The sequence below is a fragment of the Canis lupus genome, chromosome 14 (genome assembly GCF_048164855.1).
Source record: "Canis lupus baileyi chromosome 14, mCanLup2.hap1, whole genome shotgun sequence".
Lineage (NCBI taxonomy): Eukaryota > Metazoa > Chordata > Mammalia > Carnivora > Canidae > Canis > Canis lupus.
Genome location: NC_132851.1, coordinates 27,745,911 through 28,034,268, shown reverse-complemented (window position 1 = coordinate 28,034,268; position 288,358 = coordinate 27,745,911). Strand labels below are relative to the sequence as shown.

The 288,358-nt window shown below is 38.6% G+C and overlaps 1 long non-coding RNA gene across 3 annotated transcripts; it reads right to left on the bottom strand.

The window, feature by feature from the left end:
- Positions 1 to 105,709: 105,709 nt before the first annotated feature.
- On the bottom strand, positions 105,710 to 250,425 carry LOC140603843 (uncharacterized). 3 transcript variants are annotated; one of them, XR_012006825.1, is made up of 4 exons: positions 249,681 to 250,425; positions 226,934 to 227,055; positions 162,114 to 162,413; positions 105,710 to 106,011 (listed from the first exon to the last, which is right to left on the bottom strand). It is a non-coding gene; the product is annotated as an uncharacterized lncRNA (long non-coding RNA). The 3 variants fall into 3 exon arrangements; XR_012006824.1 differs by lacking the exon at positions 105,710 to 106,011 and having other exon boundaries at positions 158,049 to 162,413; XR_012006823.1 differs by lacking the exons at positions 105,710 to 106,011; positions 162,114 to 162,413; positions 226,934 to 227,055 and adding an exon at positions 245,686 to 245,998.
- Positions 250,426 to 288,358: the final 37,933 nt, after the last annotated feature.

The following is a 288,358-nucleotide window of genomic DNA, read 5'->3' as shown; positions in this document are numbered from 1 at the left end:
TATTCCTGGGAGAATGAGTGGAGTCACAGAACCATTCCCTGAATAAATGAGGCCTGAAGGATGGGTTTGAGTCAATCAAATGAAGATGAGCAGTGCAGAGAAAGAGAAACACTTTCCAAGCAGAGGGGGGAAAGCACATGCAAAGGCCCCGAGGCATAAAAGGCATCATGCTGTTGAAGAAGTTTAATTTGTGCTGGAAGAAGTTTAATTTGGTTGGAGTGTCTCCCGATTGCTCTAAATCACATCAACTTTGTTAATAAACATTGGCCATAGATTCCTCATCTAATGAGAAAAAAAGAAGGCAGGGATTCAGATGAGAAGTTCCTCTCATGAATAAGAATGTTCTTCTGCCTAGAATGGCCTCTGTGTGCATAGCATCCAAGAGTAGGGAAAGAGTACTTCAACCTCAAGAAGCACCTGACAATTCCCATCAAATCACTGGATAGAGGATGAAAATAAAGATAAGCTCCCATCCCCCACTCCCATCCTGTCACCATTATTTTAGCCACCACATTGGCCTAACTATGGCTCCCCACTTGACTCCAGAGCTAATGGCACTTAAAGTTTATTCATTTATGTGGTGTATATCAGGCATTCTCACAGATATATATATCCCCTAGCCTCAATTAAGCCCTGAAAGAAAGCTAACTGTTCCATGTGGATCATTCTCCAATAAGTATTTAACTTCATTCTATCACTCCTAGGACCCAGGAAAACAGTAATGAATGTGCCTTCACATTCATATTCCAAAACTCCATTCTAGAAGGAAATTGGTAGGAAGTAAATTAATATTGATTGGGCACCTGCCACGTAACAGTCATCATTTTATTTAATCCTAAGGCAGATATAACAATATTCCCATTTTCAGATGAGGGTTTGAAAATTTGCTTATCATCACGCAGTAAAAGCAAGAGTGAGGATTTAAACCCAAGTATTGTTCTTTAGTTCATATTCGACTTTTGAAGGCACTTCTGATGTATGATTCTGCTCAACCTTGAAATCCTAGTTGCAGGCGGAACTCATTCCCTTCCCAGAGATTTGTCTTCAGGTGAGTTGCCAGCACCGGATCTGAAACTCAAGTATGTAGAATGGGTCCAGCAATGTTTTAGCAAATCCAGCTATGCTGAACCTTACAACTCAAAATAAGAAATACACACACACACACACACACACACACACACACACACACGATGACAGGGTGATTGAGAAATTTGGCTTTCAGTGCAACAAGAAACCTTAGGGTAAAAGATTTTATTTTCAATGGTATATTGCTGCACAGATAACTCATTCATAATTCATTTTAAGGAAGAGAATCAAAATGAGCATCATGTGACAAAATGCCATGGGGGGATAAATCTCCTTTGTTCTCATAAACCATCATGGCGAAATGGAAAGACTGTAGGTCTCGGACTTGGTCAAAGTTGGCTTATAAATCTGCCTGCACTATTTCCCAGATGAGTCATATGGACACATTACTGAACTTTCTCTGAGCTTCCGTTTGTTCTTTTATACATTCCGGATAAAAATATCAAAATGAGGTAATATCAGTTAAAAAAAAATAGCGCACAGTTGGCCAGTAGGCATTCAACAAATAACATTCAACAGTCTTGTCTTTTCTCTTCTAATAAACTCATCATATACTCAACTCCATGTTTATTTATGGCCACAGTGTGATAATTCCCATAATTACAATAATATTTAGCATGTAATGTGTCATGTTATTGTTTATAAAGTGTGTTCAAGTTTACTATTTTATTCAATCACTGCAATGACTATTTGGTGTAGGTACCATTGCGTTAGCCCAATTTTACAAGTGAGGGAATTAAATCTCTGGAGGCAACATGACCAGAGGAAGGGGAAGGACAAGAGCTCCAGGACCCCACTGTGGGTCAGAATTCTAGTTCTCACTCTGTGACCTTATCCCAATTCCATAATCACAATTCAGTTTACTCATCATTTTTTTAAAAGATTTTCTTTATTTATTCATGGGAGACAGAGAAAGGGGCGTGGGGGAGAGAGAGGGAGAGAGAGGCAGAGACATAGGCAGAGGGAGAACCTGATGTGGGACTCAATCCCAGGACCCCGGGATCACACCCTGAGCCAAAGGCACTCAACCACTGAGCCACCCAGGTGCCTCAGTTTACTGATCAAAAACAAACAAACAAAACAAAACCAAAAAACCAAAAAAAACCCTGAGAATAATGAGATCTATTTCACAATGTTGTGAGGATAAAATAATCATGTGCTAAGTACAGTAAACATTCAGTTAATGTTATATATACTTTTTCTCTGCAAAAGTGTAGTTACCTCTTGGGTGTTTGGAAAGAGGAACTAGGACAATAAATAAATCATGCATGTAAAGTATTTAGACTCATTCTTGGCGTATCATAAGGGCTCAGCCAGGATGACCTGCTATTATTGTCCAATGTGACTCAGGTGGTAAGTAGAAAACACTGATTCTGAATGAAAATCCTTGGAAGTTAAAGCCACTGTGGTTGGGGAGGAGAGGGCGGAGAAAATGAAGAGTAGAAGCCCTGTGTGTGCCAAGCACAGTGCCAGAGCCTCTGCAGACTTGCTCAATGCTATTCTCCCAACAACCTCATGAGACAGAGATAGAGCCCTACACAGAGATTTTGGAAGCTCAGGTACATTTTCCCTGCAGTTTCCATCCTCAAACAAGAAAAGGATTGTTTCATTAACTTCTTGTAATAAAGATGTATAAGGGGAAGCTAATGAACTACTGCCCTCCTCACTCCTCCTAACAGTTACTCTGCTTGGTTCCCACATCTGCCAAGTCTCCATCCCCACTCCCTCCAACCACGACAGAAAATCACAAGCTACTTTTTAAAGTAAATGCCAGCGTTGACTCTCTGACTCCAGTGCATTTGGGAGACAGGCCTCCTGCCCCTTCTAAGGAGACTTCACTCAGGGTGAACTCCAATCAGACTGCAAACTGGGCCAACAGGGAGCCTCAGAGTAAAAGGTGTTTTTGTCAGAGGGAATCCATTGAAGCCAGGGTTTTGTTGCTTTTGACAGGGAGCCTAATTAGACTTTAACTCTTCAACCACAACGTCCTCTTGAAGTACAGAGAGGAAATTAACCACCAGCGCTCAGAGCCACATGGAAGAAATTAAAGTAATGTCCTCCTCACTAATCCTCTTTCAAGGCACAATAGTAAATATGCATTATATTTAACAATCATGTTCCCCTGGAGCTAAGCATGGGTTTCGGTGAAAATATATACTCTCTAATGTGTCTCAGAATGCTACCCAGGACTTGGAAACAGACGGTCCTATGCCCTCGACCCCAGGAAAATGAACTGGGTAATGACAAGGACAAGGATAAATAAGTAGGGCTTGAGGGTTGATTTGTTATTCAGGATTTATAATTTATCTGTTTGCAAAACAGAAGCTTGATTAGATATGAAGATCACGCCCCAGGTTTGGCTCTTTGCCAGCATTGGTGCTGGCTGGGACAGATGTGGGGGGTTTCTAAGACACACAGGAAATGGCATTGAATGTCCTGGCTCTATCACAGATCTACTACACATTCTGTGTTTATATTACGGCCACATTCATTTAGTTCATTATATATATGTATGGTATATATAAATGATCTATATATTTCATGAGACATATAGTTTATTCATATATATGTCCATGATATATAGTTTATTCTTTCACATATAGTTTATTCATATATGTAAATACTTCATATATAAAGTACATATACAAATATATATGTTTTGTGGGAACATATATATCTGTAATGGCGTGTATGTGCATGTATGTATATATATCCTTGGATGTTGCAAAGAGTTGTAGAGGTCATTTATTTAGAGTCTTGTGAAGTCACTGATGAAGTCATTGTTTGCTGGAGTAAGAAAGTAGACTCAGAAATAGATCACTTAAGTCCAGGGGTTTTTCAAATGCAGTCCCCAGTGGTCTGGGTTTCTGTAAAGGGGCCACAGAAAGATCGTATTTAGATATATTTGCATTTACATTTGAATCCCAGCCATATCACTCACTAACTTTGTGACTTTGAGCAAAGCATCTGTATCTGCATAATCAGGATAACAATGATAGTAACTAGATTATAGGGTGTCACTAGTCTTAATTGATATATGCAAAGAATTTTGCATAGTACCTGCTTAATGAATGTTAGCTATTATTATGTGTCTTTAGCTCTATTTCTCTCTCTCAGCATGATTAAGTATCAGCACCCTCTAAAGATTATGCTTGAAAAAGAGTTCTATGATTTTCTAAAAGATTTTTAAGATTGTTCATCTAGGGGATCCCTGGGTGGCCCAGCGGTTTGGTGCCTGCCTTTGGCCCAGGGCGCGATCCTGGAGGCCTGGGATCGAATCCCGCGTTGGGATCCCTGCGTGGAGCCTGCTTCTCCCTCTGCCTGTGTCTCTGCCTCTCTCTCTCTCTCTCTCTGTGTGACTATCATGAATAAATTAAAAAAAAAAAAAAGAATTGTTCATCTAGTCTAATATGTTCAGTATATGTATGTAAGGAAGAACAAGCCCAGAAAGAAGTGACAGTGTCAAGGTCACAAAAGGCTGTGATCTATTGAGAAGGGGAAGGTCTCAGGATAGCTTTGGGCTGGTTGGTTCGAGTAAAGCTCAGTGAGTTCGTTTAAGAGGTCATTGAAAAAGGAGAACTGAATTTAGTCCCTATACTGACACCAGCCTCCCCACACTCTACCCAACCCATGTATACTCATACACATGAACTCCCCACATACAAGCTCACTCTCTCTCTCTCTCATATGCACACCACACACACATGCATACACCTGCAAACAAGTACATATACATGTATTGATTCACATGCAAACACACACACACACACACACACACACACACACACACACTGACTCTCCTGGGGGAAGAGCCTTGGTAAATTTTATTTCTCTCTTTCATCTTATACTCTGTAAGCTTGTAGGCATATCCATCATTCAGGACTTATCTTGTTTTGGGTGATAAGGACAATCCTACCAAAGAGTCAGTGTTCCTAGAGCATCGCCTCACTCTTTGTTAGTCCCCCACCAACCCATTTGCTGAGCTCTCCCTATATACAGCTGTTTAGGGGGTGCCTGGGTGGCTCAGACTGTTAAGCATCCAACTTTTAATGATGGCTCAGGTCATGGTCTCAGAGTAGTGAGATTGAGGCCCATTTTGGGCTCCACAATGAGATTGAGTCTGCTTAGGATTCTCTCTCCTTCTCCCTTGGCCCTGCCCTGCTCTCTCTCTAAAAAAGAAATGAAAGGAAGGAAGGAAGGTGTTTACAGTTATTATGTCCTTTAATCCTAGTCAGATAGGTAATAGCCACTTACACTTTTTCTGTAGACAGGGAAACTCAGACTCATAAAAATTAAGCAAACTGCCAAAAGCTCAAGACTACTGGTCGGCCACGTCAGGATTTAAAGGCCAGTTTTGTGTCACTCCAAAGCCCATGCCCTGTTTCAGGATTTTTTAAGCTAAATTTTCAATCCATGAATTGCCCAAGGATGCTCAATTCAATTGGATGTTAATCAGCGATTGGAGCAGAATAGAAGAAAAAATACAAGAGTGTATCACATGCAGTAAGAGTAAGTGTTCTCTAAATAGGCACGTGCTTGTGTGCTTGGGACAACTAGGTGAAGTAAATTTTGAACAGTAAGTCTCAATCACTGAACATTTGAAAGCTAGCACCCTATTATTCAGGCCAGTCATTCAGCACTGAGCTTCCTGGGACCCCTCCAGGCAAAATAAATTGCTTCCGTATGTGTGTTCCTGTAGCAGAGTGTACATTCCTATCTTATAACCCTAATCAAATTGCACTTTGGTTTCCTCCCCAAAGGGTGTCCATGTGTGTGTGGATGCCTTTCATCTCTACCTCGCCATGCTCAGTACAACACGTCAGAGAGATGGACACCCAATGAGTGTTTATTGCTTTCAATTTGATAGAATTGACAACTGAGGTATTTAAAAGCTGAATTCTCTGGGTTTTGCCTCTAGATTTCTCTCTTTTACAGCCTGGCCTGAGATCTTCTTACTCTTCCTTTGTACTTGCAGCATGGGCAGTCTAAGAAAGAAAAAAAAAAAAGAGATTAATATTCAAAAATAATTTAGATAAGACTCTAAAAAGAAGAGAAACTCAGAACTATTTACTAAATATACATTTTGATATAAAGGATATAAGAATATATTTTATCCAAATGATCCTGGGCCCACAACTGTCAAAAACTAGTAATTAAGATCTGAATGTAATAGGCTATATCCAGAGGAAGGACATTGGAGCTTTTAGCAAAGAGAAAAAAAATGAGAACCTTCCACCCCCTCTTCCTGAACTGTGCATTAGCCAGCACATAAAGCCAGGCCAAACACCGCCTCTCGAGGCTAGAGAGGGCTTGATTGTGATTTTTGTTGTTTATTATTGTTTTATTGCTCTCCATTTTCGCACGCCTTGGCGGAAGGGAAGCAGAAATGCTGAGTCCTGAGTGTTTGTTCTCATGAGGAGAAAGCCACAGCAGACTCTGATAGAGCCAGAACCCCCTTGGGCCATATTTTCCCTTGTGCCATGTAGGAGGAACATGTTTGAGTGACATTTCTCAGATGATGGAGGAGTTCTTAATTTGGAATCCATGTTGACCAACCAGGACTTTGGAAAACAAAGGGTTTTCTCAGTCAGTTGCTGACATAATCCACGGGGCTGACATGAATTAATTGTACAGGCTTTTCAGGGAAGGTCACTTATGTGATCTTCTATTATATGCTTGTCTATTATTATTATTATTATTACTCTATTACTTTGTCTATGGTTAGTAGTTAAGGACCTCTGATCCTCTCTCCCAGGTCAGGCCTACAAGCCTTGTCAGAACTTAGGGGGCAACACGTGGGCAGGGCAGAGCACACCACACAGTGGGGATGGGGCTGGAGTACAGGCTGTGACTCTACACTGTGGTCAGGCACAGAGAGATGGACACTGTGAAATATGACGCTATAAGTTTACAGAAGTCAATAGAATACCATTTTAGGTAACAAAATTATACAGAAAGCATTGCCATTCAGGTCTCAAATTCTTCATTATTCTAATCTGTTGGCTTTGCTTCTTTGATAAGGAAAAGAGAGTGGTCTAAGTTAAATCTGTAATAACCTTGGCAGATGAGCGGTGAGAGCATACCCTTCCTCCCATCTCCCACTGAGTACATCTCTGCCTCTAATCCAGGGTGACCTTTCTCTGTCTTTCTCTCTTGACTGTTCATTTCTTAGTTCAACCTGTACATACATTTTCCTCTCTCTCTCCAGATAGTTGATAGTGAGGAGGAAGAAAAAGGTCCTAATGACCACTGATTGTGGAACAGTTGACAATTAAATTGCTCGCTAATACATTTTATGCAATAGTTGAAGAAGATATTAGATCTGTACCTATGAACCAGCAAAGTGGCCTATGATGGATTCAGGGAGAAAAGTAAGTCTCAGAACAGTTGTTTCATATGGTCCTATTTTTGTGAAAACAAGTGGCTACCCACCTACTTTATTTTTTTTTTAAAGATTTTATTTATTTATTCATGAGAGACACAGACAGAGAGGTAGAGACATAGGCAGAGGGAGAAGTTGGCTCCCTGTGGGGATCCTGATGCAGGACTCAATCCCAGGACTGCGGGACCATGACCTGAGCTGAAGGCAGATGTTCAACCACTGAGCCACCCAGGTGCCTCCCACTTACTTTATTTATTTACATTAGTATGTGGATCCTTAAAAATATTAAGCATAATAGGAAAGCATAAAATCTGGCTATAAAGTGTTACATTTGAATTGTTAAATTGTTCAATCTATTGTCAAATTTGATGACCCCTGAGAAAGGGATTTGAAAGGAAGGAGAGCACAGTGGAGTGGAGTGCTATTGTGGAAAGTGTGTATATGTGTATTTAAGTTTAATAGGGGAAAAGGGGTGCTTGGGTGGCTCAGTCAGTTAAGCATCTGTCTTTGACTCAGGTCGTGATCTCAGAGTTCTGGGTTCAAGCCCCGAGTCAGACTCCCTGCTCCATGGGGAGCCTGCTTCTCTCTCTGCCTCTGCCCTTTCCCCTCCCCCTGGTTTATGCTCTCTCTCTCTCAAATAAATACATAAATCTTTAAAATAAAATAAAATAAAATAAAAGGGATAAAAGTTATCTGCACACTAATTCCAACTAAACATAAATATGTTTAGGAAGGAGATGAGAAATAATATATAAATAATAATAATGGCTGTGCTAAAGTGGCAAAATCTGGACGTCATTTTTTCCCTCCATTTTTGTTTTATTTCAAATGCAGTTTTGCTACTTACATGATACACTGATAAATGACAGAAGATATATAGATGAGAAAGAGGTATTTAAGGACTTAATCATGTGACCATATTCCCATGTCCATACTCCTAACATATCTAGGACTCAACCCATTTTCTTTATTTTTTTTTAAAGATTTTATTTATTTATTTATTTATAAGAGACAGAGAGAGAGAGGGAGAGAGAGAGGCAGAGACATGGGCAGAGGGAGAAGCAGGCTCCCTGTGGAGAGCCCGATTCAGAACTCTATCACAGAGCCCCAAGATCATGATCTGAGTCAAAGGCAGCCACTCAACTACTGAGACACTCAGGTGCCCCTGAACCCAATTTTAATATAATGTAGCAGACTAAAAGATCTCCATATTTCATTTTCCTGGGATGATCCCTGATTCTATGGATGATTACAGCACATTATAGGTCTTAACTAGTTAATTCTAAATTAATTCTGCATTCTACTGAAAGATGCTCGCTGTATGTATAAGGGAGAAAAAGTCATGGATATACTAACTCATTGCTTTTAGGAGTGTAACATACACTTGAGGTGAGCATAGCATGGCACATAGACCAGTTGAATCATTATGTGGTATACCTGACACTGATGTAACATTGTGTGTCGACTATGAAATAAAAAAAGAAAATATGGACTCAAGAACAACAACAACAAAAAAGATAGCATAGAATAGCCAAAATATTTCAGAGAAACACTAAGGTTATAGTTGGCATATACACCAATAGTCTTTAAAGAAACCTTATGGAAATAATTGGGTTGTATATGCCATAGGACAGAGGGACCCTAGTTATAATTGTATCACCTTTGTCACAGATTGTGGTCAAGATGTTGACAACTGTTGGGAGCTGATGTCAGAGCAATTAAGCCTTTGGAGTAATCTTCAGAAAACATGGATCTCATTATGTCTCCTGCTGGGACTCTCCTAGTCACTCACCTACCGGAAACTTTAACCATGAAATACAATGTCCTGTTTACTCTATGATCCCAGGCCCTAGTATTCAGTGATGTGAAAGTTATAGTGAATTTCTCATAGTTCCTCCACTCATACTTTGTCAAGCAAGCCTCTGTGCTTTTGCATATATTACTCATTCAGTCCAGACAGCCTTTCACATTCTTTTTACAACTGGCAAACTTCCACCCTTCAATAAACAGGAAGAAAGTAATGCAATCAAATTTCTATTTATTCTTGCATGCTCAATGAAATGTAACCTAGTCTTTAAAACTTTTCCTGAACACATCCCTCCCTCCATTCCCCACAAGTGCCTGCTGCTTGACTGTACATTGAGCCTCCTTTCTTTATGCCTTTATTTTAGCATTTTGTCACTCAACTATTATTGCCTATTTTTCTACTGAGAGATCCTTAAGGGAAGAGACTACCTTTCTTTGTTTTCCCATTTTAGATACAGTGCCTCCCACATCCCAGGCACTCAAGAAAATGCTTTCTTAGAAAAAAAGCAAACAATTTAACACAACCAAAAACATCTGAAGCAGACATCTCTGAAACACACTGAATACAGTAGAAATTTAGATTCATTAATGCATGGTCCAAAGCCCACACTAGCTGACTTTTTGCCCCAGAGGAACAGAGAAGGAGCTGGCGTAAGTGCAGTTTTGAGAATAATGTCCTGCCTATTTGGCTTTTGCAGAAGTCCTCATATCTGGTTGGGTGATCTGGGCATCTTAGAGTGTGTAATGATTTTCCCTGCCCCCACCACTCATCAAATCACAGTATGAAACAATTCTTAGCCATCAAGATTTCCCCACAGTTTAATGGGCTTTGGGGAGAAGGCTTTCATGTCATTGTTAAGTCTCATCTTTACCCTCTTTCCATCCAAGATTTAAACAAGAAAACAGGCTCTGCTAGTGTATCAGTGCCCATGACCTCTGTGTCCTGGGATGGCAGCCCCCCCAGACTGCATTGTTAGAGCCCTTCTCCCCCTGCTGACCAAATCAGACCCTCACCAGGCAAAGAAGAGAGAAGCGCTGCTGGATGCCAGATTCAGCTCCCAAGGCATTAGCAAGACAAAAAAAAAAAAAAGCTGCACAGACCTTGGGACTTCACAGCTAACTCCTCAAAGTAATTGTTCTAAGGCATTGGCAATTCAGATTGAGAGTGGAATTATTTCACTTAAATGGAAGATAAAGTAAGATTAGTCTCCTGACAGCAGACCTGAAATTAAATTTGGTAGAATGGGAATGCTCTGTCCTCAACTAGGAGAGCCATGTAGACGCTAAAATAAGATTGTCAAACTTCTGTATACTTTGAGGGATTAAAAACAAACAAACAGCATTTTATTGTGATCATTGATTTCCTTTAATTTTTAATTTTTTAAAAAATATGTGCAATACTGAAAGCATTGAAGTGCATATATTCTCAGCTTTTCTTTGTGGTTATTTTTCTCTTAATTTATATAGTTATTCATTTGTCTCAACTTATTTCAAAAGGGATTTGAGGAGGCTTTCTAAAATGTCTACTGTATCATCACATTGAAAATAAATGAATAAATATAGATGGGCAAAAGGGAAATGAAATGAAGGCAGAGAACACGAAGTAAATACCAGAACCAGAAATGTAATTCATATACAAAAAATGCACCATAGGATTTCGAATAGTTGAGAAGTCTGTGTCTCTGAATCTGATTTTCCTAGTATTCAACATAAAGGAGCAAAATGGTAAGCGTGAAATTTGTAGCCTCTTCCTAGATAAAAGTAAATCAGTTATATACATGTATGTACACACACACACACACACACACACACACACATTGGAATATTACTCGGCCATCAAAAAGAATGAAATCTTGCCATTTGCAATGATGTGGATGGAACTAAAGAGTATTATACTAAGTGAAATAAGTCAGTCAGAGAAAGACAAATACCATATGATTTCACTCTTATGTGGAATTTAAGAAACAAAATAGATGAATGTATGCGAAGAAGAAAAAAAGAGAGGGAAGCAAACCATAAAAGACTCTTAACAATAGGGAACAAACTGAGGGTTGATGAAAGGCAGTGGGTATGGGGGTGGATCCCTGGGTGGCTCAGCAGTTTGGTGCCTGCCTTTGGCCCAGGGCACAATCCTGGAGTCCCGGGATCGAGTCCCACATCGGGCTCCTGGCATGTTTCTCTGCCTCTCTATGTCTATCATGAATGAATTAAAAAAAAAAAAAAAAAAGAATCTGTTAAAAAAAAAAGGCAGTGGGTGGGGGATGGGCTAAATGGGCACTGGGTACTAAGGAGGGCACTCATTATGATGAGCACTGTTTTATATATAAGTGATGAATCACCAAATTCTGCTCCTGAAACCAGTATTACACTATATGTTAACTAACTAGAATTTAAATAAAAATTAAAAAAAAAAAAAAAGCAAATCAGTTGCCTAGAACAACCAAAGCTATTCTAGATGTGAAGAAATTTTTCTTATGCATCCTCATGAAAGCAACTTCACCTGACCCAGGTCTATCATAACACCTCCATATTAAAAGATTTTGCACTGTTTCTTCCCCATCAGGGCATGGAGGGGGGAAAGCAAGATATAAAAAGGACATTTCTTCATAGGTAGTTTACTGTGATTGCCTGGTGTTTTCAAAAATCTGTTTTCTGCTGGAACCATTTTACTGTCTCATTTGGCAAAAGAGAAACAAACAAACAAAAGAAAATCATAGGGAAAATAAGCATTCTTTCATTTATTCACACATTCATTAGAAAGGTACTTATGAGCTGCTTTTCTAAAGTTTAAAATAGTTCACAAATTTTTTTAACTAATCTCACTCTTTTTCAAATTCAATTATCACAAGAATGTGAGGACTGTAAGCAAATTTGGAGACTTCATTTTGCAATATGTTAAATTATATAAGGTGAAACAGATGACCTTCAAAACCTCTTCCAATTTAAACATTCTATGATGTTAAACATTAAAAGATATAGTTGGCAAACAACTGGATAGCAGAAAAAAAGAAGTATGTCTTGAGGGTGGAACTGAATGGGATTTCCTTGGAGAGAATCATAGTCTACACAGTATCAACAGAGAAAAATGGCACAGATCATTGCACTGCCTACTCCATTCCACTCTTTTTAATCAAGCAACTTTGCAAAATTTGATTATTTTGCCTCAGAAACTAAAACTATGTCTAACACGATGGTGAAAAGCCTAGGTTTTTGGAGTCAGAAAGAACTCATATAATAACTACACGACCTCAGCAGTTTACTTGATCTCAGCATGATAATAATATATAATCATTACCTAATACATTAAATGTTGTGAAGGTCAAATACCAAATGACAGTGCCTTGTGTTTAACACAAGGAACATTCTCAATAGTGTTTTTTTTCTTCCTCTTCCAGAAGTTTTTAATCTTAGAAGTAACAAGGCTGATAGATGTTTCAGAGCTTCATTGTCTAAATGCATTCTCTAAAGCTAGAGTAAAATGTAAAATTAACAATACCTGTAAATAAAGGGAAAGTGATTTTTCACAGCAAAGGCTCTTCATTTTAGCTTGTGGAACTGTAGTTCACAGTAGTTCCTTGAATAGTTTCCTGAGTAAGAAATATGCCACAGAGACATTTTGACCTGAGCAATATCACTTTCAGCTGAACAAAGATGTTTATGTGCTGTATAGTATTTTGGCATTTGATGCTAGGAGCAAAGTTTAAAAGTTCTGAATATACATGAATGTCCTAACTTCATTTAGCAGCATCTCCTTTGAAAAGGTGAACTTGATATGCTTTTAAATTTCATGCTTTTGGGTCTAGTTAAGATGGTATTCTCAAATGGAACACATTTAAAATCTACTCCTTGGAGTGAAAAAGTTGGCCTTGGTTCCTCTCCTCCTTTTCCTCCTCCTCCTCTTCTTCATTCTCTTCTTCCTTCTTGTCTTCTGTCTTGTTCTTTCACACGATAAAAGTATTTGCTGGTGAAAAACACTTTAGGGGGAATTTTATTTAAAAGGACATGATTTTAGAAAGAAAAATTGCAAACTTAGAAAGAAAAAACTAAAATTTTAAGAAAAAATCAATCTCATTAGAAATCAGACTTCTAAATGAAAGCAATTTCATTTACTAGCAGTGATAAAATTAGGGAAATTATAAAAATTGCAACAACCAAAAAAAAAAAAAAATTGTAACAACCAGTACCATCCTCTGTGATGAAACTTGTACATTTCTTAGGTCATTGAGAGCCATGTAAGTTTGAGAGTAAATAGCCAAGAAGTGCACATTAAGAGCTAAGAAGCCATTCATCCTTTGACCCAATAATTGTGAATCTGGGAATTGCTTTTATTCATTTATTTTTTCAGAGACTGCCAACCATATACCTAAAACTCTGTTCAGCACTTGACCTGAGTAAGTAAGTCAAACACTTTGAAAGTAGTAGTAAGTCACTAGTAAGGCAAACACTCTGAAAGAGTCCACAGTCTAGTGGGGGAATTTATTTTAAAGAAATAATTTAGCAGAACTAAATGGCATACATAAGATATTTTCACTACAGTATTACTTCTAAGAATAAAAAATATTATCCCTACCAAATAGCCAACAACATGAGACCAATTAAATCCATCAGTTTACTAGAGAGTGGAGTATCCAGGTGTTAAATATAAATGTGAACACTGTACAAAGTAGAAATCACATGAACGAAATGTTAAGTAACGTTTCACTCATGTAAAATCTATATTTGAATGGAACAAAATGGAGAATATAAAAAAATAAAAACTATGATAGTGGTGATTTTCTTAAAATTCAGTATTGTTTTGAAAGTTAAAATCTTGGAAGAGGATAACAGCTTTTAACAAAAACAAAGAAAGAAGGAAAAATACAACCCAACTAGTGAACAAAAAATCATTTCTTATTTAGTATTTCCTGATCAACAATAATTGTATAGAGATGCTACAGAATTGGCATTATCTACAGAGATGTGGAATCTTCTTTTCTGCATATATTTTGTCCCATTTGCAAAATATTGTTTAGTCTTTTAGGAATTTAGCTTTCTAAAGATCACCTTGAAAAGCTCTTTTTGAAATGTGAGCCAAGGACTATGCAGAGCACGTGAAGGCTGGATAGTAAAGGCATCACACACATCCTGGGCAAGTCGTTTCATTTCCTCTGTGTTTCCACATCTGGCAAATGGGAGCGTTTGTGTCTGCCTGACTTTAAATGTCTTTTTTTTTTTTTATTTTTTTTAATTTTTATTTATTTATGATAGTTACAGAGAGAGAGAGAGGCAGAGACACAGGCAGAGGGAGAAGCAGGCTCCATGCTCCGGGAGCCCGATGTGGGATTCGATCCCGGGTCTCCAGGATCGCGCCCTGGGCCAAAGGCAGGCGCCAAACCGCTGCGCCACCCAGGGATCCCTAAATATCTTTTTTGGATAGTAACTGAGTCACACAAAAAATGTAGATCAGTATCTTAAAGCCACTGGGAGACTGGAACAGAAAATACAAAATCTTGCCAACACATCGTTGATAACAATATTCTTTCCTATCATTCTTTAGCAAAGGAACCATAGATATGTGGAAGGAGGACATTGAATAGATGTGATTTCAGTGAAGACATATACCTGGTAAGGAATGTAACATCATGATATAGACTTCTGGCAACATAAAATTTGTAGATTCTCACAGGATAAACATCAAAGAAAACAAACAAAAAAAAATGTGAGGACTAAATATACTAAATATATCTTGCCTTGTATTGATATCCTTGTATTTAAAATTATAAGCTCATTTTTCTTTCCCACTATACAATGAGTACCCTTAGGGACAAGATTATGCTTTACGTATCATTTAATTTACATTGCCTAATGTATTCTCTCCCACATGGAAGCCTTCCATTAAAAGTTTCTTAGAGAAAAAGAAGTGGAAGGAAGGGAGAAAAGTTGTGAAGGAAAAGAAGGAATCAGAGTTGATAGATTAAGAAAGTCATCCTGAAAGAGGAATAAAAGTGGTATTCTTCATCTGGATTTGATGTATATAGAAAAAGAAGAAGAGCTAGATGAGGTCATGGTGCAACAGGAGATGGAAACGGAATTAGCATTTCTGGCCACAGATACAGCAGATGCTGCAGGCTGGGTGGTCAATATTACACTGTAGGGAAAGCTTCAAAGATAATTGACCTAAACCCCTATGATTCCTGAAGTACAGAGCAGGGGTGTTCATGAAATGTTTTTCAAAGTATAAGGACATATACAAGTAAGAAGGCTTATCATTGAAATAAATGTTTAGAGTATAAAATGGATTCCTTTTCTTATAACCAGGATACCCATCTGAACCCTGGTAATTTGCGCTTAGTGGAATGACTACATCATTTTTTCCGAAATCCCTTTCAATGTGCATTCCAATATAAATTATCCACTCAACTAAAAAACCATTGATACCGAGCTCAACACTTACTTTTTCTATCATCTAGCAATGCCTTCCTCACACTTTTGAGCAGCAAAATAACCCCATGGTCCCACTAAATGGCCTGCAGCCACATTCTGAACCTTTTGCCTCTCAGAAAGACCATGTTTTGTTGTCTGCAACTTGTTGAGGAGTGCTCTGCCTGGAATGCCTGATCTGTGTCTCCCCTTTTCCTTCAATATCCAGGGAGCTCCTTTTCATTCATCAACACCATACTCAAGCTGCATTACTTCTTATCTTTTTGAGGGAGAGAGGGCAAGTGGGGCAAGGGAAAAGCAGAAGGAGAGGGAGAGAGAGAATCTTAAGTAGGCTCCACGTTCAGTGCTCAGCACAGAGCCTGTCATGGGGATTGATCAATCTCACAAACCTGAGTTCATTACTTGAGCAGAAACCAAGAGTCCAGTGCTCAGTGGACTGAGCCACCCATGTTCCACTCAAGCTACATTACTTCTGAAAAGACTTCCTCAACTCTCCAGCAAAATACCCCTCTTCCTTTTCTGAATATCCATAGAGCTTTGCTTAATACATGTGCTTTTGAATAAATAAGTGGAACAATGAATAGATGAAAAAATAAAATGAGGAAGGAAGCCCATCTTCTGTGAAATCACTACCCTGGCCATTTTTCGTAGAGTGAAAAACAACTCGACTAGAAGTTTTAATGAGAATTTAAATATATCAAACCCAAGTTTTTATTTTCTTTATTTCTGGCTTGAAAGTTACATGAACTAAAATGAGAAACAAACTTTGAATATTACTAACTGTACAGCAATTCATGAAGTGAAAACACAACTCTCTTACAAATTCTCATCATACATATCTATATATCATGATACCATATATATATATATCATAATATATATATTGGTAGGTTCTAGTTTATTGATATTTCTAGTTCTTCTTCTGTCCTTCATCACCAAATGTAATACTTTTAAAAACTTTGTGTTGAAGAAAGAATGGTCATCTTCTTTGCTTCATGGTTGTACAATGGAGCATTTTTAGATTTATAGATTTTCATTTATAGATTTATACCACTTAGGTCTGGACTTTGAATTTGAGGGGCCCAGATTTGAGTCATGGCTTCACAACATTTGAGTGACCTTGAACAAATTATCTTACCTCTCCCAACCTTATTTTCTTCTCCTCTTTCAATGGAGAAAATAATAGCAGTGGCTTCATAAAACCTCTCTCTCTCTCCCTTTCTTCTTATCTTTGTAATTTTAGAGATCTATGTGCCATGCACTGTGTTAAGAGCTTTCCATATAACAATTCATTTTTTCTAGCCAACAGCCCTATGAGGTAAAAACCAGGAAGTGCATGGGAAGTGCTTGGCATAGATATATATAAAGAGCTTTCCTTACATGCTGGCAGTTGTTAATTTGCATTGAGACTCATTTTAAATCTAGACCAGAAATCAGTGGTGGTGACACTTTAAAGTTTCTCTAGTCTACATTCTCATTTCAAGGATGAAAAGGAGGCAGAAAGACAAATGATGTCCTAGTGGCAGACCATAGAATGAGGGGATATTTTATTATAGTTCTTGGAAGTATGAACATTGCTAATTCAGTACTTTTAGTAAATGCTAACTTTTCTTTGGCCTGCCAGGTGTGTACATCCTGAACAGATTTTTTTTTTAATTGTTCAAAACTATTAATATAGTACTTGTCAAACCCAAAACTCAAATTGAATCTCTGGGACATGAACGTCTCATTACAAAAAACTTGCAATGGATCTTTGGGAAATTCCTGTCCTGATATTTGCAACCTCAAATATTGTCCTGTTTTCATTTTTGTTTCTTATTTCCAATTCCACACAATTATTGGGAAGATGGGGAAAGTGAGAGCTTCCAATCCCATGACTTTGTATTTATCAATTGCCTTCCGACTCTACTTCTGTTTTTTTTTTTTTCATTAGCTTGAATTTTATATTACACATGGGTACAGCGACAATCTCTTGCTAAAACTAATAGCCTGCTTCAGCAGAGCTAAGTTTCTCATAGACTGCAGTAGAACAATGTGAATATCTTGAGCCAGTGGGTGGATCTTGCCACTTGAATGTTCTGGGACAATGACTTTTACCGGGTAGAAATGTCACACCCACTTCTATAACTTGCAGTGCTCATACTTCATGAATCATGTTCCTGCTGCGTTTCTTTTTAGGGGAAATAACTTGGGAAAGAGCATATGTTTTGAAAGTTGTTAAAAAGGAAACTGTTGACATAAATATGTATAGGAGAAGATCAACATATGGAAATTTTCATGGTGAGTTTTCCTCTGGAGTAAATGAAAAGGAATGTCAAACCACAAAGAATCTTTTCCCTGAGCTTCTGAGAGTGATAGCAGAAATCTTTAAAAGGCACTTAATAGAATCATATCTGGAAATGGTTGGGCCATAAAAAGGTGTAGCATCCAATTCTCTTTTTGAAATGCTTTTTGAAATGTTTTGGAAACTTCAACTGAATGTGACTTTGGCTTCCTTGTAGGTGAGACTATTCTGTTAGTCATTTTTCATTGAATGACTGGTTAAAGGTAAATATAGTCCTCCTTTCCCTCCCCACCTATATGGACCCCCCTTACCTTCCAGGTTTAGGCACTCAGATTTTTTTCCTTAAAGCGTTGTTTGCTGCCCCTTCCCCATTTGCCCTCACAATTTCCTAAAACCTAAACTAGACACTTGTAACACACAATTTACATTTCCTTCAAATAATATATTGCATTATGCTCGAACCCTATTCCACCAGACTACCAGATCCCTTAAGATGAGATGAAATCCTACTTTTTTAGTATCTGGCTCACTCTTGGGTCCTCTGTGGAAACTAAACAGATATTGGTAATAATTGGCTTAATAACTGGGATGATTTAACTATGAACTCCTCAGTCAGGGTAAAGGCCTCTTATTCAAAATGGAAAGAACTGCCATTTATCAAACTCCTGCTCTCAGACGTTGTGGGTTTTTTATTTATGCTATATATTCCTAATAACAACATTTGTGTTTGTATCTCCATTTTGTAGCTGAAGAAATTGAGACTCAAAAATGGTGAGTTGCTTGCCCCTGAGTAAGCTGCTGCTGAAGCTAAGGTTTATTTGACACTAGAGCTACCAATTTAATGGAAAAAAATCAACCACTAAGCATATTTTCTTGGTATCAGGGATAATGTCCTCATAGACCAATGGAGATGAAGATTAAGGAAGTCTTTTCTGGCCCTTCTTACAGGTGAAGGACAAATCTTGCCCCTTTCTGGGTGATAAAATTCTCCCTGCTTTCTGCTTTGACTCCCCAGTAAATGCAGATTACCCACGGTGAATAGGAATGGGGTGGCAGCAGGTCCCATTCTACTCAACTAAGTGACTCCTTATCTATTCTGGTTCTTTTTTCCATCTTCCAGGGGATACGAGTCTTTGAAAATGAAAAGTGGCTCCTTTTCCATGGTAGATTGGAAATTGTTTAATGAACAGATTTCAAAAATGGTGAAGTATAAAATAATTTGTTTCTTGAAACCATCTGCTGTCTTCTATTCTTGGATTTTTCTTCATTGTTCCAAAGGGTATTCAATGTTAACAGCTCTGATGTATCCAGGGCCTTTCCTGTGCCAGGCATGTTGTTAAGAGCTTAGAGGAAATAGGTATAATTGAGGATACTAATTAATTCAAGGAACACATTAAAGGTGACTAGTTTGGGGATTTCACTTGGGGAAAAAAAAGTAAGTAATATACAAGTTTAGACTCTATATACTGCCCTAGCATTTATGCGTAGAGAATGCTATGGAGACCCAGAAAGGAACATCCAGTTGATGACATAAAAGAAGGGGTGAGGGGTGCCTGACTGGTGCCATATGGGAGCATGTGACTTTTGATCTCCGGGTGGTAAATTTGAGCACCATGTTGGGTATAGAGATTACTTAAACATAAAATCTTTTTTTGAAAATTTAAATATTTTATTTATTTATTCATGAGAGACACAGAAAGAGAGAGAGAGAGGCAGAGACACAGGCAGAGGGAGAAGCAGGCTCCATGCAGGGAGCCTGAGGTGGGACTTGACTCTGGGTCTCCAGGATCACGCCCTGGGCTGAAGGTGGCACTAAACTGCTCAGCCACCCGGGCTGCCCCTAAAAGTAAAATCTTAAACAGCAAAAAAAGAAGGGGTAGAGTTTGAGCTACATTTGGGTAAATGAAAAGAACTTTGATAGGTGATACTAGGGTTTAAAAATATTGCAAATAGGGAGAAAACATTGACAAAGGTGGAGAGGTAGAAAAGCAGTAAGTATTTTCAGGGAAATTCAGGTGTGGTTAGAGCACAGACCTTGGTAAGTGATCAGAGTATAATTTCAGCTGGGGAAGGGGAAACAGAAATCTTGCTAAAATGTTTGGACTCTATCTCACGTGACACTAGTAATTTCTTTTTTTTCAGTAGAAGTTTGATTTGATGAGAGTTGAGTTTTAGGAATTGCAGAAATATTGGACACCTAGAATGGGATTTCTCAACAGTAGCATTATTTGGGGCCAGATAATTTTTTTTAAGATTTTTTTTAAATGTATTGATTCATGAGAGACACACACAGAGAGAGAGGCAGAGACACAGGCAGAGGGAGAAGCAGGCTCCATGCAGGGAACCTGATGTGGGACTCCATCCCGGGACTTCAGGATCATTCCCTGGGCCAAAGGCAGGTGCTAAACCACTGAGTCACCCAGGGATTCCCAGATAATTATTTTTTTTTTTAAATATTTATTTATTTGAAAGAGAGAATGTGTGAGCAGTAGGGAGGGACAGAGGGAGAGGGAGAGAATCTCTATCAGATTCCCTGCTGAACATGGGGCCAGATTCGACCTTGATCTCACAACCCTGAGACCATGACCTGAGCTAAAATCAAGAGTCAGAGGCATAACCAACTGAGTCACTCAGGCACCCTAAAGATAATTCTTTTTTTGTGGGATTTTGTCCTATGCATCATTGAATGTTTTGTAGCCTTCCTGGTTTCTTTCTATTAGATCTCAGTAGCACTCATTCCCCACTTGTGACAACCAAAAATGTCTCCAGACATAACCAAATGTCCCCTAGGGGGCAAAATTACTCTCAGTTGAAAGCTGTTGCTTTATAGACTATTTTTGCTATTCATCTGCATATCTCACCCTAAGCCTAACATTGCTAAGCCTTCTATTTGTCCGACAAGATAAGGGAGCTAGATGAGTGATCTCTAAGTCCTTACCAACTCCACCAAAGCATTATTCCTCTGGCACTGAGACAAAAGTGAACTAGTGGGACATTAAATATAATAGTTAGGCCTGCCTAGATCAAGTTCTGATCATGCTAGACAGTGTGGTATAATGAATAGAGAATGGGCTTTGGAGCCAGCCAACACTATGTTGGTCACAGTCCTGTCATTTACTCTCTGTGTTGTGATGCCAAGAAAGGCTTCTTCCACTGTAAGATAAGCAGAGAGTAATATCACCACTTCATAGGAACTTTATAAAGTAATGGCTCAGGCCCTGACACAGAGAAGTGGCATCCAAAGCAAATGTCCCTTTCCTCCCATAGTAACTAGATGTTGATTGGATCCTAGAAGGCTAGGCTTTCAGTATAGCCCTGGATAGTCTCTGCCCATGAAGAAGAACCTTCTGTTAACTTTCCATATCCCATATGGACACCCATATAGAGGTGGACAAACTATGGGCCACGAATAAAATACAGCCTGTTGCCTATTTTTATGTGGCCCGTGTAAAGAATGGTTATTAAATTTTGGAGTACTTAAAAAAAGTCCAAAGAAGCATGATATTTTATGACATGAAAATTAGGTAGAATTCATATTACAGAGTCTGTAAAGTTTTTTTTTTTTTTGAAACACACACATGTTCTTTCATTTACTTATTATCTGTGGGTGCTTTTGTGCTACAACAGCAGAGTTGAGTATTTACAACAAAGACCATATGGTGTGTAGAGTGGAAAATATTTACCATCCGTCTGTGTAAGAAGAAGTTTGCTGACTGCTGTGCTCTACCAATCTTTGCTGTAGTCCTTCCACTAGGAGCCCAGTACCTTCATACTGCCTTTTGGTTGGTCACACAACCCTGTTCCCCAATCTCATGATTTACCCCAAACACCTTGTTAATTTTCCCCAATCTCAAATCATATTCCCCTATTTTTTTCAAAGCTTTATGGAGGTAAAATTGACATATACAAATTATACATGTTTAAGATATGCTATGTGATGTGTTGATATTGATATTCCTTATAAAGTGATCACCATCACCAAGCTCATTAACATATTTATCACTTCACATTATCATCATTATTCTATGTATGTGATAAGAACACTTAAGATCTCTCTTAGCCAATTTCAAGTGACTATAGTCACCATGCCGTACGTGAGATCTCCAGAATTTACTCATTCTGCATAACTGAAACTTTGTACCCTTTGGTCAGCATTTCTCCATATCCTGACAATTATTATTCTATTCTCTGATTCTATGAGTTTGGCTATTTTAGATTTTATCTATGAGTGAAACCATGCAGAATTTGTCTTGCTGTGTCTGGCTTATTTCATTTAGCGTAGTATCTTCCACATTCATTCATGTTGCCACAAATGACAGGGTTCCCTTCTTTTTTAAGGCTGAGTGATATTATATCATGTATGTGTATATGTTATAATTAGTATATCATATTTAAATACTATAGAATATATTTATATAGTTTCATATATGTGTATATATTTACCATTTCATATTATTATTATATAATATATATTATATAACATATAATGTGTGATATACATAGCACATTTTCTTTATCCATTATCCATGCATGGACTCTTAGGCTAATTCTATTCCTTGGCCATAGTAAATATAGTAAATATGGCAAATATAGTAAATATGTGAGTGCATCTTTATATTTTCACTTTCTTTGGATCTATACTCAGAAGTAGAATTGCTGGATCTTATGGTAGTTCTATTTTTAGTGTTTCAAAAAGTCTCCATAGTGGTTTTCATAATGGCTGTACTAGTTTACACTCTTACCATTCATCTTCAAGAGTCCCCTTCCTACACATGCTCACCATCACTTAATTGTACGCTGTCTTTTTGATAATATCCATTGTAACAGGCCTAATGTATTATCTTCATGTGGTTTGGGATTTTAATTTTGCTTGATGATAAGTGATACCGAGTGCCTTTTTAGATACCAGTTAGCAATTTGCATGTCTTTTGTGGGAAAACTATCTGTTCTGTTTCTCTACCTATTTTTTAATTGAGTTATTTACTTATTTATTTGCTATGGAGTTGAGTTTTGGGATATTAATTCCTTATTAGATGTGTGCTTTACAGATATGTTCTTCGATTTTGTAGGTTGTGTCTTCAGTCTGTTAATTATTTCCTTTGTTGAGCAGATGCTTTTGAATTTCATGAAATCCCATTTGTCTATTTTTGCTTTTGTTTCCTGTGATTTTGGGGTGAAATCAAATTTGCCTGGACAAATGCCAAGAAGCTTTATCCCTGTGTTTTCTTCTAGTAGTTTTAGAGTTTCAGATCTTATGTTTAATTAAGACTTTCATCCATTTGGTGTAGATTTTTTTTTTATATGGTGTAAGAACCTAAATTTATTCTTCTGCATGTGGATATCAAGTTTTCCCAATATCACTGGGTTGAAGATGTTCTTGGCACCTTTGTCAAAGATCAGTTGAAAAAAATTACTCCGCTATGAGAAAGGATGAATACTTACCATTTACATTGACATGTATGGAATTGGAGGGTATTGTACTGAGTGAAATAAATCAATCAGAGAAAGGGAATTATCATATGGTTTCACTCATATATGGAATATAAGAAACAGCACAGAGGATCGTAGGAGAAGGGAGGGAAAACTGAATGGGAAGCATCACAGAGGGAGACAAACCATGAGAGATTCTTAACTCTAGGAAACAAACTGAGGGTTGCTGAAGGGGAGGTGGGTGGGGTAATGGGGTACTTGGATGATGGGCATTAAGGAGTGCACATGATGTGATGAGCACTGAGTGTTATATGCAACTGTTGGATTATTGAACACTACATCTGAAACGATGTACTGTATGTCGGCTAATTGAATTTAAATTAAAAAAAGATCAGTTGAATGCAAATGTATGGATCTATTTCTAGGTCCTTGATTCTGTTCCATTAACCTATATGTCTGTTTTTAATGCCAGTACCATTCTGCTGCGATTACTATAGCTTTGTAGTATATTTTGAAATCAGTGTGATACTGTTCTTCTTGCTCAAGATTGTATTTGGGATCTTTCATGATTCTATATGAATATTGGGATTTTTTTTTAATCTCTGAGGAAAATGCCATTGCAATTTTGATAGGAATTACATTGACTCTATAGATCTCTTTGAGTAATATGGGCATTTTAACATTTATAGTCCTTCTAATTCATGAACACAGGATATCTTCCCATTTATTTATGTCCTCTTCAATTTCTTCCATCAATGTACAGATTTTTATCTCCTTAGTTAAATGTATTCCTAAGTATTTTATTGTTTTTGATGATATTGAAAATGAGATTATTTTCTTAATTTCTCTTTTGGATAGTTTGTTGTTAGGGTATGGAAATGCAACTGATTTATTTATTTATTTAAAGATTTTATTTATTTGAGAGAGAGATAGCAAGAGGAAGCACAAGCAGAGGGAGGAGCAGAGGAGCAGTTCCCTACTGAGCAGGAAGCCTGATATGAGGCTCTATGTGGGGCTCTATCTCAGGACCCCCGGAATCATGACCTGAGTTGAAGGCAGACACTTAACTGACCTAGCCACCCAGGTGCCCCACAACTTATTTTTTCAATGTTTATTTTGCATCCTGCAATTTTACTGAATTCCTTTATTAATTCTACCAGTTTTTTTGGTGCTCCTTTAGGGTTTTCTATACATAAGAGATCATGTCAACTGCAAACATAATTTTATTTCTTCTTTTCTAATTTGAATTCCTTTTATTCCTTTTTCCCACCTGATTGTTCTGGCTAAGACTTCCTGGCTTGCATTGAATAAAAGTGGTGAGAGTGAACATCCCTGTCTTGTCCTGATTTTAGTTAAATGAAACAATCCATATTAATGTCAATGGCTGATTGGATGAGCATGTAACTTGGAACCCTCTTCTCATTTGTAAAAAACACACATCCATGGTAAAGATTTTGGATAGTAATACAATGCAAAAGTGAATCATTAACATGACTTGCAGTCCTACATTGTTCTTAATGCTTTATACCAATTAACCCGTTGATTCCTTTTGGCACCCAGGTGAGGTAGGTACACCTTATTTTTACATAGGAATCAAACTGAGGCACAGAAAGGTTAAATAGCTTGCCTGTGATTAAAAATCTGGTAATAGGCATAGCTCAGTTTCAAGCTCTGGCAGTCTGGCTCTACAAATCATGTGCTTTTAACCACACTGCCTTTCACAATATGGTAGTTAAGAACATAGATTGTAGAATCAGATAACATTTTCCTTCCATTTGTGACTTTAAAGTCAATTACTAAATCTCCATTATCTTCACTTTCATCATCTATTAAATCAGAATAGCTGTACCTGGTTTATATGGTTCTTATGTGTAGGGAGGGAGCAACACCTGTAAAAGGCTAAATGTGATGCCTAGAACATGGAAAGAAGACCCCTAGTCAATGTTTGCTTTCATTCTTGTGGTTTTAGTTTTGCCAAAGATCTCATTTTAGGCAGGGTAGAAAGGCAATATGGGATTATGCTTGCAAAAGTCCTCCTTCATATCCTTTAAATTACTCTGCATAGAAAACCTATTCTGCTCATTCATGAAGCCAATTCTGACATTTATGTGTGCTTCATATGAGCATATGCCACCTCCTGATACATAAGGTTAGAAAGGGATCCTCCAGTTCTGAGTTTTGGTATTCTGTGCTCCTGAGTATAATCACTTTCTTTTGTGGTTTTGGACTTATATACACATTGCAACCACAGGCACGCAGGCATATATTTTTAGATCACTCTCTGAAAATGAAGCATCCAAATTTTTAAAAATAAACTCGTGCAGAGCTAAAGCTGGAATCAATGAGCAGGAGGGGGTGGGGAACACAAGCAACCCTGCCTTCTTGTCTGTGCTGAGGGCCAAGGCCAACTCTCCCAGCCCCCAACTGCTTCAGCTTCTTTCTTTCATTTCCTATCCTCATCCTTGAGTGAGTGGCACAGATCTCAGCAACTGACAAATGTGGAGTTTGCTGTTAAATATAAATTTCCGACTCTTGGAAACTTGGTTCCTGACAAATGTTCCTGAAAACTTTTAGAATGTGTCTGCATACTTCAAGGGCCCCTAAGGAAGCCTCAAGCGAAATCGGGCTTTTTACAGCAGATCCTATGGCCCTGAACTCACCAAGGACCCCTCACAGAAAGTTGGGGCTGTGAACACAGTAAACTCCTATGTAGAGACTTCTTAAAAAAATCAGAGGACAAACCTTTACTCCTCATTTCTGTGTCCCTCTTCCCCCAGTGCATTCAAACAAATCCTGGGGAGATACTTTCAGGGCTGATTACTGTTGCTAGGGCAACTCTGTATTGATCCTTCATTATGGTAATATTGGCAGATTCCCTGGGGATTGGAGAGTGTGCTGGGGGACAGCTCTCTGGGTGGGAGAGAAGGATGTTTTGTTTTGTTTTGTTTATATCATCAGCACTATCTGTCCCAGCCCCAACGAGTCAGACTTTGAAGCTGGATTTTTAAGCTCTGGAGAAATGCTCAATTTGATAATGATTGTAGCTGAACTGAGAAGAAAAGGCTCCTGGGATTACTGGGGGAAGGACCTCACTGGAAGAAGTTGAGCTTCCCAGGACTGGAATCAAGGGAGGGGTTGGGAAACCTAGGGAGAGATAGGAAACAATCTTACTCAGCTGCTAAAGTGCCAGAGAAAGTCTCAGGGGCCAATCCTTCAATTTGCCACCGAGGAAGATTTAGAAAGGTGGGGGAGGGGCACCACGTACGAGGACCCTCCGGAAATCCCAACAATCTTAAAGAGAAGGGCTTCTTTTCACCCAACACCTTAAGACAGACAAGGACAAGGGGAGGCATTAGTAAACCTATCCAGGAATTAATGGCATCGCCAGTGAGACACATCTGTTATCTTCTAGTTTCAACTCAGACCTGCTCCAACTCTGTTGGAAATTCAGTTTTGCTTTCAGAATGACAGCAGTCACTGACTTCTCCACTTTATGTGCGATTTTGCTTCTAAAGGCCTCAAGTGCCTGTATCCATTAGTCTACGCTGCCATCAAACAGGGGAAAAAAAAAAATCATGGAAACATTGACTGTGAAGCATTCCAGAGAAGAGACTTGGCAAATAATCCTATTATAAAGACATGTTATCAGATACAATCATTTGCCTTTCACCTGATTCACTGCTTTCTGATGAGCAGTGTGGAAAAAGCTCCAGTTTGGGTGTCAGATTTGCTAGGAAAGCAACCCAGGCTCGCTTGGGTATGAGCACAGCGACCTAACCATTGATTTCACTTCTCTGAGCCTGGGTTTTTGTCACCTCTAAGATGGGGAGCATGCCACCCTCCCAGGAGGCTTTATTGTGAGAATGACACACAGGGTAAACGCCCAGCGTGTTAGAAGCACTTTGAAAACAATCCCTGTTATTTCTGTGATATCTAGTGACTGCCAAACATAAAGCTAAATAAACTTTGATGTTTAAGAGGACTTAACAAAAGCTTTATGAACTATTTGGGGGAAAATTGATTCCATGCAGGTTGGGGAATTGTTTTTCAATTCAGAAGAGAAAATATTATTTTTATCGGTATTGCTTGAAAACGATTGCTGATTCCTTTAAGAGATGAAGTGGGATTGGGTTCACGTCTGTGCGTTTCATCGTGAGTTGCCACATATGTGTGTGTTGCTCGGCAAGCAGTACATATGGAGCCACCCTGTATGGAAACTAAGAGTGATGTCATCTCCCCAGCAATACCAGGATGTGAACTCACACTCCCACAGTGCTTGCTCTTGGATCTACACAGCGACCAGTGTGCTCTGAGGAAGGGAGGCTTTTTTTGAATGTTTCCGGAGTTGTATGCTTTGATTTTCTTCTGAGAAATCACTGGGAGGGTGTAATCTGATTTCCACAAAGAAAAATGGGTGTGTGGGGCCAGAAATAGTTTATTCTTCGGGAGTCCTAAGGAACGCGTGCAAAGTGGTTTCTCCTATTTCAGAGCAGAAAAGTAGAAAATAGAGCAAATGTATTCCATTCCCTTTTATGTTGAGGAAAACAGCCCCTCTGTCCTTTCAAGAGCTCTGGTCTCAGGGAATCTGCTTAGACTTGTCATTCAGTCTGCATTCTTCTGTGGCATTGCCGAACAGATTAGCTCTGAAGAGGAGTTTAGTGCTTCTCTGGTGATTTAAGTCATTTTAAGCAAGGATTTCAGGATGGAATGGATGAAAGGAAGTCAGATATTTGGGCATGTTCACTCCTTGAGGAAATATGTTTGTTTGTTTTTCTTTTCTTAGAACAAATAATGAAAAAAAATTAAAGTTTATTCACGAAACTGTATTCGGATGGCTTAAATTCCATTCTTTGTAGTTAGGTACAATGCCCTTCATTAGCATTGATCTCCCTATAGAAAGAACCTGCCCAGTTGCTTGGAATTCAGGCTCCAGTCTATTAAGAACTAATCCCCATAAGCTTGTAGGAATTGCCACTCTGGGCCACACGGAGAGGCCTGCCTCCTAGCTGGAGGGGTCAACTGGTGGTTCCAAGATTGATTTCAGCCAAAAGATGGGTTTGGTTTGGCAGAGTTTTAAAAAAGCATTTGAACTGGAAAGCCTTCAGCCAGGGGCACGCACTCTCCTTTTCTCCCCAAACACTACTCTCCCTAATAAAATTACCACTGGTCTGGGCACAGTGTGAAATTACTTGCCCAGTTCCCAGAGGTATCTGAGTTTGAGACCCTGAGACTGGAAGGGACATCCGACAAGATGTAAACAGGATGTGAATTCTTGTTCAAAGTCCACTAATTCCTGATTGGGAGCAAAGTGAACTTGGATAACAAATCATATACCTCAAACTTCTCAGTCTCTCTTTCCTGTAGGTTAGAGTCGAGCCACCTGGGATTCTGCCCCATGTCTTCCCTCTGGGCTCCAGGCTCCACAGCCCTTATCTGCACATAACCATTTTCACTGCAGAGCAGAAAAAGAACAAGGCAAAACCACTGGCTTCTCTTAAAATTTCTGCTCAAAAGTAGCATTGCCAGTCGCATTTCATTGACCAAAGCAAGTCATGCGCATAAGTCTGAATGTCTAGGAGGAAACAAATTCTCCCATGAGGAAAGGCAAGGAATATTTTGAACAATATGTAATTAATCTGATCAATAAAAATATTTGTGAGCTTAGCAAAAGTTAAGTGGAGTGACAAGGCGGAAAATCCAGGCTTCCCTCAATTAGAAAGTGGAAGAGACATAAGAAAGTGGTAAAGAATATAAAAATTCTGTTGCTTTTGCATGATCAATATCCAACCCACCTTTTATCTGATAAAATCTCAATTCCTCTTTGAAAATTTCCTGTTCCTCTTCTGGAGCTCTGGTGGAATTGCTGCTCCAGCTATCTTCCCTTGCCAGCCTAAGGCTGGGCATAAGAATCATGGTAGCTAATCGAATTTCCCCATATTGGATATTTGCGGGATACCGAGATGCACCACCAGATCCCTCTTCAGGGAAGAACTTGCTTTATAGCTCAGGGGAATGATGTCAGTAGACAACCTCCAGCTGTCAGAAACTTCAGTGTCTACCTTGACTGTAGAGACCCCCCCTTGCCCAAGGTTATACCAAGTCATGGTGTGTTTACTTTGCACGTGATTCTTACTCACAAAAGACAGAGAATTAGCTAAGTTAGAGTAAGATGAAATGGCATCACAGTGGTCAATGTGAATTCCCATTCCAGTTGCTTATCAACATTTGATATAGGTCTTCAAGTGTGCCCAAATGGGTAGACCAATAGATAAGTAAAATTTGTTTGGAATTGTCCACATTAGGACTCTGGTGAGATGGAGTGGATTGATCCAAATGGCAAAGACCCTGGGTTTAACTATCCCATCCAACTAAGTGGACTCTTTAAAGAAGGAGCTGTCTCACAGAGGCTCCAGAAGGTGACCTGACTGCAATTACCCTTTTCACTTTTCGAAAGACCCATGCCTAGACAGTGTTTTGCAGGTCATGTTTGAATGTCTTCTTCCTGGATCTTCTTCAACGTGGTTCATTAACTTTCCTTTCTAAACTCACTAACTTACATGAAAGATTGTGCAATAAGAGTGATCTGTGGATAGAATATTGACTACTTTTGGTTATTTGAAATGTGCCTTGAGTCCATGATTTGTATCTGACCTTACTCTTTGCCCTTGTTTTGTGTTTCCCTGGGCAGCCTTGATATGGAGCAGGGTAGAATTACAAAGACCTGGCCATTTCTGCTCAGCTTAGAACATTGTGATGAGTAGTAGCTGCAAAACTACTGTCTGAATCTACATTGCAGATAAATTCTTCCTCCGTCCAATCATATTTACTCCCCTTCCCTATTGATCCTTAAGAAATACCTTGTGACCTAAGTCTGTCTCAGTGTCTGCTCTTGGAGAACCCAACCTTTGACAGTTACTATAGCAGGGAAATAGAGACAGCAGGAGAGTAAAGGCCCTGAGCAGTTCCCTGCCTCTATTGGAAATGAAACATTGCTAACACAGACTGTTGGTCAGAGCTAGTCCAATAGTATCATCTAATAGCAAGACAGGTGAGAAACACAAGATTGAAGACAGACTGATTGGAGTGCATCACTCTGTCTGCCACTGTGTCCTTGCAGAGGTACAGCTTCTGTCCTGTTAGTATCACATAGCTTGCTCATATATTCCTTTTAAATTAGCTAGCCAGAGTTAGGTTCTTTTACTTGCAAGCAAACAACTTTTCTTATATAGGAAGACTTAATATAAACTCCTCTTTTAATAAGCCTCGATGACAAAGGAAGATAAGAGATTAATGGTAATAGGGCTAGAAAAGATGTTGTTATGATCTTTATAAGGTGGGAGAAATATTGCTTATTGCCAGAGACAAGCAATCCACTACAGAGGCTGTTATGGGTTGAATCATGTACCCCAATGCTTCTTATATTGAAGTCCTAACCCCTAGTATCTCAGTACATGATCTTACATGGAAATAAAATCCTAGATCTAATTAGTTAAGATGAAGTCCTTAACCAGTTAACAAGTAATTAATGGATACAATTAATTTAATTTATTTAAGTAACTCAGTCCATTCTGCTAATTAGTTTAGCTAATACAATTAATAATAATTTAATTAATAATAAAGCTGGGTCCCTAATCCAGTGTGATTAGCGTCCTTATAAAAACAGAAAATTGGACACAGACAAGCACACAGAGAAAGCATCATTCAGGCAGAGACTGGGGCAATGCAGAAGTGAAGGAATGCCAATGACTGCCAGCGAATTACCAGAAGCTAGGAGAGAGCTCTGAGAAGGAGCCAACCTAGCTGACACCCTGATCTTCGATTTCTGTGGGATAATAAATTTCTGTTGTTTCAGCCACTGAGTTTTTTGTCCTTTGTTACAGTAGCCCTTGAAAAATAATAGAATGGATACAGGGGAGTGAGAGAGATATTTGATGGAACCAAGTTGAAAACAAGTGGAAAGGTTAACAATTAAACAACAAATTAAAAAAAAAGCTATCTGATCTTCTGATATTCTGGTGAAGGAAGAACAAACACAAAGATTGGTGTGAATAAAGGGGCTTTTGGAAGACATTTATAAGAGTGAGGATAAACCACTTTAGGTCAATGGTTTAAATTCTAATACATGTCTTTAAAATTTTGGGGAATTCTGTAAGTATCCTTGTTTCTAGAAATAATCTGTCAACCATCATAGAGATTTTATAATGTAAGTGGCTTAAACACTTTTAAAAATACTATTCTTGTGGCAGCTGGGTGGCTCAGTGGTTGAGCATCTGTCTTTTGTTCAGGTAATGATCCTGAGGTCCCAGGACTGACTTCTGCATCAGGCTCCCCACAGGGAGCCTGCTTCTCCATCTGCCTGTGTCTCTGCCTCTCTTTCTGTGTCTCTCATGAATAAATACATAAAATCTTTTAAAAAATTACTATTCTCTGTCATGATGCTTTTGAATTGGACATAGTTTAGTGTTAGTGAGTAAAAAGCAAGGGCTCTGGACTGAGAATATCTGACTTGAATCTGGGCATCACAGTTTCCTTCTATGACACAAATTAAGTTACTCCAACATTCTATTGTTAAAAGTTCTCATCTATAAAATGGAGATGGTCCACAGTATCTAAGCTCAAAATTTTTATGAGAATGAAAGGAAATGTTAAAGAGGATTAAAAAAGGAATAAAACTGCCTCATTCTTCATCTGTAAAATGAGAATAGTAATCAAATCTAATCTATAAGATGGTCATGAGGATCAGATGACATGAGCTGCAATATATAAATCATATAAAGAGCAGGGACTGGTACTTAATAAGTGCTCAACAAATGTAAGTTATTACTATTATATGTCCTCTAATGTAACAATTTCCAATTAATATAAACTTCTCTACAAAAAGAAAAATTTTATTTATTGCCAATATCTTCCCATGAAGCAAGCTGGAAAGTAACAACACAAAGGAGATACATTTCAAGGAAGATATTTCCATATTCTAAAAATTCTGATTTTAGTGTCTTCAGTCTTGATTTTACTTAGGCCTTGTCTTTTTATTTTAAAATAATGAATCAATTTACAGGAAGAATCTCACTGTATCTAAATAATCATTTTAGTTTCTCAGCCCTGAAATTTTTCTAGCTTTTATTTTGCTACTTGATTTGTTTGCCTACAATGTATTTTATATCGGTATTCTGCTTCTACAAGTCTGTTATGAAACTTGCTAACATGCTGCACAATTTCCTGAATAACTGGTCTTTACAATAGTTTTCCATTTTATAGTTTTATGCCATCTTCACTCTTTAAGATGTCATTTTACATTCATTAAGACAAGATTTTTCTTCTCATGAGCCACCTTAAAGACATTTCTTTGGGGGAATGGATTCTCTCTTGAGGACTACTAACATGCCTGGGTGAGTCACTGTCACAAGACAATAATGCTAATAAATTTTATTCCTTTCCCCCCTTTAGCAAGACATAACATCTTTGTAAGTGACACTCATGAGACTATCCTCCTCCTGCTAAACATAGAATATGTTATTGTGTTAAATGCAGATCCACAGCACTGATTTTTGCATGGTACATAATAGGTGTTTAATAAAAATTTGCTAACAGAATCATGAGGGTGCATAAATCCCACTGCTATGACACCACCAGCAATTTTGCAAGACAAACCTTATTTACTAAAAGGGCCTGAAATTTCTTCCCTATGTTTCAAAACCATGTTATAAACTTACAGAAGTAAGAAAATTGATGGGACTTAAAATGCATATAAAATTGATTTGTAATTATATTATCTAAAAATGATTTTAAGATTTAATAAAGTTGCATTTTCTGCTTTCTTAGTTGATATATGGACTTAAACTTCTAACTAAATTTTGGGGTCCAGTGATAGAGCTTTTCTCCTCTCATAACATCTAAGGAAATGGATAAGTGATAAAATCATACTTTTTTAATTATTGGAGAGCTATGGATGAAAATAAGGTCTAGAAGGATGAATACAAAAAAGGAAAAAACCTTCTTATTTGGTGACTGTTTTTTTCACTGTGAGTATATGCAGAATCTGAGCATAGTTTGAAGACCAGACCTTCCATATGTATAGGAACATTGGTAAGGAGAAGGAATTTGGTTGGCTATGCAGGCCCATCTGAAGAATTAGAATCTGGAGGTACCATCACCACTGAACTTGTTTTTCCATACAGGCTTTTTGCAAGGTGCTAAGGAAACATATGAATCAATAATGCTCTGTTCTGCCCAAAGCCTGGTCCTTTAATAAATGAAGGAAAGGTCTTGCCTTTGAGAGATTTGTAACCAGAACTGAACTCAGTCTGACTAGAGCTACAAAACCAATCCTGACCTAGTTTACTTGCTGAATAATTCAAGGTAACTCAGTGATTCTGCTGCCAGACGAAATGATATACTATCTGAAGGAAAGTAATATCAACTGAAATCTTTATGGTCCTTTTACACATAGAGATATACATCAATAAAAGATATTAGGAAATATATAAGAAGGAAGAAAATGGGACCCATAGTCGAGAGAAATAATAGCCAATAAAAGCAGGCCAATATAGGACTCAGCAGAAATGCTTTAAAATAAACACATATATGAAAGAAAATTGAAAAAAAACATGAACAAAAGTGGAGGGAACTATGAATCAATAGCTAACTCCAGGAAAGAGATAGAAGGTATAAAATAAAACAAATGGATATTCTAGGGGTGCCTGGGTGGCTCAGTGGTTAAGCGTCTACCTTCAGCTCAGGGCGTGATCCTGGAGTTACAGGATCAAGTCCCACATCGGGGTCTCTGCATGGAGCTGCTTCTCCCTCTGCCTCTCTCTCTCTCTCTCTGTGTCTCAAATAAATAAATAAATAAATAAATAAATAAATAAATAAATAAAATAAAATAAAATAAAATCTTTGAAGAAAACCAGAAGAACAAATGTATATTCTAAAACTGAAAAATACAATGCTGTAAATTAAGAACTCACTGTTCTTCATAACAGAAAACAGGACTTGTGACAATGTAGATAGATCAATAGAAATTTTTCAGATTAAATGATAGAGAAAAAAAAGAATGAAGAGAACCGAACAGATTATATTAGAATTATGGGAGACTGTTAAATGTTAAATGTTAAATGGTCTAACATTCATATAATTGGAGTCTCAGAAGGAAAGGAGAGAGAGGAGAAAGAAGCACTGAAGAGAAAATGATGAATGAGTCTAAAAAACAATGAAAGATAACTTAGAGATTCAAGAAAATAGTCAGGCACCAAGCTGCATACACACAAAGAAAAATTACACAACAATGTATTACAATTAAATTGTGGAAGACCAAAGATTAGAAAAATTTGTAAAATCAACTATAGAAAAAGAACATTGTCTTCAATGGACAAAAAATTCTTTAATAAAACCATGTAACTCTGAAGAAAATGGAATAGCATCTGCTGGAAGGAAAAACAAAACAAACATTATCTCCAGCTCCATCCCCCACAAAATATTATTCAAAAATGAAGGTAAAATACAAGTGTTTTCAGACAAGTTGTACTGCTTGCAAGTCTACTAAAAGACATATTAGAGAAAGTTTTTCACATTAAAGGAAAATGATCCCATATAAAATACACACATTCCTTCAGAGAGTGGAGAACAGGAGCACTTCTCAACTCATTTTAAAATGAAAACATAATTCTGACACCAGATGCAGAAAAGAATATTTTTTAAAAAAGACAATCATAAATGTATATTTCCCATCAACATAGAAACATATTTCTCTTTTTTTTAAAGATTTTTTAAAAAAGATTTTATTTATTTATTCATGAGACACACAGAGAGAGGGGTGGGGGGGCAGAGACACAGGCAGAGGGAGAAGCAGGCTCCTTGCAGGGAGCCCGATGCGGGACTCGATCCTGGGTCTCCAGGATCATGCCCTAGGCGGAAGGCAGATGCTCAACTGTTGAGTCACCGGGGCTGCTCAGAAACACATTTCTTTTTTTTTTTTTTTTTTTAATTTATTTTTTATTGGTGTTCAATTTACTAACATACTGAATAATCCCTAGTGCCCGTCACCCATTCATTCCCACCCCCCGCCCTCCTCCCCTTCTACCACCCCTATTTCGTTTCCCAGAGTTAGCAGTCTTTACGTTCTGTCTCCCTTTCTGATATTTCCCACACATTTCTTCTCCCTTCCCTTATATTCCCTTTCACTATTATTTATATTCCCCAAATGAATGAGAACATATAATGTTTGTCCTTCTCTGACTGACTTACTTTACTCAGCATAATACCCTCCAGTTCCATCCACGTTGAAGCAAATGGTGGGTATTAGAAACACATTTCTAAACAAAATATTAGCAGATCAAATCTAGATATGCAGTAAAAAGAATTATATCATGGTCAAGTGGGATTTATTATGGGATCATGATGTGTATCATCTTCTAAAAGTTAATTAAGATAACTAATCACATTATAAGAATAAAGAGGAGAAGGCCATATGAATATACACACAAAGTATTTGATAAATTTGACTATCTTTCAAGAAAAAATTCTCAGAAATTAAAATCCTCAAGAACTAGGAATACAAAAGATTTTCTTCATAAAATCAGGGATTAGCAGAGTGAATAAGTCTGTTGGCCCAAACCAGACTCTTAAGTTTGAAGCGTGGCTCATTCACTTACTAACTGGGCCCTGTGCAAAGTATCTAATCTCCTTCTTAGTTCCCTGCTGTGAACAATGACAATAATACCATTAATTCTCATCAGAATTAAATTCACTAGTCCATACAAAATATTTACAAGAATGCTTGCTCCGTAATAAATATGTGACAGACAGTAGCTATTATAATTAGTGATGTTATTTCTAACTCTTAGCACTTAACACATTTACCTAAAACACAGTAGGTGCTAAATAAGTGTTTTCTAAATGAATGGATGAAGGAGCCTATATGAACACAGTGGCAGGATACTGAGAGGTGCAGAGAGGAGTATAAGGCATGGCTCCGATCAACCCATTTGTAGCACTTCTCACAATTGCTTTAGGCAATACAATTGGAGGGCATCAGAGGAGAAGCAGCATCTCTGCCCAGAGAAAAGGCAGAGAGGTGCTTACCATCTTTTAGCACCAGAGCAAGATGAAGAAGGAGGGAACACAGGCCTGAATGGTGTGTGTGTGTGTGTGTTTGTGTAAACTAGGAGATTGGGGTTAATTATTTTCGTGTATCATTGGGCAAATCACTTAGTACTATTGTTTACTCCATCACATTGGAATTATTTATGCTCTATTTGTTCCCAATAGAGGGTGAACTCCTTAAAGAAGAATTCATATCTCATCCATTTCTGTGTCCCGTGTTTCACATGGCAATGGCACATAGCTGCCTTTGGTAAGAGTTTTTTCAAAGGAAACTAAACAGAACTTCCACCCTTCATTTCTGAAGAACAGCTGTCCAGCTCATCTTTGGGAATTATATTAAACGAGTATATGTCAAAGACCTTCAAACATCCAAGAGTTATAGAAATGGGTGCTGTTACTACTATAGTTACAAAAAATTGCAAGTAACCGATGCATATACATTACAGTTTACAAAACATTTTTCATATCTGCCTAATCTAATCTTGGCTGATGCCTTTGAGGAAAGAATTCTTGTGCCAGTTTCTTAGAAGCTCCGGTTTAAATCGACATTTTGGAAATACAAATATGCTTTATATTCACTAGTTAAAATTTATTTAAAGATACTAGTTCTCAAAGTGATTTTATTGTAATTCTTGCCTAATAAAATAATCTGCTTTTCTTTCGTAAAGTTTGAATGTTCACATACTCAAGTTTCTTTTACCTGGGTCTGAATGTGAACAAAAAGTTTTCTTGTATCAGAAATTATTCAGAGGATAATACATTTTCTGCTTTATTAAGTTTGCAAACATATATTTATTTGTTTTTTAAAAAATAAGAGGGGATCCCTGGGTGGCTCAGTGATTTAGCGCCGCCTTCAGCCCAGGGTGATCCTGGAGTCCCGGGATCGGGTCCCACATCGGGCTCCCTGCATGGAGCCTGCTTCTCCCTCTGCCTGTGTCTCTGCCTCTCTCTCTGTGTGTCCCATGAATGGATAAGTAAAATCTTAAAAAAATAAATAAATAAAAGAAAAGAAAAGAAAAAAAAAGAAAAGAAAAGAGATAAATAATTGAGAGTGAGTGCAAACTTAGGACCTAGACATACTCATATCTTATTTCTCTTGTCTTTTAGGACCCTGTGTATCAGAATCCTTAGCTGTAAAATTGCACATTACTCCAAGAGTTATTTGGAAGATTAAATGAAATAATGTTTATAAAGTATTTAACATTAAAACTGACAAATAACAATTTCCCAATAAATTACAACTGTTCTACTATTTATTATTAACCATTACACTTTAAATAATAATAGCTATTAGTAAAATATCTTCAAATTAGTAATAGTAAAGGTGGGGGGTAGCTTTTGTTGTTCAGATGTTTTGTTAGGAAAACCACTAACAAAGCTCTGGTAAGGCTTCCCGGTCAGTGAATAATTCACAAGTGAGTCCACTGTGGGGCCCAGTAAATTGTAGCATCTTGTTCTAATCTGTGACTCTGGTTTAATTTATCTCCTATGTCCACCGTAATGAATCACCGCACATAGATGGTGGTTTAAAACAATACTTATGCTTAAAACAACTACAATGTCCTGTAGTTCTGGAGGTCAGAAATCTGAAATGGATCTTACTGGACTAAAATCAAAGTTTTATAGGCCTATACTCTTTTCTAGAGGCTGAAAGGAGAATCTCTTTCCTTGCCTTTTCAGCTCCTAGATGTGGCCCACATTTCTTGGCTTGTGGCCCCCTTCCATCCTCAAAACCACTAATGTTACATCTCCCTGTCCCTTTCTTCCATAGTCACATCTTCTAATTCTCTTTTCTGTTCCCCTCTTCCACTCCTCAACACCTTTGTGACCACACTGGTGTATCCAGATAATCCAGGATAATTTTCCCCCTTTAAGGTCAGTTTATTAGCAACCCAATTCCATCTGCATTTGATTTTCCTTCATTAGGTAACCTAATGTATTCAACAGGTTCTAAGGATTAGGATACGGATATTCTGGGGGGACCATTACTCTCCCTCCTACCTCCTATACAGGCCCAAATGATACTAGGTAAGATCATGATCAATTCCAAATCTGAATTTAGGAAAGTAACAGGTTTCAATTCAGATGTTGAATTTTGAACCATGCCTTCAATGGATGGACATCCTGTTTTTACATGTCCCTGTTTTCCTACCAGCATGTGGCTTCAGATACACCAAGCACACCAAACAATCTCTGTTTCTGGGATGGTCACACGAAATCAGAAAATCCAGCCCAGTTTGAGATGACAACACGGACTCATGCAAGGCAGCTTAAAGTCTGTGTCTTAAAAAAAAATTTTTTTTTCTGGTTTCTTATACTTTCCTTTTTGTCTGAAAACCACAGAAGAAGGTCTAGTGTTTACATCATCCTTCAAAGCCCCACATCTAACTTCCTGGAAAGTTAGGAAAGCTCAGGAGTGAAATAAAAGTGTCAGAGGATTTAGCAGCTGTGAAACTCACCCTGACAGTGGAAGGAGATGGGCCCTGGACATGAGCAAGACCAAACAATGGCGCATAAAAATAGGAACAATCGTGCATCAGGTGCCTTCCTGCGCCAGGAGCTTTATGCCGAACATCTCCAAATATCTTTGCCAGTATTTTTAAGCAAATCAACAGCATTTCAAAAGGACTAAATGACTTGTTGAAGAACACTCACCTTACTAGTAGCAGTCAGGAATAAAACCAGTCTCTGATTCCTAAGGCAAAGATTTTCCGGCTCCTTCACCCAAGCCTTTTGCACACTCTTCCACTCTTCACACAGACCTATCCTTCTGGCTGGAAATGCCAGCTCTTGGGGATCGGAGACAAACCTTTTTCATCTGTTCCTGGCACCCAGCCTTGTGCCTGGTGTGTAGCCAGGGTTCAGCAACGTTTGCTTATTTTATGAAAGTGTGATTTAGTTAGGACACTGCATGGGCGTCTTAACTGCACCAGCCTACAGAAAAGCCCATGTCTGGAGGGGGCCATGGAGAGGCAACATCAACTCAGGCACTCATGGAAAATTGGCCGGGGAAATTTTTTTTCTCCAGGAGCCATTTACATGCTATTTGATTTGGCTTTCTGAGACGTATTAATCAATCCTCCAAACTCCATTCAGGGCGCCACTCCACTCATTTGTAATCAGCTAGTATTTATCTACTGAGACACTTGGGAGGGGAAAATGGAAAATGCAGCCTTTCAGTGGAGTGCTCTAGTTTGACCCCTCCCACGCAATGTCATTTGAAAGCATCTCAAATTGCACGCCCGAACCACCCTGCCTGAAAGCAACACACCTAAAGCCAACTAACTCAAGGCACATGTCTAGAGCTACCTGCCCCTACTAAGTGCAAAGCCCTGCACTTGTCCCTCTGTATGTTTGCATATTAGAGACCTAGCAAGCAAGCAATTCAATATAATGCTACATTTACCTAAAATTTATATGCAGGACTGTAGTCTTCCATACGTACAGGCTAAATCCTCTCCTAAGAACTGTTTTCGGCTTGCTAAGGACTTTTCTCTTTTTAGAATATCACGGAATATTTTTAATCATTTAAAGCCTTTGACAAACTGGCCTGAAAATATCTTAAGCTATCCCCAAGATAGGCAGACCAGGAAAAGATATGAATCATATAAATGCTTGAAAAAAGTCAGTGTCTATCATCATATATAAGAAATGGGACAAATCTGCTAAATATTCATTATTCAAAACAGATTTTTTTCCTTAGTTTTTAAAAGCAGTTTTAGACTCTCAGCAAAGTTGAGAAGAAGGTACAGAGATATCTCAACTACCTTCTGCTCCCACACATGCAGAGCTCCCTCCTTATGAACATCCCCCACCAAAGTAGTACATTTGTTACAATTTATGAACCTATACAGACACATCATTATCACCCAAAGTGCATCGTTTACATTAGAGTGTGCTCTTGGTGTTGCACATTCTATGGGTTTGGACAAATGTATAATGCTGTGTAACCATCATTATATTATCATATAGAGTATTTTCATTGTCCTGAAAACCCTTTTGTTTTAACGCATTTAGTTAAATACCGAGAAGTATTATTGCTGGATTATATGCTAAGTGTATGTTTAGCTTTGTAAGAAACTGCCAAAGTACCTTCTAAAGTGGCAGGACCATTTTGTATCCCACCAGCATAGATGAGATTTCCTGTTGTTCAATACCCTTGCTAGCTCTTGGTATTATCAGTGTTCCATATTTTGGTTCTAATAGGTGTGTGGTGGTATCTCATTGTTGCTTTATTTGCATTTCCCTGATGACATAGTATATGGAACATTTCTTCATATGCTCATTTGCCATCTGTGTGTGTATATATATTTTTCTTTTTTTTTTTTAATTTTCTTGAGAGACATATAGGGGTGGTGCAGAGGGAGAGGGAGAGAGAGAATCCCAAGCAAGCTCCACACTCAGTACAAAGCCTGATGCAGGGCTAGACCTTGTGACTCTAAGATCATGACCTGAGCCAAAATCAAGAGTCAGATGCTTGACTGACTGAGCCACCCAGGTGCCCCTGACATCTGTATATTTTCTTTGATGAAATGTCTTTTAAGGTCTTTGTTATGTTTATTAATCTGGTGTTTTTTTAATTGAAGTTTAAGAGTTCTTTGTATATTTGGAATAATGGTCCTTATCAGATGTATCTTTTACAAGTAAATTCTCCTAGTTTATGGGTTTGTCTTCTCATTCTCTTGGTGTTGTCTTTTGCAGAACAGACATTATACATTTTAATGGAATACAGCTCATCATTTCTTTATTTTTTAAATTTATTTTTTATAGGTGTTCAATTTGCCAACATATAGAATAACACCCAGTGCTCATCCTATCAAGTGCCCCCCTCAGTGCCCGTCACCCAGTCACCCCCATCCCCCGCTTAACTCCCTTTCTACCACCCCTTGTTCGTTTCCCAGAGTTAGGAGTCTCTCATGTTCTGTCTCCCTTTCTGATATTTCCCACTCATTTTTTCTCCTTTCCCCTTTATTCCCTTTTCATCATTTATTTCTTTCATGGATTGTGTCTTTGGTATTTTATCTAAGAAGTCATTCCCAAACCTAAGGTCATCTAGATTCTCTCCTATGCTATCTTCTGGGAGTTTTATAGTTTTGCATTTTACATTTAAGCATATTTTCCATTGTGAAAGGTGCAAGAATGGATTTTTTTTACATGTGAATGTCCAATTGTTCCAACAGCATTTGTTGAAAAGATTGTTTTTGCTCCATTGTGATGCTTTTACTCTTTTGTCAAAGATCAGTTGATTTCTGTGGCTCTATCTCTGGGCTCTCTCTTCTGCTTCATTGATCTACTTTTCTACTCTTTTACCAGTAACACACTATCTTAATTACTAAAGCTTCATAGTACCCCTTGAACATAAGTAGTCAGTTCTCCAATTTTGTTCTTCTCATTCAATGTTGTATTGGTTATTTTATGTCTTCCACCTTTCCATATAAACATTAAAATCAGTTTGTTGATATCCACAAAATACCTTCCTAGGATTTTGATTTGAATTGCACTGAACCTACAATTCCAGCTGGGAAGAACTGACATCTTGAGTATATTGAATCTTCCTATTCATAAACATGGAATGTCTCTCCATTTATTTAGATTTTCTTTGATTTCATAGTTTTCCTCATGTATATCTTGTGTATATTTTGCTTGATACTTAAATATTTCATTTTGGGGATGCTAATGTGGGTAGTATTTGTGTTATTAATTTCAAATTCTAGGTGTTCCTTGCAGGTATATAGGAATGTGATCAACTTTTGTACATTAACCAAATATCCTGCAATCTTTCTATAATTACTTACTAATTCTAAGGGCTTTTTGGTTGATTCTTTCAGATTTTATGCATAGATGACCATGTCATCTGCCAACAAAGATGCAAATAGTTTTATCTCTTCTTTCCCATTTATATACCTTTTATTTCTTGTCTTATTGCATTGGATAGGATTTCCAATAAGATGTTGAAAGGCTGTGATGAGATTGAACAGCCTTGCCTTGTTCTTGATCAAAGCTTCTAGTTTCTCATCATGGAGTCTGATGTTAGTTGCAGGTTTTTTTTTTGTTTGTTTGTTTTGTTTTGTTTTTTGTTTTTTTGTCGTTATTTATTATCAGGTTGATGATATTTCCCTCTATTTTTAGTTTATTGAGAGTATTTATCATGAATAGGTGTTGGATTTTGTCATTTGCTTTTTAAGCATCTATTGATATGATTATGCAATTTTTCTTTTTAACCCATTGATGGGATGAATTGCATTGATTGATTTTTGAAGGTTGAACCAGCTTTGCTTATCTGGGATAAATTTCACTTGGTCATGGTGTATAAATTCTTTTTATATTTTTGAATTTAATTTGCTAATATGTATGTTTTTGAGGATTTTTGTATATATGTTAGTGAGAAATATTGGTTTGTACTTTTAGTTTATAGTTTTTCTCATGTAATGTGATTGCCTGGTTTTAGTATTAGGGCAATATTGGGCTCAAGGAATGAGTTTTAAAGTATTCCTTCTGTTTCTATATTCTGGAAAAATGTAGAGAATTGATAAAAGTTTTTCATTAAATGTTTGGTGCAATTCACCAGTGAACCTATCTAAGCCTGGTGCTTTCTATTCAGGAAGTTATTATTATTTTTTTTAATTTTTTTTTATTTATTTATGATAGTCACAGAGAGAGAGAGAGAGAGAGAGACATAGGCAGAAGGAGAAGCAGGCTCCATGCACCGGGAGCCCGATGTGGGATTCGATCCCGGCTCTCCAGGATCGCGCCCTGGGCTCAAGGCAGGCGCTAAACTGCTGCGCCACCCAGGGATCCCTCAGGGAGTTATTAATTATCTTTATTTTTTCTAATAGATACAGACCTACTAAGATTATCTGTTTCTTCCTGTTTGAGATCATGTCTTTCAAGCAATTGGTCCATTTTAACTGAGTTATCAAATTTGTGCATATTAAGTTTTCATAGTATTCCTGCATAATTCTTTTAGTGTCTGTGATCTGCAGTAATAGCTCCTCTTTCATTTCTGAGATTACTAATTTGTGTTTTTTTCTTATTTAGCCTTATTGGAGGTTTATTGATTTTATTGATTTTTCAAACAGCTTTTGGTTTTGTTGATTTTCTCTTTTCTATTTCCCTGATTTCTGCTCTAATTCTTATTATTAATTCTTTTTCTTCTTCGTCCTTCAGATTTAATTTGTTCTTTTTTTCCTAATTCCCAAGGTAGATACTTAAATTATTGATTTAGATCTTTCTTTTTTTTTTTCTGATATGTGAATTCAGTGTTATCAATTTCCCTCTAAGCACTGTATTTTCTGCATCTCATATATTTTGGTAAGTTGTGTTTTCATTTTCATTTATTTAAAGATATTTTAAAATTTCTTTGTGTTTTCCTCTTTGATCCATTTTTTATTTAGAAGTATATTGTTTAATCTCATTGTATTTTATATTTATGTTTCTGTTTTTGATTTATAGTTTAATTCTATTATGGTTTGGGAGTGGATATTGTAGGATTTCTGCTCTGAAATTTGTTAAGGTATGTTTTATAGCTCAGATTTGATTTATGTTGGTGAATGTTCCATATGAGTTTGACAACAGTATGTTGTTGTATGAACATGTATAGATGTCAGTTATATCCAGTTAATTAATGGTACTGAGTTCAACTATATCTTTAAGTGATTTTCTGCCTGCTGGATATGTTCATTCTTGATAGAAGGGTGTTGAAGTGTCTCCGACTATAAAAGTGGAGTCCTCTATTTTTTCTTGTAGTTCTATCAGTTTTTGCCTCACATAGTTTGACTCCCTGTAGTTCATTACTACCTGTTAAGAATTATTATGTTTTCTTGGAAAATTTACCGTTTTATCATAATGCAATGCTCTTTTTTATTCCTGTCAACTCTCCTTGCTTTGAAGTTTGTTCTTTCCAAAATTAATATTGCTACTTTTGCTTTCTTTTGACTATTACTAGCGTGGTATATTTTTCTCCATTGATTTACCTGTCACATATATGTGTGCTTATATTTAAAGTGGGTTCCTTGTAGGCAACACATAGCTGAGTTTGTTTTTGATCCACTCTGATAATTCCTGTCTTTTAATTGGTACATGTGGACCCCTGATGTTCAGAATGATTATTGATTAGCCATATTTGTTACTGTTTTATATTTGTTGCCTGTTCTTTGTTTTTATTTTGAAATATTTTTTAAAGCGACCTCCAAAACATCTAAAATTATACTGATAATATCAAATGTTGCCAAGTATATGGAGCCACTGGAAGACTTGGGCACTACGAATGAGATTATAAATTGTACAATACTTTGAAAATGTATTGGACATTATCTACAAAACATAAACATGCATACACCATATGACCCAGCAAATCAACTCTTTGGTAATATATCTATCTATATTATCATTTATATCTCAAGTGGTTATTTACACAAAAATACACATTCATTTCTGTGAATTCTTTTTTTTTTTTTTAAGATTCTATTTATTTGTTCATGAGAGACACACACAGAGAGAGGCAGAGACATAGGCAGAGGGAGAAGCAGGCTCCCTGCAGGGAGACTGATGTGGGACTTGATTCCAGGGCTCTGGGATCACGACCTGAGCCAAAGGTGCCCCCTGAGCCAAAGGTGCTCCCTGAGCCACTGAGCCACACAGGTACTCCCAAAAGAATTCTTATACATGATTTTATTCATAATAGCCTCAAAGGGAAAAAAAATCATATTTACATCAAATGTAGAATGAATTAAGGTCTATAATGATTGAAGTCATAGCATTTGGGACAGGTCATGAAGGAGGTTTCTGACATCCTGTGAATTGTTTTTCACACTGTAAAAACTTTATTTATATAAAAACCTCATTTGTTTTAAAAAGCATTAACAAAAGACAAAGCAAAACAGAAAAGGTATGGAGCAGAAGATATGCCCCTTAGGGGCGTTGGTAAGAAGGTAGGGCTTTTGGTTGTCTGGAATTGAATGTTTAGTGTTTTTATAAATAAGAAAGAAAAAAAAAGTTAAAATTCTCATATAGCCCATGGCCATTCTATTATCTATCCCCCTCCAAGAAAAAAGAGAACCAGAAAAAGAATGGAGGAAGACAAGAGAAGCCAAAAATAAATGTTTTACATCTAATTTGTTTGGTGGTTACATGAGAAATGTATTGATGTATACTTTCATTGCATTATATGATCTGTAAATTATACCTCAATAACAAGTGAATTAAAAGATACATATGCAAATCGTACAAGTTAGGTAGATATATGGAAAATTGGCTTCCAGGTTTATTGCCTTCATATAAAATGGCTTGGAACTCTGGAATGCAATTTTCTCTACAGATCTTTTTATTAACCAGTTATTGGAAAGGCTCTCTTCTTTGAAATCAACCTCATAGCACTCTGTCGGTGGTTTTCAGATAGGACTTATTGATTCTGTCTTCTCATTCCTAGGCTTATTATGTCACATTTCCATAATATTCCATAACTTACGAGCTCTTAGAATGCAGAGCCCACATTGGACCCATTTTGTCCTCTCCGTAGGACCCTTCCTAGTGTCTCTCACCCCTTCTGCATGGACAGCCCACATTAGGTGTACAGGTTTCCCCTGCTACCTGAAAATAGAACATCCCTATGAAATTTTCCTAAACTGAAATGACATAAAGTGAAGAAAAAATTACCATTAACTTAAATGGGAAAATTTTGAGCATTCTCAGATCCCCCAAATCACCTTTCTTAGGGTTTACTGATATCTTAGGATACATCTTGCTAGTGGATGCCCACAAAAAATCGGGATGAAGCAGAAGTGTTCCCAGATACAGTTCAAAGCTCCAGGGTGGATGCTGAGATGCTGAGTATGGTCCCCAGGGAAGAAGCCCAGTGGTGCTACTCCCCTTTCAAGTGTTTCTTCTGTAACAGCTTGCTGCAAAACCAACACTGAAGGCACACTGTTTTCATGCCCCCTTTGCTCTTTTAAAAGCAAAAATCCTTTTCAGATTTCTTTCTATTCGTGAAAACAGGTACTGATGTAGGTCTTCTATAGAATCGAAGTGGTTAACATAACTTTCAAAAAGTGGGGGTAATTCTATAAAACTCAGTAAAGAATCATTGTCATCCAAGCTTCTGAGACAATGCATTAGCTTGCTCAGGTTGACATAACAGTATCATGGGCTGGGCAGCTTAAACAACAGACATCTATTTCCTCCAGTTCTGGAGGCAGGAAGTCCCAGAAAAAGGTGCCTGCAGGCTTGGTTTCTGGTGAGGACTACTTTCTGGCTTGTAGACTGCCACCTTCTTGCTTTGTCCTCATGTGGCTTTTCTCTTGTGTGAGTGCAGAGACAGACTGAGAGTTCTGGTGTCTCTTCCTTCTCTTATAAGGACACCAGTCTGTCAGATTAGGGACCCACTCTCATGACCTCATTTCACCTTAATTACCTCCTTAAAGGCCTTATCTGTAAACAGTCTTATTGGTGGTTGGGGTTTCAACATATGAATTTTAGGGAGATAGTTCAGTACAGATTGCTATGGTGACCGAGCCTCTTTTTTCATCACCATATCTTCCTGGATATGGTGATATCCTGCACAGATTTCCAGCCCCACAGGTCTCTCTGGCTCCATGGTCCAATCTTGTATTCTGTAACCGTTTTGATTTGCTCTTCAACCTGGATTTCCCAGTCACTAATTGTGGAAGTCTTTAGAAGAAATTCCAATCATCTAAAACCCCACAAAGGATACCAGCTCCCAGATCCTCTGATGCTTACAATATTTCTTTCATGACACTCCATATGTGTTCCTGAGAAACCTCATGCTCTATGAAATTACTCATGAAGAATCACAGAATTTATGAAAAAAATCAGCTTAGAGGAAGATAACTCAAAAATCTGTGGCACTGGACACTAATAACAATAACTATGCTAACTGAGAAACAAAAACAAAAACAAAACACAAAAACTGTACAGCTAAATTTTTCTGCATCCCACAGATTTGGGTAAGTTATGTTTTCATTTTAATTTAGTTCAGAATATTTAAAAAATATTTGGATCTTGAATTATAGTCAATCTTTGTAGCCTTAAATATGGGGCTTAAGAATCCATTCCTCCTTAGGGATGTAGGTCTTTACAATTCACTTGCTTCTAACAGAGAACACAATGATAAAAATTAAATGTCTGATCCAAGATGTAGCTTTCTTCACTCATACACTGTTTCATTTTAGGAGGAAATGTCTTCATAATTCCTCATCTGCACACATGTCCTCTCCTGTTGGGTCAACACTGTGGAAAGCTTGAAGTTCTGGGAGCCATTAAATTAGCCACCCCATGCACTAAAAAAGAAAAAAAAAAAAACCCTTCATAGATTTTCAATTTTGACTTCAGAACTTTCCCTGTAATTATGAGATAAGTCACCCTTGGTTGCTTCAAAATATCCACATACTGAAAAAATTGTGTCCTGGCCAACACAACTTTTGCACTTTATTGACATCATTCTCCTATTTACCAGTGGCCTGTCAGATAATTCCTGCCAGAGAAATACTCATTGTAGCTAAACAGAGTGTTGTAAACCTCCAAACCCTGCTCTCTCCAGAATCTTTTTGCCACCTTCTCTTAAGTCTCAGTCACCAGGGCATGCAGGAGCAAAAATAAATGAACCTTTCTGTTCCTGATAGGCAATTAAGTAATGCATCAATTCCTTGATAGAGAATCTGAGACAAGAAATTTTAAGGCAAAAGTCAGGAAACAGTGCAGTGCCTAAGACCCTAGGAAGGATTCATGAGCTACTTTATGTATTTATTCATGTATTCAATGAACATGTTTCGAGCATAAACAATTTATTAGATGGTAGGCAAAAGGAAGAGATTCACAGTATGTACTCAGTGCTATCACTTACATTATCTCCCTCAATTTCCACAGCAATCCTGCGAGGCAAATATTCTCCCTCATTCTATTTCGCAGATGAGGAGGCTGAAGCTCCCCTGGAAATGAGAACACAAATGTGATGCACTCAGAGTGGAGAACTCATTTCTGCTATTACTCAAAATCACTGCAACAAAATTCTTTGATCTAGGGCATTGTTCCAGGCTCTCTCTTGCCCTTCTCCTTGCTTTAGCTAATATCCCCTCCTCTCTGACTTAAGTCCTTCAAATTTTGATTAGCTTTTCTAATCTTCCAAAATTTCGGTTGAGGTTTTCCTTAACATACTGCTTCTATGATGATCCAATCAGTTTGAAATAATTGGTCCAATATGAAAATGACATCCCATCTATCCTCTGGCTATCCTTGGGGTCAGGAAAATTGTTCCTGGACTAGACATAGTAGCTTGAGCTCCTGGTTTTCTAGAAGGCGATATTTGGCTTAGACACATAGACATAAAGTCGGAAATCTACAAGTGCTAGTTCTCTTTCTTACTTGCTCAAAACTATGCAATTGTACGACAAAACAATATTTGAGAACTGCTCTATGTGAATCTACGTTGTATGCTTATTTAACAACACCATGATTCTGTTCTCATATAATAAGGCATAAAAAGATATGCAAGATATAACTCCCATTCTTAAAGCATCACCACTGAATGAATGGGCAGGAGGGAAGATATCCATATCTATGCCCAAACTTAATGCATGATATAATGCAATATATAGTGCAGGCTCTGAGTACAGGTTCTATGAGTGACTGGAGTTAGAAGAGCCAGGTGTTACTGTTAGTTGAGTGGATCAGAAAAAGCTTCATGGAAGGACTCAGGTTTAACTTAAGCCCCAGAGAAATCATATTATGGGTTACAAGTGGGAAATTGGATAATTTAGTCATTCTTTTATCTGCTTCTCACCTCCACACCAGAGCTGTTACAACATTTTTAAGTCCACCTGTCTATAGCTCTAGTTTGTCCTGCATGAGACAGAATCTTACAGCCTTTACCTAGGTATATTGTCTCTAGCAACCATTTTATTTCCAAATAATATGGAAACAGTCATTCTCTCTGGACCATAGAGTGGAATTATAACCAAGTACAACTTGCTGTTCTTGGCTCTTCCTCTCCTGAATACATCATATATGACCCTGCTCGTAAAGCTTTCACTACACCACTCATCCATAGCCTTGAAATTGCTGCAAAAACGTCTCTCTCAGAGTCAGTCCAGTGGTCTTGGAATCAGTGTTACCACAACCAAATCTCTGTGGGCGCTTCTGACATCCCTTTTGGGTTGTACAAGTCATGAATCATCTTAGAAACTTCTAGGATCTGCTTTATTCTCCTCCAAGGCTCCTTGCAGACTTTCCTTTCCATTTGCCAAAGCCTTTGATAACTTCAGAAATCCAGCAATGCACCCATTCATTCCAAGGAAAAGTCTCCTTGTCTATTTCCCTATGAAAGTGTGTTTTTTCTTTTCCTTCTCCTTCTCATGGCATATACTTCTACAAATCGAGGACTTGCCTACACCTAGGCATGATTTGAAGACATGGAGTTCCTCAGGTGAGCTACGGAACATTTTCACTCTGTTTCCTTAAAATTGTAGGGTTGGACTAGCAAGGTATTATATCAAGGTGGCTAAGCCCAAATTGGAGTCACTTGACCTTAACTTAAATCCTGGTCTAACATAGGATCTTGATTGAGTTTTCCGACCTTTCTAAATGTGCTTTTTCTGATCCCCAAAATGTCAAAAATAACCATTGAAGGGGTTAAATAAGAAACTGCATGTAAAATGCTTAGCATAGTGCCTTGTCTATTGAACACACTCCCAAAGAGTTAACTACTCTTATTTTGATTCATGGGTTCATCAAGCATTTATTAAGGACTCCCCCTCACTTTTGTGTCAGACACTAAATATAAAGCGGTGACTTTCACAGTCCCTGCGTGCTGGGTAATTATAGTTCCCTTAGTTAGTTAATGACATGGATGAGCCAAAACCTTCCTACCTCCTCACATCTTACTCCCATCTCTCCCTCTAGTCCCCTTGATGCTATCCATTTGTGGCAGGGGTGGGAAGCAAGGGGAAGGGGAAACCACTGATATATTTACTAGGAACTTATTGGTCAGACTGTACTGAAAATCATTTTCAGAAGAATAAAGGTGACTCAGGGTGGAAAAGCCCACTCAGTGTCACATATGAGCCTCCTAGAGAGTGAGCAGCATGTCTACGGTAAACATATCTTGTGGCAGCACCACATTGCTCAATTACCTAAACTGTGACATACTAAATGACAGTAGTGTTCTAGTTCCCTGAGAAGAGGGAGATAAGAGGGTGTATTTCTACACTGCTGCAGAACTTCAATCTTCTTTTTGGAGGGGGGTAAAGATTTATTTGTTTATTTGAGAGAGAGAGCACATGCATGAGAGAGAGAAAGAGAAGAAATGGAGAGAGAGAGAGAGAGAGAGAGAGAGAAAGAGAGATGCATAGAGGGAGCGGGAGAAGCAGACTCCCTGATGAGCAGAGAGCTTGATGAAGGGCTCCATCCCAGGACTTTGAATCATGACCTGAGCTGAAGGCAGATGCTTAACTGACAGAGGCACTCAAGTGCCCCCAGAACTTCAATCTTGATTCAACAGGAGATCCATAGAAATAAAAATAGGGTAATACTACGACTAGCAATGCAATAATAATGAAGTAGGCTTACATTTGTGAACATAATTGATATTACCAACAATCCCATGTGAGTCACAAATCATGCTTTAGTCCCAATTATAGGTGAAAAAACTGTCCTGAGAAGCTAATAGTATTTTTCAGGAACACACTTGTGGAATGCAATGAAGTGACAGCTTTTCCCACTAGACTGTGGCACGATGGATGGCAGTAGCTGTGATCTTTCAGAGTAATGCTTTGAAGAGGTTAGTGTTAGAATCCAGTTTCTATCCCAGCATATCCCAGTTGAATGTTTCAAATCCTGGCTCTGCCGCTTACTTCCTGGGTGACTTTAGAGAAATCACATAATCTCCCAGAATCAAGCTCCTCATCCACTGAATGAGGATTAAAACGATTACTTAACAGCACTCTTGTGAGGATAAAATGGGACCATATACATAAAGAGTGTAGCCCAGAGAGTGTATATGGGTTCATTAAATATTTATCATAAGTAGTTTCTTTCCCCTCCTTCCCTCCTTTTATTCATCCTTGTTCTCCTCCCCCTTCTCTTTCTCTTCCTTCTCATCTTCTCATTATTGTTAATATATTACTACCAATACTATTATGCAGCAGTGTAGTGGAATATGGATAGGGTTTAGAATTCTGGTTCCAGCTTTACCACTTCTCATTATTCCATATTCTTAGCCTTCTTGATTTGGCCAAACTAGGAGTCAGAGGATATTTTTTTTCTATGCTACTATAATCACTATACCATCTAGGAAGTGGCAGGGGTGCTCTACTAGACTGAGACAAATAGGCCATTTTCTCATTCATTAATTATTTTTGAATGCAACCAGCCTGCTTCTAATTCATATATCTCTAAATCTGTATTAGATGAACAGGACTCCCATTTAGTCATGATTAACATGAAGGGCTTGCTGTGTGGTTGGTTGATTTAGTGGGGATTCTGGCCTATAAGTCACATCCTCCCTCCTATTCAAACAAGCAATATCAGTCATTTATTTATCCAGACCACTGTTTCATTGCCAGTGTTATAGGCCAAAGCAAACAGACTCTCCAACATCAAATGGTCTCATGGACTCAAATGGTATTGCTTCCTTACAGGCATGTGGCAGTAATTCCCGTGGATCATGGAATTGGACCATGGAATTGGATCATGGGGTAACTATGGTGGCCAGGAAATGTCTGTGATGCCTGAGGTGTTTTCCAAAGCAGCCCATTATCATCTTCTGCCAGCTGCTATATCACAGTGGAAAAGGTGAGAGCTTGGGACACGGTTGGATAAGTATTAGAGTCTTAGCTGTATGACGGATAGAGAGTTACGTCTTCTCCCTAAGTTTTGGTTTCTTCATCTTTAAAAGGGGTTTGGCAATACATGTGTTGTTATTTGTGAGAATTACCAATCCTTTATATAGAGGATCTGACATGGTATTTGCAACATAGCACATGTTTAATAAATCATAGCTGCTATTATTATGGTTAGCTAATTAGTTTGTATTCCACAATGGTACCATTGTGGAGACAATGGTACAATTTTCTTCCAACTAGATGCATATGGTTCCAGCACCAAAGTGTGAGGTGAGGGCTGCTATCCTCTGCTGGCTTCTGGGGCTCAGCATTGCCTTCACTTCTCAGATCCTTGATGTAGGCTCTCTGCCATCCTCTGCCCTGTGACAACTACTTGGCTGGGGAAAGCATCAGCTGGTCTGCAGAGGTTCCCACCCAACCCAGGGCAGACTGATGTTGTCTTAGCCTCTATGCCTCTCATTGCCCACTTAGCCATCTTGCAAGGTGGGGAGAGACAAGTTCCTACCCTCTATTATGTTCATGTGTGCTACCCAAGTATTACTGCATTTAGTGGCATATCCTGTATATTAGTCAGGGTTCTCCAGAGAAACAGAACCAACATACATATACATATATTTATTTATTATGAGGAATTGACTCGCATGATTATGAGGGCTGAAGAGGCCAACAATTTATCATCTCCAAGCTGGAGACCTAGGGAAGTCAAACTTGGTGCCCAAATCTAAATGGGTGAGAACCAGGGAAGCCAAGGGTGTAAATCCCAATCTGAGGGTAGAAGAAGATGAGAGATGTTCCAGCTCAAACAGGGGGCAGGAAAAAAGGGGGGGTGTCCAAATTTCTCCTTCCTTAGTCTTCTGTTTTATTCAGACCTTCATAGATTGAATGATGCCTGCCCACAGTGGGGAGACCAATCTACTAAGTCTCCTGATTCAAGGACTCATCTCGTTTGGAAACACTCTCACAGACACACTCGGAAATAATATTTAATCTTGGCACCCCATAGCCCAGTCAAATTGACATGTAAAATTAACTATCACATCTGATTGTGTAACTATGTGTAGCTACTTGTGTAAGCTGACCCAGTTATTCTAGTGTTATGCTAATTCTAATAACAATAACTACTTGTTATTCTAGCGTAACACCACTAGAATAGCTGGGTCAATCCATATTCAAGTGCTACCTGTTTCACTAGGCCTTGTATTATACCTCCCCTTTACTCTTCTGCAATATACGAGCCCTGCTGATTACTTGATAAACATCTGTTGAGCTCCCTTTCTATTATGATCTGCCTTCCTTGTCCTTTTAGCTATGATTTTGAGGCTACCAGACATATTTATAAAGGTTTGAACCTCCAAAGTTGAATGTAGTTCAAGTCATTATTCCATATTCCCATCCTCAGGAGATTCTTCAGCTCACATGCAAATCAGCAGGTGCCAGCAGGTCAGAATTTGGGTTCTGACTGAGTCAGGATGACCACTATATGAATTTTTAAGGTCATAGAGTTTTTGAGTGCAGAAGAAGGCTAACAGAGTGCTTGCCTTCTGACCCATTAGCTAATGACACATCACAATCCTAATAAGAGGCTGAATTACAACAGCTACAAGAACTGAATTATGAAGCTCTTACTATGTGTGATTAGTACTTCAGAAGCTTTATTTTATGAAGTAAAACTTATGAAGTAAGTTCATGAAGTGTGTACAATTAAAATCTCTAATTATAAGAAAGATGTCCAGGGAGGTTAAGAAACTTGTCTAAAATCACCCACCTAATATGAAGTAAAACTATGGTTTAGCTTCTTGCCAAACTCAAAGAAATGTCTATACTCTACTAACTCAATGTAAAGAAATTCATATAGTGTTTCACATAGTAAACTTTTGATGAATGAAAATTATCTCATAGACGTCTAGTCCTGTCTGAAAGCCTCTTAGGGAAGAGTGGCTCGTCTTTTTCTGCTTTTTACCCTCATCATTGGTTCATACATGTCACAAGTCAACTGCAAATACCTGCTCAGTTGATTTGATTTTGGTGCCCCCAATTCTGAAATAGCCACAAGTCCATATTTAGCGTAGTCTTTGTGCATTAAGCTGTCAGTTCTGGAGGGGAGAACAACTGTGACATGCTTTCAATATGTTAATGAATAAGATAGAAGAGAAAGCTGCTCAGGTTTTGCTAGATCTAACCCCCATCGAGTTCTATGGAATTCAGAGTATAAGAATGGTAAATGAGAAAATAAGATCACATAAAAACGAATAAAACAAAACAAGAATTACTGGTTGAATATTTCTGCAGCCTAAAGTTTAGCAAACTTAACCAATTGTGATGTAAGTCCTGCTCCCAAAGATTGAATAAATACGTTAGTACATTGTATTTCGCATCAATTTGCTGAGCTTGCACACGGGGTCATAAATGAAAATAAGATCAAAAGTGACAATGAGGCAATCTAAGTAAAGTTCAACGGATTTGTTTGCCCTGTCAGCAACCCTTCTTCTGTAGGAGACATCGAGTCTTTCCTTAGCTTTAAAGACTGTAAGTTTTATTCTTGGCCTTTGCTATATATGACAAATAAGATTAACATGAGAAAGGGAACCAGTTGAGAAAAAGAGAGGGTCAACTTGGAAGAAATTAGGTTAGTTGGACCCTACATCTTCCATGAATCATTTATACTGTTTGGTCCCATTTTGGAAAGAGAAAAATCTGAACATCCTTTTTTTTTTTTTTTTTTTTTTTTTTTAAATCAGGTAATCTTGTAACTTAATCCTCAACGCAGCAACTATTTCTGGGTGCTTCCAAATGGCATTTTTCTTTTGTGCTAGAAAGAAACCTCTGTGTAGAATGATTAAATGAAGCAAATATGTACTCAGATTTAGACGCGAATAATCAGAACCATCTTTAGTAAAGCACTGAGTCATCAGCATTGGGGAACCAGCAAAAGGAGCACAAGCTTAGGAATCATTATAGAACTTGGATTTAATTCTAGCCCTACCCCTAACTCACTGTGTGACCTTGAGAATCTTTTTTTTTTTTTTAAGATTTTATTTATTTATTAATGAGAGACACAGAGAGAGAGAAAGAGGCAGAGACACCAGCAGAGGGAGAAGCAGGCTCCATGCAGGGAGCCTGACGTGGGACTCGATCCCAGGTCTCCAGAATCAGGCCCTGAGTTGAAGGCGGCGCTAAACTGCTAAGCCACCTGGATTGCCCACCTTGAGAATCTTATAGAACTTGCTAGAGTCTTAGTTTCTGTTTTGGTAAAATACAGTCCTGGTAGCTGCCTTGCAACCTTGGGAGAGTTAGATTAGATATTGTCCACATTGTAGGTCTTATGAATGGTACTAGTCATTAGTGATAATTTTACTATGACTACTTTGTTCAGCTGGCACTCATGTCTATAAAGGATGATGCTGTCTTCTCTGCTGAATGCTGGGGAAAACTAATAGAACAGAGCAAGCTCCAGACCCATGGGAGTATATACATTAAGTATCGTCATCATCTTGGCACTCAGATGTCTGCCAGATTTGGTTCCCTTTCCTCTCTCTTCTCTCTCCACATCACACACTTCCTTGGAAGTAGTCCATACAAACGACTAACAGATCTGAGGGTCCTCAAGTTTTCCTGCTATCCATGCCTTTCATTGTGCCTAGAAAGCCTTTCCTTCCTCAATTTCCTGAGCAATTCTTTGTATTTCAAGACCCCTCTTAAGTATGATTTGTTTCTTAAAATGCCTGACATTTCTGGAATGAATTGGGAGTTCCTCATCACATTTCTCTTCTGCCATCCTTTAACTGTAGGACATAACTGCAGTATCTACATCAACCTCTCTCATAATTATTGATTACTTATCTATAGCAAGAACAAGCTGTGAGCTCTCTAGGGTAGAAAACATGTCTTCTTATTTTGTCATTCTTGGCATCCTATTTTGCACCAACACCACTAGGAACAAAATAAACGTTGAATGACCTGGCTATTTAAATGCATCTTCTTGAAATAACTCTTATCAATATCCCTCATCTATAAAAGCAAACTCTAAGGATAGATACATAGATTTAAATATTGTACAGCTCTCTTAAAATTTCATGACTGGGTCTATTTATCTACAATGACTTTGCTCACCTCTTCATGGTATAAACAAAATGAGTTAGTTTCTCTTTAAAATTTAAAAAATCAATGCAGTGAATTTGCTGTGAGACACAGCTTTCTATTGCCTAAAAGAAAAAGTGCCCAGGCATACATATTAATTTGTTCAATTATTCATTCACTCAGTCCACAGATTTACTGATAATTAGCATCTTACCTGGAACTGGGCTAGGTGATGGAGAATAGTGGTTTGCAAGAGAGACAGAGAGAGAAACACAGTCCTTTCTCTCCCTCATTCCATAAACTCAGGGAAATAGATATGAAGCATTAGTTATCAAATAGAGCTATTGTATAAAAATCAAATTCAAGTAAATACTTTGAAAATAGGAGAGTCTGAAATGAAGTCTTCCCCTGCTTGAAGAGGGTTGTAAGACTTCCCTGGAGTGGTAACACTTCAGAGGTGTATTGGATATTGAGAGACATCCTGGCAGGTAAGTAGGGGAGGGGGTGGCATGAATTGTGGGAGCTGGTTATTACTTTACAGCAGGAAGCAGCCTTATAGAGATCAAGGTGGCTTTCTAATACTACCTCTACTTACTGAAATCCAAATCTAAAGGAAACAAAACCAATTCATTTCTTTTAAAATGGCTTCCTGATTTCCATTAGTTCCCCTGCCTGCTTTTCATTAGATGAACTACCTATATTCCATCAGATATAATCGGATTTATTTGAAGCCCTGGGCACTTATAGAAAATCTGCATTTAGTATAGTCTGATCAAATGCAGAAAGTGCCTTAACATGCTAAATAGGACAAGAGGAATTCCTATAATATAACCAAGAAATCTGCTGTACTGACTTCTGTTTGGTTAATCTTTGAAGCCAGTCACATGTGTATGTTGGGCTGTATTCAGAGAAAGCAGTAACCAGGGAGCTGGCTGTGCATTAAGGAGAGAGGAAGTTGCTAAAAGAGCCAAGAAATGGAAAGAGCATTAGATTTCAAGTTACATCCAGATTCTAGCCTCTTTTCAACAGTGGTCAGGAAGCAACTTCTTTTCTCTGATCCTCTATGTCCTCAACAAAGATGGGGTTCCTTTTTATTGTAAATATACGTGAGTCAGCCCTCAACACTGGCAGGAAATGGGCTGAGTCTCTACAGTGAGAGCTGGATTCGATCATCTTAGGAGCTTGCAGCCTCTGGAAAAATACAGATTAGATTTCCTCAGTATTGAATTTACATTCACGTAGGTTGTTCTGTACTACTCTTTCTAATGGAGAGCTCATCCCATTCCAGGTACTTGGGCAGAAATCAGACTTTAAAGAGGTGAACCGCTATGACGTTGATAAGATGTTATTGTTTAAAACACTCTAGGGGATTTCACTGTGGCAAATTAATAGAACACTTGCAAGGGTATAAACAGTATACAATAACTCAGGATTCTCTCTCCCTTAATTGTGGACATTTGTTTTCCTTAATTGAATGCTAAATTTACGTTGGTTTTATGGTCACAACAGCACTCTGTTGGTGGCTATGGAACTTGGATCTTCTAAGGTCCTCATTTGGAAGATCTCATTGTAGGACTTAGCTGGTGGCCCCACTCTAGGCTTCTTTGTTATCTTTGGCCAACTTGTTTGAAGGTATTGAAGTCTTAGGTTTTCCGATTGTTTCATCCAATTTCTAATGACCTCATCTAGCATTCTGTATATGCACATTAAGTATGTCTAGTTTTGTTCGTGGTTCCAAATCACCAATTAATATCCTTAACCTATTGCATTCATGTGAATTAACCTCTGATGTGTAGCTCCTCAGAGTATACATTGACCTAAGTTATCCAGGGCCAGTTTCCATTGGCTGCTACCCAAAGAACTCAGTCTTAGAATTCTACTGCATTGATTCCCTCTCGTTCTTCCCGGTTCTTCCCTGCCTCTGGAATTCACAAGCACCATGCTTGTCCATTAATACAGAATTGAATTGAGGTGGTTTTTCATGAGGGTGGCCTGACTTCCAGTAAGTGCACAATAACTAAGAAAAATGGGTAACTCCGTTTGATCATCCAAACATTTTGGGGTCTGGAGAAGATCTCTTTCAGGGTTTATGAACAAAAGGATGATTGGAAGGAAAATTCTGCAATAGAAAGACTGTTGGTTTTGAATCAACTGTGTCAGCTCCTCTGTGTGCCCATTAGCATATGACTCCTGCTGACCAAGCCTCAGTTTCTTCGGTCAAAAGAAATTAATAATATTGATGCCAAGCAGTGATGAAGGATTTGGGTAAATGTTTTTCTTTTCAATGGCCTCTCCTGTTTTCTATTCTCTTCTTTCATCTCTTTCCCATTATTCCTTTCTGCCTTCTTGGGCTTCTCTTTTTATGCTTTGTCTTGTCCTTTTGTTTTTGTGGTATTGTTTTTATTCTCTTTCTTCATTATTTTTACTAAGAACAATCTCTTGTATCCCTTTCATGGTCATGGTGTGTTGTCTGTCCCAGCCCAGCAACTTTTCTCCTTTTTTGCTTGTTAAATACTCTGTATAGCTTAGGGGGTCATCCTATGCCATAGCATCATGGAGAGACTTTCAATTAAAATACCTTTGCTTCTTCCAGAAAAATAGTGGGTCAGGAGTCCAAACTAGGCCAGTTAAATGCTTTCTCCTCAAATAGAGTACCACAAATACCGAACTTCCGTTGTAGATTTATCCCATCCACGGCACCCTGAGGATTCTTCTAACTAGGTCCCTAGACCCATCCTGGTGTTTTTTTCCTTTTGACTTTAAAGTTCTTCTTTTCTTTCAGAAAGTTACCCCATCTTTTCAACACAGCTCCATTTTTACTTAAGTTATCCAGAGTATGTTTATGCCGCTCACTTCTGAAAAATCCCTAAATGATTTTTTTTACCCCCTCTTCTTTTTTCTCCAGAAGCTTCTTCTTTACTTCAGCTGTAGCTACTCAGTCTAAATGTATAATAGACAAGACACATACAGAGCATGGTTAGAGAACAAAAGTGGATTTCCAATAGTATTTGAAAACCCTTAGGTAATATGAGATCCAACACAGTATTATCCTGGCTGCCTCTCCTCCCATACATGCCTCAACGGTGGGCTCTAGTGCTAGAGTGATGCAAAGAGCATATTTAAGCATTATCCAAGGACCTAGGAGCAAATCTTGTCAATGTCAAGTGTTGTTCTCAGAGGTTAGGTGCCAGAGATGGGGAGTGGAAGTCCCCAGTCTCATAGGATGTAGAAGTCTCTTCCTTGATTTTCCTATTATCCAGATTCATTCCTTCACAGTAGCAGATTGGATCATGTTTTGGGTCCCTTGAGCTGCCTTCTCCCAGAGGTGTTATGTATCAGCTCCACCTTCTGCTGAAGATCCATTTCTGTGGACCCTCTTCACTTTCCATGCATGTGCATGCGCGTGTATACATGTGCACACACACACATGCTCTCTCTTGCATTCCTAACATCAATTTTATTTTAACCCAGGAAAAATTCCCAGGATTCTGGGATCATGAAAGTCCTTGGTAAACTTTGAATCCATGAAGATTTAGCTTGTGACACCCACATCTTCTTTTGGGGATAATCATGGACTCTACTGAATTTTTGCTTCTCTATGCAAGTGTGGCTCTCTCAGTATAAGACAGTACAGATTTTAGTTACTTTTACTTTAAATTTCTCTGAGATATTTAATACACCTATATACCTGTAATGGTCCATAGAGGACAGTCTAAATGGATTGTAAACCTAAAGGACAGATCGGTTTGTGAAACTTTTTTTCTACAAACTCAAGAGCTCTTTTCATCTCTATTGTTTCCTTTCCCCCTGTATAGGAAGAATAAATTTTCTGTTGCAAAGAATGAAACAGTAACTTTTTGTTGGTGACAAGCATGTAAGAACTTATGCTAGCCTATTGCACATAAGCAATAATGGGATTGCTGTATAGGTTTATTGCCTGAAATGGTCTAGGAAAATTGAAAGATAAATATATCGTGGTGATGGCATTACCATCACATCAGGATCTTATTTATCTGAGTAGACTGTTAATAGCTTCATGCTTAGGACTCAAGTTCAAAAGAATTTGCTTAGAAAAGACCCAGAGCTTTAAATAGTCCCTCTGAAATGTGGGCTGCTGAAGCAGATTGCAACCGTCATTTGTCTGCTTATTAGCTTAGAGCATTTGTTGCACTGTAATTGCAGGGAGAAAAGCTTGCAATCCACGTGGCTCATTCCACCAGTCACTAGAAGTTATATTTCTCTCCAGGGAACAAATCATTGTTTTTGTTTTTGTTTTTGTTTTTTTCCCCCTCTCCTGGAGAAGCTTACAGTGTGATGGGCTATAACCCCTAATAGATACAATACATCTTCTCTGAAGAACTTACAAAAGAAATCAATGGTTTGTTTTATATCCATTGTCTCTCCAGATTCCTTCATACATTTGCGTTGCCTGGCTTGGGTAACTTAAGAGCAACCACACTTCATAATAAAATGTTGACTCATAAACATGGACTTGAGCTAGAAACTTTGATGGAGGTTCATTTATTTATAGCATTAATTGTGATCCTACCTCAAAGTAGGCTAGAAGAACCTCCAAAAAAGGAAAGAAAAAAAAAAACAATAACATTGATAAAGCACACAGCCACACAGTGTTACTCTGTAAAAGGTACACTGGAATCACTGAATCTCATCCCAAGAAGTTGAGTGTAGAAAAGTGAGATTTAGACTCAATAATAATGAAGAACTTTTTATAATAGTCAAAATTACCTGGTGATGGAATAGGATGTTTTACCATATTCCCAGTAAGTTCTTTCTCAAAAGAAAAAGCATGACAGGGAACAAATATTCTTGAGCTTGAAGACAGAGGAACCAATGTAAATATGGATCAGCATTTAGCAGCTGGACAGACCTGAACAAATCACTTACTCTTTGAACCTGTTTTCTGTTCCACGAATGAAGATAATACCTAACCACAGGATTTTGAAGATTTAGTGAATATGCAAAGTAGCTAACATAATGCCTCAAACACATCTGGTATTCAGTCAATGTTGGTTTTATTTTACATTTTATTTATGACTAGGTGCCTAGTTACTGCTCAGGATGGGACCAATGAATGCTTAGCATCCATTCCCACCATCTTTTAGTGTGTGACCTGTACTGATGAGCACAGAAGGCTACAGCCTACCTTTTTTCAGAGGCTCTAGGAGCTCAGGACCTGGATGCTAGTGAAGTTCCACTTATTCAACACACTCATGCGAGTTTGGAAAGGCAAAACCATAGCAGAGACATCTTCCTCTGGAAAGTTTCTCTCTGGCAAGCAAAGTAGTGAGGAATCAGTGTCCATTTTCCAGATTTATGGTTTTGGAGAAGCAGTGGTGGTGGTGGTAGTGGGAAGGACTCTAAGCTCCAGAATCCATGGTGGTTGTTTCCTGATTCTGACTTTTGGGTTGTTGAATGCTCTGAGAGTGGCAGTTTGTTCTTGAACTCAATTGCAGTGGGCTCTTATCCCCCTTCCTTCTTCGGTGGAGGAGCATACCATAGCAGGTTACTGCTTCACCATTTGGTATGTTCATAAGATTTTTTCAGAACATTTAGAAGCAACTATTCCTATTTTAAATCTTTACCTTTTGAAAACACCTATATTGGTTTCTGCTTGCTGCCCCAGACTGTGATAAATGTCTATTCAAGATGCTCTAAGAGTGCATAATTCCAAGAAGAATAACATCATCCACAATTTAAAAGTAAGGAGAAGTTAAGAACAGAGCATAGCCTCTTAAGGATTTGCAAATTTCATATATTAGGATGAAGAAAATATTTTGAACAAATTATGAACTTGCTATTATTTTGCTTTATAGAGAAGCTTAGTATTACCAAAGTAAACTCACTAAGGATGTTACAAAATGATTAGTTATTTTATGAAAATATTTTCTTTAAAAAATTATTCTTATGATAAAGAAGATTTGAAGAATTATCAAAGGAAATAGAGAAGTTTATTTTGGAGCAAAGAATTAAGGAAAGCCATAATGGTATCCATTGTATAAAATATGGAGAAAAAAAAGTTGAGTAACTTTTCAATAGGGAACCACACTACTGGGTGGGGTTTACAAAGACATAGATTTGGCTCAACGTGAAAGAAAACTTGCTGATGTCTTACAATGAAAGGACTGCTTTTGAAGGGGATAAACATATTACTTAAATAAGGAACAAAGAGCTGTTTTTTCCAAGGATAAATTGCAAAGGATTCTTAAGTAAGAAGCTGAATTAGGAAAACTTGTGGTTTTTCCAATTTTAATATCCTGTGATCATTTATATTGTGATCTTACATTTTCACATTTAAAAGTAATGTGGAAAAACAATTGAAGCTCAGCTTTTCAGAAAACAATTTCTTACATTGAAGTTTAGATGATTTCATTGACATTAGTAGCATTAGCACACACTGTTTTTTGTAATCCACCTTTAAGTGTATGCTTAGATACATAGATAGATACACACTCACTGAACACAACTGATACACACTAGTTTCTTTTTTTTATTTTTAATTTATTTTTATTTTATTTTTTTATTTTATGATAGTCACAGAGAGAGAAAGAGAGAGAGAGAGAGAGGCAGAGACACAGGCAGAGGGAGAAGCAGGCTCCATGCACCGGGAGCCAGACATGGGATTCGATCCTGGGTCTCCAGGATCGTGCCCTGGGCCAAAGGCAGGCGCTAAACCGCTGCGCCACCCAGGGATCCCCACACTAGTTTCTTAATCATTTATCCAATCAGGAATCTATCCATTTATTCTTCTTGTCATCATTTTAGATCTGTGGAGTCTGGAAGACCTGTATTTGTTCATTACTTACTAAAATCAAGGAACAGAGCAAATTGGCCAAATGAGTTAGAACAGTAATGTATTCCACCCAGGCCTGTGAATGGATGATTCTAAAATGAGATGCTTCTTCTGAATCCCAGTTTTTCCTTAATCTCGTGACCCACCCCTACCTTGTTGTTTATGTACTTCATTACTGTGTTAAAAACAAGGCAAGAAAATCACAATGTATATTGACCATAAGACAAAAGCATATAACTTCTAATTTCTTTAAAAATCTGATTTCTTTAAAAATATTTTTCTTAGCCAGAAAACTCTAGAATTAATGCTATTTTAGTAGTTCATATTCATATCAAAAGAAGTGTTCAAAAATATAATTTCAATTGGATAAATCCTAACTTTTTGACATGCAAGTAGATCATTCAACAAATGGTTACTTTATCCAAATGTGGTATCCCTCTCCACTACAGAGAGTGCTAAGTACCAGTTCACTTTGCTGTGGCATAAATCATGTTTAGAACCTTCCTTGAGTTCCAGGAGGCTCTGGGAAACTCCAGATCATTTACTCCCTGTAATTACATTTCATCATATTTGCTTTTGGGTTTGTCTGTTAATAGAGTCTCTTGATCTGCTTAACTGCCTCCTCTGTAATTAAATAGTTGAGAAAAGCATATGGATAATACTGTGCTAATGATATAGTTTTAAAATTTAGAATGATTTAAAAGGAAATTTTAATCTTACTAAGTTTGGCCTCAAACTGCTCTGGTCATAATGGTAATGTTTTAAAATTTATCATTCCAATGAAGTCTTCGCATTTCACAACGCTTACTTTGTAGCCAAGGAGTCTTAATTAACATTTGTTAATAACTAGAAGATACATCTAATTTTTACTTTTTTTCCTATCTCTTGCCTATAACTAAATCGGTGAACATTTCCAAGAGAAGTACAGAATGGTTATGTATCTTCCCTAAAGTCATATACCACTTTGGTATTTAAAAATACCTTATGTTTCACATGCACAATATATTTTGAAGATCTGCTTGGTCTATGAGAAGTTGGCTGTATCAGTCAGTTTTGCTGCTTAACAACAATCCCCAAATTTCAGTGGCTTTATAACGACAAGCTTCCCCCCCCCATCATATTACATGTCAGTTACTACTTAAACTCTGCTTGCTTATGCTCCATATGTTTTCTTACTTTGGGGTCATTATTGAGGCAACAGCCCACATCTGCTACATGCTATGTTAGCAGCTGAAGGCATAAAGTCAAATACAGCTGCACAGTCATATTTAAAACTTGGATGTGACATCTATTTACATTCTAATGGCCAAAGGAAATCAAACAACCAAGCTAAGTATTTGTGGAGTGGTCCTTCCTTCTACAAGGGGAAGGAAGTGAATATTTGTAAATGTTAAAATAATCTATCATATAGACCAAATTATAATTTTGGTTACCGTGTCAAAATGTTCCATATTACCTTACTATGATCTGGCTCTGCTGCTTATATTTGGCCAAAAGTCTCTTTTTTGCCAGGCAAGTACCTTATCAGATAGTGTAGATCACTCTCATGAGGCAGTATAGAATGATGGAGAGAAGATGAGATTTCAAACTTCTGACCAGAGACGCAAGTTAGAGCCCTACCTCTGCAATAATCCAGTTATTTGACTGTGTTTAAATCAATTCACTTTTTGGCCTTATATTTTTAATGTATAAACTTGTGATAAAAATGACAATGCCTGCCACAGAAGTTGTTGCATGGTTCCCTGAGAAGCAACATGGAAATATAAGCACATGTGTTACCTGCAAGCTACTTTACATGTGTAGGTATTGATAAGAGAGTCTTGATAAAAGGTAGGAATAAGGAAATAAGAGATTCATGACTGGACCTTGATGATGTGATTAGGGTAGGGAAGGGGATATGGATGAAAGAGGACAATACTAATCAGAACATGAGAATGGAAATTACAATTACGTCAATGTGCTGATAATGAATCATATCCACTTCTCTGATTCTATGCACAGTAAAAATGAAAAATGAATGCCTTCATGTTACTGTTATTAAAAGCTCTTGAGAGCTTCCTTGGGTTTCTCTTCCTGTTCTCCGGGGACATACAAATGACAAATGATGTGGCAGACAGGAGACAGTTATGTGCATAATCTTTGGTTCATCATATAATACCTGCAAGTTTCAGCTTTCTGATCTGCTAAATGGGGATAGTCAACTCTACTTGATGGAGTTTTCTGAGATAATGTTTATGAAAGTGCTTTGGAAGTCGTGAAGCATTGTACACATCATATTATCCAGTCGTTTGTAAAATAAGAGACCTAAGAGGTCAATAAGAGGTTTTCTGTCTTAGTTTTCTGTCTTATGATTATGGTATTATTTGCTTACACTTGAAAAGATGCTAAGACCAAATAGTACATTCTGTTTATTTCACAGATGAGTAAAATGTTCTCAGTTCCATGATCTCAGTTCTTCTTATTTTTTTAAATTGAGTTATAGTTGACATACAGCATTACATTAATTTCAGATGTAAAACGTGATGTTTAAATATTTGTATATATATATATATATTCTTAAAGATTTTATTTATTCATTTGGGAGATAGAGAGCACACGTGCATGAGAGAGAGAACATATGAGCAGGGAGGGAAAGGAAGAGGGAGGAGCAGACTTCTCATTGAATAAAGAGCTCGATTCGGGGCTTGATCTCAGTTCCCTGAGATCATGACCTGAGCTGAAGGCAAATGCTTAACCGACTAAGCCACCCAGGCACACCAATATTTGTATATATTATGAAATCATCACCACAATAAGTGTAGTTAACACTTGTCACCATACATATTTACATTTTTTTTTTTTTTGTTTTGGCAGAGGTGGGAGTAGAAGATGGGTGAAGAGGGTCAAAAGGTATAAACTTCCAGTTATAAAATAAGTAAGTCACGGAGATCTAATGTACAGCATGATGGCTATAGTTAACAATACTATATTGCATACTTGAAAGTTGCTAAGAGAATAGGTGATCTTTGTTCTTAAAATGTAGAGTGGATATTTGTAATTCTTACATCAGACTTTTCTTTTTAGTTTTTGTCTTAGTACATATAAGAAATATTTTCAGTGTAATGTTGAGAAAGCTTGGTTTATGCTAAATCCCCATTACAATTTACAATGGTTCCCTTTAATCTTCAGTTTAAGTTAAATCTGTGAACATGCATAAACTCCTGCCCTGTGCTGTGCTATAGATTAATGCTTCTCAACCCAAGTATATATTGGAATCACCAGATAACTTAAAAGTACTGATTCCTTGGCCCTACTCACAGAGATTCTGACTTAATACCCAGTTTCAGGTAGTCTCAGCATAGTATTTGTTTGTTTGTTTTTTGTGTTAAGCTCTTTAGGTGATTCTATTGTGAATCCAATTTTGGGAACAATTTTCCTAGAGAAATCAAGTTGAATAATGCATGGTTCCTATTTTCATGAAACTCAAAAAATTGTTTCAGTTAGAGGGATGTGGAAAAGAATAACTTATGGACTCTCTATAATATAATTATGTTCAAGATGGGCCAGATCTGAGAGTTCAGAGAAGTCCCCATAAAGGAAAGTAAGCTTGAACTTCATCTCAAACAAGAACAGTAATTTTCCTACTGCTCAATCAAGAGAAAGGCCCTTTGGGAAAAGGAAAAATTGGTCAAAGACACAATAGTTGAAGTTATCACATGTATTTGAGGAGTATGAGTAATAGGATATGTTCAAACATAGAGTGTGAGGCAGGGAATGTAGTGGGAGATGAAGATAAAGGAGGTAAAAATCAGATCAGGAAAGGGATTGCACTGGGTTGGATTTTATCTATTGGAAATATACCAAAACAGTTTCTAAGCAACTGCATCACTACTTAGAATCCTCCCCCAATTAAACCAGCCCAGGTTTCCTTAAGCTTTCATTCTACTTTCCTTTGATCTGCTTTGGATCCCATTAATCTGGTTTTATATATACCTGTTCATCACAAACAAATCCTGGAGGAACCTTGAAAGATCCATCACATTCGAAAGATGTGCTATTTCACAAATATTCTATTATGTTTATGCAAATATACTGGTCTTGAATCTCCATTGACCTTGCCCTTATTCCATGATTCTAAAATGCTATTGATAATAAGAAACAACTTTGATTTAATAAAAGCTATTTGTGGATAAAAATAAGGAAATGACCAGTGTTGCTGCATTAAACATATTTCTCATTTGTAGGAGACAGCTTAATTGTCAAATATATAAAAAGTGGAAAAAATGTGCATGTTGGAATCAGATAAAGAAGGCAGATGGTTAAGTTCCTTAAAACCTCATCCTGTGTTTTAATAATAAGGACAGAAAAAAATTCTAATAATTTTTACTGTAGCAGATCATGGGTTTTGCTTGTCTTTTCTTTTTTTCTGAGTTTATGTTTATATTCCTTTAAAAACAGGTCTGGAAGTCAAAAATGTGACCAGAAGAAAGGGATAAAAGTTTTACTTTCTTTTGGCTAAAATGTCTTTATCTACACCTGTGATCAACAGACCAATTTAAAACCTAATGTTTTTTGACTGCCTCCTACATGTTAAGCAGCATGCCAAATATATTTTTTAAGATTTTATTTATTTATTCATGAGAGACAGAGAGAGAGGAGTGAGGGAGAGAGAGATAGAGAGGCAGAGACACAGGCAGAGGGAGAAGCAGGCTCCATGTAGGGAGCCTGACTTGGGACTTGATCCTGGGACTCCAGGATCACACCCTGGGCCAAAGGCAGGCACTAAACCACTGAGCCACCCAAGGATCCCAGCATGCCAAATATTAAAAGATGAAGCAGTTATTCATTCATTGACTCACTCATTCAAATCACTTATTTTGAGTACCTACTATGCACTTGGCACATATCAGAGTCTGAAATTACAAAGATAAACAGAGCATGATCCCTATCTTTGAATTCCAACAGGATCAGTGTTCAAAAGAAATATAGTGTGAGTCATATACATTATTCTAAATTTTCTAGTAAAAACGTTTACAATAGTCAAAGAAATAGGTGAAATAAATTTTTATAATAATTATATTTAGCTTAGTATGTTCAAAAATATGATCATTTCCAAGAGTCATCAATACAATGAATTGTTAATGATATAGCTTGCATTCCTTTCCTTAGTAAGTCTGTGAAATCCATATATATTTTATATGTAGAGTCCATCTCAATTCAGATGTTTGATTTTCAATAATTAAAGAGTGAAATGTTTCATACCAGTATAATAAAGTTTTATTTAATGGAAAACAATTTTATGCTGCTTTAATTTTTATTTTTTATTTATTTTTATTTATTTTTATTTTTTTATAATAAATTTATTTTTTATTGGTGTTCAATTTACCAACGTACAGAATAACACCCAGTGCTCATCCCGTCAAGTGCCCCCCTCAGTGCCTGTCACCCAGTCACCCCCACCCCCTGCCCTCCTCCCCTTCCACCACCCCTAGTTCATTTCCCAGAGTTAAGAGTCTTTATGTTCTGTCTCCCTTTCTGATATTTCCCACACATTTCTTCTCCCTTCCCTTATATTCCCTTTCACTATTATCTATATTCCCCAAATGAATGAGAACATATAATGTTTGTCCTTCTCCGATTGACTTACTTCACTCAGTATAATACCCTCCAGTTCTATCCACGTTGAAGCAAATGGTGGGTATTTGTTGTTTCTAATGGCTGAGGAATATTCCATTGTATACATAAACCACATCTTCTTTATCCATTCATCTTTCGATGGACACCGAAGCTCCTTCCACAGTTTGGCTATTGTGGACATTGCTGCTATAAACATCAGGGTTGCTTTAATTTTTAAATGTAAGTTTATCAAGAACTTTTAATAAAATTAAACTTCAGTTCCTTAAACATACTAACCATATTGTAGATGCTGGAGAGCCACACATGGTGTGTGGCAATTATTGGACAACACAGGCTAGAGACTAACTGGAAGAGGAAGAGAGATAAAAAAATGATCATGGTAATCTTTTTTTAAAAAAAATTTTAAAAAGATTTTTATTTATTTATTCATTCATGAGAGACACAGAGAGAGAGAGGCAGAGACACAAGCAGGCTCCATGCAGGGAGCCCGATGTGGGACTCGATCCCAGGTCTCCAAGATCATGCACTGGGCCAAAGGCAGGTACCAAACTGCTGAGCCACCCAGGCTGCCCTGATCATGATAATCTGATAAGGTAAATTAGAAGGCTTGTAGAGAGTGCAGAGAAAGATGCACTAAATGTTTCTTGGTGAGCTTAAAGAATATCAGAGTTACAGGAAAACTAAGCATATAACAAAAAGAGTCAGTGATTCATGGAGAAAGCATAGATATGAGAAAGAAAAATGGTAGATGGACAGTCTCCACTCTAAGATTTACCATCAAAACAGGAAGACTAGCAAAAAATAAGTTGAATGTTGAATAGCTATATCAAATGTAAGTATGAGCTTGATTGAGCATCAAAGGAATTTAAAAACACCTGCATTCATACCCCAGTTCTGCAACTTCCTGTCTGTGTAATGTTGGGAAAGCATCTGGACGTTTTCTTATCTGTAAAAATAGGAATAATAATACTTATCTTAAAGGACTATTGTGAACAATCAATAACATGCATTAAGGTGCCCAAGACGTGTGTGTGATATCAGAACTCAAATGGAAAAGGTCACGGATGACTGACTGACTGCTTCACTAAGTACATAGGAACTCATTTCACTTGAGACTCAGAGGAGGGGTAAGACCCCAGGCTGCAGAGGTAAAGGGGAACTCCCTAGCAGAGTCAGGGGGATCCTGTTACAGGTAGAATCCACAATCACCAGGGGAAGAGGAGTGTGTTCCCACCATTGTTCTCAAGAGTAACTCATTAGTAACTTATGGGGGAGAGTGGGAAGGGAAAGCAATTAGTGCAAATCCCTGTCAAAGAAGGAGATATGGACAGGAGAGATGAGAGAGAGAAAAAAGGTAAAGAATAAATAAGAGCGAAACGCTAAAGTTTAACTTTGAGCAACACCAAATAATATGAAAGAAGAGAAAGAAAAAAATGACAGGGAATATTGTAGTACAATTTTTACCATGCTCTGCCAGGCCCTGAGTAAACTGCCCCACTCTGCCTCTCTGGTTTCTCTTGGTGCCAACTCCTCCTTGCTCACATGTTGTCGCCTCTCCTTGGGTGATAGCCTATTTTCATTTCTGCCTCAAAAACCTGCTCTTGCTCTTCCCTTCGACTAGAGTGCTTTTATCCTTGCTCTTTGTGCATCTGGTTCCTTCTTGTCTTGGAGGGCTCAGCTCAAGTGTCTCCATCTCTGATCTTTCTCTCTAGGTAGAACACCCCCAACCACACATCCAATCATTCCCTGACACCTTCACCTCTACTGTATTCAGAGACCTGATCTCCATAGGAAAATGTTCTTTTCTTGTCCTCATCACTCACGACCTCTCTCCCTGAATGTAAACTCCACAAATGCATGGATGTCATGGTCATGTCTCTGCTTATCATCTAAGTGAATACCATGTTATTCATAGCGTTCAACTTTTTACCAATGCTGGCCCATTTATAACTCAAGTAGCTAAAGACCAATAAAGACAATACCAAAAACTCCATGTCTGTTATAGTAATTACTAGGACTCTCTATTTAGTACTGTTGCAATTCTTTCTCTCTCTTCATGATCAACTTTTATTCCATTCCTTTCCTCTGGACCTTTGGGATTAATGCCTAAATTTATCTCTTGTTCTCATTCTCACCCTCTGGCTCCAAGCTATTTTGGATACAGTATTTTAAATGTTCTAGTTCTGGAATCTGGAGAACCAACTTATGACTCAGTGAGAGACAGGGGGAGGGGACAAAATGAGAATGGGAGGAGAAAAGAGCAATCTAGAATATGCAAGAAAATGTGATGAATAACTGTAATATCTGCTAGGAAATAAAGCTTCACGAAAACATTGGTTCAGGTGTTTAATGGAATGAATCCTAAATAAAGCAAACAAAGCATATGTTGCTTGAAAATCTTAGAAGATGGGCTATTTAGGTCAGGAAAACATCTTGCAAGAAACTCATAAACACCTCTTAAAAAGTGAACTAGATGTTTCAAAAGGAACTTCTTTAGCTCCGCTCTTATTCTGACAAGGTTTCTCTTTTTTGATCAATCATGGTTTTTCCTAGGTTTTCATTTCAATTACACATAAACAGGCCGTGTATCTGGGTCAGCAAAATGGGTCACCATCCCCAATGATTTCCTTAGTCCTCACACTTGACAAAATCTCTGTAATGGTATCAGCTCTCATTCAAACCAAAGCTGTCCTCAAATGGAGAAATCTAGCCATGATACTCATCTTTTTCTCTCTGAGACACATACATTGAACCATTACCTCATGAAGAAACCTGGAGATTTAGGAACATGGAATCACAGAATTTGATTCAAAGACTCACAAAATTATAATGAATTAACACTTGACTCTCTAAATCTTCTTCCATTAGTTCCAGTTTCTTAGGGACACAGAAACTAAGGCTAATGAATCTTATACTTGGTAACCCTTCATTTGAAAATAATGACCATCATGTCCTAGCTCTTTCTCTGTTATCCAAGATCAACATTTTTATTTCCTCAAATATTTCTTTTATAAGCTCAGTCTCTCCCCCAGTGTTGAGAGCTTTGTTAGGAGAAAGCATTCTGAGAAAAAAAAATATGTGTAGGAAGTCAAAAATATTCAAAACATAAGAATATGCTCTTTAAAATCAGATTTAAAATAATCTTGACTCAAAGATAAAACTTATGACTTATTTATATTTGTATTAGGCAGTGCAATAATTAGGGTAAAATTCTTTCTTGGTTACATAACAGTCTAAAGTGGGTGTTCCTGGTTGGCTTGTGCTTTTCCTCTGTGCAGTGATTTGGGGACCTTGGCTCCTTCAATCTTGTGATCTACTATTCCAGAGCACTGTTTTCATTGACATTCAGACTATGAAATGAGAAAGAAGTCCTGCAGGAAGCACACCTCTTCTTTAAAGACTCGATGCTAGGTATACATCATTTCTGTTTACAATCTACCAGCCAGAGGGCACATATAGCTAGACCCAGTTGCAAAAAAAAAGGCTCAGGAAGACTTAGAAATGGATTTTGGTAAGCAGTTAACAATCCACCAGAGCCAGCATGTGCAATGTTAAGAAATCAAACCCAACTTGGAATCCTAGTCACCCTTTTTTTTGAGCCAAATGCCCATGGGCAAAGCCTTGCTCATTCTAATCCCTGGTCTCCTAGGTTATTAACAGTATGTATTTTACAGAATTGCTGTAAGGATTAAATGTAAGGATTAAATGAGATAGCACACTTAATGTTCTCAGCATTGTCTAGCAAGTAGAAAGTGCTAAATACATATTAATCATTGCTATTATCTGTTCTCATACTATTACTGTCAGATCCCAGCTTGGATCCCAGCAGATAACAAACCTCAATAAATGTCTGTTGAGCTAAACTGAACTGAACTTTACAGTCATTCCCAAGGTCAGCTATACCCTTATAAGGAAATACAAGGGGAGTAAGCCTGGTCCTTGTTCACTCTGATGCTAACATGCTTCCAGTCTGCTTTCTTTGTGTTCCCATGCCTCTGTGATGCATTCATTTGTGAGGCTGATTTATACCTTCTCCAGGGACACACTTTCACTAATTGAGGACCTAAGACAAAAATCAAGAGCTAAATTGAAGAAGTCGGCCTGTCTAGTAGGTACCGCCGGTCTCATTTCTCTAGCCTCTAGTGACTAACAGTAGCTGTAACAGCATTACAGGCAGAGGGCTGGCTGATTGCCCACTGAGCAAGATGGCTCACAGAGAAACATAATGGGCTTTCCAGTGGCTCTTCTATTTTATACACAGAAGCTCTAGGCAGAATCCACCAGTCATCTGACCCAGAGGCTGCATAAGCTATCCTGCTTCAAAAGACAATGCTGAGGTCATTCAGCCCAACTCAAAATGCTATGTGGACCGTTTGCTTTCTCAAACAAGACCACTAAATAAAAAATCATTATTTCCAGGATAAGCACAGCCAACATGCATAGTGCTCCCTAGGGTTGTGATGACAAAGGCTGGGTTATTCATTACAATCTGTTCCTCCAACTAATATCTTCTCCATGGGTTCCACTGCAATTGTTATTCTTGTTAAGTGTTCAAACAGTGAATTGGTGGCCAAGTTGTCAGGTGAAATGAGGATGGGTTCAATAAAGTATATCTTTCTTCATATTTAGAGTATCAGGGGGCACTTGGATACACTGGAACTGGTCGGCAGAACAGTCACATCAAAAGGCCAATGTATCTCCAAATGCCGGAGTGGATAGTGAAGTTGAAACTTCTCCAGTGTCAGTTCTTTAAATAACAGCCTTTTAAACTTCTGCTTAGATTTTTCTCTGTGACCCAATCCCTTGTTTGCTTCACTGCTGGGAAAAAAAATTCCATTGGAAAAATCATTAGAACTAATTATTTAGTGCTGGGAGACATAGCTAAAGCACAAATAGTTATCTCAACAGTGGAACTGTATTTTTCCCCAAAAGTTACCAGGACAAAGAAAGCAGATTTGCCCTGGATATTCTTTGAGTACATAACAGCTCTTCATGCTGAGCAGTTCCTCTTCAATATAGTTTCTTGTCTTCTCCCACACTTCTCCTCTATCCTCTCCTTGGAGAGAGTGGGAAAGGAACGGATGGCATCAGTAACTATCTTCCTTGCATTACTTAGTGTCCATTCTGTTTGTAGAAGAGTTTTCTCATCTTTCCTCTTGCAAGAAAGGGAGAGAGAAGAGCTGCATAAAGCCCAGGGCAAAAATATGAAGCTACTCTCAAAATTAAGGGGCCAACAAATGGAGACATAGTGGTGACAATTGCTCATTAGAATCTCTACCCTACCTTCAAATTTTCTGTAGCTCAAAACCTACAGTCCCATCAGAAAGGGACAAAGCTCTCAGTGTTGGAGACTACATTCTAGAGCCAGACCTGGTGTTTAGATGAGTTCGGGATGTCTGCTCTAGGTTATGTGTGAGGTAGTTATGTTCGGAGGGCCAGAGTGTGTTCAAAAGAGCTATACTCTCAAGTCCCAAATCTTGACAGTCCACATGTGAGCCACTAGTCTTGAGGCAAATAATCACCCTTCTAAGGCTCCACATTCATCACCTATAAAATGTGGTTCATAATAATTACTTCACAGGCTGCTAGGGCGTATGGAATGAGTTAGTATATGGAAAGAGATGTGTGAACTGTTAAAAAGAGTGCTAGAAATAGTTAGTAGATATTCAAGGCAAACAGTTGGAAAAGCAGCCACAGACCAGTAACACCAAGTGTGCAGTGAGGACAGAGAAGGGTCAAGGGAATGAATAGCTTCTGCACAGAGAAATCACTGCCTCTCCTCAGACTGCAAGATCCAGATCTTTGACCTTGGGTCCCCAGCCCAAACCATCTCTGCCGGCTCTTAAGAAGGTGAGTCCTAGGTGAGTCTCTGAGATGGAGAGAATCCATCCACTGAACTAAAGAGAAACGAAAGGGGGGTGAAGGATGGGGCTACATTTTTTGAAATCATCTTTCAAAAATATTTTACACATAGTGCCTGAGTCAAAAGCTACCCAATAAGAGCTCTGCTGTGGTGCATATCAGAGTAAGTCATTAATACATTTGTAAAAAAACAAAAACAAAAACAAAAAAAACATGGTTCTCCCCCAGTAGGACCATAACAAAGGTTCCAGTTGAAAAAGAGGAGACATGTAGGTATATGCAAAAGTGGAATGTAAGGGGGGAAGACCCCCTCCCCCAAATTCCTACTTTTATTGGTGTAGGAATATAGACTGTGATAGGTAACTGTTTTTGTCTATTCAAGTGCTTCCAGTTTGTTTGTATTTTTATTTATTTATTTTTAAAGATTTTATTTATTCATGAGAGACAGAGAGAGAGAAAGAGAGAGAAAGAGAGAGGCAGAGACACAGGCAGAGGGAGAAGCAGGCTCCATGCAGGGAGCCCGATGTGGAACTCGATCCCAGGACTCCAGGATCACACCCTGGGCTGAAGGCAGGCGCTAAACCGCTGAGCCACCCAGGGATCCCTGCATTTTTATTTTTACCTTACCAATTTATTGACTTTATCTTCTAGTCTATGGGATGCTGCCAGGATACCTGGCCTGCCTGACATTTAGTTTCCTGAGTTTCCTAAGATGGGCATCATTCTTACTTCACAGGATTCATGGAAACAACAATCTCAAATCACTGGGCTCAGTGTAGAGGAAAGTCCTGATAAATGATGAGTCTCTGCCCTGTCTCCCAATTCCCCCTAAACCATCTTGGATATAAAAGATTTTGTAAGACAGAACTTACACAATCATAATACTGTTATATCTAAGGATTATCGAGCCAATTTAACCTGCGGGATGGGGAAGTCAAAATAAATCTAGCTAAGAGGTAGGGGATTCATGAAAACTTCACTAAAGCAGAGAAGTAGTGTGGTAAAATCAAATTCAGGGGCCAAAATGATAAAAATATGAAGAGCATACTGGATGCAGATCTAATATGATCACTTTGAAATAACTAGAAAAGTTTTATAGGAGTTTTTCCAGTACTGATGGAATGTTTACTGTGGACCAGGCCCTCTGCTACATGTGCCTCATTAAACCTCAAAATGACCTTTTGAGCTGGGCAAAGATATGCCCATTTTCCTGATGACAAAACCAAGACTCAGGGAAGTTAAACAATCTTTGCAAAATCACATAGCTAACAAATGACAGGATTAAGATATAAACCCATATCTGCTGCTAATCTATATAATGGATGAATATTGAGATATTCTATATTGAAAGATATGTGCCAAATAGTAATTTTTTTAGGTGCTGAGGATTTTGCAGTGAATAAAACAAGCATAAGCCTGCCATTCTGAACTTTAGATGCAACAACAACAAAAAATGGTATAAAAATATATGCACCTATTCATGACCACTGAATTGTACATTTTAAAATATACCAAATTGATGATAGCAGTTATCTCAAGGGGATTCTCTAGCAAGATATTTGGAAGGGAGAGAATATTAATGGTTTATTTTTATATTAATTTCACTTATTTTTAAATTTTGACTTTTACTTTAAAAATAATTTTAGACTTACAAAAATGTTGCAGAGTTCCCATATACCCTTCACCCAGTTTTTCCAAATGTTAATTTCCTATATAATTATGGTAAAATGATCAAACCAGGAAGTTAATGCTGGGACGATGACATTATCTAATCTATAGACTTATGCAAATTTTACCAGTTGTCCCACTAAAATCCTTTTTCAGTCCAGGACCCAGTCCAGATTCCATATTGCATTTGGACATCATGTCTTCTTATTCCTTCAATCTAGCCTTTGTCCTTCATGACTTGACACTTTTTAAGAGTCCTGGGTAGTTATTTTGTAGAATATCCCTCATTTTCGGTTAGTTTGATTTTTCCCTACGGTTACATTTGGGTATTCATGTATAGTAAAAAGACCATCGCCAAGGAGATGCATAATATTGATGTCTTCTTATAAATGACAATTTAATAAGAACACTTGCATAGGGTTGTATCTGCCAGATTTCTTCCCCATGAAGTTAATAATTTTCCCCTTTGTATTTAGTAACTACTTTGTGGGGAGCTATCTTGAGACTATGCAAATAACCTGTTCCTCATCATACTTTCACCCATTAATTTTATTACCTTCATGAATCTTCCGAGCTACAATTATTACTGCCGTGTTCCCCAAACGGTGATTTTCTATTTCTATTATTTCTTCTACTTTTATTAATTAAAATTCTGCTATAAGAGATAATTTTCCCTTCTCCATTTGTTTCTTCATTCTTTTAAAAAGTTTATATCCGTATGAACTCATGGATGTTTAGTCTATGAGAGTTATAACCCATTACTGTCAGTATTTATTTTATTATAGATATTGATCCCGATTAGACCATTAGGACCTCCAGATTGGCTCCTGGATCCTTTCAAAATGGTACCACAATTTGTAAAGCATATTCTTACTCTGATACCACAAGATATGCTGGTAAACTGATTCTCAAAAAGAAAAAAAAGAAAAAAAAGAAAAAAGAAAGCTATGATTTTTGTCTGTTTTCAGATTTCCATTGTGTGAATATTCATGTTGAGTTTTAAGCTAGAGAGTTTGCTAATGAGCTCCATCCTGTCCTCCCTTGCGTCAGCCCTGGAATCAGCCATTTCTCCAAAAAGCACCTGTTGTTTTTGTTGGATAATGTTATATGGAAACCAATATGTGGGTGTTAGGTGTGCTAGTTGCTGTTGAGGTACCACATGCACTGAGGCTCACTCAGGGATGAGAGGAAGAATCAGGTATACATTCTGTTTTGTATACACATTTATATCTATTTATATCACTACCTGTGTATATGTATTAACAATTATGAGGTCATACCGATATTTCGTATCCTAATTCAACATCACAGGAATCACAGGATTTATTCTTGCTATATTCCTTTCCATATTTATAAATCCTTTCTCTGATGGTGAGAAATCTGGTTCTTTCATTATCCAAAATATATTTACCTATTTGCTTGGTCTCAGAATACACATCACATTTCAGAATTGTTAACAGATGTCCTTGTGAAAATAAATTTACTGCTGGTAATATATACTACTAAACACTAATATATAATAGTAGTACTATTGTAGTATATATTAATAACCTTTGTTCTGGGTTCTTCTTGTCTTTTAGCCTTAGTATACAGTCAAAATACTATTTTCAAAATAACTTAGGTTAGTTTTTTGTTTCTCCATGTGTATTGGTGTGGTAATGCTGTTTTGTTATAACACAGTTAGGTTTATTTGTTACTATTTACATTCTGTTGGGTTTTCCCTGCAGCCTGATTTTAACCACTTATACATATTTTTGAGTATATGAAAATTCAAAAAGTTTTAAAATATCTTATGGAAAGATATATTCAGAGACTGTATCTCCCACTCCTTACCCCTTATTCCTATTCATCCTCTCTTTTTACCCTGTTGCTACCCACTCCCTGTGGGTACCAATCTTATTAGTTTCTGGTTTATCCTTCCTGTAATTCTGCATATTTGAGTAGGTGCATGTTTAGTTTCCTTTATCTTCTTTCTTACAAGAAGGGTGGCATACTATAGATCATTTTATACACTTTGTGTTTTTCACCGGGCAACATATTCTAGAAATTACTCCACATCATTATAGAAAAATTTTCCTTTTTCTTTTTATAAGTGTATAGGACTCCATTGTGTGGATGTACCGAAGTTTATCCAATCACTCTCCAAGGTACTGGACATTCAGATAGTTTCCAGTATTTTGCAGTTATAAATAATGTTCCAAGGAAAACTCTTTTCTATTGGAAGTACAGTTTTACGATAAATTCCTAAAAGTGGTTTTGAGGAGGCAAAGTTAAGCAAAAATGTAGTTTTGTGCATTATTGCCAAATTTCTTTCCAAAATGTTTGTACGAGTTTATATTCCCACCTATAATGAATGAGAGTTCCTGTTTCCCAACAGCCTTGCCAATGAAATATATTATTATATTTTTGAATTTTTGCCAATCTGGTAGATGAAAATGGTAGCTTAGTGCTTATTATGATTGAGATTGAACATCTTTTCATATATTTAAAGGTTATTTTTATAGATTTTCTGTGATTTATCTGTTAATGGTTTTCCCCATTTTTAAAAAAATCAGGCTTTTGGTCTTTTGCCCTTGAAGATTTTCTGTGATTTATCTGTTAATGATTTTCCTCATTCTTAAAAAAATCAGGCTTTTGGTCTTTTATAAAGTAGTCATATTAACTTCTTGTTTGTGGTATATGACTTAACATGGTTTAAGACTTCCCCTGCTCTAAATCTAAAGAGGAATTTATGAATGACTGATAACCTTATCTCCTACTGTTTTTAAAATCCCACATATTTTTCAATAAGCCATTATCAAACCTTATCTGGAGAAGTACAGCAGGTGTTTGTCTCATACCTAAGAATAAACTCTGCAGACTTACCTTTGATGGAGAGCACCCGGGCACGCTACCTATGAGGCAGTCACTTCCACACAGCACTCCTTTATAAAAGGGCTGTCAACATGGCCATCTTGCTTTTACCCTTGTCTTATTTCCAAATCTTTTCACTGGAGCAGCCAAAGCCTCACTTACGTCAGATCACACCATCTGTTACTCAAATTGTAAGCACCTTGGTCTTGCTTTCCTTGATCTCACCAAGCTGCTTCTGTGTCAGGGCCCTTGCATTGCACACCTTCGGCTTAGCAAGCTCTTTCCTCCAAGATGCGTAGTTCACTTGCTCCATTGGCCCTACTATCTCTCATCTAGCACCTGGTCAGTGAGATCTCCTGTGACTATTTAAACTATGGGAACTATGGATATGGACAGGGATATGCAGACTACAGTGGACAACAGAGCATTATGGCAAGGTGTCTCGAGGGGGTGGCAATCACCAAAACAATTACCAGCCATACTAAAGGAGGACATTGGAGAAAACAGGAGGAGATTGCTAAAAGTTAACCCATCTTGCAGGACGACATTGAAGATTGGTCTTCTGTTGACCTGAGATGATTATTTTGTAACAGACTTTCTAGTGTAAAAGACACAACCGTATCCAACTGTATATAGCTGCCAATTAGTTCTCTTTGTTTTTACTTTGTCTTTTGCTATCTGTGTTATGACTCGATGTGGATTCCTGTTTACACAAATTTTATTTGTATGATTTCATGTTAAACCTCAAATAAATGTTTCCTTATGTGAAAAAAAAATCCATCCCTACTTCCATACTGCCCACCTTGTTTCCCTACTTTATTTAACTTTTCATTATGTAGTACAGTTTTTATTTTACTTGTTTGCTTGCCCATTGTCCATCTCCTTCTAGCAGAAGTAAGGTTTCATGAAGATAGGAGTGTTTGTTGTTTTTACCATGTTAGCCCTTGAGCCTACTTATGGCAACATGCTGTACATAGCAGGCATTCAATAGACTTGTTGAAAAAAATTCATTAATTAGTGTATTAGTTTGGTCTGGCTGCATTCTCAATAATATAAGAAGTTTCTAGAAAATGATCAAAGGAACATATTTTTGAAGAATTGATAATAATGTCTATTGTGACTCAGAATCAAAGAGTTCATGGCTGAAAGAAGCCTTACGGATTATATATGGGTTGTTGTCTCATTCAAAAGGAGGAAATGGAGCCCACAGAAGTGAAAAGATTGACCCATCAACCCACAACCAGTCCAGCTCTTGGGCACTGAGTCTAGTGCTTATCAATTACAAAGGTGGGAATCCCATTTATATCCCTGTCTACACAGGGATTTGGGGGTGGGGAGCAGGAGGGTCACGGTGGTGTGAAGAATTTTCAATTCATTTGATCCAGGTAGAAAACCAATATAGTCAACGAATGTGCTGAAGCATATTTTTTAGAAAGATTTTATTTATTTACTTGAGAGAGAAGAAGGAGTGAAGAGAGAAAGAGAGAGAGAGAGAGAGAGAGAGAGAGAGAGATTGAAAGAGAAGAAGTAAACTCCTTGATGAGCAGGAAGCCGAACATGAAGCTTGATCTTGGGACTCTGGGATCATGATCTGAGCTGAACTCAGACGTTTAACCACCTGAACCACTCAGGCACTCTTGAAGTGTATTTTTTGAACCCATTTTTATCATGCTGTTTTTAAACAAACCAGGATGAATAATTCTCTTTTTATTTTATTAGGAGATTTGTTCACTATTTCTTGTCTGATGGTGATGTTCAGACACTATTATTTTTATAAATGCCCAAGAAACACCTTCCAGGTGACTTTACAGTGAGACAGAGAAAGAAGTTCTCCCATATTTTTGCCACTATTAATGACAGAGAGGGGCTACATCCTAGATTTTCAGATTTTTAGACCAAGGTTCAACATGATCTGTGTAGAAAACCCAAGCCATTGCTTTAATTTCCAAAAGTTCTATGCTATATCAATCATTATCTGAAAAATTAATTTTAGATGATTTGCTATACAGTTCATAAAGATTATGGGATACATACATTGATTCAATAAAATTTCATTTTGTTTTTTACTTCTTGGCTTTGAACAAGTAATTTAATTGACAACCTAGTCTGAGTTGTCATACTTATAAAAGGAGGATAATAATACATCACAGGAGTTGGTAGGAGAATTAAGTGTTGTAAAATGCTTCTAGTAGTGCTTGATCTATAATATGGACACTTAACAGAAGCCATTTTTATAATTCTTATTTTCTTCTTGTGATTATTTTGCTATTAGTGGTAGTCTTAAAGCAAGACTGTTTGCAATGGCTTTACTATTTTTAAGGTCTTTACCTAAGGCATAGGGACAGTAGGGGCTGTCCTACTCAAGACAGGTCATCTTGACCATTTCTCAACCCATATGAAAGAGAATCCCTGAGAACAGTACCTCAAGTTAACCTTCATTCCCCCAAGGACAGTTTCCCATCCCCTGGGCAAAAGTATATCTCCTCTGTGAAGTTTGAGGCAGCACTTTATCAACAAAAGCACAAAAGCTCCTTTTGGAAGACAGAGTAACTGTGTTCTTTGCTCTGAGTTTGTGACACATTGAAACTCTGTCTTCCTGTCAATAGCACAGAACTTTGGTTTTGTCCCCTCTGAGCAGAAAAAAAGCTTCCCTTAAAATAAGCATTGTTGCTTTATTTCCCACACTTAGACCCTTTTATTCAACCTGGTTCAACTTTTTAAATTTTATTATTGTTTTAAAATTCATTTTTTCTTGTTATTCTAGCCATACAGTGGTGATCAAGAAGGGTAAGATCTTTGCCTTCAAGAAACTTATAGGCTAGCGGTTTTTAAGGGTCCTCTGTCTCTTTTTCTATGATATATTTTATTTAATTATAGGCAAAGGTGATGGGAGTTGTTCTACAGTCTCTATGTTGAAATTTTAACTAAAATCCATTATTGGAGGAGCAAATGATACATTTCAACATTAGAATAAGAAATTTAATTGCTTCGTGTGATGTATGTAAAGGTATAATTTACTCTTCAGGTGTCTTTATTGGTTAGGCAAGCCAGACAGCAATGTACCAAAAGATCATAAACGGTTTGCAGTGATTCAATAAGAATTGTCCAACAGAGACACTCATGGTCTCAGTTTTATTAATACATAAATCTAATACCTAGGCAGGGCTGCTAAGGAAAGGGTTGCAGAATACAAGAGAAATTCAAGCCCAGAATCATAAACTCTCCAAGTTGGATACCAACTCAGAAGACTAATCTATTCATCCTAAAGCAGGAGCCACATCAGCAGTATCAATGTCACAGACAGAGACTTCTCTCAGTCTGCTTGGCATAGCTATTGAAAGAGTAAGAATGTTGGGGGTGGGAAGGGTGGCAGAGATGTTGCTGCCCATGGTCCTGAAAATCGTTTTTGCTTTGGGCTTATTCTAACAATCCTGAGATAATGAGAGCTCATGTTCAATCTTGCCCCAGTTATCTTGAACCAAGTCAAGAAAAGGCAATGACAGGAGAGAAAAGAGAAAGGAGAAAGTAAAAATAAAAGAGAAGATAGAGGGAATGAGGAAGGGACATAGCCCTTAAAGAGTGATAGGAGAAAATAAAATGGAAGTCCTTAATTTCTCAATCATATTCAAATAGTTGCAATTACCAAAAAAGAAAACATCTTTTACTTTGATGTGTTAAGTGTTATTTACTGGATTTCTTGGGAAACAGACTATGAGATAAAGTTGGAGTAAATGCACAGGATATTTTAAGTCAAGTCCTTGGAATCAATAGCCATTAATGGGAAGAGGAAGAAGTAGGATTGAGAAGGGAAGCGGTCAAGCCACAGTGCAATCTCAAAATCCTTATCTGACCTCATGATAAGGGCTGACCTCATGATAACTGTCTCTCCAGAGTTATTTCAAGTTGAGTCAGGCTTTTAAATCCCCACATCATTTGGTCATTGAGTATGAGTTGTCCTGGGAATGTTCCCTGAGGTGGTCTTTAGAACTAAGGCAATCCTTGGAAGAACTTATAGCTGGAGACAAATTCTCCATTGTTGAGAGATGTGGGTGGCTCACCACAGTGCCCACTGCAGGAATCATGGGTCACATTGATCCTCATCCTTTGTTTATGCATAAATATATCTCTTGAGTGAACTCATGACAATATTGTATATTTCTTTCTGTATATACATTCTACCTCAGATTAAATCAATAGCTTTCTTCTTATAACTCCCCACCATTTATCCTCATGTGACTAATCCCTTATTCACATATCATTCCATCAGCCCTTTGGAGGCAGCTGCCATGCTTCACCACCTCCAAATCTTCAACCTTTTATTTTCCTGGAACATCGTCCTTGGCTCCAACAAAGTTGTTTGAAATGACAATAATTTCTAAATCATCCTTTATCTTACTCACTCTCCTGTAGTTATATTCTTATTTGCAGAAGTCCTTCATAAAATTAATGCCAAAAGCTATACTACCTATGAAAATAGTCGCAAAACCACTTGTGAACACATTTTGGCAGCTAAAAAAAATATTTTGGCATCCACTTGATCTGTGTATATGAAGAAGAGTATCAGAGCATAATTATGGAAAGGAAAGAAGGAGGAAAAATATGAGTATATAAAAATTAAACATATTAAAAATATGTAATTTAAAAGTAAAAAAAATCTGGATTGGCAGAATAAAAAATAAAGCAAGGAGCGGGGCAGGGTGGCTCAGCGGTTTAGCACAGCCTTCAGCCCAGGGTGTCATCCTGGAGACCCGGGATCGAGTCCCACGTCGGGCTCCCTGCATGGAGCTTGCTTCTCTCTCTGCCTGTGTATCTGCCTCTCTCTCTCTCTCTCTCTCTTTGTCTCTCATTAATAAATAAATAAAATCTTTTTAAAAATTTAAAAAAATAAAGCAAGGAGGAGGTGTTTGTAGGCTGTCCGTTCTTTTATTCAATAGAATCCTTTAAGTTATTCAATCTAGTTTTAACCACTCTGCTTGCCCCATGAGAAGTGGGTCTCCAATATTCTTACTTTCTTCCCTATCTTGGTTCTGGACAGCTTGCTATACTTATTCTTTATTCTTCTGCATGTCAAGCTACTCATTTTTTTTTTTAATTTTTTTCAAGCTACTCATTTCTAAGCTTCAAACTCATGGTCCACTTATGATCCCACCTTGCCTTTTTGGACAAATGAATTGGCACTGTTTCTCCAGGAGCAAGCTATGCTTTCCTCACCTGTGCTTTAAATCTTTCCTCTGTCTACATTTAAATGACATTTAAATTCCATAAGGGCAGAGACTATACTGTTTTATTTACCACTTCATTGCAGGTCCCTGGAGTCAAGAAGATGCTCAGTGAGTCTTGGCTGATTGGATGGTGCCTCATGTAGCTGCTGACAAACATCTTTACTTTCTGGTCTGTATTTGTGACTGTGGCAAAGCCCATCCCATGAACATGTTACCTACTTAAGCTCATGTCATATGACAGCCAGGCCAAAACAGTGAGCCACTCTTCCTCTCTTTAGAGAGGAAGCATCCCCTGTCAGAATTTCCAGTCCTGGACAGCAAGCAGTTAACTCCAGGGGAGGGAGAAAGGAAAAGACAATAGGGGAATGGTCTTCATTTTCAGGGGCATCTGCTTCCCCAAATGAAACATTTGGAAGTTTTTTTTAAGTGCTTGTGAGGGGGGATTTAAAATGGAACATGTGAAGTGAGGTTATTTAAATTCTGATCTAACTGTGTGGCCTATCTTCATGCCTGCATTAAAATTGTTCAGGCTTTGACCATCCACCCCCATCATTTTGTTTGGATTAGCCGAGGGCTCCACTTGTGTGGTACGTTTTGATTTTGTCTGACACAGTGTTCCCATCCCATCCTCCCTCGAGTAGGTCTGGGGAAAAAATGTACTTAGCTGAGAAGTCACAATCTCTGCTTTTTTATGCTTCCAAGGAAACTTAACAGGAAATGGCTTTGCTTTGCCATATTTAGGATAGCTTGGAATGCAGATTCACAGAGAGTTTTCCTCAAGTTACATTTTACACAGAAAACTCAATGACAGATGCAAAGAAAGAAGTGATCACACAATCCAATCCCAGGACACTTAAGAGAGTATGATTAAAGCTTTCCACTTAATAGATGGGGGAATTGATTCCTGCTGAGGGAAAAAGCTTTACTCAAAGCCACACAGTGAACTATAGATGGTTTAAGAAGCAGGACTGGAATCCAGGTCTCTTGCTACTAGTAGGCATGAGATAGGAGTTAAGCTAAACCATACCATATAGAGCTATGTAATTGTATGCTTTTATTTTTAACTCTATTATTCCAGTTCTCAATGCAGTGATGAAAAGCAGTATTCCTCAGGTTTTGTCACCTGGATCATGCATGCATGTGTGTGTGTGTGTGTGTGTATGTGTGTGTGTGTGTGTGTCAGGGCAGGGCAGGCAGGGCAGGGTGGGGGTTTCAGGGAAAAAGTCAAGAATGTGAAAAGATGGACCTTGACTGAGGGAGTTCTATGGTTTCTATAAAGGCAAGAGTAGTAAAGGTAAGATCAACTAGTCTAGGGTTGTAAGACACACTCATAGGATATTATTCTCCACAGCCTAGAGATTTTCTTCTTCTCTTTCTCTTTAACAGAAGAATGAGGGCAATTAGGGCATCAGAAATATGTTAAACATCAACTTGTGCCTTACATTGTTTCTACTCTAGGGAAATGACAAAAAACAATCTCTGCAACAGATTGGTGAGTGGCAAAAGCTTCTTCATGAACCAAGTTTTATGCAGGACTTCTATCCAGGAAGGGTATATACCTCAGTCGTGCTGTAGGGAAACAACATTATAATAGGTTAGAAGGAAGGCGAGAGTGTGCATGAGCTTCCTCAACTTAGGCAGCAAGAGGGAAGGAAGGAAAGGTAATAGTCTTTGTTTGAAAGGATGTTCTAGAATATTTCAGGGTCTGCCTTAATTTCCTACTAATGGTCCTTCATTAGGCCACACCCACGGCTTTGATCTATCTCAGTCCAAGAGATAATTCTATGATGAAGGAGCTTCAACTCCACTACAATAGGAGGAATGGAAAGGTCAAGAGTTAAGTAGGTCTTCTAAGCAGAAGGAAGGTCCAAAGCGCCAGGCATGACCTAGCACAAGTCAATACAGCTCCTGTATTCTACAATGGTAGCTCTCTAGTCTACCTCATAAGAGATGCTGGATTACTCTGGTTAGACAGCAATATCTGCATTAAATAACACTTCAGCTTGTTTGAATGCTTTTGAGACACTAAGCAATGTGAATGTTGGGCATTTTATATGTTATATTTGATCCCAACAACAATATTTAAATGCAAATATTATCAATGGATAGTCTATACAAAGACAATCGAGATCCAAAGAGATAAAGTATTTAGCATGGAATTATATGTGCTCTGCTGGAAAACTAGAAAGAACGAAGACTAAGGAGGAGGAGATGTGTCCTCTTGTTCTAGTTCTTCCTCAAGGAAGTCAATTCACCATTTCTTACATCTCAGTTTGTCATGTGGCCTGGAGGTTATAACATCTCCCATTCAAAGGAGAGCACTGCCTTAACTGAAATAAGGGAGATGGAGAGATTGACGTGAGGTAGGTAGAATGAGCCTTCCATGCCATTCCTCAGCTGATGTTCCATGGTTCTGTGTAAATGCTTCAAGTAGAAGCCATGAAAAGGCTTCTGGAAGCACACTCAGAGGCAGGCAGAACATCATAGAACATCATTCCTTCTTGGTCATGACCTTTCCCCCCAAGTCTACCCTGACTTCTTTCCCACTGGGAGTGCTATTTATATTTGGGAAAATAATAGCCAACCTCAGAGAGATTGATCCTGAATGTTTTCTGGATACAGATGGAGCTTCTGGGGCAAAATGCAAGCATGTTTTAGACTTTCCACTGCCTTCCCTCTTGTCCTCCTTCTACCTGTCAGTCACAGGAAAGTTGCCCTTCCTTCCTAGCTTTATCCCAGGTACCTGCTTGTTAAAACTTCAAGGCTACAGCCATATATAGCCACCAAGTGTCCCAGATTTTCCAGTCTGATCAACTCTGTTATCACACAATTTTTTTTTCACTTGCTGCCCCTTGGCTCTCTAAGGCTTGTTTTGCTTCATTCATAAACGAGGTTAGAATCTTTATTTTGGAGCATAATAATAATGTACACAAAATGCCTAGTACACAGGCACTCAGTGTAGGGATGGCTCTTATCTTAAGTAGAGGTCACACAAAGCTAAATTGTTTATCTTTGTAAAGTTTCACTATGCATTTATTGATAAATTTTTAAAAAATCCTTTGCCAGGATTGTTTATTCCTGCAAAACCAGATATTCTTCAGGATGTCAGATATGTGAGTGTAGTGGTGGTCACTGTAATGTGGGCTGAAAGAAGGAATGTGCACTTGGGACCAGTCTAGACTGTAAACTCAGGCACGTTCAGCTCTGTGACCTTGACAAGCTCCTTCCTCATTCACTTTCCTCATCTGCACAATATGATCATAGACACTACTTTGCAGGCATTTTGTATATGTGAGTGATCTGTCATATGCTAGATACTCAATACATTAACTCCCTTTCCTTCACAAACAGTCTTACTAGGATAATCAATTTTTCCTAATTGAAGACCGTCCTTGCCTTGTTCCAGCTGATGAGAGATTTTGCATTGTTAATGTTCCTCTCTGAAAGTTGCTTCAGATTAGGCACCTAATGCATGACCTCAAATATGGATAACCCATCCCCCTCACCACCACCCCTCCTTTCTCATCTAGAAAAATCTTTCTTCAAAATTCAAAAGGCCAAGGGGTCTTCCGAGGGAAGTCTAATCCCTTTATACTTTGCCAGAGAACTTTCCCACAAAGAGGAAGTTCTACAAATACTCAGATGACATCATCGAGAAAAGGCTCTTGTTCCCCCAGGGCCCAGCCTCCCTGGAAGATGACAAGGGTTAGGGATAGAGAAAGCCCGGGCCACTTGTCGGATTTGGCAAGCGGCAGCCAACAGCTGGTCGGGCCGGTTAATTAGCCCTGCACTCCTCTCCCGTCCAGCCTTTACTGGCAGAGGCAGAGCAGAGGCAGAGGCAGAGGCAAGGCTCTGGCCTGCTTTGCTCTTTCTATTAACAAAGCCCAGTGCCATCGGATTACCTTGGCCCAGAGCCAGGCCTACTCGCCGTTTGCCTGCCTGTGTGTTGCCATGGCGATGGCTATGCGTCTTCTGCCAAGGCAGCAGCTGGTGGATGGGTAGCGATTACCTGCCAAGCAGATTTACTAGCTCCAAAGTGCAGACCTTTCTGTGATAAGTCAAAGAGGAGGGAGGTCCAAGATGCAGACAAGGAGGGTGGGGTCTCCGCACTTTTTGACCCATTCCTCCTATTTTAATTTGCAAACAAAAGATGTTTATCCTCCTTCGTTTGTCCAGATGCCCATCCGCTAAGCACACAGGCCCATCTTGCATCATCTTTTTTGGAGAAGAGGCAGTAAACAATTTAGTCTTTGTCTTTGCGGCGAAGAACATGCTACCCGCCCCCAGCATCCTGCAGCCTGAGCAGCGCCTTCCACACTGCAGTGCAGGGCTCTGGAGGAGGAAAAGGGGTTCAGGCAACGGAAAGGGTTTCCTGGAAGAAGAGAAGGCAGTTTCCACTTGGATGGAGTCATGAAAACTTTGTGGGAAACGCAGGGTGATGACGGCTTTCACTTAGGAGGAGATTCCCGGGGAATTCTGGGCTCCCGAATTATAGGATTTTTTTTTTCATGGCAAATTTGATGCAGGAAGCATTTATTAAACACCAACTGCATGCAAACTTTGTTTTTACTGAATTTCAAGCAACAGTCACCTGCTATCCTCTATATGTAACTAGTATTGGGACCATCCAGAGTGGGTAAGATTTCAAAGTCCAGACAAGGGGAGGTAAGCTGGCCCTTTAGGCAGAGAAGGTGCATTGAAACAGAGATACAGGCAAGATGGGAGTGGGGATTGCTTTGCACAGCTTGAGTGTGGGGGCTGTGCACGGGGAAAGGAGAGCGCAGGGAGCCAGCTGGGATTTTCTATGTGTTAGATTAACAAGCACTGAGGAATTTGCATGCTTTTCTCTGGACAGTGGAGACCTGCTTAAGGTTCTTAAGCTAGAGGTTTTAAAATGACCAGTTATGCTTTAGGAGTGAAACTCATTGTCTCAGAATGAATTGGAGTAGGGCAAGACACCAAGAGGGTAAGAGATGAGAAGAGGCTGAACAAGGCACTGCTGGTAATAAAGGAGAGAAGGGCTTAAGAGTGGTTTCAGTGATGATTCAATATTCCCATAATCATAGTTAACACAAATGGGAGGCCTTTTATGCAGCAGCCTCCATGGTCATTGCTCCAAGTATGTCCTTCTCTGGCCTGGATATCTACCTCGGTCACTGTCATCATCATTACCCCCTTCAAGTCTCACTCTACAAATGGCAAAGTCGACTCTGGGATATTACTGTGATTACACAGCTGGCCAAGCATTGTTTTGTGGTTTTAATTCAAAACAGTCTACTTCCATTTTACCATGCTGCCTCCCAAAATTCCAGTCCAAGTGAGGTGAGATACATTTCTGGGCCCCACCCAGGGCTGGTTAGCAAACTTGTTCTGTAAAGAGTCAGGCAGTACATCTTTTAGGCCTTGTGGACCACGCAGTCTGTATCACAGATACTCTGCAATGGTAGTGTGAAAGCAGCCGCAGATGATACATAAAGGAATGTAGTTGTGCCCCAATAAAACTGTATTTAGGAAAGAACAGGCAACAGGCCAGATTTGGCCTGGGTGCTATAGTCTGCTAATTCCTGATCTAAGGTAAAAAATATAAAGGAAGGAGATCACTTTTGGGTCTAAAAAATGAAAGAGCTAAGGTAGTAAATTACTGCATTAGATTTGGAGGGTTCCTCTAGTCCAAGAGATTGAAGTTCATATCTAGAAGGAAACAGAATTCACCAAGTCCAAGAGCTCTCTCTAAATCTGGAGAGATGAGAAGAAAGCCAGTATTTCAGGAAGAACTGAGGGTTCTGTGGGAAAAAAACAGGTGAACTTTGAAAAAGTCTGCTTTCCTAGCAAAATGAACACAGTGAAGCTTAATGAATGTTTGGTTAGAGTTGTGTAAAAGAGGGAATGAGAGCACAGTGTGGGGGCTTCCATGGTTGTATGACTGGCCTTCAGAGAACCTGTAAGTTTCCTGGGGTGATTTGCAGAATTACTAGTAGATGTATATGTCTGTGATCGCTCCCCAACTCCACTCCAACCTAGGGAAAAATAGCATAACTCAGCAGATAATGATGCCAGGGTTGGACTCACATAAACCTGAATGCAGATATGGTTTTTAATTCTGTTCTGCAGATCATGCTACTTAACCTCTCTTAGTTTGCATATCTATAAAACAGGACAAAAAAAGCAATAATGGTGGTGGGGGGAACCATTGTTTTGAGAATTGAATGAGCTGGTAAACATAAGTCATTGTACACAGTCCCTTAAGTAGGATACGAATTATAGCACTCTGAGAGAGACTTTGGTTGAGGGGTTGAGCTGATGGTCTCTGGAGACAGGCACCTGTATTTCGCTCTTTTTTTTTTTTCATTTGCAAATGAAAACATATCTATCTCACTGAGCTATTGCGAAGATACGATGAAATGCTATTTGTGAGAGTTTATAGAATGCCTGACACAAAATAGGTATTCTTTAAGTTTAAATTTTATATAGCTAGGTAAACTGAGGCTCAAGGGATTAAATGACTTGTCCAGAGTTACGCTGCTTCTTGGAAATCATCCAGTCTTTGAAGAATGATAGAAAGAGCAATTCTAAACCACCACCCTTGTCTCTACATCAAATTAAAGAAGAAAATGTCTTATTAATGATAAACATGTCTATAGTGCTTACCAGGTGTCAACAATATTCTAAGTGCTTCTATTTATTTTCATTAATCTCTCAACAACCCTATAAGGTGCATACTATTATTAGCCTCATTTCTTACATGAAGAAATAAAGGCACAAAGGTGAAATCACTTCCTAAACATGACATGGTAGCAGATGGCAGAGTTGGGATTTGAACACAGGCATTTTGCTGCATGGCCTCTCAAATAAGCTCATCAAGGTCAGACAGAAAAAGCAGAGGATGAGGGGAAGTCAATGTGAAAACATGAGTGTGTCTCAGTGCCACAGATCTGAGAATTGAAGACACGACCCTGAACCCCCAATCAAACGGATGTGAAGTAGGAGATGCATCTGATTTGATAAAGTTGTCTAATCATTGAACATTTGTCTAATGCCCATCTCTTTAGTGAAGGCTTGACTACACCCTCTTCATCGCCCTGGGAATCGCTGTCTCCCTGCTGTGTGTACCCTTGCTCCCTCGTCCAGAATTCTGGGATGGCATCCATAGCACATTATTAAGTGTGTTGGATTATTTTCTCTCTTTCTTTTATTTCTAAGTCTTGAGGGCAGGACTCTGTCCTCTCTATCTGTGTATTTGGGGAACCCGGCACAGTACCTGGCACAGCATAAACACCTGATCCATTTTTACTGATTGAATAAACAAATGCACAGAGATGACTGAGGGCTTTGTAGGCGGAGGAAGGGAAGGGTTCACAGGCCATGATAAGACTCAAAGAAAATCCAGGAGTGTGTTGTAATGAATTCCTCTGCAGTCTGATGAAGCTACTGCGTGACTCTCACCCCAGCTGGATGTCAAAATGAAAGCCAACATGAACCCGTGTTCTGCTAAGAATAACACCTACGAGATAGCAATGTTTGAAATAAGCCTGTCTCTGGAAAGGTTCCTGAGCCTTGTAATTTTACTTTTATAGTCATGGCCCCAGCATGTTTGACTTTTCAAATCCCCTCACTGAGATCCAAGCGTCTGTTTATAAAAGCCATATCTTAAACTCTTTCCTGTGTGAGGTACAAGTGGGATTTGTACTCCTCTATATAAATTGGTCCCCTGGAGCGACAGTACATTCTGCTCCTTGTAGGGCTTCTCTCTTTGGTGGAATGGGAAGAGAAAGCAAACAGCATAATACAAAGTTGGCCATAAATGTCTCATGGGAACCAGAGCCCTCTAACAATAAAAATAACAATAACAACAGTAACAGTAACAGATCAAAGCAGCTGTCATCCAAGAGGCAAGAGCAAATAGAGACTTAGGAGAAGAAACTAGATTAGTACCAGAGGAGCAATAGGACATTTTAAGTGTGATGTTCTAGGTAGTAGATGGGAACATTGGAAACAGGGTTGGAAAGCAAAGAAACAGGTTATAACACAAAGCAAAAGGACTTAGGACCTATTTTAGGATCCAGGAAAGGCTACCAAGAGGTTAAGTTTATTGGATTCCATTGTGGTCTGGTCAAGATATTTAGAACCAGATCAGAGCTCTGTCACCACACAAAAAAACATTATGGTGGCTTTATAATGTATTAACTTGGCTAGGATAAACTATGTTTCCCAAAAATTCTTTTTCCAGAATAATTCTGGTTAGTGGGGGCCCAACAAAGATTCTTGCACAAGATTGGAAGGGTGCCAGCACCATATTGTAGATTATACAGGACGTCCCTCACCTTATGGCTCCCCTTGTCAGTACGAGGCAACAAATAGTCTAAAAACTACTCCAGCTTCCCCTGGTTTCTTCCTAAGCATATCCATCTCCTGGACCAGGTATGTGTGTTTAGCTCTGTGATGAGAGGCATTAGCATTTTCTGTAGGACACCTACACCCTCAAAGTCAGAGGCAATGAGAGCTCTTTCTGTCTCTTTCTTGAGTTCCAACTTGTATTTTTGGCTTCCAGCTTGCCCTTCCTCTCCCCCACTTCATCTCTATTTTCCCTCTCCAATATCTGCCTTGTGGGTGTCAAGGTCTAGTATTAGACCTAGTATAATACTAGTATCTAGTATTAGATACAAAGACGATAACCTTGCAGAGATTATTTTACCAGCTGCAGAATTGGGCAGATCCCTTATTATGGATGTATTTACACTATCTAGTGGTTCTGCTTTTCTGATTGAACAGTGACTAACACACATCTTCAACAGAATGGAAGGAGCATGAGCTGTGAATCTGACAGATCTGAGTTCATATCCCACTTTTATCATTCCTCGTTATTAGCCTTCGATGTAGGTATCTATCTTGATGAGCCTCATGTTTCTTCTCCTCTGTAACACGAGAACAATGCCTACCTCATAGGATCCTTGTAAGAATTAAATAAAATAAATATACATTTACCTAGCTCACAACAGAGAGTCAATTATTATAGGAGAAGAAAGTATTTTGTTCCTTATTCACTCAGGGTAGCATCTCTTCTCTCCCACCCATCCAAAGTAACTTTATTACGGAAAATGATACCTGATATGTACTCTGTGGTTAATTAGTGATGAGTGGTCATGGCTGCCCACTTCCAGAAAGTGATAGAGATGGAGCTGGTTTGATTCAGGCCATGCTTACTTCCTCCCAAGTGAGTCACTATAAACGATTTCCTCTTCACTGCAGGGGGATAAATGCCTCATCCAGAATGAGCTGAGCACATGTGGCACTGTTCCTAATCCCCAAACATTTCCATATGGCCCACTGGCTGCTGATTCCCCACCCCTGACTGTTCCATCTCTTCTTGACTCTCTTGGTTATGGCGATGCTAGGGGCCAGAGTTGCTGAAGAAGAGGATGAAGGCTTTGTTAAAAAGCTTCACAAGTCCCTGGTGAGCTCCTAGCTGATCCCATCTGTGGCCTCTCAGAATCCAGGCAGCCAAGAGTATCAGCACCCTGACACCAAAAGCTGTCTTAGGATACAGACAGCTTCCTTTCATCAATGATGTGATAGGGGCTATCAGGACTAGATTTCTCATGACCAGTCCATTGATCAAAAGTCTCTTTGGGGGCACCTGGATGGCCCAGTCAGTTGAGCCTCTGACTTTTGATTTCAATTCAGGTCATGATCTCAGGATCATGGAATTGAGCCCCACATTGGGTTCGTGCCCAGCGGGGAGTCTGCTTGAGATTCTCTCTCTCTGAAAAGGGAACCCTCTTATACTGTTGGTGGGAATGTGAAATGGTGCAGCCACTCTGGAAAACTGTGTGGAGGTTCCTTAAAGAGTTAAAAATAGATCTGCCCTACGACCCAGCAATTGCACTGTTGGGGATTTACCCCAAAGACACAGATGCAATGAAACGCCGGAACACCTGCACCCCGATGTTTCTAGCAGCAATGTCCACAATAGCCAAACTGTGGAAAGAGCCTCGGTGTCCATCGAAAGATGAATGGATAAAGAAGATGTGGTTTATGTATACAATGGAATATTCCTCAGCCATTAGAAATGACAAATACCCACCATTTGCTTCAACGTGGATGGAACTGGAGGGTATTATGCTGAGTGAAGTAAGTCAATCGGAGAAGGACAAACATTATATGGTCTCATTCATTTGGGGAATATAAATAATAGTGAAAGGGAATAGAAGGGAAGGAAGAAGAAATGGGTAGGAAATATCAGAAAGGGAGACAGAACATGAAGACTCCTAACTCTGAGAAACGAACTAGGGGTGGTGGAAGGGGAGGAGGGCAGGGGGTGGGGGTGAATGGGTGACGGGCACTGAGGGGGGCACTTGACGGGATGAGCACTGGGTGTTATTCTGTATGTTGGCAAATTGAACACCAATAAAAAATAAATTTATTATTAAAAAAAGAGATTCTCTCTCTCTGCTTCTTCTTCACTGTGCATGAGTGCACATGCTCTCACTCTCTCTCTCTCTCAAATAAATGAATAAACCTTTAAAAAAAAATCTCTTATGTTTACTTAACAAGACAGAAGGTACAGAGTACCAGTCTGGAGAATCATGAGTACCCTTCACCCTTAGTGCATTAAGTCACAGCATAGGCAGTAGAAAGTAATAGAAAAAGCATTGGGTTGACAAGGGGAAGGAAGCTATTCGGTCCTTATCTGTCACCCATGGTAGAGGGAGCTGTGTGTGGAAAGCCCCTCAGTTCCTCTGGGCCTCATGTTCATCTTCCATAGCACTATCTCAGAGGTCCATTGTGAACTCTGAATATTTGTGGTTCAGCATGGGTTCACAGAAAAAGAACTAGATTATCAAGCAATAAATACCTTTGAATATTTATGGTATGCCAAGCACTTTTCAAAATTCTATAGAATAAATGAAAAGATGTAATATCCATCTTCAAGGGTAGATAAGAATTAAATACTTAAAAAGTTATTATATAACATCAAGGTAATTATAGAAAAGGTGTCAAAGGTAGAACATAATTAGTTACTTGTATGGAAAATGTGTGCCTAAGAAGAGCAATGACATTGAAAGAAAAAATCCGGGGAAGTGAATCACACTGGTCTATGAGTTATTGCAGTATGTTTGTCCTTGCTGAAGTATATGATCTAGATAAGTAAAGGGAAAAAAAGAGCACCAGGAAGGAAACTAGATTTTTTGCCCAAAACTAGATGACTAGTTATTGGAAGGACTGTAGACTTCTCAAAGCCTTACTTTTCTCATCTGCCACATGGGGTTATCAAGTCAGTCTATCTTAGAGGGGGCTAGCTTGGCTATCTAACTAGGTGATGCTCCCTGCGGCTCTGACCAACATTGAGCAAATCAAAGTCTCTGCCTGTCAGCAATTGCATTTATTAAATACCAGCAATGGATACACTGACACTTTGGCAAGCAGAGTGAGAGGACCCAACATGAGCATAAACCAGAAGATTTTCCTTTAAAAAGGTTAACAGTCACATTGGGAAAGTGTGATTTGCAGTCAAGAAACCATTTCTCGGCAGTGGTACTTGAAACAGCGTTGTGTAGACGCACTGTGCATATAACAGACTAAAGCCAAATAAAGGTAGGTAATCTGGTTTGAATTACCAAGCCAATATAGAATCAGAGCATTTCAGCTCAATTTCCCACACCCCTGGAAGCGCGCAACACTGAAAATTTATGCAAGGAGAGGGAAACGTGTGAAAATTTTCACCACAATCTTTTCTCACAAAGCCAAGCACTTGGTGTCTTTTTTTTTTTTTTCCTTTTTGCAAGTTTGCAAAATGACAAAAAGACTTCTCAGGCTGTTGAGAACAGATTGTCCTTTTGGCCCAAGTGGAAGGGGGTGAAACTGCTGAGTAAGAAACATGTCTGAAGCACACAGACATGGTATTTTCATTTCAACTTCAGTGGTTTTAATAGAATGACTGAGGCTTTTTATAAATTATTGTTTTGGCCTTGTAAATCTACAAATCTGTTTTCAATCAAGTGGGATCATTGTCTCTTGCAGTGCAATATTTCAAAAAGGAAAAGTTGGTATTGTTGACCAAGATATGGACAGCTCAGCATCCTTTTCTTCATAGAGCTTTAACAAGCTGCTTTATTGGGCAAGAAGTCTGATTTGTACTAAGATAACGGACATAGATCTTTTAGCCTTTCAGGAAAACTGACTTTTGACATTTTAGAATAGAGAAAGAAGCTACAGATTCTCTAGTCCTGGCTACTTGACATAAATTAGATGGTCATGATTATCATAATCATCCCTTAATTTGGAAGACAGTTGCGGTTTAAATAGAGTTATCCTAATGACTTTGTTTGTTTTTCTGTTTCTTATTTCACATGATGCTACCTGGCAATATTTTCCAAGCCTGGCTTTCCAACTGGATGTCTGTTGAGAGTAAGGGGTAGGTTTTACCCATCTTGGTTTCTCCCTTAGTGTCTGGTGCTTGTTTTGCAAACAGTAATTATATTTTAAGAAATGCTTTTCAAAGTGATTTTGACTCCCCCAAACAACCTTGTGTGACAGATAAGGCAAGAAATATTGTCACTTAATTAGCTGAGGCTGAGGGAGGTAATGAGCCCTGTGTGAAGGCCAGTCTTTCACCAGTCTTTCCTTCTTCTTTCTAAATTGACAAGTCTCTTGGGGCACCTGGGTGGCTCCTTGCTAGAGCATCTGCCTTTGGCTCAGGCCATGCTCCCGGGGTCCTGGGAGCAGGTCCCACATCGGGCCTCCTGCAGGGAGCCTGCTTCAACCTCTGACTGTGTCTCTGCCTCTCTTTCTGTGTCTCATGAATAAATAAGTAAAATCTTAATATTTTCTTAAATAGACAAGTCTCGAGTCCCTTTATTCTACCTAAAGTCCCCTGCTTCATCTGGGTATTCCCAGATACTGATGTTCAGGACAGGGGACTTCCGCTCCAAAATAATATCATAAGGCCTTGACATATATTCCTCTACCTTCTCCTTAAATCATTCTGGTGATACATGAGACAAAGCCCCAGAAAATCAGGACCCTTAACTTCTTGCAAGAATTTGAAAGGAAACTTCACATCTTTTTGTGCTTCAGCAATTCAACTAAGCATCCTAGCTCGTGGCTGTTGCATTCATTGCTATGGGAAATGGAATAGATCTACTAATTACAAGAAGGTAGGGAAATGCTTTGTTGTATCCTGTCATATACATAACTATTTCTTTGTCAATAACTCAGGGTTTTGGTCAACCAGAAAATTGTGCCATTATCTCTCTGCTGAATAAGACTGCCTTATTGAGAAGGCCAGATATTGTTTCTTAAGAATTACCTCAGAGCAATAAAGTACATATAAACATTTTATACGTGTTTTTTTTTTTTTTTCAAATGGTTTTGAAGTCTTTTCTCTATCATTTGGGTCTTCAGTTTTTAAACCACCTGGAATAATTTTTAATATAGCATGATTTTGGGATTTTTTTTATTATTTAAGTTCAATTTAGTTAGCATATAGCATATGGTTAGTTTCAGGGGTAGAATTTACTGGTTCATCAGTTACATATAACACCCAGTGCTCAGCAGCACATCATGTGCCCCTCCTACATGTCTATCACCCAATTACCTCATTGCCTACCCCCCCACCTCCCCTCTGACAACCCTCACTTTGTTTCCTAGAGTTCAGCATCTCTTATGGTTTGCATCTCTCTCAGTTTTTATTTTATTTTTCCTTCCCTTTCCTTATGTTCATCTGTTTTCTTTCTTAAATTCCACATTTGAATGAAATCATATGGCATTTGTCTTTCTCTGACTTATTTTGCTTAGCATAATACCCTCTAGTTCTGGCCACATCATTGCAAATGGCAAGATTTCATTCTTTTTGATGATTGAGTAATATTCCATGATATATAGATATAGATATCTCACATCTTCTTTATCCATTCATATATTGATGGACAACTAGGCTTTTTCCATATTTTACCTATTTGGGACATTGCTGCTGTAAATATTGGGATGCATGTGCCCTTTTGAATACCTAGAAGTGCAATTCCTGGGTCATAGGGTAGCTCTATTTTTAACTTTTTGAGGAAACTCCATACTGTTTTCCAGAGTGGCTGCACCAGTTTTCATTCCCACCAACAGTGTAAGAGGGTTTCCCTTTCTCCACATCCTTGCCAACATCTATTGTTTCCTGAGTTGTTAATTTTAGCCATTCTGACTGGTGTGAGGTGGTGTCTCACTGTGGTTTTGATTTGTATTTCCCTGATGGGGATAAATTTTGTTTTAAATATGGAATAGTCACTTCCCCATTTTATTTTTGAAAAGTTCATTTTCCCCATTAATTTGTAATGTCACCTCAACAATTGCCTTACATGCAAGGGTCTGTCTCTTGGCAGTGTGTATTTGGTTCCTTTTATCAATCTTACACTGTTTTAACTAATGCAACTTAAAAATAAGTCTTTATATCTGCTGGGGCGAAGATAACATCCTTGTTCTTTGGCAGAATTTTCTTAGCTATTCTTGGACAACTATTCTCCCATATGACTCGAGTAACATTTTTGTCAAGGTCCATGAAAAAAAACTACTGGAAAATTGATTGGAATATATAGACTAATTTGAAAAGAACCCACACCTCATTTCCAGGCTTTCAACCCAATAACCATTTCTTTAATCTGATCCAATCTCACAACATCCCTGATTCCTCAGGCCTTTCCATAATACATTTGAGAATTTTGTCATTAACATATTCCTTATAAACTAAACCTGAGGATATTGCTTCCTCTGAAGTTCTATCAATTGGAGACAACTCACTTTCCACATACTTAGTGGATCTATACATGGGGTAGATGTTCTATTACTCCCACTTCTCACTATCTACCTTCCTTTCTGTCTAAAATACCCATGTCATTTGAGAAAGATACTATCAGATGACTTTAGCTGTTACTTTATACCTCAAACACAGAACTCCTGGGTTTTTCGTCCTCATTTACGAACTATTAGTTAGCATCTACCACCCATCCCACCCCAACCCACCCCCACCTCCTGCCCCATGGCATTCCTCTCCATGACTGTTGTTGTCATCCTTGTTGGTGATTTTCATATTCATGTAGGTGGCTCTGCTCAATTACCTGTCTTCTTTTCATGATCTTATTCTCCTTACTTAGCCATTCTCCTCCATTTACCCAACCCTAGGTCATTACTGACAGTTTCCCTCCCCCCAAAAAAGAATCTCAACTTCAAGCTTCTCTTTCCCTGACCAGTGCCTCCTGTCTTTTCAGCTTCTTCTGGTGCTGCCTTTCCAGAAATACTTTTACCTTGCTGATGACTCTAGTGCATGGTAGGTGGGGATCCTACCTATCACTCTTTACTGTCATCGGTCCTCTCCTGATCCCATGTCCCTCCATATGTCATTTATTCCATGTTCCATGATTCTAATTACATGCTTGCCTCTCTCTCTTTCCGGGGCACTTATATTAGTTCTCTATTGCTGTTAGCACAAATTACTACACATTTAGTGCCTTAAAACAACACAAATTCAATTATCTTACAGTTCAATTCCACACATCAGAATTAAAAAAAAAAAAAAAGTGGATCTCATAGGCTGAAATCCAGGTGTCAGCAGGGCTGCATTTCCTTTTGAAGGTTTTATGGGAGAATCGGTTTCCTTGCCTTTCCAGCTTTCCACCAGAGTCTGTCTGTGTTCCATCCTCCTGCAGCCTCCATGTTCAGAGTCAGCAGTGTCTGAGCAAGGCCCTTTCATATCACAAGGCTCTGACCTTCTCAATTATAAAGACCTTTCGGATGACATTGCCTACTCAGATAATCCACAATAATCTCCATCTCCAGGTCACCACTCATTTTAATTCCATCTACAACCTTAATTTCCCCTTTGTCATGTAACATCATATAATCACAATTTCCTGGGATCAGGACAAGATGTCTTTGTGGAGCCATTATTCTGCTTATGATGATACTTAGATGGCAAAACTCTATGTCAGTGAAATTAAAATTCTCTGTCCATACTCCAGACCATAATCTGGAAACAGAACATAACATTCACTCCATGATAAGAGACTTTATGTGTCTTAGACTGCCAGGTCTGTGACAATGAAATAACATAGATTGGATGACTTAAACAATAAACATTTTTTTCCTTACATACCTAGAGGCTGGGAGGTCTAAGATCAAGAAGTTAGCAAATTTACTTTTTGGTGAGGTCCTTCTTTCTGGCTTGCGGAAATCTGCCTTCTCCCTGTATCCTCACTAGGTAGAGAGAAGAGAGAATGCTCTGATTTCTTCCTTTTCTTATAAAGACACTAATGTCATCATAGGACCCATGACCTCATCTAAACCTAATTACCTTCCCAAATACTGTAACCCTGGGGATTAGAACTTTAATCTCTCAGAAGTCAAGTATTTTTGAGCTCCCTTGCAGACCTCCTCTTGATTAGGGCTCATCCTTTTTTTTTTTTTTTTTTTTTTTTAAGATTTTATTTATTTATTCATGAGACAGAGAAGCAGAGACACAGGCAGAGGGAGAAGCAGGCTCCATGTAAGGAGCCCGACGTGGGAGTCGATCCCGAGTCTCCAGGATAACTTCCTGGGCTGAAAGCGGTGCTAAACCGCTGAGCCACCAAGGGGGCCAAGGGCTCATAATTTTTAAACAGTAGCTGTAAATTGATTAACTCAAATTTTTTTCTTCCAGTCCTGATCTTCCCCTGAGTTTATACTTAAACTTCCAACTTGGCTTCTTCGCTTGAATGTCTTCTAAGGATTAAATATTAATTTTTTCCCAAACCAAACTCTTCATCCACATCTCCACACTGATAAATGTCCTTCTATATTATTTTCATATTCATTATCAAATAGCTAATCCTGCTATCTCTACCAATAAGTATAACCCAAGACTGATCTTTCCTCTCTACCTCCTATGCTACCTCCTAGTATACTCTACAACTCATTGTTTTTTGCCTGGACCAAAGCAATAGTTTTTCTAACTGGCCTTTCATTTTCCACTCTTACCTGATAAAGTTCATTCTGTTCTTTATATCATAAATTAAGTAGTCCAATTACATTAATTACATTTTTAACCTGTTTTTCATCTTCCCATCATGCTTCGAATAAAATCCATCTCTTATCATGACCTACAAGGTCATTCATCATATGACCAACCTTATTTCCTCCCCCTATTCCCTTACTCACTCTATACAATCACATTACCTTCTTTGTTCTTCCTTAAATGTGCTAACCTCAGGGCCTTTGCACTCAGGTTTCCTGTGCCAGGTGTTGTCCTTTTCCCTATGTTCTCATAGATGTCTCCTTCTTCTTATTAAGTCTTTACCTAAATTTATCTCCAGAGAAGCCATTTCTAAAATTCTTGTCTGAATTACTTCCCTAGTCACTATCTTTTTCCCTTATTCCTGCTTCATTTTTCTTCAAGATCTTTTACACTATTTGACATATTACATATTTACCATTTGTGTATTTTTTTGAATGTCCCTTTAAAATGTATTCTAATGGAGAGGAAGGATTTTGCTCTTTTGTTTATTGCTCTATCGTTAGAGCGTAGAGGAGTGAACAGACCACAGAGACTCTCTTTGGTTATTTGTTAACTGAACTGACTAAATGACTGAATGTTATTGATTTTTTCTGTCTGTATGTAGCATAGCTCCTCATTTCTTTCCTTTTACAAATTTCAACAATGTTTTGAAATCCACAGTGGTTTCTAGCTATACAGTTCCTAGACCCAAAATGCCTTTTGATGGTGACAGAAAGAAGGAAAGAAAGAGAGAAAAAACGAGAGAGACATTTCTGCTTCTTATAGCTTAGAGAGTCAGTACTCTGCCATTTGGAATGTGTGAATTTATTTTCTGTGATATCCATGCTTCACTCCAGACTAATTAAATAAAAAATTCTGGGGGTGGGTACCGATATCAGTTATATTTTAAAAGTCCCAGATGGCTAGAATATTCAGCCAAGGTTGAGATCTATTCTTCTAAATGCTGAGAACCAAGGGGGAAGTTACACAGAGTACATTCATGACCTGGCTCCTTCCCAGTCACCTCCCCAACGACCACCACTCATTCTTTAATCCAGTGCTGCTCATGGTTCTCTCACTGCCCCATGCTCTCATTACACTCTGGACCTTTACTTGTTGCTCCCTTTGGGATTATCTGCCTTCCCTTCTTTAGCCAAGTCCCATTGGTCCCTCTAGACTCAGCTCAGACTCCTCCAAACTTCCCAGAGCATCTTCTCACGGTTTGTAAAAGACCATCCTCCTCTGGGCCCCTCAGCATTCCACCCTTACCTCCACCATCCCACTGGGCAAATGACTTTAGTTGTTGGTTTTCTTTCTGTTCCTTCCATCTTACTGAATGCCCTTTGAAGTCAGGGACTATAGTATATTGATCTATAACTTCTCAGCTTTTAGAAGAATGTTCAGTACATCATAGGCCCTCAGCAAATGTTGGATTAGTGATTGAAAAATCATGAGGATGTTTGAAGTAAGAACTGATCAGTGCTGTTATAGCTTTGGGGTAGAGCTCAGGATGACTTGCCACAGTCAGTGTGGAGTAGGTTGTGATCACCAGTGCATGCATATTGAGGAGCCTTCTCTCAGAGCATGGTGGAACCACTTTGAGCATGAGTATATTAGACTTCCCTATTGAATAAGAGATAGCCCAGTGTGGGAAATTGTCAGCAAGTTGCCTTTGATACTCTATGGTCTGATTTCCCCAATTTAATGTCCCTTGAATCTTACTCAAATAACATTCATAAAAAAGATGTCTATAAGTTGAGTTTCAAAAGACCTTATGTAATTGTCTTAGAATTCAGTCATCCTTCCCCCTCCAAAAAAGATATTTAATAAATGACCAGAAACATTCCCTTAAATCTTCCTTGGTCAAATATTTTACAAACTGTCTTGTCAGGAGAAAAGAGAAGTTAATATCTGCATCCCATTATTTCATATTGTTAGATAGTCACACAAATGGAATTTTCTTAAGTTGACTATTTAACAAATTATATTTTTCATTTCATAATATGACCCCATCACTCTCAGTTAATATTTTAACTCTTTTTATTAATTTTTATGAGATTAAAAGTAATTCAAATATTGTACTAGATAGCTATCTGGATAAAGGCAGACATCAACTGATAATGAAACAAAAACTTTGCACCCAAATGTGGATAGACAAGGAAAACAGTTTATTCCTGGTGTGATGTACCATAGCTTTCAAATGAACAACCAGGCTCAGAACTATACTGAACCCCAATGAACCCAATCATGTGGACAATGGTGCTGTTATGGTAAAATTAAGTCCTGTCTGGTCATGTCTACATTAGAACAAAAATAACAATAGGATAAGTTGATGATGAATTATATCAGCAACAGTAATAGCAGTAATTTGTGGAGTCTATTCCTTTCAACTTATTTCTCTATGATATGGAGAGCTTCCTATTTTCTTGAAGAATGAGTTAAAAGAATTCCAAATTATAAAACTAGTGCAGGCTTTTTATATTACAGAAAGAACTGTTTAGTAAAAAGGAGAAGGAAATTCTATGTGAACAGCATGAATTTATAGAGGTCTATGGTTGGGTATAAGGAACAGAAGTGATAACATTGGACTGAAGCACAACAGTATTTAGTTCTCAATCAATTTGGGGGAGTTCTGTCCCCAAGGAACAGTTGGCAGTGTCTAGAGCATTTTTGGTTGTCACTACTTGGGAAAGGAGGTGGTGCTGGCATTTAGTGGGTAGAGGTCAGGGATGCTATTAAATATTCTACAATGCACCAGGCAGCTCCCATAACAAGGAATTCTCCAAATCAAAATGTTCATAGTGTTGAGGTTGAGAAACTCTTCTGATAAGGCAAACTCAGTTGAAATTTTGGCTCCAACACTTAAGAGCTATGTGACAACGTAAACAATTTACCTTGCTTACCTGTGCTTGGGTTTCTTTAAGTGTAAAATGCAGATAATGAAGATGATGATGATGATGATGATAATAATAATAATAATAATAATAATAATAATAATAATGAGATTTTCGGGAGGTTAATAAAATAATTTATGGAAAGCTTCCCCCCTTAGTAAATATGTGAAGTTTCCCCCACATAGTGGAGGAATTGGGTATGACTACTAGAATATTCCATCTAGATCCAGAGATAATCTAATCCCATCTTCCTTCGCATGAAGATATCTTCTTTACCTATTGTAACCCAGGAGATGTTATTCACCTTATTATGTGATTCTCTGAAAACCCAAACCATTATTAGATAGCTCTAATGATTAAATATTGCTCTTTCATATTATACCTAAGCTATTTACCCAAAATTTGAACTCATTTGTTTTGTAGGATACCTCTTGAATAAAAAACGGAAAGTCTCATTACTCTTTTACATGTCAGTACCTCAAATGCTAGAAAACTGTATGACCTGAAAAGAGAGCAATGTTTTCCATACATCATCTTTAATATGAGGATATGACTACTCACCTTATAGTTTCATGAGATAATAAAGGTTCCAGGATATAACATAGTTCTTCTCAATTTAAAGACTTAAAAATAAAAATAAAATAAAATAAGCAAAAAATTGAAAAAAAAAAGACTTAAAAATATTTCTGACATTTCCTCCTTTTCAAATCCAAATTTAATGTCAATGATGAGATAGAGAAAGGAAGGTTTCTAAGAATAATTAAAGTATATACCACATCCAGGCTATTTCTCTATTTTTGAAAGAGGTGTCCTTGAATAAAGACATGTCCATAAGATCTGGTTAATTCAACTCTCTATCTTTTGCAATTCCAAAATATCCTATATTCTTCCTCTTCTTTCCTGTCTCAGCAAATGGCATTCTATTTATTTCATTTACCTTCTTCTATCTCAGTGCCTAAGCCAAATGCTCCCTTTCCATTCTTCCTCCTTTCTCTTCATCCTCCAAACAGATGGATTCCATTTTCTTCATCCATCCAAATAGATGGATTCCATTTATACTAGCTCCTAATTATATCTTAAATCCAGCTATTTATTTCCATCTATAATGCTACTCCCTTAATGAAAGTCACCATCATTTATCTCCTGGTTTGTTACAAAGTAACCAACTAGGCTCACTTACTCACACTTACTGTGTGCCTTTTAACCATTCCTTTGAATAGAGGTTGATAATGATTTATTAACTATGTCTACACATAATGCAAAAGGCTTTGTAGTACCTCTTTATTGAAGAAAAAAAGTTTATCTTATAGCTCTGGCAGTAAATTCTGATCAATTAAAATCCACTCACACTTGAATTCATAGAAAAGTATCTAAAAATTTACATTAACAAAAATGAATTTTATTTTAGGTGTTTAGGCCCTTAAAATTACTTCTTTCATTGTTCATGTCCAAATTGCTTCCTGATCCAATATAGCTCTAGGGGATCCATCTTGTTAGGGAGATGATCTGTGGGTATAAGTGTGTTCCCTTCATGTGTGTCCCTCCTATATAGTGAGGAATATCCATATTTTTCTATCTTCTTTCCACAATTACTTCCTTCCCATATCTTCCATGATAAAGTCAGGACCTTGATGTTCTTGCTTAAGAAGGAGAAAAGGAGAATGGAAGTGTCATTAGTCACCACTTTACCTTTTGCTATAATGTCTACCAGATTTGATTTCCCTTTTGAACTCAGGAGAAGCTTTTCCACCAACTACAAGATCCCAAATCACAATATTGAATAATTTTTTTAAAGATTTGTTTGTTTTTGTGGGGGTGGGTTGCAGAAGGAGAGCCACAGAGAGACTCCTCAACTAGACTCCCCACTGAGCATGGAGTCCAACATGGGGTTTGACCCCAGGATGCTGAGATCATGACCTGAACTGAAATCAAGAGTCAGCCATTTAACTGACTCAGCTACCTGGACCCCCAAAGAAAACCAAAGAATTTAAAATCTCAAAGATAAACTTAAATGTGTTTCAGGAGAATGGCCAAATGATGAAGTCATCACCTTTTAGCCAAATGTTCCCACATTTTTTAATTTTGAACAAATACACCAACCTATCTTCTGACAATAAATAAAAACAAAAGGTACCATCTGCATCTTGACTTTAAATTATACAGTTATAAGAAAACATTGGTCTATTCTTTTCAGAAAAATCCCTTTCCTCAGCAGCATTGCATTACTTGGTTCATATACAATCTACTTTTCAATTTGTTGAAGTTTTAGGCTCTTAATCAGCATTGATTTAATTTCTATAGTATTTTTTAAAATATTCAGCAAGTTTATTTGTATCTTGGTTTGCTTTCCCTGATCAAACAACCTAGGCACTAGAAAGGGTGTCTTTTTAATTAAGTAGCAAATGGTATATTCTAGAATGCACATTTGAGCAAGCTCTTGCCTTCAGCATAGACTTCCACTGATTATGGCATTGCTATGCCAATAGTCTTGACAAACTTGAATGAAAGACATATCTCCTAATTTTGTTTTTGGAACTACCTCCATTAGAAATGTGTTGTAATATTTAACACCCTCCTTTTAAAAGTCATTCTTGTCTATGACTAAAATGCTACAAGAATATATGCCTAGAATCTCTTTTTAGAGACTGCTCTACAAATCAAGAAAAACTAGCTATAAATCTCAGGAAATTGCATATCCATCTGCTGGTTAGTTATCTGTAGTTATTTATCCTACTATTTTTCTTCCAATATTTCTGGTTTCAATATCTCTTTTTTATATTTTCTACCATCTATCAGTTGCTTGAGTTTCCTCTTCACTCCCTAAAGTCTTGTACCTTAAAAGAGTAAACATGTCTTTTTTTTAAGGTTGTATGGTTAATCACTTTAGGAAACCAGCCAGAGGTAAAGAAAATTGCAAACACTGAATATTCGCTAAGCTTACATAGAGTGGTACAATATGTTTAACAGGTACATTGGCATAAAAAAAATGCAGATTTCAAAATTATATCTGTTTCACTACTTTAGAGATGTCACTTCTCCAAAACTCAGTTGTCCCCTGAAAAAAAAGAATAACATTCTACTTTTAAGATGTTTATGAATGGCCTAAATTAAGAATATATAAACTAAAGGTTAAGATATAGGGTCCTTTGGAAAATTTTTCTTATAATTTTTTGAAGTTATTTGTTGGCCTCACTTACTTGTATATCTAGAAAATTACCCCAATCTATTGGGGCTTTCTCCTGAATGACATGTCAATAACCTGGGCATAAAATAAGGCAATCCCTGATTTGGGAGAGAGAATGTCCTCATCTGCTCTTGGGCTCTAAAGAAAGAGATCAAGAAGAATGGTCAGATTTAGTCACCAGTAATGACTGACTTGTCCAAATGGTTAGCTTGAGGACAGGACGCCATGGGTTTAGATTTGAAGAAACAAAACACCATGAGCTTATGTGGTACGTATAAAATCCTTTGTTCTGATAGAAAGGGAAGTGAGGTAAAAATTGGTGGCAAGAAAAATAGTAGTCAGTGTATCTTATAACGTTACCAATGCAGGGGCTCAATACTGTTCTAGAAATAGAATTTCATAAAATAATTATTTTTATTTTGTATTGTATTTTCCCATTAGATATTTTGAACATTAATCTTTTCAAGTACTCATTGGATTCAGCAACTCACACTGACTATTTCCATATCATTCTCCAGAGACTTCGCAAGGCTTGGTATATAGTAAAGAGGTATTTATTCCTGCCATCAAGGATCCCAGAGTATATGGGGGAGGCAGACAGCAAGTGAATCACTGCAGTGTGATACAGTTAGCTCTCCAGTGCAAAATGAATGGTGGGGCCAGAAGCTTCAGTACACCAAATCTCCAGGGTGTGGCGTGTGGACATTTTTTTTCTTTTCTGGGATAGGAAAAAAAGAGAAAGAAAGAAAGAAGAAGAAAGAAAAAAAGAAAGAAAGAAAGAAAGAAAGAAAGAAAGAAAGAAAGAAAGAAAGAAAGAAAGAAAGAAAGAAAGAAAGAAAGAGAAAGAAGGAAGGAAGGAAGGAAGGAAAGAAATAAGTCATCATATTCAGCTGCACATATCTGAACTTTTGATATGGTTATTATGTTTTGACTAACCCAAAAGCTCATTGTAATTTCTCTAAGCCTTGTAGTGGTTGAGTCTACTCTCAGTCTGCCTAAGTCTATAGCTAAGTGTACTCTGCTATTTTTTAAATCTGATCTTGCGCCAGAAGGAATTCTCGGTAAAGACTGTTTTTGCTTTCAACCCTTCTGCCAAACCTGGGAAGCAGTCATCAGACCGAGTCACTTTGAGGGCATACTTTGAGAACACTTTGAGTGTTCTTGTCAAGTATGTTGTGGTTGTCTAACTACCATGTACCAGTTTTCTGAAGAGGCCTTTACAGTTAGGGTCCCAAAGCATAAACAGTCTGTAAATGTCAAAGACTCCTAAATATGTCTCCCAGTCTCACCTCTTTCCAGAATTCTCATCTCATGTGTCTAGCAGACTCTTCCACATCTCTACCTAACATTATCTAACGTGCATATCAAAGTTACATGTTCAAAATAAAACTCTTGATTCTCTACCTTGCAAAAGTTCTTCTATCAGACTTTCAAAACACCATTCATTCAGTATTTGAAACCAAAAGCCTGAAATAATACCAGGTTCTTCTCTTCTTCTGTACCTGTAGTTCATCAGTAAATCTTCTTGATTGACTTCACAACTCATCCGAGTTGTCTATGCTCCTCCATGTGTAACATAAGCACCTAGCCCAAGACATTATTACCTCCTGCCTAAGCTAGTGCTGTATTCTCCTTCCCCAACCACCCACCAAAGTCCTCTGCAAGGCTACTTGAGTCAACTTTTTAAAACATGATTCAGATTAATTCTGCTCCTTACATTGCAATTCAATTTTACCAAACTTCTCCTGAACTAGAACCTAAGGAATTATCCACTAGTTGACTAAAAGTCCATGGTGTAGTGAAAAGTGTACAATTTGGATCCAGGAGACCATTCATAATTTTACCCTAAGATTTTTTGCACAACAGCTGTATGATTTTGAACAAGTTACCTAACATTATTTTAAAGATTTTATTTATTTACTTGAGAGAAAGAGAGAGAGAGAGAGAGAGAGCGCACAAACCAGGGCAGAGGCAGAGGGACAAGCAGGCTCCCCATTGAGCAGGGAGCCTGACTCGGGACTCAATCCCTAGGACACTGGGATCATGACCTGAGCCACATGCTTAACTGACTGAGACACCCAGGCACCCCTTACCTAACATTTTAAAGCCTAATTCCCAATCTGAAAATATAAAATAAAAAATATTACCTTCATCGATTCTTTCATTCATTTTGAAATTGTTTGTTACACAACTAAGATGTGTCAGGTACTATGATGAACATCAGTATAAAAAATAAATAAAATAGGTATTAAGCTGTCCTTATGTCACTTAAAGATTATAATCGAGCATAAGTGTCAAACATATAACCAGTACTCAATAAACAATGGTTGCTGCTATGGTCTTAATGTTTGTGTTCCCCACCTGCCCACCTGATTCATGTTTTGAAATCCTAACACCCAATGTGATAGTCTTAGGAGGTGGGGCCTTTGGGAAGTGCTTAGGTCAGGAGGGTAGCACCTGACTAAGACAGGTGCTTTGCTCTTTTCCCTTTGGAACCTGAAGACTATCTGTTGCCTATCCCAACCTCCTTCAGACACTTGATTCCTAATACAGAGCTTTTTTTTTTTTTTAACTTTACCATGGTGCCTTAGTGGTCATCTACTGTAGCAATATCCAGTTCTTAAAGCAATACCAAAGAGCTGAAAGTATTAGTCTCCAACAGATCACTTGGGGAAATTAAGGGAAAAAATGCAATTATTGTCTGAGTAGGCCCTCGGCCACATTTAGCGCCTACTCAATGTGTGGTAAGATAAGGTATTTGAGGAAGTGAGGATGTTCATTGGATGTTATAAATAAGTATATAATATTTGTAGTAAAACATAAAAATTAGGTTTTAATTATGACAGCAACATAACTATAAATAGTCAGATAACACCTATAAGCAGAAAACAAGAATGGAGTTCAATAATTGGAATAGATTGAGACTTTGAAAACTGCCTGCAACCAGTGTCAGCTGGAAGCCAGCTGAAGCTAATTCAGGCTCAGCTCAGTGCCAGAGGACACTTCCCTTTGAGGAACATGTCACTGCAATAATCTGGAGAGCCAAAGCCTCCTTGAAATAACCTGGGAGCACTGAATGGTTTCTTTTTTATATTAACCCCAGGAATTCAGGCCCTCATTCCTCCAAAGGGGCCACAATTCAGTTTATAGGGAGAAAAGTCAAAAGAACAGGATTTCTGGCATAAACTGAGCCAATCAGAAACTTCCTATTTTCAGACACTATGGATGTAGTTCTGAAATGGTTTGATTGTCATTTGCACTCAACAAGCAAACACAACCATTGAGAATGGCAGGGAGAATGCACATTTGATTTGATTTGAAAGATTTTTCTCTTTGTGCTCTTTGGACATGAAAGGTAATGCAAATATAGGTGGTTTGGGGACAATTGCGCCTCCATGCCTATGCACCAATGAGTAGGTCATTTCCTTTCTCTGGGCCTTTATTTCCTCAATTATCAAATAGTAGTTGAGCAGGAAGCTTTAGAAGGCTCTTTCGGGTCTTCAAAAGAGGATGGAAGTATTAAATGGCTCAGGCCCAGGCCTCTCTCCTATCTGTGGTTCAGATCACTGACATCAGCCTTGTAGGGCATTCTATCAAGCTCTGACTTCCTTTCAGGAAGCTGCTTTGCATTAAGTAGGCTCTTTCTGTTCTTTGGTCCCACACTAATAGCCAGATTTTACCTTGTTAACTACCTGTATTTTCTCATCTTTGAGCCTTGGGGCTGTTCTTCTTTATGTAGCAGCTTAATTTGCTACCTGGACAACTGCACTAGAATTTCCAGTAGGTTCCTCTACCCAGCCTTTGCTCCAGGCCAAGAGACATACCTCCGTAGAAGAAAGGGAGATTGTATTTTTATAAGCTTTTGATTAATTTCCTTTTCTCAAGCATCTATAAACTCATGACAGGTGGGAATTAATGGACATTAGCAATTAACGTACCCATCCAACATTTGTTCTATAAACAGTTAATTAAGCATCTTCTCTGTACCAAGAACTATGCTAAACACATTACATATATCTTATGTAATTAAGCAAATCACAAATATTAATTGATATCTACTAAGAATCTGGAAACATACCCTGCATGTTTGGCAAATTTTCCCAAGTTTTTCCTTTCATAATACCCTTCCTTCATTTTTTTTAAGATTGTATTTATTTATTCATGATAGACAGAGAGAGAGAGAGAGAGAGAGAGAGGCAGAGACACAGGCAGAGGGAAAGGCAGGCTCCAACAGGGAGACCGATGTGGGACTCGATCCCGGGTCTCCAGGATCACGCTCTGGGCTGAAGGTGGCACTAAACCGCTGAGCCACCTGGGCTGCCCAATACCCTTCCTTTAAGAAAAGATAAAAAATAAATTTTATAAGATATAATTCACATTTTGACTATACAATTCAATGAGCTTGATCAATATATATATATTCATGTACCCACTCCAATCAAAATATAGAACATTTACATCAGCTCTAGAAATTTCCTCATTTCCCTTTGAGATCAACTCTCTTCTATTCCTGCCTCTAGGCAAGCATTGTTCTATCATTATAGATTAGTTTTGCCTATTCTAGAATTTCATATAAATGGACTCATACAGCATGTTTTCTTGTGTCTGGTTTATTTCACTCAGTGTGATGTTTTTGAGATTTATCCTGATTCTTTACATGTATTACTCATTATCCCTCTCTATTATTAAACAATTTTCATTGTAAGGATATACCACAGTTGGTTTATCTATTCATATACTGATGACATTTGTGTTGTTTCCAGGTAGGGCAATTATAATAAAGCTGCTATAAACACCCATGGACAGGATTTTGTGTGAATATGTGTTTTTATTTCTCTTAGGTAAATACCTAGAAATGGAATAGCTGTGTTATATTTAAGTATATGTTTAACTTTATGAGAAACTACCAAAATGGGATGCCTGGGTGGCTCAGCGGTTGAGCATCTGCCTTTGACTCAGGGCCTGATCCTGGGGTCTGGAATCGAGTCCCACATTGGGCTCATGCAGGAGCCTACTTCTCCCTCTGCCTGTGTCTCTGCCTCTCTCTGTCTCTCATGAATGAATAAATAAAATCTTAAAAAAAAAACTACCAAAATGATTTTAGAATAGTGGTACCATTTCATACTCCTAGAAGTTTAGCTGCTCTATATCTTCACCAATACTTAGTATTGTCAGTCTTTTAATTCCAGCCTTTTAAATGGATGCTTAGTGGTATCTCATTGTGTTTTTAACTGCCACTTTCCCAAGGACTAGCAATGTTGAGCATTTTTGAATATGTTTATTGATCATTCCTATGTCCATATATTGTTTGTTGAAGTACTTTGGGTAGACTTTTTATAATTGAGTTGTAAGAGTTATTTATATATTCTTGATACCGATTTTTCATTAGATATAGGCACTGGAAAAAATTTTCCCCAAACAGTGGTTTATTTTTCCAGTTCCTTAATAGCTTCTTTCAAAGGAGAAACATTTATAATTCTAATGAATTCCAATTTATTACTTATTTTTCCTTTGTGGTTATTTTGGGGTCAGGTCCAAGAAATCTTGGCTTATTCCAAGTTTGTGAATGTTTTCTCCTATATTTTATTCTATAAGTTTTATAATTTTAGTTTGCTTATAAATCTATGACCCATTTTGAGTTAACTTTTATGTATAGTATGAGGTACAAGCCAAGTATTATCTCTTGTTTTTCTATAGCTATCTAGTTTTTCTACTACCATTTTGTTGAAAGGATTGTATTTCCCACATTCACATACCTGGGTGAATTTTGTAAAACCAATTGACAATATGTGTGAGAGTCTGTTTCTGTATCTTCTATTTTGCTCTGTTATATATATATATATATATATCCTTATACCAATACCATACTATTCTTGATTATAGCATTTTTAGAGTGAGTAAACAGGTGAGTTTTCTGAGGCTATTCTTTTAAAAATTTGTTTAGATATGTTATTTAAGTCCTTTGATTTTCAATATTAATTTTAAAACCCACTTGTTGGGATGCCTGGGTGGCTCTGCGGTTGAGCATCTGCCTTTGGCTCAGATGTGATTCCAGGTCAGGGGATTGAGTCCCACATCAGGCTCCCTGTGAGGAACCTACTTCTCCCTCTGTTTATGTGTCTGCCTCTCCCTCTCTCTGTGTCTTATGAATAAATAAAATCTTTTTTAAAAAAGCAAACCACCCACTTGTCAAATCTTATTTAAAAATAGCCAGCTGGTATTTTATTGGAGTTACATTGAATCTGTGTGTCAACCTGAAAAGAATTGACATCTTGACAATATTAAGTATTCCAATCCATGAGTATGGTATAGCTATACTCTATCTTTTCTTTTTTTTCCTGTTTTATAGCTTTTGGTATATAGATATTTCATATGTTTTGTAAAACTTATTCCAAAGTATTTTATATTTTTTGATGCTACTGTAAAATATTTAAGATTTTTCCCAATTATTTATTAAAAATAAATACTTTATACTAGTATAAATATGCCGTTGCTTTTTATATATTGATTTTTTGTTGTATAAACAATAAACTCAGTTATTACTTCATAAAACTTTTTGCAGAGTCCTTAGAATTTTTTATGTACATGATAACATTATCTTTGAATATTTTGCACGGATGTTTTACTCATTTTCTTTTCAATGATATATAACTTGTTTCTTTTACATTCATTACAATGACTAGTATCTTGTTTGTTGTTGAATAGAAGTGATGGGAGTGGTCATCCTTCTCTTATTTCCATTCTTCCTGAGAAGCATTCAGTAACAAACCATAATATATAATGTTTGTAGGATTTTTTTGTACATGTAGTTTGCAGACAATTTGTTCACAAATACTTCTTTTTCATTTCTTAAGATGTGTTTTTTCTCCTTTATCCTACTAATATGGTAAAATAATATTGCTTGATCTTCAAATGCCATATTATCTTTGCATTTCTGCTTGTTCATGAGTATGTATCAAAAAGTAAAAGCTGCTTTAAACTCACTGTGCATGGGTCAGCCTTGTTGACTGATGGATTTCTTTATAGGAAGATGCAGATTGTTCAGTGTTGAGGGATTCCCACATGTCATTATTTGTACTTCTTTTCTATTTGGCTGGTCAGATACCCCATAAAGGAATTCACCAACACTTCCTTGAAGGTTAAGGCCTAATTCCCACTGATTTGTTGCTTCGTGAAGGAAGAGGATATCATGATAAGGTATTTAAATTTGTTTTCTGTTTCATTTTCCAATGTCATCTTAGAACTGTTCTTCTAGCTCAACCTCTCTAGACACTATACCTCCATTCTTCTGTGAGTTGGGAAAGGGGAAGGTGCCTATTATGTGAGAGAGGAGAAGATATCTATAGGTCTGACTTTTGCTATATAGTTTCTTTTTAAGATTTTATTTATTTATTCATGAGAGACACACAGAGAGAGAGAGGCAGAGACACAGGCAAAGGAGGAAGCAGGCTCCATGCAGGAAGCCTGATGTGGGACTCAATCCCAGGACCCCAGGATCACACCCTTGGCTGAGTGCAGGTGCTAAACTGCTGAGTCACCTGGGCTGCCCCATTTTCTATACAGTTTTTAAACAATTATTCTGAGATGACTTTCAGAAGTATCTGATTTTTGAACCTCTGAAACTTTCTGGAATTTTGTGGTATAAAATAGCTTGTTTTCAAGATCCCTGTATTTCTCACTTGGATTTCAGTTCTGCAAAATATCACTGCCACATTATTTTGCTAATATTTTTTTGCCTCTCCTCCCTTTGTGAATTTATGCCTTAAAATTTTTTTTCACTATCTTTTAAAATAGAATTTGGAGAAGCAGTGGAGATTAAGGGATTATTCAGTCTTTTAGAAAATCCTGGCATCAGTTTTTAAAAATATTTTAAAATACTTTCATATATGATGAGAAATTTTTGATGTAAAGAAACAAGCGGACATCACCATGAGGCCTTGTAAGCCATATGTTTTTCTTTTTCTTGAAGGCAGTGGAAAGCACTGAAGATTTTAAGTAGAGTAACAATGTAATCAGAATTATTCTGGAGTATAAAAAACATTGTTGGGCAGAGTTAGGAATAAAGGCAGGGAGACTGGTTAGGAGGCTCTAGAAAGTTAGGGCAATTTCATCTCAGGCAGAGGCAGGATATCACGGTCTAAATCCTGACCTCTACTTTCCTTGGCTTCACTCAATCATACATTCTTCTTTTCTCTAATGAGGATGAATCCTGCCAGGTAGACCTTCCAAATATCATTCCACTTTTCCTTCTCTTCCTCTCCATCCTGGGTCACCATCCATGAGCTCCCCAGGGACCTCAAGATACATCATGCATCTTTCACTCTGCTGCCAGAATGATTTCACTAAAGCTCTGATTGATTGTGTGTTTCTTCAAATGAAAACTTTTCAATGGCTCCTCAAAGTTCAAAGGACAAAGCTCAAGATCCTTAGTTAACATTTACTCTTACTGGATTTGCAAAAGTATCCATCAACTATTATGTATTGGACATTTTCTTAGAGAATAAAAGAGCTGATCCTTTATGATACAGAAGTTGAAAAGGACTGCTTTAGATAGCCTTCTCTGTGTAGGTAAAACTTGTGAGGCACCAGGTTCCTAACAACATTTGTCTGACCTCATATGCATCATAAATCCCTGGGAGATAGCAGATTAATAGTAAGAGAGAGAGAAAAAAAAAGGGACACTAATATCTGTCAAATATTTGCTTTCTCTGTGTGGCTCTTCCGGGAACTTTACATGCATAGCAAAGTAAAGAAACTATTTTACCTACTGAAGTTAGAACTTCTCTTAGGAATGAAACTCTTTGTTTAGGGAAATATCTTGATGGATCACTTTGAACAAGCAAGGTAAAGGCCTCAAAACAGATTAAACGCTACAAGATAGATGAGTATTAAATTAGTGCTTAGAGAAAAGGAAATAGAGGTCCTAAATAACCTCACAGGAATTTGGAATCCACAGAGAAAAGTGGCCAAAAAGAAATTCAAGATGGCAGAACAATATGAAGATAGTATTTAAAAATATGAATTAAAATGTCTGATTGCTAAAGTTATATTGTTTAAATTGCTGTGACATAAGCCATTATATTCCAAAAAAATTTTAGTAAGGATGCACACTAATACCTTGTATGAATGGTTTTGAGAGTATACCAAAGAAAGGTGTGTTTTATATTTACTTAGTTTGAAACAGATAGACTAGACAAGGAGTGAGATGAGCATGAGCAGAGTTTGATGGAAGCCAGAACTCATAGCCAATAGCAAATAGAATGTAAATATGCCACAACCTAGAAGTCACACAAAACTTGGGTAGGGCACAAGATTTCCCACTGGACATAGGATACTTATTATGAATCAAGATTTAAGAATCTCTCAATGCATATTTGCTGCATAACAGATTACAGAAACACAGAGGCTTAAAGCAACACACATTTACCATTTAATCATTTTTATGAGTCAGGAATACCGGCTAACTTAGCTGGTTCCTCTGCCTCAAGGTCTCTCATATTTAGAGAGAGAGAGGGAGGGAGGCAGAGAGGGATTTATGCTAAGGACTTGTCTCATACAATTGTGAAGGCTGGCAATTCTGAAATCTGGCAGGCTGGAAATTCATGCAAGAGTTGCAGTCTTGAATCCAAATTCCACAGGACAATAGACTGCAAAATAAGCAAGGTTTCTATGTTGCAGTCTTGTGAATAATTCCATTCTCTTTGGGGGACCTTAGTCTTTGCTCAATTAAGGCCTTTGACTAATTGAGGCCCACACTATGGAGGGTGATTTACTTTATTCGAATTCTAATTTTTTTAAAAGTTAACCTTTACTCAAACTACCAATTTTAATGTTAATACCATCTAAAAATTACACAAAAAACCTCTAGGTTGATGTTTGATAAACAACGAGGCACCATAGCCTTGCCAAGTGTACATACAGCATTAGTTATCACAGGCTACAGTCAAGGTATTGGCCAGGGCTGGTTCTCATCTGAAGGCTTAACCAGGGAATACTAGATCTTCTTTCAAGCTCATCAATTATTGACAGAATTCAATTCCTTGCACGCTATTACATTAGTGGCCTAAGTTGCTTGCAAGCTATTGGCAGCAGTTTGTCTTTGTTTGTTTGTTTGTTTGTTTGTTTGTTTGTTTGTTTGTTTTTGCCACATGGACCTCTACATTTGGTAACTTTCTTCATCAAGGTCATCAAGGGAGAAAGTCTGTTAGCAAAATAGAAATCCTAATTTTATGCAGCCTGGTCAAGGAAATGCTATTCCATGCCTTTGTCACATTCTATTGTTTGAAGACATGCTGTCAAATCATTCCATACCCAAGGGAAAGGATTATAAAAGGGTATGAACATCGACAGGTGGGTATGGTCTTAGAGACTGCTTGTCACAGTCTGTTTATCTCTATTAACATTTGGATTTCAGGTAAACTATTTCATTAGAATTCTCTCAACCAGTTTATTAGTTAAGTATTTTTATTCCCATTTTACACATTAAGGAATTAGATCAAATAACAAATGAAGTAATGGGCAAAGCTGGTAATCAAGCCTGCATCTAGTTGCTAGCAAACATGACATCTTTCTTATACTGTAAGGAAAGTCACTGAGGCATAAAAAAATATTGGGATTAAGCATCTCTGAGAACAAGCTTCTTCTTTGATTTCCAAACTTTGAGGTCCTATCCTATAACCTATCATGGTTTCCTTTTTTGATTCATTAGAAATTTCTATTAGAAATACTAATATGCATTGTTCTTTCTCACATCTAGGTACTCCACAGACTCTTAAATTTTCCAAAAAGAGCTCTAAAACCAGTAGTGGAGTGCAAGGTGATTTTTCTCAGAATTTCTTCTCATTCTTTATGTTTCTGCTTTTGATTTTCCAGGCTTATTATATATATCATATATTATATATGTATATATAATATATATATATATATTTGTATTTCTGATTGGTATGAATCAGGATTTTTTTGTATATTTTTTTATTGGAGTTCAATTTGCCAACATATAGTACAACACCCAGTGCTCATCCTGTCAAGTGCTTCCCTCAGTGCTTGTCACCCAGTCACCCCGTCCCCCCTCCCACCTCCCCTTCCACTACCCTTTGTTCATTTCCCAGAGTTAGGAGTCTCTCATGTTCTGTCATCCTTTCTGATATTTCCCACCCATTTTTTCTCCTTTCCCCTTTAATCCCTTTCACTATTTTTTATATTCCTCATAGGAATGAAACCATATAGTGTTTGTCCTTCTCCAATTGACTTACTTCACTCAGCATAATACCCTCCAGCTCCATCCACATCGAAGCAAGTGGTGGGTATTCATCATTTCTAATGGCTGAGTAATATTCCATGGTATATATAGACCACATCTTCTTTATCCACTCATCTTTCAATGGACACCAAGGCTCCTTCCACAGTTTGGCTATTGTGGACATTGCTGCTAGAAACATTGGGGTGCAGGTGTATTGGTCTTTCACTGCATCTGTATCTTTGGGGTACAATGAAATTGTGGGGTCATAGGGCAGCTCTATTTTTAACTCTTTGAGGAACCTCCACACGGTTTTCCAGAGTGACTATACCAGTTCCCATTCCCACCAACAGTGCAAGAGTGTTCCCCTTTCTTCACATCCTTTCTGACATTTGTGATTTCCTGTCTTGTTAATTTTCCCCATTCTCACTGGTGTGAGGACTATCCACTGGAAAAAAGACAATCTCTTCAATAGATGGTGCTGGGAAAATTGGACAGCCACGTGCAGAAGAATGAAACTAGACCATTCTCTTATACCATACACAAAAATAAACCTCAAAATGGATGAAAGATCTAAATGTGACACAAGAATCCATCAAAATCCTAGAGGAGAACACAGGCAACACCTTTTTTGAACTTGGCCGCAACAAATTCTTGCAAGACACATCTATGAAGGGAAGGGAAACAAAAGCAAAAATGAACTATCGGGACTTAATCAAGATAAAAAGCTTCTGCACAGCAAAAGGATCAATCAAAATAAAACTAAAAGACAACCTACAGAACAGGAGAAGATATTGGCAAATGACCTATCAGATAAAGGGCTAGTATCCAAGATCTATACAGATCTATATAGATCTATATAGATCTATATAGAACTTATCAAACTCAACAGCAAAGAAACAAACAATCCAATCATGAAATGGCCAAAAGACATGAACAGAAACTTCACCAAAGAAGACATACACATGGCCAACAAGCATATGGGAAAATGCTCCGCATCACTTGCCATCAGGGAAATACAAATCAAATCCAGGCTTATTATCTTATAATAACCTTTGGTGCCTCTTTGCATTGCAAGAATTAGCCTAATTTTTTGCTTCCCTCATCATGTGACCCTAAAACTGGAGATATTCTCTTTGCTTATAGATTTAAATGTACCTCATTCTTCAGGTCAAACCATGAATTCTATTTCAAGTTCCTAAGCTCTAGCTTCAAGATCTTCATTTGTAACCAATTCTTATATCTAAGTACCTGCCTGGCATCACTGTTTTTCTAGGTTTGGGGTCTTTACCTTGATCCCTTCAAGGGTTCCTAGGGTCTGGAGTTATGATTCTGAACCCAGTACATTGTAGCTCCTTTTTACCTTCTACCACATTGCCAGATAGCTGACCCTCTTCTTGCTTTAGCAAGTAGTAAATATTTTGGTAAATAATTGTTTAGTAATTATTATTTAAATATTATTCATCCCAAGTAAGTAGAGACGTGGAGTCTTGTGACACTTCTGGGTCTCTAAGGGGTGAGAAATTACAATAATGAAACTTCTAGTTTATAATGTTAGATTACTTGTTACAAACATTAAATACGAAAGAAGAAAGTTCTAGGCTAAGGGTGTGGAAGGAATAGGAATCTGGAAGCAGAGGCCTTTCTATTGTTCTTTAATCATAAAGTAAGCTTTAGCTGTTCTTGAGGCAGGATTTTGCCCTAGACCTCTGTGTAAAAGACCACCTCTCCCCCTTCCTCAAATTTCTTCTGTTGATCCCCATTTCATAGAGTATGGAATCCAAACAGCCTAGGTTTATATTCAAGGATTCCCATGGTCTGATTGCAAGCAATCTTTCCAATCTTATTCCCATGTTCTGTGCATGATAAACCCTTCCCCCTCCTCATGTATTAGACTTGATCCAAAATCTTTTCATTTAGGTCCATAAACATCAATATTCCTAGATAGCACTTCTTTTTTTTTTTTCTAGATAGCACTTCTTTTTTTTTTTTCTGTTTGTTTAATTTTTTTTATTTATTTATTTGTGATAGTCATACAGAGAGAGAGAGAGAGAGAGAGGCAGAGACATAGGCAGAGGGAGAGGCAGGCTCCATGCACCGGGAGCCCGACATGGGATTCGATCCGGGGTCTCCAGGATCACGCCCTGGGCCAAAGGCAGGCGCCAAACCGCTGCGCCACCCAGGGATCTCAATGAAATGCTCTTTTACCTATGATCCTCAGTGCATTGTTTATATGTACCCAAGCACATGTTTCATTTTATTATGAGATTTGGCTCATCGTTTACATGACTTTCTTTTTTTAGTAGTCCAGAACACTTCTTTAAAAGTAAAAACTTGCTTTGTATTCTTAATTTTATTTCCCACCCTCAGATTCTATCACAATGCACTGAGTGAGGCATGGTGATAAAATGGGGTTGTGCATAGGACATAGATTTTGGAATCAGACACACCTATATTGGGAGCTAGGTTCTGACACTGACTGTGTGATTGGAAAAGTTGCTTAGTCATCAAGTATCCATTTCCTCTTCTATCAAATGAGAACTGCATTACCTCTTTCAGAGATTCAAGGTAAGAACTCAGTAATATTAAATGTATAGAAAGGTCGGTACAATACATAGTGTACAGCACTTCTCCAAACTTCCCATTTTCACAACCCAGAGCCCACTCTGTTCCAATCTCCTCTCCCACCTACTATTCCTACATCCTCCCCCACCATTAATAAGTGTTTATGAAATTAGGTTGAATCCTCTATCATTGGCCTCCTTGAATCAGGAAGCAAATAACTCACAGGTTTTAAATGATCTATTGACTTTCCTTTCTACAGCCTTCCAGTTGTTTGGTGCCTTGCACCCTTGCTGTCCTCCTCCTCCCCCACCCTAATTTGTTATGAATCCATCTTTTATGTTCTCTTTCTGTTCTAAGATTTCATTTTCACCTTCAAGCTCTTTGTTTACATTGTGTCTCTCTTCTGCTGAAAGAGCATGGCCTTGCAAAGCTGACATTTGTTTAATCTTATGCTTTCACAAAATCTGTATTTATGAGTTTCCTAACATTCCCAGTGCTGGGGACTTCAGCACACATGCCAGAGCCTTCTGAGTAAGTGCTCCAACCTGAAAGGAGAGCTGTTCCAAGGCTATGTCATCCCCCCACCATGGTGCTTCCTCATCGACAGCCAGGAAAAATAAAAGTTTCCATGGAGATGAAACAGAAACCAGTCTGTCTGATCAATTCTGATTTTTATAAATAGGAATCCATTTTAAGTCTATGTTTGTAGCTTGAGCTGCTGTCATAGTTTAGAGAAAAGTGGGAAGTTATCAAGAAAATTCTAGCATGGAATGTCTTCTCAGCTCAATATAGGAGAGAGACGAGGACCTTGCCCTTAGGGGGCTTAAAATTTAGTTGGGGAATGAAGTGTAACACTAGTAGAACTAGTTTTGTTTTGTGTTTTAAGAAAGATTCTATTTATTTATTCATGATAGACACACAGAGAGAGGCAGAGACATAGGCAGAGGGAGAAGCAGGCTCCCTGCGGGGAGCCCGATGTGGAACTCCAGGATCACATCCTGAGCTGAAGGCAGATGCTCAACCACTAAGCCACCCAGGCATCCCAGGGAGAGCTAGTTTAACTAACATTTATTGACTTACTGCATGAATAAATAAATACAGATTACTATGGATTGACTGTATTCCTCCCAGTATTCATATGTTGAAACCCTACTCTTTAATGTGATGGTATTTGGATATGGGGTCCTCAGAAAGTAATTAGGTCATAAGAGTGGAAACTTCAGCTCTCTCTCTCTTTCTCTCTCTCTCTCTCTCTCACTTTCCTCATCACGAGAAGACACAATAAGAAGTCAGCAAGCCAGGATAAAAGGTCTTCACCAAACCCAACCATGCTGATATCCTGATCTTGGACTTCCTAACCTCCAGAACTGTGAAAAGGAAATTTCTGTTTTTTAGGTCACCCAGTTTATGGTATTTGTCATGTTAATTCAAACTAAGACAATGACTGGCTGATAAAAATGATTAAATTGTTGAATAAATGAAAGCTTGAGCTGTAGATTTTGTTCTTTAAAATTTTGACAAAGTTACTAATTCAAAGCAATTTAAATCACCTTTAAATTGTTTGTATTGGAGCTCCACAATTATCTCATTAAGTTAGCAATCTGAGCTATTTCAACAAAATTTAAGTAACTACAATGGACTAGACTGTACAGTCTAGGAAAACAAGATGAATGTGATATTGTCCTTTTTCTAGGACAGAAGCAAAATTTTCCTGTCACCTTTCTATGGATTATTGCCAAGATATCCAAAGGGTAGGCCCCAAATCTCCAAACCAGTAGAATATCATTAGTTTAAAATACAATAATAGAGTGAGTGGCAAGTTTGTTGGGACTCAGGGCTACTTGCTGATTGATCTATAAACATTATTCAGTATGCCTACTTCATCATTTGGAGAGCTTTACTCTTCTCTTTCTGGAAGTAGTTTGACACTATCCATTCTCTGCCCTAGGTATGTGAAATGTTTGTTATGTTCCCAACTGGACTTTAAATTTCCTGAGAGAAGATCTATTTTTATTTGTCTGTGCTCTTTCACAGAACCTAGCCTTGTGCCTGACATATGGCATAGACTCAATTATATCAACTGAGTGGATAGGTGTAATACAAAATAAAAATACGTATTTGCTCAATATGGATTTGGGGACCATTGCAAAGTGTCACACACAAATCTAAGCAATGGAGACATAAAGATGAGTAAAATGAATTGTTGGTTCTCTAGGACCTCTCAGCCTTGTTGGGAACTCAGATTGCAAACCAGTAGTGATAATTCAGTGTGCTAAGTATCAAGGTAATGATAAACAATGGCATCTCTGTGAGCAGTTGGCAAGGACCAGGAGTTCTGAAAAGACATAGGAAGAGAGATGAACTTGAAGCAGGACCCAAAGAACAAATGAGTTTACCAAGTGCCAAAGTTAGGAAGACAGTTCCTTCAACAGAAAGATGAGTTTAAGATAGTAGTGAAATAGAGCTTATTGTAGACAGAAGGAACAACCTATGCAAAAGCACAGAGACGTGATAATGTCCAACATTTAAACATAATTTGTGGTGTCCAGGATGGAGATGCATTATGGAAAACCACAGCATAGTGAAATAGCAACATACACTAGGTCAGATCATGAAGGCCTGTCATGCCAAGTAGTTTGAATTTCCTCTCTTGAGTAATAATAATAAGCCACTGGTTTTCTTTGAGGACAGTAGAGAGATAATCAAATTTTTGTCTTAGGAAGACAACTGTGACTAACATGGGGAGGTGATCCTGAGGATTAAGGAAGGAAAGCAACGTTTATTGAGTGACAACTATGTGCCAAGAAATTCATTAGGGGCTTTCATAGATATTATTGAAGTTTGCTTCATTTGATCCTTGCAAAACCACAAGACATAAGCATTAGTACGCTCATTTAGCAGATTAAGAATTTGATACCTGAAAATGAGAGTGGAAAAGTGATTAGAAGTTGAGAAACAACTTAAGATTCTAGGGGGCACCAAAAGTGGGTCAATGCTAGCACAATCATATTGGGGAGGGCATGAAGGGAGGGAGAGAGGGAGGGAGGAGAGGGAGAGAATACAATCAACTGGACAAGTATTTGGAAAACACAGTAGAATGGTCACTAGTTAAAAGTATACATCAGAAGAGGACTAGTTAATGGTGAATTCAAACTTTCCATAGAGTTAAAAAGCCTGGGACTTATATAACTACTTTCTTCAAATTATTCTCAAATCTTTCGCATTTTTTTTCCTACCTTTACCTTAAAATCCATACAGGTAGAGAGAAATTTCCCTCAAGATGTAAAACAGAGTTGTAGAGCCTTGTGACTTTAGTGTGCTTCCTTGGAAGTCAGCTACTGTGTGTACCAAGGAAGACCCCAAGTAACCAGTTTTAGAGACTATTTTATATCTTGTAACTCTATTGTATAAGTAGAATTTCATTGGTAAAATATTAAGAGGAATTTGGAAGCAAATATATAAGTGCAAAGAACTGTATCAGATGGGAGACACCACCCAGACTCTTGGCAAGCCAAAATTCACTTGGAAGCAATTAGTGGCTCAAGAGACTGATATCATAGAGGATCAAAGTGTTCACTGGGAAGTGATTTGGGAAGTAGAGGCCACCAGTGACTTCACAGCAAACCACATAGTGATTGTGAAACTCAGTGCATTTTGCAATGTTATACACAGGAGAGAAATGATTCCAACTCCAGAGAAATCCTGCTGACTTCCAAGAGGCCTCTTGTTTATGCTTCCAAGGACCTCTAGTATCACATATTCTCCTTCATCTCCCAGACTTCATTTTTGGTGGACTACTCCCTATTTTGAGTGTTTCCTTAACAACTAACATGACTAGCAAATTTAGTCACGCACATACTCAACTTTTTGTTTTATAAGGGAATCAAGAGTATAGGAGACAGATTAAGGTTGGAAAGATAAAAAATTTAATATACCTTCTTGACCCTTCTATGGTAGTTCTAACCACTTCCTCTGATCAAAGTGATGAAAAAGGAAATAAGAACAGAGGACATGAGTGACACAGGAAATGAGATGGAGAAAAGAGGCAAAAAACTCCTTTCTTATCTTGCAAGTCTAAGAACTCCTCATTAATGTTATTGCATAGAAGTTTACTTTATAATTTTATAGTTCTTTTTTTAAAAAAAAATATTTTATTTATTCATGTGTGAGAGAGATTAAGAGACAGTGAGCATGGGGAGGGGCAGAGGGAGAGGCAGATTCTTTCCTGAGCAGGCAGCTTGACTTGGGGCTTGAACCCAGGACCCAGAGATCATGACCTGAGCTGAAGACAGGTGCTTTACCAAGTCACCCAGGTGCCCCTTAACTTTATAGTTCTTATCAAAGTTTGTAGCCATACATTTTATAACTATGGTCATCACTCATGATCCCTGAAATGCTTAATAACTGCTAAAATAATAGTGTCCAGGAAACTATAGTGAGAAATGTTTATGTGCTTGAGTCTATGTGTGTGTATATCTGTGTATGTCCATGTATCTGTCTACATGTATGTGTATGAGAAAGAAAACGGTGCCAAGATAAGAAGATACCACTAAAGTTATCTCATAGAGGCCTACACCTTCATCTAGGAGCAAGATAAGATTTACAGATTTCAAATATGGTACTCAGGAAAAGAACCAGATCAATGAGCCAATGGAATGGTAACTATACATAAAGTAAAACTATCTCTCTTTCTAGAATACTCTATTATCTATCTATCTATCTATCTATCTATCTATCTATCTATCACCTATCATCTATGATACAATTAAATCTATAGAAATAGAATGTGGATCAGTGGCTACCAGGAATCAAGATGAGGGGATAATGGTGATTAACTGTTTAATAGGTAAAGGGGTTTATTCTATAGTGATAAAGATTTTTTGCAACAAGACAGATGTGGTGGTCGCACATATTGTGAGTGTATTAAATGTCACTGAATTCTTTCACTTTAAAGTGATTGATTTTATAAGAATTAAACCAATAAAAATAATAAGAATTAAATCAATAAAAATAATTTTTAAAACTGGACTTGAGCATTATTTTAAGTATTCATATGATAATTAAATGTAGCTAACAATAAAAAATATAATATATTGAGTCCCAGGAGATAGGTATAATTGTGCTCTAAGATTGACCACTTTATTATACAGGAAAAAAAATGAGGATACAGTGAGTTCCTTTTATTTTACCAACACTGCAGAAGGGCCCCTCCTCTGGGACTGGCTATTTACCTGACAATAGTTGTAGTGGTGACAGCGGTTTTGCAAGATCCTAACCCCTGACCACAGTTGATTTGTTTAGGATTGGGCACTTGTTCCAAGAGCCATTTAATCCTAATTCAATTAAATTTTGAAATTAAAAATATTTCTTGGATATATTTTTATGTATCTTGGATTATAAAATATAAAACATAAGACTGGAAACCACTGTGTCAGCTATGTTTCCCACCATGTAGACCAGAGAAGCAGAGGAAAGAAGTTTGAAGAAAGAAAAAAATGAGGCAAACAAGCAAAGAGAAGTGAGAGGAGAGAAAGGGGGTCTTTACATTTACATCCCTCATTCCAGATGCATCTCTGAGATTGAATTCCATAATCCCCCTGTATCCTTTTAATACGTAGTCTCTTTAACTTAAATTAGTAGGTTTCCTGTCCTTTGAAATTAAATGAATCTTAACTATTACACAGTGAGGAAATGAATACTGCTTTATAGAAACAAAATCTTAATACTTTTGCATATTTTAAAGGCAATAATGTAGAGACAATTTTCTTTTTTAAAAAACATCTAAATTTATATGGGATTTTAGAGTTTCTAAAAAATTTTAATGCAGGGTATAATTTCACACTAATACTACCCTAGAAATAAGTGTTATTATCACCCCCACTTTAAGAATTGGAGGGCTGAGACCTAGAAAGGTCAAATAGCTTGCCCAATTAGCAGCAGAATAGGAACTAAAACTTTATTCCGCAAAAAGCAAGCAATCTTTCCTGAGTGGCCATTCTCTGTGTGTCTTGTATTGGTAGCCAGAGCAGGAAAAGCCTAATGGGATGCTCCTCATCCAGCCTTTTCTCAAATTGGACTTTCTCTCCCATGAACCATAACCTCTTTTCTACTTTGTGGTTCCAAGTAGAGTGAGCTGTGCTTCCAGGGCTGGTACCTCCAGTTCCTACAAGGACTTGCCCCAAGTCTCTCTGGCTGCCATGAATGACTCTCAGGTCAGCTGGCTTAACTACTCCCTGTAATCCAAAAGATTCCATCCATATTTAACATTTCCCCTGTGGCCATTCCCCCTGACAGCAGCATAGATCATCAAAGAGAAGGGATTTTAAGAAGGCAACTTTCCACTTTGAGGTAGCTCTGCAAGAGTTTTTGTGTTCTCTAACCAAAAAGACTTCTTTTGGAATTTGTTTATAAACCTCACTGCAAAAGTTAACCTGGGCTCCAAGGAATCAAATCTGTTACAGGCTTCCAACAGACTTCTGATATGAGCAGTAGATTAGACAAGAGATTCCAGATTATAGCAGAAACATTCATAATGAGGAGTAGGTGGGGAGCCAGAAAGTGTCTAGAAAAAATCCCTGTCCTGTTTTACTTTCTTTAGAAGGCTCACCAATTCAGATGGCATGCGGCTATTCAGTGTCAGGGACCCAGGATCTGTCTACTGTATAGCTTCAAGATTGTTTGCACATGGTTTCCATCTCCCAGCTCAGGATGGCTGCTCAAGTACAAGCGTTATGTTTGCAATCCAGGCAGGAGGGAGGAAGAAGAGGATACCCCTTTAAGAACATTTCCTAAAAGTAGTCTACTCATTTCCATTTACAGAAAATGCAACAAAGCGTAGGCATGCAAACATAGTTAGCCACAAAGAGGTAAAAAAAAAAAAAAAAGTCAGTCTTTATTCTGAGTAGACATGTGCCAGCGAAAATTTGGAAGTTGCATTAATAAGGAACTAAAGGATACTGGGAGGCACATAGCAAACTCTACCACAAGTGTGGAAGCTGCTGATGAGGTCATTAAATGGCTGTGCATGTACAGCCTTTCAAAATGCCAAGGTAGAAAGTTCTGTTTCTTTAGAGCAAATATATCCTTCTTTTCTAAAGAGGCATATCCTGGTACACCAGCACCCTGGGGAAGATAAGAGAAGCGATGTCTGCAGAGCAATAGATGTAGCAATTAAGAATAAAAACAACATTGTTATAATAATTATGATAATGATGCCTCACATTTGCATAATGCTTCAGAATTCTAATATTTAACGTATTCTAATTGAACCCCAAACTATGTTAAGAAGAATTTTTAGTAATAACCCAATTTTATAGAGGAGAAAATGGAGAACTGGGGAGGTTAATTGCTTGTGTAAAGTTTATTAAGCAGCAAATAAATCCTACTCCAGGGCCTGAGCACTGTCATCAACCCTGATTCTTCATTCTTTGTGGACTGCAATGGCAATAAAAATGTATAATTCCAGCTTCTGTGTATCCCTTCCTTCATTCATCAGTACACATTCCCTGAGCAGCCCAAAGAACACAAAGGGAACACAATAGCCCCTGCATTCAAAGACTTGAGAATCTAGTAGCAAAAGTGGCCAAGTGATGTATAATACTTATATATATTATATACTTATATTTTACATATGATATACAATGTTGTTTTATATGTAAATATACAATAATATAGAAAATGTTCTATTATATGTTGCATATTTATGTGTCAAGATATATACTGTATGTATGGTTGTATATATACATAATTTATGTGTATAAAAAACACAACATATTTCTGCTTTTATAAAGAGTATATACAAAATTCAGCAGTGAAGAGGAGCATCATTCCAATTTTCCTTTTCAAGCCTAAGATTCCTTTCCACCAGAATTCAAAAGCTACTCTGTACCATAAAGTCCTTTTTTTTCCTGTTTAGGCTTCCTTTCTCTCTTTTTTTTCTTAAAGATTTATTTATTCATTAGAGAGAGAGAGAGAGACAGCATGAGCGGGAAGGCCAAAGGGAGAGAGAGAATCTCAAGCAGACTCTGCACTGAGTATGGAGCCTGACCTGGGGCTTGATCTCATGATTTCCAGATCACAACCCCGAGATCACAACCTGAGCCTGAACCAAGAGTTGGGTGCTCAACTGACTGCTCTAGACCCAGGTGCCTTGAGGTTTCCCTTTTCTCCTAAAGCTTCATCTTATCATGTTTTCCATCCCTTGCTGATGCATTTCTCCCCAGTGAAATAACGATCACTATTACTATTTTATGGAATAAGAGAACAAAGCCAAAATAGTTAGATAATATGTTCAGGATGAAAGCAAACTATGACAAACCCAAATCTCCACACTATTTTTTAGTAAGATCCTTGCCAAAACTACGGGAACCTAATAATAAAAAATGTATTTGTATGTTCATTATGGTAACTACTGTTTTGTGTTTTCCTAACACAATGCCCCGAACACAGCAAATTGCTCTACTTGCCAGCTACCAGGTTGAGGGCTCTCTATGTATTAGAAAGTAATAATAGGCATAGTTAACATTTACTGACCATTTAGCAGAGGCCAAGCACTTTGTTAAATATTTGATGACTTCTTCCTTTCATCTTTAGAACTATGCTGTGAGACCAATGATGATATTCCCCCATAGTATATGAAATTACTGGGGGCCAGCCATGTACCTATGTTCACACAGCTCATGAAAGTCACACTTTGTTGTGTCTTCATCTCTAAGTTCCCAATCACTCATTCTACTGTCATAGCTCTCTGAGCAACTATGCAAGAATTTACAGCGAGGGGAACTGTAGATATTGCTTACGATTCCATTCTTTTCACTCTGCCCCACACAAGTGCTAGTGAGCAAAGGTTAAACAACCATCTATAAAGTGTCCGTATCGGCTTCTAAGAAATTTCCTTTCTGCAGTGTTATTATTCTTCTATAAAAAATGAACACATGAGGCTGGTCTGTTCTTTACCTTGCTGTACTGGGCCAAATCACCATTTTATGCTGGTACCATGAAATGGTGGAAGAGGAAGTCATAACAGAACATTTCATTTGTTCATTTTTGTGTACCTTCTGGTTTAGAGTTCATTTCTGATCTTAATATTTTTAAAATTTCAGATTTTCTCCTGAGATTTTCTACCCCATGTCTTACTTTTTTCCTAAATTTGATTTATATTGTTATTTTTATGCCTTGTAAAAGTTTCTTCAGGTCTTTTAGTTAGTTTTGAAATAGAAGCCTACAGTGTTTATCTGTTTCATGTATATAATTTTCTGGTATAATTTTATTATCTGTAGGGACTTTGTGGTTCTTCCAATTTTTTCTCATAACAGTTTGGCATGGGATATGCCCTCAACACTTTACTATTGCTCATTTTTATGGAAAAATAATTTTTATGAAATTTTAGTGGGTAGTAAGATTCAGGGTAGCATTTTGAAATTCACTCCCTCTGTGACTTTTTTCAGGTATTGTTAAACAAAATGGCAGTTTGCTTTCTGGGCTTTCATGGCTCCTTTCCCCTGCCCTACATTTTTCTGGACCATCTCTCCTTTCTCTGATCCTTCTCTATCTTGGTTCAACTTCTAGAAATTTATTTTCACTGTAGAGCCATGTCCTAGAAAAGAGTCCTGGATAGTGAGTTTTGAGAATTCATGAAACCTAGAATGATCCATCCTCTTAAAGCAGCCATTTGTACTCATCTACTCCTGGAATGGGGGAAATCATACCAAGTCTTAGCTGTCACTTCCCAGGGAACACCTATGGGCTCCTTGGCATTCTCCTATTCTCTGTGCTGTCAGACATGCCTTTACTTCCTTCTGCTGCTTCTAGGTAGATGCTGATACCATGCAGGTCTTTAAGCTATATGATATTTCTTGACTTGCTGGTATTTTGGGGTTCATAGAATATTTGTCACCTGGTTTTGTTGTACATGTTGCCCATGGGTATTGGGTTTATTATCTTATTTATTATCTTGTTGTTCCCTCTCTTTTATGTAGAGATTCTGAGATATTCAAAATCTATATTGTGGTAATTACCACTTTCTAGAATCCCCTTGGCATTTTATAGTTATCTTTTTGTTAATAATTTCTGGCTTAATTCCCTTGTGACTTGAGAACATATTCCATATAGTTTTATTTAGTTAATGTTTGCTTTCTGGGAAGCTCCATGTGAGTATCCTTATATTTCAAAAATCTAGCCAGTGCTTGCCATATACTAACATTCAATACATATTTGGAGATTATTATTTTTGTCTGATTTTCTTTTATTCCTCATCAAGAGTCCTTTGTACAGGTATTATGTACCTGGTAGTAACTTAGCCACTTTGGAGTTTGTCTTAGTCCTCTCAGACTGCTAATAACAAAATACCACAGACTGGGTAGCTAATAAAAACCAGAAATTTATTTCTCACAGTTCTGGAGACTAAAAATTCAAGATTAGGGTGTCAACAAGGACATAGACTTTTCATTGTGTCTTCACATGGCAGAAGGGACTAGGTGGCTCTCTGGGGTCTCCTTTATGAGGATACTAAACTTATTCATGAAGGTTCCACCATCATGACCTGACCACCTCCCACAGGCCCACCTCCTAATACCATTGCATTGAGAGTTAGGATTTTTTTTTTTTTTTTTTTTTGTCTCTCATGAGAGAGACATAGGCAGAGGAAGAAGCAGGCTCCCTGCAGGGAGCCTGATGCAGAACTCAATCTGTGAATGCCAGTATCATGACCTGAGCCAAAGGCAGATGCTCAACCATTGAGCCACCAAGGCACCCAAGAGTTAGGATTTCAAATGTGAATTTTGGGGGCACACAAACAATTAGACTATAACAGAGGTACAGAGAAATGAAAGATAAAGGTTTATCTAAAATTATCCTTAAATCAGAGACTTTTGTGATTGAAGATATTGTTAGAGTCACTTAGGTATACTGAATTCTTTAAACAATTGAAATTACAGAGCTTAGATAGAAGTAGATTTTTGACTAACAAGATGGTTACAGTAGTTTGCTGGTGTGTTCTTGGACTACTGTGTGTGGGGAACTGTTCTGTCTACATATGGTGCTAGAAGAAAGAAGCCAGTAATTGATTCCTGGAATGTTTCCTGCCATGTGTGTGGGTCATGAAAGTGGCATAGTCTATCTACATATTTGTATTCTTATAAAAATCTGTTCACATCATATGAAGCTAGTACGATTGTTTCAGAAATGAAATTGAACATAAGCATTGAGTTTGGGGCAAGCTTAGAAATTATACATAGTTGTACTACAGACAAAATAGAACTTCCAGAAAATCTGGGTTCAAGTTTCTGAATTTCTACTTGTCTACCCCATATTCAATGAGTACTTACCACATCTCTGACACTATGCTTACAGTTTTCATATTCTCAACTTATTTACTCTTCACAGCTTGATCAGTAAGTTGTTATTCATTTCATAATCTTGGGAAATCACCTAAATTTACAGAACCTCATCTCTTCACCTATATGGCATGGATCACCAAAGCTACTCCAGAGGGCTAACTTGAGGCTTCTGTGAGGTCACGTGAACACAATCATCTAAAAATGTAATATGCTATTTATATTTCCAGTCCATCCCACTGTGATAACTAACATACTATGATATACATATACTATGAATTGCATAGTACAGAGTACAAATACTGTACTAAACGAGATGTTGAAGGCTAGCATATGGAAGCAAGAAATGGATTCATATAGCAGAGTGACTTTAGTCACGAATTAAAACATGAGGAGGAGAGGGGCACCTGGGTGGCTCAGTTGGTTCAGCATCCAACTCTTGATATTGGCTGAGATCATGATCTCAGGTTTCTGGGATGGAGCCTGGCATCAGGCTCCACACTCATCAGGGAGTCTGCTTGAGATCTTCTCTTCCTCCCCTTCTGCCCCTCCCACCCCATGTGCATGCGCTCTCATGCTTAAAAAACAAACAAAGCAAACAAACAAACAAACTTGAGAAGGAGAAAAAACATGAAGATTGTGAAGCAAGAATAAAAACATTTCCTGAAATACTGAGAAGGCTACCTGTGTGAGATGAAAAAGTAGGCATTAAAAGTAACATAGGGAGGAGGAGCAAGATGGCGGAAGAGTAGGGTCTCCAAATCACCTGTCTCCACCAAACTACCTAGAAAACCTTCAAATTATCCTGAAAATCTACGAATTCAGCCTGAGATTTAAAGAGAGACCAGCTGGAATGCAACAGTGAGAAGAGTTCGCGCTTCTATCAAGGTAGGAAGACGGGAAAAAAGAAATAAAGAAACAAAAGGCCTCCAAGGGGGAGGGGCCCGCGAGGAGCCGGGCTGAGGCCGGGGCGAGTGTCCCCAGGACAGGAGAGCCCCGTCCCGGAGACGCAGGAGCTGCACCGACCTTCCCGGGCGGAAAGGGGCTCGCGGGGAGGTGGAGCAGGACCCAGGAGGGCGGGGATGCCCTCGGGCTCCCCGGGACAGTAACAGCAACTGCGCGCCCAGGAGAGTGCGCCGAGCTCCCTAAGGGCTGCAGCGCGCACGGCGGGGCCCGGCGGGACCCGGAGCAGCTGAAGGGGCTCGGGCGGCGGCTCCGCGGAGGGGGCTGCGGCCCGGGAGCGCGAATCCGCCAGCGCAGGCTCCGGAGCACAGGGCGCCGGGACACAGCCCAGGATCCCGCCTCCCCCGGGACAGGCAGAGGCCGGGAGGCCCCAGGACAGCAAGGACGCTCCTGCCCCAGCTGAGCAGATCAGCGGCCCCGCCCCGGAGCCTCCAGGCCCTGCAGACGGAGTTCCTGCCGGAGCTGAATCCAGGTTTCCGGAGCTGCCCCGCCACTGGGGCTGTTCCTCCTGCGGCCTCACGGGGTAAACAACCCCCCTGAGCCCTGCACCAGGCAGGGGCACAGCAGCTCCCCCAACTGCTAACACCTGAAAATCAGCACAACAGGCCCCTCCCCCAGAACACCAGCTAGACGGACAACTTCCAGGAGAAGCCAAGGGACTTAAAGAACACAGAATCAGAAGATACTCCCCGGTGGTTCTTTTTTTGTTTGTTTTTGTTTTTGTTTTTGTTTTTGTTTTTGTTTTGTTTTGCTTTTTGATTTGTTTCCTTCCCCCACCCCCTTTTTTTTTCTCCTTTCTTTTTCTTTCTTTTTCTTCTTTTTTTTTTTTTTTTCGTTTTTTTTTCTTTTTCTTCCCTTTTTTTTTTCTCTTTCTCTTTTCTTTCCTTCTTTCTCTCCTCTCTTTTTCTCTTTTTCCCAATACAACTTGCTTTTGGCCACTCTGCACTGAGCAAAATGACTAGAAGGAAAACCTCACCTCAAAAGAAAGAATCAGAAACAGTCCTCTCTCCCACAGAGTTACAAAATCTGGATTACAATTCAATGTCAGAAAGCCAATTCAGAAGCACTATTATACAGCTACTGGTGGCTCTAGAAAAAAGTATAAAGGACTCAAGAGACTTCATGACTGCAGAATTTAGAGCTAATCAGGCAGAAATTAAAAATCAATTGAATGAGATGCAATCCAAACTAGAAGTCCTAACGACGAGGGTTAACGAGGTGGAAGAACGCGTGAGTGACATAGAAGACAAGTTGATAGCAAAGAGGGAAACTGAGGAAAAAAGAGACAAACAATTAAAAGACCATGAAGATAGATTAAGGGAAATAAACGACAGCCTGAGGAAGAAAAACCTACGTTTAATTGGGGTTCCCGAGGGCGCCGAAAGGGACAGAGGGCCAGAATATGTATTTGAACAAATTCTAGCTGAAAACTTTCCTAATCTGGGAAGGGAAACAGGCATTCAGATCCAGGAAATAGAGAGATCCCCCCCTAAAATCAATAAAAACCGTTCAACACCTCGACATTTAATTGTGAAGCTTGCAAATTCCAAAGATAAAGAGAAGATCCTTAAAGCAGCAAGAGACAAGAAATCCCTGACTTTTATGGGGAGGAGTATTAGGGTAACAGCAGACCTCTCCACAGAGACCTGGCAGGCCAGAAAGGGCTGGCAGGATATATTCAGGGTCCTAAATGAGAAGAACATGCAACCAAGAATACTTTATCCAGCAAGGCTCTCATTCAAAATGGAAGGAGAGATAAAGAGCTTCCAAGACAGGCAGCAACTAAAAGAATATGTGACCTCCAAACCAGCTCTGCAAGAAATTTTAAGGGGGCCTCTTAAAATTCCCCTTTAAGAAGAAGTTCAGTGGAACAGTCCACAAAAACAAAGACTGAATAGATATCATGATGACACTAAACTCATATCTCTCAATAGTAACTCTGAATGTGAACGGGCTTAATGACCCCATCAAAAGGCGCAGGGTTTCAGACTGGATAAAAAAGCAGGACCCATCTATTTGCTGTCTACAAGAGACTCATTTTAGACAGAAGGACACCTACAGCCTGAAAATAAAAGGTTGGAGAACCATTTACCATTCGAATGGTCCTCAAAAGAAAGCAGGGGTAGCCATCCTTATATCAGATAAACTAAAATTTACCCCAAAGACTGTAGTGAGAGATGAAGAGGGACACTATATCATACTTAAAGGATCTATTCAACAAGAGGACTTAACAATCCTCAATATATATGCTCCGAATGTGGGAGCTGCCAAATATATAAATCAACTATTAACCAAAGTGAAGAAATACTTAGATAATAATACACTTATACTTGGTGACTTCAATCTAGCTCTTTCTATACTCGATAGGTCTTCTAAGCAAAACATCTCCAAAGAAACAAGAGCTTTAAATGATACACTGGACCAGATGGATTTCACAGATATCTACAGAACTTTACATCCAAACTCAACTGAATACACATTCTTCTCAAGCGCACATGGAACTTTCTCCAGAATAGACCACATATTGGGTCACAAATCGGGTCTGAACCGATACCAAAAGATTGGGATTGTCCCCTGCATATTCTCGGACCATAATGCCTTGAAATTAGAACTAAATCACAACAAGAAGTTTGGAAGGACCTCAAACACATGGAGGTTAAGGACCATCCTGCTAAAAGATAAAAGGGTCAACCAGGAAATTAAGGAAGAATTAAAAAGATTCATGGAAACTAATGAGAATGAAGATACAACCGTTCAAAATCTTTGGGATGCAGCAAAAGCAGTCCTAAGGGGGAAATACATCGCAATACAAGCATCCATTCAAAAACTGGAAAGAACTCAAATACAAAAGCTAACCTTACACATAAAGGAGCTAGAGAAAAAACAGCAAATAGATCCTACACCCAAGAGAAGAAGGGAGTTAATAAAGATTCGAGCAGAACTCAACGAAATCGAGACCAGAAGAACTGTGGAACAGATCAACAGAACCAGGAGTTGGTTCTTTGAAAGAATTAATAAGATAGATAAACCATTAGCCAGCCTTATTAAAAAGAAGAGAGAGAAGACTCAAATTAATAAAATCATGAATGAGAAAGGAGAGATCACTACCAACACCAAGGAAATACAAACGATTTTAAAAACATATTATGAGCAGCTATACGCCAATAAATTAGGCAATCTAGAAGAAATGGACGCATTCCTGGAAAGCCACAAACTACCAAAACTGGAACAGGAAGAAATAGAAAACCTGAACAGGCCAATAACCAGGGAGGAAATGGAAGCAGTCATCAAAAACCTCCCAAGACACAAGAGTCCAGGGCCAGATGGCTTCCCAGGAGAATTTTATCAAACGTTTAAAGAAGAAATCATACCTATTCTCCTAAAGCTGTTTGGAAAGATAGAAAGAGATGGAGTACTTCCAAATTCGTTCTATGAAGCCAGCATCACCTTAATTCCAAAGCCAGACAAAGACCCCGCCAAAAAGGAGAATTACAGACCAATATCCCTGATGAACATGGATGCAAAAATTCTCAACAAGATACTGGCCAATAGGATCCAACAGTACATTAAGAAAATTATTCACCATGACCAAGTAGGATTTATCCCTGGGACACAAGGCTGGTTCAACACCCGTAAAACAATCAATGTGATTCATCATATCAGCAAGAGAAAAACCAAGAACCATATGATCCTCTCATTGGATGCAGAGAAAGCATTTGACAAAATACAGCATCCATTCCTGATCAAAACTCTTCAGAGTGTAGGGATAGAGGGAACATTCCTCGACATCTTAAAAGCCATCTATGAAAAGCCCACAGCAAATATCATTCTCAATGGGGAAGCACTGGGAGCCTTTCCCCTAAGATCAGGAACAAGACAGGGATGTCCACTCTCACCACTGCTATTCAACATAGTACTGGAAGTCCTAGCCTCAGCAATCAGACAACAAAAAGACATTAAAGGCATTCAAATTGGCAAAGAAGAAGTCAAACTCTCCCTCTTCGCCGATGACATGATACTCTACATAGAAAACCCAAAAGTCTCCACCCCAAGATTGCTAGAACTCATACAGCAATTCGGTAGCATGGCAGGATACAAAATCAATGCCCAGAAGTCAGTGGCATTTCTATACACTAACAATGAGACTGAAGAAAGAGAAATTAAGGAGTCAATCCCTTTTACAATTGCACCCAAAAGCATAAGATACCTAGGAATAAACCTCACCAAAGATGTAAAGGATCTATACCCTCAAAACTATAGAACACTTCTGAAAGAAATTGAGGAAGACACAAAGAGATGGAAAAATATTCCATGCTCATGGATTGGCAGAATTAATATTGTGAAAATGTCAATGTTACCCAGGGCAATATACACGTTTAATGCAATCCCTATCAAAATACCATGGACTTTCTTCAGAGAGTTAGAACAAATTATTTTAAGATTTGTGTGGAATCAGAAAAGACCCCGAATAGCCAGGGGAATTTTAAAAAAGAAAACCATATCTGGGGGCATCACAATGCCAGATTTCAGGTTGTACTACAAAGCTGTGGTCATCAAGACAGTGTGGTACTGGCACAAAAACAGACACATAGATCAGTGGAACAGAATAGAGAATCCAGAAGTGGACCCTGAACTTTATGGGCAACTAATATTCGATAAAGGAGGAAAGACTATCCATTGGAAGAATGACAGTCTCTTCAATAAATGGTGCTGGGAAAATTGGACATCCACATGCAGAAGAATGAAACTAGACCACTCTCTTTCACCATACACAAAGATAAACTCAAAATGGATGAAAGATCTAAATGTGAGACAAGATTCCATCAAAATCCTAGAGAAGAACACAGGCAACACCCTTTTTGAACTCAGCCATAGTAACTTCTTGCAAGATACATCCACGAAGGCAAAAGAAACAAAAGCAAAAATGAACTATTGGGACTTCATCAAGATAAGAAGCTTTTGCACAGCAAAGGATACAGTCAACAAAACTCAAAGACAACCTACAGAATGGGAGAAGATATTTGCAAATGACATATCAGACAAAGGGCTAGTTTCCAAGATCTATAAAGAACTTATTAAACTCAACACCAAAGAAACAAACAATCCAATCATGAAATGGGCAAAAGACATGAACAGAAATCTCACAGAGGAAGACATAGACATGGCCAACATGCATATGAGAAAATGCTCTGCATCACTTGCCATCAGGGAAATACAAATCAAAACCACAATGAGATACCACCTCACACCAGTGAGAATGGGGAAAATTAACAAGGCAGGAAACAACAAATGTTGGAGAGGATGCGGAGAAAAGGGAACCCTCTTACACTGTTGGTGGGAATGTGAACTGGTGCAGCCACTCTGGAAAACTGTGTGGAGGTTCCTCAAACAGTTAAAAATATACCTGCCCTACGACCCAGCAACTGCACTGTTGGGGATTTACCCCAAAGATACAAATGCAATGAAACGCCGGGACACCTGCACCCCGATGTTTCTAGCAGCAATGGCCACGATAGCCAAACTGTGGAAGGAGCCTCGGTGTCCAACGAAAGATGAATGGATAAAGAAGATGTGGTTTATGTACACAATGGAATATTACTCAGCTATTAGAAATGACAAATACCCACCATTTGCTTCAACGTGGATGGAACTGGAGGGTATTATGCTGAGTGAAGTAAGTCAGTCGGAGAAGGACAAACATTATATGTTCTCATTCATTTGGGGAATATAAATAATAGTGAAAGGGAAAATAAGGGAAGGGAGAAGAAATGTGTGGGAAATATCAGAAAGGGAGACAGAACGTAAAGACTGCTAACTCTGGGAAACGAACTAGGGGTGGTAGAAGGGGAGGAGGGCGGGGGGTGGGAGTGAATGGGTGATGGGCACTGGGTGTTATTCTGTATGTTAGTAAATTGAACACCAATAAAAAAAAAAATAAATAAATAAAAATAAAAGTAACATAGAATACAATGGATATTTGTTTACATTTAAGATATATTTGATTTTCATTGCTTCCTTTTCTTTAGGTACCAAGTTATTTGGCTATAAGCTTTCTGAGGACAAGAACAAACCCTTTTCAATATCATGACCCTTCACATGTTACGCAAGGAAACATAGTAATTGGAGTAGAGATGTGAGTTGAAATCTTGGCTCCACTCAATTCTCATGTGACTTGGAAAGCGTGACTTGAAAGCTTTCTTATCTGTGAAATGGAGAAGATGAGTCTGAACAGCCAAAGTCACAAGATATGGTGAGGATAAGATGAAGCCATATAAGGGATACTATTAGCTGAAGTGATCTCCAAATGTTTGTCATTGACCCCATCATCACCGTCACCAAATTGCCATCACTTCACTATCGTGACCATCAGGAGCCTGAATATGTAGTCTTGCAAATTGGGGCAGTGAAAATTTGCTGAAGGCAGGCATGATGAAATGAATGGATGAAAAAATGAATGAGACAAGGTAGACTAGAAGAAGAGAGAGAACCTAAATGATGTGAGGCCTTGAGACTTCTTAAGTACCTCAAGGCAGAAAATGGATTAAGGAAGCTTTGTTTTGCCGTTTTGCTTTGTGTGTAGTTTCTGACAGTACAATGTAAATCTGGCTTGAATGGAGCCCAAGTAAAGGCCAGGGGCCTTGTTGAGGACTGGGGAAAATCTTCATCTAAAAGAAACCTTTAAATACTTTGACACTGAGAGAAAAACAATTTTTCAGTGAGTGGGAGCCAGCAAACGACCTTCCAGCAGAAGAGAGGAGGGAATCCAACCCCCTCTTTAAGTAAGTGTGCTGTGGATGGACCCTACAACCAGTTACCCTGCTTCAGACTCCTGGCATCTGTATCCAAATCAGACAGCACTTCAAGAAATGAATTTTTACCACTGAGGTTGAGGATGTTACTTCACAAAGAAAAAAATGTCATCCAATTTTAGGGTGGTTGAAACTTCGTGACATTTCCTGTCCCTTTTGGGAAACTTGCATATGTTAAAAATTTCTTAAAAATCAAGAATCACTTTTGTCTTGAAATAACATCATTTCTTTGCCTTCTCTTCATAACTTTTGATGTTATAATAACTTATGCTTGAGGATAAAGACATCAGCCTGAAGTGGGGAAAACAGCAGATGTGGAAAAAATTTGTAAGATTTAAAAGAGTGCCCCGTTTTACATCTCTGGCTCTGTTGTACAGGGTCATCTCATGATGAGTGAAAGGAAGGAAAACCCACGAAGCCAATCTATTGGGTGGGTGGAGAAGAAAAGAAGAAAAGATGTTCTTGAAAACATTTTTTTGCTCAAAATGGAATCAGTTGCTCAAGACAAAAAAATTAAAAAAATAAAAAACAAGAAATTCTAAATTACAAGTATGAAGAGCTTAAATTTTTTATGAACTAATTTACAAAAATGCCATTGCTTTTATGTGTGTGTCTATGAGTGTTTGAATTTATATATGGGTTTTTATTGGTTTTGTAAAGAATGTTTTCTAATCACAAAAATGTCCTATCATTTATAATAAAGATACTAAAGATCCCAAATGTTGAGCCCAGTGGGCTGGCAATAGACTAGAAAAAATGAACAATTCTCCACTGTCTCTTTATTTGATCTTTAAACTTAGTTTTATCATTTTGCCTGAAGAATTGAATTCTCAGAAAACTCATGTGAGTCCTTTACCCTGGGTAATGAGTAAGTATGAAAATGTCTTCCCCTGCTAACTATGGCGTGGGAGGTTATCTGTTCCTCTGGTCATCCACAGTTGTATGAATACCAAATATAATCAAAAGGATGGCTGAAATTGGTAGGAACTGGTGATAAGAACATTGATTTTAATCCAGGAAAAAATAAGAAAAGATCATTTGGTAGGTCAGCTATCTGTGAAAGTCTAGAGGCCAGGAAAAATCAAGTAAGGTGGTCTCTTACTTTATAAGGCATCCCCACTCTTTTGAATTCATTTTTTAAATTTTTTAAATAGTTATTTATTTATTTGAGAGATAGAGAGTGCATGCAAAGGGGGGGGGCATAGGGTGAGGGAGAAAGAATCTGAGCTGAGTGTGCAGCCCAATACAGGGCTCAATCCCAGAACCTCACATCAGGCTACCCACTCAGTTCAACCTCAACCAGGACCCTGAGATCATGACCTGAGCCAAAACCAAGCTTAAATGACTGAGCTCCCCAGGCGTCCCAAGGCATCCCTACTTTTAAGAAGCAAACCAGGTGATTCAGATGCAAGCAGTTGGTTAGAAGACTGTATTGTAAGAAACACTCTCTTCATTGGGAAAAGACAAAATATTTAATTAATGAACATCTAGTATTTGTCTAACACTGATGGGTGCTTTACATATGTTATCATCATTCCTTATAATAATCTTATGAATGAATAAGTATTATTATTCCAATTTGAAGATAATGAGAGACCAAGAATACAGCCTAATAAGTAATCTAAAAACTAAGTGAAGGATTAAGGATACAAATTCATATTCTGCTGGATATTTCTCTTCCTTCCTCCAAATTTACTCCTTTCGCTCACATGTCTACCAATTCTGAGCATCAGGAATTACTCTTCCTTACGTACAAATGTGAAGTTGTTTTATTCTTTGGTTCACAAATTCAGTTTTTTTAAGATTTTGTTTATTTATTCATGAGAGACACACACAGAGAGAGAGAGAGAGGCAGAGACACAGGCAGAGGGAGAAGCAGACTCCATGTGGGGAGCCCAATGCGGGACTTGATCCTGGGTCTCCAGGATCAGGCCTTGGGCTGAAGGTAGCACTAAACCGTTGAGCCACCTTGGCTGCCCCACAAATTCATTTTTATTTTTTTTATTTTTATTTTTTTTTTCATTTTTAAATTGAACAATGTATGGGCATCAACATACCCACCCACCCCCACCCCACCCCCACTCAGGTGCATGCTCTCTCTTCCCTCTTCCACTCCTTCCCTCAAATAAATGAATAAACAAAAATCTTTTTAAAAAAGAATTATTCATTTATTTTTTGGTCTGAAAATTGAATATTTCTCACAAAGAAAAATTGGAGGGGTAGTGTGTATAATCAGGTCTGTGAATAATGATTTGTGTTTTTATAAACCAATCCTATTATTTCTTATGGCTCCATTATTTTTGGAAAGATGTGTTTTTCTCTTCCTTTATATTGGTTTTCCATGCTTTCTTATACCCAGATGCTAAAATTAAATTTAGGGCTTCATAATTATGCCATAATTACCATGATCATATTTTCCTGCCATTGAAAATGAGTATCAGTTTTAATTTCCCCCCCAAAACTTCAACAGATGCTATCTTTCTATAGTGTCGTAAATTAGTGTCAGAGTGTGTCTAAATGTACAAGCCATTTTCCTGAACTCGTGAGGGGTGTGCTGAACCCACTGTTTCAATGAAGTTAATTGTTTCCAAGCATTATCATTTTTTTCTATTGATAATTTTATTCCAGAAAGCTTAATTATTCTCTAATTACCCTGCAAACTGTCTTATTTCGCTGTCCAGAAAGAAACTTAATAACTCGGCCAAAGAAACTTTATTTTACTAACAAGACATAGATAATCAGAGAAGGAAAGTGACCTGTTCAAGGTCACTCAGCAAGTCAAAAGCTCTGACAGAGTCAGAGTTAGATAGTTTTATCCTCAAAAGCTTTTTATTACACATTGATTTAATCAGATTTGAGCCTTGAGGATTAACACTGCAATCTTAATTCTGGCTAGCTTTCTGGTCCTTGCTCCTTTTGTGCAAAAGATTAGAAAATATAAGGGAAACTAACTGAGGGTTGCTGGAGCAGAGATGGGTGGGGAAGTGGGGTAACTGGGTGATGGGCATTATGGGGACATGTGATGTGATGAGCACTGGGTCTCTCTCTCTCTTTTTTTTAAAGATTTTATTTATTTATTCATGAGAGATACACAGAGAGAGGCAGAGACATAGGCAGAGAGAAGCAGGCTCCCTGCAGGGAGCCCAATGTGTGACTAGGTCCCAGGACCCCAGGATCACACCCTGAGATGCTCATTCACTGAGCCACCCATATGCCCCAGCATTGAGTCTTATACACAACTGATAAATTGTTGAACTCTACATCTGAAACTATATGTTGGCTAATTGAATTTAAATTAAAAAATAGAAAGGAAAAGCTAGAGGAGGAAGACCAAGGTTCACCGTTTCTGGAAAAGAACAAAGCACTTAGTGTCTCAGTAAAGCCTTGTTGCTGTTTGCCTGGGAGTAAGGGTATTCCTACTCTCAGGGCTCCTGGGTGGCTCAGTCAGTTAAACATTCAACTCTTGGTTTTGGCTCAAGTTGTAATCTCAGAGTCATGAGATTGAGACTTCTGATAAACTCCACGCTCAACACAGAGTCTACTTGAGATTCTTTATCTCTCTCCCTCTGCCCCTCTTGCTTGTTCTCTCTCTCTCTCTCTCTCTCTCTCTCTCTCTCTCTCTCTTTCTTTCCCTAAAATAAATAAATAACTCTTAAAAAAAAAAAAAAAAAGAGTGTTCCTACTCTTTTGTAGCTTGGTCTTGGCTGAGAGGAGTAACACTGACAACATTCATTCACTCATTCAACACATAGTGATTGGCAACCTTTTATGTATTGTCTCTGGGGATGCAGAATAATCAACACCATTTCCCCTCCAGCACCACCTCCTTCCAAGAACAAAAATTCCTATCCCAGAGATAAGTGGAGATATATGTACCAACAGTTACCCTGCAGGGTGGTACAGCTTTTTGATCAGAATTGATCATGAGATTTATTTTTAACACTGTCTCTAATTTTATCATAAGATAACTTTCTTTTTACTGGTCTCCCAGAAATATTGCTTTACTCAATATATTTTACTTTCTATTTTAATTGAATGTTTTTTGAGCTGTGTGATCAATAAAGAGCTGCATCAGGCAAAGTTCCTATCTTCAAAAACTTGCAATCTAGTAGAGCAAGTGAAATAAATATTTAATCATAATTCAAATTAAATACTGAATATTCATTTCTTTTTTGAATATTCATTTCTAAGACTAAAGTATTAAGTTATTAGGAAAAAAGTGGCATTTGTATTGATCCTTAAAGATTTTGGAGGTGAAGGATATTGATATTCCATAAGGTGGGGAGAGGAATTAAGTGTAAAATGCAATAAGAGATATAGGAGGTAAGAGGGTTAAAGACAGGAGAGTTTCTCCTTGGGCAGCTCATATGCTGTAGGACCATATTGGGGTCACCAGATATTGAAAGTCAAGAAAGTAGACCAAGAGAACTATGTTCTGTGCCTATATTTCTCCTAATCTGCATCATCACACACAAAGTCTTCACACATACATAGCACACAAAGATGCATATACAGACACAGTATTATGCATATTTTCCAGAACTTTAAAGTAACTGAGTTCATTAGAATAGAATAATTGAGCCATCTCCAAGGTCATGGGTATATACATGGAAAGAATAGAGGAAGAATAGTCTCCAAAACAAAGCATGTAGTCCCTTCCTCCAAGACTATTATTGGTTCCCTCATTGTGGATTCTCAGTGAACGAGGATATTGACATCTAGACAATATCCCCACTGAGACAAAATGTGATTCTCTGACATTCTTTACTCAGGTGGAAGCAGAAGAGAAACCCTATGGGTCAAAAAAGTAAGAGACTCAATATGGATTAAAGACACAGAGTTTCAAAATAAATCTAGATAAATCATTTCATGAAAGATTCACAGTAGGAGAGTGATATTTGTCAAGCAGATCTTATATTTCAAATGCTTTACAATATAGTATCTCCATTTTCGAATGGAGAAATTGAGCCTCATAGAAGTTATTTGATTCTTGAGGGTCAAATGGTGCTGAATGGAAAATCTGAGATTCTGACTTATGTCCTCATAAAAAACTCTTCTCAGAGACTGTGCCATGCTCGGATATTGGTAGCTATTACCATTTACCACATGCTTAATACATCCCCATCATATATTACACAGTTAATTCTAACAAAAGACAACTTTAATGGGCAATATTATGTCCCTGGTATAGATAAGGAAAAAAGAGAAAAAGGTAGTAAGAAATTCACACAGTTGATGTTAGAGGTTATCAGGAGGATGTAACCACTGCTGGCCCCAGGGCACTCAGAGGCTCCTAACCTCCTCCCCTGTCCCTGGACTGTACATTTGTCCACCATTTCCACACTAGGAGCTTGTTTAAAGAAGCAGACTTGAGAGAGTAAGATGTCCTTGAGACCATCTGAACCCCATTAAACTTTTCTGGTGTGTGGACACAGAAAGCTACTGATCTTGTGAGGCCCAAGGCAAATTTCATATCTAAGTCCCCTTGCTTATTAAACCTGCCACCTTCCTGCCTGCGGTGTGGTGCCTCTCTCATCAATATCTCCCTTCCTTCTGTGTGGCGGCCAGTTTCAGATTCACCCAGGGAGCTCCCAAAGTTGCAAACCGGGGATGCCTGGGTGGCTTAGTGGTTGAGGGTCCGCCTTCAGCTCAGGGCATAATCCTGGTCTAGAGATCGAGTCCCTCATCCAGCTTCCTGTGAGGAGCCTACATTTCCCTCTGTCTATGTCTCTGCCTCTCCCTCTGTGTTTTTCATCAATAAATAAAACTTAAAAAAAAAACAAAGTTACAAATCAACAGCTAAAAAGTAGATTTTGTATTGACGCTCAAGTGTGTCTAAATCAAAGCTTATGTCCATTCCACTAAATCAGTGTCCCATAATCCCTTTGAGATTCACCTAGAAAGAGCAAGCTTACTGTGCTATCAAATGGCTTTTTGTGGTCTGTTCCAGACCAGAGTGATGAAATTCATCTGTCTCTTCTGGTTACGCAGTGGTGCCATAATCCCCTGGGCTTCTTGCTCCTATAGACCTTCCACACTGTGCTGCTACTCATATTTGTCCATGTGTCCAACTAGAGTATGCACTGCAACTCATTCTGTTGGGGCCAATCTTTAGCAACTATCCATTTCCAGGGACCAGCAGGTTGCCTGGCATAGAATAGGAACTCAGGAAATTTAGTTGAATGCCTATTCTGATAAAAAGGTCTTCCACAGGCAAGTCCTGGAGTGGAAGGCTTAGCTCACGTCAAAGTTCTTCAGCTAGTTCTCAGGTTTTGGAACAGCGTGAGACAACTATAAAAGTACCAGAAACCAGGATATCCACCAACGACAGCTCCCAGACAATGACTTTGTTGCAACAACATTTTCTCATTTCCTTTAGAAGAGATATTTAAAGTAAAATTCCAGAGAAATTGCAGATTGGTCACTCAAGTCTCTTTACAACAGAATTGTTCACTTGTGGCAACCGACAGCCTGGCTGGGAAAAGATGATTAGGACAGTCTGACCCAGAGACCAAGCCATAGATGCTACTTCCTTTAATACCCTTCCCTTTCCAAAGGTAACCAAGAATCACAATTACCAAATAATGACGAGGTTAGTTTATTTTTCCTATAGTCAGAGACAAGATGTGGAAAAAGCAAAGTAAATGGCTTTCTATTCCTTGAAAAATTGCTTGGTATCAGACGCTGTACTTGACATATTGTTTACACTGGCCCATTTAATTTCCCAAATATCATATGTGGTAGGTTGCAGAGGTTCCTGATATCTATACCTAGTGACTGCTTAAAACATGTTTGTTGGATAAATGAGTGAGGTGTATTCTAGCTTGACTGAGCCTGATTTCCAAAAAAAAAAAAAAAAAGAAAAACAGAACATATGAGAGAGAAAACTGGAGAAGTGGATATATTAAGCCAAAATATTATTTTTAAAAAATATATTTATTTATTCATGAGAAACACAGAGAGAGAGAGGGGCACAGGCAGAGGGAGAAGCAGGCTCCATGGAGGGAGCCCGATGTGGGACTCGATCCTGGGACTCCAGGATCACGCCTTGAGCCAAAGGTAGACACCTAACTGCTGAGCCACCCAGGTATCCCATGCCAAAATATTCTATACTGGATAGTTGTAAAAGAATTACTAAGGCACAAGAACAAAATCCTCTGCTCACAAATGAATGTGGATGCTGTTTTGCATTCAATTCAGAACAATAAAGAAAAATGCAAGGCTCAAGAGAGAAATGAAAATTAAGAGTGTCTTAAACTGCTTTCCCTAAAAACAATAGTTTAATACGAACAATGCATGGAGAAAGTTTATCCACAGATAGATACACTTATAGGGACATGTGGAAGGCAGAGAAAGTGATCGAGAGTGTGGCTACATCTGAGACCTCACAGAGCCATTCAGAGCTGTCTCCAACTGCAGCAAGACACTGGGACTTTCTGTGTCTACACGAGTCCATCATTATCCAGGCCAGGGCTCCCTAGAGAGCTATGGCCTTGAGTGAGGAAAACTCTGCTTCCAAGAAATAGTTTTAGTAAAGGATTTAGGGCTGGTCATCATCATCTGAAGACAGGATGGAAACCAGAGACTCTTCCAGAAAGAAATTATATATAGGTAGATTTCCTTCTGAAATAGGTGGATGCATAATGCTAGAATGTAGGTAGGAGATTTCTCCCAACTGAGTTTAAATTTACAAGTCATGAATTCCAGCAACTTGGCATCAACTGACTGGCATTCTGGTGAGACACTACCAAGATTTTTCTCTTTCATCCACATATTATTGAGTTTCTGCTATGCTTTTTGGCGATGGTAAATAGTATGTTCTGGGAACATAGTTTTGCTAGTGATAATTGCTTTAGGGGGGGCTAGAGATTAGCTTGTTTTCCAAATTTGCTGTGTGTGGGCCAGGGAACATCTGTATGTACTGACACAAAGGGTTGTCTGCAATATTTTTCTGAGTGATAATCTTGTGTGTATTTTTAACTCTTTAGATTCTTTAAAAATCAAGAAAGGGATTTGCATTTCCTGGAAGATGGAATAGATATACTTTTCCCTATCACTCCTGATAAGTGCAGTTAAACCTTGGACAGCATGTATAAAACAAACATAAAGATACTGAATTTGGGAGAGAAAAAAAACAGACTTGCTGGGGACCACAGAGCCCTAGGAATGAAAAGATGGTAAGTGCCTTTGTTTTAAATCATGTATTCCAGCCTTGAAGCTAGATAACCTAGAAAATTAGAAACACCAATAGGTATAGATGAAAAATAAGCCTCAATAGAAGGCTGCTCTCTCTAGTCACGGGATGAAGAAATGGGCAGCTTAACAAGATAGAACACTTTTAGATATCAGCCACTCTATTTAGCCAGGGAAAGCATAAAATATTGCCCCTCACTCTCAAGCTAGCAAGTTTAAATGGTGAGCTCGGATTTCTACTCAACACTCTTGTTGAGGTGGTGTTAGAGAAGGCCAAGTAGGGATCCTGAACTCTTGCCCATGTTGGCCAGTAATAAGGCCTCCCTTTACTGGCACCTCTATCATGGCAGAACAAGGTACTTTTCCCCTTCTCACTGGGGTGGTATCATAGGAGGCCTAATGAAGTCAGGACCTTCTACTATCACTCAGTAGTAATGAGACCATCCCCACCACAGTGTCAGTGAGACCCCATAGGAGCCAACTTTCCCACCATGGTCCAGCAGCAACAAGAAGCTTCCCTTTGGGTGTCAACAGGTGCCAAGTGGGAAACCTGGACTTCTATTTCCCCCTGACAGTCATGAGGCAGTGGCCCCTCCTTCCCCTGCCAGAACAGTACCAGAAGATCTGAGACTCAACATAGAAAAGACATAAATCCTTTCCAAATTGATATGAATGTTTTAGGTAATTCCTACCAAAATTCCCCTAAGAGTTTTTATAGAAATAGACAAGATCATCCTACGGTTTATATGGAAAGGCAAAGGAATCAGAATAGCTAAAACAATCTTGAAAAAGAAAATAAAGCAGAAGAAATCCATCAACCTGAACTTAAGACTTCTTATACAGCTGTAATAATCAAGAATGTGTATATCTGGCAGAAGAGACAAAGACTAACAGAATGGGGGAACTCAGAAATAGAACAACACAAATATGGCCAATCGAATTTTGACAAAAATACCAAGGAAAGATAGCCATCTCAAGAAACTGTGCAGTGGCCAATGGACATTGATAGACAAAAAATGAACTTCCACCTAAGTCTTATATCTTGTAGACATTTAACTCAAAACGGACCACCAGATGAAATGTAAAGCATCCAACTATAATACTTTGAGAAGAAAATAGAATAGAATCGTCAAGATATAGTGCTAGTTAAAGGTTTTAGATTTGAAACCCAGAGCAATATTTATTTAAAAACGGATAACTTGGACTTCACCAATATAAGACTTCTTTTTTGCCAGAGGACCCTGTTAAGAGGATGGAAAGAGGGACGCCTGGGTGGCTCAGCATTTGAGCATCTGCCTTCAGCTCAAGGCATGATCCTGGAGGCCTGGGATAGAATCCTGCATCCAGCTCCCTGTAGGGAGCCCGCTTCTCCCTCTGCCTATGTCTCTCTCTCTCTGTAACTATCATGAATGATTAAAAAAAAAGGAGGATGGAAATAAAAGCTACAGAGTAGGGGAAAATGTTTATAAACCATATGTATTAGGACTAGTATCTTGACTATATGTAGTATTATATGTATACCTCAAATATATATAATCTTTAATATATATATCAAGCATATATATCTTTTACATATACTTATCTAAAAGATATATATCAAAGCTCAAAAATAAAATGCAAACAATGCAACTGGAAAATGAACAAAATATAGAAGACATTTCACTGATGGGGATAGGCATATGAAAAAGTGTTCAACATAATTTGCCATTGGAAACATGCAGATTAAAATCACAATAAGATGTTTCTATTACACCTGTTAAAACGGCTTAAAAAATGAATGGCGGCAACAACAAATGCTGGCAAAGATGCAGAGAAACTGGATCACTCACATGTCACATGGGAACATAAAATGGTACAGCCAACTAGAAAACGGTGTGACAGTTTCAGAAGGCCTGGGTGGCTCAGTGGTTGAGCATCTGCCCTCAGCTCAGGGTGTGATCCTGGTGTCCTGGGATGGAGTCCTGCATAAGGCTCCCTGTTGGGGGCCTACTTCTGCCTCTGTCTACATTTCTGCCTCTCTTCGTGTGTCTCTCATGAATAAATAAATAAAATCCTTTAAAAAAAAGTAAAATAAAACTAAGCATTCAAATCCTGTATGACCCATAAATTATATTTCTGGGCATTTGCTCCAGAGAAATGAGTAATTGAACTGAACAATTTATACATAATTGTTTATATCAGTTTTCTCCAAAATAATTTCACAAGGAGTAATTTCTTTTCTATACTCCCATTATTTCTTCTTTCCTTATGTGGAGTGAATTATCTGATTGGACAATTTAGAAAGAATAAGTGGACTTTCTGAGCTTGGGAAGGAGAGCACCTCTTCTTTTCATAGTCCACAGAAAGCATATTTTAGTTCTCCCCATCCCCCAGCAACTCCCATTTAGGGAAGACTGCTCCAGTCTATACTGGTAGGCCATGGTAAAAAGTGTGCTTATTCACAGCGTACCATATTAGCAAGTCCACTTGTCTGTTCTCAAAATGGGATTCTTTCCATTGGCTGTGGTGAGTAACAAAAGAGATTTTTGAAACCTCATCTGGCTATTCATTTGATATATTCCTCAATTTTTCAGAACGTTGATAATAAAGAAAGGTGTTTTTTATTTGGGATTATTTAGGCCCCCGACATAAAAAATAAGCTTAAAATATGTATTAGTTTTCTAGGACTGCTATAATCACACAAATTAATTTCTCACAGTTCTGGAAAGTGGAATTCTAAGACCAAGATGTTGGCAGGTTTGATGTCTCTTGAGGCCTCTTTTTTTGGCTTGTAATTATCTATGTCTTCTCTCTAACTTCACATGGCCTTTTCTTTGTGACTCTTCCTCTTCTAATATTTATGAGGACACTAGTCATATTGGATTAGGGCTCCATCCTTATGACCTCTTTACCTTAATTATTTCTTTAAAGGTTCTGTCTCCAAATGTAGGCACTTTGGAGGTTAGGGATTTTGGCATATGAATTTGAGGGAAACATAATTTAATCCATAACAAACACATAGAAAAGTAAAGTTAAAAATAAACTAACAGAAAATTAGCTGAGTTATTGCCAGAAGATACATTTAAACAGTATGAGAGAATGTGAAGAGTAAAAAGCATAAAAAAAGTTGTCTCAACCAGCAATGAAAAGGATTGACTTTACAGTGATATAGTAATAGTAATTGAATATAGTAACAGAGGATAAAACAAACTAGGTATGAAGACAGAAAGAAATAACAGGAGGGATATGGTTTAGTGATAAAAGGAAATAAAGCTCTAAGAACATATAATAACCATATATTCACAAGTGACAATACAGTTTCAAGATTCACATGGCTAAAGTTTTCAGAATGCAAATAGCAATTGACCAATATGGCCAATTTTTGATCACAGTAGACTTTGACTCACTTATCTCAAAAAGTAATAATTAAGGGAGTCCAAAAATTGGTAAGAAGTATAGAAAAATTATCACAATTAAAACATATCATTTGGTATTAAGAATGATTATCCTCAAATGCATGTGGAATTATAAAGGCTTAAGAGTCACCCGAGCACTTTTGAACAAAAATAAGATTGAAAAATAAGATTGAGTTGGATTATCTTGTTAGATGTCAACACTCACTATATGAGAGAGACAGTCTCCTCAAAAATCAGTGGGAAAAAATAGAATTGTCAACAAATGGTACTGAGGCATGTTGCTATCTATATTTTAAGGAATGAAATCCGATATCTATCTTACATATTACCCCAAGACAGATTTCATCATTAAGAAAGACCTACATATGCATATTTTAAACCTGTAGAAGAAAATATAATGAATACATTTATTACACTGGGCAAGATGTTACATTATGTTAAGAAAACCCACAAACCATAAGTAAACAACAGATTGACAGTTAATTTACATAAAAATAAAAATATGCCATAAAACACATGACAAATATAACTAAGATCAAGTGATTAGTAGAGAAAAGATAACTGTAAATTATTAAATAAAAAGGGATCAGTATGTAGAATGCATGAAACATCTCCAGGTCAACAAAATATTGATAAACTATAAACAGAAAAGAAAAAAATAGAAAAAAAAAAAACCTTCTAGAGCATATAAAAAGGAAATTACAGATGAGGAGACTCAAATGCCTAATCAAGATAAAAATATACTCAATCTTGGATCTTGGTTAGCAATTGGATTAATAAACATTACAAAAATGAGATACGTCTGTCAGTTAGGAAAGAATAAGATCCTGAGGAAAAACAGATAGAGGCAAAGATCTTAAACTGACAGGAGTGAAAATTAGTTTAACTACCTTGTAGAGAAATTTATCAGTATTTGCATACCAGTGTTGATGCACAGATGTGATATACCTAGTCATCTTATATTTAGATATCTGTCCCAATGAAGGGCACCTATGGACCCCAGATGGACCAGAGGATTATCAGGAGACAGTTACTCATGGGTTTTCAGGTTACTGCACATTTTGCAAGCAGAGGCATGAACTGCCCTCATTCCAAATTAACTTTTCAAGGATGTTGTAAGGTGAACAAAAGAGAAAGAGCTAGTGTCTGCAGAGGGCAGGCTTGCTTACTATCCAGCACAATAAAAGTAATGTCACCCTGGAACAAAGATCAGGCATAGTTGCTCACAGTGCATTATAAAAAATTCAGGTTCCCTAAGCTCAGGGTTCCTCGGTTACGATCCAAAATCTACTATGTGCAGAGTCTCCACCTGGGCTCCTGCAGTTTGTTCACATGGAACTGAGAGATAAGGGAAATTGGTGCAAATATGCTAATTCTTATGATGCTCACGGTCCCGTGAGTAATAAAGTCCTTTGTCTCTTCTGCAAGCACCTCACGTTTTTTTGCCAGAATTCATGAAACCGTGACAAACCAAACTGTTAATAGATCTTATGACAGTTTATAATCATAAAAAAAATGGAATCAAGTTGAATGTGTAACATTGGGGAGATGTATTTTAAAAGTTGTGAAACGGCGAATTAAACAGTGAAATTGGTGAACTCTGTCTCCTCACATTAGGTTGCTATGTTTACAGTCAAAATTATTTGATAGTCGGCAATCGTCTGCAGTTCAACCTAGTATTTGTACCAATATAAATCACTCTCCAGGGGCACCTGGGTGGCTCAGTGGTTGAGTGTCTGCCTTTGGCTCAGGTTGTGATTCCGGGGTCCTGGGATTGAGTCCCACATCAGGTTCCTCACAGGGAGCCTGCTCCTCCCTCTGCCTGTGTCTCTGCCTCTCTGTGTGTCTCTCATGAATAAATAAAACCTTTTAAAAATAAAGAAATAAATGTCCAAAAAACAGCCTATGCAAATGTATGAAATGGAACCAGGCTTTTTCTTTTTCTTTTTCTTTTTATCTTTTTTTCATTTTTGGAACCAGGCTTTTTCTATTCTCACTGATGAAGTAAAAGTATTCTGCTCCACTGTGCATGTGAGACACATTGACCACTGGATCTAGTGGAGGGATGAGGACAATAGGGTGAAGAGCAGAGAGATTTCAACTGTACCTTTAAAATTTTTGGTTCTAAACCAGATAAGGATGAGAAGTAAACATTATAATATGCTAAGTCGTTTTGCTGGTACATGTATATATTTAGGTCATTGCCATAAAATTCCCTGGATTTCTTTTTATATGTTATGTGTCCATTGTTTTCTAAATAAAAAATAAGAATTAAGTAATGTGAATGGAGGTTCAGGAGGCTTAAGGGGTGATCACCACTTAGAAAGGAGTCCTCTTGAGCAGGCTTTCCAGATCTCCAAAAGTAGCGCAAGACCTCTGTTCTCTCATTTTCTCAGAAGGCCTATCTTGGTTTACAGGACAGTTTTTTCTTCTAGAAAACACATTATGAGTCACTCAGAGGATTATGGGCCTACTCTAAAATTTTCACCATGTGTCATTTAATGTCATATAGTTCAACTGCAGGAAATTTTTTTCTCATAATGAGAAATGCAAAGCTTGGGTTGGTTTCAAGTTTTTATTATTTTAATCCTGAAAAAACATTAATGAGTTTATACACATAAAAAAACATCTTTAAAGTACAGTGACTATGTCTCTACTAAGCTACCTTCTCAGCTACTAGATTAGTATGTGTTTTTTGTTTTTTGTTTTTTTTTCCAGTTTTGTAGCACCTATTTCTGGAAAGGGTTGGAAGTACCTAAGTAAAATAAAAGCAAGAGATTGTACATGGCTAGAGCTTGAAAGGATTTTTGCATTTACATTTTTATTTTGTAGATGAAAATATGTAGATGTCCTTGGGTAGTGGCCATGTCCACATCTGAACTCACATCTTCTAACCCATCAAACAATATTAATTTTAACATACTAGCCTAGACTAAGAATTAGACCTGACAGTTCTTGAGTGTTTATGGTATGTAAGGCACTGTTCTAAGCTTTTCCCTGTATTAGCTCATTTAATTTCACGTAGTTCTATATTTTCGCAGTTTTACAAATGTAGAAACTGGGTGCCAAGGAGATGAAGTAGAACAAGGATGCTAGCCCAAGTGCTTTTATTTCCAAACTTACCCACACTCTTTACTGCTCTTATAGATTAATTGAAAATAATATAGCCCTCAGTAACTATTTGTCTTATCATGAATTTTCATTTGTAATGATAAATTTTTCTAGTGTTATTAAACATTCGAGGGGGTAGGTATTTTTTTCATTCTATAAATATAAAACATAAGGACCAGAGTGGAAGAACAACTGGAATTTTGATCATTGGCTTAAAGGCATGATAACATTAGAAACAATATGCTCTGATTTTTGGAATGTCAGCATACCAGTATCTAGGATCTACAGTTAATGCCTTCCCCAAAGGAGTGAAGTCTGAGAAAAGACATAAAGTCACCTCAAGATTAAAAAGTCATGGCCTTGGTTATGGTTTGGTTGTTCTAATAAAATGGGGTAAGTCTCCATTAATATCACAGAATGCCATCCTGAGACATGAATTACCATCAAGGCTAACATCTAGAGAAGCTTTTACAGTGTGCCAGAAACTGAATGATGGGCTTTATCTACATTGTTTCTATTTATTACTTAGCAAGCATACATGGTCCTTTAAGTCCTGTTGGGTACTGTTCCATATGGATGGAGGTGATTCCCACAAAAACTATATGAGAAACTAAACTATATATTGTTGCCCTCATTTTATATGTGAAGAAATGAAGTGGTAGAGCCAAGAATTTGACCCCTCAGTCCAGTGTTACCCTTAACCATCACTAGATTGTCTTCTGTATTTACTGTCAGAGTAGCCCCATAGAGAATGTACTCTTCTCTCCTTGAGGAGACCATGGCCGGGAAAGCTTAAGTAAATGGCTCAAGTATCATTTTGCATAGCTGGAATAGAAATAAAGACATCATTAGCCCTACATTTGACTGCTATGACTTTACTTAGCACCTTTTATTCACTCATGCTTCTTTCTCCTTCTCGCTCCCTCTCTCTGTACCTCCTCCTCTTTTTCATTTTTATATAGTAGAAAACACAGCATATAATAGAGTTTGTACTGTCTTCTTGAAGTAATATCTCCTGCCTTGTTATTTTACAGTAGTGCTGGATTACTAATTAACTTCCCACTTTAGTTACATTTGTGCTTCTCATTGCCTAACTTTTTACTATTAGTTACCAAAAATATCCTTGTGCTTACATCACTCTCAAAAAGTAGCTTAGAATTCCCCATGTGTCCAGAATGGAGACTGGATTGGCTTATCTCTAAAGAGAAAGAGCCACCAGGGACATGCGCTGAAAAGAAGGTCATGCTGTGTCATGCCAATCGTTCCTACTGACGCTTTCAAAATATCATCCCTTGGTAGCTGGCACAGAGTCTAACTCTGATGCTGGTGATTCCCATAAAAGGTGATGTGATTTTGAGATTTCTCCAGTTCTAAGTTCTAGTTCTGGCACTGCATCATACTCACTAGCTTAGTCATTTTCATAAGTTATTAATCCTCTATTTTCCCATAGTTAAATGGGATTGGGTGGCTGAGTAATGTGTATTTCATCACTCTCTTGCAAGAATTGGAGATGGCTTGTTTAAATGTCTGATATATAGTAGGAATGTGCCTTAGGAGTACCTAATATCACACAAATATTCGAGAAATGGTAACTGTTTTTATTTTGTTTTTTTAAAGATTTATTTGACAGAGAGAGAGGGAGAGAGAGAGAGAACAGTCAGGGGAAGAGCAGAGGCAAGAGATAGAGAAACTTGAGCAGACTCGGTGCTGAGTGTGTAGCCTGATGCAGGTCTCAATCCAACAAGCCTGAGATCATGACCTGGACCAAAATCAAGAGTCGGATGCTTAACCGACTAAGCCACCCAAGTGCCATGGTTGCTATTTGTATGTGTAGTACCTACATTGCTGACTTTCAAGGCATAGAACTCAGCAGGTTTTTAATGTGACATCTAATCCATTCTAAATGTAGTCGTTGACATGTAGGACATTAATTTTCCACCAAATGAAGAGAATTTTAGTAAGAAAATATTTCCATTTAACAAGTATTCTCTGAATACATTAGCTTTTTGAAAGACAAAGCCAAGGATTCATAAAACAACAAGTCAATTACTTTATAAGGCCTATCTACAATCTATATAACACAGGTGTCTCTACTTATGTGTTCTGATTGGCTGAAGACCCTAAATTATGATTTCTTTCCTGGAAAGGAATCATTTAAGAAGGAATTACAGGATAAAAGATTATGCAATTTTGTTTCTCCAGGGATTATCCTTACTACTTGTTGCCAGTTCTCCCTTCTCTATTCCTAAATTCACAGACTTCCTGCCAAGAATTCTGGGTGTGACAGTGGGGAATGTGAACATATTTGGAGTTCTGATATTTCATAGTCATACCCCAATCCACTGGACTTTTCTGTGTGTGTCTGGTCCAGTTGCTCTACTCACATCTGGTGGCATTTTCTCTTTCCCTCTTACACAAGATTGGGAATGTGGTTCTGCCCTACTAAGATGAATGAGTATCTCCTACAAAAGATTGTTGGTATCTCTTTGTGCAGGACCAGGGTAGACCCCAGGGATGGCAATCCATTTTCTTTTAAGTTCATGTCATATTCAGGGGAAGCTAACAGAGCTTTCTCATGCTCTCTCTTTGGGTTACCAATGGATTCTGAAAATTGGAACCTAACCCAGCCAGTGTAAGTTCAAGGGAGTATTAAACTCTGGGAAAGGAAAGATGTGATCTACTGAAACTGGTAGGACAAAACATCCGAAGCCTTTGTGGTTTCATTATTTGGTTATTAAGGAGTGGTTTTAACATCAAAATGTGACTTTTAACTCACATTTGGCAAAATGCCTTTACCACAGTGTTAGTGACAATAGAAGAGCTCAGAACCCATTGCATATTCTTCCATACAATGACGCTCAGGAAAGAAAGACACTTTATTACCAAGGATACTTCACTTATTTATTTAACACATAGTTATCAGAGCCTTACCTTATGCTCAGTATGAAGGTTACATATATGAATATTACAGTATAGCTCCTTCCTCAAGTTATTAAAAAACAGGACAGGGATACATAAACCAGTAACTAAAACATTAAATAGAAAAAGACAATCCATTCAGTTATCAGAACTTCAATTTTTTATAGGGTAAAATGATGCCTAGTGATTATAATTCTTATCTCAAGTGGTTTTAAGTAAGAAAATATAAGTAAAGTGTGTGACACAAGTAGGAGCAGGAAATTCATAAGTGAAAACCATTATGATTTTAATATTGTTCTTCTTATAGATCCAAATATATATATTGAGCATTGAGAATGTGTACATGAATGTGTGAGAATGTGTGAATATTGAGTGAGTGTGTGTGTGTGTGTGTATGAGTGTGTGAGAATGTGAGAATGTGTGAGTATTGACTGAGTGTGTGTGACTGTGTGGGTGTGTGAGTGAGAATGTAAGTCTGAGTATTGAGTGTGTATGAGTGTGTGTGTATGAGTATTGAGTGAGTGTGTGGGTGTGTGAATGTGTATATGAATGTGTGCAAGGTCCAAGGTCTCCACTGTTAAGGGAATGTCTGAGAATGTGGAGGCTCACCCTCTATCAACTCCCAAAGGCAGGAAATGACCGAGTTAGAACAATAACTCCAACTGGGGCCTGAAAACAGTGTGTGGGGGGCATTCACTGCTAGCTGCCAAATGTTTCACATGACACTGTGGCTGCTCAGAGTTTTCAAATGTGGAAGTCAATGAAGATCAAGTATTGCTATTATTTCAGGAGGAGGAGGAGGAGTCTTCAGGGGAGATGAGCACGGGGCATGATAGCCCGAAGAGCAGGAATGAGTCAGTCTATGGTTTCAGGGAAACAGGACAACACCTTTGTAACTCCAGACAAATGATTTTGCTTCACCTCCTACCTTCTCTCACAAATGGCCTTGAAGTTGTTTTTGTGGGAGGGATGGAAAATGCTCTCTACATAGTCATATTTTTTGTTGCTATATAAAAAATACAGTCAAAGACTCTTATGGAGAGATACATCATGGTAAACAAGCTTAGTTTCAAAAACATAAGAAAATACCCTCTTAGGTAATTTGAATTTTCAATTCATTTCAAGTCAACAGACAGCAAACATTTTTTTTCCCTTTGCTAAGTGTGTTTTGAACATTATTCTAGGTATTACGGAAGGTACAAAATAAAAGGAAATACTATCTTTGTATGCAAGAGAGCTTCAGTCTATTATGCAGGGAGTATGTACTAAGAGCTATATGATTATTGCAAACCATGCTGTAAGAGTCCAAAGTGAGAAAATCACACAAACATTACAAAACAAGTTAAAGGATATGCATAGGGTTTGCATTTTTTTTAGGTCTTAGAAAGGCAGCAGTTCCAGTAAGAGGAAATCAGAGGAGAGAGTACTTGGATACAGGGAAGACCATGAGAAAACCCAGAAGGAAGGGAGATGTGCTATTTAGAAAATACAAATTGTGCAATTCAGCTACACAAAAATGTCTAAACTGGAAAATGGCACAGGGCAGAGATGAAAGACAGGAAAGCAAAGTAGGATCCATGATGTGTAGGGCACTGAATGTCAAGGTGAGCAATGTGGACTTCGTACAACAGGAAATGGGCAGTGGTTTAGAAAAAAGCATCTGAACATGATAGGCTTAGAGGACTCCTTTGGTACCTTGGATCTTCTAGAAGCATCACATGCAGATTCCCCTTTCTGGTCTTAGAAATCTCTACCGTGAGAATAAGACCATGTAGCCTGCTGAATGATGAAGGACACAGGCTCCATCATCCCTATTACTCTAGGTGACAGGATGCCAACTGCCAGACATATAAGTGAGGCCATCCTAGATCATCATCCACAAAGTGACTTATCAGCCAGCTATAAACCCTTGATAAAGCCTAGCAGGGTTTATCAAGGCCAATTCAGACAAGAACCACTCCACTAAGCCACAGAATCTCGAGCTAAATAAATGGTTGTTTTAAGCTAAGTTTTGGTGTGTTTATTTACATAGTAGTATGAATCTGTCTGGGCACAGTAAATCCTTATTCATTCAGGAACTAGTAAAAATGCATGTTTTGGCATTAAGAGTCATAGACGGTATTTAAGAATCACTGGAAGTCTTACAGATGATAGACACACATTTCCTGAGTCTTTATCAAGTGTTATTTCTGTATTCTAATGCAGCTTCCCTCAAGTTCTTGGGAAATAGGACCTATCTTATTTCCTTCCTTCCTTCCTTCCTTCCTTCCTTCCTTCCTTCCTTCCTTCCTTCCTGATGATCCTATTTTCTCTTGTGGCCCATAGGGCAAGTCAGGCTCTCTAGCCAATATGATGGGTAAACACACAAGGAATGATGCCCATGTTGAAAGGATAACACACAGGAAAGAGGTAACACAGCAGACCTGTGGCATGATGATGTTAGTCAATATTATTGAAACTATAAAACTGATGTGAGTATTAAACCTGATAATGTAAAACAAAAACTGTGGCCACCTACAATGAACTTTCCACCTACAGGGAGAGATTAACATACACATGGTGATAAGTACCACAAGCGAGAATCTTGTCCTGTGAAATACCCAACTGCTCTATGTCTCACATTGATCCATTTGGTCAGTGACAACTCTAATGTTTTGCTGAGAAAGCCCCTAATCTTTGCCTGAAGGGCACCAGATTCATTCTTTAAATATAAAGGGTTTTGGCTGTTCCCAAATAGAGGCTTAGGCATGCTAACATGCACACACGCATGCATGCACACATGAATACCATAAGAAGAAAATGGACAAATTCTAATGGGAAGTTAAAAATCGAACAAATCACATTTAGTCATGGGTAGCAAGAAAGGTCTGAGATGCTTCCTAAATGTCTGTTCTCTTTTTTCCATCCTGTCTCTTTGAATAGGAGTTTCTTCTTCTAATGAGAATTTTGGATTAATTTTGTGAGTCCCACCAAACTCTATCATTTTATGCTTACAGCAGAGGCAACTAATTGGCATCACATTCTTCAAGCCTGTGAGTCAAAACTATTCTCCACAATCTTTCAGAAGTAATCCATTGTTCCATTAAAATAGTTGCTGAATAGCAATACATTTGCATCTTATTTGTTCCTTAGTAGTGACACCACTCCCATCTCTATAAAGTTTATAAAGAAGGGCTTTAATCTTACAGTTGAAGTCAGGGTACACAATAGGAAAAACAAACCACAGTCAAAATGAAAAAAAAAATTCTGTACTTTCTGAAAATACTAGCAAAACAAGTGACAAATCAATACCATAAAAACTCAATGCTCTGTTATTTACTGTAGATGTGTGGTCTACAAATCTCTACACAGGACCATGAGTCCTTTTGTGGGGGTCTTCTTTTGTAATTTTACTCAAATGCTCCATTTTTCCTTCTGTTACCCAGGTAATTGTTCTTGTACCTAATTGTCAAGTACCTAAAATTCTTATGTGTTTATTCTTTATTGTACTTTTTACATTTTAAATGACTTTCAAACACATCCTCACATTTGATCATCACACAAAACTGTGAAGGGTTTTTGTAAATAAGAAAATTGAACTCTTAGAATCCAAGTGACTAGCCCCAGTTTACATAGCAGATCAATGACAGATTTAGGGTGAAACCCAGACATCTCACCTTGAAACCAGTTTTTTTTCCTATTACTTAACAGAGGGTGGGATTTTGGATAATTGTGTAGGCCTGCCTCAATTTTAGAGACAACATTACTCACCAATTTCATTGCTATAACATTCAAATCACATAAAGAAGTTGATCTATATGGTGCCAGCTAGGCCACTTTGCTGCTCATCTCCCCATCTGTTGGACAGCTGGACAAGGGAACAGCTGCCAATCAAGGCTGTTTTGCCTAGCACTATCAGATCTATTGGCACCCAATACCATATGCCAGCAGCTGGTGCCTGCTGTTGTTGAATAGACCTTGTTTGGGTGGGGTAGGGCCCCAGTTGTTATGAATGCAATAATTAAGGTTAGAGCCAGAGGGTGAATTAGACTTACCATTGAAAACAGTTCACTTCCAGGTTTGTGGAATCATAACCTGGATGTTAGTGTCAGACACATGAGTGCATGGATCCGTAGTTGCGACTTCTCGATTGTGTGATGCCAGACAAATCACTTTGCCTCACCCAGCATCAGGTTCCTTACTGTATTATGTATATAGTGTCTCCTTTACAACAGTGTCCTGGAGATGAAATGAGTATCATCAATCAGAATGAACTGATCCTGAAGTCATCTCAGTCTGCAGCTTGGTATAATCTCCAGAAGAGAAGGAGTCACTTCTTATTGATTTTCAATTGTCTGAGGGATTGGAAGGAGGACGAGAGGTTAGACTTTAATATGTATTATTCCAGAGAGAAGAACTAAGACCAAAGATCTAGAAGTTTCAGAAGTTCCAGCTTGATGGAACCCAGAGCACCTGAGAGATGGAAACAGTGGGAGTGGCGTGCCACAGCAGTGACTCCTGGAAAGAGGCTGTTCCATGCTTCTCTGTTAGTTTCTGATGGCTTGCTGGTAGTCTTGGGTATTCCTTGGCCTATAGAAGCATTCCCCTGATCTCTGCCTTCCTCTTCACATGATGTTCTTCCAGTATGTGTATCTCTGTGCCTGAATATTCCCTTTTTATAAGGATGCTAGTCATATTGGATTAGAGCTCACCTTAATATTTTACCTTAACTCATTACATATACAGAGACCCTATTTTCAGATAAGGTCACATTCTGAGATATTGGGGTTAAGACTTCAGCATATGAATCTTTAAGGGACACAATTCAACCCAAACAGGGCCTTGTATGTGGAAAATGTCCAATGACATATTTTTGCAGGAATGCATTTAAAATTGGAGTGATCAAACCTCAGAGGTAGAAATAAATTGATAAAATGAGCTCTGCCCCTTTGCAACACTGGTGTTCCTCAGAGTCATGCAGTGATGCCTGCCAAAGGGAGAATTTGTGTCACCTCCAGTCTTCTATGACTGTGGGCAGATGAAGAAAGAAAGCAGGGGAGAGATGGTCTTGGAAGGATACATGACTGCTGCTTAAAGAAATTAGATCCCTTTGCTTGCTAGGGTATTATTAATCAATGGCTACTGTTGGACTGTCAAAAGCAAATTAATTAGAAAGGAATATGTTAGATTATTGTTAAATTTTAATTAGTGATAATATTAATAAAATAATATTTCTAAATGATAAAATATTAATAATATTACTAATAATTAATAATATTAATAATAAAATGTAGTGAGCACTTACCATGTGTCAGATACTGTACTACTGAAGTCATCTATGTGGTTAGATGGAAAACAGCTCCCATCGATGGGTGTATTACCATTAACCCCCATTTGCATAGATGAGGAATGGAATCTCAAAGAGCCACTTGGCTCAAGCCAAGATCACATTGCATGCAAGATGGCTCATGATTCAAAAGAGGTCCATATGACTCTAAAGCATCATCAGTCCTGTCCTACACTGCCTTTTCTCAACTTTTACTTTTCTTCATAATGTAGTTCAAACAAAATAAACTGCTTACTGAGTCAGAGTGGAGGTGGAGGGTGGTGAGGATGATGTTTGTGCATCCATGTGTAAAACCGATACATTTTAAAGAGAGAGGGAGGAAAGGGACAGATAATTGGTAGAAGGAAGAATTCTTACAAGTTTATGTTTTAGGTAGGTATGTGGGTGGCTATTTATAACCCATGTTCTTCAAATTATTTTTGGCTACTGCTGCCATTAAGTAATAATATGACAACAGAACAATTCAGAAAATTCTGTTTCCTAGAAAGGCACCTGGCCCTCCCTTCTGCGGGGGTGTGAGGAAGAGCACCAGATGTGCTGAGGTTTGTCTGTTCTAGCATTCTTCTGTGGGTCTCACCACAGTCCTTGAAAAGGAAAATTATTTTAGGTGAATTAATTGAACGAAGGTTGTGTTTAAATTGTGTCTTTGGCTCTCCTGATCAACGTTATCACAGTGAACAAAAATGTTGAGTACCAGGCTGGTTACCCTGCAGACCCAATATTCCATTTTGTTTTGGGGCATCAGAAAATAGTTGTATGAGCCTCACTCAGTCAACTAGTGGGGAACAGGTTCAGAGGTCCAGCCATGCTTCTTCCTAGAGCACAGCACTAGTAAATGTGCTCTTCTTCAAGTAGGGACATATTGAAATTAATCCATGGACAGTCTCCCCACTTTTTTCCCAGTCTTGATCCTCAGGTTGCTGACTTTGTAACCATAGTCCTCTATTTAGGAAGTGACATGTAGAGGGTTGCAAACTGCCGGAACCTACCTTACCCATGTCCACTTGCATACTTCCACTCATTTGTCTGACATGATCTGAACTAGTGTTCCCAGAGAATTTCACACACTTCAGGTGCGAAGTCTATTTACTCATTACAAGAAAACTATCAGGCATTATTCACCCCACAGTAGTGAAGGACATAGAGGTGAAGTAACTAGGAAAAAATGCAGTTTTCTGTTTGCAACTTAAAACATTTAAGCAGAAACTGTATGTCCAGCTCATTCATTCATTTATTATCAGACGACTTTACACTGTGCTAGTGATGAAGATGGAAAAATGTGTAATATAAATAGGCTCCCTGCTTTCATAATTCTTATTGTCTATTAGAGAAACAGAATAAGACATATCATCATACAAATTACTATATGTTTATAATTGCAAAAAAATATATTATAAAGTGAAAGCACATAAAAGAGAGATGTTATCTGGTCTGAGTATTGGAAGAAGCCTCACTGAGGAAATAATATTTTGGCCAAGACATGACAGGAGCAAGAGTCAACCAGAAAAGAGACTATCATATGGAATGGTAGGATAGGAATTAATTTCAAGTACTGTGGGTGAATGAGGATCCAAATGATTTAGAGGACACAAAGGAGGAAACAGATGGTATGAGATGAAGCTGTGGTATTAAGGAGGGACCACAACATGCAAGTACTACAAGCCACTTAAAGGATGGTCTATATTCTAAGAATAATAGGACATCATTGGAGGGTTTTAATGAGAGGAGTTACAGGGCCAGAGAGCATTTAAAAGATCTCTCATGTCAGGAGACTAAAAAGAAGAACAAGAGAAGGTTGAAGATCTGTTAGAAGATTCTGGAAAGCTCCTATGAGAAAGATGTGGTATCTTGGATTAAGATTAGAGCAATGAAGTTGTAAATAAGTGGTTGGATTCAAAAACTACTTAGAAGAGGTCTTACCTAGATTTTAATATCATTAGATGTACATCTGAGGATGAAGAAAATGTCCAAGATGATGGAGGTAACAAACATAAGTAAGTGAGAGGCTGTAGATGCCACTTATTGAGATAGAAAATGCTAGAGATGGAGAATATTATCTGGGAAAAATTATGAGGTCACTCTGGGATATATAGGATTGCATTTACCTGTCCAACATCTAGTCTAAAATGTCAAATCAATGTTTGGATATTCAGGTAGAGGTCTAGAGCTTGGGAAAAATGATGTACATTAGAAGAAGCATCAGTCCAAAAAGTCATAGCCTTTGAGGTGTTAGTGATGCCATAGGGCACAGAAAATGTGACCTAGGGAGAAGTCCTAGACTTCAGTGACAAGATAGCCACGAGGAACCCTGAGTTTTCTGATATCTATTTAGTGGAGGAATAATAACTGGGAGAGGGTTTTAAAAGTAGTGACCAAAGGTGCAGGTGGAAATGAGAATATTGCAACAGGCAAGTCAAAGGAGGAACATAGGGACCAACATTGCTCAGAAGCCAAGTCAAGGTGCAGAGATTGCATGGAACTGGAGATTTGTATATCAATGAGATCTTCTGGACATTCATTTCCAAGAAGCTATGGAAGCAGAAGCCAGAATGGAGTGGGAGGTGAGAAAATAGAGAAACACACAGAGAAAACACTTTAAAAGTGGTGAGAAAAGAAGAAAAGTGGGACAACAACTGGAGGGAAATGATCAAGACAACATAGAAGGCTTCTTTTCTACCATCGGTTGAATCAAACAACCTCCAAGGACTTCCTAAAGTCACAAACTCCACCATAGTAACTCCTCACAGTCAAGCAAGTCTAAATAGTTGTGTTTCTTAATGTGTGCATTCTCAATTCATGACATAAAGCCCATCACATTATAGATGCTACTAAATGTTTGTTGAAAGATAAAAGTTATAATTGTGGAGTACCTGCTAGGGTTCATGAAACACCCACACAAAATGAAAGAACTGTTTGACTAGAGGTCTAATAAGAATAAAGGCCAAGATCTTTGAAAATCAAAAATGTGAAATCCTTGCGAACAGAATGACTAAGTGAGCACAAGCGCTGCAGAGCTCCTCGTAAGGGAATATACACTTCTTGGCCAATGAAACCACCAATGCAGATGTATACATATTGGACATGATTAATTTAGAAAGTATGATTGACTGGCAGCTAGAAGTCCCTTTACGGCTGCTTTTTTTTTTTTTCTTTTTCTTTTTTTTAACAGTCAGTATTGGAATGATCTTTTCTCACCCTTGAATGCTGTGAAATTAGTATCAGGTCTCAAGATCTGTAAGGAAGTGATTGAAAGCCAGACAGAGTAAAGATGAAAGTACCTTGCTTCTTGAGTTTCTCAAAAAATGTATTGGCTTGATCGCTTATCAATAACTGTCTGGTTCCTGGCTTTAAAGCCTGATGTTAGAAAAGCTTGAGAAATGTACTTAGGCTGATGCTCAATATTTGGAGATACCTAAAGCCCACAAAATGTCACTTAGTCTAGTGTGTTTGAAACCAACCTTGAGGCTAGAAAACCTAGATCTTTAAAAAGGATTAACAATAAGAGTTAACATACAATTCCATCCTGCTGTGCCCCTAAATTTGCTGTTTACTCTGCCTAGTATCAATTTCCATAATAATAGTTAGCATTTATTCAGTGCTTACTATATGCCATACATTGAGCTGCTGTTATTTCATTGAACCGTCAAAATACTTTCCATTTTACAGAAGAAAAAAACTAAAGACAGGACAAATAACTTGATTAAGATTGCGTAGCTATGAAGTGGTTCAGCTGGGATTTAAATTCAGCTGGGATGCTGACCAATGCAGAATAACAAAGTATGCCAGAACATTCATTCTGCAGAGAATGCACTGACACAGATAATAGCCACCTGCAAAGAGGCATCATCTCCATCAAAGCCAGTAACAACTAGAGGGTAGGACAAGGACCTACAAATGGCTCCAAAGCTCCCCTCCTTCTCACAAAAGCTGGGAAAGCTTTCTGATCCATCTAGGTGCCATCTTGAGAAGAAAGAAAGAGGAATGGGTGGAGAGGTCAAATATTAATAGTTTACTTTCAAATGATTACTTAACTATTAGGCATCTTGGTGCATCTGGGTGGCTCAGTTGGTTAAGCAGCTGCCTTTGGCTCAGGTCTTGATCCGGAGATCCTAGCCCCGTGTTGGGCTCCTTGTTCGGTGGGGAGTCTCCCTTTCCCTCTAATCCTCCTCCTTGCTCGTGCTCTCACTCTCTCAAATGAATAAATTTTAAAATATTTAAAAAAAAACAAATTATTAGGCATTTCATTTGTATTATAAAATCTGAGGTGTTTATTAGCTAGCAAGTTTTTTCTTCCTACCCAGAAGATTAGAGCTCAGAGCCTATCTTAGTTGAGTTATGCTAAGATAAGAGATCTTTCATTTCTTTGCATTCCTAGAGTATAATGTGAAATTGGTGATGCTGCAACATCAGAGGGAGTTTTGGTTGTTTGTCCCCAAACAACCTCAACGGTTATAACTATTGATATCATCTATCCAGCACAATTTCTTTGATAAAATTCTAGATGTTTCTATAGTTCTCCATTTTTGCAATTCCTCTCACATGGATGTCACAAACAAGGGAAAGCTCCTCCAACAATTTAAGGTCACAGTTGTCATCTGATGTTAACATTTTTGTGTGGCCTCAGTCCTTGAACCCCCCAGAATGGGGAACCCAGTTACACAAAGCAAAGTGAAGGGCCTCATTGGATGGTGGAGAAGAATGGACAATGTCTTAAGAGGGGTCCAAGATCACTTGATGTTTCCCCTCAGTCCCTGCAGGGCTATACTAGGGAAAACAAATGAAGTTTGCAGATGGAGGGATTTGGGAAATAGAGATTCACAGTAACTACTTGAATAGTTTATGAGAAGCACTTTAAAAGGATCATTTTCTGAATCAATTTAATCTTAGTTTTATGGGATATCAGTGTTGGGAGGAAATTTAGAGATTGTGTGGTTTTTCTCTATCAAATGAAGATTTATAGAAGGGAACCCAAGGTGACAAGTGGAGTTAATTCAGGAATGGAACTTTTTGTCCAGGAAGCTTACTGCTCACTAACTTTCATCCTCAGTTGTCCAGTGGATAGGTTTTACTCTCATATTTCCTAGCTAACCCTTCACTCTTCATAGACCAATTTGACATATGTACAGTGAGCTTAGCGTCTCTCATTTATATATTCATTTATTGAAATTTCTAGGGCATTCTCTATCACCAGGCACTGGGAAAAGAATATTAATATATAGACCCTTCCCTCATAGCACTGAGAGTAATAGGGGAGACAGATGTGAAAATGCAGAATCAATCACACAACCCAAACACACCGAATCTCTTTTGTGATTACCGTGTCTGTGTGACTCTCATTAACAGTGCCTGGAGTTGAGATGACTGACCCTCCATCTCTGTCCATGGCATTTACCTGGCATAGTAAATGAAAATATTCCTGCAATAGGAATGCTTGATCATTTAAGAGGACACACTATTATTCTTTTTTTTTTTTTAAGCAAATTCAATGCATTAATGCATATACAAACAATTTCATATGGTAACTGTTATCCATAGAACCACAGATTAATTGGAGCAGAATAAGGCAACTCAGACAATAGTCTGCCAAGCTGTTCTGGAGAGCCCTCAGCTCTGAAGAGTAGCTTCTAGATATACTACCCACAGGTTGAGTGAAGGCCCAGTGGCTCCTCCCTTCCACCAGGTCAGTTCCACTCCGCCTCTCTCATTTTAGTCTTGCAACATAGGATTTCACTTCATCAAAGTGCTCACTACTTTACAAAACATGAAAATTATTGATTTTTATTAACACCTTGATTTTCAAATGGGGAAATTGAAGACCAAGAAATCAAATACTGCTAAGGCCTCAGTGCTGAGTCAAACAGCAGTAAGGCAAATTTCCTACTCCCTGCCTGGTTCTCCTTCCACTATGCTTCCCTGTTTCTTCCTTCCTTCTTTGAGAGACTCCACTACCCCTGTGATAGGAGATGGAAACCATTGGCTCTTATCCCCCCCACACATAGAAGTTGCAGATTTATATTTCTTTGCAAAATACTTGGCTTCTGAATCATTTCCCAGAGCTAGACTGGCTTCACTGAAATAGGAAAGGGAGAGCTTACTGAAATAGGAAACTTGTCCTATCCTTGAAAGAATTCAGTGACATTTGACAAAGCCATTATCTTAATAAAGAGGATCACACACATATTAATTTGTGATCCAAGTGATCTGTTAAAGGTGGCACAGAAATGAAATTGTTTTTATTTCTCTGAGTGCAACAAAGTCAGCATCATAAACCCAAAATGAAAATAATTATATGAAATATGAAGTCACACTCATAAGAAAAACAGGGTCTAACACGTTTGTTTACTTAAGAAAGTATCTAAGAAATGGACATACAACAGCAGGTACCACAAAAAATAAATGAGCATCTGATTATCTATTTAAAAGCAACATGATTTTAAAAGTTTAATCTGTCATTTTATACTGAGTAATTTTATCCAATCTTGATCATCAATGAAAATTATTATGCAGGGAGATCTAAATTGTTCATATTGTACATTTAAATTAATTGGTTGTTACAAATCCATACATATGTATCTCCAACATTGGCATACATGCATACATACACACACGTGAATTTTATGGTTATGAATACACACTTACAAACAGGCATACATTCTCTTTAGAGTTGAATAAACTTGCAGATTCAAGAAACACAAGTCAAAAACTTGTCATAAGATGAGAGCTTTGCAGATTGTATAATATCTTTAACAATTACTCTTGAAAGCCGGGCTCAAAGGTAGTAACTCCTCAATTTTACATCATCCACAGCAGTGGTCTGTGAAGGACCAGAGAATAACTATATTAGATTCTGTGGACCTTAGGGTTTCTATTACAACTACTCCACTCTTCCACTGTGGAGAAATCAGCTATAGATGATGGGTAAACAAATGCGCTTGGCTGTGTCTCAGCAAACTTGATGAAGACAACTAGCATTCAAATTTCATATAATTTTCATGTGATGAAGTGTTCTCCTTTTGATATTTTTGAAATAGTTTTTAAAAATATGGGTCATATTAAAAGGACAGGGCTGTATTTTACCTGTAGACTAGTATATTGGCCCTTGCCATACAGCATCCAGTATATTCTCAATACTAATCATATGACTATTTTCAAGGATAATGCAGTTTGCTCTTTTTTCCAGTGATGGAATAACTGTCTTGAAAAGTATTAAATATCCTACAATTGAGCCATCCAAGTAGAGCTGAGTTATTTGTTCATGAACTTTGCCTCACAAAAGCCCTTCTTGCCAGAAGGGAAAATTGTGGTGAAAAAAAAAAAAAGATAATTAATTATAACAACATTTGCCCTCCATGGGGTAAAATAATGAACACTGGTGGAGGGATAAATCTTTATACTGTTCCCTTCCTTCCAAACACAAGTGAAGCCACATCCAGATATTGAATCATATAAAAGGAAAGATTGTAATGCCAAAGCTTCCACCAATTCTTTGGCTGTCAAAAGTTGAAAACCCCAGATAGATGGCCCTTTGTTTAAGAGAAAAGCGTAATAACTTTTTATATTTTTAAAGATTGGCAGAGCTGAGAGTTTGGGTGAAAAATAAATTATTCTGTGCACAAATGAAAAAACTCTAAGAAGTTTTTCATGTTGGCCTAAAATAGAGGTAGAGAGGAGTCCAGGAAATGGAAGAGAGAGAGGAGTGTATGAAGAGAGTGAGGGCCTGGCTCGTGTGCAGCCAGAGAGACCATGAGGAAAACTCCAGCCAGTGAGAATGCCCTGTGAGAAGTGAGTCTGTAGAACTCTGGAAAGTTGAGACCTCATTATTAATTTCCCATGGTTTTCTGTATACTACCACACAAACCACTTTTTTTTTTCTTTCTGAATCTTGAATCAAAACAAGAAAAGAAGATGAGGTGCCACATTTGGGTTGATTGAAGCTAGGAAGTTAAGAGCCACAAATGACAAGACACTAGTGAGATCAAGATCCAGAAAAAACCTTGGAACAAAGGAAGAATGCGAATAAATAGGGGTAATGTGTGACTTTCCCCAGTAGGAACCCAAGCAGAGCTAATAGTAGGATGTATCATGGCTTGGTTTTTAATGTATGCAGACAGGAGCTTGAGCCTACTGGTCTCAACATTAGAGGAAAATCGTGACCAGCCATCAACTGTAGGATTTGGGACACTCAGATGTCTGGTACTTGGGTCATAAAGGGAATACTGAAATCTTCCAAACTCTAGTGTGAAGGGAAAAAAAAAAAAACCTCTTTGCACAAAGCCCTTTCCACAGTTTCTACTTTCATTCCTCTACACACCCTCAATTCTATCAATATCAAGTGATTTACCTTTCACAAATATACTGTGATTGTTCGAGCACCATCTTTTACCCTATCTGAAAGGCTCTTTTCTATCTACTACAGTACTCCTCGGATGTGAGTGTCAATCTCTTATGAAGACGTGCTATAGTCTCCTGGTTCCTTCCTCCTTAGTAGCAGCTTATGTCTGCTTCTACTGTAATCCCTGCCACTCTGGATTCTTGCTACTGATGACATGATTGTCTCCCCATCAGAAGCATAAACTCCTTAAGCAAAGGGAAAGATATTTCTCACATCTTTGTTCCAGGAACGAACAGTGTTGAAATATGGATGTGCAACAAATCTTGATTAGATATATGAGTGAATGCTTGAATAGTGTCTTGTTATGCAACTTTGTTCAAAACTTGACGAGAAGAGCTCCAATAAGATGTTTGAGTTTTCTTTGGATTCTCACCCCACCCCAGTCACCATCTGTGACAGAGAAGCTATAATTATACACTTCTTGTGAGGATTATCATGGTGATGACATCACGATTTCAGTCAACAGAATTCATGAAAACAAGGCTCAACTCCTTTGCACTCTTAAGGAATGTAGGAATTTGATTTTGCAATTTAGCAGCTTTTCTCTCCTGAACGGTTGGTTTCTAATCTGATTGTATCAACTTTTTTTTAATTAAATTCAAACTTACAGAAAGTTTATTTATAAGAATCATACCAAAAAGAAGCCACTACATACTCTTCACCAGGTTCAACAGTTGTTAAAATATGCCATATTTGTCTTTTCATTTCCATCCCCCACGCATTATATATATATATATATATATATATATATATATATATATGTATATATATATATAAACAAGCCGCATACGTCTTGCCCTATATAAACAAGCTGCATACATCTTGCCCCTATACTGGTAAATTCTTCAGTGTGTACTTCCTAAGAGCAAGGGCATTCACCTCTACAACCATGGTACACGAAAATCAGGAAATTTAACATTGGCATAATGTTATTAATTAGCCTTTGGATCACAGTCAAATGTCACCAGTAATCCCTATAATATCTTAGAACAAGTTTTCCTCATTCATTCTCCCATTCAGGACCACATATTTCATCTACATGCGATGTCTCTAGGCTTCCTTATTTGGGGATGGTTCCTTAACCTTACACTCTTGCATAACACTGACCCTTTTGGAGAATACCAGTCAGTAACTGTAGACAGCTCCTCAGTTTGGGTTTATTTAATATCTCCTAGTGGCTTGATTTGCTTTATGCATTTTGGGCAGGAACATCGCAAGTGACGTTGGCGCATCTCATTAGGACTCACATGGTTCATCCCACTTTTGGTAATGTTTTCTCCACAAACTTTAATAATCTCAGATAAAAGATAGTAACTTTACATGGAGAAACCTGACAAACATATCTTCATCAAATAACCAAAGTTAATACGATCAATAGCTAATCTTTTAAAAAAACTATTTAAATAAAAGGTTCAGCTATTTCAGGAACTTATTTACCACCCATGCAAATCACACATTCTGAAAAAAAAAAATGCATGAAAAATGTGGCCTTTGGTGTTGGTGGCAATATTTACTGAGCACCCAGTGCATAAGATGTAGAATAATTTCAAAGATGTTCACATACACCAAGTCCTTAATCATAAGTTGCTTACTGCTAACATTTCCACGTATCTTTTTTAATCTTCCCATGACCTCATGTACAAATGAGGAAACAAAAGGAACTTGGCCAAGGTCACACAGCTTGAATATAATGTTGGAATGTGAGCTGCTTTTTCTCTGCCTGCTTGCCCAGGAGTCTCCATTCTCCAGGTATTTATTCAAAACCAGTGAAAAAAAAAAAAAAACAAAAACAAGACCAGTGAAAAAGTGGGTACTCAACATTAGAAAAGCACTCAGCATGAGCTCAGGGGAAGACAGGTAGAGGTTCTGTTTTCCTCCTATTTAATAGCACTCTGTATCTCCCTCATTAAAACAGTAATTCAGAGAAACTTTGTGGAAGAAGATTGAATAAGGGTAGTGGGGGCTGAACCAAGAGGTCGTGGAAGGGAAGAGGATTCCATTCTCCCCCGCATGAGACTAACCCATGCTGATCTGGATGTAGGTATTTCTGGGTGACTGGGCCCCAGCTTGTGAGTGCAAGCGCCTTTTTCAGAGAAAGCAGGAAACTGTGTTTCGCTGTATATAGGAACTTAAAAGCAACAACTATATATAGCACTCCAGCTCACAAAAACCCAAAAGCCTCCAAAGAGCCCCAAACTCTCTGTTTCAATCATCTTCAAGTTCCAGATAAACCTCATTTATTGGCGGGAATTTCATTAAGCAAATATTTGAAAGAAATGTTATAAAATGGGGGTCATGATGAAACAGCCCCATGCAGTTTGCAAGAGAAGAGGTGGAACAGAGCCAGACCAAGGGGAAGAAGGTTGCAAAGCTGCCTGCCTTTTCTCTAGAGCTCCTTCTTCCATTCTGAGTCTATAATGAAAGCTCATGGCACCTGTGAGGTCAGTGAGACAGGATAGATGCTTTGCAATTTTTAACATTTGCAGCTACTTAAAGTGGCTAACTGATTTTAGGAAATAGCTAAGTTCTACAGAGAATGGATGAAGCTGGAAAGGGAAGTGGAACTGTAAACACCAGAGGGATAGTGGAGTCCTAAAGAGTAGGTTGCAATCACTAGCAGAAATCCTTCCAAACTGTACCTTTCCTTCTCCTTTGCCCTTGTGAGAGGATGGGTGGGCCTGTGCATGGGAATAAACTATCCAGATCACTTTCTTTTTATTAGCTGCTGTCTCATGCTCTGTGCAACACCAACTAGATCAGTTCTCCTTGCCTGGGTCACTTGGTCAGAGACCACTCTCAAGAGATGCATTACTTTCTCCTGGCTGATCCCAGTGGTCTGTTTTGCTCTCTGTTCTTCAAATGCACCACCCTCCATTCCTCCATTGGAGCATCCTTTTGTTAGAGTAGAGTAAAGCCCATATCTTCCAACTACCTTGCCTGCTTCCCTCAAAGACCAGCACAGGAGAGCAAGAGTGTAAGACGAAGCCACACAGGGACCAGGCAGAGAGCAGTTAAGAGCTCAGACTCTGAAATCATACACCTGAGTTTGAACAGAGTCCCTCCTGTTATAAAATTCTGTGCTCTTAACAAAGCCAATTTGTTAAATTCTTCATTTGTAAAAGTGGAATAATAACAGAAATATTGTCTCATATAAAGCATGCAAAGAAAGCTCTTGGCACATGGTAAGGACTTAACTACATCTTTGTTTTTAGTATTGGTAGACCATCATCATCATCATCATCATCATCATCATCATCATCATTGTACTTGCTGATGTTGCTTCATCAGCACCATCATCATCATTCATGTCATAGTCATTATGAAGAAGTAGGCAAGAAATAAAAATCACAGGTTTGGAAAATTCTGGAAATTTCAGACTCTTACAAAATTCTCACTGTGGGGAATATGTCCCATTACCCTTCCTGGAGTGGCATTTTCCTTTACTAAGGATGTCTTTTTCTCAAGGGAGAATGCGAATTTATGTGGGGATAGCAATAAGAAGAGGGGAAAGGTCTAGGCCTACCTCTACTCTGGGCACCAGGCACAGATGGGCTCTGATGAAGACTTGTAGGAAGCAGAGTAGAGTGGCCACCTGGAATCTTCTGACAGTCTCTCACTTCCCCCTTTCCCCTAGGCCAAATGTACAGACAAGGCTTATCCCTGGGCCCTCCCTCTGCTGTGGCATTTATCACACCATGTTCCCAGTGTACTGCAGGGCTGTGGTCCATTTTCTTGGCTGCCTCCCGATTAGACCACAGGTGCCTCCAGAATGGGGGTGTGTTCTACTCTGCCCCGGGTTTCTCAGGTCAAGAACATGCAGGAGGATAGGGCTGGGTCTGAGCTCCCTGACTGACTGATTAGTCTTTCTCAGTCTCGTTTTCTATTCCTCTTCTGTCAGGGCGAAATCACACTAGAACAGGACAATAACCCTCCCTCTTCAAACACAGAGCCACTCCAGTGGACCAATGAGAAAAGTACTCCAACATGAATCCCCATGTCCAGTATCTCATGGTAGTTAAAGTAGGGGCAAGCAAGATGAGTACAGGGGTGTTGGGACTTCTGGTCCACATTTCCGCACAGCCTCTATATTTAAGGGTTTGTAGTTTCCATTGGGTGTTTATGATTTTGGGGAACCCCAGACAGGTGACTCACCACAGAGAACTACCCTCCTTCCACAGGAAGGATCACCTGTGCTCCTTCTTTCATGCCCTTCTTGATTGAAAACTGCCCTGACATCCAGTGACCACATCCTCCTTGTCATTTATACCTCTCTAGGGTCTTCCCCTACCTCCTCCCCCACCTCCACTTTCTTGCAAAACTTGCTCATTCTAGGCATCAGCCAAATTCTTTTGAGGGTGGATGCTAAAATGGTCTTTATATTTTTTGAGGGGCCTTTAGAGGTCAGCATCTCTACCCCAGGGAATGATTGCAAGTCCTAAGGCCAGGAGGCCAGACATAAGGGGTGGGGCAGGGAGTGGTTGTGCTCCAGGGAATGATGCAAACTCATACAGCCTATGCCCTTGAATGTGTTGATGTGTTAGATGATTGGAAAGTGAAACACACATTGTCCACCCAGAGACTCTGGAATACTCCAACTGGTGCCCAAAGTCTCAATCACACTATCCGTTCATTTCACAAAGTAGAAATAATAGTAATGGAAGTAATTGTTATATTGACTGTTCGCCATGTGCAGGTGATACGTACGTATATTCTTTAAGGCAGGAGTTATTATGAAGAAAACAAAACTCTCGGAGATCTTGAGTAACATCATATGGCCTGGAAGTGGCTTTGAATCCAGGGCTTCCCTACTCCAAAGCACACTCTTTTATTTCCCTGTGTGGTGGGGAAATTTCTGCCTTGTAGAAATACAGGAGGGTATGGATTTAGCAATGGGAACAGAGAGAGGGAGACGAAGGCCTGCAAAGAGATCACCATTGGGAAGCCTAGGGGTCAACTTTTTGTTGGTTTGCTTTGGGTCCCAAGGTATTTAGTAAACAGAAGGTAATCAAGCAGGGCCAATGGCTACCAACCCAAGCAATGTACCCCCTTTGTGTTATGCCTATCTTGGCTCACAAATTTATGCCACCTGTTGGTGACTGGAGGCATTTGAAGATTTAAATCCCAGACTAGAAATCAGAGAGAGGGAAGTGCTGGCTGACTGTGTTCAGAGATCTGATAGGGAGTTTGTCATTTATTACTGTATCAGCCCAGAGGGATGCTAAGGAAACAAAGACAAAGACTCCTTGTGCTGCCCACTGCCCACATGGCAGCAGTTCACACTGATGAAGCCTTTTCCAGCCTAGCCATCCTCTCATTCTGATCTAGAGTCCTCACAGTCTTGCTTTGAAGATGGCCTGGAATACTTTTTTGAAGTATTTTGGGAGCTGTCATGATGAAATTTGACCACATCATTGAGTGTATTGAGCAAAAATCTCCCTGGCAAGCTTGGTGAGTTTAAAGGCAGAGAACAGTCATAGACCAAGTCCAAGCACACCTCTCTCCATGTTGGGATGCTCACTCCCAACCCCCTACCATTGCTTTGTGAGGTGAATTGCTCTTTCTGCAAAGCCTAGTCAACTCCCACCTCCCTGACTTACTCAGGTTCCATCCAGAGTTCTACTCTACCATATGACCAAGATATCTTTATTTTTCCCCAAATGAAGTAGCTGAGCCAGTAATAATTCTTGTGACTGTCATTGCCATTTATTGAATATTTGCTCTACACTAGTTAACATTCTAAACACTTCATATAAATTGGCTCACATAATATTCCCCTTTGAGCCTCCAAACTACTCATAGATATGATTCAGTCATGTGTCACAAATCAGACATTGCTGTACTTGGTGTGGGGGAGCTGTCCAAGTGATGGTTGGTCTATCTATTATACACTCCAAGAAAAAAGCAGGTGAGACTGAGAACCACTACTCAAAAAGATACACACAAAAGTGTTTATCCAGCAATTGGGGCTGCTGTGAGCTACTTATTTCCAGTACCTTCCTGCAGTAAGTAAGCCATAAGCATCACTTCAATGTCCTCTCTTAGCCTCCTGCAGCAAGAACAGAAGTATCTTTGGAGAAGGGTGATTATGCACTGACACAGAACCCGTTGTCCTTTCTACAAGGGGGCATGAAAACATTTTGCCACTTTATTTATTTATTTATTTATTTATTTATGACATTTCCATATAGCTAATCTAGGCAGCCATTTCCTACAGAATTTTCAAAAACCAGTTCCTCTTCAAAACCAATGAGGGGCAAATTATTCTATCCCGCCCATTTATCTGTGGAGTGGAATTCTTCCCATACCATATGTTTGAAATCTTCCTTCCACTTGAAGAATACTGATGGATATTTGAGCCACAGAAAATATGTTGGAATTCCAGGCCTATCTCATACTAATTTTGTATAAGTAACTTAAACTCTAAAATGAATGGGAAGGGCTCCATGATTATATTACTTGTGATAATACATTTAAAACATGCAAAATATCCATCAACTATTAGTAATACCCTTTGTCTTTGCAGAGGTCCCTGTCACTTTTGCTCAGATTACAGTGATAATCTATTATCAGATTATCTTTCTTTCTCTCTAAAAGTCAATTTTCAAATTCTGTCATCAAAGATTATGTCAGACATTTGATCAGTTCTGCAGGCCGGTAAGAATGGCATTGACAGTCTGGGTCAAATTAAGAAGGAAAGTGATTGAAATTAGGAACATACTCAGAGCCATGCTGTAGCAGAAATGCTTTCAAGAACTAGTTGTTTATCTTGGAGACAAGGATATTTGTGTTGTCATTTTCAAACATCTAAAGGAATGTTATGTGAAAAAGGAATTACACTTTTGAATGAAGTCATAAGTGGTAAAATTCAGATCTACTAATGGGAAATGCAGAGGATCATGTTTTGAAATAACTGGAGAAAAATCTTATAATAACCCAGAGAAAAAAATGGTTGATTTAAGAGGTGGTGAGGTCTGGTAGAGGTGTTCACCTGTAGACGGGTTGGCCACTTGGTGGGGATGTTGTAGAAGGGATTCAGGTATCACCATAGGGGGTTGGGCTCCATGACCTTGACAGTCTCTTTGAACTCTGAGATATTGTAAACCTATAAATTCGTAGTTATTTGTATCTAGTCTATGCTGGCTGCGAACTGGTGCAAGTTAGGTTGTGCTTTCAGAGAACTTCCCAAGAAACTATCCTTGATTTCAAACAATAAAATAACCAAATGTTACAGCTGAAATAAAACTTAGAGAGCACCTCACCTAAACCTCGTTGTAAAAATGGGCAGGCTGAGGTCATGTGAGTTAAAATCTCTTTCCCAGGATCACGTAGCAAATTGTCACCAAGTCAAAACTCAAAATTTCAAATGAGAGATAAGACACACATATATCTCTCTCAGGAACACTTTGAAGAAAGCACTTTTTGAAAAAGGAAGCTGCAAAGAATAATCTCATGTACTTTATTTACTTAGAAAATATGAAGGACACTTGCCTTGTTTTTTTAATTAACCAAGTGACCCACGTTAACAAAGACTAAGGAAGCAAGAGACACAGAGCCTTGCTCCAAAATTTCAGAAATAAATGGGCCTGAAACAATACATTAACAAGATCTCAAGGAGGCTGCAGGAAGATAATTCTTAATTTGAACAACTGTCCTGGGAGGCATTTGATGGCCGACTTGGGGCTTCTAAGGGAATTGAGAAAGCTTGCTTCATGTAAAAGTTGCCCTCTCTGGGCAAAAAGCAGAGGAAGTTTACAAATTACTTCCACTGCAGAGGAAGGATATTTGTTGTAGCAGGTGTTTCTCAGAATAGGGGTGGAGTCAAGGAGAGCACAAAACCTTCATTATTTTTATAGATTAGTGAAAGAGCTAAAAAGGAATCAAAGCAGCTATGACAATAATAAATGAAGATGACCTTGAAGATTGAAATTGATTGAGCAAGTTGAACATACGGAAGCATAGAAATCTCTATGAAGAGTCACCACTGACAGAAGGAAATAGTCAGTCAGGTGTGGGTCTCAGATCTAGGAAGATCATCATGTGCCTAGATGCTGAGCTCCCGACTAGTCTCTGGTTTGGTCATTTCTTTGCCTTGAATATCTCACTCACTTGGTAAAGATACTCGATTAACAGCCTGTAGGGCTGGAATGCTACAGCATGGAAATGGCCAAGAATGAAGCCCCAGGGATAGTGATAAAGGGTCAGGGCCAGTCCTGGGTGAAACCCAGACACCTCTCATTCCATTTTCCACATTGGAATGAAATTCTCCATTTTCACATCCATCTTTGAGATGTTAATGTGATCTCCTCAAAGTGAAGATCTTCTGTAATCCATCTCTTTCCCCCTGTGCAAAACTCAGAATTTACTACGGAGTAGATGCACAATAAATTTTAGTTAAACTGAAGTAAAGCTGCACTTCCCTAATACTCCCTAGTGATAAGGAATATACATTAATCCCAGGCCTTCTCTTGCCAATGTATCAGAGTACTAAAGGCTGCGTGCGTGTTTAAGTGTGGACTGTAGCAGACATGGGCATAACTTTGGAAATTTGGCTTTAGAATCAGTAAGACAAATGACTTAGTGTCTCCAAGACTCATTTTTCCCAATGGTTTCCAACTGTAAAATAAAGATAACACTTACCTCTAGATTTCCAGAACTGGGGTGAGGATGAAAAAAGATTATATAGACAAAGAGCTTAGAATAATGTTTGCCACATAAAAGTGTTTAATAAATGACATGAGTTGCTATTATCAAGAATTTTTTTTTTTCTTTTTGAAGACCTCACTTAAGAAATCACTTTTGCTAACTTGAAGATGCGAGATCTGAGCCAATTGGACCCTGTAGTGATTCAGGCAGGATTCTGGTGCTCAAGAAAGGACATATCTGTTTAACTAGCCCTTACTGTAGATCAACACCTTAATAATATATCTTAGCCTGTTGGGACCTGCTCCCCTGTAAAATATCATGGAATATAATTATGTTGTTTAATTGAATAGAACACCCATTCACACGGTAGGTAATCTTCATGATGTGTGTACTATTTTTTGCCACTCCCTATTTGTTCGTTTCAGCTTAATTTCGCCTACAGCTGTATACTGTTTTAAATTGAGAGCGGGTTTTTCCCCAGTCTCACTGTTCTGCTGAATTGCATCTTCAGGCCTGTTCAAACACAGAGAATGAGAAGTGAGAATGTAGTGATCAAGATCCTTCCCATCTTTGTTGCCTCTAACGTAGATTTTTTTTTCTAATCTGAATATGATAACGGTTAAATGACTGGTAAGATACTCTATAGATGAAAAAATAAGTAGTCAGAAGAAAAACTGTAAAGACCCTAAGCAAAGAGAATTGTTGACCTTAACTCTTCAAGTGCCTTCTGTGTGTCCAGGTCTTTACCCGCTGAAGAAGGAGGTCGGCTGTATGTCCTAGAGGGTCCTGAGGAAACCACCTATTTTTATCTCCATGTACTTTCTTTACCCTCTCTTACCACTTTCACATAACTGGGACTTTTGAAATTTGAACTTAATGGAGAAGAAAAAAAAGCACTAAGTAATATTTTTTAAAATGATCGATAGTAAAGCTCAGTTTGAATTTAGAATACATCTCATATCTTTTCTTTTTCTTTGTTGCACTAAATTTAAAGACACACTGAAATTTAGTTTATATTTTCTTCATATTTAATGGCCAATAACGGGAAATTACCCAAGATAGTAATGGAACAAATTTTTTCAGATTTTTCTGGGAAATTCCATCCTTTTCCTAGGGAGGAATAGTGTTGAAAATCTTAAAATCAAATTTATATTAAAGTATATGAAATATAATTAAATGCTTATGTAAAAAGTATGATTTCTTTAAAGGAGATAAAAATTAGAAAGCAAAAAAATCTTATTATTAGAGAATATGGTCTCTACGTGGTTTCTGCTAACATCACATCAATAGGCATAATATACCTCTGTCACATTATAGTTTGTAAAATCTACAAGCTGATGCTCTGAGGAGGGTTAATAGGGAAAGTGGGGCTTTGGAAAAACAATAGTAATGAGTAATGTACGTAAATACATCATAAGTATTTTGGAATAGAGCTACAATGAAATTCTAGAATCAGAGTTTTTCAACTTAGATTGTACAATCAAGGAAAGATTGTTATAAAACTTGGAAATGGGTGTGACAAACCTAAAGTAATTGATCCAAGTCTGTATTCTGTGCTATTAATTCACTCCTATGGTCAGCATTGTGTTTGGGGGAACAGATGGTACCATGACACCTTTGACAGGAAGGTGAAGAAAATGACAAAAAGCTTTGTGAATCATAGGGAATGTCATATAACACACTTTAGGAAGCAAGACATTTCTTAGCAAGAATTGTTTTTTGGCCAAGAATTATCTCTCAACCTCATGTGAGAGTAGTATTTGATGAGTAGTCTTAGGCATTGGGGTGGCCTGAGGAAAGTTCTCAGTGAACTTCTCTCTGAGCCAGGCTCATGTTAAATTAGTAAAGCAAAGGGCCCTCTAAAATAATGGCTCCCCACCCCAGAAGAATCCACATTTAGACATTATTTCATTATGTTTATAAATTTGTAATCAACATATCATAAATTTTCACTTCAAACTTTTCCTTGTCTTTTACAAAAAGCTTGGGTAGTTCTTTGAAAATAAATGTGTTCTGTAAATGTGAAAGTCAGCACTAGCATTGTCATTATCATTAACATTTTTGCTCTGACTTCTAAATAGAGTAACCCACATTTATGGATAACTTTCCTTCAAAAGTCTTAAGGGTTTTAGGGCCCTGAGTAGCTTAGTTGGTTATGCATCTGACTCTTGATTTTAGCTCAGGTCATGATCTCAGGGTTGTGAGATCCAGCCTCACGTAAGGCTCCACACTGAGCATGGAGTCTGCTTAAGATTCTCTCTCCCTCTCCCTTACCTCTCTCCTCTGCTCGTGAGTACTGTTCTAAAAAAAAAAAAAAAAATCTTAAGTGTTTGTTGCTTGGCACATGGTACATTTGGTTAGGGGTGTATACACAATGTTTCTTACTGTACATGAAACTTTCTCCAAACTTTCATGCTTTCAACAAATAGCTGTTGACACTTCAACAGAAAAAAAAGAAATGAGAAAGGAAAGACTATGCATTAAATATGTATTTTTGCCAGGTACTGTGATAAACACTTTACGTCCATTATTTTATTAAACTACCCATGATGAACTAATGCACTGTCCCCTAAGAGCTTATAAGTGACTCACAATAGCACAGCTTGAAAAAGATAGAGATGAGGCTTGAAAAACTTCTGCCAAGTGTTTCAGGATTTCCCCTGGACCTGACCTCTTGCTCTATCAAGTAATGACCTTGAATGCTAAGCATGCAAGGGATAAAGTTTCTGAGAATTTAGTGGTTCTAGGCAAAATAACTGAGTGAAGGTCCTGAGCTAGAAAGAAGATTGTAACATAGTAGGAACTAGAATAAGGTCCACAAAGCCAGAGGGGACAGATAGAGTTGAGAATTCAGCTGAGTTCAGACCACACAAGACCCTATGGATGATGATAAGCATTTGGTATATATACTAAGAGGAAGAGGCAGCTGTGAATTATTATTATTATTTTCCTTAAGATTATAACATGAGCCTATCAGTAGTTTAAAATGATGGCTCTGACCACCAAATGATGAATAGGTGAAAAGAGGGAAAGCCTTTCAGTTGGATGGCTATGTCAAAAATCTTGGTAAAAATGTTAGTGATTTGGACTTCATGACTGGCTTTGGAGAAAGTAAGAACCAGACAGATTCAAGATATAAGAAAAATCAATGTTGCTTGGTGATTGATTGGATGGGGTAAAAGGAGATGATGTCAGCCATGACATCAGGATTCTGACATAAAAATTTAGATTGGTGGCAGAATTTATCAAGCTCTTTTGATTTAAATTATATTTTTCAGTTTTCAGGTCAAGTAAAGGAGGATATCATACTAAAGCATTTTCTAATCCAAAAATGTTCCATTGTCAATCTAGAGAAAGGATTACTCAAAATATCAATGACCTTTGTCAAATCTCTATGGAGAACATGAATGCATATTCCTTTTAACCTAATATCTATCATTCGAATCTTAGAATTAAAAAAAAACACAATACCTTAAAAATGATTATCTTTTAGCAGCTTAGAAAGATTTTTAACTACACATTACTGAATAAGTGAATGCCATTATTTTTCAAAACAAAGCTATGAACTCTAAAGACAAAAAAAAAATGGAAGAAAGTTTTGAAAAAAGTAGGAAAGAAAGAAAGAACAATGAATTTAAAAAAGATTGAACCTGAATGGAAGAAATAATTAGAGAAATTGAACAGCAAATACCTATAAAGAGGAAAATCATTGAGGAGTGAGATAATTTAGGGAAAAGAATACAGAAAGTCTAGGATCCCTGGGTGGCTCAGCAGTTTAGTGCCTGCCTTCGGCCCAAGGCATGATCCTGGAGTCCCAGGATTGAGTTCCACATCGGGCTCTCTACATGGAGCCTACTTCTCCCTCTGCCTGTGTTTCTGCCTCTCTCTCTCTCTCTCTCTGTCTCTCATGAATAAAAAAATAAAATATTTTTAAAGAAAAAGAATACAGGAAACCTTAAAAATTATCAGTACCATGTGTTATTAAATGTAAGAGTAAATAAGAGGCCAAAATAAGGGGATTCACTAGGAGACCAAACCAGGGCTATTAAACACCAAAATGGCTGTGTCCTTATTTCCAACATGATGTGAAATTTCTACCCCACTATGGATGGAGATTCATTCTGTGGATACATTGAACCTTGTATACATTAGATCCAAGGATACCAAGTTCAGAAGATGAAATCAGAAAGATTCAGTATGATGAAGAGAGCTTTCAGCACTCTTCCTTTGCTAAAGTCCAAGAACATGAGTGGAATTTACCACCACCATCTACTCCCATCTACTCCCTTCACCCCACCCCCACCCCAGTCCTGTCTTTCTCAAACAGGAGATGGGTAGAGTGTTTTCTGGAAAAACTAAATAGCCCCTGAAAATAGACTTGCCAACTGTAGTTATTTGGATATACCTCAGTGAAATAACCTGGGTCTTACCATCCCATCTCATTCAAAAGTTTACTAGTTGACAAATCTAATCCCTGCACAGAGAACTTCTCATAAACTTTCTAGCACCTCATTCTCAAATATCAGTGAAGAGCTAAGGCAATAAACGAGGACAGCCTTCCAATTAGAAACACAAAGACCAAAAGAAATAGGAAAAAAGAAGAAGCTTGAAGGAAAAAGATAATACAGAGAGCAGAAAAAATAAAATATTTTAAAAATGTATAATTATTATTCTTAGATGAAAAAAGATAATTTATTCATGGGTGAAGGATAGCTGCTATATAAAAAGAATAATCAGTTAATAAGAACTCTTTTAAATTAACATTTTGGCAGCTAAAAAGAATCATTATAATCATATTATATTTAGAAACTAAAATTGATGTAATCTTACAAAAAAGTAAATAAACAAACAAAATGCAGGAGCAGAAGACAGAACAAATAAATCTGGTTAATAATCCCAAGATCTCCAATATCAAATTACTGGAGTTTTACAAGAAGAAAAGAAACAAAATAGAAGAGAGAAAATTATAAAAATGAAAATGAATCAAGAAAATATTTCAGAATGGAAGAATGTGTTTCTGAAATGCAAGAACAAAATGAGAAAAGATGTATACCAAAGCACACCTCCATGAAAATTAGAGTAATAGTGAAAAGAGAAAAATTCTAATATTTTCAGGACAGTATAAAAGTCTTCATATTTAGATCAGGAATAGGATGGCATCAGACTTATCAAAAATAACACTAGAATCTAGAACATAATAGGTGAATGTCTTTAAAATTCTATTAAAAAATTTTTTTTCAATCTGTAGTTACTCGGTAAAATGATAAATCAAAATATGATCACAGTATAAAAGGAAAATTTACAAAACTATATATATTACATGTAAATTCACAAAATTATTCCAAAGTAGGAGATGTACTCCAGAGTAAAGATACAGGGAAGTCCCAGGATAACCTAGAAACAACAATTCCAGAGTAAGACATTAGGAAGGAGTTTTTCTGGGGGGATATCTTTCTGAAGAAAATGGAAATGAGGGAATATCTGATAAGCTTGACCACAAGGAAAGGAATACACAGAAAGGTTTTATGTAACTGTTAATAGCTTAAGAAGAAAAGTTGATGGAGAAAACATAAAAAAAAAAAAAACAAGCAATTAAAATATAGCTACAGGGAGATAAGTTCTCAAAAATAACCAATCACAATTTTGGATTAGTAATGAATAATACACATTCAGAAAAATTAAAAATACCAAATAGTAATTTAATTGTAAATTATATTATGATACTGTGATGATAGTAGCAGATAAGGAAGTTGATAAGCATGATAAATCCTCTCCTCATCAATATACAAAATCAATAGAAAATATATAATGTTCATAAATCAAGAAATGATTTTCTGACCTGCATAGTTAGTATGAGCTAAAACCACCTAAGAAAACACAAGTATAAGTGAAAATGGTTGCTCTGGGGTACAGAGAAGGAATGAGATGGAAAAATACAATTTTTAAATTACAGTTTACACCATGGTTTTATTTTATTAAAAATACAAGATGTTTTAGGTAAATACAAGTCAAAAAAATAATTTACAAAAAATATTGGAGAAACAAATTGGAAATTCTTTTTCTAACTGATAAGAATTTAGCTTTCACCACTATGACTAGATTTTAAATAATGAAACCATTTTCTCTATGTATTTGAAATTTTAAACTGACCTTTGTATTTTTTCTTACATTTAACTCATCAATCCAGAATGAACTGATACCAGAGATAAACAACCGCAAGAACTAATTTTCTGAACTAATCCCTACTTGAGCTATTTTTCTCATGAAATGATAAGGGTCGAAGTGATTTTGTCTCAAATCAACCATTATCAACCATTATCTAGACTTTCGTTGAACAGTCTTTCTGCCATAAGCAAATAAAAAGCAAAGCATGCTAACAATATGCCACACTTGACACAGATCTGATGACAATCATAGCATCATAAATGAGAGGTTAAGAGTATTTGTTTAGGAAGTATTCCTTAATTAATCAAGGGAATATTTGTTTAGGGACTTGTTTTGCTAAAATGGGGGCTTGATGATCAATGAATTCTTTCAATTATTTCGGAGACCTCTTCATCCAACACACAGATAACTCTGTAATAATACTCATAAAATAACAACAACAAAAGTAAGTAAATACGGGCACTGGGTGTTATTCTGTATGTTAGTAAATTGAACACCAATAAAAAAATAATAATAATAAAAAAATAAAAAATAAAAAAAAAACAAAAAAAAAACAAAAGTAAGTAAATACTAATCCTACAGACAGATAGCCAGATTGGATAAATTGGCCTTTGGAGACTCAGGAGCACCAACCATTAATAAATACAGATTTCACGAATATTTATTGAGTGCTCACTATATAACAGGAATTGTGTTTGATAATTTGCAAACATTAATGCCATGAAATCCCCCAATTTACTTAAAATAAATCTAACCAATGAAATTATATTACTTGCCCCAAATCATACAACTAAAAAGAATTAAAGAACCAGGATTCAAACCCAGCTCAATATCAATCCCAATCCCATTTTCTTTCTATGGCAGATAAATTATTTTGCTGAAAGTTTCTGGAGAAATACCTGGGAAAAGAAATGAAATGTTGTGACTACATGTAAAAGAAGGGAATGAAGGCCCAAACAGACTTGAAAAAATAAAATTATTCTGGTTGTGGGTCCCTAACCAATAATTCAGTTTTGCACATATTGAGACAAAGAAAAAAGAACCAGAAGGCCACCATGGTTTCCACTTCGATATTAGTTCCCTTGTTATAAAATGAATATTAAAATAAAATAACATATGGACACTCAGAGCCAATATAAAATGCAAAATAAAGAAGAATTTTAACAGGGGAAACAGAGAAGAGAAGAAGGAGAAGGAAAAGGAGAGAAAAAAACAAGGCAAGTAGAGAAACAGGTGAAGAGGCAAGGGAAGGGAACAAAAGGGAACTAAGCAAGCAAGAGAAAAGAAACATTGATATCCCTCTTTGTAATAAAAACAAATGGTATGAACCCAGTTCTGGGAAGATGGAGGTGATGCATTTTTCCTTATTCCTCTTACTAAGTACAATGAAACCCATACATATTATATACAAAACAAAAATAAGATTACTTGAAAAGATGGAGAGAAGGCAAACAAGCTAGGGACCTTAAGACTCAATAGAGTGCTGTGGTGATGAGTTCCCTGGGTTTTTCTTTCTGCCTTGTATAACCCAGACTTAAAGCTGAAAAAGTCAGTAACCCAGAAATGTCAGTGGGCACAGAGCAAAACAGACAGTGGATGGATGAACAGATGGATGGATGGATGGATGGATGGATGGATGGATAGATGGATGGATGAAAAGAAGGATGGATGGATGGATGGATGGATGGATGGATGGATGAATAAATGGGTATTTTTTCAAGCCAAGAAATTAGGAAAGGAACAATATACTAAAACAGAAAACCTTTTTATAATGACTGCACCACTCTGGCCTAACACCACAAAATAAACTATGGCTTCATTCTGACCTGTGCCAACAAATCTGAGTGAAGAGTCAAATTTCCACTTTTGTCTGGTGGCAGCAAGGTGTTCCAGTATCCCCAGTGTGATGATTTCAGAGAAGGCTGCAAGGTGTTCCAGTCTCCCCAGTGTGATGATTTCAGAGAAGGCTGAGTGGGGAGTCTGCACTTCCACTCCTGGCTGGCAATAATTAAATACCCTTCCACACCCCGCTGGGTTAATGTCAGGAATCCCAGTGGAAAGTGAGGACATTTTCTACTACCCTAGAGTAGCAAGGCCATAGTCTTTGTGATGTTGGTAGAGGCCTCTCCTCCACCTAGTCGGGAAGACATAAATGAAAGCCTAATTGGAACCCCCCACACTCTCTATCCAATATTTACAAGACTCCCTACCTTAAGTGTCAAGAAAGGCCCAGAGGGGATCTGGATTTCCACTGGTGTCTGGTAGAAGTGACACAGCATCCCTCCTTCTCCTGATGAAGTGTCATCAAAGGAAGCTAGCTAAAATACAAGGCTCGTATAAGATCCAGAGTCTCATAACATAACTCTCCAAATGTGCTGTGGTCAGTAAAGAAATCACTTGTCACAGCAAAAACTAGGAAGATCACAAACTACATGACGAAAGGCCAACTACATGACAAAAGACCAAATATAAATATGACAGAGACTTTAGAATTGTCTTAAGAGGATTTTACAGCAGCCACCATTAAAATGTTTTAACAAGCATTTACAAGCATATTTATAAGAGATGGAAAAATAGAAAAACTTGACAATGATATAGAACATCTCTGAACGGAAATTGGAGACATTAAACAACAAACAACAAGACATGGAAAAATTTAAATTTGAAAGTATAGTAACAATGCCAGAGGAGAGGTTGGGTGGAGGGGTGGGCAAAATGGGTGAAGGAGAGAGGGAGAGGTATAGGCTTCCAGTTATGGCATATGTAAGTCCTGAGGATGAGAGGTACAGCATAGGGAATATAGTAATAGTATTGTAACAGCATTGTGTGGTGACAATGGTAGCTATACTTGTGGTGAGCACAGCACTTGTGAACAACAGAGTTGTCCAACCACTATGTTAAACACCTGAAACTAATGTAACATTGTGGGTCAACTATACTTCAATTACAAAAAAAAATTCTGTAGAAAAAATTACGATACCAAACAAAAAACAAATGTGCAGCTATTATACAACCTAACATTGCATTTCTTGATGTTTTTCTCAGAAATATGAGGTTCATACAAGTGACCCATGTAAAAACATGTACACCAATATTTATAACAGCTTTATTTATAACAGCCAAAGTCTAGAAAAAGACCCCAGGTATTCTTTAATAGGTAGGTAGTTAAACAAACTGATCCATTCCTACCATGAAATGGTACTCAGCAATGAAAATGAATCAACTGCTGATATATACAAAACCTGGATGAATCTCCAAATAGTATGCTGAATAAAAAAGTTCAACCCCCAAAGATGACATATTGCATAATTCCATTTATGGAATCACTTTTGAGAAGACAAAATGTTGTTATGCATGGTATTCTAATGGTTAAATGAATTTCTTTCAACAGAAAGGAAACACGAAAAGAAAAGCCTGTTGTTTTTGGTGTCCCCATAGACAAATCAGCTCTGAGTGGTTTGCCTTTGAGCTCAAACACCTTGGATGGTTAAAATGCCTCAATGTGTGAATATTTAAGAGTGAAATTGATAGAATGCTGGAAACATAATAACACTCATTGTTGGTTTTGTCTACCATCTGGGGCCAAGATACTTGGGTGACATGGTTGGGTCAGGCAAAGTAAATGAGTCATGGGCCCTTGTTCTCTTGATTAGCTTCTACAAATGGCTCAGAGGAAAATGCCTTTCCCTCCTTCTAAACCAAAATTATAAATACTGTGTTTATCGAACCGAAATTACAGAAGACTGTTCCCATCCCAGCAGAAGTAAAACAAGACCAGTTACCCTCTGTTTGGAAAACAGTTCTAGGAAAACTTCTCTTTCCCAGAGTGCAGCTAGAGAGGTTCATTACACGGTGGGCTAGACTTCTATTATGTGCCAGACACAATCCTTATTTTTCTGCTCCACCTTCTAAAACACCCATTTCACTTTGGTGAAAGAAATAATTTTTAAAAATTTAAAAGAAAGAAACTTTGGGATATCAGGAAGAAAGAAGAAAAGCATATGCAAGTATATGGGTAAAGAGAAATTCACATGAGTCTTGGCGTCCCAGAATTAAAGAAATGGGAACGATCAGAGGTTGTCACAGGTTAGGGATGGGCTGAAGGGTAGAAGTGGGTGTGGCTATAAGAAGGAAGGATGAAGGATTCTTGTGGTGATTGAAATGTCTTATCCTTGACTGTGACAATGTCAATATCCTGTCTTTGATATTTCACATGGTTTTGTAAGTGACCAGCATTAGGGTAACTGGGTAAAGGTTACATGGAATTTATTTGTTACAACTGCATAAAGTCTACAATTATACCAAAATTAATGCTTTTTTCTTTAAGATTTCTTTCTTTCTTTCTTTCTTTCTTTCTTTCTTTCTTTCTTTCTTTCTTTCTTTCTTATTTTAGAGAGAGAGAGAGCATGGGAGCAGGGGAAATGGCAGAGAGAGATGGACAGAGAGAGAGAATCTCCCAGCAAACTCCCCACTGAGCATGGAGCCCAATGTGGGAAGACCCCACCACCTCAAAATCATGACCCCTGCCAAAATCAAGAGTCAGCTACCCACCTAAGCCACCCAGGCATCCCTCAGAATCAATGTTTAATTTTTAAAATTTAATATTGTGATCACAAAATGAGTAAACACTATAAACAAAAGTAGTTAGTTGGTACTTCCTTTATAAAAGTCTATGTTTCTCAAATTATTCTGTGTAGTAACAGTATTTCCAAATATTTTATTTCTTGATTTTACACTTGATGGAATTATAAATTAAACATGTATTTTAAACAAGCACATTTCAGGAAGTTGGAAATATTTCCACCATAATCACAACCTCATTGGGCTAACTCCAGCCCAGTAGGACTAATGGTTTTGTTTTGTTTTTTTAAAAGATATATAGTCCTTGCTAATTTATTTATTTATTTTTAAAGATTTTATTTATTTATTTGAAACAGAGACAGACAGAGAGTAGTAGAAAGCAGGAAGGAGAGGGAAAAATAGGCTCCTACTGAGCAAGGAGCCTGACGCACAAGATGTCCAATGCTGGGCTTGGAACCCGAGGCTGGGCTTGGAGCCCAAGTTGGGGCTCAATCCCAGGGATCATGATCTGAGCTAAAGGCAGGCACTTAATGACTAAGCCACCCAGGTACCCCCACAGTAATACTATTTGAATAGAATAATTTGAGGATCTGGATCCTATGCTCAATTACATATATATTTTTAAAGTTCTTCACAGGTTTGGTGACCCTCTCACCTTTTCTTTGCTGATATTAACTGATTCTATAGTTATTCTGTTTTCAAGGTAAGTTCTTTCCTATCTTCTGGTTCTTCTTAAGGATACCACTAAAGCAGGATATATCTTGTCAGTTTCCTTCACAGTCCATTGGGCAGAGCTAGTGTCCTGGTCCCAACCTAACTGATAGAAATTTTTCTCAAGTGCCCAGGAATTAAGAGAAAATTGGACACACTCAGTTCTAGTTATTTCTACCTCATTGAATTTTATAAATTAGTGCTTTTTTTTTTTTAATGGTAAGAAAGATAGAGCCAGACCTGGTTCTGATTCTTCAGAATGCTTCACTTAAATCCATCTTCAATCATTTTGAGAGATTGTTCCCCTCTCCTGGTTGTCAGCACAGGTAAAATCACTGCATCCCCCAGGAAGGATGAGATTCATTTATATAGAGGCACAGCAGGGCAGTGGAAAGAACACAGGAGCTGGGTCAGTAGAACTTTCTGCAATCCCAGCTCCTTCCATTACATTATCTCCATGAGCCTGAGCAATTCACTTGGCTGCTTTAGCTTCCATTTCAAGATCTGCTTACTGTGGTAGTTTGGAGAATACATAAAACAATGCCTTTATAAAATGATTTATAAAGAGTAAAATCCCCACAGTTCAAGGATAGTGTCTGTTTCACGTATTGTTCCAACCCTTGCAGACTTCCTGACACTCAAGCAGGTCATCAGAAGTTTTGCTTGTTTGAGTTAGAGAATGACCTATGATAGCTCTAGTCTAAAGAGAGAAAAATTCTAGACCAAAGAAGGTAGAATTATAAGCAAATACATATGGACTGTCATTGAAAGAAAGCATGAATTGTGTCTCCTTAAGCTATGGGAAACATTGTCCAGGCAGCTTCCCCAGAAAGAGAACATCCTTTTGACTTCTATGGTTTATTTCACTTGACCAGGAAATTCTGAGGCCTGGGTATCCCTCACTTTTCCCAGGCTTCACTTTCCTTGTGCTTCCGACCATACCTTCATGTGGAATCTGAGCCACAGGGAAGTTTCACCTGGTAATTATAGATTGAGTATGAGGGATCGTATCACTCAGATGATGAGCATAGGATTGGGTTAACTTCTCAATTAGTTTAATCAGACAACTTATTCTTTTCTTCCCTTATTGCTGCAAACCAGATTAAAATGCAGAAAGTTTTTCCCTGCTTAGCTAGTCAAGTACAGGAAAACCAAAGAAATTGGAGCTACTTTCCTAGTCTTCCAGGATCTCAGCCAGCCTAGAATGAATGAGGATTACAATGATGTATCATGAACATGCTCACAGGGGATATCTGTGAAGATGCAGTGGAAGTGTATCACGTGACAAACTACCCTTCTTGTGGGCATCAGAGGTTAAGAGAAATGCCAATGGCAGAGAAAATGGGTCAAATGTTGTTGCTCTTTGGAGAGACTGTAAAAAGTGCTCTGGAGATGCAGCATGGAGAGTGAAGGGACCACTGGAGAGAAAGAAAGCCAGAAAGGAAGGAAGAGGTAAGAGCCATGGGGAACTCATAGTTATGTCAAATGTGTCAAAGAAAACTTTTAGACTCTATAGGGTTTTAACCAATGGATTTTGAGTAACATTATCATGATGAAAGCAAATAGATTATAGGGAAGGAAGGTAAGAAGCCTGATGACTTATTAAGAGACTCTCTCTCTTAGCCAGGCAAGAAACAATGTAATAATCTTAGAAATGGTGGTGACTTTTGGACCAAAAGTAGTGGGTGAATTCATGAAGAGATTTTAAGGAGTAAAAAATGGCATAATTTGGTAATTGGTTGTGTAATTAGAGATTAGTAAACAAGAGGCATATTAATTTGCTAGGGTTGCCACAATAAAATCCATAAACTGATATCTTCATCTGTGGCTTAAGCAGGAGAAATTTATTTTCTCACAGTTCTGGAGGCTAGGAGTCTAAGGTCAACATGCTGGTATGGTTCAGCCTGAGGTCTCTCTCTTTGCTTGCAGGTAGCCACCTCCTTGCTATGTCTTCATGTTCTTTTTTCTTTTTTTCCCCCCCTTGTGCATGTGCATCAAAACATTCCTCTCTAGCTGTGAACTTGTGAAACCAGACAAGTTATCTGCTTCCAAAATATAATGGTGGGACTGGCATAAGATAGATATTCTTGTTTCAAAAGAGAGAAATTGGAGAGAAGAAAAGAATCATGAGTCCCAAGCAAATCTGAAACCTAGCAGGGCAAATTACGTGACATTTTAAGGCTTGAGAATAATGCTCTCATGCGTGCATGCATGCTCTCTCTCTTTTTTCCGCCACTTTGGTGGCAGTCCTGCCAATCTCTGCATCTCCTTGGGAGCATTCACCCCTTTCCTTGAAGGATAAATTGTGTTCATAGCCACATAGCTCTTATCATCGTATGTTGTAGACTTTCAGAGGTCTGACTGCTTTCCTTCCCTTTGTCTGCTCTGTATCCCATGCTGTCCCAGCCAGCAGTGTTTCTGCTGGTATAGCCCCAGCTCTGTTCCAGGCTTCTGTGGAGATGGCTGAATGGATCTCATAAATGCTTTATCAAATGATAGTCCAGCTCTCTCCAGAACATGATTTCTCATTCTTTACAGTATGAATAGGCTTAGATTTTTCCAAATCTTCATGTTCTGGATTCTTTTTGCTTAATAGTTTCTTCTTCCATTTATCTCTCTTCTCTGGCATTTTACTGTAAGCAGCAAGGAGAAACCTGGCTACACCTTTGATGCTTTGCTTAGAAATATCCTCAGCTAAATAGCCAAGTCTTTTGCTCACAATGTCTACCTTTTGCAAAACATAGGGCACACTTCAGCTAGGTTCTTTGCCTCTTGAGAACATGATCACCTTTCCTCCAGGGTCCAATGACAGGTCCTCATTTCTATCTGGTATCTCACCAGAAGCAGCTTGAATGTCCATATTTCTACCAACAGTCTCTTCAAGGAGACCTGGGATTTTTAGCACACACCTCAAAACTTCTGACTTCCACCCATACCAGTTCCAAAGTCACTTTCACATTTTCAGGTATTTGTTATAGCAGGACCCTCTTCCCAGTAGCAAAATCTGTATTCATTCTTTAGGGCTGCCATAACAGAGGACTACAGATTGGCTGATTTAAACAGCATTGATTTCATTTTCTCATGGTTCTGGAGGCTGGAAGTCAGAGACTAAGGTACAGTACATAGAAGCTCTCATGAGAGTCACATACTTTGAGATCTCATTCCTGTGGAAACAGTACTATTGACAGTCCCCACCCCTTCCAGCACCATCTTTGCTGTAACTATCGCTAGATTGCCTAAAATACAAGAATAATCCAAAAGAATTCACAAATATATCCCATGATTCCATCTGAGGAAAATTTACAGGAAGACTTCAAAGATCATGCACATCACAAAGGTTTTCTGAACTCCTTTTCATTTTCAGGGAGAGAAATATTGTTGCTTCTAATCCTGCACATGTGAAGGCCTCTTTGAGTTCTTTCTGGTGAGAACCAGAACCAGTAAATAAAGAAGGCTGCCACTGTGGTGGGGTGTCAAAGGAGGCTGGGAGGTCACCATCAAAGGTTTTTGGTCCACAAACACTCTCAAAGAAGAGCTGGTTTTCCTACAGCACAGCCGAACTCTCTGTTGTAAATATTTCCCCCAAAGGATCAGGAAGTTAAACACAGAAGATGAGTTATTCAGTGACTTTCAGAGAACATTGCCTCCCATATGTGGGGTCATTCAACAAATTATCCTTACTTAGTAAGAAGAAACCCTCAACCTGCACTCTTGTTGGGACATTTTGGTCTCACCCCATTGCTGCCTTTTTCTTTCACTGGGGATTTCTTTCTGGCTCAGGTCCAGCATCAGAAGAGTCATTGATTATGAAAGAAAGAAGGTCTTTGATAGGTGGCCAAGGCCAAGCAGAGGTTTGCCATGGATGATTTGGTTTTGAAGTATAGTTTATGAGTGAAGTGAAAACAAAAAGAAAAAAAACCCAAAACATGCTTCTACCTGACCTCCCTTTTGGTCTGTGAGTGAGAAATCAAACAAGAAGGAAGAGAGCAATTATCCATTTAATGAAAAATACATATCTAGAAAGAATGTGATTACTTCTAACAGAATTGGTTACTGTACATATTGGCTCTTCCCTCTCTCTCAAGCCTTATTCATGCCATGCTTTCTCTGTCTGGAAACTTCACATCCAATGGTATAAAAGTATTTGCATTTTCCTGGGTAAGCTTTGCTACTTAATACCTCAGTGTAATGCCTTGACACAGGCTCTTTTTTTCCTCAATTAATTACCTTCCTTGCTCTCCACTCAGATCTGATTTCAGATATGAAGCTTTTCCTTATTTTCCTTAACAAAACAAGACTGACAGCTTTTTCCTTGTGCATGGTATAATTCTTCCCTGCTGGAATCATCCTTGCTTCTTCAGTTGGGTCTATGTACTCTTAATAGGTTTATGAAAGTCCTGGGTATCCATGGAGGAAATTGGCACATCTTTTTTTGTTCACCAATTACACTTGAAGATTTTTTAAAATATTTTATTTGAGATAGAGAGAGAGAGAGAGAGAGAGAGAGAGAGAAAACAAGCAGTGGGAGGGGCAGAGAGAGAGAGAGAGAGAGAGAGAGGGAGAAGCAGACTTCCCGCTGACCAGGGAGCCCAATGTGGGGCTCGATCTCAGGACTCTTGAGAACATGACCTAAGTCAAAGGCAGACACTTAATGGACTGAGCCATCCAGGTGCCCCTATATTTGAAGATTTTTAAGAGAGAAAAAAAAAACCCAGCCCTAAAAATTGGAACAAACAGATACAGCATTGTGTAGAATTTTTGAATTTTTCTTAAAATAGTAAACAAGAGTCCTTGAAAAATACTTACTCTTCTGACTGCTTTTTGTGAATTCTGGCTTCAGATCCTTTGATGTAGTCAATCTTTCTCTTCAATTTTCGTGGAAACTTCTGTGATTGCACACCTCAACCTAAATTCTATTCATTTGTTTCCATGTATGTGTTACTAAAAATGCTAGGGAACACATTTAATAAAGGCAACGGTGTTATTCATCAGTGTGCCCTTAGCATTTTGCATACTGAACAGTACCTAGTGTCTTTCAAATTAAACCAAAATGAAGCAGATGGGATTTCATCATGCATAGTAAAAAAATAATGACATTAGATAACTTGGTTAATAAACCTGTTCTGTGAAGTGCTAAATGTGGATGCAGCCTAAGAATAAGAACAGACAAAACTGGTTTATACAACAGTCAGTCACACAGAAATCTCCATTAATCAATACTTCATTGACACTGATCTTCATAATGTAGACCTCAGAATAATTTGTGAAGCATTAATAGAGGTCAGATTTGATTAAACTGTATTCATAAACTTTCAGGACTAAATGTGGACTTAGAAATCACCTGGTCCAGGAATGGTAAATGTGCATATGTGTGTGCCCACTCTTCTTTTTCTAAGAGGCTGGTAGACTTCATTAATCAGTCACAAGACTCCTTTTCACTGAGCCTGGCTACAAATGTAAAACATTACCCCATTATTCAGGCAGGCATGACCAGTCAATATGATCTTGCAAAGATGAAATCTATCTTTAATTAAGTCCAATCCTATCTCTAAAGAATGGGACGGGGATGTGGAGAAAATGTGGGGGAAATCCTAGTGGCAGACACCATACTATACTGTTCTTCTTGTCCCAAGGCCAAAACAAGATGCTTTCCTTGGCTTCCTTGTATGGTTGTATTATCTTCCAGCAGGCACCTCACCTTATAATATACCTTCAGGCAATTCTGTTCCATTGATGAGCCAGGCATGATCAGATGTGAAATGCCAAATGTAGGCACTGAGTAGTTTGAAACTGGAATCTTTGACTATAGAGGTGTGCCCAGAGTATGGTTAGGGCAAAGAAATAAAAGTAATCAACTTGATTTGGGGAGGAGAGAAGATGGCATGGAAGAAGTGATATTTCTGTTAGATCATGAAGGATGAGTAAAATCTCATAAAGGCAATAAAAAATGAAAGCCATTTCAGTCAGAGCAATCAGTATTGTCAAGGCAAACATACCAGGAGACATGTGGTAGGAAAAGAGTCTTTTAATACTCATGATTGAAAGAAAGGAAAGAAGGAGGGACAGAAAGAGGGGAGAGGGAGAGAAGAGAGAGGAATGTAGGATAATCATCAGAGACATTACCATCAGGAACATCTGTGAGTGTGGCAGTCACATCTTTCTCTAGAGTCAAATTCAGAGAGAACAATGATTGCCTAAGGTTGACCAGTTGAAAAGTAGCGGGGCTGGGGCTCCACATAGGTACTTTGATTTCAAAGCCCATACTCATTTTCTTTTTTTTTTTTTTAAGACTTTATTTACTCATGGGAGACACACACAGAGATAGATAGATAGATAGAGAGAGAGAGAGAGAGAGAGAGAGGCAGAGACACAGGCAGAGGGAGAAGCAGGCTCCATGCAGGGAGCCTGACGTGGGACTCAATCCCGGGTCCCCAGGATCACGCCCTGGGCGGAAGGCGGCACCAAACCATCGAGCCACCCAGGGATCCCCCCATACTCATTCTTTGCTGCCACCCAGCACCACTGGGACCAGTGGGCATCTTTCCAAGCAAGATTACCAGTTTGATGAGGACTTGGCTGTCATTGATATTGGTAAGTTCTGATATATTTGCTTAGAAATCAGCCCTGTTCCGTTGTGTTTAAATGTCAACAGTTTGAATGAGATAATTGCCCCCTCATTTTGGATTTCATTTTCCTGCTCCCAAAGCACTTGAAATGACTTATACAAGAAGATACAACTCAACAGATACTTCCAGAAGCCCAGTTCCAATGTTAGGTAGACCTATGATCTTACCAAGATCAAATTATGCAATTCGTTTTTCATTTATCAAAGTATATTTAAGAAGAGTCAGTGTTGAGTAAGTAAAAGCAGGCTGGGTATTAGAAAGATCTGGGTTTGAATCTCCATACTGAGTTTCCACTTGTGTGATCTTTACTATGTTAATTAACTGCCCGGCAGTAAAGTTTCTCATTAATAAAATGAGGACAATCATATATTCACACAGCTTTGTTATGAAAATTAAGTATGATCATATGTGTAATGTTCCAACCTCAGTATCTATAGGATCTTTATAAGTAGAAGGCCCCTTTACTTTTTATCTTCATCGAACTGCCTATGAAGGAAAAATGGTCCCCACGCTTACAGACCTCAGTCATGAAGCAGATATGAGCCTGGGCAGCTTTGAAGAATTTCCCAGGATTGTTGGGGTAGAAGTGGGAAACCCCCTTTACTGCATGTCTGGGTATAAGATCTCGATTCAGAAAAGTTTCGCAGGGCTTTTGGCTACTACGTTATTTCCATTATTTCTCTGCACTCCTCTTAAATTGCTCCACCCATCCTACCAACTATGTAGGAGGCCTCTACCAGTGCACACTGGGGTCTTTGAAGAGAAAGGGAAAGAAGGCAGAATCTTTTAATGAATGATAAATCTATGCCCCAACTTCACAACCAGGTTGAGTTTAGATGGATTCACAAAGGCTGCTATCAGATTGAAGACTGCCCAGGGAAAAAAGTTGACTGATACAGCATGGACATTGATTAGTCAGAACTGGTGCCAGCTGAACATGACAAATATGGTCATGCTATTTTAAACAGGTTGCCTATTAGTCACAACTACAATAGAGATGTAGATTTGGAAAGTGCACTTTTGGTTTGGTTTAATACTGAACAGGAAAACAAGCTGTGAAAAGTATATTCAGATGAAGACACCAGTAGGCAGACACAGTTCCAATGTCACACTGGTTGATCAGAGATGTGCCCTGAGTTTGAGATGGGACAGACCATGTTGTGTGAGGGCTTGTTCATCAGCACACCGGGATCTACCACTCTCTACATTTTGATGGAAGCAGCCTCAGCTCTCAAAGATCCACACTGTTGGCACAATAAGGAAATTATACTTGCTTTGTGGTCATGTGCTTCTGAATATTTTTCTTGCATCACCAAGAGTATTCAGCTCCCTGGTAGGGCAGGCCTCACCAAGGCCTTTGTAAGTGCCAGCTCAGCCGACTTGGTTTGTCCCAAGTACACTTTGTGCTAGCTAGTGGCCTCCATAGTCAGATGCTTTGAGTTGGATGTTCCAACCCAACCACTTGAATTTAGATACGTAACTTAAATTATAGAGATGGACTCTACTAGGGGAGAAAATGTTCTTCCCAAAACTAACCTTGCCTCTCCACTTTAAAAGCTTTCAATAGTTTGTCATTTCAGGTGGAGGGGTGGGGTAGTGGAGACTGGCAGGGTTGAGGATTAAAAATCTTAACTTGGTCCATAGGCCTTCCTGGCATCTTTGGTCTGATCACTGCTTATGCTTTGTGATCCTGCACACAAGCCACCTCTTGGTATTTTAATTGTTCCTTTGTATATACACACACCTCTCTATTCAAAACACTTTTCTTCCTTCCCTTATTTACTCCAGATCATTTTTAAGTATCAGGTTTCTATGGGCCCCTCATTTAGACTTTGTTTTTCTATGTTTTGTTTTGTCTTTGCTTTTAGTGTCTATTTCTTGCTAAGAAATGCATAGTGGACATCGTACTGTACCAATATTTGTTTCTGCTTTGGAAGAAGTCATCAAGGAAAAATGTGGCTTCTATTGTGTTATTAACATCATTCTCTCCAAGCATGGGATAAAATTTAAAAATAAAAAGGTGGCATGGATTTTCCTTTTGAACCTCGTCTCTTTACATTTCTTGATTTATCAAGAAAAAAGTCTAGGGAAACTGATTGAAGACCTGACTGAAAAGTCTAGTACTTTTTCACTCTTTTGATTGACATGTTTATAGTCTGTATGATTCATTTGGCATGGATAAATTGGCCTTGCATTTCTTCCTGCATATATTTCTTTTCTGTTGTTTGACAACTTTACTGAGAGATAATTTAAATATTATAAAATCCACTCATTTAAAGTATACAATTTAATGTTTTTTAGTATATTTACACAGTAGTATTAACCATCACCATAATCCAATTTTTAAATATTTTCATCACTCTATCTTGTGAGCTGTTTTTTTTAATATATATATTTTTTCACAATCACATATATTACAGAACACTGATCTCATTTGTAAATGCTCATTTATTGATGTTATTATTCAATTAATATCTGTTTCTGACATTAGAGCATAAGCAATAGAACAGAGACTGTTTTTGAGTTAACTTTATGTCACTAATACCATGAAGAGTACTTAGCATATAGTAGAAGCTTGATAAATATGAAAAGATTAAATTCACGAGCCTCAGTGCTATGGTCCGTAAGGGAAGGATAAGAATACATATCACACAAAATATGCTTTGAGGATCAAATAATGTAAGAGGTGTAAGACCACCTTGTAAGCTACAATGTCATGTAAATATTAGCCATTGTTTAATATCTATTTTCAATTCAAGAAACCATCCAGGTCAGAGATAAATGAGTTTGGGAACATGAGAGCAAACAACTGGATGCTCCTCATCTCTCTTCTTTTTCCCAAGAATAAAGAATGATTACATTTCCTAGAATCCTTTTGGGGCAAAGTGAAATGAACAGAAGTGATATGCAGCATTTCTAAGCCTAGTCCTTAAAATCTCAGGGTCCTCAACTCACACTCTCTTCCTGCCCAAATGGCAAAAATAAAAGGAGGTGGGAATGGCAGTCACATGAAAAGAATCCTGAATCTTTCTCTTTAAAGAAAACCTAGAAAGCCATCCAGTCTGCAACAATCTCTGACACCAGGGAGAATTCCACTTTTTGTGTGTGTTAAATCACTGAGATTTCAGGACTGCTGATTGTATAACTCCATACAGAAATCAGTCTTTGAAGGGGAGTGCTACCATGACAAAGAACTAAATTAAGTTGGCATTGGTTAATCATTAAGAGATAGGTATCAACACAGAAGGCTGGAAGGATGGCACTCCAGATGATGCAGTTGTAAAAAAAAAAAAATTGGTTTAACTCCTGCCTATGGTTATTTGGGATACAGATCACACACCTAGTCAACCATCCACTCTAATGGAAAGGGACACCTGGGTGGCTCAGCGGTTGACTGCCTTCGGCTCAGGTCGTGATCCCAGGATCCAGGATCGAGTCCCACATCGGGCTCCTGAGAAGAGCTTGCTTCTCCTCTGCTTGTCTCTGCCTCTCTCTCTGTATCTCTCATGAATAAATAAATAAATCTTTTTTTTTTTTAAAGGAAAGGCTTGGAAAGCAGAAACTTTGTAGTGCATGTTGGCTACCAATGGCTGCTTTTGGTAAGATATTTTAAGATATGAATTCACAAGAGAATTAGATAGTTTGCAGGCAGAAACAAGAAAGTCCAGAAATTTAAGGTCTTTTCAGAGCTGGAAATGTTTACAGAGTGTAGACCTCCCCCCAAAGTAAGATAGGAGATTTTTTTTTTTAAGATTTTATTTATTTATCATGAGAGACACAGAGAAAGAGGCAGAGACATAGGCAGAGGGAAAAGAAGGCTACTTGTGATAGAGCCTGATATGGGACTTGATCCCAAGACCCAGGGATCATGACTTGAGCCAAAGGCAGATGCCCAACCACTGAGCCACCCAGGCATCCCTAGAAAGGAAATTTTTAAATACCTGGAAATACTCCATCTCGGAAAAACTTTTTAGGTAGATGAAGCCACACAGGGCAATGATCAATCCTGATTCAATCAACCCAATTCAATTCCAGGAGCTTCAAGGAAGCACTATTGAAGAGAAGGAGGTGAAGGGATGGAAAAGCAAAGCAATAAAGCAGGTCTGAGAATTATATCTAAGGAAAGATTCAGGTTGTGGTTCCTGGACACAAAACTGACTGAGAAGTAATGAGGTTAGAAATTATTAAGCTGTTGAAAGAACTGTTTTTGCAGATAAATCACAAAATCATTGAAAATGTCTTTTGACTTTAAGACTTGAGGCAACCTTTCAGGGGCCCCTGGGTGGCATAGTCGGTTAAGTAACTGATTCTTAGTTTCAGCTTGGGTTGTGATCTCAGGATGGCAAGATGGAGCCCTATGTCGGGCTTCATGCTCAGAGGAGAGTCTGCCTGAGATTCTCTCTCCCTCTTTCTCTGCCCCTCTCATTCATGCTCTCGCTCTCTAAAATAAATAAATAAATCTTAAAAAAAAAAAAAAAGACTTGAGGCAACCTTTGAGACCCTAACCAATCATAAGCAGGAGTCAAGTTTCAAAGCCCCTAAGAATGATGTGCTCTCTAGCACCCACTTCAGATGTCCCCAGAAAGATTATTGAACAAAGAGAAGACCCTATAAGGGTGGAGCTAGAGACCATGAGACACAAAGGACAAGTGAGTTCTTTGACCAGGGATTAAAATCAGAGCCTAAAAAGGAACATTCTCCACCTACCCCATGTTAGCAGGATGATAGCTGTCCTGAGAATCTCCCATAAAAACTTCAGTCTACTCTCTCATCTCATCTGTGATGCTGGACGTGAAAGGCCCCCAAGTATGGTGGAGCTAAGTGGTAGAAGGACCTTGAATCCTTAAGTTACTCTTTGGAGGAGAAGCATCCAATCCACATCACATTGAATATAAGGAGGAAATAAACTTGTGTTGTATTTAATCACTGAGATCTGGGATTGTGTATTAGCTGTAAGTAGGAATAATTAACCATGCAGAACGTGGCTTTCGTTGTAGTTCTGAAGTTAGGAGGGTAGATAAGAATACTTGGAAGTGACACAAAAGAAAAACTTTTCCAATTTCAAGGAAAATATTCATTGAAAGTGAGATCAATATAGTGTCTGAAAGTGATTCTTGATGACTTGATAAAGTAGAAAGATAAATTTTAGCATCTTCATAGACATTATGTACCAGAATAAGACTCAAGATTTTTAAATTTCAGGTTACTTTCCCAGGCAGGATTTCTTGGGAAACCAGTGCCCTGTAGGTTTCTTAAGATTTCTAATATGCTGATATACGTTATCAACCTCCAGCCCAACACAGCACTCTGCCGCAACCACCTGCCACTACCCACACTCCCACAGGCTCCTAGCTTCCCAGGAAATCATATCCAGGCTTTCCAATTTTTTTTTTTTTTTGGATAAGGAAAATATATTTTTCCAAGCATACATACATTTCCAAAATCTCATATACACCAGCGTTCCTTGAAAAACAGCATGGAAAACATCTTTATAGGCCATAAAGTTGTTTTGATTGCCTCCATCATCAGAGAAGGAAGATAAAGCCAAATGGGTGTGAGGAGAGTTAAGAAGATAAAAAGCCTGGTATTCATTTTGTTTTCTCCTTCTCTGGGCACTGAACTTTATTAGCAGTAGAGCTTTGAGGCATGCGCTAAGGGGAAATGTTGCCTCTTCCCTGAACTTCATCAATTCCAGCTATGGGTGATGATCTAAAACAACAAATAAATGCTTCCCAGCTCCCACCCAAGTGGCTGTTTCCCCCAGACCCAAGTGTAGGAAATACTGCACAGCTAGGAGACACGCATCACCATGCCTACTCTTGAATTTTACCATTTTTAAAACCAAAACAGGTGTTTAAAATGATCATTTTTGCTCAAAGGCCTGGAAACAGGAGACAGATTCTGTTTCTCTGCTTTCAAGAATCAATTGCTCAGAGGGGAAAAAGATAGCAGATTAAAATTTTATGCCATAATTTTACAATTGATCATTAGTGCCACAGAGGGCATAGTACAAAGTTATTTTCCAACCACTGGAAAAAAAGATGTGTCTTGAAAGAGGGTATTTTTAGCATAATAAGTGATTGTGCAGTTATATATAGATTTTGTTTCACTTTCTTCCAACTGTGAATGTGATTGTGTTCATATGCTTGGGAAATTTGCATATAATGTGTGCTATTTGTATCTTAGCCAAATCACTTGAATTCAAGTTCAAACTACTCTCTGAAATGGGACCGAAGCCCACTGAGATAAATACACTTATCTTTCATTTCTTAAGGCTCATATCCAGGGGAATGTCTTCCCTTGTTCCTGAAGTTGCCCATCTGGCAAATTTGCCAACAATTATCAAGTTTTCGCTGCTAGGAAAGCCAACAATTGGATGAAGCATCAAAAATTGCGGTCTGCAATCCAGGAGCAAAGAGAAGACTGAACCAGAAAATGGTTTTTCCTTGGCTTTTGTTTTTGTTTTCATTTTTGTTTTTACTTTCTACTATGTTCCAGGTTGAATTCAGTTAAAAAACAATCTTGTGAAAATTTGTAAAATGTCAACACTAGAAAAGGCCTTTATATCTTTTTTTCATCTAAATATTATTCTCATACCATAACATTCCTATTTTTAATGTATACAACCTAATTGTTTTCAGTATTTTCACACAGTTGTGCAACTGTCACCACTAACTAGAGAACAATTTTATCACCCTAAAAAGTAAGTCTATACCCATTAGCTGTCACTTCTCATTTTCCCCTCTTTCCAGCCTCTGGCAAGAACTAATCTATTTTCCATCTGTATGGATTTGCCTTTCTGGATTTGATATCAATGGTCATATATTATGTGTTTTTTGTGTCTAGCTTCTTTCAACAGCCTCACTCTATGGATAAAATAGCTGGGTCCATGCAAGGGAAATAAATTGCCCAACCCACGTGGATTTTTCTGGACCTGTCCAGAACAAGAACCTGCCTTTGTGAGATCTCTATTTTACAGAATTCTAGCTGAGGACTTGCTGGGAGCTCCATTCTCAAGGGGGCTTTCAACCTCATTGAAAATGTCACCAAACAGAATTATATTCATTCTTATCATTCTCTGGTTGGAAATGGTCTTTGGTCAGCTTCACAGAGTATAAGAGGAGTTATGAACTCACTCCATAGCATGCTCAAATAACAGAAAAATGTGTTGTCTCTACTGCTATATGATAAATATGGATTTGGTGAAGCATGAGGCATTTTTGTTGTTGAGCGGGTATATAAGATTGGGGTTAAATCTCTCAAAATAAACTAAAAAAATGTGTAACAAATGTATTTTTGAAGGAGTGCCAGAGTATTAGCCTGCCCAAGATCCCTGAATCTCTACCCACCTTTAAAGTCAGGCCCTAACTCTACACCAAGGCCCCCTCCATTGATATTTATACAATATTGATTTAGACTTTGGTGAAAATCTATTTCCCCTGGAATATTCCCCCATGAACTGAAAGCATGTAATGATCTCACCTTCTTGTTCCATGAAATCATCCTACCTTCATCTTTATATACTTGCATGCTTTCTTACTCCTGTGTTCTTTTTCCTTCTTAGTGAACAATGCCATCCTACTAAGCCCCATTGGGTTTCAAAGCTAACCTACTCAAATAGCCTATTTTCCTGAAGTCTTATGACACCAAGCTCATCCTCTGCCCCTAGTTCAGTGTTCACTCAAGGCCCAGTGTATATCCTTAGAACTCTGCAGCAGTGCTCTGGGACTGATTCTCCTTTCTATTTGAGATGACTTTCCATTGACCTAATCCCTTTTGGAACTCTGGGACTCCAGTCTGCTTCCTCTCATCCAAATTCTAGAGACCTTGAGATCTCAGTCCTTCCATATCCCTAAATAAGCCAAAGCACTTCCTAATAGCTCCTCACGAATCAGGAAGTATTTCATAAATATCCAAATTCTATGCTCAGTAGTTACAAGAACATTAAAATGGTGGCATAGGGCAGTGCTTTGGAGGAGAACTTCTAGAATTTGCCGCCCAGATTTGATCATTTTAGTAGCTGTATTACTGTAGTTAAGAGTCTTCACTTCTCTGGGTTTCAGTTTATAATCTTTAAAACAGAGAAAATAATAGTTCATGCCTTATAAACTAGTTCTGAAGACTAAGTGATTTTATATATATCAGGTACTCAGATAAGTACTTATAATATATACATTGTGTAAAAATAATAACTATTGTTTTATTTCCTCTGCATATAAGTAGCCCATAAGTAACATTTATATAGAATGCAGGGATTTTTGTTGTTGTTTTTCAGAACTTCTTAAAGTATCAACTAGGAGAACAAGCACAAGATTGGGAAATAGGAAACTAGTAGAGTCTAGTTCTGGTCCTGCAGATAAATTATTATAGAACATAGTGCATTTTCTTATGGAGGTTAAACATTTTCCTGTGTCTGTGGCTACGAAATTCATTTGTGAATACCGTCCTTCCAGAAAGTGGAGTTTTAAGAGTCTAAGTAATCTTAACGCCAAATGAGTAATTTTGTAATGAATGAGATGTCCATAAATGATTCTTCTCCCTCAAGTTGATTAATTCTTTAGTTTTCTGCACATATTTATCTTCCTAAGTTGTCTTTGTTTTAAAGGAAAGAAAACCACCCAACATGACACCAAATGGTGATGGGAAGTGATGGCTTACAGAAATCAGGATATTAGAAAAGCTGGCCAGTTGTGGACTGTGTCAATCCACCCCCGATTGCCCTACTTAAGTGTCTCTGGCTAGACTGTTCTCCATTAAGTGACACTCCTTCTAAAAAGGTCACTTCCCTCCAACCTACCTTCCAAGTAATATGACCTACAGTTCGAGAAAGGCATGAGCAGTCTTGCAGTCTACCTAGAAAATGCAATGCATAATCCAGCCTCCTTCCTGTATTTTCCCATAGACCCCTGTGGTTATCTCAATTGTTATTTTTAACTTCATCTGTCTCCCCTCTCCTGTGCCCAGACTAGATGTTCTAAGAGAAGGGACTGAGTTTTGCTCTTTACATTGTCAGTACTCAGCATTTAACCAGTGCATAAAAAGTTATTTGCCTTTTGTGAATACATATGGTGAGTCAAGTCAAACGACTCTTCATCCGAAGTATGTGTTGGCCATTTTTTACATTTTTCTCCCCTCTGCCTGGAAAGACTCCCCCTTATTGTGCACTTAATGAGTCATCCTTTACGATCCAGCTCAGACACTGCTTCCTTTGAAGTATTATCATTGAACCTCTCAGACTCTCCCTTCTCTGTGCCTTGACAGTGTATTTTCTTATAGAAGTCAAAGACATCTGCTATGGCCTTGTCTATATTCTTTGAAATAAACCTACTGAACTTTTTAATTTGTTAGGTAATTTATTTGTTTATGAGTCTTATTTACTCACATGATGAGAGCTGTTTAAAGAAGATGAAAGGACCTCCTTAATCAGTCTTCCCAAAACCTAGCACAGATCTGATACATATAACAGGCACTCCATAGTGTTTGTTGATTGTGACTGTGTTGAATGGATTTGAACTGCATTGAGTTCAAATTTATAATGGAAATTCATCTTACTTCGAAGGGTTTGTAATACAACTGAAATGGTCAAATGAAATGGATGAATTACAAAAGGTATACAGTTAACTTTTACTTTAGGCTATTTTATAAATGATTTCTATAATTTTGACAGGATTTAAGAAAATCTTGTTGGGACTTTTATCCTCCTGGTATTTCCTTTCTCTCTATACAACTAGAGACATTCATTTGTCCCCAGAAAGATTAGGATGATGGAAGGGAAAAGGGGAAATAGTCAATATTCAACTTTTGGCTTCCAAATAGGATGTTAAGCTGAATAGAAGACAAAAGTTAGGCAAGCAGGTTTTGTTGTGTGACAAAAAGAGATTTCTGAATCGAAGCATGTAAGTCTTTGGTGTAGTAAGTCTTAGAGGTTTGAACATAGAGTGTTATTATAAGCTATGGGTAGTGGGAACTCAGCATTTGGCCAAGGATGCTTCTTGACAGAAGCAAAAATACCTTTACTAGGAAATCTGAACTCCAAATCTAGAGTATTTGTGAAAATAAGAGGAAGATAACATAACAACAAAAAGACTGTTTTAGGTGAGAAGGGAATGGCAAATTTAAGTGCCAATGCCTATTTCCCTCTGTCATAAACAAAAATGTAAGCCCAGAACAAGGTAGAATCTGATCTAGAGAGTGAAGATGCTTACTGATGACATTTTGTGTAATGTGTGAACATGGGCTTGACTGCACATTGTTTGGGCTAACACAACAGTTTTTAAGAAGGAAGGGTTGCCCAGACCAGGTTGGGAGGTCTCCACAACTCTGCTGTCTGATCTTTGTGGGCAAATCATAGTTAAGCCATCCAAAAGGCTTCACAAAGGGCCCAGGGGTACATTAGTAGCCCAGAGATAAAAGGTCAAGACTATGAGCTGTTGAGCTATAAGTGAATTCTGACCAATGAAACACTACAATAATGCATTAAGACCTATAGGGAACTGACATTAAAGTTTGGGTGAGGAATTCTTACCCAAGATATTATATAAATGACCATCAAGCTGTGGTTGGAAAGCAGTTCCCCCCAAAAGGGGTGTTCAATATGTGTTGGGCTCCTCACTATTTATGGCTTCTCTTTTATTTTATTTTTTAAAAAAATATTGTATTTATTTATTCATGAGAGACACAGAGAGAGAGGCAGAGACATAGGCAGAGGGAGAAGCAGGCTCCCCGCGGGGAACCCGATATGGGACTTGATCCCAGGAACTTGGGATCACGACCTGAGCTAAAGGCAGACACTCAACCACTGAGCCACCCAGGTGCCCAATGGCTTTTCTTTTAATCATTGTTTCTCAAATATCTTAAGAAAATCAAGTAATTAAATATGGTTTTTATTAAGAATCAGGAAAATAGGAGTATGCTAATAGTTGAGTGTTTCAGTTAACATATATCACCTGTAATGCTTATTGGTTATTAAATAATTAGAAATGCTATGTATTAGAGTTATACAGAGAGACAGAATGAACAACAAGATTTATCATAAGGAATTGTTTCACACAAGGATGAAAGCTAGGAAGTTCCACAATCAGCTTTCAACAAGCCAGAGACCAGGGGAAACCAATGGTATAGCTTCAGTCCAAATTTGGAGGCTTGAGAACCAGGAGAAGCAATGATATAAATTCCAGTCTGAGAGAAGGAAAAGATCCATGTTTTATTTCAACAGCCAGGCAGAAAAAGAATTCTCCCTTCTTATGTCTTTTGGTTTTATCCAGGCCCTCAAAAGACTAAGGCCACCCCACATAATGATTTACTTAGTTTTTACTCTGTTTTACTCAGTCTACCAATTCAAATGTGAATCTCTTCCAGAAACAGAATCACAGATACATCCAGGTATAGGCACCCTGTGGCCCAGTCAAGTTAACATATAAAGTTGATCATTACATACTCTATGCCAATTCTTTGAAAATATTAACCTTATGGACCTCATATGGGATGGGATTGCTACTCTGTCTCCCTCCAAGTTGTTTTCAGGTCTACTTCTTTATTGTTATTGCAAATAGAGCAGTGTCCAGAAGAGAATGTTCTTCCCCAACATCACCAAATGGATTAAGCTAGTGACAGCTATCAGCTCCTGTTGCCAGTGAGTTTCAGAGTATGCAGGATTTCCTTGCTGTCAGATTGACATATGCCATGAGTAGATGAAGCATCACATCTTTATGCCAGCTCAACACTCATTTCTCATCTCTTTGTTGCCTTGCCATGAGAGCAAAAGCTCCTGCACCTAGCACAACTCCCAAGTGTTTTTTCTCTCAAATAAAATGCAACTTTGAACCAGAAAAGTAGGCAAGGCTTGGAACCATGGGCCCAAATCAGTTTTGTCTCTGCCATTTACTTTGAATGTAATCCTTCTCATCATTTTTCTCATCTGAAATATTAGGAGAAGCACACATAATCTCTAAAGTTTCCTACATGCTCTGAAAAACAATTAACTTGGTGCCATACTTGTTGTGGTTGTTTCAGGGGAAACAAAAATTAAAACACATATGGCAGTACTAGGTGAAGAGTAGTAAAGGAATAGATATGATGCAGTGCTTGCCACAGAGATTCTCAGTCTAGTAGAGAAGGTGGGTATTTAAACCATTAACCACAATATCCTGTGATAAATGCTAATTAAGGGATATATGTGATCTAACCCATTCATACCACCTTATTATCAAAACCAGGTGACTATAAAATAAACACTTAAGGTTAGGAACTCCTTTAAGGACACAGACAACTGGTTCCTCTCCAGATGAGATCCATGACCTCTGCTCTAGGGCATTAACACAAGATTCTGACTCACCTCACTATACAACATTCTTTCAAAAAATATGTGAGAAAGAAGAAAGGCAGAAAAGCTAGATTTACAAGGAAGGGAGAGGGCCTAAGAGTCAAAGGCCAGAATTAATATTTTTGTGTTCCTATTACCTAACACAGAGCCTGACACATTACAGGCACTCATGTACATTTTCATTCATTCACTTACTTATGCCAAATGTGATGTTGGGTTCTGGGACGCAATGGTGAGTAAAACATGCAAAGTCCAAGCTTTCCTCAATGGTCTATATTAAAATGAGAGAGAGTAGACAATAAACAGTAAACAAGCATATAATATAATATTTTGATAAATCTTATGAAATAAATGGTGACGTGATGGTATGTTGCAGATAGTAGGGTAACCTAGGACAGCCTCACTGTGAGTTCTGAAGAGGGAAGAGGGAACAATGTAAAAAAAACTGGGGAGAAATTCCTTGGTGCATAAGGAGTAAGGAGATTGGATTGCCAAAATCATACCTGCTGAAGGGAGAGGGCAGTGCCACAGGTGTTTGTAGGAGTGGCTAAATGAAGCACAATTTCCTGAAAACATGGTTGCAGGGAATGAGGAAAGGAAGGTATTAAGGATGATACCTAAATTTGGTTAAAATGAATAGGAAGAAGGAAGGAAGGAAGGAAGGAAGGAAGGAAGGAAGGAAGGCAGGCTAATAGGTTGGAAGGAAAAGAGGGAGAAATGATTAGTTCATTTATTGAATAGTTATCTATATTTCTGTACTAGATGCAGAAAAGGTGCATATTTTTCTGGAGTCTGCAACCTAAAATGTTATGCTGAATTTGATTACAGTCAAAGTAGAGCACAAGAGAATACTCAGTTAGAACATGGGCTCTAAAAGAAGTGACAAAGCATTTTGATAGTGATAGACTTCTGGAAAATTTGGGCAATCAATCATTCCCTATCTGTGAATCCACAGATATGGAAGGGAAGATTTATCTTGAAAGATGAGTAAGATCCATGGAGTGACCTGGGTGGAGAAGCACATTTCAGACAGAGAGAGCAACGTATAGTAATCAATGGAGATATGAACAGCCTGGTACATGCACGATGGGACTCCAAGCAGTCAACAAAACTAGAGAGTAGAGTAAAAGGGAAGTGTTTAGAGATGGGATTGGAATGCCAGGCGGTGTCACATCAAGCAGCGTTTTATATGCTGAGAGAGTTTACCAGTAGCCAATCATTCTGAAGCTCCAACTCTGCTGATCTGTCTGCTTCTCCAACAAGTCAAACTCCTTCTTGCTTTGGGGGCTTGGCAATCATTCACACCTCCTACCATCTTCTTTATCATATGTTCATGTGGCTGTGTCCTTCCCACCAACCATCAATTAAATCTCAACTCAAATACCATCTTCTCAGAAAGGACGCCCCTTGAGGCTCAATCTGTAATTGATTTTTTTCCTTGACACTGACTGTTTCTCTCCTTAATGTTTTCTACTATGTGGTGTCATCTTGGTGATGAACGCATGTATTTATTTATCTTTGACTTCCTCCACTGGGTTAAAAGTTCAATGGGAGACAGGATCTTTCTCTATTTTATTTTCTGTTATATTTCCAGCACCTTTCAGAATAATAAGTGTTTATTAAATATTTGTGGAATGAATGAATGAGAAAGTATTGATTAGGGAAACATTCAGTCCAACTTGCCCTTTGGAATATAATTTTGGAGGCGGTGTTGAAGGATTGCATTCTTCTGAAATATAAAGTTCTAAAGTAAGCATGTGACATAAAAATGTGTTTCATCAAATTATGTTGAAAATGGACTAGAAAGGTTCAGGGCCACTTTGAAAATGTATATTCATCATTTGAAGACGGTAGACCCAGTTTTCCTAGTTCTGTTTTCATTTTTATTCTAATAAAGGATGTATCTCTCTTTCTGTATGTGACACCCTATTCAGTAGCCCAGAAGATTATTCTAGAGATTACTACATTCAGTGGAGTGGTAGAGGAACTAGCCTAAACTATTTGATTTTTCTCCCCTAGGAAGGATGAATTTTGCTTAATTTATGTGAGCTTACTATTCACATAATAAGATACCACTTTTTGGAAGATGGGAGGGGAAGTCTAAGCTTGGAGGCTGGGAAACCATTTAAAACTGATATTTAGTTTCCTTGGAAATGAGAAAAAAAAGCAGGAAAAAACCTCTTTCATCTCTTTGAATCCTCTAACACTCAATTTTATGTATTTGAGATGTTTCTGCAGTGAAGTAAAACTTGTTTTGACTGGGTTTACGTCTACTTTCTTCATTCCAGTACAGCATGAATATTATTGCAGAAGAAGCCTTGAAATTAGACCAACATGGCTTCCAAAGCATGTGCTATTTTTTTTTTTTTTTTTAATGTAGGCTCCATTCCCAGCATAGATCCCAATGTGGGGCTCAAGCTCACAACTGTGAAATCAAGACCTGAGCCAAGATCAAGAGTCGGACACTTAATTGACTGAAACACCCAGGCACACCATAATGATCCCTCTTCATAACTCCTTTTGTCCTGTCCCTGGGCACCCCAGTAAAATGCACTGTTCTTAGAGGCAACATTAACAAAGTTTAATGATGATTCCATAACTGTCTTACGAGAGTTAAGAAAAAATTAAGTATCCATTGAAATAAGAGCTTCAAATAGTGGCCTCTCCCTCTCTCTCATATACATGTAGTTAGATTTGGTCTTCGCTTCTAAGCAGCTAGGAGAGGTAGACATACTGGACTTCCATTCCAAGTACTTGGCCAACCGTTGTGTAGCTTGGAGTATGAGTCACACTTCAATACTAGAGGACAGTTAGTGTCTGAAAGATTTTTGACAATTGTTGAAAATGGTCTATCAGGAGCTACATGTCTTATACTTCCATTGGCCCTTACCACCAATCCCTCTCTCGCTACACAACTGCCAAACCTCTACTCCTTATTAGTATGAAATTGTGCTGGGAAAGAAGTGGCAGATTATGATCATTATAATTGGTTTAGCACCATAGGCTGATAGGTTGGAAAGAGCCTGAATAAACCTTTGGAGATCCAAGTATAAGCCCAGTACAGCCACGTACTAACCCTCCCTCTTTTCATCTCAGCTAGAAATGAATTATTACTGCAAATTCCCAGTGATAAATAGGCAGATGTGTCCGATGTCTCAATGTTTGTTGTCTTACACAAAAGGCTGATGGACACATTTAGTCTGAGGAAATATGAGTATTGATCTTAAAATCATCATTTAAATAATGTTCTAAAAATCACAAAGCATCTTCATTCTGTAGGTGTATAACACTGGGAGTGCTGATCCACTTTGTGCCAGGTCAAGTGTCTACAAAGATAACTAGAGCATAGAAGGCCTTAAGTTTGGCTTTCTGACCTTGAATCAGATAGATCTGTGGGGAAATCTAGCCTTCCTGCCTTTGAGTTTTGTAACTATGGGTAAATGAACTCTGCACAGCTTCATTTTTTTCTATGAAAATTATGGAAAATAACTGACCATACTTCATAGGGTTTTTGTGGGGATTTAAACAGCTAGTATCAATAGAGTACTTAACATAATAAAAATTGACAGTCTTTGTATTTTAACTATTTAGTTATATTAAGGAGACATGATAACCAAAGCGTCACGAGTAGGAGGAGGGGGAGAGGAGGATTCTCGTTTTACATGCCCAGAAACAAGAGCATCAGGGACACTAAGTGATTTGGCTAAAATCACAAAAGTTCTAAAGCCTTGGGTCCAGGCTCCAAGTCCCAAATTTATCTTGTTTCCAGGATTCCAGGGCTTGATGAGGGAATCGGACAGGGTGTTCCTAGGGGAGGGAACTTGTCAGTGCCCCTAAGAATTTCCACAGTCGAACATTTTAAAAACGAGTCAGAGGAGAAAGAGTTTCCAACTCTTTTATTTCCATTTTTGTCCGGTGGAAAAAAAAAAACAAGTGTGTATTACAGGCTTGACTTACAAGGACTTGACAAGAGGAGCCCCTTGTACTATTTGAGTTACTAATGGGATAGCAAACAGTCCCTGTAATTTACTTTGTACTTTGATAATGTCTTGGCTCCAAGGGTCACACAGGCCTTTCCAAACATTAACTTATTTCCCCCTCCTAACACTTTTGAGGGGTCAGAGAAGGTTAGTACTCCCTTTGTTGCACAGATGAGAAAATGGAGATCTAAGAGGGTTATGCATCCTACCAAGGTCACCCAGCAAGCCAATGCACTGTTCAATTCATGACTCCCAGATACAGACACTCCTGGAACCCACACAGGGGAAAGTGGTTCAGGATGTTTTTCATCCTGACCTAGAACTGCCACCAGATCTCATTTGTGTTACTTTTCTATACATCTCAAGCAATGCCTCCCACCACCAAAGAGTAGATCGCATCCTGACTTCTTCAGGGCTGTGCAGCTAAATGAGGTGAATAAATAGAAGCATGCCTAAGTGCAAAATATATTGGTTGCAAGCAAATATTACTTATCGCATTGAGAGCAAGTGGAGGAGGTTGATTTATTTGTTTTAAAAGTTAGATGGAACAATGTAGGACAAAGGCACACACATGTGAACCAGATTTCAGTACCTCGTCTGAAGACAGGGAATGCGGAGATTCATCCAGTTAGGAACCAATGCTTACTGCTTACTGAGCTCCAGGCACAAGTTTAGAAGCTTTCCCTTATATGGGCTCATTTCATCATCACAACAACCCTGGTTTCTGCACAATATTATGCTTATTTTTGAGATGGAAGAGGCAGAAAGGCTAAATAGCTCACTTCTTCTTTCACATTCTTATTCAAAAGAATGTGAAATTCTTCCCATTGAATCCTCTTCCAGGGCATCTTATCTAAAAGCATGGCCTCATTTACACTCCTGTACCTTTTCCTGCTTACCAGTTAATCTGGCTTATTATTTAGCCCCTTCCATTAGAATGTCATCTTCATGGGGCACCTGGGTGACTCAGTCAGTCAGTTAAGCAGCTGCCTAGGGCTCAGGTCATGACCTCGGAGTCCTACAATTGAACCCCACATGGCATCAGGCTTCCTGCTCAGTGAGGAGTCTGCTTCTCCCTTTCCCTTTAACTCTCTTCCTTGATAGTGCTCTCTCTCTCAAATAGAAAAAATAAAATTTTTTTTTAATTTAAATTTAATTTGCCATCAAAAATAAAATCTTTTTTAAAAAAGAAAAAGGAATGTTCTCTTCATGATGATGGGAAGCTTTACCTAATTTGTTCACTGCTGCATCTCTAGTGTTTAGAAGAGAGTGGCCAGTACATAATGGATCCCAAAATAATTACTGAATTAATGAATGAATGCACGCAATAACAGTTGGAATCTTACACTTATTTATGCAGTTATTTGATTAAGCTTTATCTCATCTTCTAGAAAAGATCGGTGGAAACAGAATATTTCAGTTTGATCATAAACTATACCCCAGTGCCTAGCATAATGCCTGGCAGAAAGTAATTTTCAATAAATATTTTCTAACAGAAAAAATAAATATAGTGGAGTGATCGAGTTCAAACAGTAAAAATGTAACATTGCAAGATTTGGAAGTTTTTTCATTTATTCAATAACTATTTATTGAGCAACAGACATTATTGCTACCTTCATGGAGCTTACTACCAAGTAGTAGATTTCTCACACCAAATCTCAAGGTAGGTCTTTATTACAAATCTATAATTTAAATGAGGAGCAATTTCATTTATGTTTTAATATTTAACTCACAGCTTAGACATGCCTTATAAATACAAAACTTAAATGTCTGGCAACTTCACCTGTCTGGAATGCAGGCAAGAGGCAGAAAGTAAGCCAGAAAAGCCTCTTTCCATTTAAAGTACTTCAAAGTTTGACAACATAAAAGTAACTTAAATCACACTTCACATTCCATCTACTCTTAAATATCAGAGAACTGCCCTGTCATCTTAGGGTGCTTCCTCCACTTAAGTACTTCCACCTGGTCTGTGGATCTCTCCGCCCTTTAGATTCTACAATCAAATATCTTAATTCTTGCTCTTCCTCCCCATCTCAATATAGTTTAGACATTATGGGTTCTAACTTGGGTCACTTCCTTTTAACTAGTCTTGTTACTTCCACATTCTTTCTCCTAATACAGAGGTGTAAATCAAAATAAATAGGACAGATAAAGTAAATGTCCAAACCAAGGCTCACTGAAGAGAATGATACGAAACCCAACCTGGTGGCGAAAACTTCTATGGCCATCTGTAGCCAAAGAGAATGAAGAAATCCATAAACATGTGGTTCACTTCTTCTAGACCCCACCTCTTGCAGACTAGCATCTAACTCAGCTATGACATAATTCTATGAACACTCATCTTAAAGACATCTCCTGATTCCTAAGGTTTATTTTTTAATGAGTGACAAACTCATTTAGTATGGCATTCAAGGTGGAGAAAGTTCTCCTCATTCTCCTTGATCCTTCCTTCTGATAATTTTAAGAAGAAACTGTAAGTGTTGTGCTAGTATGCCCTTAACAACCCCTGTGCCTGATAATCTCCTTTATTTATCAAAGAGACAGGAAATACAGGCTCAGAGACTGCGGCACACAAAGTAGCTGGCTTGGAAATTCAGTCCTATTACCGTTTTCATTGTATTGGGTTAAACAATTATCTTCTATTTCTTGCAGGTGAAACTGGTTTTCCATTGCATTGAGACACAAAAATTTCTTTTCAAATAAATTTATTAAGATAAAACAAGTATAAAATTAAAGAAATTAGTCAATACTATAGGTAGTGTGAAAATATGACAACATGATGGGACATTTAAATGACTGACACTTGGGAAACATTGTCTTAGACTATGAGACCCTTCTTTCAGAGCAAGTACCATGTCTATTCATCTCTCCATCCCCCAAATTCTGTATGAGGCAACCCCAGGCTCTCAGTAAGCACTTGTGAGCTTAGATTCCATGGTTCATCACTGAGATCGTGTTCAGTGTAAATCTCATATGCATGATGTTTCTTTTGTAGTTACCTGGAGAAAAATCTCAAACTGTCATTAAATTCAATGCTCTGCCAATTCCATGCCTATACTCATGGCTGCTGAAATATCTTGTGAAAAATACATACCATACTAACTCATCTCATTTTAAATATATAACTGCTAATTTCAAGTGGGTGATAAGGACCACCTGATGATCCAAGGACATTTCCATAGTCTCTCCATTCTTCCAGTGTTCTAGACAACTATCTCCCTCCTCTCTTCTTACACTTCCAATTCCTCCCCCATCCTTAGTCTCAGCAAGTGGCCTTTCCTCCTGTTTCAGTGAAAGTAGAAGCCACCAGAAGAGACTTCACACCCATACCATTACCTACCATCTACGGTTTCTGAGCTCATAAATTCCATCATTCTTTGTATTACTGTGAAAGAACTGTCTGGAGTCAAATTCAAGATCCTCCACTTGTGGCCTAGAGTTCCTATTCTGTACTTGTTCAAGGACTTCATTCTCATAAATTTCCCTTCTCCTGCATTCCAGCTCTACTGATTCATTCCCATCAGCTGTGAATGTGTTGTAAAATAAATTGTTTCCATGTCTTGGTCCCACATTTGTATCATTTCTCTTGCCCCCTTTATAGAAAACTATACCTTTAGTTCATCTCACTTTCAGTCTGGAACTCTTCCCAACTGGTCTTCATCAGACAATTTTGATCAAGATCACTAATGACCTTTGTTTACTAAATCCAATAGCCATTCTTGGCTCTCATCTTGGTTGACCTATGCTGCTTGACACAGTTAATCACTCACCTTCTTAAAGCACTGTCTTCACTTAGCTTCCAGGGAAACATTCTCCTGGGTATCTTCCCACATCAATCACATTTTCCCCGCTTATTCTTTCCTTCAACACTTATAATAGGTGAAGCTCCCCAAAGCTCAGTCCCTAGACCTTTTCTTTACCTAAATTTCCTCAATTGATCTAGCTAGATGCAGAGCTTAAAATTCCATCTACATGCTGATAACTGCTGTATTTCTACTACTGCTATATTTCTAGCTCAGACCTAATCAATCCTCCAAACACCAGATCGACATATATACATACTGACTTGATATCTCCATTTGGGTGTTTTAATAGCATATCAAATTTAGCACAGCCAAAATCAAATCCCTAACCTCATCTCTTCTCAACCTGTTCTTATCACAACTTACACAAAATAGTTCATGGCAATTTTATCCTTCCATCACTCAGGCAAAATACCTTGGCTTTATCTTTCTTTCCTCTTTACACCTAATATCCAGTCCATCAGCAAGTCTTAGAATTTTTATCTTCAGAATCTATCCAGAACATGGCTGGTTCTTACTATTGCACTGCTGTCACCCATCCTCTTTGCTCACCTGGCTGCCTGAAATACCTCCCAGTTTTTCTCCTGTTTCTGCCTTGCCATTTGCGTTCCATTCTTAACACACCCTGAGTAATTCTTTTCGATGTAAGTCAGATTATGTTACTCTTCTGCTCAATAACTTCCAATGGCTTCTCATCTTCTTAAAATGGCCAGAAAGTCCCAAATGATTTGGACCTGCTAACTCTCTTATCACTTCTCCTAGCCAGTCCTTTCCAGGTGCATTATCCTCCCTATTCTTCCAAACATTTTCTCTCATTTGACTTTCAATACTTATTTGCCAAATAAATAGAGAAAAGGGAAGGAAGGTAGCAAGGTCAAAAACCTGTATCTACCACATTGTACATTTTTACATCTACCTTATATATGAAATATTATTATCTTCCTCTGAGATGTTTAAAGTGTATTCAATACATATGTATTGAGTGCCCCAAGTTGAGGAAAGAGAAGAGAAACAGGCACATAAATGAAAAATACATGTTGTATGCCAGATAGCATGAGGTCTATAGAATATTATGTCCCTTCTCGACCCCTTCCTCACCATTTTGGTATGGAAAAAATGGACTGAAGCTAATAGCCACAGCCTCTTCCATTGAAGAGCTCTCTCCTGTTCTCTGGTGGCCTCCATGCCTCTCTAGATCATCTTATCTGGTCAGCCTCTGTTGGCAACTGAGTCAAGGTTCTTGTCACAATACTTTGTTCTTGAGAAAGTCTTCATCATAGCTTCATAAGGCCAGGACGTACTCAGGATATAAAAAGGAATATACATTCAATAATAAAATATATCTTTGGCACTTAAGAGACCAAATGCAAAGTTGTTAGCAAAACTTGGCCCCTTGGAATCACTTATTTCCAGAAAACTTGGGTTTTTACTGTAAATCTGGAATAGTTGAAAACTTGCCAACAATTCAAATGTCTAATGGCCTACTATAATTCTTTAAAAACTGAGTATCTTTTTCTCTCAATGTTAATAGCACTTATGAGAATTCAATGAGGGTTTGGAATTTTTTAAAAATATCCTTTGCTGAAAGGGTATAGTAGATATAAAGGGGAAATGAAAAGTTCTTAACAGATAACAAATACTTAGAAAATTGTCCTGCGATACCAGGTATTTGCACGACAACCATCTCTGTTTGTCTGTCCCTCCTCCCTCACTTCCTTCTGATTTCTCTTTTACCCTCCATTGCTGTTCTTGTGCTCCCTCACAGTGTTTAAATTTGCATATCAAGATCTAAGTAAGTTTAATACTCTACCTCATGGTTGAAACATGAGCAGAATTCTATGGTATGGGTCTGTTGACATACTGCTACACCCAAACACTGGTACAGGAACCACTCTGATATTGTTGTTGATTCACTTTGAGATAGGAAGTGATAGAATCATATGCAGAGCATTCTCCCATCCAACTCAACCTCATTTTTTGCTGATGATTCTGAAGGTTTGATACTGCTCACTGATAACACCCTATAGACCCCCAAATGCAGTTTATTGCAATGACTTGGAAACCTTGCTTTCCAAAAGGCTCAAAGACTATGTTACCATTTCCATCATGTCTATTATTACTAGGGACTTGTCCGAGGTGGATTGAGCCTTTGCAATGTACATATACTGGAGATGCAAAGGTAGGGGTGACATGAATTTCAGAGCTAATTTGCATTTAGCCTGTACTTTTACTTACTTGCTCTACTGCATGGTGAAAACTTAAAGAATATTGGAACATTTGGGGTGAGTTTGAGGTTGAGTTGAGAGTGTGCATGCATCAGAAGAGAGGAAATTGAAGGACACAGGGAAAGAAAGTTATAGTAATAGTGCTGCTAATAATAATAATAATGATATTTATTGGATCTGAGAAGGTGACAGGCACTCCATCTGCATTATCTCATTTGATCCTTTCAATAGCCTGATGAGGCAAGTGCTATTCTCATTCCCATTTTGCAGAAGAAAGAACTGAAGCTTAGATAAGTTTTGTAACTTTCTTAAGCTTACACAACTAAGTGTCAGAGCTGGAAATTACACTCATACTTTTCTAACTCCTGATTCTATGTTCTTGACCGTGATGAATCAGCTCAGGGCTACCAGGTTGGGGGGTGGGGAACCAGAAAAATAAGCCATTTAAGACAGCTCAGATGATCTCCTCTAAACACCCCCCCCCAAATATACCATTCTTGGGGCCTCCACTGTGAAAATACAAGATATATAAGAGAAACCGAGTCTCCATGTGCCCTTCTTGTCGCCTTAAGAATCTACCAAATATTGGTGATAATTCCACTTGCTTCTTGACAGAATGGAAAGCAAGTTTACAAAAGTCATTGTGTCATAAGGCGTAAAGAAACTGGGAGGCTGAGTGTTCACCTGCTTTGGAGGCAGTGGCAGGGGAAAGAAAATGCCAACAATTACAAAATAATTACTGAGGACCTATTCTGTTGATTACTCCACTTGAGATAGATAGATACATACATAGATAAATAGATACATACATACATATACATATGCACACATGTCTGTGCGTGCGTGCATGTTTTATGGCAAACTACATAGAGACCAGCAGTGAAGGCATTAATTCGCTTTCAGAAGAAAACACTGAATCTCAGAAGTGAGGAAACTTGCTAATTGATACAGACTCCCCGAATGACATCTCACGATTTGGGGCATGTCATACAATCTTTCTTGATACACACTCTATGAATGACAAATCTCATGATTTGGGGCATGTCATACAACCTTTCTGAACCTTAGCTAACCCCTCTGAAAAAAGAGAATTCACACTTGCTGCCAGGAATCCATGAAATATTGTACCTCAGACCACTTCTGGGCCTGGCACAAAGCAGTAGCTCATCACACGTACACTGAAATAAATCTGGCTCCAGCCACACCCCGTGCCATCTTCAGGCAGATGGACACCAGAGGAGTCAGAGAGCCACCCCCTGTGTAACTTTGGAGCTGCTGTAAGGGTGACAGTGTGAACTATTGGGATCCATTCTCTGCAATACAAGCAGAAGTCAGAACATAGCATGCCACTCTAATTACGCTTTAATTGAACTACAATATACATCATCGCTTGGCACAGGCCCTTTGAAGTTGGGGCATCACCACCCTGCCTCATGGAAATGTGTGCCGTTACCACCAGCATAATTGCTGAGCAACTGACACATTCCCAGCAGCAAATATTTCAGCAGGTAGTGAAGATAATTAGGAGAAGATTTTGATCTTACTGACTTATGGTGAAAAGCAAGGTATCAAGGGATATGAATACAGAGACAGTCAAGTCATATTAAAGTCTACCATGAAAGCTCCCTCTAGTATGAGGGACGAAAAAGCAGTAAAAACAAAGCTATTTTCAGTTCGAAGAGGAGAAAATGCTACCCTTTGATCCCTGACATACTATGACAGGGAAACAAAGCACTCAGACAAATCATCCTGTATGATAATTCTCTTTCTTATTTGAAATTTTGTGTGTGACAACCAAATTGCTGCTGCTTTAAAAAGTTCATTCACATTGTTCATTCAACAAACGTTTGATAAATGCCTGACACGTGCCAGGCACTATGTGAGGCCCAGGGACCTTTGCACTCAACTGGTCATGGTGGACTGGGAGAGATGGAAACATTTTTTCAGATAATTACAGTACAGCATGTCAAGCATCAAGCAAGGTTAGTGAGGGTGACTTTGAAGCAAAGGGAGGGAGCCCTATAATAGACTGGCTGAGGGAGTTCAGACACATAATGATGAATCAAGGGTGGCTTCCTGGAAGAGAGGGCATTTGATGATCAAATAGGATTTAACTGTGTTAATGGGGAAAGACTGTTTCCTACATGGCAAAGAGCTTGTGGAAAGGCACAGAGCCATAAGGAAACACAGGGAATAGTAAGAAGTTTAATTCACCACTATTTTGGTGTAGGTGGTAGAGCTGTGAGAAATGAGGATAAATGGGGCCAGAATAGTGACATGTACTCTGCTAAGGGATTTGTTCTTTAGCCTAAAGGGAAGGGAAAGATCTTTAAGTGGATTTTTAGAATCAAATTTCTATCTTCAAAGATCACCAGAATGGATGGTGAATTGCACCAAAGAGGGATGGCTAAGAAAACAGGAAGTCGACTAGAAGGCTTTTGTAATCCCCAGCAGAGAATTCCTAAAGATCTAGAGTAAGATACTGGCAGGAACAGTGGAAATGAAAGTGGGAGCTCGAGAAACATCATTCTCTCATACATATTTGTAATGAGTACAAATAATAACCCTCTAACTCACTTGCTTATTTCATGTGAATTTTCCAATTTGGGGTTAGCTCAAAGCATGTTGTGTATGCCTTTGCTGCCAGTTCAATTTTATTTGGTCAAATGATGTACTTTATTCTATAATAATGTGTAGATATCTCTCACCCACTGTAGTAGTGTTGATCCCCACTGCATGCATTTCAGCAGTGTCCTGGCTAATTTTAGTTGTTTACCTATAACCTCAAGTTAATACATATGATCCACTTACTGTAAAAAGACCATTTGTGAGCAGCATGAAAGTGTCTCTGATGGAATTATGGATGGATGTATGTGCAAGCAGGAAAGAAGGGAGTGATAAGTGGTTAGATGGGGAGGTGTGGGGTTTGTAGACTCTTACAACTTCAGTAAGCCCTGAAGAGTAAAGTCGTGTGAGGAAGCTGACCCATGGAACCCGGGCATCATCAATTAAGAAGTCAGATCCCTTAATAAACAGTTTAATGCCACTGACTCAAATCATAGAGATAATAGGTTGACTTTGGGTAAATAGACAACTACTAAAAGAGTTGTTGATACTTCTGTAGCAAACCAAGATAATGACAAAAGAAAAGTTAAGTGAAGAGAATACCAGTTTCCTCTAAATTCTACAAAAAAGGCTGATTTCAAACTTTACAAAGAAAATGGCTTTCCATCAAAAAATAATAATAATAATAAAGGAAGAATCCACCAGGTACTGCAACATTCATCGTCCTGTCTCATCTGCATGGTCAACCTAATATGTACATGTTACTAGATTCCTTTTACAAATGACAAAATTGACACCCAAAGTTGTAAAATGACATGCCCAGCATCACTGGCTTCTAAAAGTTGAAGGAGGGTGTGCAATTTCCAAAACTCCCATTGCCATTTCTGAACACCTCTCATTGAAGCTGTGATTCTGCAAGCCAGCTCTTGGTACTCTTCTGTTTGCCTTTATGAAGTTGTGTGTGAACTGCTCTCCAGGCGGTCATTGAGTGAGTTACTGGAATAGTTTCTTGCTTAATACTTCATAGATAACAAATAATTTCCCCTTAATAATTCCAAATACAGTGTTTTAAGGACTCCAAGCCATGAGTAGATGCCTGTCGAACTCTCTCAATTACTTCATCAGGTTCCCATGAATGCATACAAAAAGAAAACATACTAGGTCAAGTCAGTGGTCCATTCCGCCCGGTGGATGACACTAATGCTGATGCGACGGGCCATTTGTCATTTGTGCTCCATCATGTCAACTTCAAAGGATTCAGCAACTGCCTCAGCAGGTCAAGCTTGTCCTAATTACAAATTGTAACTCAACCATTCATCATTTTAGCACAATCCTTTTAGGAGGTATTGGTATAGATTTATGTAGATTATATTCACTTATGCGTCTGTTAACTCAAAAACACTTATTGAGCACCTTTTGTGCACCAGACAATTTCCAAGATATAATGGATCCCGGGAAGAATAAGACCGATTGCCCTTGAAAGTTGCAGGTATATGGACAACTGCTGTGTATTACAAATGGGTTATGATAGAGAACAGCAGATAGCACTAAAGAATTGCAGGTTGGGGTCGTATTTTCCTGTTGGGGATGGGTTGCTTAGGTAGCATGTCCCCTTTATTACAGGCTCCAGAGGAAACACACCAAAGGCAGATATGCGCTGAATCTACCTCTTGGAGCCAAGCCCAGCAAATCCACAGCCTAAAGCAGAGCCACACTGCCAAGCCCAGCCTAGATCAGCCAAATGGTAGTCAAATCCCATGACGGACTATGAAAACAAATGCTTATTGTTTGTAAGCCTTTTGTTGGGATAGGTTTTCTTTTATGTAACATTATTTTAACAAATAGTCAGTCAGCTAATACCAGATACATGGCCCTGGCACATGAATGGTGCTCACTATCTAGTGGATCTAACTGTTGTTATCCTTTTTCTTCTAGCATCAAGCATCCATTGAAAAAGGAATGTACATGTAAGTGAATCTATGTCTTCATTGAAACAAAATATTAGCAAAATATTCCACAGTTTCATCACCAAAGAGTATCTAACTCCACATTACAGAGAGGGGAATTAAGACATAGAGATTCATGGTGTCTAAAATCCAGTAATCAAAGATTAAATGCAATACATAAGACAAACAGGGACAAGTGTCATTGGTGAAAGCTGTTGCCTACCATGCAATAGGGAAGCTCAGTGAACATTTCAGCTTTCCCTCAAAGGAGAACCAGCACTGGGGAGTTGGAAAACTGGCTTGGCACTCCTTCCAAGTGGCTTTTCTTTAGAGGCAGACGTAATGTCATGCTTGAGAATACAGGTAAACAGAAGCACCAAATGATTCTTAGGACAGCCTCACAACTGCAACTGAGGCAGGTAACTGACCCAGTTTCTCTTTTGATGGAAGCTGTTCTGAGGCCTCAGAAAAGGGAAAGAGAAAAATCTTGTCGTCCTTTCTGGTTTGATTGTTGAACTACTGCCAACAAACACTGTGAGAATCAAACTCAGAGGTTTCCTTTACAGACGCACACAAGATGGCCTGGTGTTTGGGCATCTTAGCCTTCACCTGTGTCATCACTCTACAGGCTAAAGAAAAGACACATGGGGACTATGACATATTTTATTCATGTTATGACTATGTGCCTGCCACTTATTTTATGGCAGCAAGAGACTTAACGTGTGGTCCAGGTTGTGAAGAAAAGAAAGGAAAATAAATTAACATCCACTGGTGGCCAACTATGGCATTTCTGTTCTATACTTCTCCTGTGATCTTCACAACAACCCTCTAGGGTAAGTAGAGTCTTCTATTTTAAAAACTGAAAAAATTGGGCAGCCCGGGTGGCTCAACAGTTTAGTGCCGCCTTCGGCCCAGGGTGTGATCCTGGAGACCTGGGATCGAGTCGCACATCGGGCTCCTTGCATGGAGCCTGCTTCTCCCTCTGCCTCTCTCTCTCTCTCTGTCTCTCATGAATAAATAAATAAATCTTAAAAAAAAACCTGAAAAAATTGAGTTTCAGAGTGATGCCTTAGGTTGGGTTTACTGGAACCAGACTCTGGACCAGAGATCTAAACACAAGTTTACTAGGGGGTCCCATCTGGGAAACCTACCTGGAAGGAAAAGATGGGAGCAGGCCTGGGTTGAAGTCAATGCAATCCCAACAGAGGCCCCAATTGGTTCTATTAGGAGCTCTGGAATAACTCCAGTTTGAGATGAGAGGATGAGATAGGTCTAAGTAACTATATAGAGTCTTCTTTTATTAAGTCTTTGCTATAAATAATCAAGTAGTTAGAATGAATTCACTGATTTACTTTATTTGCTCATTCATGCATTCATTGATAGATTCATTCATTAACAAATGCTTAGAGAGCCTCTACTATGTGCCAGAAACTACTCTAGGTCCTTTATAAATTCTGAATATTGATTAAGTATACTTTTTGCCTTTTGAGAACTTTCCTATCCAGCCTTGTGAATGGCTAAGTAAACTGGGTCTTTAATTAAAAAAAAAAAAAAAAAAAAAGCACATACCGGGGCACCTGGGTGACTCAGTTGGTTAGGCATCTCGGGGTCCTGGGATGGAGCTCCATGTTGTGCTCCCAGCTCAGTGGGGAGTCTGCTTCTGCTCTTCCCCCCCATCATGTTCTCTCTCTCTGAAATAAATAAATAAAATCTTTTTGTAAAAACAGCACAGACCATAAAACTTACATCAAATTAAAATAAGAAAAGACCTAATCTGCAAGCAAATGTCTCCTGAAGATTATGGGAAATCCCTGAGGGACAAGAAGACACTTGCAAGGAGGACCCAAGTATTTCCTTCTGCCTTGAACACCATTCTTTGTGGGTAGGAACTAATTAAAGAGTATACTTTGTTCTCTCATCATCTCTGTTTGATGGATTTGGCTCTGCACAGAGGCCAGAGTCTGGCTTGGATTGCTTCTGAATTTACCTTTCTATCAGATGCAATCTCTAGACTCTTCTCTCTGCCACAGGGGGAAAAAATGTTCGTACTATGAATAATAACCCCTTAGATGAAGTGACTCTAAAGAAAGTAGATTGGAAAATAAAGACTGAGCTAAATAAAAATGTCATAATAGGGAAGAAGTCCTGCCAGTACTTTTCCGCTGGGACCCTTAACCCACTATCTATCAATATTTTGGGCTTAAAGTAGACAATGTAATTAGCATAACACCATTTGCAGAGACCTCCATGGATATATAAAAAAAAAACAAAAAACAAAAAACCAGTTCTGGCTTCAGAGCATCCTCATCCGCAGAGCAATATAAACCCAGTATCAACAAGTAGAAATACTTTAATAAAGACAAGGTGAAATTTCCTGAAGTTTCTTTTCAAAGTTAACCAATTTGAAACAGATATGATGCACAAACAGCATGTCGAACTCTGAATCTGTTGTATGTCTCAAGAGGAAACTTGCAGTACTTTAGGCTACATACACTGGACTGCCTTGCAAAATAAAAGTAAAAAGAGCAAGAATGACTTATCGTTAAGAGAAAAAGAGGGAGTTGACATTTTAAAAGTGTCAAACTGAGGTTGAATTATGCTAATCTAATTTCTTAGAAGCACCCAAATCGACCAGCTTACTGACCAAAAGAGAATAGGAGAAAAACCATCTGGAAACTACAAAGATTATCTCCCTCATGAACTCATTCATTCATTCGCCCATTCAGCAATATGCATTGAGCACCTACTATGTGCCAGACACGCTCCAAGGAACTATTCCAGCAGAGTGGTAGATGCAAGAAAAAAAGTTCTTATTTTCTTGAAAGTCACATTGAAGTGGAGAAAAAGGGACAATTACTAAGCACAAAAATAAGTAATACAGGCACAATATTGAGGATTGATAAGGGCTTTGGGGGGAAAAGCACCATCAAGACATAGAGAATAATGGCAGAGTCAATGATTTCAGATGGAGTGGTAGATACCAGCTTCTCAGAAGAGGTGTTATTTGAGAAACAGTTCTAAGGAAGGGAAGGAGCCCTCTAGAAAATCTGTGGAGAGAAAGGTGCTTCAAAGAAGAGGAAACAGTCGGCACAAAGATGAGGAAAAGCTCACAAGCCAGCTTCACAGCCTATTCACAAAACTGTGTGTCCAGGTGTCTGATCTCCCAGAGGAAGGGCTGCTTTTCCTAAGTTTCCCAAAGACACTAGATGCAGCCCTGCGAGGTCGACAAGCTTTGTGAGCAAGAGGAAGAATGGCAGGAGATGTAATTGGCAAAGCCAAACATGACGTCATTGGAAGAGCAATACACCTAAGTCAGCTGTTCAGGTTTCTGATTCACATGCTACCACTCAGGACAGAGTGATTGAGGGCAGCCCCGGCTCTCCAAGGAGCCCCCTGGACCCCTACCTGTACCTTCTCTATACAACAGGGAAGCTGAACTTGATCCATAAGGCCCCTTCCCCCACCCCCTTCACAGTTTTGTGAACCTACTGTTTAACGTGCAATTTAAAGTGGGTGCCACAGAACTTCGGGCCTTGGAGATGCCGGCGGCTAATCCCCATCGTGTGATGTTTGGCTTTGTTTGTTTAGGTGAAAATAATTAAATCAATTATCTTTTACACAATAGCCAGTGAGCAATTTTTTATTGGGATGAGTAAGGGAGAATGTAGAAGGTAGATGTGAGTCTTTGGCCCTGGGTAAAGAACCCGGGCCTCTGTTGCACCTGCTGGGGGCTGACTACGTGAACTTTCTGCATTTTAAATATTGGGCGTATTGTTCTTAGGAACCAATCACAGCTTGTCAGAAATTTTTAAGTAAGGAAAATAACTGGATGGGATGACGGCCGACCCTCCGCTGAATGAAGAACATGTCTACATTTTCTGAATGTTAAAGAAACATGCTTGCATCAAACTATCCAGATGAGATAGAATTAACGTCTTCATTTTACAAATGAGGGCATGGAAGCCCAACATAACTAGGGAAGTTGCTTGAATGGTGATTTCCAGCAAAGCCAGGGCTAGAATCCACATTTCCTGACTCTAATTTCTTACTTTGAGATGTGCATAACTGAATGGTATTATGAATATATCTTTAACCATTACTTAGTTATAAATATACTAAGGCTACAGAGCACTGATTTCTCTGGTACCATCCAGGTTTCTGTTAAGACAAATAGTCCTTTTGGGTTAATTAGGAAAAATAGGTAAAACAGTCCCATGCCAGGGTATTTGTCGGTGGAGTAGACCTCAGGTTAGAGCAGCCCCTCTCAATCTCATCTTGATGGCCCTAGCTGTGCAGTGTACAGACTGCGCAGCTGTACTGTGGCAGCCTTGATCCTGACCTACCAACTGCCTGTTAGCCATTTGAGGATGTTGTGTACTTTATCTTTTTTGATGAAATAACAAGAGGAGAAAATACAATAAATATTACTTATATTTGCCTCTTGCTTTCCAACGTACTGAACTATTTGATAGTATTTTAGTTGCTGTAAGGAGCAATCTTATGGGATAGTGAAGAAAAAGAAAGGATTGTTGCCCTTATCTGATTGATTAGGTAGTAAAGATTCAGAGAGATAATGTGACCTTTTCACGTTGATACAGTTTGTAACTGGGGAAAGTGAATTTTGATCTCAGAACTTTTGATGCCAAATACAACTATTTCCTCATCTTATTTCAGTGGTGACACTAAAGCCTGATTTTTTTTTTTTTTTTTTCTGAATCCGTAAGCTTCTGGACAAGAGTTACAAGTATAAAGTCTTAGGAAAGGAGCTAACTGCAAAGGAATTTTGCTATAATCTATGGATTTCATTTTTCCAAGGAATCTTAGTGTTCTTGAGTTGCACTGGTTAGTTGTTCCCACTCATGAGTACCGCTGCATGCAGGGAACTGGTTAGAATCACTTGGACATTTATTCTTGTCTATCTGGGGCCCAGACCTGTCCAAGTGCAGAGAAAATGACCATATTACTTAATGCAGGGAAAATGACTGGGTTGCTTACGAAACATATACGTGTAATTAAAAAACAAAAACAATTATGTTAATTAAAAGAATTGCTCAGATTTTGGAACACAATAAAAGAGACTTAAAAGTTATAGTAATTTCACCAAAATAAACTGTTATATTTAAGAAACAAAACTCCCCACACTCTCTCTTCTGTTTAGAATGCCACATAAGCATTGACGAAATAACCTTTTCCATTTCTGAGTTCTTTGTATTGGCGTTGTGGGAAGGACCAGAGAGACACACAGTTGAACTTGTGAGTGCAGGGCAGCAATGTATCAGGGCGATACATCTCAGTGTAAAAATGTGATGGAAGGGTTCTGGTTAAGCAGAGAATTGGTAGGTGAAGATTCAACTTGTGACAGGTGTAGCATAGAATTTTGTCTAATTTCTGTTCAATTACATTTGGGTGTGTTTACAGTTGGGAATGTCTAAACAAGCTTGTGGCCAACCTGCAAGTCTTGTTAAAATATGTTAACTTAACTGGAAAGGCCCCAGTTCTGCTGCTAACCCTGGCTCAGGGCATCTGCTCAGTCCCTGCACGCCAAGCCTGGCTGGTCCTTGCTGCAGATTTAACTTTTTTTTTTAACATTTAACTTTTTTCATCAGGATTATCTCCTTGGACAGACATTTAGGAACTTGTCATGTTTCCTGGGCATGCTTTCACTCCAAACCCAGGTTCTGGCTTCTCCTCAGCTCTGCACCTCAGAATCGGAGGCCAGTTCTACCCTGCATGCTCTACCTGGCCTCCCGAGTACCCTCCACAGACCAAGGCTGTGGGCTCCTGGTTGTCCATGAGGGGAAATTTGGATGAAAACATTGTGGCCATTTTGAGAAAATCACTTAGAATCTTTGAAAAAAAAAGAAAATGAGTTAGAAAAGCTCCAGGCTCCTTCTAGAGGCAAATTCACATATTAAAAGATAAACCATTTTAAAAATAAACTATTAGAAACACCGAACAGAGTTTCTATTAACTAGTCTCCTGTTGGAGAACATATTTCTCTGTGTTCTGTTAAAGTATTGAAAATCACTTTGGGGCGCCTGGGTGGCTCAGTCAGTTAAGTGTCTGTCTTCAATTCAGGTCATAATCTCAGGGTCCTGGGATCAAGCCTGGTATTGGGCTCCCTGCTCAGCAGGGAGTCTGCTTCCCCCTCTCCCTCTTCCTCTCCCTCTGTCCCTCCTCCCTGCTCATTCTCTCTGTCTCTCAAATAAATAAATAAAATCTAAGAAAAAAAAAATCACTGTATGACTAAGACCTGGGTTTTGCTGTCAGTGTGAAGACAGAAATGTACAACTGTATTTTCCTTTTGGTGTTTGGTGGAGAAAGAATGGCAACACCTTTTCAAGAAGAAACAGTAGGTCTTTCTTGCTCTTACACAAACTCTAGGGACAACTAAGGTCTACATGAGTCTCCAAATGATTTGAGTTGAAATATTTTAATGAGATTATAGCAGCACTTTAGCTGTTACTGATAATATTTAAGAATGATGATAAATGTATCCATCAGCATACTGGCCGAGGAAACAAATCTAGAATCAGATTGTCTGGACCCAAATCCTGGTCTTGCCACTTCTGAACTATGTTATGCTGGGCAAAGTGTGTCATGAGCTTCTGTTTTCCCCATCTGCAGAATGAGAGCTAGAGCTTGTCATAGGCTTTTAACAGAGAATAAAGCAGACTGTCTCTGCAAAGTTTCTCGCACAATTTCTGTCATTAAGTAGTGTTAGCTATTATCCTTTTCTTTAATTTAGAAGAATGGAGACCTGTTGAAGTAACTCAAGGAAATCGACAAGAATGCTATCCTACTAAATAACACCCAGACCTCTGATTTATAAAACACATGTCGGATGCAACTGAGAGAAGAGAAAAGCCCTGGTTTTACAATCAGAAGGACTGAATTTGAATCTTTTCCCTGAGTAATCTTGACCCAGTTGCTTCTTCTCTTTCTGTCTTTAAAACAGCAGTGATGATGCCCACCTCATCCTGTGGTAATAGAGATTAATGACAGCAGGCATGCAAATGAACACAGTGCCTCTAGGTAACACAGAAGGTGCTAAATAAATACTCTCCCCTCCTCTCTCTCTTCTCCTTTCCTCAGACTCTGATGTCATAGTTTATCATTTGTCTAAATCGGATACTTGAGCAATGACACTTCTCAGTAGTTTTAGGTCAAGACCATTTGTTCCTAAAACCAATTCATGAGCCCCTATTTTAAAGTGCTTAGATATGTTCATAGTTTGGATGCATTTTCATCACAAAGTAGCTTCAAACTGCATCAGTAGAGGAAACTCCTATTTCAGACTTGCTTCACTTTCTCCTCAGATGCATTTCATGTATCTAATATGGGTGGTTGTTGATTGGAACAATGCTGAATGTCCCATTTCACATTCACGGCCTCTAAATAAAGTGTCTGAGATAGTTTATGAATCTGAGTCATATCCTCCAGACTCCAGAGCTCTCTGGAGTAAATATCGCCCCCTTTTTATTGGAAATACCTGAAGGTGTAAGTTGTTACTAAGTTTTCACCCATTGAATCCAACCTCTCCTCTTGTTCTCAGGAAGCTGACAATTTCTAGTCAAATTAAGTGGACCAGGAGATTTTCTTTTACCCATTGTTTTGCTAGTTTTTAATAAGGTATGAAGGTGACTAATGTGTTCCAGTTTTAGGCTGGGACAAGATAACCCTTCCCAGAAAGCTGGTTCTTTTGTTTTTTCCAAAGACAAAATTGTGCTGTGCAGTTAAAAGATCAGTTAGGGATTTCCACTCTGGTCGGAAGTCTGGTAAACATATGCTAATTTTCAAATACAGGGTTGACTTGGATTTCCCTAGTGTAAGGATATTCTGTTTAGAAGTAGATGGAAAATCAGTTCCTTGCTGGTTAAAAAATAATGCATTCACTTATTTTAAAAGTGAAAGAGAGCCGGAAGTCAAACTTCCTTTTAAACTTGAATCTGTCAGGCCACAAGAGCTTCCTTAGCAAATGTGTTGTGTTGGGTTTGTTTTTTTTGTTTTGTTTTCTGTTGCCCGACATCAGTTTTAATGGAGTGTCATGATGTTTCTATTTGGCATTCAGAAAATGATTTGCATCTCCCAGGAAAATACTTGAACAGCTTTTCTAGCTCTCCAGTTCCAGATGCTTTTCCTCAAGGAAGTTCGATGCAAAGGTCTGGCTTTCAGTCTACCTCACTAATCTAGCTTAACAATAAGGCTGAAAGTGCTCAAGAACATGTACCGGGTTACTTAAGCATCTCTACTGCATGCACCTGTTTCAAAGAATTAGACAGTAAACTGTGATATGCGATCGCGGTATGGGTGCCACTGATGCTTCATTGTTGTGAGAAGTGCCTTTTGTTGGCTTGTTTTTATTTTGATTCCTTCAGTGTCGTGATTCAGATTCAGATTTAGCTAAGTGAGTTTGTCATCGTCCTTTGCTGTGTGCCAGATACTAATGATTGGATTTCACTTACATTACCTCATTTAATCCTTGAAATGATTGCTGAGGCATGCATTACTATTTCCATGAGCTTCAGAGGTTAAAGTGACTTCCTTGAACTCACTCTATTCTCAGTAGCTAGGCAGCAACCTAAAAAAATTACAGAACAGGGATTTGAACCCAAGTCTTCCCAGGGCAGTCACTAGTTGTACTTGCTAAATCCCTTTTCAATCAAACACATTCCTATTGAAGGAAGAAATCGAAAACAACCCAAAAGTCCTATGGGCAGAGTAATTTGGAAAGCATGGAATGGAGCAAAATTAACTGGTTTCTTAAACATAAGATTTTCTTGGCACCAAGAATGAGATTTCATATTAGCCAAGGTGAGCCTATGGTTGGATGCTATCCCAAACATTTTACCAGTGGAATCCTTTTTATAAGAACTCACTCACAGGACTCAACACTTGCTGGGAAATGCTGTCTGCATTACAGTCTATCATTGCATGCTATGTTCTGCATTTTAAAAATAATATCTCAAAGAATGACAGGGCTCCTTTTGTGTCACAACACAGTCTCACTGCTCAAGTCATTAAAGACATAGCTGGGAAAACGTGACCCATACCTGTGAAGCCATTAAGAGCCCACAGAGTATAGATTCTGCTGAGCTTATTTCAAACATATCTGCTTATCCAAAAGTATCAGGAGGATCCTTTATTTCAAATCATGAATTTGGAAACATCTAATGTATGAGCTACAGACTACATCTTCTAAGAACATAGGTTCCAAGAGCCGTGAAGGGACTTTCTATGTTCCATTCTGAGATTCTCTGCTAGACTATACAGAAATCAAAATTCTGGGAAATAATAAATTCTTGCCCTCCTACAGACAAAAGATCATGAGGATCTTCTCTTTTTAAATATGAGTCTGAAAGGGAAGAACTTCTTTACGAGCTTGTTCACTCCCAAATCAGCTGCAAAGGAATCAGGAGAAAGGAGATTGCAGAAGTCATGATAAAATCTATTGAACTGAAGCAAAACTTCCTGAATCTTAGATGTCCTGCAAGTCCCACATTCCCCATTTGGGGCTGGTTAATGTGGGTTTTCAGATATGATGGGAACTGGAAGTCATAGTGGGAGGGATAATCCTTCCTTCCGTTAACCGTTGTCAACAGCAAATGAACAACGTGAGACAAAGAAGGTGAAGAATGACTAATCCCCTCACCCTAGGTCGTTGTGCTCACTCTGTGAACTCACTGCAGCTGCACCTGTTTTCCATGTGTGAGTGTGCCTAGAATCCTGGAGGTACAGTTTAATACCTTCTACTCCAAGGACGTGTTGAGTCTGTCTTCTGTACAATGTCCATAGGAGCAAAGGACAGTTCTTTCATCCTGATGGCTGCTGGTCTCTCACTGTCAACCCTCTCCAATTGTCCATTTTCAGACTCTCCACCTCTTCTTCATCAACTGTCTCGACTCCCAGACTACACTATTTAGGATCCCATTCCACTTGATACTAAGAAATATGGCCTCCATCTCTGTGAACTGACTGCCAACCCCAAGGTTTTTGTCTTCCATTGTATTTTCAAGTTTTGGGGTAGATAGATACACATAGACACATGGCCATATACAAATACACTCCAAGATATATATTTTAACATATGTTAACATAATATGTACTAATCTATGTTAATTTCTAGTTATGTGACTTTGTTTATTCATCACCCCCTCATGAATTGGGATGTTCGTACAGAGCAATACAGTCATTCTGGTCACAAACCATACCACTAGGCATCTGACTTTTGGCTAGAAACTTAATTTCTCCAGGAAGAAAATCCTTCGTTTGGAAAACAGGACTCTCACCGTGTGATTGTGAGTTTTAATTATGCATTAAAAGCCATTCTGCAAATTGTGACAGGCAATATGATTTTGCAATCTTATTCATTGATTTAGCAAAAACCTATTGTGAATCTGCTATATGAGAATACGAGGCAAGGTCTAGGGACCCACAGGTAAGTAAAGGCATGTCCAATCACAAGGACTTCCCTTCTATGATAGAAGCACTTAATGCCACAAAACTTACTTGACCTCTTAGCATTTAATGGCACCTTCCTTCTTGAAACCTATTTCTCTTCTATTCTAAGAAACCATGTTCCAGGTGTTCCTTCTCTCTTTCCTTTTCTTCCTTCTCCTATTGCTTTGGCCAGCTAAGCCCTTTTACACCTTTTCTAAATGTTGGTATTCCCAAAGCATTGATCTCAAGCCAAGTCTTGATCTGCATTGTCTCCTACACAACCTCATCTATGGGTTTTAAATTTCATTTCATGTCAAGGCCTCTAAAACATATATCCCCAACTAGAAATATGATTTCTTACATTTAATACTAGTAGTACAACTAACAGGCTTTCACACTAGACATGTCCATGTTGGAAATCTAGACCTCCCTTGGTAAGCCTATTACTACCCTTGTTTTCCCTTTCTTTGTTATCTCCATTCACCTGGCTGAACAGTCTCCAAACCTGGCCATCATTAGTTATGTCTTCCCCAACACTTCCTGCCAAAGCCTATCATGAATTTCCCCACCTCTGCTGCCACCATTCAAGGGCAACCATCAGCATCATTCACCTGAACTTTGGCAATGACCTTTCAACTGATGCCCCAGGGCCATCTTAAACAAAAAATGTACTTTCTGGCTGAAAATCCTTCAAAGGCTTCCTGTCGCATTTGACAAAACAAACAAACAAACAAAAAATGATCCTTAAATGATGTACCAGGCTAGATGACCTGGTTGCCCCCTCACTTACCAGTCCCACCAAGGGTTATTCCCTTGCTGCCATGCAGATGTTTTTACCTTCATTTGGGACATCAGACACAGTAGCATGTTCCTGCCTCTGGATCTTGCACCTGCCCCAGTCTGTCTTGAAGCCTTGCCCCTCCATCCCATCTTCATTTAGCTGAGACCAACTCATACTTAAGTTCTAGCTTAACACCACTTCTTCAGAAGACTGCCCTGACTCACCCATCTAATGGAGATCCCCTGTCATTCTTTCTTTTAGAAGCCTGTGCTTTTCTTTTCATGGTACCTATAATGATTTTATATTTCTATTCACTTGCTTAATGTTTATCTTCCCCACCTGAGAATAAACCTCATGGGAAAAGAGATTGGGTTGTTTATACTCTTGAATACTCAGTCCCTAGTACAGTGCCTGGTAAGTAGCCAACTTTTAGCATGTATTTAGAGAATGAACTAAGTAAAGAATGATAAATACTTTTGTAATCACCTAGATAATTGAGACCTGACTCTTTAAACCACAGTTTTTCATTAAAAGTATTTCGGATGATAATTCATGTTCAACATGTACCTGACTTCTTACATTGAAGAAATAAAACATAACATCATTTTCTTTTCTTGATGACCTCAGTAACCAAAGAACACAGGATGAAACCATTAATTCAGACAAGACTTGCATGTAAGGTCAAAAACCATTTGCACTACCATGAGTTACAGAAACTTGGCTCTTTATAACAGTTACTGAGAACATAACTCAGGGGTTTTAGTTTGACTAAAAGTTCAAAATGAGTCAACAGTAGACTATGGCTGCTGAAACGTTAATATAGACATAAGTTACTTTAATAGAATTACAGATGCTAAAATAAGGTGAAAGTTCCTCTCCCCTCTGGACCCAAAATATCTATTTATTTTAGGACACCAGCATTAAGTACCTACCAAAGCTGCTAGGTATCAGAAGGAGGGCCTAAATGCTGGAAGGCCAAAGTACTGTCCTAGTGGGTTTTCTCAATGGCCTGGTGTTGGCATTCTTTAGAACTCAGAGTCTGGCTGACATCCCTTGTCATTGAATAATTATAGCCTCTTAGGCAGACTTCTCCCCTCTCACTGTTCCATGACTTGCTATCAGCCACTGATTTCCCAAATCCAAATTGCTCTCCAAGATCTCTCCCTGAGCTTTACATGTCCCAGTGCCCACTGGATATCTCTGCCTGGTTATCTTATAAGGTACTTCAAACTTAAGCCAGCACCTTTCCATTGATAGAGCACCTTCTACTTGCTCCCAAATGAAAAACCCTGAGAGGTGTCTGAGCTTCTCCTTTCCCAGCTCCCAAACCTGCTAAAGTGATGTTAACCATCACTGGCACACATTAAGATATGAATGGTTCACCATGCTCTATGACTATTTCAGAAACCATTGTTGCATTGGAGGGGAATTAGGTGTCTTAGAGCTTCAGCTGCTGCAGTCAATACCATTAACTGAACTGCTCAAACAGCAGACATTTATTTGTCACAGTTCTGGAGGCTTGGAAGTTTAACATCAGGGTGGCAGCATGGTCAAGTTCTTGGTGAGGGAGGGTCTTCTTCTTGCTTCGCAGATGTCTGCCTTCCTACTGTGTCCCCACATGAGTGAGAGAGTGCTCTCTGGTCTCCTCCTCTTCTTTTTATTTTTTTTTAAATTTTATTTGTATTTATTTGAGAGAGACAGAGTATAAGAGATAGCAGAGAGCACAAGTGGGAAGTTGGAGGAGAGGGGCAGAAGGAAAAGCACACTCCCCACTGAGCAGGGACCCCAATGCAGGGCTCCATCCCGGCACCCTGAGATCATGAGCTGAGTCAAAGGCAGACACTTAACCGACTGAGCCACGCAGGTGCCCCTCCTCTTCTTCTTATAAGGACACTAATCCCGTTATGGGGGCCCCACCCTCATGACCCCACTTAACCTAAGCATTCAATCCATAACATTGGACTAGAGCACATTATTATGATACTGTCAGGTGAAACAGTGGTTCTGCTGGAGTTTGCAAGTCCATCTATGTATTATATAGCTAGTCTATTATTTTAAATTTTTACGTCTGATTTTATGATTTTAACATTTTCCCACTTCCTTTGAGAGTACTTGTCTCCAATATCATGTTCTCTTCCTCATCTATCATTCACTGAAGCTTAGGAAAGTAGAGAATTCAGTTGCCTGAATTTTCCAGAAAATAGATAATTAGCATATGAGTAAGGATTTCTGGGTTCTTCCTTAGGTGTATAGTTTAACTTTAAACAATTAATTTGGAGGATCCCTGGGTGGCACAGCAGTTTAGCGCCTGCCTTTGGCCCAGGGCGCGGTCCTGGAGATCCGGGATCAAATCCCACGTCGGGCTCCCGGTACATGGAGCCTGCTTCTCCCTCTGCCTGTGTCTCTGCCTCTCTCTCTCTCTCTCTCTCTTTCTCTCTGTGACTATCATATAAAAAAAAATTAATTTGGTAGCATTCATTTTGCCTGCCTAGTTATGGCTTCCATCACACCAACCTATTTCATACCAAGCCTTTGCCAATGCCATCCACCCTACCTGAAATGTCCTGCTTACTATCAATTCTCTGCCTGGGGAGTTTCTGCTCATCCTTGAAGTCACATCCAAGCTTCTCTCTAAGGATGTCAGGCCTGGCTAAGCCTCCCTTATACATGTCTGCCTGGCCCCCTGGGCCTGCCACTGTCATGACATGTGCTACTTTGTGCTATAGTGGTTGGTACAACCAGAATGACTCCATTCAAATAGAATTAACATGCCATGAACAACCATCCCAAGTTCTGGGGTTACTCCATGACCTCTTCAATTTGCCCAAGAATTTTGAAAAGGTTATGGAGGCTATTACATTTACTTGTTCCAACTCACTCTGCACTTCCACTCCTTTGGATTTTCAAGTCCCAATTCCCAAACATCATGCAACCTTAGACATACGCTATCCTCACCAGCCTTTCTTTCCTTCACAAGATGCTTCATGCAGTTCAGTCTCAGTTTTCTCATCTGTAAAAAGGAAGTACTAGGAACTTTCTCTGGGTTGTTGTGAAGTTTAAGTAGGTTATTACTTACAAAGCACTTAACACAGTGTCTGGTGCCCAGGGGAAAGCTCCGTAAGTGTAGATTGTTGTTACTATTGACATAACGAACAAGGAGAGGTTTTAAAATCATGGTTTCTTCAATTCAACTCAGGTCAAATTTTTAGTCTGGGATTTTGACTTTTCATACAAGTAGAAAATGGATTTTCTTCTAAGGGAAGGCCAGCTCCAGAGGCCAATTCTCTTCCTTCCCTCCCTCTCCTCTGCCACCCTCCCTATCTTCTCCCTTCGCCTTCTTCCTATCCTATTCTTTCCTTTCTCCTCCTCCTATTTCTTGTTACAGTGTTTCCTGGCTTTTCTGTTAGAACTTAAACTCCTCGAGGGTGAAAGTTAGGACTTATTCAACTACTAAGACCTTACGTGTCACATGGTGGGTCTTTATTAAACCTTCAAGTACTGAAACACAGAAGCTTTTTCTTGGCTGCCTTCCACTTTCCTAGATGTGCCTGGATAATGCATTGCTTTGTAAGTAGACTCAGATACATATTTCTTTGTGTTTACTAATTTCTGTGTGTGTGTGTGTGTGTGTGTGTTACAAAAAGCAACAATAGGGGTGGCTGGCTAGCTTAACCCATAGAGTGTGCAACTCTTCACTTTGAGGTTAGAAGTTTGAGCCCCATGTTGGGTGCAGAGACAGCTTAAAAATAAAATCTTTTAAACAATAACAAAACCCCAAAGAGCAACAATAGCTAGCTTTATTAGGGAAACTATATGTACTTATTTTATTCAAATATTACCAAACCTCTATGAGATATGAATTATCACTTTTTACATTTTACTGATGAGGAAACTGAGGCTTAAAGAGTTTAAGCAATTTGGTTATTTTTAAAATAATAATTAAGTAGTGCATTGAGGAATTAAACCAAGGTAATTACATTCTAAAGCCTGTGATTTAACTGTTAAACTTACAAAAAAAATATATATGTACTAGTTTTATCACAGATATGGCTACTAAAGGAAACTGGAAAAAGTGACTAATGTTTCTAAGGAAACTACTTTTAGCCATATCCAATATAGAACAAGTTATTAGATAAAAGAGAAAACTATAATTAAAATTTCTCTGGGAAACTAATCATTGCTCCTAACCGTTCTGCAAAAGCTAATCAGTGAATGAAACTCCATGCCCAGACTCAGAAAAAATTAGGAAATTGCTCAAAAATGTCTTTTTTGCTCAGACACATGAAATAGCCTTGATATGGTTGTTGGCAATGGAGACAGAAAGAGCTAACCCCGCATCTTCTTACCCTACCTGTCCATTTGCCGGAGCCGCTCTACCTCAGCCTTTTTACTGATTGGCTGGTACCAACCAATGAGTGAGCTACTATAATCTGAGTGGGTAGAAAGCAAATGATAAGGCGGGATGGCAATTTCTGCCTAATGCGATTTGGAAATTAATTAAAGTAAGAGGTCAAAGATAAGATAAATAGACATATAATTGTGCACGCTATGCAGTGGATTAAAACAAAGTCTTGAAGTTTCTCTGCTAAAAAACCAGCGTAATGAAAGATGAAAGAGATTTAGTGAATTATAAAAATAAGGAGAACCATGCAATGTTTGTGCCCAGACCTATCTCTGAGGAATATGCATCTTTCAAAAAGACACATAGACTTTGAAAATCATCTACTCCATTTCCCCTTCCTTTCCTCTTGGCTGAGATGGTACTCATTAAGGGTCTTTCCATGGGTCTTTCCAGGTCAAGCATGGATTGCCTGTTTAGCCTTCTCTTCTTGCAGGGTTCAAGTGGGACATATAGGAAATGTACACAAAAAGCTTAGACAATGTTACTTCCCTCCTTGACCACTATGGGTGAAAAAAACTAAGGCCCCTGTGCCTCTTCACCATCTAAAATGTGTTCTTCCAGTCACAGGTCAAGTTGAAAGGAAGGCTTTCCCCCAACGTGCCATCGCTATGCTCTTCCTAGCCTTACTTTCTCTCTCCAACTAAATTCTGTGTCCTTGATTCAGTGTTCAACCCATTCTTTCCATCCCTTCTATCTTGTTGAAATGGTTCTCTTCAACTTCAAACATTCTCAAGCTTAAAATACTTGAAGCATTTACCATTGAATTTATAATAGTCATAGGTTACATTTTCAGCATTCTCTTCCTCTTATTTTCAACCTTCCAGTCACAGTGGCCTTTCCCATACTGGAATACACCAAATTCCATCCAACCTCAGGGCTCTTGCACATGCTATTTCTGTTGCCTGGATTGCATTCTTTCCATCCTCATCTAGTCAATTCCAATTATCTTTCAGTTCTCAAATCTACTTATTCTATGTTCTCATAGGCACCACACACCTCTACTTTGTAATACTCCCCATGATTGCAACAGGCATGAATGTCCTTTGAGGAAAGGGAAAATGTCAAAAAGGGAAGGGATTTCTTGCCCAGCTCCCTTATATTCTCAATTAATAAAACTCAGAGAGTGTCTAAGTAGTTCTTGACTCCACCTATTTGATTGTTAAACTTTACTCTGGACTTTTGTTTTTTCTTTGCTAAAAATCAGAGGAAGCTATGGGGCACCTGACTGGCTCAGTAGATAGAGTATGTGATCCTTGATCTTGAGGTTGTGAGTTCAAGTCCCATATTAGGTATAGAGCTTACTTAAAAATACTGATAAAAGTCAGAGGAAGCTAGCAGACTTACAAAGAAAAAAATTAGGATGACTTCACCATTCTTTAAACCAATCCAATAAGTGAAAAGGAATTTTCATGTTTGTAACCCCCTCTTTTCTTTGGTTGCTTGTTTTTTTAAAGGTTTTATTTATTTATTAGAGATAGAGAGCACAAGCAGGAGGAAGGGCAGAGGGTGAGGGAGAAGCAGGCTCCCCTCTGAACAGGGGACCTGTCATGGGGCTCAGTCCCAGATCATGACCTGAGATGAAGGCACACACGTAACTGACTAAGCCACCCAGCTTCCTCCGGTTGCTTGTTTTTATCAAGTGTCTGACTTCATTGAGTATCCAAAAGTATATACTTGTCTTTTGGTGGGACACATTCAGAGGAATGTTTTGAATTGAGTACTGCTAAGCTTGTATATATCCTCTCCTTCCTGAGTAAATTACGAACTCACTGAGTTTGACAGGTGCAGTACATGGCTTCACTGATGGCTTATTTAGGCTTCCAATAAATATTAAATGGGTGGATGTATGGAAGGATGAATGAGATGGATGGAAGGATGATGAACTACATATGTTTTGGGGCCACTTATGAAAGCTGTCTTGGTTATGCATAATAAAGAGCCTTCTCTTTTTTTTTCTCCTGTACCACTTTACTTATGCTTATACTCACCTTAGATTTGATGTTGCCTGGATTCTAGGGTCTTATGCACACTTGGTCACATTTACTATAGTTATCTACACCAATCATATGTAATTTTATAGGACTTGGGGAAAAGTATCTGTAAGTATCTTTCACTCCTTACAAATAATTTCTCAGAAAGAGGAACTTACTGCTTATGCCCTAATTTAGCTCCAAAATCAGATCTCTACCAGCCCTGAAAAACTCACTTTATCCCAATTGTGACACAAATGCATGGTCCCTGTGGCACAGGAGAAGAGACACTTAGCAATAACAAATTCAATTAATGGGAAGCAATCTCTTAGCTGTAGGTAGAGATGAATGAGAGGGAAACCTTCCCCCAAAGAGGCTCAAGGTAGATTTTTATTTATTTATTTATTTTTTAAATTTCTACTTATTTATGATAGTCACAGAGAGAGAGAGAGAGAGAGGCAGAGGGAGAAGCAGGCTCCATGCACCGGGAGCCTGACGTGGGACTTGATCCCAGGTCTCCAGGATCACGCCCTGGGCCAAAGGCAGGCGCTAAACCGCTGCACCACCCAGGGTTCCCTCAAGGTAGATTTTTAGAAAACAGTCTGAAATGACTAAGAAGAATGAAGAGGTGGAATGTGTGGGGACATGGAAAGAAGATGAATTTAAAACAAATGGACTGCTAGAGGAGTAATCTAATTAGCACTGTCTCTTAAGGTAGATTTGACGTAATCATGAAGAAGTGTCATCTTTCCTATAGAGGGTCACATTTCCAAGATGCCACATCAGCCATTACACGGTAAGTTCATGATAAGAAGATACAAGCAAATGAATGACAGGAGAAAATATAAAATGTCCATCTGTTTCTTTGGGGATATGAACAGCAAATCCATGGGGAAAGGAAGGTGGCTGAAGAGATAAGATATGAGTCTGGAAAGCCTTTGCGATTATACCTTGGCTCCCAGAGAGGGTAATGGTCAAGCCATCCTGTCCGATTTAATACGTGTGAGAAATGCAGAAGAAAAGGCAAAATACAAAAAAAAATATTGTAGTTGAAAGATTAACAGATTGCAAATGGAGGGTTTTTTTTTTTAAAAAGCTCTTGAATGAAGCTTGAAAGTGAAATATCATTGGCAGTAATATAAAAGAGCCAGTAAAATGTACAAATTCTATAGGGACTGTGTGATCCACGATGGAAATTATGCTGACAGTTTGCCAACAGTGTGGGTCCATTACTATAACCAGGTAAATGGACTTTAGAAGGGAAAAAATGGGTACATTCTTAAGCATTGATCTTCCGTCATGAGAGAATGCTGTATATGTTATTCATCTCATCTCTCTAACGTCTCCACTCGCTTGAGGTTTTGCACAATCTGCCTACCCCTACCTTGTTTATGTCACCTAGTGCTGGCAATCCCCTGGGGTTCCAGGATCCAGACACAGCAGTCTTGCTCTGCTTGTCATCACGTTTCTTGCCTTCAAGTGGCACAAGTAGTGCCTGCCTTGAGAATGCCACATCCCCTGCATTTCCCTCTAGGTCAGTGTTTCTCTCCAGAGTACATCTGAAAATGTCTGGGGACATTTTTGTTTGTTACAACTGGGTAGGCCTGCTACTGATATTTAGTGGGTGGAGAACAGGGATATCATTGAACACCTTACAAAGCACAGTGGATATTCCTTAAGTCCAAGGTCCAAATTGGCAATTTTCAGTTTTTCCCTGGACCTCACGTTCTTTGGAGTAGAGCAGTGACATAGCCCAAAAACCCTCTTTAAAATATTTTTGTTGGGATGCCTGGGTGGCTCAGTGGTTGGATGACTGCCTTCGGCTCAGGTCCTCATCCCAGGATCCCGGATCCAGTCCCACATCGGGCTCCCTGCAGGGAGCCTGCTTCTCCCTCTGCCTATGTCTCTGCCTCTCTCTGTGTGTCTCTCATGAATAAATAAATAAATCCCTTAAAAAAATAAAATAAATAAAATATTTTGTTGTTAATTATCACCTGTCTTAGATAACATTGTTGTGTTTACCTGCCAAAAGCAACCCCTACTTCATTAAGGTTTATTCCAAACAACTAACTCCTGCCTGTTGCACATGTGGGGAAGAGAAAGATAAAGGGACTTAGAAAGGGAGAAGAATCCAGAAACCTGGAAATTAACACATAGCTTCAACCTCCACTCCCAAGTCCTGAAGATTTTGCCTCATTTATTCCCCCACTTCCTCCCCTTTCCCTACATTACTTTAAGCACTGCTCTCTTTGGAGCCTTATCTTTCCTTTCACTGTGTCTTACTCAGATGACTGTTCTCTTGACTCCATAGCACAATGTGGCTGCTCTATCCTAGCACCTATCATTATATACTGCAATGGATTGTGTTGTGTCTTTCTATGCGATTGTGAGTGCTAGAAATTGAGGGACTATGTCTTCAGTAACTTTAGGTAACTAAAATGCTGCTCTGGTACCTAGTATGAGTACAATGACCATGCTTCCATTCTGAAAGCAGAGATCCTTATTAGAAAGACTCATCTTTTTTACACTGAGAATAATAATTTTATCCAGGTACAATGAAACTCTTGTGTGTTTTAAGAAATTCTTTAGCTGTAAATCTTTGAAGATGATGGTCTTTGCACTAAAACTATTTCATTCTGTGAACTGACAACTCATAAAATTGGAAATATGATTGGCTAAGAAAGATATGGAAAAATCTTTAACTTTGTGAGTATTCAAACAAATATAATGATAAACCAATTAAATAGGATTTATACTTATTTTTTTAAGTCAATGAGAATATCTGGTGTTGGCAGGAGTCTGAGCTATTTTCATCCATTGGTACTCAAAGTATTTAAGGCAATCCAGCAGTAAGTAATGAGACATTTGAAAAACTCATGATATTAACCACAAAAATGGGTTTGTTGTGAATTGTTAAAATGAATTCAGAAGTATCACAAGTCTTCCTCTTTCTCTTTCTCCTTTTCCATTTCCTCTTCCCTTCCATTTCCTTGTTTGTGGCAGGACCTGGAGGTGGAGAGACTGAGGTGATAGCTGGAAACCTAATGAAGAAACACAACTTTAATGGCAATCCTAGAGAATCTGGAAATCAATCTACCTAAGCCAACACCAATCACCATGTCAGGAATATTCAAGGTTGTAAAGCCCTTCAAACAGAAAGTCATCAAGAGAAACCACAGGGGATAGAGGTTAATTAAATACATAATTAGAATCTGGTTTCTTGGAAAGTCCAGGGTTGGGGGAGTTTAGTCCCCTCTCCTTCAGTCCCCCCCCCTTTTATTAGATTAAAAATAAAATTTTCATTTGCATTTGTTTGGGTTGTTTTGCTTCAGGTATTCTAATACTCCAAAACTTATCCTTTTTTTTTTTTAACTTATCCTTTATAAGCCAACATGAAGGCCATTATTTTAAAAATTGTCATTCATTGATAATTGCTGAAGACTACTCAGATTTTTCCCCAAGTTTTATACAATTGTCGGCTACTTTTCACCTCTGAGACTCTTGATTCAGTTAAACTTGGCAGGCATATATCAAGTACCTACTATGTACCAGGCACCACACTAGCAACAAGTATATGAAAATGAGTGTGACACCATCCCTGTATGTACAGAGCTCTGGCCCAGCAGGAAGGACAAGTACATATAGAAAGCATGACAGTAAAATGGGAGGTGTGTCAGAATTGGCTTAAGGAGAATGTACTACAAGAGCACAGAGCAAGAAGCAACATAGTGCCATCTGGAAATAGCACACACACAAAGCTGATGCCTGGTCTTCTTGACTTTAAGAAATAGCAGATGACCAAGCAAAATGGAAAACAGAAATAGAGTCCAGATCCAGGTAATAGGATGAACAAAGAGATCTGAAAAATGTGATGGAGAATTCAAGTACCAACAAGATGTTTGGGCATGTAGGCATTGGTTGGGGATGAGGGAAGATTTGAGAGGGTGAGATGAAATAAATGAGCTCCATGACCTCTAGTAGGAAAGGTGAGAGGCTCAACTGTGTCCAACAAAGAATACTTGGGTGGCAATTTGGAGGGTGAGCTAGAGCAGAGTGATAGGAGCAGTGGAATTACTCAAGAGAGGATTGCAGAAGCTTAAGAAGAAAGAATGTGAGCCTGGAAAGAGCCTCACACATAGTATCAGAAGGAAGCCATTTTTATGCAAAAATTTCAGGACTGCACTTCCCTACCAGATGCTCTGGGCACCTGAGTGAAATTCCATAGACAACATTCATAGATCCTTCCCTCCCCACTCTCACCCTCACTTCCAGCAAATCAGAGGCAGGGACCGAGCAGACACAACTAAGACGGGGTGGCTTTGGATTCAGAACTAAAAGGATTTGAAAGGTGAAGGCTTGAAGGTAACAAAGTCTCTTGTGTTTGTGAAGCTCTGCAGCCTAGGTCGACTTCCAGCAAGTGAATTGATTGCCTGTGGCCGATTCTAACTCAGTAGGTAGCTGTCAGAACCAGTGCTTAATTTCTGTTCCTAAAGAAATGCCTCTGGTGGGATGACTTTTACCTAAAGCCACTGAGATCCATAACTGAGCAACCATGAAAAGCTGTGGCATCACCATGGCACATGGGGATCTGACTCCTCCTTCTGCCCTCACTTGCTGTGTCATCTCAGACAGCCCTCCTGAGCTGTTCACATCAACCCAACCCCATTATTGAAAGGACAATTGTGTGGCATTTGTAAAGCCCTAAGTCCAACACCTGACATGTGGTACTCAGTAAACATCGGTCAGTTGAATTGACTAACAAATATAATAATTCCTTACACTTTGAAAGATGATGTTGACTTTTTTTTAGTTGCTCTGATACCCATAGCTGATCCTCCGATCTACTGGATCCCCACAAATCCTATGAGTGGAATCAGGCAAAGATAATCATCTTCCTATTTACAAATAAGGACGCAGGCTGAGAGAGTCTAAGTAATAAGCATAAATATCAAAGGTTGCATAGCAAATACAAAATAAAGCTGAGAACAGATTCCACACCTTTAGACTAGGGTTTAAGCCCTTTATAATGTATTACCCGTCCTTTGTTCTTTCTTTTCTTCTACAAATATTTATTGAGTGTCCATGAAGAGCTAGTTCCTGTGGTGAATATAGTATTCTAGGTCCTAAGGATGGAGGCTTAAGTCATCCACAATTTTCTCTGTGTTTATCCTCTTTCTCTTTTAAGACCAGGAGTATAGTTTATTCTCAGTGGAAACTAGCAGAGAGGCTGGCACAAAGTAAATACTCACTAAGTGGGCAGTTAATGGGATCGTTGTTGAATGGATAAATCTAATACAGTATATCTCATGACACTTGTCCCAAGAATTATGGGAATTGAGTAGAAGTTAAGACTCCCACTCTGCAGAACCAGAGGTATGCAGTGATACCTAGGCTTTGATCTCAAATGATCAAGTTTTAAATCCCAGCTCTGTGTGACATTGGACCCCTTCCTTAACTTCTCTGAACTTCCATGTCTTTATTTGGAAAATGCAACAATAACACTTGCCTTCAGTACTTGTTCTTAGGGAAAAAGAAGATAGCCTGCCACTATCTGGTAGTAGCATATCAAGCCTGACATATGGCACACTGGCACAAAGGAGATACTCCATCAATGGCAGCAATTAATACTGGTGCAAAGCTACAGGGAGAGGAAGCATCAATTGGAGCTTTACAAGCATAGTAGGTATGTGACAAGCGTCACTAACCAGAATTATGACTGGAATATCCCACCAGATCAGGCCACACTCTGAACACAAGGTTCTTGTTCAGACCAAGAGACCCTTTGGGGCTCTTCCCTTCTCCACTGTCATGACAGGTAGGACCAACCCCTGGCTTTGCAGAGCTGCCAAGTTTGACTCTGGGGCTGAGTCATGTTGACGACAACCCAGTGCAACTCGTGTCACAATCATTAAAGTGCAGAGGTCTGTAGGCGCCACAAACGTGAGTCTGGATTTTCATCCCTCTTGCTACACAGGCCAGAATCACACACACACAGGACAGAAGAGTAAACAACCCAAGCCTCTCTTTGCTCTCAAATTGGTCACTGTGTCCAGCTCCACTGTCCACATGTTCCCACCTTCCACACCAAGCCTCAAAGACTAGAAGTGCAGATGAGTGAAAGCTTCAATGTTGATTGATTCAAAGAGAAGCTTTGAGCTTGCAGTCCAGGATTTTTTGTAGATTATATGTAGCATTTTTGGTAAGAATGTGGACAACAGCTCATTCTCTGTGTAGTTTTGACAAGTATGGAAATGTTAATACAATAACTGAACTCAGAAATATAAAAGAACCCAAATCTAGAAATCTAATAAATAAAAAATGGAAATAATCTTAATTATCAAAAGTAAGAAGATGGTTAAGTAAAATTATGGCACACCCAGATATCGGAATATAGTCAGTCTCTAAAATGTTAGTTTAGTGACATCGGAACATGTCTAAAATATAACTCACAAAAATACCGATTAGAAAATTTTGCATGTAGCATGATTGCAGTTATTAAACAAATATTAAATATACCAAGAAGTCTACTTCTGTGTAGGATTGCAATACTTATTTCAGTTATACTTTATGTACACCTACATTTATACAGTAAATATTTATAACCATTTATTTTAAAAATGTTTTAAAAATGTAATAGTTTAAGTAACTTTCAATCTCCTTTGCTTTTGAAGGAGTTTTGTGCAACAGATGAACTCATTAAGAATTTGGTTAATAAGCACTTACCCTTGTGAAGTTCTAGTTGGTGCTGTAGACATGAAGTGGCTAAAGATTGATGAATAAATTGTTCGTCAAGGGATGTCTTAGTTGCCAAATATTTGAAGAACGGTGTCATATGGAAGGAAAAAAACCCTGGTTTATGAGTCAGGAAATCAAAGTATTAATACTAACTCTCCCACTAAATGGCTATTGAACTTGACTAGTTTATTTTTCTCTTTGTTTCAGTTGTCCACTTGTAATCAGAGAGAAAATCATTCCTTCCTTCGTTCATTTATTCAAGAAATATTTCTTGAGGGTCTACGATAGATCAGGTCCTACTGTAGACACTGGGACAGAGCGGTAGACAAAAGCAATGTGGCTTCTTCTCCTCTCAAGAAACTTATGTTCTGGTCGAACAGACTAACCATAGACTACTGCTCCAATACCTAAGTAAAATAGAAATCACATGCTATGACGAAATATAAAGCAGGATGAGGAGAAAGAGAGCAGCGTGGAAGGTTTCTAAGGAGGTCATTTGTAAGTAGGTAACTCAGTGAAACATAAGAACAAGCTAGGCTGTTATCCGGGGCGGGGGGAAGAGGGGGTCCAGGCAGAAGGCGGGAAAGGTGTCCAGGCAGGGGGAATGGTGTCGAGGCAGAAGGAACAGCATGTGCCAAAGCCCTGAGGCAGAAATGTGGCTGGAGTAGAGGGACCCGGGTGAAGGTGGTGGAAATGAAGTTGATTCTTTTCCCGAGCAGCGTAACCAAATAGAGTTCACCAGAGAGCCTGTGACAAGCTCAAAATGCTCCCAGCGCTTGAGATTCAAAGTCCAAGGCCTCCACACAGGCCGTGCATTTACAGAAACTTCATCAGCCCCACCGCAGCACTTTGAAGGCCCGCTGTGCAACTATTAGCTGATCCCACTTAACAAACAGTGACGCAGTCCTCAGGCATGTTTGTGCCCAAGCAGGTGATGATTTTCTCTCCGCTGACTCCAGTCAAGGACTTTCTGCTTCCAGATTTCAGGCTCCAGGTGACGTTGGGCACAGGGGGTCAGATGGCGAGTGGAACAGGTCACCCGCCAGCCAGGTGACATGATCTGTACTCAGCTCAAATTTCAAAGAGCCCACTTTTCCGCCTGTGTGTCAAGCACGCAGTTAGTTTGAATGCTGCACGCAGAGTAAGATGATTCATCAATTTCCAAACCCCTGGGAAAGGAACCTATTGTTTTGATTCTTTAAAAAAATGTTTTCCTGACCCCTATAGAGGTAGCTATAACTCGGGAAGATAAACTAGGATGAAGTTAAGGGCCAAAAAAAGAAGCAATTACTGTCATCCATAATTACAAGGCTTATCATTTATTGTGCAGTAATAGTCGCATTTCCAAGCAGACATTATTAATTAGTGAAATAACAAGGCAATTTGCATTCATCTCAGTCCAGAAGAATTCAACCTACTTCAACAGACCAAACATAGGTAACTTAGCCTTATTACTTTCTGTCTTTTTAATACATGGGGAAACTGAGGTGGAAAACATTGAATGGATCATGAAAAGAGGTCAGTTTATCCAAAGTTTCGTAGCTTTGTCATTCAATGTCATTCAATGGCAAGAAAAATCAGATTGTCATCCAGGATAACAGTGCATTGCATCAGGTTCGTAGAGATGTGTTAGAGCATAAAGATGGGCAGGCCGGGAAATTAGGTTAACTTCTCAGAAGCACCATCCGTTTTGATGTGGGACCAAATCTCTCAGAGTCTGTTTCCCTATCCGTGAAATGGGACTGTCAATCCCTGTCTGAGATGATTGTTCTGCAGAATAAATGAGAAACATGTGTGCCTGTAAAGCAGGCGTGGTTTGTAACCTGGACAGATCCCCACAGAAGTGCCATTCAAGGGGGAGGAAGAGGCCCTGCATTAGCCTGGAGTGTTGGGGCTGCATGTTTCTGGAGGAAGGGAAGCGGGGGAGGGTGGTGCTGAAGGAAATCCAATTTATCCTAAGGAAAAATGTCAGAGGTCCAGCGAGGTTTCCAGTCTGGGGCATGTGGAGGGATCATAGTAGGTCCGTTTTCCGTAAGAACAACAGAGGCAGAAGAGTTTGGAACAGAGCAGATGCGCGTCCAATCACCCAATGGACTGCTTCTGGATTGTTTGATTTGTGAGTGTTTATAGGCCTCCTTCTATTGATGTTAGCTTTGTGGTACAGAGAAGTCCTCATGGCTAAACCATTCCGTTCTGTATAATTAGGACTTGTGGCTTATAATATATATGGAAAGTGACATTCACAAATACCTTTATATATTTATGCAGATTAGGAAAACACCTACATCGGACAGGCATAAGTAGCACAAGTGACTAGGAGTATTTCTCCCTCTTAGTTTCTTTTTTTTTTTTTTTCTTTTCTTTTCCTTTTTCTTCAGGGTCAACTGGTATGAAACAAAACAGAAGAAGCAATTACGACAATATAATATAAATCTGAGATATAATCTTGTAAAATCTCTTTGCTTTTATTTTTTTAAGATTTTATTATTTATTTGACAAAGAGAGAGTAGAAGCAGGAGGAGCAGCAGGCAGAGGGAGAGAAGCAGGCTCCCCACTGCGCAGGGAGCCTGATGTGGGGCTCGATCCCAGGGTCCTGGGATCATGACCTGAGCCGATGGCAGATGCTTAACCAAATGGGCCGCCCAGCTGCCCCTCTCTTTGCTTTTAAAACTAAAGAAACAGAAGCTGAGAGAATCACTTTTCCCAGATTACAAAGCTTTTATAGCATTTAGTCAAAACCTGGTCAGAGCCAGGTGTTCTCTGACCCTACAAACCTGGCTCCTCCTGGATGCACCTTCTCACCCCTCAGACAGTCCATTGGAGGGGATGAAGACTGTCATTTCTGAGACTTGGGCTCTGGCCACCCAAGAGTCTAGTCACAGAGAGAAAGAAATGAAAGGCAGTGTGGTTAATTAAACACAAGCGACATGGTATTTGGACTCAGGGACCTGGTTTTAAGTCCTTCATCTGTACTTTCTGATTGTGATCTCAATGTCGGTTCCTCATCTGTTAAGTGTGGATAATGGAGGCTCCTTCCCTGGTGTGAGCATCATATTTAAAGAGATTATATGCGAAAGACACAGATAAAGAGGAAACTGGCAAAGAAAAATTCTCATTCCCCTTTTCTCATCCTCTTTGAGATACTATTATTGTTATTCGTATCAGTCTTATTGTCATTCAATGGCAAGAAAATAGCCTCTCATTTCATCTAGTTCCTCATCCCGCATATCTGATTTGATTCCCTTTATTGGGTTCTGGGAGGATGAAGACAGTCTTTACACAGGCATTATCTTTCTTAAAGCAACATTCATCTTTCTCAACAACCTGAATGAAGGCGGGAAGCAAGACGGCCAGAGGCTCAGCGTCTATCCTTATTTATCAATTACTAGAAATAACAGAAGCATGCCACACTCTCCCCACCTGCCGCTTGTCATAGACTGTAATATTCTATGCTATTGCCTTGGATTACTGGTGATAAGGAGGGAGTGTTTGTTAAATATTATCCAGCTAGTAATACCATTATTTGTATGGGACACCTGTTATCCAAAGGTTTCACTGTACCCTTCAAAGGTCTCATTATCTGAAAGACACATCCCAGGGCCATCAATAATTAAATCTCCTCCAGCCTCAGTTTCCAAAAGAGTCAAGGCTCTGGTTGTCTTTGTCTGGCCATCGTCCCGCCCTTGGAGCATGTTGTGTCACAGCCCGAAAGATTTTATTTCTCTGTTGTTGAAATCAGGGAGGTAATGAGGTCTCAAGTATTGGGCTGGGGTCAGGAGGTCCAGGCTTCCATGGTGACGATCAAGGCGGTTATTATAACATTCATGCTCGCCTACCACATGGTTTGCAATTCTTATGTCTTTACTGATTCAATCCTAACCCAAATCCTGGTTAGTATATTTTTGACATAGATAATGAAGGAACCAACTAGGAATGGCATAAATAAAAGAAAATATCACTATCTCACCTAAAACATTTCTGGTGGTAGGATGCCTCCAGGATCGGCCCCACAAATCTCAGGAATCTGCCATCTTGAGCCTGTCAGTGTTTGCTTTCAGATTTTTCTCATAATGAGCATAAGGTGGCTGTTAAAGCTCCAGGCATCACATCCTCACATAATAATGTGCACAATTAGAAAAGGAGAATAATTGTCAATCTCTGAGTCCTTTTTTCAGAATTGGGAAAATTTTACACACACACACACACACACACACACAAGAATGAGGAGAATTTCCCAGAAACTCCCCAGAAGACTTCTCTCCATGTCTTACTGATCTAAACCCATTATTGAGTCATTCACAGGCAAGGGTGGGGGGGGGTCTGCCACAATTGACTTAAGCTATCCAGTGCATACGGGCATGTGTGTGCACACACAGACATACACATACACACACACACACACCCCATTTCCTGGCTAGAGCTGAAGAGGAACCCAGACTCCCTCAAAGCAAAAGAATGCCAATTAACCTATGGTGATTAGGGTCCCATTAGCAAGGAAAAAGAGAAAGATAGTCAGGTAAGTAGCTATTACTAGCCCTACTTTACAAATGAAGAAACAGGGGTTCAGAGTAGTTATTTTTAATATAATAATATTTTATTTCCCACTCATGTCATGGTCTGGTGACACTGTAGGGGCAGGACAATGCCCTCATGTAGTTATTCAAAGACCAAGGCACCATCTGCCTGTGAATCTGTCCTCCTTTATGTCCTTGGAGTTCTCCCATTCAGCTGAGGACAGAGAAGGAGCAAGAGGATTGTCTAAGGAAATTTCTCATGGGCCAAGCGTGAGTGGTACACATGACTCAGCTCCCATCCGTGGTCTACAGCTCTGGCACCTGGCCACTCCTAAGTGCAAGGGAGGCTGGGAGACCACTGATGTGCCACGGAAGGGAACAGAGCCCACTCTCATGGTCCCTGAGTAGGTGGCCCAGCTGACATACCACACCAATGAGTTCTGAATGCATGGGGGAACCGTGGGGTCTCTCATCCTGGTGATACTTCTACCCGTGTGACACTTTTAAGCTACCAACTCATTCAACCTTCCAATCAGTGTCCCCTGCTCTATCCACTGATAGTCCAATCCCTGCCCCACCACAGTTCCTAAACTCCCCTGAAACTTGCCCCAGATCACACCTCAAGTCTCAAGTTCCTTGACCATCCAGTGACATTAGATTCCATTGGTATTGGTTCCCTGTTGTAGAAACATTTTTACTCTGTTCTCAGGCATTTGCTCTTTGCTGCATTCTTTTCCACTCTTCTTTCTGTTCTTCCGTTTGCTGTCAGCACTGGCTGTTTTTCTCCTCCTCTCAGATCCCCATCCCCATGCCTCTTTTCTCCCCATGGAAAAGACAATTTACAACTATGGCTCCTTTCTGACCTCTGTGTTACCTTCTGCAAAATGTATCCTGTTGCTTTGAGCCTCTCACCTGCCCATCAGGTAGTCATTCAGATGTTAATACTGTTACTATGACGACTCTTACTTATATTCATACTTCTATTATTATTACCCCTACACATTTCTTAGTATTTGCCAGGCAGGATTGTAAGCACTTTGTTTAAATTATCTTGAAGTTTCTCAAGAACCTAGGCGTGATTTCGTCCCCTTTTTTTCAGATGAGAGTGGAGAGAAAAATAAAATGCTGGTAAATGACACAACAGGAATTCAAAACTAGACATTCTGACTCTGAAGCCCAAACTGTTAGCCCTTGTGTGCACCTGCCTCTGCAAGCTATGTCCTATATGTTCTCTCTAAGCATCCCTGAGACTGGTTCAGAGCTAAGCACACAGTAGCTGCCAACATATGCTAAATTTAAATCCACACATCCAAAATATCCTCTCCTGCCAAAATCTTACTATCTCTCCAATTCTTTCTATATTGTATCATTCTTCCCTTATTTATACTCAGATTGGGCTGTCCTCGTTGACATACCCTTTTTCTTAGACCTCCTAAACAATAACATCAGGTAATATTTATCAAGCATTTATTATGTTCCAGGTTATGTTTTTGGCACTCTATTCCTATAAGCTGAATCTTATTATCTTCACTTATAGATTAGAAATTTAAGTTTAAAGGTTAAGTGGAGGACAGAGGGTAATAACCTGGATGTTTAACTCAACCAACCACAATCGTACCTATTAAACTTTATTGCCTGTGGCAATGCCACTAACTCTAGTATATTCCTTCTATAGTCTCATAAGGCTGTATTTGTCCTTCTTCATTCCTGTTGACAATTTCTGGGACAGATTCTCAAGCACCTGATTATGGAAACAGCCTCCTTTCTAGGCTATAACTGTTCCGCTCCTTTAAAATTAATTTGATTAACCACTATTAGCTAAATATTTTATATTTTAATTGGCTCCGTTATCTGTCCTCACTTGTCTGTCAATTCCATGTTCCAAAATCTTTACTCTATTTATCAAAGCAGAAGTCACACACAAGTTGGATTCATCATTCTCTCCATGATTTAAACTTTGTTAGGAGTATCAGGTGGGACTTCTAAAGCATCGTGTACAAGAAGCTCCAATAAAGGTGTTCCAGATCAATGGAACACCATCGGCCAGGATTATGCTTGTTTCTTCAGCAATTGCTTTCCACTTTGCTGGCTCATGAGAAGCACCCAAACAATCTTCATGGTAAGTAACATGATAGAAAAAAAAAAAAGAAGAAGAAAGAAAGAAGAAAGAAGAAAGAAAGAAAGAAAGGAAAGAAAGAAAGAAAAAAGAAAAGAACAACAACAACAACAAAACCCCCACACATCACAAGATTTGGATTTATTCATTTATCTAATTACTACCACTCAATAACTTGAGTATTTACTAGGTGCTAGGCTGTATCACATTGCCCACCGGGGGAGGAGGGTTGTCATGAGAATTTAACAATGTACAAGTCAAGTCTTTAGTGGAGTTTGTGGCACAAAGTCTTATGTATGTAAGTCCCAATCCCTGTTTCCTTCTGAATAAATAAGTATATGAATGAATTCAGAAGCTCAGTTGTCCTATGACTTTGTTAAGCTATGTCTTTCCTCCTGGCACTGCTCTGGCTATTTCCCAGAATCTGCCTCTTGGCCCATGGGCTCAACAGGATGTCCAGTCAATCCTGCTCTGTATGGATTTTGCCAACTGTTGGTTTTGATCCTGCCTACCAACTTTGTGTGATTTTTTTTAGGTAAAATACTTTAAAATATTGCTTTAAATATTCAGTCATCAATACAGACATGGATTTATATTTCAGCATTAATACTTAATAAATGGGTATCACTGGGCAAGTAAACACATTGTTTTTCATTCAACATCAGTTCAGCAAGTATTTACTAAGCACCTGTCATGTGCCTGGCACTTAACTGGGCTCTGTGTATATGGTGGTGAGCAAGATAGATATGGCACATACACTTTATGGAGGAAAGAAGCAGTAAAAATTAAGTGTGAAAAAAAATAAGCTTGGGAAAAAAAATAAAAGAAAATATAAGCTTGGGGAATACATGCTCAAAAGAGAACATCCTCAAAGCAAAGCAAAATATATGTTTAACACAATATCCATTTGATTCCACTTGTTTGGGTTAATCTCTTTTCCTCGAATCTAGTTAGATCCTACTCATTTCAGGGTGCTAGTGGTTGTAGTTACAAGGGAGAAAACATTTCAAAATGACTTAAATAGCACAGGACAGTTTTTTGGTTCATATGACTGAAAAGTCCAGAGATAACTAATTTTAGGAGAGGCTTTATGTGGTGACTCAAAATAAGATCAAGAATTGCTTTCTCTCCATTTCTCAGCTCCAGCTGCTCAGCATTGGCTCCGTCATTGGCCAGTTCCTCCTCTCGTGGTCCAAAAATGACTGGCATTGGCTGCTGGAGATGCATGCTTCCTAGCTCACAAAAGGCAAGGAGGAATGCACCAAATAAAGGTCCTGACTCTTGTCTAATTGGACCCTCTTAAGTCCTGTAGCAGTTCTATGGGCAGGTAGAAGAATTTCCACCCATCTCTTTCTAATACACAGAATTTCCAACTGAGCCACCCCTAGACCTAGGAGTGAGGTCAAGTCTCCTGATCTGCCTGAGTGAGGAGTCACATAATAGGCATGGTGTGCTCTCTCCAGATATATGGTTATTGCCAAAATGCTGTGCAAATCAGACTCCAACCTAAACTCCTAAGGACAGCAAATGAGAGTTGCTATTTCTCCGCATCCTCACCAACACTTCATATTTTTTTAAAACTGTACTATCACTAAAAGTTGTGAAATGGAATTTTATGGTTTATGGCCCATTTTTTTTTAAAGATTTTATTTATTTATTCATGATAGACACAGAGAGAGAGAGAAGCAGAGACACAGGCAGAGGGAGAAGCAGGCTCCATGCAGGGAGCCTGATGCGGGATTTTGATCCTGGGACTCCAGGATCACGCCCTGGGCCAAAGGCAGGCACTAAACCGCTGAGCCACCCAGGGATCCCTATGGCCCATTTTTGTCTCTTTTTTCATAAGATTCCAGCTCAAAGAATCTGCCTATTCTAAAACTAGGTTGTTTTTTCCTCTCTTTATTTATTTTTTGTACCAACTTTTTCTCAAGGATATGATTTGCTATTGATTTGTACCCATCAGTCTTTTCATTTTGATGTTGGTCCACTTGTTGGGCAAGAACTCTGAAATTCAAGGTTTCCAGAATTAATCAATCTTTTTCTTTATGGTTTGGTTTTTGTGTGCTTTAAGACAAAAACAAAAACAAAAGAAAACAAAACATCTTTACTAGCCAAAAACTAAACATAATTTCTTACTTTTTCTTTTACAAGTTTTAAAGTTTTGTTGTTCACCTTTGGGTTCTTAATTCACCTGGAAACTGTTTTTGTGGATGTTACAAGGTAAGGACCTCATTTATTTTGTACTTACTGCAATTTGAATGGTCAGTTTTTCTAGTACTACTTGTTGGCTAGTCCATTCATTCCTGATGATTTTTCATGTAGTCTTCATTATAATTTAGTCTAATCCTGACCTCCGTATTCTATCTATTGATATTATTTTGTGCTTTCTAACTTCCTTTCTTTTCTTCTTTTCCCCCTCCCTGCCTTCCTTTCATATTGACACAATCTTCTTCACGCTCCACTGATTTAAACATTCTTGTTTCTATGCTATTCTTTAGAGATTATCCTTAATATCATCCCACTCAACACTGACTTAGCAAAGTCAACGTTTACAATACATTAGCCTCTTTCTCCCCAAATCAAGCATTTTAGCACACTTAAACTCCCATCACCGCTTCTTAACTACCAAGGTATTGATAACTAATATTTTAATTCCATCCTGCTTGCAACACCTCTATTAATCGTCGTTATGTTGTTTTCTACAATCAAGTCATGTTTAGATGCTTCTACATGATTCTCTATTTGTTTGTTATTGCTCTTGGCATTTCTCTTATTCATCTCTGTAGCACATTGCAAATATTATTTCACTGGTTTCCTGCATCCACTGCTCCTGACAGTCTAACTGTTGTATCTTCATAGTTATCTGTCTTTTCTCTCTGGTAGCTTTTAAAACTATCTGTGTTTGGTGTTTGTATCTCTCCACTATTTTTCTAATTGAAGTTTGTAACTTTTGTCGCTCTTGGAATACAGTGTGCTTCTTTATTCCGAAGACTCATATGTTTCTTTTATTTGGGATACTTCCAAGGCATGATCTTTTAGAATATCACTCACCTCCCTCTATTTTCACTTTTTTGGATAACCTACTAGATATATATTAGGAAACACATTCTACCCTCCATATCTTTTCATCTTTCTTTCCTATTTTCTGTATCTTTATTTTTACTGAGCCACATGTCATGCAATTTCTTCAGATTTATATTCACTAATTATTTTATCTTTATCTAATTTTCTATGAAACCCTCACAGCTATATCTTGAGAAATTGTGTGTGTTTGCATTTTATAAAATACATGGCCTTTTTATACCTAATACACTCTTCTTTCATATTGATTATAATTTCTTTTCATTTCTCTTTAATGTATTAATTTTTTTATTTTATAGCCTCTCTCAAATTATTCTATTATATTGAATTCTTGGTGTCTCTCTAGTGACTGTGTTTGCTGGCTTGCCTCATGGTGTATCTTTCCTCAAATGGTTTATAATCGGTGATTGTGAGCTTTTCTTCATGGAGGTTGTTTCTTTCTCTTTTGGTATCACTTGGGCCAAGATGGAAATGTTTTTTATTTTCTTCCATAATGACATCCAGTTTGTTCATGGATCTATAATTTTTATACCAGCAACTCTGCTTGGGAACTGTAAACTCAGAACCTGTAACCTCAAGTGGTATAGCCTTAAGTTTTGATTTCTCATGGGACACATTTTTTTCCCACCCAGAACCCTGTAAATATAAGTAGAACCCCTTACAGAATCCTGTCTGCAAAATAAAAGCTTCACTTTGTACTATACTTAGGCTTAAGCTTTGATCTTTCTAGTCACATGGGGGCATTCAAATCTCAGCCATTAACCATAAGAGCCTATTCTGTATCCAGTATCCATTTACAAGTTGCCACAATGTAAACTTACATATTTTCTACCATGACCAGTTAGAGGTTCTTCTTAATTTGGAGTAAAGATTTATCATTCTTTTGAACTTTTGCTTATCTTAACCACATTTATATGTATTTGCTGTGAGGCTATACTGCCTAGCTTTCTGTGTTTTTTATGTTATTAAAAGTTAAATTTCAAAGTATACTTCCCTTATTTAGCTAGCCAGCTAGCTATATCATCCAGGAGACTGAATTCTTTATGGCCTTGGATTTTAGCTTTTTTATTAATTTGGTAATGAACATGAATATTAGAAAGTTTGAACAATTGCCATTAGGAGTACTAGTGAGTAATACATATTCTAAGTTCCAGTTTTCTCATTTAAAATGGTGATACCGGGATCCCTGGGTGGCGCAGCGGTTTGGCGCCTGCCTTTGGCCCAGGGCGCGATCCTGGGGACCCGGGATCGAATCCCACATCGGGCTCCCGGTGCATGGAGCCTGCTTCTCCCTCGGCCTGTGTCTCTGCCTCTCTCTCTCTCTCTCTGTGACTATCATAAATAAATAAAAATTGAAAAAAATATTTTAAAATGGTGATACCAATAACTACCTCTTACAGGTGTAATATAAATAAAATAAAATAATTTGTAGGGAAAAATAAAAACCCAGCACATTGTGTAATAAAAACAAACAAACAAACAAAAACAAAAAACAAAACAAAACAAACAAACAAAAAAAACAGAGGAAAAATAACCTCAATAAATGTTGATTAGTATCAGGAAATTTGCCAAATGAGTATATGAATAAATGAAAGAATCTTAGCTATTTGCATATTAAGAGCTATGCATCCCAGATTCTAGATAGTAGAGTTCTCTCAATATGGAAGCAATGGGATTTCATTCTATGACAGAAGGCATGTGGGCCTCCTCTGGGACTCAGGCCTTAGAGAACTTCTAAGTAGAGTTGCCTGGCCTTAGGATTCAGACAGCATTTCCTAATCTCCCTCCACATATTTATAGAGTAAAGCTCTCTGACCCTCCGGCTTGTTAGGTGTACTAGAATTGCAAGGGCAATAACTTCCCACCTCCTTTGGGAAATTGTCACTCCCATGTAATTTGCCATACCATTTTTACATGATAACAATGTTGTATTTTTTAATATTGGAAGAGAAAGAGTGATTGAGATTAACAGGTCTCAGAATATACAACTAAAGTTGAGGAGTAAACAGAAGCTAATACCTTATTAAGCTAGAGGATTTGAATGAGGCAGCTCTTCTGAAGGGATCTGAAAAACCACTTCCCATTGCAAATGTGTGGTGCTCAGGCTGCACTCGAAGTGTTACTGGTTCATCAAATGTTCCACTCTGTAGGCCTTACCTAGGTTAAATTCTTCAACTTGGCTTTAAAGTTGTCTCCTCTTAAGAGTAGAAGGGGAAATCAGAGCAGTGGCTCACAAAGTGTGCCTTGTTTAGGAAACGGAAATAAAGCTAGGTGACCAGGAGGTGGGAGGAGCCAGGGCTCAGAACAAGCCTGTGACTTTTTCCTTTGGCTTTCTCCCACGGTGACCTTGGGTGTGAAGACATGAGAAAAAGCTGAGAGGAAGGTGAGGGAACCAGCAACACATCACCTTAAGAAGAGATTGGGGAAAGACATGATAAATGCCCTCTCATATCTGTATACACAGAGCTTGGATGCTCCAAAACTCAAAGTGTATGCCATTGGATAGTAAGCCCCCACTTGCTGACTACCTGCTCAGTACCAGGCTCTGTTCCAGTGATGGATGGAAAAATACACAGAAATTTTGTACAAGTGAATAGCATATACCTGATGTGCAAGGCATTTTATTTTTATTATCTCACTAATTTTCACAGTACTGGATGAACTGTATTATCCCATGTCCTTAGGGACTGTATTATATTATATTGCTTCCCAGTTGCTGGAAAGCAGAATTGCACTCAACATGGAACACACTAAGACTTAATCAAAAACACAGACATTATAACTACAGAAACTTGGGTTTATTTCCCAACTTTTCTACTTACATGCTGGTACCATGATCAATTTCTTTCAAATTCTCTTTGACTCAATCTGCTCACATGTAAAATGAGCTAATAATAGCCTTGTAGGATACTTACAGAATCAAAATGAAATATATTTACATAAATGTAGTATTAGATGTTAACATTTATTGGGCACTGTTTTGTGCTAGTCATGTGCTAAACAATTTATAAACATCTTTTCTAATCCTCACAACATCCCCTCTAAAGTAAAAGAATTGCAATTTCTTTTAAAAAAACTAAGGCTCATAAAGATTAGTTTTTGCTCAAAGCCATCCAGTTACTGAGGGTCATGGTTGGCATCCCAAGTCCATCTGACTTACCCTGCATCCTGTGGTCTTAACCCTATGGCCTTCAAAGGATTAGGAAAGTCTAAAGAATAGTGGAAATGTTCACCATTTTTTGAAGTTTTGAAGAATGTTGATTTTGAAGTAGTCCCTGTATCATAAAAGGAGCTAAAGCAGGTAGTTGCTACAGTTCTTTCCACCTATAAATATTGTTTCCATAAAAAAGGTTTCCTAAACCACTAAGTAATAAATAAGTATGTATTGGCCTAATTTGGCCCCAGTATGATCTTTTTTGTTGTTGTTGTTTCCCAGTATGATCTTTAAACCAGTTTCCCACACTATCCACGACAGGCACAGACTTCTGCTCCATCTTTATAAAGATGATCTCTTGGTCCAATCTCAGACCTCGTTTTTTTAGACTTTGCTCTTTGGATTGTTTGGACCACCTTCTCATTCCTCTTACTAATTCACTATTAATCTTTGCCCACACTTTTAGCATTGCCTTCTGGAAACCTCCACCATGCTCAACACTTGCTGCCTAATTTCTCCTCAGCTAGAGGTTCACACTGGCCCTGGCCACAGCATCTTTCAAAATTCTATCCCTGAGGCACAGTGAACATAGTCTCATTCACTCACATTGTTGTTTCTTACCCACCCAGGCAACCTCTCATCCGTCATCTATGTTTTTAAGTCTCTAGGGTAGGGGGTGCTAATAATAAGCGAACATAGAGAGTCATTCCAATCCCCATCATCACTCAAGAAATTCATCCCAGGAAAATATGCTCACCACAAAATAACTTCCCTTCAGGTCCACCAGCTTCCTTAATAGTGTGTGCCCCCAGAATCTACACTACAAGGTTTATATTACAAGTGTCTCACCTCATTTCTCTGTCAGACTTGGTTTGGCTTCTAGAGAAACAAAGGTCTTTAAACACAAGTGGATGAAAGAAAGAAGAAAATAGTGTGTTTCCCTTCACATAGGAGATGCTCAGTGAGAAGAGCTGGATGGAACACTGGAAATGTTACAGTTGTGGAAAACGAGGACCAAAAAGAGGAATGCACTTGTCTGATTGTCTCACACATAATTTCTTACTTATTTTGTTCGCCTTGTTCTCTGTCTCCACACACGCACTGTCCCTGAAATTATTCCATCTAAAAATTCATTTAGTAAGTAAACCTCAGGTCTGAAAAATGTGACTATTTCATGGAGGAGCAAACTGAACACCAGACTTTTTTTTAATTAGATGGATTTTATTAGAGCACAGCATAGTGGAAAGAAAAGAGACTTTTGGGTCTACTTTTGAATTTGGTTTGAAATGACTCTCATTCATTCACTCTGTGACCTTGAGTGACTTATTATTTTTTTTTTGTTTTTTTTTAAAGATTTTATTTATTTATTCATGAGAGAAAGAGAGAGAGAGACAGAGACACAGGCAGAGGGAGAAGCAGGCTCCATGCAGGGAGCCCAATGTGGGACTCCATCCTGGGTCTCCAGGATCATGCCCTGGGCTGAAGGCGGCACTAAACCGCTGAGCCACCCATGATGCCCTTGAGTGACTTATTTAATGTTGTTGGGTCTCCTTTTCTTTTTCTAAAGAGAGAGGACACTCTCTTTCCTCATGAGCTTATTGAGGGTACTAAACAAGTTTCTGTAGTTAAAAGTGCCTATCGTCTGGCTGGCACATAAGTAGCATCTTCTATAAATATGAGTATCTTTCCCTGGACACAGTGAGGTTCAGAAACTCTGAAGAAAAGAGGGTTTAGTGAGTGCTGTGGTGAGGTGAACTGAAGTAAACAGGCAAGAGACCAACAAACCCTCAACAACAGACCTGTATTTGATCTAACCACACCCAAATTCATAACAGCATATAAGTAATACATACAAAAGGAATAAAAACATAACTTGATCTCCAGGTGATGGAGATAATTTCTATATATCCAAAGTAGCACACTTTCTAGTTTCTACTAACATGGGAAGGTCTCCCTCAGGGCACCGAACACACTGCCCAAGGCCTTTCAGGCCTGCAGTGCTTGGCCCTTTGGCATAAGGAGACCACAATGCCTATCTATCTCTGAGGCTAAAGGAGAAGCAGGAGGCCCTCTCATCTCAAAGAGCCTGAGAATCCCAGTCATTGCCCCAGGGGAGGTCACTGGCAGCCTTAGCCAGAGTGATCTGTGTAGGGATGAGCCATATCAAGTTCCAGTAAAACCCACAGAATGTTCTGAACTCATGACTAAGCCTGCACTAAATAAACAACCCTCCACATCCACCTCAGAAGGATGGCTATGTGTGGTATGGCCTAGTAATCTCTTTTCTTAAAAAAATGAAAGACCAAGAGGCTGTATTTTGCAGTTTTCAACATTCTTTTAACAATCGCATGTTCAGCCCCTATTTCGTGCCAGTCATTGTGTCAAGTGGGATATTATTAGCTGTTCTGCTGAAGCACAGGGACTCCTCAGGACCACCATGGGGGCAAGGGTGGAGCTGAGCAGGCAGTGTGTCTGGCTGCCACTCCCTCAAGTCAACCAGAACAGCTTCCTTTTTATCTATTTTATTGGCCTTCCTCATAATATTTTAGTGAAAAGATAAAAATGTTAAAAAAAAAAAAAGTCCTGCTTTTTTTTTAAAGTGTGGAAATAGAATCTAGGCCAATGATATGAAATTAAAGGGATGATGGATCTATTATTTAGAGCTAAAGAGACAGAAAAGAAAACAACTGATATTTCATTTATTGTGTACTGGACATTGTTTGTTTTCTATTAATCCTCACATAACCCTAGAAGTGAGAACTATTATTAGCTCCATTTTAGAGAAGAGGGACTGAGGCCCAGAGAATTTGAGTGAACATGCTCAATTCGGCCAGTAAATGGTCTAGTAGCTATTTAATGCCAAGAACATTGGCATTAGAGTGTGCGCTCTTAACCACCACAATATGCTGACTCTTCCCCAAAATCTCCCTTTGTGATCACTGGGCCCATTGCCCAGCTTCCTATCTTCATCCCTCGATTTGCCATACTCAGCTTCTGCTCAAGGATTGTCCCCTCAGAGGGACCTTCTCTGACCCTCCCACCTAAAATAACCTCTGCTCCAGACAGTCTACTTCTCCTTTTTGCTGCTTTTTGTTTTCTTTTAAGTCTTAATCCAAACTGAAAAATATTGCACACGTATTTGTTTATGGTTTTTGCTTTCCAGAATGTCAGCTGCCTGAGATCAAGGGCTTTGTAAGTGTTCAGATCATGGTTTTTCCCTGACAACCAGATTAGAAAAAGGCCCTAGGGAAATAAGTATGTAAGGGGGTACAGGACGTGAAGAAAGAAAGATCCAGACTGGGAAAGGCAACATGATGTAGGGTGATAAGCCAAGAACATAGGGTCAGCTTCAATTTGAATCACAGCTTTGCTAATAATTAGCTGTGTGACCACAAGCAAATTTGGGTTTCCTCATTTGCAATAGGGATAATTACAGCAGATTCACAGTGCCGTCGTGAGGATCAAACAAAATAGTATGTATTAATAAATGGCTCTTTATTGTTTACTGAAGTCATTTTTTTCCTAGAACTAGTCTTGAAAACAGAGCTAAGCACATAGTAAGCACTCAATAAATATATAATGGATAATGCAATGCCAGGTCATAATTAATAATTAGAGAGACCATGCTGTGTTGTGGAAAAAACAATGAGAAGAGAAAAGAGATCAGCAATTAGACCCAATTTTGTCATATAATTAGTTGTATGCCCTTGAACAAGTCACCTTGCCTCTTGGGTCCACATTCGTTCCTGGGTGAAACAAGGAGTTTGGACAGGATGATATATAAGTTCCTTTCATCTCTGAAATCTATGAAATTGAAAACATCCCACAGTTGATCTGGTTTCTCTTGAATTTTCAGTAGCAAACCATCCCACTTTGATTGTTATCAGGAATCTGAAATGATCTATTAGGTTTTTTACTTGCTTCCTGGGTTCTAGTCCAAATAAAAATTCTTCATACTATTCACATTGCAGAATAACGGTTGGTACATTGGCCAAAAGAGACTGATATTTACAAAGGGCAATTAATTCACTCTCTTATCTGTGTCTCTGAGGGTCGTTCTGGATTGGTGAGCCTCTTGACTAGGTGGAAGGAATTCCATCACCCCTCGTACTTGCCCTCGATGAATGAAAAAGGAATGAGATGTATCGAGGTTGTCCTGGAGATTTCTGTTCCAAGTCCACCTTGGAGAGTTCAGTGGTTTTGTTGCTGTTCCATGGGAAGGGCCATTGTTTCTTTTGACATGCTGACTTATTGGAAGAGGTTGCTGCCAAGGATTTTGCTGGTTTAGAAAGTCATATTGGTGACCTGATGTGAAGGTTCTGTGTCCTTAATTATCATTTTAAGAGCCACCATTTCAAAGCAACTGATATCTTACCTCTCTCCTGTATTTTAAAAACTGCATAGCCATAATTACTTCTAAGAATTCAACAGAGTAATTGTTTCATGAATTTGTGTCCTATGGTTGGTGGACTAGCAAACACATCTCACTCATAAAATATGGATTATCTGAAGACTCATTATAAGTATCACCTTCTGTTTGACACTTTAAAAAACAAAGCACTTCTCAGTTTTCGGATCATTTTTACATATATTACTTGATCCTCATGAAAGCTGCATGGAACTGGTATTATTAGCCATATCGTTACAACCCCATTATTCATATGTGGAAGCTGAGTCTCAGAATGTCTTGAAGACATGCCTAAAGACACATATAAGAACCTGGATTTCTGACTCAAGCCCTTGGCTCAGAGTTGAAGGAGAGTGAAGGTGATTGAAAAGACCCTTAGCCTAAGTTCCTATGTCTAGCAAAACATGAGACAGTGCTATTTACAGCAGCCTCCCAACCTTCTAACCCCCAGGAAACACAAAAATCTCTAGGAAAGAATAAATGACAGAAGTAACCAGCAACCTGCTTGCTTGCGTACCAATAAAGTAAGACCTGGGCTGCTTTCTGACCCCTATGGAAATTCAGCGAAGTCCCTTGGGTGCGATGGTGGGAGGGGAGATAGGGACTCAGAAGGCACCTGTTAAGGAGTCAGCGGGATGAGGTTGAAAACCCAGCTGTGCCACCCACCTGACAGCTGTGTGATTTTTAGGCAAATGATTTCCTCTCTCTGTGCCTCACTTTCTTCAGGGACAAATAAGAATATCTCTCTCATAAACTCATCATAAAAATCAAAGATAGTAATGCACCTAAAGTGTGGGGCAGAGTCTCAGGAACAAAATAATAGTTACAATTATGTGTGATTGTGAACGAATCATTTCACCTTATTGGGCCTCAATTGCCGTATGTGTAAAATTAAGGTGGTTGGATTAGATAAATTTAGGGTTTTTTTTTCCCTCAAGCTCTATATATGAATTATGACTATATTCCCTGGAAGAGAGAGAGATAGATTATTAACTATTTTAGAATGGTATGTCACTTATGAGTGAGTAGAAGGTGGCTGTGGTTATTCCATCTCATTGATAAGGATAATATTCTTAAAAGCTATCTTTTATTGAGCACCTGCTAAAATATATATTATCTTATGAATTCCCCATGAAAACCCCATAAAGCAGATAATATTAACTTATGTTACATACATAGAGAGATTAAAGCTCAAATAGGTTACCTGACTTGTTTAAAGCCGCCCACCTCATCCAAGGTGGATCACACTGTGTTCTGTGTGACTCTGGCTCCCCTGCCCTTTGCAGTGTCTTGTGCCAGCTCTATTCATTAAAATTGCTATTAAATCTCTATATATAATCTTTGTTTTCCTTATTCCACGTCAACCTCTCTTCCTATGTTCAATCTTCTACCAAATAACAATATAATGCATATTTAAGTACATGTACCCTCAGCTGCATTGTGTGCTTTTGTAAATGTGTGATCTATTATTATCTACTTAAATCTATGTCTTTATTGCATAATTCAGCATTTTAATATTTGCTTTGAAAAGTGTTTTGAGTCCCTTCTCTGTAAAGGTGCTGTATTAAATGACATTCATTATTCTTGCTAAATGTAGACAAGTCATGGTTCAGGTGAACTGGCAGGTAACTCCCATTATCCTCGGCACATTCCATCATATTCGTTATTCTCTCTGACATTTATCAACACAGCATTTAGACATTTTCAAGAAAGAAAAAAAAAATCACTTTACATTACAAGGCATTTAACTAATACTAAGCCAAAATCTGCAGGTGAAAAAGTCATTTTTTTTACATGAGTTGCCTTATTCTTTTGGAACACAATGAGAAGATATGAAAGCGATATGCTAAGGATTAGAATGTGTGAGCTATTAAACCTACCTGCCGCGACATATGTTTGTATCATGCTTACAACTATGCTCATGTTTTTATCTTTTTTAATATTTTATTTTTAATAATCTCTACACCCACTGTGGGGCTCGAACTCACAACCATGAGATAAGAGTCACATGCTCTATTGACTCAGCCAGCTGGGCTCCTCTGCTCATATTATTCTTAATAAAAGATGACTTCTCATGTACCAAGGATATAGAGGTTGTGTTGACATTCTTCTAAGGGTCTTTTGCCATTCCCATATGTTATCTTCTTTATTCTTGTACAAAAGCTCTGTCTTCTAAGGGACACACCATCTGGCCATGCTGCTTTTTCAATTATGACCATGGCTGACACTAAGCAACCTCACTCCCTTATTCAGGGAGATATCATGGCCTTCATACTGCCAACTTTAGTTGTTTTAGGTGCTGGAGAGAGTCAATATTGTCTTAGGCTGCAGTCCCCAGAAGCTGATCCTGAAATGAGGATCCAGATGCAAGTGATTTATGAGGGCATCAATTTTTACTTCTGGGAGAATTTGGTAAAGAAATGAGGGAAGCAGGGCAAGAAGGAGATCTCAGATGAAATCCTAGGGAAGGGAGATTCATTCTTATCCTACAGGAAAATCTCTAGAGTATAGATTCCACTTCAGAGCCCAGAAAGCTGGTTATTCCTATTCCCACGCCCTTCAGTCATTGGTCAAGAGCCCCTGGGTGGAGGGAGGGAGACTATTAACTCCAAGAGACTGTCTGCCCAGAACTAGAAGCTTTACTGGTAGTCTGAGTGCTAGCCTCTACAAGGAAGGTACAGCCCAATGAAGTGAGACAGTTCTGGAAGAAATGTGAAAAGGCATCTCAGTGAGTAAGAGTGAAGTACCAACAGTACCCACTAGAGGCAGCCACCTGGAGCAACCATCCAAGGTCTAACATCATAATTCCTTAATACTCTGTATGGTTTCCTAGGGCTGCCATAACAAAATACCACAAACTGTGTGGCTTACACAAAAGACATTTATTATCTCGCAATTCTGGAGGCCAGGAGCTCAATGTCAAGATGTTGGCAGGGTTGGCTCCTTCTGAGGGTGATGAGGGAGGGATATGTTTTGGGGTTCTCTCCTTGGCTGTAGAGGGCTGTCTTTTCCCTGTGTCTCCTCCCATCGTCTTCTCTCTATGAACATCCCTGTGTCCAAGTCTCCCCTGTATAAGGACACCAGTCATACTGGATCAGGGGCCTACTCCACTGCAGTATGATTGCAGTTTAACTAAGTGCATCTATAACTAACTACTCGATTTCCAAGTGAGATCCCATTCTGAAGTACCAACAGTTAGATTTTCAATGTATGAATTTTGAGGGAACACAATTCCGTGTCTCACAATATTTCAAAAAACTGTACTAAACCCTTATTGAGGCACCTTCTTCCATACCCACATTTAACATCTTACCTCCTGGTACTGCTGTCTGGAATCTTTAACTCTTCCCTATGTTCCATTTTGTTCACTGTATCTGTTCATGGTCTTTCTCACAATGTTTAGTCCTTGATGAACACAACCAACATGGGACAGTTAGAAAACATAAAAGGCATAGATACGATGTGTCAGTTATAAATTACTACTTGAGTTTTGGTTGTCATTTATTTGCATCTGTCAAAAAATGCGCATTGAGCTCCTAGCTTGTACCTAACGCCAATTTCCTGGTATTTCTGACTTAGAAAGCTTTGTAAATGGAAGATGGATTAAGGGAAGGAGAGGGTAATTGTGAGGGTGTTGTTGTATTGCAGATTCAAAAAAGATGGGAGTTTAGCGTAGGAAACCACAGAGGAGATGCCAGGAAGTCAAAGAGAGACAACCAGAAAGAAGAGTCCACAGGTAGATTAGATAGTGATGGGAACACATGGAGAGAAGGGCAGATCCTGGTACTTTTTCTTTTCTGTATCAAATGCTATAGTTTACTCCAATTTTATTTTATTTATCATCTTCTTAAATTGCCACAGGCTCTCTGTTAACCGCCAAATAAAAGGCAAACTCTTCAACAAAGTCCTCCCCCTCCAGCCCCTGCTCACTTTCTAGCCTTAAACTTTTCCACTTCCCCCTCACACTCTTACTCACAACTCACCAAGTGACTTGGAGCTGATCCCCTTCTGTTTCTTCCTGTTGCAATTGCTCTCCTCTTTTCCTGCAAAGTCCCTCCTCATGGCCACCTGACAGAGGGAAGCCTCTCCTGCTTTTTATGCCACCCTTTGCACCTTGGAAGCCCTTGGCCACCTATCCTCTCACAGTGGATTGCCATCATTTCTTTAGTGTGCCTCTCGTGAAATCCTAAACTCCCTGAAGACAGTAACATGTTAGCTCTTGGCACAATGTATTGCCCTTGAATAAAGAAGTAATTGTTAAGTGAATAAGTAAATGTAAACACAGACCAAATCAGATGCTGGGTAATGCTTTCCACCCTATCCAAGAGATCTTTCTGGCACTGGGAAGGCGGTGGCTATTCTTTGGAGGCAATGTTCCAGATTAAAAAAAAAAAACCTGAGAAAAATATAGATCCCTCAGATTTGAATTCCTCTATTGCTCCCAGCCCCACCAAACTGATATGTTAGGCCCTAGATTTAATTACCAGAGGTCTCCACACATTTGTTCAGTTTCCAGAATACCTATATGGGAAGCTCATAATGTTCTCTGGCAGCCAGTGTGGATGCCCAGGGGCATCTCTACTGTGTGTGCACACCAGCTCTGATAGAAGAGGCTCCTGGTAGAGGAGAGACTCGTTATTAGTGAGACTTCTCTCCTCTCTAATGAGCAGCTTCTCCTACAGCTGAAGCTGCAAACTTCAACGATCGCTCAGTAAATTAGCTATTTTTTCCCACCCAATTAGGATATTCCTATTCAAATTATGATAGGAAAACTGACTCACCCCCAATTTTCCATTTTTCAGAAGGACTTGAACACTAAGATCTGGATGCCTGTAATCAAGAAAGCAGAGTGCAGCAAAAAGAACATTCATTTTAGAGACAGAAATCTGAATTTGAAAGGAGCAATGCTAATTAATAGCTTCTTGACCTTGGGCAAGTCCTTGAAAATCTCACCTCATCTATGAATTAGAGGTAATAATAACTGACCTTACAGTATTTGGTAATGATTAAAAATGATGCAACCCATACTATAGGACCTAGCTCTGTGTTTCTCAACAGGGGTGCTGTTGACATTTGGGGTGGGGAAATCCCCTTCCGGGAAGGTCTGCTGCAAACACTATAGGACAATAAACATTTCTGGAAGCTAAACTCCAAATGCCGGTAGCACTCTTGTCACAGAGACAGCCGCAGAGCCCCCACATCACACATACATTGCAAAAAAGTCCCATCATAATAAGAGATAAAACTTCACAAGCGCTACTCCATGCTACTAGTGTTCTAAGACCTTTATTTGATTCATCTCATTTAAGCCTCATAAAAACTTTATGATGCACTGGAAGATTAAATCAATTGCTGGGTTATACAACTGGACAGTCGAGGATCTGGGTTTGCAGCCTCATGGGCTTAGTGTCTGCGTTGTGCAGGCTGGAAGCATGGTAAGTACTCCTTCAGTGCTCCTTCCTTTCTTCTGCTCAGTGTGGTTTCATCTCCAGTGCCTTTGGCTAACTCCTCAGAAAGCTGCAATTCGATTTTTGTCCCCACATCTCTCCCTGGGGACCCCAGATACACATTCTTCATTGGCCATAGCCCAATCTCAACTTTTTTTTTTTTTTTTTTTTTTTTTTTGGTGACATGTATCTCAGGGCCAAATTTGTCATGCTATAACTTGGCCGACTGAGGGTTTCTACTAGAGACAATGAATAAAATATTAGCCTCCATGTTTTTCTTCTTATTTGATTCTTCCCATTCCTGTTCCCCAGGGCCCTCCTATGCTGTGGGTAGCACATCTCTCTTGGCTGATTCTTGCGATTGCCCCATTTGACTGGGGAGGTTAGAGTTCTGTACCCAATTCAGATGATGGCTGAGGAGGGAGGTCCCCACACATCCAAGCTATTCTCTGACAACAGCTGAGTGTCGTACAATTAAATTCAACTCTGAAGTTACCTACCAGAAAAAGCACAGATTCCATAGGTGAAGGGTTCAGCTCTACCCAGCACCCAAATTCAGATGCCAATTGCAAGTCCAGATTGTCACCCGTGCTTCTGAGCCACTGGCTAGAAATCAGAGGTTCCAATGACTACCCCTCCACCCTGTCCTTGGTTCAATTAATTTGCTAGAGCAGCTCACAGAACTTAGAAACACTATATTCACTAGATTACTAATTTATTATAACAGACTATAAGTCAAGAAGAGCCAGATGGAAGAGATGCCCAGGGCAACGTGCAGAGAAATCAGCCCAGAGCTTCTATGCCTTTCCAGATGCATTATTCACTCCCATCTCCATGTGTTCATCAATCTGGAAGCTGTCTGAACCCTGTTCTTTGGGGTTTTTACGGAGGCTTCATTCTGTAGGCACAAATGATTAAACCATTGGCCATTGGTGATGAACTCAACCTTAAGCCACCCTTCTGCTGCCCCAAGTGGTGATTGGGAGTGGGGAGGGGAATGGAATTTCCGATCCTCTAGCCCCAACCCCTAAGTTACTTAAAAAGCTACCAAAAATCACCTCATTCGCATCACAAAAGACACCTTAATTGCTCTACACACTTAGGAAATTCCAAGAGTTTTAGGAGCTCTGTGCCAGGAACCCAGGTGGAAGACCAAATATGTATTTCTTATATATAAATTGCATCACATAGGCTTTCAAAATAAAGTCAAAGACACTTAGTAGGCAACAGTCAGGAGTCCCCAGCCCTGCAGCCCACTAACCCACCTGATATAATGCAGAAATAGCCCCGAGGAGCCTGGGTGGCTCAGTGGATTAAGCAACTGGCTTCAGCTCTGGTTATGGTCCCAGAGCTCACCAAGCCCCACATTAGATTCCCTGCTCAACGGACAGCCTGCTTCTCCTTCTCCCTCTGTCACTTCCCCTGCTTTTGCTCTCTCATCTCTCTAGCTCTTTCTCTCCCCTGCTCTCTCTAAAATAAATAAATAAATAAAATCTTAAAAAAAGATAAAGAAATATCCCCATCAACTCTAACGTTGTGAGACCAACAAATTGTTTGCCACCTGCTGCCTGTCAGTTGCTAGGAATGGGAGCGGCAGTGGGGATCAGGGCAGTGGGAGTGAGGGATGAGCAGTCTTGCTGAGCTAAGGTGTTGGGGTAGGAAGAACTCTGCACTAAAGAAAGGACTTCTTCTGCCATCTGAGGAATTCAAACTCCCTCTTATAACATGAAAGTATTAAAATAAATGACCCTGTAGCAACTTCTACTTTAAGATTCTGGTACATTCCAAAAAGTAGGCCAATGGTAAAGAGGCCACAAAGAGAGGAGTGGAAAATAGGTGGACAAAATACAAGTAAACTCAATTCAAGCCAGGAGGTACTGAGCCCCCACTTTGTGTCCCTGTCGGTGGGCTCTGGGACTAAATTAGTGAGTGACATCACACACACACTGACTTGGAGCTCAAACCGACTCATTAGTTACTGGTTTAAATTAATAACAAGGAAAAATTTATAGACTATTTAATTTTCTCTAGGTGCTAGAAGACTGACCTAAGTAGTGTTTAAAAAAACAAAACTCAACTGAATAAATTTGGAGATCTAATTTGGCTTTCTTAAGCAACCCTGGAACTGGGGAGCATCCCATCTAGCAAGGAAAGAGATACTTTGAGTTGTACAAAGGTTTTTATAGGAGAGGGGTGGAGCCAGAAGTTGTTAGCAAAGGAGAAAAAAAGGATTGTTTCCTCTTCTTTTGGGGAGAAGAGAACAGCAGGGTTTTTTATCATGCAGAGGGCCTCACTTGTGCAGATCAGAACATTTTCAACTGACTGTTAAAAGGTCACATTTCTCTGGTAGATTGGTTTGCTCTCTTAGGGGGAAATGACTCCATTTGGGGCATTTTGTTTCTTTTCTTTCCTGTCCTTTTCTCTCTCTCTCTCTCTCTTTTTTTTTTTTTTTTGGTTTTTGTTTTGTTTTGTTTTGTTAACAGAACGGAGGGCAGTGTTAGAATCAATGAGAGGCTGGCATGGGATGCAAAGTGCCTAAGGAGTGGCCCCAACGTTGCCACAGATTCCACTATGGTGCTATCTCTGAGCATCATATGGTGGGTCCACTTGTGGTCCTGCAAGTCTTCTGGATCTGATATACATCCCTGTAGTTTTGCTTTTCAGTGTTGTGACTTTGGATGTCCATTTACTCTCTTCTAACCTTACCTCCTTCCTCTGTACAGTGGAGACAACGTTACCTAAATCTCAGAGCATGCAGAGTATGAAAAGAGCTAATATGCATATATATAATCAATATATACAAATGCACACACAGATATACTTATATATATATATAATGCTTTCCATATACTATAATTTTCACATAATTACTACAATTTGAAGGACTCTCAAATCACCTCATGTAAACTCCTCTGGATATAGGTGTGGAAACAGATCTAAAGGTGCAGCTAGTCCAGTTGCCTGATGTCACACTTGCCTACTGTTCATTCTGTTGACATCTAATTCCCCAAAATTTCATACCCAAGTTGAAATCAAACCAGGGACCAACCAGATGCCTCATACTGTGCTAGTTCTGTTCACAGGTAACCTCTGAGACTGAGTATTATCATCTCCACTTTATAAATAAGGAAATCGCAGCCTAGAGAGGTCATAAGGACCTTCCTTCCATGGTCACACAAATAGGAAATAATTGTGACAGAGCAGAAGTCACTCCTCCAGCCCCTGTGTGTATCCCCTGTTCAGCTCTCTTATGTGGACACACGTGATCCATTATTTGTAAAAGGTTGATTGTTTGATTTCCAGGACAGACACATCTGCAATTTGAAAGAATACACAGATTGATTTCACTGGTGCAGATGGGTTATTCTGAAGCTCTCAGGGAAGGGAGTTTCGGCCTTGTCCTGGACCCATATTTCTGTTGACTGCTCATGTCGCAGTTTCAGGGTCATGGGAACTAAATTGTTTCCCTGCAGCATTAAAATGCCCAGAAAAATAATCAGAAAAAAAGGAAGTTTCTTTATTTACTTAGCTTACACAGAGGTACTTTTGTTCCAGGTAAGCTCCTGAAAAATGTAACCAGGCACTGTGATTGCATTTCTGTGTGAAGAGGCAAATAATTTTCTGAAGGGGGAAGCTGGGTCTTCAAGAATTCTGCAGGAATCAAAAAAGCAGAAGAGGACAGTAAATAAGAAGGAAAGAAAGAAAAGAAAGGAAAGGAAGGAAGGAAGGAAGGAAGGAAGGAAGGAAGGAAGGAAGGAGAAGAGGAAGAAGAGAAAAAGAAAGAAAGAAGAAAAGAAGAAAGAAAGAAGAAAGAAAGAAAAGAAAGAAAGAAAGAAAGAAAGAAAGAAAGAAAGAAAGAAAGAAAAAGAAAGAAGAAAGAAAGAAAGAAAGAAAGAAAGAAAGAAAGAAAGAAAGAAAGAAAGAAAGAGAAAGAAGAAAGAAAGAAAAAGGAAGGAAGGAAGGAAGGAAAGAAGGAAGGAAGGAAGGAAGAGAGGGAAGGATTTTTAACATCTTGCCAAATGAGGTGGCTCTGAGAAGGTTTTAAAATCCATGTAGGAGAGACTTGTACCTGTCAGCCAGGGCTTACTGTATCCAGAATTTTTTAAAAAGATTTTATTTATTTATTCATGAGAGACACAGAGAAAGAGAGAGAGAGGCAGAAACACAGGCAGAGGGAGAAGCAAGCTCCATGCAGGGAGCCCGACGTGGTCCTGATCCCAGGACCCCAGGATCACACCCTGGGCTAAAAGGCAGACGCTCAACCACTAAGCCACATAGGAGTCCCACTCTATCCAGAAATTGATGAATCCTTAAATATTAGAAAAGTGGGTTCTAAGGCTATCCCTTTCTAGATGGATACCCAGACACATCTTGCTCTTCCTGGTAATTATGATAGGATGACCTTTACTCAGTAAGGCATGGCCTTAGAATTATTAGCAGGGAAAAGGAATGAATTTACTCATTCATTCAATCATTCCATCCATTATTAATAGGTCTAATGCAAGTTTCAGGCACCATGAATATTATATCCCAGTGAAATAGTCAAACTTATGACCATCTGTACCTCTGAACATATTTATAAAATGTGACCAATGGCTACCAAGCTGAACAAACTTGTGTGGCCCTAGGTAAATAGGGCTCCCTAATGTCGCTTCATTTTTCTTGTCCGCAATATCATGAGGTTCAATTAGGTGACCTCAGACCTCTCCCAGCTCTGACAATTAAAGATTTAAAAAATGGTCCCCAGAGGAGCACAAAAGCAATGCCCATCGTCCATTAGATACTGCGGTCCAGGGCAATGACACACCCATGGCTTCCGTCCATTAATTCATGTATCAGTTTCTCACTCACACTTCCATGACAACATGTACTGGACATTTCTGAGTATGTGTCAGGCATCAGAGATATGCCCAGGCCACTCTGTGAGATAGACTGTGTGCAGACACTGCCTGTAGCAATGAGAATGGCTGGGACTCAGAAAGGACAGAGACCTCTTCTCATCTGGATAAAACACAAATAAGTTTTTTTTTTAATAAAGATTTTCTTTATTTGAGAGAAAGATACACAGAGAGTGACCTTGTGCATGCACTCAAGAGTGAGAGAGAGTGAGAGAGGGTGAGCATAAGCAAGAGGAAAGGGCAGAGGGAGAGGGAGAAGCAGGCTCCCCACTAAGCAAAGAGCCCTACTAGGGGCTTGATCCCAGGACCCGGGGATCATGACCTGAGCTAAAGACAAAGGCTTACCTGACTAGTCACTGAGGTACACTGACAAGTATGCTTTTTGGTGGAGAAAGAAATAGGTCCAGAAGATAATGGCCTTGCATAGAACTGAGAATGAGGCAAATCTCCACTCTATCACTTATGGATGAATATGAACATGTTTTGCGCTCACTAAGCCTCGTGTCCTACATACTTTATAAAGATGGTGATAACCTACTTAGAATTAATAATAATACTTCGAAAAGTATCTGGGTGGAGGGGCTTAATGTGGTAATTATGGGAAAATACTGCTGACTGTAAGGAAGTCTGAAAATCCTATAAGTTTATATCTATTCCCTTCTTTTTCTGATCCCTAGGATAGAGCACAATGTTAATCGAGTATACTTAGAAACTATTAGTTGACATACTTTCTTCACAAGTTTAATGCCATCTCCAGGCCAAAATAGTGACATCGCTGGATCCATTCTCTTTGCTTAGGGGTTTCAAAATCTCCCCACCACTTCAGGCCATCCTTTTACAATCTCCCAGGGTCTGAGAGAGGATTAGCTCACATTTATGACCACTAATGTGCCCTGCCCACTTGGAGGGCTGAGGCTGATAGAGTAAATCCCCAGCAATTGATTTCCCTCCTGACTTTAAGTTCACAGTGCTCTATCTTCCCCACCCTTGTGTATTATCTTGGAAAAATAAGGCTTCCTTATGCTCATTTAATAGCTGTAAGTGAGAGAGAAAGAGCTGAAATTGGCATGATGGATTCACAGAAGCCAGAACTGGGGAACCAGGCGTAAGATGTGTGAACTTGGCTAAGCTACTTAATGAACCCAAACCTGAATTTCTTCATCCAATTTCATAGGATTCCTGTGAGGATCATAAAAAAAAGAGATGATATACATAAAAATATTTTGAAAGTACTAAAGCCCTGTACAAATCTTAGCTGAGAGGTATCAATGTTGATAATAACGATGGAGCTGTATGTGGCAAAAGCACCAAAATGAATATGCTTTATTCTTTTCTCATGAAAAACTCATGAATCATGTGGGAGTGTGTGACCATGTTGTATGATGGCCCTGTGGTGCCACAGAAACAGAATACATGGAAGTCTGAATGGCACAGCCACCTCCTACAGTCTAATGGCAAAAAAAGCAGGAAGCCCTCAGTTTCTTCATGTTTCCAACCAGGTGGGACACCTACTCTTTGCAGAAGGTATTAATCCTTGAACTTCTCCCCATAGAAACCAAAGCAGCATTCTCCCTACCTATTTACTGGTTCCAGGGTAAACTTCAACAGAGTGCATCATAAACTGAATTCCTTCCTGGTTTTTGGACGTGGATCAGCCCTGTATTCTAACCTTAAGTAGCTGCTGACTTCCCTGAGCCTCTTTTATGCACTTTATATAAAGTTATATAAAGTGCTATCATGGCACCCACAAGGTGTAACTACATTTGTTAGTTATTTGTCAGACTCATGCCATCAGATGCAAAGTCCCCAAGGGCAGAGACCTGAAATGCAAGTCTTTGACACGTGGTAAGTAATTAATAAGACTAGTATGAATCTATAAATCAATGAGTCAGTGAGTGAGTGGGTGGGTGATTGGATAGATGGACAAATGTGTCCTAGCTGCCTACAACACAGGACAAAGAAGTGTATGCTGTCTTTCGAAGTCAGTTTTACTTTGGTGCCAGAGAAGGTAGTTCATGTGGCTTTACTTTTACATCTACATTGATTCCCTAAACTCCTCCACCACCACCATCGTGGACAGCTTCTTGTTTATTTTACTTTCTCTTCAATGTCTGTTCAACTTCTCAGGTTTAACTCCAAGTTTGGCTCTGATCACCGAGGCCCATCAGCTGACCTCTGCATATTTAGCCTCATGAGGGCAGTTATTCCTGGTTTTGGCTGTGGTGGTCTCCCATGAGCATCCCTTCCACCTCATAACACAAAGACCAGAGGAGCAGGGACTCTCTGAAGGTACCAATGCCAATCAGATGTTCCTCCAGACACTCTCCTTGCTTTTGTCCTGCCTGTCTGCCATGGACTACAGAGAAATCCCATTTTGGCTACTTAGAGCTGAAAACATTCTAATACTCAGGTCAGCAAATTGTGGCCCATAGGTCAAATCTGGCCTGCCACATGTATTTGTAAATAAGATTTTATTGGAATATAGCCCTGCTCATTAGTTTACAGATTGTCCATGGCTGCTTTTGCACTCTACCTGCAGAGTTGAGTAGTTGTGACAGAGATCAAATGTATAAAGTTCATAGTAGTTACTATCTGGCCCTTTACAGAAAAAAGTTAACCAAACTCTCTCTTATAAACTAATTCAGGGGTATAAGTTAGTTGAATAACTCTAATAGAGTGCTTGACTCTGGACTTGGTGGTGAGTGGGCCACCATGCTTTTTTTTCTTAACCACTCCCAAGAAAGAAAGACTCTAGCACTACCAAGAAAGAAAGACTCTGGCACTATCAAGAAAGACTTTGTTGGCATGGGCCAACTGTCTGGTGGAACTCAGACAATCTAAAAAGGAAGAGTGAAAGAGAGGGAGGGAAGAAATGGGAAGAGAAGGTGGCAGTAGGACACTCTTGACCCTAAAGGATCAGTCCAGGGATCATCAGAATAGCCCCATAGAGTGTAAAGAAAAAAGAACAAACCTAAGTTCTCTACCCAGTTTGAATACTTATTACCTGAGTGGCTGTGTACAAGTCTTTTACCTGAGTCTCAGTTTCCTCATCGATAAAATAGTTACAATATTTCCATATACAGGGTATTTGAGATAAATGAATGTGAGACAAAGAGGGCAGAATGTGCATGCCTTAGAACTTGAGTAAAGGTCTTCCTAGTACCTTTCCCTGGGTACCCTATCGCCTCCATGCCCCATACTTGCAAGGAGTTGTCCCCATGGGCACTTTTTATTTTATGACATTTTGATGTCAGAATGACAATAGTCACTGCAAATGAGGTGCCCGTATGTGTTGTCATCAGCCCTGAAAATGTGTGGATTAAAAGTGGCAGAGAGTAAATCACTGACATGGCAGGCACAAATCACAGCTGGAGCACATCACAGGCTGGAAACCTAATTGAAACGAATGCCATTCACACAAAGGGAAATCTGGGAATCCTGCCAGCATCTTCCCAGAATAGTAATTTTTTCATTTAAATTCACCCCATTGTCCCCCTCAAGGCAGACCTCCTTCTCTATCATCATCTGAACTGCTGAGTTGTTCCTCTCCTCCCACCCTTGTGGTAGAAACAACTGGATTCTTCAGGGACCTTCCTTCCCAAAGATAGTCTATGTGGACACCTGCAAGCCAATGAGATGAGCATTGTGTACCTGCTTCACTGCCAGAAGAGCAATCGGGGCAGGGACATGGAGAACTTGACCTGAGGAGCCATGGTATCATCAGGGCCCTTAAACCTAAGGAAGAGTGAAACAGTTTTTAGGTCAATATGGCCCTAATGGTTCCAAGACATACTGGTTGTTCCAGGCCCAGTGAAGAAATAATCTCTGCAAGAGAGTTACAGATTTAATTAATCCTACTGCCAGTGTGGAGTGAGCATAAATGGTACTTTATGACTTTCTACATTGTCTAAAATTTAAAAGCCAAAAACACCATTTGAGTCAAAAAACATATATAACTGGGACTTTGGCCAAGAATAAATTTAACTCACACTTCATGTTAAAACAACATAGGTGATGTACAATCCTAGAACTTTACCAACAACCCTAAAGATAAAACTCTTGTGTTAATTCAAAGCATTCAGCAAATATATTTTAAGTGCCTATTACTAGTCATAATTACATAAAAATAACATTTGTATAAAACTTCAAAGTTTCTAAAGTACTTCATCTCATCAACTCTTAAGAATTCTCTGAAGGAAGAATTACTGCAATCTTTATTTTAGAGACAAACCAATTCTTCAAGAACAGGGTCATTTGTTCAAGGTCACATGGTCAAAAGATCACATCACTAGAAAGTGATGGAACTGTGAAAGAAATTTATATCTTTTGATTCCAAATCCCTAAATTCATGTGTATCCGCACTCCCTTGCCTTAGCTACATTCACTAGAATTGTATATCTTAGTTCTAGAGCCTCTACTCTGTTCTTCTCCACATTCTGATATTTATCATTTTCTGGAGTCTAATTTACTTCCACAAAAGTATTTCTCAGTTCAGACCTAGAGGCTAGCCCCTAAAATTGCCTCAAGAATCAACTCTTGAGATCAGGGGTCATCAAATATTTCCTGTAAAAGACGAGATAGTAAATATGTTAGGCTTTGTGGGCCATATGGTGGCTGTCACAAGTACTCAACTCTCATTGTATTGGGCAAGCAGCTATGGACAGTCCATAAACAAATGTATTGTCCAATAAAACTTTATTTACAAAAACTGGTAATGGACCCAATTTGGTGCAAAGGCCATACTTTGCTCTCCTCTTTGCTGTAGACCTATATTGCTTTCTGGCAACCTCTTAACTATTAACAATCCTTCAAGTTAAGATTTTTATTAACTGTTCAGCATTCTAGTCATTTATGGAAAATGCTACAATTTGTAGAAAAGCACGTATCAATTAGAAGGGGAAAACACTACACAGTAAGAGCAAGAAGGATGACAAGTGCATACTAGCAAAACAGCAGTAGCTCAGCTCATCCAGGGCACAGTGTAGAAAATGGACCTCATGGGCAACCCAGGTGGCTCAGCAGTTTAGCATTGCCTTCAGCCCAGGGCGTGATCCTGGAGACCCAGGGTGGAGTCCCATGTCGGGCTCCCTGCATGGAGCCTGCTTCTCCCTCTGCCTCTCTCTCTGTATATCTCATGAATAAATAAAGAAAATCTTTAAAAAAAATAAAAAATAAATAAAAAGGACCTCATAAGTGCTTTACTGTGATGAGTAAATCTAGGATATAAGGGAGTAAATCAAGAAAAGGAACGATCATTTCTAAGTGTTTATTATGAGCCAGCCACTGTGCAAGACATTTTATATATTTCGTAATTCTCAAAGCCATTATTTTATACCTTTTGTAGATGGAGAAACAAAGCTCTGGTTACTGAGCTTCTTGTCTAAGTCCAGAAATTAGCAAATGTTGAAATTGGAATGCAAAACCACTCTTATCTAATTCCAAACTGCACATTCTTTTGAGTTGATGTGGGGCCCACTTAGGAATGAGCTAACATCCCTTACTACAAGAAATTCAGGCTTTTTTGCATCCCCAGCTCTGGGCACAGAATACTCAAGATACACAAAATACTACAAATTTGTTAAAAAGATATCATTGAATAGATGGTCCTTGTCTTCAACTTCTACTGGCAAAGAAAGGTAGAGCTGAATATTTAAACTCCCCAGAATCATTTATTCTGAGCTCTTGTCTCCTCTGTTGTTGACCAGCTCAATTAAAAAGGTTTTTTGGTCATATAGGAGGGAAAAATAGATCACTAACCCATGTGATTAACGAGTCAGCAAAACCAACGTCATGAAACTGAGTCAGCTGTGGGCTAAATCAGAAGCTAAAACAGGTTCCAGGACAACTGAGACATTTCCCAGAGCTAATAAACAAAAATGATGCATCGTTTCATGTGGATGAGGATGCAGGGAAGATGCTAGTACTTACTAACGTATGACTCTATCATACAGCATCTCTATTTTTTTCTATAGCCTGGAAAACCCGGACTTCAGGGAGCAGGAGATGGTATACTCTTTTCTGAAGCGGTTGTTATCTTTGACAAATTTCCATAATTTTATTTCTTTTTCATAGTGGCATGGGAACCTTGATCTAAATCATTCTTTTGCCTAAATATTATCTATTAATACTATATCAAATAAAAGCCAGTAAACCAAACTCTTTTGGGTTTTAATCCAATTCCAGGATGGAAACAAAATTTACTTTTATTCCTAGTTAGTTTAGAGTATCTGGAAGATTCAATTATTTATTATTCTATACTACTGTTTCCTGAACTGAGTTCTCTAGACAGTTGGCATCGAGAGAAGGCAATGGGGTGACCCACGGGGAGGAGTCAGAAAAGAAAAGTGGGGAATGTTTTCAATGGCCAAATATTTCAGGAAGTTGTATAATTATCTATTATTCTTTTTGTATATTTTTTATTGGAAGCAATTATCTATTATTATAAAACAAATAACTCCAACGATTAGAAAATTAGGACCACACACACTTATTGCCTCACAGATTTTGGGGGTTAGGAGTCTGGTCTCTGCCTAGCAAGACACTTCTGGCTTAATGTATCACATGAAGTGGCAGTGAGGTTATCAGTGATAGCTACATTCCCCTCAAGACCCCACTAGGGCTGAAGAATCCATTTCCTACCTCCTGCATGGCTGCTGGCAACTCTAAAAGTTCTACTTCCAAGTGTACACACATGTTGCTTGTAGGTCACCTTGTGGTTTCACCAGAGACTTCCTCAATGACATGGCAACCAGTGGTCCTAGAACAGTTGAGAAAGCCAGAGAGCGCCCCAGACAAAAAAACAAGGTCTTTTTATAACTCAGTCTCAAAAGTGACATCTCATTACTCCAGCCATATTCTATTTGTTAAAAGCAAATCAAAGTCCAGCTTACACTCAAGAGAAAGAATTGTACAAGGGCATGAATGCCAGGAGGCAGGAGTCAGTAAGGACCATTTTAGGAACTGCTTTGCACAGAAATGCTGAGTTAAACAACATTAAAAGATTTCTTGAGTACAAAACTTCTCAGAAGTTTTTACCATACAAGTGTGTTTTGGGACCTCACCCAAAGGTCATTTGAGCAAAGATCAGGAAACTTTGTCTTAGAATGCCTGTGAGCATTTTAGATGTGTGGACCAAAGAGTCTACATCCCAATTATTCAATTCTGCTGCATAGAAAAAGCAGCCATAGACCATAAATACAGAAATTGGTGTGACTGAGTTCCAATAAAACTGTATTTATAAAAACAAAATATTTTGTCAACCCCTAGATTAGAGGATGTGACTTTAGCTGATAGTATTTAACAATAACACCTTTTGTCATAGAATCTCCCTCCCACAAAACAGTGAAATGCTGTCATAGATGCAACTGTGATTTTATCAATAAATGCAAATATGTCAGCAAGAAGAAACTGCCTTAATCATGCTTGTTTAAGTGTCATTGCTTTTCCTCTTTGTTTAGATTCATGGAGCACTTTAGGGTCACTTAGGGCTCTTGGAAGTCGTGATTATTAATTTCATAAGGGAAGAATCCACCTGTCCCATCTGCACCTACCACCATACTTCCCTTATCTAGCACAGGGTCAGAGACCCAGTAGGTACTCATATTTTTGAATGATGAGTAGATGGTTAAAATAATCCCAGCCTTTCATGTTGATACTGTCTTTCTCCTTTTTCATGGTCTGTGTTGTACCTACCCAATGTTCACATTCCAATAAATGAAGGGTCCTGACCTGCAGCTGACCTCCTTCCCACAGAATCTCCTTTCTTTCTTGCCGTCGGTCTACTCCTGAGCCTGCATGTCAGAGTCCCTACCATGGATGGATTCAGCATGAGGCTGCTAACCCTTGGCCTCAGCTTTACCACATGAAGACTAAGGAGAGCAGGCTGGCAGGAAGAAAGGAAGAGAAAGAGAGATGAGAAAGAAGGAGCATCAATAGACTTCAAAAGCCCATAAGTTATCATGACTGAGGCAGTCACTGCTCTACATGGTATGTTATTCAGTGCTTAGAACACAACTTTAACATGTATATTACTGGGGCACCTGTAACCTTAGTGTGTTAGGCATGTGATTTAGGCTTGGGTCATGATCTCAGGGTTCTGGGATCAAGTTGCATATCAGGCTACCCACTCAGTGGGGAGGCTGCTTGCTTGCCCTTCCCCCCACTAAAGCTCTCTCAAATAAATAAATAAATTTCCATAAATTAATTAAAATTGTCAATAAATAAATAAATATTACTGACCCAATTTAGCAAATGAAGAAAGAGTCTTAGAATGGTTCTATGGCTTGCTGATGGTGACACAAGTAAGGACAGAGATGAAGGAGAAACCTGGTCTAGACTAACTCTAAAGCTCGTTCCCTAAAACACACATCCCAGTTTGCCTGGAATAGTCCCTGTATCTACCCGTTATCCTGACACAATAATTGAAATCATCCTTTGTACTCTGAAAAGTGTCTCATTTTTAAAAAGACATTATCTAACCATCTGCCTATAACCTCCTGACTCCCTGGGGATAGCTCCGGCTCTTGCCATGGATACAAATCAGTCAGAGGCCATGGCAAGGATTTTAGCCCAGAGCCAGGGGCATTCCAACAAGGAGGCCACTGATGGCCTTTCAAAATAGTCTGCAGAGCTCTTGCCAGGCTACTGGCTGTTATACTATACGTGATTCAGGAGAGGGGAGCATGTAGCCTGAATGCCACTGAAAAAGCACATGCACAGGTGCATGCAGGCAGAAATAGACATATATCATAAAGGCACACAGGCATTTATTTTTAAGCCACCTTCCAAAGTATTTTGCTTCCATTTGCCTCATGGAAAGTATTTTGAATACAGTCATTTCTGCATTTGGATTATGGTACAATAAAAGTTTCTGCCATTCTCCCCTAGAGTCATCATTACTTCTTTTGTTGTGGGTTAATTTTGTGGACTTGGAAGTGCACATAACAGATTCCTAATTTGGACTTGACTTAGGAGGGCCTCCCTTGGATTTTAATGTCTAGTTACATTCAGTGCATCAATCTCATCACATTGTTGATAACTCTTTTATGATATTGATCCTTTTCTATCTAACATGACAGTTGTGATCTTCTTCTCACCTCTAATCAGGATGTTCAACGTTCTTATGGTACTTCACAGTTTGCTGAGAGCGTCACATACATTATTGTATTTGATCCTTACAACCACCCTGATAGGCTGTTCAATTTATCCACATTTTAGAGATGAGAAAACTGAGATTCGGAAAGGTTAAATGAGTCATGCAATGTCACACAGCGAGTAAAAGTTGACAAAGTTGAGACAACTTGCAGAAAGAGACAAAATATGATTCATATCTATATCCTGCAAATTGCCTTGGTTATTGCACACACATAAGATATTTATGTTTAATGACTGGCTGAATTAATAAACAAGTATATAGGATTTTGTTTTCCTAATTGGCTATGGTCTCTGTCTTAACTGGGACAGGGTTTGAAATCATGTCCCATGAGAAATGGTGAAAGGATATATTTAGATATATTTAGATAGAAGGGAAATGTCTTAAGGTGAAGAAATTAGTTGGGAAGAATTGAGAGCTGCCATATGGAAGACTGAGTAGAATTCAGCTCTGTGTCTGAGGGGATGTATCTGGAATTGTATGAAGGTCAAAAGACTTCAGGTCATTATAGGGACACGTTCTCACTAATAGAATTGTCTAGACTTTACAAGAATCTCATGAGGAAGTGAGGTTCCCATCCCAGGGGATATCTCAACAGGAGCTTGACACATCTTTGGCTGGAATATGTTAAAGGGGATTCAAGCATTGCGAATGGTAGTTGAAGTGGCTGATCACTATTTCAGTCCTCTTTGACAGTAGGAGTCTAAGACTTTCTTTTAGATGCATTTTGATTCCATGTTTCATTCGGTTGCCTCCCTAATGTGCCTCTAGGCTGTCTGAATTGACATGTTGTTGAGTATTCTGCAATACCGACACAAGTGTCCACGAATGCTACCGCTTTGTTCTGTCTCGCAGCAACCATTCTTGTTTTGATGTCAAAGCATCCAAGCCTTAGCCACACATATAGTAACAACAGGTGTGAACCATTTAAAGATGGCTGCATCATAGTATCAAAAAACTGGGGTTGATGTCACCAGGACAGGCTGCTCAGAGACTATTCATTGCAGGAAGGCTTGGCCTTTTTGAGAGGTCCAGAGTCAAGAGATCAGGACTCAGAAAACAGAAAGGCAGTTTTCCCAATCCAATCCTGTGGGGAGAAGGAACTGCATGTAACCAGTATATCTTTGTTCAGGTTAACCTGAACAGGAAAACCATCTCATTGATAGCTGAAGACAACTGGCAAATGAGCCGTGAAAGAAGATGAGGTTTGTGAGTTGCAGGTCTCACTGGATAGGAGGTCAGATACGTGTGATTCATGAAACAAAGCATAGTAAACATGGTGAGGAATTTAGAGATTATAGAAAGGGAGTCCTTAATTGTACAGATGAAGAAGGTAAGACATAGGAAGGGAAATTGGTTCAAAGTAACACAGATGGTACACAGAAACTTGCACACCTGATTCCGATGCTCTCCAGCCCCCAATGTCCCTAAGCCAGAACCGAAGAACAGCACTACTTATAGTAGTGGAGAGCACCCCAATACCTCGAATGTGGAGGATACTGAAAATTTCCAATATCATATATAGTTGAGTCATTTGTCTCTCCTAAATCTAATTTCTTTTCTCTACAAAGGCAGGACTTCTCAGTGATTCATGTAATTCATATGTACTATACCCAAGGGGAGGAAGCAGCTTTAGTAATGAAGGGAATGACTCTGAGTTCAGACTGTAATGTCCACACCACGGGTTCCCTTGCAGGCACCTCTATACTTTGCTGAACTTCAGTGTGCATGTTGGGTGCTCATCATGTATGTGCTCAGTCCCATTCTAAACCCTTATCATGTAATATTTCATTAAAATCTTAACCAAGCCCTAAGATAGTTCTGCAATTATCCCTGTTTTACAGGTGTAATAACAGAGATACCCAAAAGTTAGGCAATGTGATGAAACCGAGATAAT